Below are 284,074 nucleotides of genomic sequence, written 5' to 3'. Positions count from 1 at the left end.
GGGACGCAGCGCAGCCAGGACCGCATGGAGGACGCCAGGACCGCTCGGGACACCGCTCGGACGGGTAAGTGACGCCGGGGGACGGGTCAGGGACACTTAGCAGAGCGGTGTGTGTCCCGATCCCCGTGATCGGGACTCACACACCGCGCTGCTAAGTATTTTCATAGCGAAACGCTGCTATCAGCTAGTCAGATTTGACCAGCTGATAGCAGCGATCGCTGGGGGGGGGGGGGTGGGGGATGAAACCCCCCGTGGTCGCACGGTAAGATGGCTGGCTATCAGTGATAGCCACCATCTTTCCGGGCGCTGCGGGGTGCCGCGAGTAGCGGCAGTAATGTTCATGACGTACCTGTATGTCATGGGTCGGGAACACCTTGCCACCCATGACGTACAGGTATGTCATAGGTCGGGAAGGGGTTAAACGCGGCGATCAATGTTGATCGCCGCATCTAAAGCGAAAGTAAAAGCTCAGTCGGGCTGATCGAGACTATCCCAATAAAATCGCGATGTCCCAATCAACTAGGATGCAAGCGGAGGTCCCCTTACCCTGCTCCGTCACATCCGATCGGTGTTTGATTGCCCCCTATGGGAGCTATAACACTGCAAAAAAAAAAAAAAAAAGTTAATAAAGGTCATTTAACCCATTCCCTAACAAAAGTCACTGTGTAAATAAAAATAAACATATGTGGTATCGCCGAGTGCGGAAATGTCCGAACTATAAAAATAAAGTCCAAAATAGCGAATTTTTGATTACTTTTTATGTCATGAAAAAATTTATAAAAAGTGATCAAAAAGTCAGATCAACACAAAAATGGTACAGCTAAAAACAGATTACAGTGTAAAAAATTAGCCCTCATACCGGCCCGTACGCGGAAAAATAAAAAAGTTATAGGGGTCAGAAGATGAGAATTTTTTACGTATACATTTTCCTGCATGTAGTTATGATTTTTTTCAGAAGTACGACAATATCCAACCTATATAAGTAGGGTATCATTTTAACTGTATGGACCTACAGATAAGATGTCATTTTTACCGAAAAATGCACTGCGTAGAAACGGAAGCCCCTTAAAATGACAAAATGACATTTTTTTCTTAAATTTTGGCGCATAATTAATTATTTTTCCATTTCGTCGTGGATTTTTGGTAAAATGACTAATGTCACTGCAAAGTAGAATTAGTGGCGCAAAAAATAAGCCATCATATGGAATTTTATGTGCAAAATTGAAAGTGTTATGATTTTTAGAAAAAAAGAGAAAAAAATGAAAATGCAAAAACGGAAAAACGCTGCATCCTTAAGGGGTTAAACAATGTTCAATAGGTACTAAGAGGACCAAAAGTCACTAGCCTAAACCAAGGCAGAATGGGTCAATGCTTTCATGTTGTATAACCTCTTAAGGACGCAGGGCATACCTGTACGCCCTGCGCCCGGTCCCGGTGTTTAAAACGGGGTCATGCCGTGATGGTCCCGGCTGCTACTCATAGCTGGGACCCTGGGCTAACAGCTCGGGGCACCGATCGTTGTGCCCCGTGCTATTAACCCTTCAGACACGGCAATCAAAATTGATCGCCACGCTGAAAATGAAAGTAAATGCTTCCCGGCAGCTCAGTCAGGCTGATCGGGACTATCACGATAAAATCGCGATATCCCGATCAGCTAGGACGCGAGCGTAGGTCCCCTTACCTTGCTCTGTCGCATCCGATCGGTGTTTGATTGCTCCAAGCCTGAGCTACATGCTTGAGCAATCAAGCCCCTATTACGTTGCTCCATGTAAAGCCATGGCTTTGCAGGGATCAGGGTAAAAGATCAGTGTGTGCAGTGTTAAAGCCCCCTATGGGAGCTATAACACTGCAAAAAAAAGTGAAAAAAAAAAAGTTAACAAAGGTCATTTAACCCCTTCCCTAATAAAAGTTTGAATCACCCCCTTTTCCCATAAAAAAAACTGTAAATAAAAATAAACATATGTGGTATCGCTGCGTGTGGAAATGTCCAAACTATGAAAATATGTAGTTAATTAAACCGCCCGGTCAATGGCGTACACGCCAAAAAATTCAAAAGTCCAAAATAGCGTATTTTTGGTCAATTTTTATATCATAAAAATGTTTATAAAAAGCGATCAAAAAGTCTGATCAATACAAAATTGGTATCGATAAAAACTTCAGAACATGACGCAAAAATTAAGCCCTCATACCGGCCCGTACGCAGAAAAATAAAATTTTTTGAACATATACATTTTCCTGCATGTAGTTATGATTTTTTTTTCAGAAGTACGACAAAATCAAACCTTTATAAGTAGGGTATCATTTTAACCGCATGGACCTACAGAATGAAGATAAGGTGTCCTTTTTACTAAACAATGCACTGCATATAAATGGAAGTCCCCAAAAGTTACAAAGTGGCATTTTTTCTTCAATTTTGTCGCGCAATTAATTTTTTTTCCATTTAACCGTAGATTTTTTGGTAAAATGACTAATGTCACTGCAAAGTAGAATTGGTGGCACAAAAAATAAGCAATCATATGGAATTTTCGGTGCAAAATTGAAAGCGTTATGATTTTTAGAAGGTGATGAGGAAAAAATGAAAATGCAAAAACGGAAAAACGCTGAGTCCTTAAGGGGATAATGATGCCATCTGTACGTAGCAACTGGAATAGAGATTAATCAGACCAGGCAATGTTCTTTTAGTCTTCCATTGTCCAATTTTGGTGAGCCTGTGTGAATTGTAGCCTCAGTGTCCAGTTCTTAGCTGACAGGAGTAGCACCCGATTTGGTCTTCTGCTGCTGTAGCCCATCTGCTTCAAGGTTGGATGTGTTGTGCGTTCAGTGATGGTATTCTGCATACTTTGGTTGTAGTTATTTCAGTTACTATTGTAACTGAGTAGTAATTTAAGTTACTGTTGCCCTTCTGTCATCTTGTACCAGTCTGCCTATTCTCCTCTGACATCAACAAGGCATTTGCATCCAAACAACTGCTGCTCACTGGATCATTTTTTTTTTTGACCATTCTCTGTAAACTGTAGAGGTGGTTGTGCGTTAAAATCCCTGTAGATCAGCAGTTAAGTCACTTAAATCCCTTTCTTCCCCATTCATTTCGGTTTGAACTGCAACAAGTTGTAATGATCACGTCTACATGCTTAAAGGGGTACTACGGCCCTAAGACATCCTATCCCCTATCCAAACGATAGGGGATAAGATGTCTGATCACGGGGGTCCCGCCGCTGGGGACCCCCACTATCTCTCATTCCGCACCCACCTTTGGATAGGGAATAACATGTCTTAGGGCCGGAGTACCCCTTTAAGTGCATGGAGTTGCTGCCAAGTGACTGACTGATTAACTATTTGTGTTACCAAGCATTTAAACCAGTGCAGCTAATAAAGTGGCCAGTGAGTGTATATATATATACTGTATATATATATATATAGAAAGCTTACACTATATATATATATATATATATACATATATATATATATATATATATATATATATATGTGCAGAATAGGTTACGATTCATAACAAAAAATTTGTGAAAGGTGTTCTGTAACGTAATTTGGGAACTTTGCGTACTGTCTTACAGCTGGTAACAAGAGAAATCCTGTTTCCCAGTCATTACGAGTTTCCTTTTTACATGTATGCTTCTTTGTGTTTGGGGTAGTAACCATGGCTCTGTATAAACGTTATGCATATGTTCCTGATTATAATATATGAACGAAGTCTGTTACAGTAAATCTGATGCTTTCTGGCTTGCTGGTTGAGAAAACCTCTTCAAGCTGTGGTTTAGTGAGTCTAAGGGCTAGTGAAGGATGTCTTTCATGCATACATACTGACCGGAGCACCTAAAATACCGAAAAGCCAGATGTCACTTCTTCTAGTCAATGCAACTATTAACAATGTGGTTATAACTAGCGGAAGGTGCGGGCTAAACATATGAGTCATGACAGTAGATTTGTAACTCAGTTTAAGGACATTTTAACTCAAAATCACATTTGGATTATTGTTGGTGGGGGTCGTGTAATTTCTTGGGTCGATTAGTCCATAGTCTAGTATAAGCAGATGAATATTCATGTATTCTTAAAGGGGTACTCTGGTGAAAAACATTTTTTTAACCCCTTAAGACCAGGTACATTTTGGCCTTAAAGGGGTACTCCGCCCCTAGACATCTTATCCCCTATCCAAAGGATAGGGGATAAGATGTCAGATCGACGGGTTCCCGCTTCTGGGGACCCCCAGGATCTCCACTGTGGCACCCCGCTATCATTACTGCACAGAGCAGACTCGCTCCGTGCATAATGACCAGCGATACAGGGGCTGGAGCATCGTTAAGTCATGGCTCTGCCCCCTCGTGACTTAACGGCCCGCCCCCCTCAATACAAGTCTATGGGAGGGGGCGTGGTGGCCATCACACCCCCTCCCATAGATTTGTATTGAGGGGGCAGGCCGTTACGTCACAAGGTTGTGGAGCCGTGACGTAACGATGCTCCGGCCCCTGTATTGCCCGTCATTACGCATGGAGCGAGTTTGCTCTGTGCAGTAATCATAGCGGGGTGTTGCAGCGGAGATCCCGGGGTCCCCAGTAGCGGGACCCCGGTGATCTGACATCTAGGGGCGGAGTACCCCTTTAAGGACCAGGCCAATTTTATTTTTGCATTTTCGTTTTTTCCTCCTTGCCTTCTAAAAATCATAACTCTTTTATATTTCCATCCATAGACCTATATGAGGGCTTGTTTTTTGCGGCACCAATTTTACTTTGTAATGACATCACTTATTTTACCATAAAATGTACAGCGCAACCCAAAAAATATTATTTATGTTGGAAAACTGAAAATAAAACTGACTTTTAGCAAATTTTGGAAGGTTTTGTTTTCATGGTGTAAACTTTATGGTAAAAATGACATGTTTTCATTCATCTGTGGCTTAATACGATTAAAATGATACCCATGATATATGCTTTTCTTTAATTGTACCGCTTAAAAAAAAATCTCAAACTATTTTAACAAAATTAGCATGTTTGAAATTGCCCTATTTTGACCACCTATAACTTTCTCGGTATGAGGGCTCATTTGTTGTCATCTGTCGTTTTTATTGGTACCACTTTTGCTTAGGTTTTACTTTTTTATACATTTTTTATTAATTTTTTGGGGAATAAAATGTTACAAAAATGCAGCAATTTTGGATTTTTTTTTTTTTTACGTTCACGCCGTTCACCGTATGGGATAATTAACAATATAATTGGATAGATCAGACTTTTATTCACATGGCAATACCAAGTATGTTCATTAATTTATATAATTTTTTTTATGTCCCCACAGGGGACTATTTATAGCAATCACTTGATTGCTAATATTGTTCAGTGCTATGCATAGGGCATAGAACTGATCAGTGTTATCATTGATCTTCTGCTCTGGTCTTCTTGATCTCAGACCAGAGCAGAAGACCCCTGGAGATGGACGGAGGCAGGTGAGGGAACCTCCATTCGCCATTACAGATGATCGAATCCCCGTGGCAGCGCTGCGGGTGATCTGATCCTCCATTTAAAGTACTGCACTGCTGCAGATGCCATGATCTGTATTGATCCCTGCACCTGAGGGGTTATTGGCGGACATCCACTCGATCGCGGATGTCCGCCATTACCGGCGGGTCCCTGGCTGCTGATAGCAGCCGGGACCTGCCGCGCATGACGCGAACACTGGTCCGGTACTTGCGGTCATGGCGGAGCATAAATGTACATCATGGTGCGTTAAGTATAAAATTGGCTAAATCCTCATTTAACCCCTTATATACTAACATATTTCATTTTCTCTTTTTTCTCAGATTCCCGCACAAAGAGGAGTATGTTGGATTCAGCAGATATATCGATAAACTTTTTTCTTTTTTTGTCTCAATAAAATTATTATTATACAGGAGGATCGCAACGGACGATCTGTCAATTAGTACAGGTACTACTACTCCCATCACGGAAAAGTGTTCCATGCTGGGAGTAGTAGTACTACCTAAAAAATGTAAAAAAAAATTGAAAACACACACACACACACACACTACATTTTTATTATTGTCGGCTACATTTTTAGTGCCCTGCCCGCACACATGAATTGATCCTTGTTTAAAAATTTATAAAAATTTTGTAATAAAAAAGATACCTTTCGTTAGATACAATTTTTTCCATCACTACTGTATCTTTTTTATTACATTTTTAAAATGGTACCCTACGAAATTTTATTAAAAAAGGTATCTCCATCACTTTTTTGGATCGCTAAAGTCCAAAAAAGAATAAAAACGGCCAGAAAAAACGCCAAAGTTAAAACCCACATGGCGTTTTTCTTGGCGTTTTTTTTACTCCCATAGACTTCTATGGGAGTAAAACATCACAATTTCATGGAAAAAACGCCAGTGGTTCAACATACCGCGATTTTGAAAAACCGCCATGGAGCTGAAAAACGCAAAAGAAGAGTGAAAAAATGCAAGAAAAGAGTGAAAAAACTGAAAAACGCCAAGTGAAAAAAGAATTTTGCGATTTCTCATTGATTTACAGCTAACATCTGGCTGCAGCATTTGTTGGCCGAAAAAATGCCATGTGGCAGAATTGGCGTTTTTCAAAAATAAAAACAAGTAGAAACTTAGCCTAATAGATGGCTATGCATTCCGTGCGGAATCCACACAAAGATTGAACTTGTTCATTCTTTGTGCAGACACGGAAAAAGAAATTTCAGAGCAGCAGATTCCCTTTGAGTGTCTGGGCATGCTGGGAGTTGTACTTTTGCAACTTTTAGAAGGCCACAGTGAAGAACACTTACCAGCGATCTTCACTGCAGCCTCCCCCACCGCCGCACTTTCTGGCCTTCCTCCTCCTGCTGCCGCCCGATGTCCCTGCTGCCGCCGCCGCTCTGGTGCCGCCCGGTAAGCCGGCCATGCTCCCCCTCGCCTTACTTGCCCCCCCCCCCCTCTGCCTGAACTTCAATCAGTGGGCAGAGTGGGGGAAATGAACTTTAACCTGCCCGCCCTCAACTGCCATTGGTCGGTCAGTCCTGATCGACCAATGGCAGGGCATAGGAGGAGGTGGCACCCCTGCCACCTCACTCCTATCCTTTAGGATGATCGGGGCTGTCTCTGACAGATCCAATCATACTTATTTTTCGGGCGATTGGGTCACCAGTGACCCGATTGGCCCGAAATCACCACAAATTTGTGACGATCGCCGACATGGTGGGGTCCCAGGACCCCCTAAGCATTACCATGATACATGATAGATATCAACAGTCATCCCAGTCCGATCAGCACCCCATGGCACCCCATCCTTAAGTGCCAGGGCGCGATGGCGTACCTGTACACCCTCCATCCTCAACAGGTTAAACATACATTAAAGGGGTACTCACGACTGTCACACCCTCTCCCATGGACTTGCATTGGGGGGGGGGGGGAGTGACGTCAAGAGGGGGTGAGTCCTGAAACCCGCACCCAGCATTCGGAGCTAAATGTTCTGAATGTTGGGGAGTGGACTATCCCTTTAAGGACAGCTGATGATAGGTTGACACTGCATTTGTGTTCCTGTTTGTTCTGTCCATCACCATCCTAATAAATTGCAGGATGACGAAGTATACTGTAAATCACAGTCATCGATTGTCTCTATTCAAGACACATGACACTAATTTATTCCAGCTCCTGTGTTTAGTGTAAAGTTAACAGCAGCAACAACACTGTGTATATCTATGATAGTACCACCCTAGACCTAGAACAACTTTTTATTTCACGCACTGGCATGATGGTATTCAGCTCATCCCAATACCCCTGTGGCAAGGGTACTGGGGTAATAACTGTGGAAATGTATTTTTCCGTGTCCGCACAAAGAATGAAAGCGTTCAATCTTTGTGTGGATTCCGTACCGAATGCATAGCCATCTATGAGACAGCGCATTCCCCCGTGCACTGTACGAAATGTCCACACGGAGATTTTCCGTGCGTTCATTTCAGCCGTGTGAAAGGATGTCTATCAGACAGCTCTACTACTAAGCCTGTTAAATTAATATAAAAAATAAAAAAAGATAACAGTGAGGATGAAACAGTGACATTTTTATTTAAAGGGTACCTCTCATCAAATAAACTTTTGATATATTTTAGATTAATGAATGTTGAATAACTTTCCAATAGCATGTTAATGAAAAATATGCTTCTTTCTATTGCATTTTTCCTGATCAGTCCTGTCAGCAAGCATTTCTGACTCATGCTGGAGTCCTAAACACTCAGAGCTGCCAGCCTGCTTTGTTCATAGCCAAACAGGCTGTGAACAAAGCAGGCTGGCAGCTCTGAGTGTTCTCCTTTGTGAACAAAGCAGACTGGCAGCTCGTAGTGTTTAGGACTCCAGCATGAGTCTGAAATGCTTGATGCCAGGACTGGTAGGGAGACCCCTAGTGGTCATTTCTTCAAAGTGGAAAATTAAATAGAAAGAAGCATATTTTTTTTATAACATGCAATTGTAAAGTTATTCTGCATACATTAATCTATAATATATCAAAAGTTTTTTTGATGAGAGGTACCCTTTAATATACATGAAAACACCACCACACCCCTTCTTGAAAATTTTATTCAGACAAAAAAAGAAAAAAAAAATTTGCAATATATTTGCCTAATCCAACATACTCCTCTTTGCGCGGGAATCTGAGAAAAAAGAAATTTAAGTATGTTAGTATATAAGGGGTTAAATTAAGATTTAGCCTATTTTCATTTTTGAATTTTTGTTTTTCCTCCTCTCCTTTGAAAATCCGTAATTCTCTTTCAACATACAGACTCATATGAGGGCCTGTTTTTTGCGCTATCAATTGTACATCGTAATTGCACCGTTCATTTAACCATAAAATATACCGAAAAAACTGAAAATGTATATTTGTGGACAGAAATGTATCTAAAGCTGCTATTTTTGGACCTTTTGTCTCACTCACTGACCCCGCTGTCAGTATAGCTTAGTGTTCACTCACTCGCTCCACTGTCAGTATAGGTTACTTCTCAATCACTCATTTACTCATTCACTCACTCAGCGCCGCTGTCAGCATAGGTTACCGTTCACTCACTCCGCTGATGTTAAATGAGGGTTCACTCACTCTGCCACTGATGTTAGGGTTCACTTACTTATTCACTCACTTTGCCACTGATTTTAGGGGTTCTCTTACATATTCACTCACTCACTCTGCCGCTGATTTTAGGGGTTCCATTATTCACTCACTCTGACGCTGATTTTAGGGGTTCACTTACATATTCACTCATTCTGCTGCTGATTTTAGGGGTTCCATTATTCACTTACTCTGCCGCTGATTTTAGGGGTTCACTTAGATATTCACTCACTCTGCCGCTGATTTTAGGGGTTCACTTATTCACTCATTCTGCTGCTGATTTTAGGTGTTCACTTACATATCCACTCACTCAGCCGCTGATTTTAGGGGTTCACTTACATATTCACTCACTCACTCTGCCGCTGATTTAAGGGGCTCACTTACTTATTCACTCTGCTGCTGATTTTAGGGGTTCACTTACATATTCACTCACTCACTCTGCCGCTGATTTTAGGGGTTCACTTAATTATTCACTCCTTGTGCCTGCTGATTTTAGGGGTTCACCTACTTATTCACTCCTTGTGCCCGCTGATTTTAGGGATTCATTTACTTATTCAATAACTCTGCTGGTGATTTTAGGGGTTCACTTATTTACTCCTTCTGCCTGCCCGCTGATTTTAGGAGTTAACTTACCTATTCACTCCTTGTGCCCGCTGATTTTAGGGGTTCACTTACTTATTCACTCCTTGTGCCCGCTGATTTAAGGGGCTCACTTACTTATTCACTCCTGTTGTCCACCCGCTGATTTAAGGGGTTCACTTACTTATTCACTTCTGCTGTCCGCCCGCTGATTTAAGGGGTTCACTTACTCATTCACTCCTGCTGCACTACACTCCTTTCTCGCTAGCAAACTACGCCAGAGCCCTGAGCATGCGCTCTCAGTTTTCTACAGCTACGCTATCACTATGTTACTAACGCTGCCTATGTTAGCCCTACGCTGTCAGCGTAGTGCTGCGCATGCGCTCTGAGTTTTCTACGGATCGAGGTAAACTTTACATCACTGGATAGGTGTATAGTGGAGCCCGTACTAATGCGCTGTATGTGCATAGTAACGGGGAATAGGAGGAGATGCAGAGGTGTTGGCGGGGATCGCTAGACCCATGTCTGTGCCGGATTTGTGCCAAAGTGCATAATATAAAAATGCAGGGAAAAGTACCATCGGCACCAATATTAGAAAAATAAAATAAACGTCCATGGGGGCAATGGAGGGTGCACATTATGAGCTACGGAGAGGGCAACTGCCATGAAGTATATATAGGAGCTAGTTAAAGGGGTACTCTGGTGGAAAACATTTGTTTGAAAATCAACTGGTGCCAGAAAGTTAAACAGATTTGTAAATTAACTTCTATTAGAAAATCTTAATCCTTCCAGTACTTCTTACCAGCTGTATGCTACAGAGAAAATTCTTTTCTTTTTGAATTTTTTTTTTGTCTTGTCCACAGTGCTATCTGCTGACATCTGATGCCCGTATCAGGAACTGTTCAGAGCAGGAGAAAATCTCCATAGCAAACCTATGCTGCTCTGGACAGTTATGACACGGACAGAGGTGTCAGCAGAGAGCACTGTGAACAAGACAAAAAAGAAATTCAAAACGAAAATAATTTTCTCTGTAGCATAAAGCTGCTAATGAGTACTGAAAAGATTAAGATTTTTAAATAAAAGTAATTTACACATTTTTTATTTCCTGGCAGCAGTTCATAAAAAAATAAAAATAAATTTCCACCGGAGTACCCCTTTAAGGATACAGAATAAAGGGCAATTGTTATGGAGTATGTATAGGAACTAGTAATAGGGACAGAATAGAGAGGTGCAAACTAGTTATGGGGACATGATAAATAGGATAGAATGCTATTCCAGGTCCGGCATTCCTGAGGGGACTCTGCCAGCCTCCCTATCAGTTTTCTACAGACTGAGCAGTGCCCACAGCCCTGCAAGGGAGCCGGCATTTAGTGACTTTATTGTCCCACCCGCAGTGCTTCATCGGGCGCTGATGGAGCGGTTCCTGAGTAAGGGGTCCCAACGCTTGGGCCCTTCCATCACGACACAGGCGCCAACTCCCGCCCCTGCTGCTTCACCTTTGGGACAACCGCCAGTACAGCCTGCACAGACACAGTTAATGGCCATGGAAGTAGCTTCTAGCCAGCCTTTATTCAACCAGGACATTGGACCACCAGCCCAAATACCGCCCTTGCCGGGTGCATCGGACATTTCAGTGTCTACCCCACTGATCTCCAAACGCTGGCAGCGGCCCTTGTAAAGTTCATCACCCCTACAATCCAACAAACGCTGGAAAATACCATGCTCTCTACTTTAACACAGCTCCAGGTGGATCTTGGTGTCCATGCGGGTAGGCAGAACAATGGATCATAGCACTAGAAGATGAAAATAGCGGTTTGGTACTCGACTGCGACAAACTGAAATGGACCTATGTCAGTGAAAAGTTGGAAGATTAAGAAAAGTTGGAAGATTTAGAAAACCGCTCAAGCCGCAACAATTTAAGCCTAGTTGGGGTCAATGAGTCTCTTCTTCATGCGGATTTGCAGGACTTCTGCGAGACCTGCCCAGCATAAATGCAGAATTGAAAGAGCACACCTTCTAGGCCAGGCCCCTCCCACTACTGCCCAGGGCAGGTCATCCTGAAACTGCTTGATTACAATGACAAGGTGGAGATCCTGAGGGCCTACCACCAACGCACTTCACTGCTCACTTTACGTAATAGGAAGGTGCTGATCTTTGAGAATTTCTCCGTGGATGTGGCCAGGTGCAGAGGAGCCTACAGCAAAATCTGTACTGAACTGTTTAAAGCTAAGAAACGTTTCCAGCTCCAGTATCCTGCTACCCTGAAGGTCTTTTACTCTGATGGCACCTTTTCATTCTACAAAATACCTGAGGATGCGGAAGCAGCTCTACAAGAGCTTCTGCAGGAGTCGACTAGACACAGAGGAAGTCGTACAAGATCATTGGGAGACTCACGGAAGCGCCGCAAGTCAACTAGCAGACGCTTTAGGAGCAGGAGCAGCAGATCTTCATCTCTGGACTGAGTATCTTTTCATTAAATGTGTTGTATTGTTTATCTTCACTCTGGGGTTCTCAGACTCTTAGTTGCACTACCTTATAGACCGGAGGGTTCGCTGTTTTTCACTATTACCTGATCACCGAAAATGCGGATCTCCCGCTTCCATATGTCTGCATGATGTAACTATTATTAGATGGGAATCCGACCTGAGGATCTTTCTGCCTGCGGATTCATCTGTTTGTTTCCATACTCAGCCATTTTTCCTATAATGCTATTGTGACTAGGTTGGGGGACCTCCTTAGTTTCAGTTTCAGCTGCAGTTTTTAATATTTTCTTAGCAGAGCCTGAGCATTTTATACTCTCATTGTTAACTCTAGTCTTATTAGTTGTTTTTCCTGTTTACCTAGGGGTGCGGGTTCTGTTTCTTCATGTGCCCGAAAAAAGTCCATTACCCACTTAACAGCAGCCTTTATGGCATCTTGGGCGCTGTTGTTTTCCAGGGTTTTATTGTTTGTTTTCTTCTTTTCTTTGTGTTTTTCTTGGTTTTCTTATGTGTTTCTCCCTTCCGGCTGCCCTTCCAAGTGGGCCACCTCTATCAGCTCATCCTCATCTGGGATCTTTGTCTGATCCTGTTGTCTCATGGTCCCCTATTTATGTCTGTTTATTATCTTTCTGCACTGGTCTCCCTCTCCCCATCTTTGGAGCTCCCTTGCCTGGCTTTGTACCCTCCCCTCCCCCCTGGCACTAGGAAAGGGTGTTTAGACCATCATGTGTAGAATTGTTACCTGGAATGTAAAGGGACTACGATCCCCTCAGAAGCGCATGAAGATTCTGCGTTTTCTGAAATGTCTGCATCCCGACATTGCCCTTCTACAAGAGATACATCTTGCGGAACCAGACTTTTAGAGAATGCAGAAGTTGTGGGTGGGCAGGGTCTTGGGAAGTCCGGCAGACAATGGTAAATCTGGGGTGCTGACGCTAATCCATAGGTCTTTTGCTCACCGTTTACTCTCACATGATAACGATGCTGAGGGGTGATTCTCCCATATTCAGTTTGAACATAATGGCAATGTGTACAGTGTATACAATGTCTATGCCCCTAACGGAGATAATAATAATTTTTTCCCCTCTCTAGCAGATACTGTTAAATACACGGCTGGGCCACTGAGGCTCCTGGGGGGGGGGGGGGGGCGACTTAAATTTGGTAATTAACCCACTGGTAGACCAGAGAAGCTCCGCCTTGCCGCCCGCCACTGTATGTCAGAGTGACAAGGTTGTCCCCCATTTCTTGACTCAAACCGGTTTACTTTATGCTTGGCGTCACCTACACCCAGAGTAAACACACTTCTCACATGCACACACGTCGTGGTCAACTATTTCTTGGTTAGTCCTTTGATATGTTCCCGTTTGCGGACAGTGAATATCCAGGATCTAGTCATTTCGGATCACCCACCGGTTGTTCAGGAGCTCCAGGCTTCACCAGGAAGGCCTCGTTTTTTCTGTGGCGTTTCCAATCCTATCTGACCAAGGACGACTCTTTCAGAGAGCTTCTGAGGGATTGGTGGCTGGAGTTCCAGATGGATAATGCGACACACAGAAACAATCCCACACTGTATTGGGAAACGGCTCAGGTTGTTTTGCGGGGAAAGATCATGTCCTATAGCAACATGCTCAAGCGTAAAACTCAGGAGGGTCACACAGAGGCCTATTCCAATTTTCTTGCCGCCCCCACCCCAGCTAACAAACTTAAATGGTCAGAAGCACGAACAGCCTACGAGTTATGGTTGGATAGCAGGGAGAGGATTTATAGATCACACTCACTTTGAGGCTGATCTATTTCGACAGGGCAACTAAGCTGGCCATCTTCTTGCTCGGGTAGCAAAGGGAGCTTAAGCGCCTGCGCATGTATTGTCATTGAGGGACCACCAGGGTCACATCAGGCATGATCTGCCCTCCCTTAATGCTGTTTTGGGCTCTCATTATACTAACCTCTATTCTTCCCTGCCCCTACTGATGAAGGGGCGAGATTTCTGGGAGGCCTCACACTACAGAGGCTGTCTGACGATCAGCGTCAGGAGCTCAATGCGGCAGTAACGGAGGAGGTAGCGACAGGTATTCGGTCCCTTGCTAATGGCAAAGCGTCGGGACCGGACAGTTTTCCTGGTGAATTTTTACAAACCCCTACTGGATCAAGTGATACCCCCTTTAACTACCTACTTTAAGGAAATTCTACAAACTGGAGTCATATTCCCTGTTGCCAAATTGGCATACATCAAAGTGTTCACCAAACCGGGTATGGACCCCTTAGACCCTTGGTCCTATCGCCCTATCTCCCTGATCAACCAGGACGTGAAATTGCTATCTTAAAATCTTGGTGGATTGTTTGGCGGGGTTCCTACCTTCCTTGATAGGGGATCATCAAGTAGGCTTTGTTAAAACTCGTTGGGCTGTCACGAACATTAGAAAGGTTCTGGCCGTCATGGATGGTGGATCCTTTCTGGTGGGTTTATATGATGGCCTCACAGCTAGAGTATACACCTTGGGTATTCTTTCAGCTCCCATTTCCTCAGCTAAAGGCATGCGCCAAGGATCTAGTGATAGAGCCCCTGGCGCGGGCTTTACTCTCCTCTGATGTCTATCGAGGTATCCAAGTGGGATCTCAGGAAGTTATACTGTCAATGTTTACAGACGATGTCTTTTTGTATCTTAGTATTCTGTGGGAGCATGTCCCCAAAATTCTAGATTTCTTTTCACCTGCGGGAGATTTTACAAGTTATAAGATTAATGCGGCTAAAAGCATGCTTTTGCCCCTGGAAATGGCCTCTCCACGGTGGTTGCAGGATGCAGGTACTTAGGGAGTAGTGGTTACCCCCTCATTAATCACATACCTAGGTATATACATAGGAAAGACATCTGACACACTCTATGCACTGAAATACCTGCACCTTTTTAAGCATATCTTTGCAGAGCTGAACAGATGGGAATCCTTGCCATTATCTTTTCTTGGTCGCTGCCATTTTATCAAGATGATTAGCTTCCCATGCTTGCTCTATCCCCTGCAGACACTCCCACTTTTATTGAAACATCAGGATGTTAGGCGACTTAATCAAGCTTTTAAATGCTCTTTATGGCAAGGAAAATGTCCCCGCAGTGCCTTGCAGAAGCTCATGTTATGTGTAGTGTCCCGCTACCGTATTGCATACCATACCTTGTATGGTGGTCCCCAAAGTCATAGTTACTACGCTCAGGTAGGGTCCCACAGGTGGGACAGCCCCTAGTGGCCTCCTTCTTTCCTAATTTTGTAATGTTTAAATCTATATATTTCATATAATGTATATTAGTACACTTACCTTGGTAGCGTCGCAGGACCTTCGGTCATGTGACTATGTTAATTCCTCTATAGTATGTTGGAGGACCTTTGGAGGTCCTTGGGTCACATGATTACCCATAACTTTTTGTACAGATGATTGACAGAAGTATTGGACCAATCAGCTTAAGGCCAGCCCCTGCCCATATAAGGAAGCTGCAGCTAATGATCACTCTCTTGGGTTCTGGACTATCAGAGAGGACAGATCTGTGCAACTTGCAAAGACAACGCTAGGCCTGAAGCCTGCTGGCCTCAACGTGAACTCAAAACGTGAGTCCCCGCTAAAGCTATCGTGATTGCTGGACCTCAACTAAATCCCCTAAATCCAGCGGAACAGCGCAAATCAGTCTACGGACTCTAAAATGCTTAAGGTCCCAACCACTGTCAATATCTAAGAGACTTTGCTTGTACAGAGACTGTTCAGGTTATAAAGCTGGCATAAAATCTTCAGTAAAAGTTACGACTGTTTTCAGCAAACTCTCCGGTTGTGGACATTCAATTATTTCATACCTCCCTATCGCTCTTGGGAAGGGTGGCGGTAGGACAAGCATTACAGAAGAACCCTCACCCTGGCGTCACGAGTAGAAAGGGTAAAACAGACCCCATTAAAGTACCGCACAGCTACACCCCATATACCCTACATCCCCAAGCTACCACATATGCAAAGCAGAGGGGGACTAAACTTTCCGAATGTTAGGGGATATAATTTAGCTTGCCTGTTCCGGCACGTAAGGGATTGGATACATGGGTCTTCCTTCGTTTCTAATATGAGAGTTGAGATGGCGCTGGCTGCCCCCTGGTCTCTATGGGCGCTGCTGCATACTGCCTATGCCAGGCTACCGGCAAGGATCAAAACATCAATGTTGCTCCCTGATACGATTGTAGTATGGAAGGAGACACGGAAGCTTTTTGGCCTCCCATTTCTTCTCTCCAAGAGAATGCCATTGACTAACCATCCAGAGTTCCCGCAGGGTAGGTCTGCCCCTTGGTTGTCACCATGGGCCTCTCGGTGGGGGATCTCATACATAGGGATACCCGTAAGTGGTTAACCCCAGGGGAGATTCTAAATTCCTTTGGGCTCCCTCACTCTCACATGCTATATGCCAATCAAGTCTACACCTTTTGTTCTTCCTGACTGAGGGACCTCAAGCGGGAAGCACCGAAGCATGCCCTAGACGAGATCATAGGCGAGAACCCTGGAAAGGCATAATTTTTGGCCCTCTACCTGGCTTTTCACAATCGTTTTTTGAAAGTGGACCCTAAACGGATTTTTCGTACATGGGAGAGGTGGACAGGGGATGTTGACATCACAGACACCATGCTGGCAGGTTGGGAGGCGGTACGTAGGAATGTTATAAATGAAAGATGGAGGGAAACCTATTTCAAGATGGCCCATGCAGCCTTGTATGGGTTCAACATTCTGCCTTCCCCCTCCTTCCCTGACAGGATTATTATCTGCCCTAAGGGTAGGGCTCCACCCGCAAATCTTTATCATGGGGTCTGGGAGTGCTCGGTCATGGCAGATTATTGGCGGCTGATACATACTTATATTTGGGATTATTGGCAGGTGACTCTACAGTCCTTTTTGTTTCATCAATTGTGCCCGCCGGAGGGGGACGAGGGGGAGAGGAGGAAGATTCAACGTTTTATTCATGTTGTTCTTTTAGTGGCACTGCGCTGCCTTTTTGCCAAATGGTTGGACTCAGTCACTCCAGATCTGCTGATGCTGGTTTCTCAACTGAAGGTTTTTCTAGAGGTGGACAGGTTAGATGCAGAACTTCATGTGACTCAGGCACTAAATGTTTTTTTTCAGAAATGGAAATCCTTTATTGTGACTCACTTCGACTCTCGGGGGATTGCGGAAATTGTTCGCCCATTCCGGTTCACCACATGGTACAGTATGGAGGCTCTTCGAGGTTCTCTCAGAGAGCTTCGTTTACTTGATGATGGAGCCGATTCATCAATCTCACCCTTCCATTGTCCCACTCTAAAGAATCCCCTGAGAGTCAGAGGAGGGGATATGGTGTGGAGCATGGCCCTTGAATTGAGGGTATTGCACCGTTCGCTTGTGTGGGGAGGGGCTGGGGGAGAGTGGTTTAATGTGTCGCTGTGGGAGGGGATGATTTGTTTTGTTTTCACTCAGGGACAACTCAGGAACCTTCATGTTCACATGCTATTATTGTACTTTGACTTACATACCCTTTCTTTTGACTTCCTTTACGGATTGCTAGCTTACAGATTGATTGCTCTTTATGCTATTGGTGTATTCTTTTACCTTACCCTTAAATTTTATTGTTTATGCTGTTTTGTTTGAAAAATGTTTAATAAAAATATATTTAAAAAAATAGGCTAAATATAGGCTAAAGCACATGACAAGAAAAATAAGAGCCTTTGAGTTCAATGAGAAAGAAAGGGGAAATATTACCACCATACATATTACCTTTATACTGTTACTGACCAAATCCTGTATACTGAGACCAATGTTACCAATAATAATACCAGTAGACAAGGGAGAATATTACTGCTTTACCATGGCCACTACATGACCACCACATAGTGACTGGGTTAAAACACTAATACTGTATAAAGATAGACTCCAGATGTACTCCAGATCTACACATGATCTCTATAAGTGATTACAGTGCAGTTACATCTACTGACTCACAGAAGTCTTCTTGAAGTTGTTCTCTTTCCTTTTCTATCTGGCTCAGACCGTCATGAAGTTTTCTTAATTGTGACATAAACAAAAAATATTGATACGGTTAAAAAATGAGCCGACCAGAGTTACTAGCTGACGTTGTTCAGCTTATTAAAATTAATTTCAGGAGGGGATATGACAGCAGCAAGTTTTTAAATTTGGCCGCTAGATCCGGCTCCCGTATGCCCAAATCGTGGTGTGAATGCACCATAAGCAATGCTTCTCCACTGCTCATTCTGGCCATTCTGTTTAATGCAGACAGCATTGATACTCTCAGGCTATGTTCACATGATTGAAATTTATTTCAATGGGATTCTGCTGCACTGCTCACATGGCAGAATTTCCACGTCAGATGTTTCTGCCACTGAAATTCAGATGCCGGCGTCTGAAGAAAGAGTAGTCAGGTTTATTATTTTTTCTACGGAATCCGAATGGAAATGCATTGCCGTCTATGAGACGGCGTATTTTCGAGCGGTCCTATTGCCAGCATGTTTTACCAGCACTCCGCTGTCGGTGTAATGTCTGCACGGAAATTTTCCATACCGACATTCCACCATGTGAACATAGCTTAACTAGTAATCTGCTTTTATAGTCAAAGCAGTGCCCATGTGTCCACCATGATTAGTATGCTGTTCTCACTGTTTAACATTGGTAAGACATTCTAATATAGAGGAATCAAGTGATGGTGAATGTATGGATGGCACTATGGAATTCACTTTAGATAAACAAATGTAGAAAAGAATTCTTTGATTCACCTTGAATCCATAATTACATAAATGTAGACTATCTTTCTTTATTGAGTGTTGTTTTCTTTTTGATTATTGATAGATATAATTTAAAGGGGTATTCCAGGCAAAAACTTTTTTTTATATATCAACTGGCTCCGGAAAGTTAAACAGATTTGTAAATTACTTCTATTAAAAAATCTTAATCCTTCCAATAGTTATTAGCTTCTGAAGTTTTCTGTCTAACTGCTCAATGATGATGTCACGTCCCGGGAGTTGTGCATGATGGGAGAATATCCCTTGCATGATGGGAAAATATCCCCATAGGAGCTGGACAGCTCCCGGGACGTGAGTCATCAGAAAGCAGTTAGACAGAAAACAGCAACTCAACTTCAGAAGCTAATAACTATTGGAAGGATTAAGATTTTTTAATAGAAGTAATTTACAAATCTGTTTAACTTTCCGGAGCCAGTTGATATATAAAAAAAAGTATTTGCCTGGAATACCCCTTTAAGTGATATAAAGCAGCTCTAGCCTGAGAAGCTTAATGCTAACACAGTTCTTTAACAAGGAGAGGTTGTGGTGAGGGGATGAAGAGAGGAAATCTCTGAAGTACTAACACCTTGTCACACAAAAAATACGTGGAAACAACTCAAATGCAGTGGTACACATATATAATAACTTATGCCAAAAAGGAACAAAACGCAGAACAGTACATGACTATACCCTGTAAAGGTAAATGCCTGTACAACTGTAAAATATAGAAATAACCTGTTGTAACTGCCAAAGCCTAAACCCCCTCCTGAGAGTCCTAGCTAAAATATTTACAGCTATGAATTACTAGAATGATTGGACATTTACAGCACCCAAGCCACTCACAAGGTACACATTGGCACATGTTCTCCCAGACTCATAAAACACTTGTAATGGAGCATTTCTGTCCAAATATCATCTTAAAAAATATTTGTGAGTAAAAAGACAGATAATAATCAGGAAAAATGGTGTTGGATTAAAGCAGAATAGAGACAAAATACTATTATAGGGTCAGGTGAAGAAATAAAGGGGTTATCCAGGAATGGATAAAACAGCTGTATCTTCCAAAAATAGCACCACACCTATCCTTGGATGTGGACTTGGCTTCTTTCACTTTAATGGAACTGAGCTGTAATACCACACACAACCTGAGGGCAGGTGTGGTGCTGTTTTTTTTTTGAAGAAAATAGCTTTAAGTGTTTTCATTCATAGCAAGATTTTAAATGTCTGTGATAATGCTTAGGAATGTATTACTGTACATGACTTAACCATTTCACTGCCAAAAATGTTGTAAGACAGAATTGATCAGTTTTAGACTCTTTTCTGTCATGTCTGTAAGGGGTGTGTCCTTTGATTAAAGAGGCCATGGCTTCAGTAAAAAGGGACAGGGGCGAGACATACAGGGGGTATATCAAGGTGAGGCTACAGCGGGCATTTCGCACAATCTTGTGTTTCGTCAGGCTTCTGAGAGGCCTGACAAAGCATGAGATCATGTGAAACGGCTGCTGTAGCCTCACCTTGATATACCCCCTGTATGTCTCCCCCCTGAAGTTATATGAATATATCTTCATTAAAGAACAAAATAAGATCTGGTGAGTGCCATCTTTTCATTTCTATCTTTGAAGTTTGCAATTCATTGAAATGACCATCCAAGTTTTCTCAGTCCAAAGATGTGCCCCCTCTGAAAGTATGCAGGCATGACTAGCAGGCAACCATTTCTCACCTAGCAAATCAAACACAGTTTATCCAGCATTCCTTGTCTGATGTAGCCTCCGTGCCCAGGCTCTGCTGTCACAAATAGTCCAGCATGAGAGTCCAGATTAAAAAAATACTTTTCTCTGTTATGATATTATTTAAAAATTGCATATCCAGCAATGAAAAATAAGTGGGAACAACCGCTTTGCGTATTTCTATCAATCTGGCAAGGTCTTTACCATAGCTTGACTATCCCTGTGCAATACACATATGTATCCATAGCACTGCTTAAAGGGGTACTCTACTGAAAAACATTATTTTTTTAAATCAACTGGTGCTAGAAAGTTAAACCGATTTGTCAATTACTTCTATTTATAAATCTAAATCCTTCCAGTACTTATGAGCGGCTGTATAATCCACAGGAAGTTCTTTTCTTTTTGAATTACCTTTCTGTCTGACCACAGTGGTCTCTGCTGACACCTCTGTCCATTTTAGGAACTGCCCTGAGTAGAAGCATAAAAAAAAAAATGTTTTTTAGTGGAGTACCCCTTTAAGCAGAGCAGGTGAGTGGGTACCAAGCCATCAGCAGCCTTGCAGTTGCAGACACAAATGTTGGTGGCAGCAGAGAATCCTGTGTTGGCTCTTACTGCTGCCACATGATCATGTAAATATCATAAAACCTATACACTATTTGTAATGAAGTTATATTAAGTAATAGAACTATAATAAAGCAATGTAAAAAAAAATTATCATTTTCTACAGAATTTTCCTTAAAGGGTACTCCTGCGCTAAGACATCTTATCCCCTATCCAAAGGATAGGAGATAAGATGCCTGATCACGGGGGTCCCGCCCTTTAAATGCTGTCTTGAAAAACAACTTTGACATGTAACTTAGACTTCTATAGAGATAAAAGGTTGGATTTCCTGGCCTGCTGGGGAGTGGAGCACAATGCCGCCCGCCTCCCTGGCTAAGAACTCATGATAGCAGTGGGTCTGATCGAAATATCAAAAGTTGGTTTTCATGACAGAAACGCGTTAATATTTACTGTATAGCAGTTTAGCAGTACAAAAAATAAATAAATGCATAATAGTTATTGCTAAAAAAATATATAAGAAAAAGTACAGCTATTTAAATAAAAACTCCACTCATTTAGAGTAGAGGCTACTTATACTCAACATATGAAACTATGGTGATGACAGGGGTTACAAGGCAATACTGAGCCAATGAAATACATTATGAAATAGATACAGTCCAGGCTACAACATGGAATGTTAGCTTTGGAAGACATGAAGCATAACTTTATAGCACAGTAGTTCTGTACTTCAGAAGTTGACAGAGAGCCCATTTTATGCAGGATTTTGCTACTTTACAAATAAAGTATGGTCTATTTAATTCATGAAAAAGTGTCAACAAGACAGGTTTGTGTCATCTGTCACTGCTATATGAATGGGGACACATTGGAATAGACATATAATACCAATACTATAGAAGGCAAAAGGGAAATAGGTACTTTTTGCAGCCAATCATGTTTCCTCTGAAAAATGAGTTGGATCTGGAATTTAATTGATTTGTATGGGCAACTGCTCAACTTGTAGTAGTTTTAATATATCTCCCCCATTATGTCAAAATTTCTCAGCAGGATGCAGATATATGAAGGAACAGAGAAGAAGAGCAGGGTCCAGCTCCCAAGGAAAACAGATAAAATCCAAAATTTGAATTCAAGCCATTAAAAAGTGAGTGAACAAAAGAGAGAGGGGGAATAAAATCATAGCAGAAACGCTGACGCGTTTTGGACTATATAGTCCTTAATCATGGCATGATTAAGGACTATATAGTCCGAAATGCGTCGGCGTTTCTGCTATGATTTTATTCCCCCTCTCTCTTTTGTTCACTCCCTTTTTAATGGCTTGAATTCAAATTTTGGATTTTATCTGTTTTCCTTGGGAGCTGGACCCTGCTCTTCTTCTATATTCCAAGTCTTCACTCCAAGCATGCGGTTGGATGTTGTCCGTGCTTCCTATCCACACTTGAAGTCCTCCTCCTCTCAAGAACTTACATGGTGGTGAGCTGGTTTTCCTCTTTCATAGACTTTGGTTACGATATATGAAGACCCACCTGCCTCACTTTGTTTCCAATAGCATCCCAATGGCTCCTTATCCAGATCCATGTCTCTTTCTGTTTTAGAGTGAGAAGTAAGTTTTATAAAGATCATGCACAAAAATGTATCCCCTATCTGCAGGATAGGGGATAAGTATTAGGTGGTGGAGGGTCCGACCATTGGGAATGGAAACAGGCCAAACCCCTCTGATCTAAAACTTATCTCCTATCCACAAGGTAATTTTATTTGTTCAGGATACTTCTCCTTTAATTTTCTGATCAATTCAAATCAGTCAAATCAGACCAATCTAAATTGGTATATGAATGTTTTGTAGATCTGCCATAAAACAGATCTGAATGTCTTTAAAAATTCTTTGATAGCTACTATTATCACTACTATAAAAGTACTAAGAGAGATCTAAAAGACAACGCCATAGTAGAGAATATGAATGTTTTATTTTATGAATACCACAGGGATGTAAACGATAAGAATCTCTGTAAGAAATATTTGTGTGTAATTCCAGCCTGAAAGTGACCTTACAGAGTTCAGCTTCTCTGATACAAAGCTTCAAGTCATTATTCATAGAAAAGTAAAATATAAATGCTACCTGCAGCCACCACTAGAGGGAACTCAGTAGCATAGGCTGTTTGAATTGATATCAATGTTTACTTTATGTTACTCTTGCTTAGAAAATATAGTGCCAACTCCCATATCTGATGTTGATACAAATAGTACCACCTCTTTGTATCTCAATGTAAATGAAAAAGACACACAGAGGCATGGCTACAGGCTCATGGAGAAGCAACAGTTCAAGATCTCCCTATTATCTTTGTATAATGCCCAAATACTATTTTTCTAGTGTCCAAATAATGTGCCATATAAAGCTTATCATAAACTCATTCACTACTTAAATGTCTCTGCAGGTATGAAATTGTAATATACACTAGTTAAATACCTTTATAATAAAAAAAAACTGTATTAATTTAAAAAGGTACTTTGGTAGTAAAAAAAAAAAATTCAAGTCATAAAGTGATAGAAAGTCTGGTGCTAGAAAGTTAAACAGATTTGTAAATGACTTCTATTTAAAAATCTTAATCCTTCCAGTACTTATCAGCTGTTTTATGCTTCACAGAAAGTTGTATAGTTCTTTTTTGTCTGCCCACAGTGCTCTCTGCTGCCACCTCTGTTCATGTCAGGAACTGTCCGGAGCAGGACAGGTTTGCTATGGGGATTTGCTCCTACTGTGGACAGTTCCTGACAAAGACAGAGGTGTCAGCAGAGAGCACTGTGGTCAAACAGAAAAGAACAATGCAACTCTGAAGCATACAGAAGCTGATAAGTACTGGTAGGATTAAGATTTTTTAATAGATGTAATTTACAAATCTGTTAACTTTCTGGAGCCAGTTGATATGAAAAAAATAATTTCCCCCCGGAGTACCCCTTTAATGGTATCTTGAAATGTTCAGAAAGTCATTGAGCAATATAACATTTTCATACTATGCCTATGATAAATAATATCATCCATCCACTGCTCAAATCATACTATTGTATCCCCATATAACACTGCCCATATGTTGCTCATATAATGCCATTATAACCAAGTTCAAATATTGCTTTACATTGCTCAAATACAATATACTTAGAAAATACTGCCTATGCTCCCATATGCACTATTGCTATATTTAAATAATGCTGTTTTACCATGCCAGAAACATGCATATAGCTTTGCACTTAAAGGGGTACTTCGGATAACTAAAACTTATTTCCTATCCTGTGGATAGGGGAGAAGGGTCTGATCGCATGGGGGTCCGACTGCTGGGACCCCCTGCCATCTCCTGTACAGGGTTCAGTCACTTACACATCATGACAGTTATGCTTTAGAGAGGATTTATGCCCCTTACCCCTACCAAAAGGTAGACAGTCTTCCCCCTCCTTTCATTGGTTGTAAGGGAGCAGCTTGTGGCCAAAAATATCAACTTGTTGGGGAGGGGCATATGGACCCGATGCAACTGCATTCGCCCTTGTGGGTACATCACTGTAATGTAGGCACAAATTGTCCTGTCTCCCTGGTTATCCCTGTAAATAATGAAGGCAGATAGTACTGCCCTTGGTCCTATACCAGTAATATACACCGCTATACTTGCATCTAAAGAATTATTATTGCTATTGGAGCATTTGGTCATCTTGGAGCATTTGATTATCTTTGATACTGTATAGTGTTTTCTATATTCATATTGAATATTGTTCCCATATGGGGAGTGTTTTGTGTTCGGTGTAGTACGTTTAATCGTGAATTGATTAAATGTTAAGTTTTAGCAATTAATCTTTCTGCACTGCACTTGGGCTTACCTTTTAATTTATGTTTCCACAGATAGTACTGCCTCCCTGGTTCTCCCTGTAAATTATATTGGCACAGAGAGTATTGCCTCTTTTCTTTTTCATGTTAATGATGTAGGCACAGATAGTACTGCTTCCTTCGTGCTGACTGTAAATAATGTAGGTGCAGATAGTATTGCCTTTCTAGTTCTGACTGTAAATTATGTAGAAACAGAAAGTATTGCTTCCTGGTTCTTCTTTGTTAATGATGTTGCACAGATAGTACAGCCTACCTGGTTGTGACTGTAAATGGTGTAGTAACAAATAGTACTGCTATCTGGTTCTTCCTGTTAATGATGTAACTGGCAAAGGCATTTTACCAATCATTTGGTTAAATTGGATACGCCCTATGGGAACCTTGTTCTTACCTTCCATCAATTCACACCATACGGTTATTTGGTTGTTCATTATTTTTTATTTTTATATGTGTTGTCTTAATTTTATAGTTGTAATTTATATAATATTCTACTAAGATCAGTGCTGAGTGTTATAAATATATATGTATGTTCATTGTTATTTATACATTTTACATTGTCTATTTATTATGATTTGGAATATATTTAAAGTATGCACTTCATGGGTTAATCCCGTGTGGGTATATAACCCTGGTACAACTGCCATGTATTAAGCCTGATGAAGCCGCGCAAGCGCGGTGAAACGCGTTGCTAATAGACCTCCTTCCTTTACCTGGGCTCCGATACCTTCTCTTTGGTCAGCGCCGAAAATCCTGCTTTCTCTCTGAAGTCTTGTTTTATTCTTCACATCCTCCAGGAAGGCTGCAGACAACAGGATTGTGATCCTTTAAAATCACATGCATTCAGCATAGTTGTGTATGTCCTCACACAACTCAGCAGGGTGAGCACGGATATTGCATTAATTCTTCTCTCTACCCTCGTGCTGGCTTTATTACACAGGGAGCGCCTTTCCTCTTTTCTCTTTTTTTTGTTAATGATGTAGGCACAGATAGTACTGCCTCCCTGTTTCTCCATGTTAATGATGTAAACACAGAGAGTACTGCCTTTTGGCCATACTGCAGTCTCTATAATTCATTTACATAGCTGTAAACAATGAACCCTAAAGTGCTAGAGGAAATGGCAGCTGGGCTCACAGACTGGAAGATACATATTTAGACAATTCACTAAGATTCTGTAAGACTGTGAATAAAATTGCCTTTCTCCAGTGTTGTACTTGCAAACCATAGTAATTACATTTTCTGTGTCTGTGTCTTCACGCAGAAAAATAGCATTAAATATGTAGCACTCTTAGATAACAAAGATCCATTCTGATGTTCCCTGTGTACTTTGGAATTCAATAATCATCCTTCGACGCTTTAGACACTTCAGCTACTGTTTGCTTTTCTCTTCAGATAGAATTTTGGTTTTATGTTTACTGCCCTAAAATGAAAAGAGCTGTTTGTTGCAATGTGGGAGTTAATAAATGGGACACATGAAGAAGAACACACAGTCTGGAGACATTCTACAGCTTGTAAAAAGACGCATTTCGTTCTATCATAAACCAGATTCCTCAAAATAGTGACTAACCATTTAACTTCTCAGACACATGAAGGATTGCTTAGGCTAAGTTTCCACTTGGTTTTTTTCTGGCAGCTTTTGGAAATCTGCCACTGCAGTTTTTCAGTCAAAGTCAGAAGTGGATCCATAAGGGAGGAGAAGTGTAAATCCTTCCTTTATATGTCCTATTCCTTTTGCATACACTTGCAATACACTTTTCCAAAAACTGCAAGAAAAAAAAACAAGTGGAAAATTAGCCTTACTTTTCCAAAAAACTTTTTTTAAAGGAAAACTGTCACATATTTTCTCCCGCACTATCCACAGGTATTGGTGGATAGTGCGGGAGACGCTGATTAAAACGAGCCCTACCTTGGTCTGATCCGTGCAGCCGTTCGCACGCAATTGTAGTTTTAATCTCCGTGTATATCCGGCTGTAACTGGCAAAGGCGGTGCTTCTGCGGGCTAACGGACACTGACGTCAGCGCCGCTCATGAATATTCATCCCTCCCTCTGGTTAGGAGCGGAGAAGAGAGGGAGAACAGGAGGGATGAATATTCATGTGACAATTTTCCTTTAAGAACGGAGCATTGTAAGGCCCCTTACACACTACCTTTGCTCCCCATCGAGAATGTCTTTCAAAGCCTCTTTTTTTCCCCTGACTTTTTCGGTCTTTCTCATGACAGGGAACAACGTCAAATAATGGGTCCCGGTAGCTCCTATTTACTATTATGGGGGCCGCCGTGCACCATTATGAATAGCGGGAGAAAATGACGGCACATGCAGTAATTTTTCTCTGGCTATTCTGCCCGGCTCTCCAGGCGCCTGTTACACTGCTGTGCACTAACGCCAGTGTGAAAGAAGCCTAAGAGTCCTCATTTAGTAACTGAGGTCTGTTCCTATAGACAACAAAGTGTACTTTTTTCTATACAACAGAAAGGCCTCTAGTCTTTCCATTGACAAAGGTAAACAGTGAAAGGACACCCTAACTTGTACAGTAGAGTCCGTATAAGGGTCAGTGTAGTAGAAACACTGGTTCTATCCTATAGGTGAGGGTTTATATCCCAGAGGCATAGCTTGTAGCTTCTGGGCCCCGATGCAAAATATGGGGCAGATGTGCTTTGGGGCCCCCTTAGGCACCAGGGTCCCTGTGTGACTGCTACCTCTATAGGTGTGCCCCTGATCTCTCCCACTGCTGCTAGATGATTGTGATTAATGGAAGGGGTCAGGTCATATATACTCACCTCTGCCAATGGGATTATACATTGGTTCATGTATTTCTCCTCATGGTTTGGGAGCTGCGTGTGCTATACAGGCACTTTGGGGGGTCATCAAGATTTTTACACTGCTTTGTCACATCTGCGCAAAAAGTGTGTGACTTTTTGCTCAAGGGATTTTGACTAAATTGACTTTGCAGTGGTAAGAGATTTATGACTTTGTCGCATAGCCCTCCTTTACACCACAAACATACACCAGCCCAGACCTGGCTTACAAAACTGGTTGCAGAAAGCCGTATGGGGGAAATAAAGTAGTGCACTGAAGTGAAATTTCCTAAAAATGTGAAGTATCCCATATCTATCACAGGCTCTGCATCATTTAATAAATTTGGTGCACGTACAATACAACTACACTATGAAAACTTCTATATGAAATCAGTGCACCTACACTGACTTTGTTGTTCTCATGCTTGCGGCCGTCTGTGGTGTCAGTTTACGGTTGTTAAGTGTTAAATGATATCTCATTCTTCAGTCATTGTACGCAGTCATAAGTTAATGCGGATAGAATTCATGTTACTTATCAGTCATGTTTATAGTTACAGCATATTCCGATATTGATGCAAGGAAGAGGCTAGGGCTACGTGATCAGTTAGCCAGAATTGTTCGTCACTGCAATATTGGTAAAAGGGCTCACTGACAGTGTATTGGTTGTACATAAGAGGTCTGGCTTACTATTATTATGTTCTTTGGAAACTGTTAGTTGTAATACTACTGTGCACAATGGAATTCAAATCTCAGTATTTAGTTGGGTGCGCTGCTAGAGGTTCGGCAGCCTCAGATGGGCAGCGGCAGCGGTGGGTTCCGTTAGTAGGTACTGCAGCGGTTCTCCTGCTGATAGTGATGCTGGGCCGGCGGCTTCCTCGTGGTGGGATGTAGCATGTACTCTCTGCGGTTGATTGACTGATGGGAAAGATAGTTGGAATAAATGGTAATAGGCTGGATGCGTTTCAGGTCCTCCTTAGGACCTTTCTTCAGCAGCAACATTTATTTGCTGCAGCACCTGCATTCTATGTCACGCCCCCTCCCACAGACATGAATGGAGGAGGCGTGGTGTGACGTCCCGTCCCCAGTCCCGGAAGTTTCCAAAACTGGAGACGCAGCTCCCGCATAAAATGCGGGTGCTGCAGGGAGATCGCGGGGGGACCCGCCACTGGGACTTGGATAGGAGATAAATGTTTTTGCCCGGAATACCCCTTTAACACCTCTAATGGTCATTTAATAAAATACAAGAGTTCTGGAGAGAAATTTACAATAGTGTAAAAGAAAAAGTTAGCACAAGAGTGAATTATACATCGGATATGGCAATACTTGGAGATTAATTAGATATTAGGGCTCTGCATAGAGTAAATGATCAAATGATTATTTGTTTTTCAATGCAGGAGTGGTTGTTGTAAGGAATTGCATGTCACCACAAATACCAAATATAACAAATATTTCATGGAGGTTATATATGCATTATACTGTAAATATTCTTCTTTCTTGATCTACATGGGGCACACCCAGAAGTGGTGCTAGTTTTTCTTAAATTTGCTGCAACATCTAAGAAACCAGTATTTTTGATAAATGAAAATAAAGTTAATGCAGTACTATCCAATATTTTCACCTTTCCCTGTAAATGTACCTATGGTTTATCCAAATGAAACAGTTTGTCTGCCAGAAATGCTAGACAAAAAACCCACAGTGTCTGTTTTCTCAGAAAATAGTCTGTACAGCTTTCTTGTGAATACTTCTCCAGCAGTAAATTACCTATTGGAATGAATGTTGCTCACTGCATTAGGCCTCATTCAGATGGGAATATAGTATCCATGTTCATCCACATCCCATTACAGTGTTGCCTATTCACATCCTAATAGAAAGTGTCACCTTCCATTAGGATGTGAGTCGACATCTGCTCTTTCCTCTAAGGACAGCAACTCTTTCTCTGTGCCACCCATCCACCACTGTGTCTGTACCTGCTTCACAATAATCAAGCAGATTGGCTTTGTAAACTCCTTAGATGCCAGGGTCAATAGCAACTGCTGCATCCCAAGAATTTGGCAGATGACTGGAGATCCCTATGTCAGCTCATTAGTGTCTGTACCTGCCAAAAACAAAAAGCTAAACTAAATTCAATTTAATAAAGTGAACCCCTCAAAAAAAAAAAAAAATAAATAAATACATGGTACCACTGCAGTCACAAAGACCCGAAGAAAACAAACTAACACTTTATTCGAACATGCTTAGCGTGAGAAAGTTAAAATGTTAAAATGTTGTAGGTTTGTTATTAAGAGGTTAATGGGGTACTCCAGTGTTTAAACATGTTGTTACGCAGAGCGCTCCGGGTCCCTGCTCCTCCCCGGAGCGCTCGCGGCGTTCCTCTCTCTGCAGCGCCCCGGTCAGACCCGCTGACCGGGAGCGCTGCACTGACATTGCCGGCGGGGATGCGATTCGCATAGCGGGACGCGCCCGCTCGCGAATCGCATCCCAATTCACTAACCTGTCCCGGTCCCCAGCTGTCTCGTCCTAGCGCGCGCGGCTCCGCTCCTTAGGGTGCGCGCGCGCTAGCTCTCTAAGATTTAAAGGGCCAATGCGCCAATGATTGGTGCCTGGCCCAATCAGTCTAATAAGCCTCCACCTGCTCCCTGTCTATTTAACCTCACTTCCCCTTCACTTTCTGGCCGGATCTTGTTGCCATTGTGCCAGTGAAAGCGTTTCCTTGTATGTTCCTAGCCTGTGTTCCAGACCTCTTGCCGTTGCCCCTGACTACGATCCTTGCTGCCTGCCCTGACCTTCTGCTACGTCCGACCTTGCTCTTGCCTAATCCCTTGTACCGCGCCTATCTCAGCAGTCAGAGAGGTTGAGCCGTTGCCGGTGGATACGACCTGGTTGCTACCGCCGCTGCAAGACCATCCCGCTTTGCGGCGGGCTCTGGTGAATACCAGTAGCAACTTAGAACCGGTCCGCCGGCACGGTCCTTGCCAATCCCTCTCTGACACAGAGGATCCACCCCCAGCTTGCCGAATCATAACACATGTATACCTTTATAATTGTCTGATTGCAGGAGGTCTGACCCCTATGATCTGCATGGAGTGTGGGGTTGGCATACACTCCATGCATTCTTTAGAGGAGCAACAGCGATACACATACACTTGGGTATCTGTGGTGGTCCCATAAAGAATGAATAAAGCACATGTAAGCCAAGCAGGAGGGTGGGGAAAGGAGGAGATGTGCATCCTGTGGCTAAGCAAAGCCTCTTTGACATTTGAGCTCAAAACATAATGTTAGCCTGACAGATCCCCTTTAGACCATGTTCGTACACACATTAAAATTGGCCATTTTTGAGCTGTATACGACTCAAAACAACAACCTTTTGCTTCTGCTTTTGGTTTGTTTGTTTTTACAGCTATTTACGGCTGAAAATTTTTCACTATTCATGGCCTACTTATGAATGAAAGTAACTCTCAAGCTAGAAAATGTTCTAATGTATGGCGAATTTGAATGAAGAACATTAACCCCTTAAGGACCAGGCCCATTTTGGCCTTAAAGGACAACTGTAGTGGAACACTTTTCTATATGCCCGGGTCTCAAAAATAAACAAAATAAACTCATACATACCTTCCTACGAGTCCCCGTTGGTCCGGCACAGGCCTCATGGTCCGGCAGTGCTGACTTCATTCCACTTCCTGGGGATGGGGACGCCGCAGAGCCGTCGGCGTATCACCGGCCGTATCTATGTCCTGCCCCAGCCGGTGATAGGCTGAGCCGACTGTTATGTAAGATGCCGGCTTGAGCACTGCCTGACCGTGAGGCCTGTGCCGGACCAACGGGGGCTCGTAGGAAGGTATGTATGAGTTTATTTTGTTTATTTTTGAGGCCTGGGCAGGGCATATATAAAAGTGTTCCACTACAGTTGTCCTTTAAAGGGGTTGTGCGCTGCCCTGCCTTTTGAAGCTCCGCTCGCAGCATCCGGAAGTTCATTACTCCGAACACTGTGTGCGGGCTTCCATGTTCGCGGCCACCCCCTCGTGACATCACGCCCGGCCCCTCGCGACGTCACGCCTTCCCCCTCAACCAAAGTCTATGGGAAGGGGGTGTGACAGCGGTCGCGCCCCCTTCCCATAGACTTTCGTTGAGGGGGCGGCCGTGACGTCACGAGGGGCCGGGCGTGACGTCACGAGGGGGCGGCCGCGAACACGGAAGCCCACACACAGCGTTTGGAGTAATGAACTTCCGGACGCTGTGAGCGCAGCTCCGAAAGGCAGGGCAGCGCACAACCCCTTTAAGGACCAGACCAATTTTATTTTTGGATTTTCGTTTTTTTCTCCTCGCCTTCTAAAAATCATAACTCTTTTATATTTCCACAGACCCATATGAGGGCTTGTTTTTTGCGTCACAAATTGTACTTTGTAATTAGATCACATATATTACCATAAAATGTATGGCGCAATCAAACAAATATTATTTATGTGGGAAAATTGAAAAGAAAACAGCAATTTAGCAAATTTTGGAAGGTTTTGTTTTCACGCTGTACATTTTCTGGTAAAAATGACATGTTTTCTTTATTCTATGGGTCAATATGATTAAAATGATACCCATGTTATATGCTTTTCTATAATTGTACCGCTTAAAAAAAAAAAAACTCAAACCATTTTAACAAAATTAGAATGTTTGAAATTGTCCTATTTTGACCACCTATAACTTTCAAATTTTTCCATATATGGGGCGGTATAAGGGCTAATTTTTTGTGCCATGATGTGTTGTTTTTATCAGTACCACTTTTGCTTAGGTTTTACTTTTTATTAATTTTTTATAATTTTTTTGGGAATAAAATGTGACAAAAAAGAAGCAATTTTTGACTTTTTAAATTTTTTTTACGTTTATGCCATTCACCGTACGGGATAATTAACAATATATTTTAATAGTTCAGACTTTTAAACATGCGGCTATACAAAATATGTGTATTAATTAATATTTTTACGCTTTTTGGGGGGTAAAATGGGAAAAAAGGATGTTTTACTTTTTTATTGGGGGAGAGGATTTTTCAATTTTTTTTAAACTTTTTTATTTTACATTTTTAAACTTTTCTTTTTACACTTTAATAGTCCCCATATGGGACTATTTATAGCAATCATTTGATTGCTAATACTGTTCAGTGCTATGTATATCGGTGATCTTCTGTTCTGGTCTGCTCGATCTCAGACCAGAGCAGAAGACCCCGGGAGACAGCCGGAGCCAGGTGAGGGGACCTCCGGCTGCCATGCTGGATGATCAGATCCCCGCGGCAGCGCTACGGGCAATCCCATCATCCATTCAAAGTACCGCACTGTCGCAGATGCCTTGATCTGTACTGATCACGGCATCTGAGGGGTTAATGGTGGACATCCGCACGATCGTGCATGTCCGCCATTACCGGCGGGTCCCTGGCTGCTGATAGCAACCGGGACCTGCCACGCATGATGCCAGCACCGCTCTGGTGCTTGCGGTCATCGCGGCGCATAAATGTACGTTATGGTGCGTTAAGTACCACGGCACAATGGCGTACATTTACGTCCATTGTCATTAAGGGGTTAAAGAACGTCAGCTTACTGTGGTGTCCCAGCACCAGTGGTTGTCCTGTGGTTTTTTTGTTGAAAGAAATATGTATTTACATAAGAATAATATATTTTCATTATTGTTCTATGTATATATGTTTTACATGTTAGTGTGCCTTCAAGGGTGTTACCCATGAGACCCAGCAGTGACTCTGCTTGCCAATGAGACACCAAAAGTCTACCCGGTATAGTGAGGTACAGGGGAGGAGTTAGTCAGTCCACTGCTGATATTAGTCTAGTCTAGCAAGGCTCCTGGGCAACAGCTTGGCTCAGGTGTGCTCTGTGTCGTGTGCTCTGAGGAGAGGCTTATCCTAATCTCTATCCTGGTCATCCTGCAAGAAAATACATGCGTGTGGGAAGTTCATGCCCCTTGAGAAAGCTACATTAAATTGGCAGGACCCTAGCTACCAGAATTTATTCATTCAACTACTACAAGTCTCAGAATGGCAACAGAACAGGGCTCCCAAGGGATTACGCTGCACTCTCGCACCAAATGCCAGTTGCCTATGCAATTCCACCTGCATCTGCTCAGTAAAAACAGTTATCTTTAACCAGACGTCGGTATGTTTATTTGCTCATTGTGTCTGGCCCAGGAGAAGCTACCTCCAACCTCGGATTGTGTATAGGCTAACTGTGCCCTGGCGTCACAAAGTGATCAGGTATTTCTACCATCACCACCCCATGTCACCACATTACTATTTGTGTTGTCTTTTTTTTTCTTACCTTTATAATTTCATGATGTGTTATTTCCTGTTCTTTTTGATAACATAGCTCCCTACCCCATTTGTTTTTACTTGTAATGTTTGAAAGAATTTGAGATATTAGCAGTATGCTGGATATAGAAAATTACATTATGTTGCTGAATTGGATCTGGTATTTGAGATACTGGATACCGCTCAAAAAATGGTTGTACCCCAATATGACCCATAAATACAGTGACCCCCCGACCTACGATGGCCCCTTAAGCTCCGGTGATGATCACTCACCTGTCCACGGCGCTCCAGGATGTCATCTTTGGGATCCCTCTCCATCGTCGTCATCACATCGCCGCGCACGCCGTCTCGTTATCCATTAGGAGCGGCGTGCGTAGTGACGTTGTTACGCCGAGCGCTCCGGGTTCCGCTCCTCCCCGGAGCGCTCACAGCGTTCTCTTATTCACAGCGCCCCGGTCAGACCTGCCGACCGGGTGCGCTGTGATATTGCTCCCAGCCGGGATGCGATTCGCGATGCGGGACACGCCCGCTCGTGATGCACATCTCGATTCCCTTACCAGACCCGTTCCCCGTCTGTGCTGACCGGCACGCGCGGCCCTGCTCCTTAGGGCACGTGCGCGCCGGGTCTTTGCGATTTAAAGGGCCGGTGCGCCACTGATTGGCGCAGCAGGTTTTAATCAGTACCTTCACCTGTGCACTCCCTACTTATACCTCACTTCCCCTGCACTCCCTCGCCGGATCTTGTTGCCATTGTGCCAGTGAAAGCGATTCCTTGTGTGTTCCTAGCCTGTGTTCCAGACCTCCTGCCGTTGCCCCTGACTACGATCCTTGCTGCCTGCCCTGACCTTCTGCTACGTCCGACCTTGCTCTTGTCTACTCCCTTGTACTGCGCTTTTCTCAGCAGTCAGAGAGGTTGAGCCGTTGCCGGTGGATACGACCTGGTTGCTACTGCCGCTGCAAGACCATCCCGCTTTGCGGCGGCCTCTGGTGAATACCAGTGGCAACTTAGAACCGGTCCACCGACACGGTCCAATCCCTCTCTGGCACAGAGGATACACCTCCAGCCTGCCGAATCGTGACAGACGTGATGTTGGCAATGAGGAACGACGATCCCAGTCAACAGAGATGTTCCGGAGCGGCCAGGGCAGCAGCTCCGGCGGGGACAGGTGAGTACAATGTCCTATATTTAACATTGCACAGTTATCAACATACGATGGTTTCAACAAACGATGGTTCATTTGGAACGGATTACCATCGTAAGTTGAGGGACCAGTGTATAGCAATGTGAACTAAGTAAAGAAAAAGAAAAACTGAATGGTCCTTTACCCCTTAAGAACAAAGGGAGTACAGGTACGCCCTGACATCCTGATAGTTCAGGACACAGGGCGTACCTGTACGTCCGTGGGAATTTCGTTCCCTGCTGCATGCCGACCAATCACTATCCTGCTGGGCGGTGATTGGGGCGAGATTGAGATGGCGATCAGTACCGACAAGTTCCTCCTACCTCTCCCTGGCCCGGCGCGGGTTCCTTTCAGGAGCGGCGGCGGCGACCGGGAGTAGCAGGAGTAGTGACAGCTCCGTCGGTGGTCCCGGTGGCAGGATACAGCAGGAGGTAAGGCCTGTTCACTTCCTGCTGTTGCTTAGCAACATATCTCAGCATGTACAGCCAAAGGGCAGGCTGGGAGTTGTAGTTTTGCAACAGCTGGAGTTCCAACTACAACTCCCAGTATGCCATTTGGTAATCTGTGCTGGGGGTTGTAGTTATGCAACATCTGGGGGCACATTTTTCTATGAAAAAGTGTGCATCCAGCTGTTGCAGAACTACAACTCCCAGCATGTACGGACAGCCGAAGGGCATGCTGGGAGTTGTAGCAGTGTGCCTCCAGCTGTTGAAAAACTACAACTCTCAGCATGCCCTTCGAATGCCAATGCATGCTGAGTGTTGCAGTTTTGCAACAGCTGGAGACACATTGGTTGTGAAACAGAGTTTTGCAACCAGTGTGCCTCTAGCATGCACTGAGAGACTGTACATGCTGGGAGTTCTAGTTTTGCAAGAGCTGGATGCACACTGGTTGCAAAACACTGAGTTAAGTAACAAATTCTAAGTGTTTCACAACTGATGTGCCTCCAGCTGTTGCATAACTACAACTCCCAGCATATATGGTATGTTAGTGCATGCTGGGAGTCGTAGTTTTGCAATAGCTGGAGGTTTGCCCCCCCCCCACGTGAGTTACAGTGAGTTTTCTGCTGCAAATTTTTTGCCACAGCTCAAACTCCCAGCGAGAAACTCACTGTAAAACCCTGCCCGTTTGAATGTACCCTAAAAACACTACACTACACTACACAAAATAAAAAGACGACATATACATACACCCTTAAACAGTCCCCCCCCCCAATAAAATAATGTGTTTTACGGCACTGTCTCCAAAACAGAGCCTCCAGCTGTTGAAGAGCAACAACTCCCAGTATTGCCGGACACTGCCGTAGAGTATTTTGGTGGTGCATGCAAATCCCCAATTTAAGCCTCAAATGCGCATAGCACTCCCTCGCTTTGGAGCCCTGTCGTATTTCAAGGCAACAGTTTAGTGCCACATATGGGGTATTTCTGTACTTGGGAGAAATTGCGTTACAAATTTTGGGTGGCTTTTTCTCCTTTCACCCCTTATGGAAAGGAAAAGTTGGGGTCTACACCAGCATGTTAGTATAATTTTTTTAAATTTTATTACACTAACAAGCTGGTATTGCCCGATAATTTTAATTTTCACAAGCGGTAAAAGGAAAAAAAAGACCACCAAAATTTGTAATGCAATTTCTCTTGAGTACGGAAATACCCCCTATGTGGGTGTAAAGTGGTCTGAGGGCGCACAACATGGCTCAGAAATGAGAGCGCACCATGTACATTTGAGGTCTAAATTGGTGATTTGCACAGGGGTGTATGATTTTACAGTGGTTCTGACATAAATGCAAAACAATAAACTACACCCTTCACAGAATGTAACAAGGGGTATATTGAGCCATAACACCCCACAGGTGTTTTATAAAATTTTCTTAAAGTTGGATGTGAAAATGAAAAACATATTTTTTCCCCAAAATTGCTGGTATTCCCTACATTTTTTATTTTCACAAGGGAGAATAGGAAAAAATTCCCCCAAAGTTTGTAGCCCCATTTCTTCTGAGTAAGAAAATACCCCATATGGGGATATAAAGTGCTCTGCGGGCAACCTACAATGCTCAGAAGAGTAGGAGTGCCATTGGACTTTTGGCAAGAGAATGTGTCTGAAATTGAAGGCCATGTGTGTTAACAAATCCCCCATAGTGCCAAAACAGTGGACCCCCCCCCACACATGTGACCCCATTTTGGAAACTACACCCCTCACATAATGTAATATGGGGTACAGGGAGCATTTACACCCCACAGGTGTCTGACAGATTTTTGGAACAGTGGTCCATGAAAATGAAAAATTTTATTTTTTCATTTGCACAGCCCACTGCTCCAAACAAGAAATGGAGTTACACATTTTGTAAGGCTTTTTCTCTTATTACCCCTTGTGAAAATGAAAAATTTGGGGTAACACCAGCATTTTCGTGAAAAAAATCTAATTTTTCATTTTCACGTCCAACTTTAACAAAAATTTGTCAAACACCTGTGGGCTCACTGTACCCTTTGTTACATTCCTTGAGGGGTGTAGTTTCCAAAATGATATGCCATGTTGTTGTTTTTTTCTGTTTTGGCACCATAGGGGCTTCCTAAATGAGACATGCCCTCCAAAAACCATTTCAGAAAAACTCACTCTCCAAAATCCCATTGTCACTCCTTCCCCTCTGAGGCCTCTACTGCGCCCGCTGAACACTTTACATACACACATGAGGTATTTCTTTACTCAGGAGAAATTGGGTTACAAATTTTTGGGGGCTTCTTCTCCTTTTACCCCTTGTAACATTTCAAAAACTGGGTCTACAAGAACATGTGACTGTAAAAAATTGAAGATTTTGAATTTTCTCCTTCACTTTGCTGCTATTCCTGTGAAAAACCTAAAGGGTTAACACACTTTCAGAATGTGATTTTGAATACTTTGAGGGGTGCAGTTTTTATAATGGGGTCATTTATGTAACACTCACAGTTCAGAAGACAGGAACTCCGGTGGATGTGGATCCGTTGGACCTGTGTGGCAGATGACTCAGACCTTACCAGGGAGCGGAGTCTAAGGTGCCGCTGGTTTTCACCAGAGCCCGCTGCAAAGCAGGAGGAGAGGAGAGGAGATGCGAGGAACAGGAGGGATAAGGCAGCTCGTAGTCTGGATAGCAGAAGGTCAGGGCAGGTGAAACGGTTGCATAGTCAGGACGTGGCAGGAGGTCAATAGGCAGGCAGCAGAGAAGCAAGGTCGGGTCACAAAGCGAAGGATCAGATACACGGCAAGACAGAAACAGGAATGCTTTATCTCAGGCTCAAGGCAACAAAGATCCGGCAAGGGAGTGAGGAGGGTGGAGGAATATATAAATGAGCCACAGGTGAATCACACTAATGAGGGCACTGGCCCTTTAAATTTTAAAGCTCCGGCATGCACGCGCCCTAGGGGACGAGGACACGCGTGCCGGAGTCGCGAGGCAGAGGCTTGGGCAGGAGAAGCACAAGGTGAGTGACACATTGGGGCTCGCATTCAGGCGCGTCCCGCGATGCAAGTCCCAGCCCTGCCGGCAGAAGGTAATGGAACCATGCGTTCATGGCCAGCGTGTGTGGCCGGAGCGCATAATGTAACAATTTATGGGGCATTTCTAATATGAAAGCCCTTCAAATCCACTTCAAAACTGAACTGGTCCCTGAAAAATTCAGATTTTTTTATTTTTTGTAAAAATTGGAAAATTGCTGCTGAACTTTGAAGCCCTCTGATGTCTTCCAAAAGGAAAAACACGTCAACTTTATGATGCCAACATAACGTAGACATATTGTATATGTGAATCAATATATAATTAATTTGCTATGTCTATTTTCCTTATAAGCAGAGTTTCAAAGTAAAAAAAAAATGCAACATTTTCAAATTTTTCATCAAATTTGGGAATTTTTCACCAAGAAATTATGCAAGTATCGAAATTTTTTTTCCACTGACATAAAGTAGAATATGTCATGAAAAAACTATCTCGGAATCAAAATAAACAATAAAAGCATTCCAGAGTTAGTAATGCTTAAAGTGACAGTGGTCAGATTTTCAAAAAGCGCTCTGGTACTTAAGGTGAAAATGGGCTTGGTCCTTAAATGTCCTGACCACAGTGTCTCTGCTGACCTCTGCTGTCCATTTTAGGAACTGTCCAGAGAAGCATATGTATGCTATGGGGATTTTCTTCTTTTCTGGACAGTTCCTAAAATGGACAGCAGAGGTCAGCAGAGAGCACTGTGATCAGGACATCACAGGAAATGCATTTCTTTTTGGATTTCTCTTTAGTATACAGCTCCTAAAAACTACTGGAAGAATTAAGATTTTTTAATAGAAGTGATTTACAAATCTGTTTAACTTTCTGGCACCAGTTGATTTAAAAAAATATGTTAAAATGATAAATTAATTAGAATTTCTCAAAAAGTTATGACTCATGTTAAAGCTTTTGCTTGGTGCAGTTATGTCTCAAATATCCAGATCTTCTTGGCAAAGCATGAACAAGTGCAAAACGATGTGGCATCCAATATCTCAAAAATAAAGTCAATCTAGACCAAGTACCACTAAATATAGTGTTGACCTTTGTAATTGCTCTCAAAAAAGCAGAAAGGAGAAAATTGTTTAAGGGGTTAAGTGAAAAACGTTTTAAAGAAGAAACCAACCACACATATCTTAAAGGCTAGCACCAATTTGCTCAGGTGCCTCCTTGTAAAAATGAGAAACCTTTCATGTTAAAGATTACAGATAAAAAAAACCTCAGGGAAATCCAACTGAGTACATCAAAGGCGAGAGCAATTCACTCAGTATAACCAGCCAGCAGAAAAGGTAAAATATTACCGCGTTAGAACTGGAAATAGTAGTCTCAGTTCTATGGTTTCTTGAAAAATATGTAATATATGTCATTATGTCTTTGTTTAATAAAGGCTCCAGCGGAGCTTTTTATAGATCATTTGAAAAGCTGGGTTCACACATAGCGGCTGAGAACCATGTAACGCATGGCAAAACCCACACAGTTCACTTATTAATAATTATAATCATTTTTCATTGTGGTTCTTGGCATTTTTTTTTTTTGTAGCTAAAACATGTTAAAAACTGTGTAAACTATACTTTACAAATGTGTAGTAATAACCATAAGGTTATGTTCACACTTCGGAATGTCTGCACGGAAAATGCCATCTCATAGACGGCTATGCACTTAGTGCAGAGTCCGCACAGGTTCATTCTTTCTGCGGACACAGAATTTGGAAAATGTTGCCGTGTGCACAGTGCAGCAAAATCCTGTTGAACTCAACGGGACTCTGCTGCTTCAGAATCTCCATGCAGAACTCCAATGCAGAATTCTGCACAGAAATTCCGAGGTATGAACATAGCCTAATAATACCCAATGAAACACATGCAGTTTTGCCAAGTGGCAGTTAGCCAAACATAATACGCTTGAAGCGAGCCTATGGATGAATTCATAGATGCCAGATTTCTTGCAGAAATTTGTGCAGCTAAAATTCTGTTTCAATCATATGAACAGGGTTATTTGTGCAGCATGAAGCCATGTTCAAATGGCCAAAAATGTGCAGAATGTACACCAGAAAATAAGGGGGACATACCGCACATTTACTTGATTCAGTAGCACTAGGACCAATCGGAATTGTTCCATCCTCATAGTCATCCACATGTTACGGCTGGGGTGAAGTGGATCCGCTGTACCTGTGTGGATGATGACATGGACCGTACCAGGGAGTGGAGTCTATGGTGCCACTGGTTTTGACCAGAGCCTGACGCAAAGTGTGATGGACTTGCTGTGGCAGGCGGCACCTAGGTCGCAACCCCTACCCCTGATACGACTCATCCACACAGGTGGCCGAGGTGTAACGTGGTACTTGAAGGATGAGACAACACGTAGTCAGGACAGGCAGGCGGTCAGGGCTGGCGGCATAGTAGCAAGGTCAGGTCACGTAGCAAGTAGAGATGTCGCAAATTGTTTGCCGGCGAACAGTTCCCGGCGAACTTAGCATGTTCACGTTCGCATCGCCGGGCAAACATATGTGAAGTTCGATTCGCCCCCTATACTTTAACATTGCGGTAAACTTTGACCCTGTGAGTCACAGTCAGCAGACACATTACAGCCAATCAGCAGCAGTCCCTCCCTTCCAGACCCTCCTAACTCCTGCATGGACGCCATTTTACCTTCATTCGGCATGCTGCAGGCTTAGGAAGTGGAGGGACAGAGAAGCTGCTCCTGCTGTAATAGGGAAAGCGATAGCTAGGTTACTGCTAGGTGGTGTATTCAGGGTCCACTTTACTCCTAAAGCACTAGTCTAACATCTGCTTTAAGGACAGCACCCAAAAAAGCCCTTTTTAAGGCTCAAATATCAGTCCGTGTGTCTTGCAACAGCTGGAGGCACCCTGGTTGGGTGGGAACCGCTGGTTAAAAGGGGTACTCCAGTGTAAAACTTAAGTTCCTTCAAGCAACTAACTACAGTATTAAAAGGGCTATAAGTTTAGTCCATGTGTCTTGCAACAGCTGGAGGCACCCTGGTTGGGAGGGAACCGCTGGTTAAAAGGGGTACTCCAGTGTAAAACTTAAGTTCCTTCAAGCAACTAACTACAGTATTAAAAGGGCTATAAGTTTAGTCCGTGTGTCTTGCAACTGCTGGAGGCACCCTGGTTGGGGACCTCTGCTTAAAAGTGGAACTCCGCTGGCAACCTTTTTTGCTCATTGTCATACTAGTGCAAATCACATTTGGTGTGACAGTTGTTCAAATAAAAAAAAACAACAATTTTTGGCTGTGAAATAAAACCAGTGCTGCCTAAAGGGGGGCTCTAACTATGTGCTGCCTAATATGGGGGGATCTATGTGCTGCCTAAAGAGGGGATCTAAATATGTGCTGTCTAATGGGGGCTCTATGTGCTGCCTAAAGGGAGGCTCTAACTATGTGCTGCCTAATATGGGGGAATCTATGTGCTGCCTAAAGGGGGGCTCTAACTATGTGCTGCCTAAAATGGGGGAATCTATGTGCTGTCTAAAGGGGGGATCTAACTATGTGATGCCTAAAGGGGGATCTAACTATGTGCTGCCTAAAGGGAGGCTCTACCTATGTGCTGCGTAAAGGGGGGCTCTCTGTTCTGCCTAAAGGGGGGCTCTAACTATGTGCTGCCTAACATGGGGGAATCTATGTGCTGCCTAAAGGCGGGATCTAACTATGTGATGCCTAAAGGGGGGATCTAACTATGTGCTGCCTAAAGGGGGCTCTATGTGCTGCCTAAAGGGAGGCTCTACCTATGTGCTGCCTAATATGGGGGAATCTATGTGCTGCCTAAAGGGGGGATCTAACTATGTGATGCCTAAAGGGGGGCTCTATGTGCTGCCTAAAGGGGGCTAAAGCACGTTATTCCAAATAATTTAGGAATAATAGGAGATTTATGCCCTTTATGGATTAAAACCAGACTCTGCATCAACTATGTAATTTTCCATGGGAGTTTTGCCATGGATCCCCCTACAGCACGCCACAGTCCAGGTATTAGTCCCCTTGAAACAACTTTTAAATCACTATTGTGGCCAGAAAAGTCCCTGTGGGTTTTAAAATTCACCTGCCCATTGTAATCAATGGCGGTTCGCCCGGTTTGCGAACATTTGCGGAAGTTCGAAAATGTTATGTTTGTGACATCACTAGTAGCAAGAGGTCAGAGGGCAGGTGGCACAGAAGCAAGGTCAGGATACATAGCAATAGGGTCTGATACACAGCAAGGCAAGACACAAACAACTCTTTCTCTTAGGATGATAAAGCACAAAGATCCAGCAAGGGTCAAAAGAAAGCGCTTGTACTTATAGGGTCATGAAGAAGCAAGAACCAATTAAATGTGTAATTTCACAGAGCTGACGCGTCCGTGCCCTAGGAGGCAGGAACATGCGTGCCAGCAAGCAGGAAGCACACGGGGACAACAGACCAGGTAAGACACAGTGGGCAGGCTGCGATCGCAGTATGGAGTATGCCGGGCAGCGGAGGAGGAGTGCGTCTGCAGCCAGCATGTCTGACCACGGCGCGACTCCTAACACCACAGAAACATTGAACAGGTAACCAACAGATGTTTTGGGTGTTTTCATTCTGGTTGGCTACACATTGAGACATTTGCCCTCATGTGCAACATGTCTTTGCCAGGGCTGAGTCATCATGCGACATAATGTGCTGGAACAATCCTGAAAACCAGCTAAAGTAAAATAAAACCCTACAAAAGCAGCATCACAAAGTTCATGAGAAACCTGCATATTTATAAATGTGTTTTTTTTAATACAAAAAAATTCTGTCAGGAAAATTTCTAACCACAAAATAGATAGTCTGAACATAACCCTACAACACCACATTACCCAATCCCTTAACTTCTGAACCTATGGAATGTTTTTTGTTGTTCTAAATGATTTTGCTGTTACAGTACTAGGTTCCCTTGTTATAATGTGTGTACAGTCATTCATTTGTAATGTAATAAAAAAAAAAATGTTTCCATGTGTAGCAAAAAATCCAACATGCGCCGAAATTATGCCAGGAAATTTGTGTACAGGAAAATAATAATACATACTGTAATGCATGTAAAAAAAATAAAAAAATTTATAAATATCAATTAACCTTTTTACAATAATGAGCTTTTTTTTTTTTCTTTTAAATACTAGCTGAGTACCCGGCGTTGCCCGGTTTTTCTTTCCTAATCCTTGTTGGGGAGGAAAATAAACAAAGGAGGAAGCTTTTGACTTCATATCCAGTCCTCATATATTGTTGTCATATCCCAACCCCATATCCCGACCTCCTATCCCGTCCTCCTATCTCGACCTCCTGTCCCGACCTCCAATCTCGAGCTCCTATGCCGACATCCTATCTTGACCTCCTATCCTGTCCTCCTTTCCCGTCCTATTTCTCGACCTCCTACCTCGACCTCCTATCCCAACCTCCTATCCCGTCCTCCTATCACGTCCTCCTATCCCGACCTTCTTTCCCGTCCTCATATCTCAACCTCCTATCTCGACCTCCTATCTTGACCTCCTATCCCGTCCTCCTATCCTGTCCTCCTATCCAGGCCTCCTATCCCGTCCTCCTATCCTGACGTCCTATCCCGTCCTATCCCATCCTCCTATCCCTACCTCCTATTCCGTCCTCCTATCCCAACCTCCTAGCCCGTCCTCCTAGCCCGACCTCCTATCCCGACCTCTTATCCTGACCTCCTATCTCGATCTCCTATCCCGTCCTCCTATCCCGACCTCCTATCCCGTCCTCCTATCCCATCCTCCTATCCCATCCTCCTATCCCGTCCTCCTAGCCCGTCCTCCTAGCCTGACCTCCTATCCCAACCTCCTATCCTGAACTCCTATCCCGACCTCCTATCTTGTCCTCATATCCTGTCCTCATATCCCGTCCTCCTATCCCGACCTCTTATCTCGACCTCCTATCCCGACCTCCCATCCCGTCCTCCTATCTCGACCTCCTGTCCCGACCTCCAATCTCGAGCTCCTATGCCGACCTCCTATCTTGACCTCCTATCCTGTCCTCCTTTCCCGTCCTATTTCTCGACCTCCTACCTCGACCTCCTATCCCAACCTCCTATCCCGTCCTCCTATCACGTCCTCCTATCCCGACCTTCTTTCCCGTCCTCATATCTCAACCTCCTATCTCGACCTCCTATCTTGACCTCCTATCCCGTCCTCCTATCCTGTCCTCCTATCCAGGCCTCCTATCCCGTCCTCCTATCCCGACGTCCTATCCCGTCCTATCCCATCCTCCTATCCCGACCTCCTATCCCGTCCTCCTATCCCGACCTCCTAGCCCGTCCTCCTAGCCCGACCTCCTATCCCGACCTCTTATCCTGACATCCTATCTCGATCTCCTATCCCGTCCTCATATCCCGTCCTCCTATCCCGACCTCCTATCCCGTCCTCCTATCCCATCCTCCTATCCCATCCTCCTATCCCGTCCTCCTAGCCCGTCCTCCTAGCCCGACCTACATACATTTCCCATTGATTTGCATGGGACTTTAAACAAAAACCCCGACCCTCACAAATGGGGGTAGTTAAAGGGGTAGTCCAGTGGTGAAAAACTTATCCCCTATCCTAAGGATAGGGGATAAGTTTGAGATCGCGGGGGGTCCGACCGCTGGGGCCCCCCGCGATCTCTCTGTACGGGGCCCCGGCTCTCCGCCGAGATAGCGGGTGTCGACCCCCGCACGAGGCGACGGCCGACACGCCCCCTCAATACATCTCAATGGCAGAGCCGGAGATTGCCGAAGGCAGCGCTTCGGCTCTGCCATAGAGTTGTATTGAGGGGGCGTGTCGGCCGCCGCTTCGTGCGGAGGTCGACACGCCCTCTTCCCGCGGGCTGTCGGGGCTCCGTACAGGAGATCGCGGGGGGCCCCAGGGGTCGGACCCCCCGCGATCTGCAACTTATCCCCTATCCTTAAGATAGGGGATAAGTTGTAAACCACTGAGTCACCACTGGACTACTCCTTTAAGGGTTAAATTAACTATCCTATATTTTAAGTGGACATATAAGTAACATGTGACCAAGTATTATCGAAATATCTCCAGCTGTTTTAAGTTATGCAGTAACATATATTTCCCATAGACTTGTATAGGAGTTTAAACATAAACCCCACCCGTGGCAAATGGGGGTGAGTAAGGGTTAAATCACCTATCCTATGTTTGTTGTTGACATATAAGTAACATGTGTGCCAAGTTTCATGTTAATATCTTTAGCCGTTTGGAAGTTTTTGTGGAACATACACACATACATACATACACACACACACACACACACACACACACACACACACACACACGTTGAGTTTTATATATATTTATTGATATAGATAAATCCAAGACATGATAATAATATAATACATATATCTATAGCTCTTTATCTATCTAAACATATGGAATTGTCATCATGACCATAACAACCTTTACAAGTAGAGATGAGCGTATCGAAGCTAACGAACTTGTTACGAATTACATGAAATATTCAATTCACAACGAATGCGAATATTGCTGCGATTCTATCACGCTAATGGCTTCATTAAACTCCATTTTCTGTGGTCCAGGGTATCTAAAATGGTGGATTCATATGTCAGTACATGGGGCAAGGAACGCTGGGAAGGCGGGAAGGCAAGGCGGGAAGGGAAGTAGGTGGGATGACTCTGAATCACATGCAGGATGCAGCCTATCAGCACCAAGTCACCCCTGTGATGTCACAGCCCTATATATTCAGCAGCCATTTTGCGACTCGTCATATCATTCGTTACACTGCATACAGATAGGACAGACATCGCTGTGTGTGTGTTACACAGAAAAGCTCATTCCAGCAGCGTTTCACATCCTAGTCACATCAGTGTTCTTGTGGACAGAGAGCAGTGTTTTTTTCACTGAAAAGGATTTTTACTGCAGCCATTAACCTCCCAGTCACTTTCTTCACCATTGTATTGTATTACAGAGAGGGTCAGAGAGCTGTGTGTTAACTCATACATTTATCAAGAAGCTGCCTCAACTTCATAAACCTTAGCAGAGGAGGCAGGAATAATTTTCCAGCGCAATTCTGTGTATTTGTTCCAAAGCAAATCATCTGCTGGTTATACTAGTAGATGGTATTATACCCAGCAGTCCATTCCTAATAGTCTTTGACAGAGTGCAATTTTGTTTTTTTAAAGCGTACTGTACTGCATTTTTCTGTCCTCATAAGTGCATACCACATACGTACATCTAAGTAGTGTACTATTTTGTACCTGTTAATCTGTCAAGGGCCTAGATACTGTGAAAGCCCAGGCCAAAGTAATCACCAGCTGGTGTTTTACTAAAATACGTTTTTTTAAGCGTACTGTACCGCATTTTTCTGCTCTCATAAGTGCATACCACATAAGTACATCTAAGTAGTGTACTATTTTGTACCTGTTAATCTGTCAAGGGTCTAGATACTGTGAAAGTCCAGGCCAAAGTATTCACCAGCTGGTGTTTTACTAAAATATGTTTTTTTTAAGTGTACTGAACCACATTTTTCTGCCCTCATAAGTGCATACCTACTTCTAAGTGGTGTACTATTTTGTGCCTGCTAATCTGTCAAGGGCCTACATACTGTGAAAGGACAGCCAAAAGTAATCCTCGGTTGGTGTTTTGCTCCAATACATTTACTAAGAGTACAGTAGCGCATTTTTCTGCCCTCATAAGTGCATACCACATACCTACATCTAAGTAGTGTACTATTTTGTACCTGTTAATCTGTCAAGGGCCTAGATACTGTGAAAGCCCAGGCCAAAGTAATCACCAGCTGGTGTTTTACTAAAATACGTTTTTTTAAGCGTACTGTACCGCATTTTTCTGCTCTCATAAGTGCATACCACATAAGTACATCTAAGTAGTGTACTATTTTGTACCTGTTAATCTGTCAAGGGTCTAGATACTGTGAAAGTCCAGGCCAAAGTATTCACCAGCTGGTGTTTTACTAAAATATGTTTTTTTTAAGCGTACTGAACCACATTTTTCTGCCCTCATAAGTGCATACCTACTTCTAAGTGGTGTACTATTTTGTGCCTGCTAATCTGTCAAGGGCCTACATACTGTGAAAGGACAGCCAAAAGTAATCCTCGGCTGGTGTTTTGCTCCAATACATTTACTAAGCGTACAGTAGCGCATTTTTCTGCCCTCATAAGTGCATACCACATACCTACATCTAAGTAGTGTACTATTTTGTACCTGTTAATCTGTCAAGGGCCTAGATACTGAGAAAGCCCAGGCCAAACTAATCACCAGCTGGTGTTTAACTAAAATACGTTTTTTTAAAAGTACTGTACCGCATTTTTCTGCCCTCATAAGTGCATACCACATACGTACATCATACGCCATTTTGAATTCAACTTTTGTTTTTTCAATAGGAAGAGGGTCATGTGACACATCAAACTTATTGGGAATTTCACAAGAAAAACAATGATGTGCTTGGTTTTAATGTAACTTTATTCTTTCATGAGTTATTTACAAGTTTCTGACCACTTATAAAATGTGTTCAATGTGCTGCCCATTGTGTTGGATTGTCAATGCAACCCCCTTCTCTCACTTGTCACACACTGATAGCAACACCACAGGAGAAATGCTAGCACAGGCTTCCAGTATCCGTAGTTACAGGTGCTGCACATCTCGTATCTTCACAGCATAGACAATTGCCTTCAGATGACCCCAAAGATAAAAGTCTAAGGGGGTCAGATCGGGAGACCTTGGGGGCCATTCAATTGGCTCAAGATGACCAATCCACTTTCCAGGAAACTGTTCATCTAGGAATGCTCGGACCTGACATCCATAATGTGGTGGTGCACCATCTTGCTGGAAAAACTCAGGGAACGTGCCAGCTTCAGTGCATAAAGAGGGAAACACATCATCATGTAGCAATTTCACATATCCAGTGGCCTTGAGGTTTCCATTGATGAAGAATGGCCCCACTATCTTTGTACCCCATATACCACACCATACCATCACTTTTTGTGTTCCAACAGTCTTGGAGGGATCTATCCAATGTTGGTTAGTGTCAGACCAATAGCGGTGGTTTTGTTTGTTAACTTCACCATTCACATAAAAGTTTGCCTCATCACTGAACAAAATCTTTTGCGTAAACTGAGGGTCCTGTTCCAATTTTAGTTTTGCCCATTCTGCAGCACCTGTAACTACGATACTGGAAGCCTGTACTAGCATTTCTCCTGCGGTGTAGCTATCAGTGTGTGAAGAGTGGGAGAAGAGGGTTGCATTGACAATCCAACACAATGGGCAGCACATTGAACCCATTTTATAAGTGGTCAGAAACTTGTAAATAACTCATGAAAGAATAAAGTTACATTTAAAACCAAGCGCATCATTGTTTTTCTCGTGAAATTCCCAATAAGTTTGATGTGTCACATGACCCTCTTCCTATTGAAAAAACAAAAGTTGGATTCAAAATAGCCGACTTCAAAATGGCCGCCATGGTAACCACCCATCTTGAAAAGTTTACCCCCTCACATATACTAATGTGCCACAAACAGGAAGTTAATATCACCAACCATTCCCATTTTATTGAGGTGTATCCATAAAAATGGCCCACCCTGAAGAAGTAATTTACTGCTAATCTTTCCCTAGTTCCTAGTGATGGTCCTTATGGTCCACTGTCTGGGCATCTTTTTGATGTTCTAAATGACCCACAGTCCTGATTGCCGATACTGCATTTTTGTTGGCCTCTATTAAAGTTATCCTGGGGTCTTGACATAGTCTTGCCCTGAGGAGCTGCCCCGCTGCTCTCTCCCAGACCTCTCCTATTTAGAGGATATTGTTTGCTTGCTACCATAGATTGATCTACCTTTATGGAAGCACCCTCCGCTAGTCCTCTCCTTTTGCCAAATTTAAGGAAACTTATCTTGGCGCCACGAGGAATGCAGTCTCCACGCGCCTGGAGGTGCATGTTTATTTCGGTTTGGCATAGGCTTCCAACTAAAAGCCACCAGGCTGGAGAGATTTCAGTCTGGTAATCCGTGTCTGAATGAAACCAGGTATAGCCAGATATAATTATGGAGAGCCACTCGATTTTTTCTTTCAGCAGATTCCCCACCTTTAACTGTTCAAAATTTCAGTGCATGAATTTATAGGCAATTCACTTTAATGGAATTCCTGCAGCAGACATTCTGCAGCAGAAATTTTACTGTGTGAATGGAACAGCAGAATCCCTTGAAGTGTATTGCCCTCCATGCAGAAATTCTGGCGTGTGAGCATAGCCAAACAGTAAGGCTGGATTCACGCGACAGAATTTCTGCACTGAATTCTTTATGAAAATTCTGCATAAATTCATTGCCCATTCACTTCAATGGAATTCATGCAGCAGAAATTCTGCAGCAGTGAATGGGACAGCGAATTGGCTTCAAATTCATTCTGTTTAGGTCTGCATCATATTATCATCCTCATGTTATGTTTTGTGTCATCTTCTTAAACATAAAGATATCTTGCCACATTATTGCTTAAACAACTTTTAAATAAATTGCGTAATGCTCACTCTTATTTTATTGCTCACTTAAGCTGCTACATTTATGTTATATATGTATCTATTCCAAATAATATTAACAAAACAAAATACCCGTGTGCTATGTAGAACATTTGAGCACTCACTAGACCATTTGTTCTCTGTACTTTTATATGAAATGATTTTTGAATGAACGGCAATTATAGCTAATACCGATTACAGATGCTAAGTCAAGAGCTTGCATTGAATTAAAAAAAATCACATCTATGATAGTTTTTCTGGCATTCTCTCCAGGGAATGCTGAAGTATAGCATTACTGTAAACATATATTTAAATACAAAGCTTTGTGCATTTAAAGCACATTTGTTAGATTAATATGTCAACCTATAGAGTTGGAACCCTTCCACCTATTGATGATAAATATGCAAAGCTAATAAATTAGTCAACACTGGAACAATAAAACACTGCATGTTGCTACAGAATTTGTGCATTGGGAACCTTAAATGGGCACTGTCAGATATAAAAACTTTTCATTTGTTGTACATCTTGGCAAAACAATAGTTTTTCCAATATACTTCTTTAAAAACTGTTCACATTTTATTACAGAAAGCTGCCTTTGAAAATCCCATCACTTGGGGTCCCCATACCTCCTGGGACACTGATGTGTCCTACAGCAGCATAAGCGTGTCCAAGGTTCATGGACAAGAGATGGCTGATTGACAAGGCTGCAGGACGAACATAGGCTACAGCAACACTGCTGTAACACAGAGTACCAATCATGTGCCTCCAGCTGTTGCAAAACTACAACTCCAAGCATTACTGGACAGTCAAAGGATGTCTGGGGATGCTGGGAGTTGTAGTTTTGCAACACTGCTGTAAAAAGAGTTATCCAACACTGTACATCCAACTATTCCAAAACTACAAGTCCCAGCATTACAGGACTGGCAAATGACACACATGATTGACATAGAAAATGTATGCATAAAAAACCACTGTACTTGTAGCACTAAACCTTTGTAAGTTATACACTCACCATATTGTCTTTGGTGGTAGAGTACAGACAATCTCCAATAATCATTGTGTGTGTGTGTACAACTTGAAACCAGAGAAGAAAGGGTTACAGAGCAGGGCTGCCAGGCTCCCTGGAGCAGTGAGTCAGCAGAGTGAGGAGGGGAGGAGTCATCACAGTGCAGGCAAGAGAGGGACATGCCCCCTCCCTGTGGGAAGATGAAAAAACAGTGGGCAGTTGTAATATGCTATTTTTTAGTGAGATATGGGCGATAAAGACATAACAATTACATGTACATGATCAGGATGAGGTACTGGGTAACACATAACAGTTTTGATTTTTTGTGGCATCTGACAGGTACGCTTTAAGCAGAACACTGGTATTCAGATATATTGTGTGATTGGCATATTACAATCAATTATAACAGTGAAGCTTATTAATGTATTACCTATTTACATACACATTTTTCTATGATAAGGAGACAATAAAACACTGCTACTTTCATATAAGGGATTTTGTTTGATTTCTATTTGCATAATTTGGTTTGTACCAGTCCAGGGGGTTTGTAGGTATAACCCTTTATTGGCTTAGGCTCTGTTCACACTTTGTGTACTACATTTTACATATATGCCAGGAAAACTCTCTAGTGTCTCATTCACTTAGAGTATTCCAAAAGAGTATAAGAATAAGAGTGTCTTCGACACTTGAAACGTGTCACATGTCCTCTGTACTGCTCTGTACTATGTATCACGTTGTGAAATAAAACATTGAGGACTTTACTTCTGTCTCGCAAAAGTGCTGGTAGTTTTGTGCTTATTTTCTAAAAAGAGTGTCTATTCAAATGGTAGAATTTCAGCATGCGGATTCTGCCTCAAATTAAAGTCTAACAGACTTCTATGGGATTCCGCACTCCCATTCACACTTCTGAATTTCAACGTATGGATTCTGCACCGATTCCGCATCAATTCAGCACCAATTCTGCAATAAATCTGCACAAGTCAGAAACCACCCAAATGAATGTGGAAGTGGAATTGGTGTGGATGTGTGAATATTCTGGCGTGTGACCCTCAGTCTCCACACTGCATAAAAGCAATGGGAATTGTGGAAATGTGTATGCAACAGGACACAGTGAGAGTTGGGCCATGTTCACACGGTTGAAAATGTCCAGCACATTTGAATGTTCTGGCGGGCGATAGTACCGTTCAGAAATACGTTGTCTCTCCGCAGAAAGAATTGACATGTCTATTCTTTCTGCAGGTGTCATAATCGGTATTTCTGCAGAAGACATTCTGCAGAATTTCTGCTGTGTGCACAGTGCAGCAGAATCCAATTGAAATCAATGGTACTCTGCTGCAACGTACTAATTTTAAAGTCTGAAATAACTTTTAAATTGCTTAATTATTTGGACGCTGAGACTATTCTTCTTTGTTGTAAAAATATTATGTTTCTTGGTATTTTCTTCTAAAATAAAATAAATCTAGTGCGTGGCTTCTGGTATTAGATGCTCTTGGCTGCACAATTACAACAATCCTTTCTGATTCAGGTTTGACTGTATGAAGACTGGCGCTGCAGACAGACCAGTGACAATATGTTAGGACAGTAAAGGAACAGCCCATATTCCCAGGATTCTGAGCCCACCTTTCACAGTAACTCTTTACTCTGCAGACCCCTGGCTGAGCCTCCTGAACGGCACAAGCTGTACCCTGTACATATGCTGATAGCTGCAGAGGTGGAGCCCAGGACAAGCCAAACTCTTTCTTATTGGCCTAGAAATACTTAAGAATTATACTCCCTATAAATAATTAGACTCCTTCTGAAAAATCTCAGTGCCCACGGATAGCAGGGAGCTCATGCCAATGAGTAAGGAACCATGAAGGGCATCTGGTAAGTACAATCCTGCTGTAACAGCATGGAATAGTAAGTCGTTCTTTTACCTCTACAGTAAGTAACAACTATGTGTGATATTGACTGAAAACATTTGCTACAACTTGTAAACAATTGCGCTGGGTGGGTCGGACTGCGGGAGCTTTCTATAATTTTGAACTGGTCTGCATTACATCCTATATGTACAAATATTTTGGATAGATATTTTCTATTGTCAAAAATTAAACAACATTTTTTTTTAAACAGGAATTTTCCATTCGCCTTGTACTCAATAAGCTTCATGGGAAGTCTGGTATATGGCACAATTGAACACTATACAAGTAAGTGCTATATGTTATCTATAGCCAGTGATTTAATGAACTCATCATGATAGATACAAGACATAGATAGATAATAGACAAACAGAATATCATTTAAAAACCTGACTTGAGATAATATGCAAATTGAGATTTTATATATATATATATATATATATATATATATATATATATATATATATTTATTTTAGATAGCTTAAGATAGATTGATTGATATAGATACATAAGACAATAGATGAATAGATACTGTAGATATATTATACAGATGAATGGATGGATGGTCAATAGGGGCAGTTCATGTCAGGTAGATATTATCAAAAAGTTATTATAAAAAATATTATAGAAGCTGAAACTTTTTTCACACCTCCATTAGATCTGAATTGCAATACTTGTCCTAATAGGTGAATGTTGTCTTGTAAGTTACAAGTCGTCTTGCCAATCTCTTCGGTTAATAACAGTCCTCACTTACAAGGTGGGGCTGGATAATATTGGCATCAATTGCCCTTTGATCCTAGATGGCTGGCTTGCAGCCAAATAGCTATAATTGCAGATACAGTACATGTTACATTGGGACTGAAAGGCGTTTTTGCACTTCTAATGTTGTTTAAAGGAAAGACCTGTACAGACTGGGCCACTGTGTGAAAAAAGGAGCTCTCTGTGTAAAAGTGGGTGCTCTGCCCAGAGGCCACATCTCAAACCCCTGTACTCACAAACCAGACCTGAGCAACATTTTCCAAAATGTTCATATTGAACTCGTTTGTAAAGAAAAATGTTTATTTTTCCTGCACACAGCGAGTGCTTTCAGTAAAGCAGACCATGCGTGTTTAGATTAAGGTGGTCTTCTATTTGATCTCCCCTCTCTACTTCTTGTAAATGTCAATAAACCACAACCTGCCTGCAGCAAAGCCACAGTCCCCGTAGACATTCCTTCCAATAATGAAGATGGGGGTTACTCACTGAAGGGTGGCCTCTCCCCGTACAGTCTATGCCTACTGTAATGGATGTGGTTACAGTATGATTTCTACAAGACTTGTCCTTCTATCAGACAGTCTGGAGAACCAATGTCACAGTTCCACAGCCCAGATTTTATTTGTATTACAACTTTGCATCACATTCATATTGATAGCAGCAAATAACTCAATGTAACTTATAATACACATCATCCCGACTTACACCCAGCCTTTAAATACCTCATAGGAGTTGTTACTTAGGTGCAGGGTTTTTATAACTAATGTCAATATTGTGTTTGTTTTTTAGGATTTCCATTCAGCTTAAAATTCAACAATGTCCAGCACAAATGTCCACCCATCAATGGTGGACAGGATGACCTACCAGGTAAACAGAACCGTGACAACTTGCCAAGATAACTCATACACCATAATATACTGAATGAATGGACATAGACATTAGTTGTTAATAGGCAGAGTTGCTGCAAACAAACTTCTTTTGGGGAATGTCATATGTTATGTTATAATATCAGGAGAAAGATTCCTTTACCAATTTGTAAGGGGCACAAGTTTAAGGGCAGTGATTAACCCCTGCAGACTGCTGTTCGTGCAAGGGATATAGCAGTAAGGTGACGGCACAGCAATAATTTGACAAACACAATCCTTGCAGTTAAACTCAAGCAGGCTTTACTCAGAATACTTATATAAATACCAGTAATATTTATAAAAAATACACAGAGCTTGGCAGTTCCCAGTCAGAGGCACAGTCCTTTAAATAACAGTCCCAAGCTGGAGCTTTTGAAGTTGCATACAGTTGCCACTTAATCTCTATCTGTTTAGTTAGGTGCATGAATAACACACTTGCGGGCCCCACTTCAGTGCACAACACTCCGTAGTCAACAACTCGATCACCAGCACTACTAACATGGATGGTACTGATGATCTACTCCTTGCCTAGGAGTCTTCTGGCCTAGATGTCTTTCCAGCTGCTGTTGTTATTACCACTGCCTTTGCTACCACTTTTGGGAAACTCATGGCACACTCTTACTGCTTGGCCCTGTAAGTCAATTCAGGCTTTTCCTACAGCCACAGCTCATTCTCAGTGTTAGGCTTCTTTCACAGTATATATTATTAATCTGTTATTAAACATCCGTCTTCTGCATTGTATAATTAAAAAACGGATGTATAATAATGGATGAAATAACGAGTGCTGATGGCTGAATAACGTCTGTCAAAATAACAGGCATATTCATCCGTTAAGACCCATTAAGACCCGTTATAACATCCATCATGTACCATTGTTTTATGGCCGTTTTAACACCTCAGACTCCCGCAGCCGGGACTACTACTACTCCCATAGACTTGCATTGAGGGGGCATGGTCATGACGTCACGAGCTCCCAGCGCTGCACCCGATGCTCTAAACGAATGCCGGGTGCAGCAAGGAGATCGCGGGGGGTCCAACTGCTGGGAAGGGGATAATATGTCTAGGGGCAGAATACCTCTTTAAACAGATTGTCACACACAGGTTAATACATTAGAAACATAGCAGTAAACGGTATGAAAGCCACTTGTAGTGGATGTTTCCAAACTTTGCTAGCTGTTTCTGCGATAAATAAGTCCACTTATGCAGTGGCATTTCTATTCCCTACAATGACTACAATACTAATCATTCGGGAGTTGGGAAAAGTTGGGTAGTTGAACCAAACAAATTCTCAGACTGGTTCATTTGAACCAAACAAATTCTCAGACCATAGGGTGAAGGTGTATGTATTCAGTAAACCTCAGATATTTTTTACTTTGAGCTGCACACACATTGTTTTCTTCAAAAGTTGGGTAGTAACCAATATTTAGGAGCAGTTGTGTTTATATTTGTTTCCATTTTATCTTTTCAAATACAAATATAAAATAACTGTTTTCCTTATTTGTAACCATGAATAGCTAAAGTACAAATAAACATATCTGGACATGTTGCTATCGTTGGTTGTTTAAATCAATGTGTGACACATAAATACACTGCAAACTTGCCATTTCCTGGAAGTACACCACAGTTTATATTTGTTTCTGTTTAGTAGACTAGCATTGCAAGCAAGTACCTATTTACCTCCGTGAGAGTTGTTTATCTCCTCCTCTATAAACATGAACGTCTCATTTCCTTTTGTAGGCTTTGATCTGATTTCCAAGTTTCAGATTGACAGAGCTGCCTCTGTCGGAGCTATACAGACTGTCGTGGGGACATCACCATTCCAAGTGGCCTATCAGTTGGGAACAAATGTTGACTTCAGGATTCTGACCAGGTGCGTTACCTGCAGATCAGTTGTGCGCGCATATACTCTGTGATCTTTTTAGGATGTATGACAAGGATGAATAGATGTAAATGGTTGTTTATCCCATTAGTACTGTATGTGGCCGCACTTTAATTAGTTTCCTGCTTATCTAGACTACTTTGATTATGGTTAAAGCAATTTTGTGGATAAAAGGGTAATGTAAACAATACAATAAAGCAAATTCAAGAGTGTATAATGTTCAGGATCAAGTCATTAATGGGATTTGATAGACAATTGGATTTGATGACAAAGACATTTCTATTCTTTTTTTTTTCCTTCCCATATTCATTTCCAAAATATTAGCATTTAGCTCCCCCTTGTGATAGAAGATAGGCAGTGCAGGCGCTGTTCTAATACAGTGGTGCTGAAATATACAGGATAGATATGCATTTAAAATCCTACTTGTGCAATTCTTCTTCTTCTTCATAATAATAATAATAATAATAATAATAATAATAATATTTCAGTTGTGATTAGCAGTACAATCAACGCTGTAGTTTGGAACAAACTAGGAAGGTGTATAAAATGGGACGAATTGCACAATTGTTGAATGCACGCTAAACTGTTAGGGTGCATACATATGTGCCAGTTTGATGCAGTTTTTCTAATGTACTTTTTAAAGGCAAACCTATATGTATTGTCACCTCCTGACTCTCAGGAAGGAAGGATCAGGCTTGTTGACTTTGAACCTTCAATCCATTTGTTCTCCCTGGAGAAAAGCTTGCTGCTTAGCTGTGGCTTATTCCCCTATTCCCACTGAAAACACACGCATGCTTGGCTGAGCACATATGTGTATGGGGAGTACACAAGGAATAGTTGTTGGGAGTATGATCCTTCTGAGACCGTTATTAAAAGTGTTCAGGCATCTTAAAGTATCAATTTCATTTAACAACACATTTGACATGTCACAGAGGCATCTGAAAAGTTTTGGGGTCTGGGTGATTAGAATGAGCAGGGAGAAGTGCCTAGCGGTATTCTCCACTCCCGACTCACTGTGTTCTTTATCCAGTTGCATTAGACAGGCTCCATTTTAAGATTATAGAGCCTGTCTGGTGCGACTAGACAAGATTACAGTGAGCTTGGAAGTGGAGTGCTTCTCCTACCCCATTCTAGCGATCAGTAGAGGTATGAACCCTCAGGCTCCAACCAATCAAAACTTTTGACATCACACTTTAACATATCTTTTCTACCTGAAGACTGCCATACACATTAGAAAAAATGCGCTGAACCTGCTCATTTTGGTGGAACCAACCTACTCTCAGAAGGATCTGGCATGTTTAATTTAAACTTCTTCATCCTTTTGTCCTAGGAGAGATTGGCTGTCAGAGAAGTCTGGCAATAGCTTACTCTATTCTCTCCATTCAGAACACATGATCACTGGGCAAAATTGAACATTCATGTGTATAGAGAGATCAGGAGAGATAGCTGTTGACCAAACCAATGTTCATGGTATATGTGTATACCTGCTAAGTGAATTTAGTGTTACAGACTGTAATAAAGAAGCTATAGCAGGACAGAATATTTTGGGAGATTTATCAAAACCTGTGGAGAGGCAAAGTTACCAAGTTGCCCATAGAAACCAATCAGCTTGCTTCTTTCATTTTTCAGAGGTCTTGTTAAGAATGTAAGAAGTGATCTGATTGGTTGCTATGGGCAACTTTGCCTCTCCACAGGTTTTGATAAATCTCCCCCATTATGTTTATTTACCTCATCCTGGCCAGTAAATATTCAGCCAATCAGACATCCTCATACATAACTATGTAAGTTTATGGGGCGTGGCTTGGGCCTTGGTATGAGTGGTCGCACGGAGTGAGTGCTCCCGCCTAGAGCCTGCTGAATTTCCATCCTGACTACCCTGAATACCCATCCTGACCTCCCACTCTGAATCTCTACCCCAGCATGCACTAACTGACACCTCGGAGCTGGAATCAGATGTCCCCCAGTTGACTCTACGGGAGGTTAGTGAGATGCTGCTTACTGCTATACAGACCAGCAGCACGTCCCTCATGGGCAAGATGGAAGAGGTGCGGGTGGATGTAGGGTTCCTGCGGCAGGACATGCATAATCTTAGAGACCGGGTGACCGAGGCAGAGCAGCGGGTCTCCATGCTGGAGGACACCATGGGCCCAATCCCGGACTCTATTGCCTTACGTACTCAGGTGGAGAAGACAAAGTAGAAAAATGATGATTTAGAGAACCAACTTCAGGATTATAGGCATGACTGAAAGTGCAGAGGGGCAAAACCCGAGCGAATTTGTAGAGAGCTGGCTCAAAGACCTGTTCCCTGATGTGCACTTTTCGACTGCATTTGCAGTGGAGAGGGTGCACCAGGTCCCAGCTAAGAAGCCCATCCCGGGCTCTCTACCACGGCCACTGTTAGCTAGGCTCCTGAACTGTAATGACCGTGATCTGGTCTTGCGCTCTACCTGAAAATGCACAGGTATCTATATTCCCGAACTTCTCATCTGACCTGCAACACTGCAGAGCCCCGTTTGCTGCGGTCAAAGGCCGCCTGCGCAACAAAGGAATAGCATACTCCATGGCTTATCCTGCTAGATTGCGAGTGGTGGATGGAGACAGAGCTCTGTTTTCTCTACACCTCTGGTGACTGCATGGTCTCTTGCCATACCTACCTGCTGTGGCTTTGACTACTCCTGCTAACCCGGGACTGTGTGCTACAATGCTGTGGCTTTGAATACTCCCGCTCATCTGGGACTGTTTGTTACAACGCTATGGCTTTGACTGCTCTTGCTAATTCGGGACTGTGTGCTCCATCACTGTTGCTTAGTGACTTACTCTTGGCGTGGTCACATGTGCTGTTGCTGAAGATCCCTGGCTTCACTTTCTTTACAGCTGGACGCTGACTACCTCTCCTGCTGTGCTATTGTGCACACTGCTTGGTTGGGATCACTCCCTTATTCTCCTGACTTCTGCCCTCGGTCCCTTTCCTACCATATTATTGTCCCTTCTTCTCTTTGCTTTGCCCGTCGGAATATCCTCCCTCCCCTCTGCTTCTTCCTTCCCTCTCTCCTGCTCTTCCTCTTCTTCCCTCTGCATCCTTTTTCTTGTCTCTGGTCTCTCCCTTCTCTTCTTTTCCTCCTCTTCTCATATTTTCTCCCTTGCACCTCCTGCCTTTTACCTCCCTCTTTCTCTTTCCTCTCCCTTCCTTCCTCTTCCCCTCTTTTTCCCTTATGTTCCTCCTCTTCTTCTTCCCTCTTCCTCCCATTTTCCCCTGTCCTCTCCCTTTTTAATTTCTTTCTCTTCTGGTTTCCTATTACTCTCCTTGGCCCTTCTCCTCTCCTTTTTGTCTCTGAGAAGCACGTTCTTACGTGTCAATGCAAGCTCTCCCCACTAGATGGGGCCATAACCACAGGGAAACTTCCTCTGTATGCTGTTCTTCTCAGTATGTTTGTTGTTTGTTTGTTTGTTCTTTCCTTTTGTTACCTGGTCGGTGCTCTGGTCAGTGGGTCCTACCCAATCTATACCCACATTATTTTTTGTTACCCATGATGCTCTGTGTCACGGCCCTTAATGTTCACTCTTTCTGCCTATGCTGTTACTTTATGTTACTCCTTTATGACTGTGTAGGATTATGGCGTCTTGAAAGGTACTTTCATGGAATGTGAGGGGGGCTGGGGTCACCTAAAAAGAGATTGTTAGTTTTTACACAAATATGTAAACTTAACCCTCAGATTATTGCCCTTCAGCAGACTCATATGACACCAGATAGAGTTCATTTACTTATTCGCCTCTGGGTACAGTGGTCGCAGCAAACATTCCACACCTCCTTTTCCCGGGGGGGCATCTGTTCTTGTGCGTAGGTCTGTAAAATGGGAGCCCACCCTTGTCCGTAAAGACCCGCACGGGATATGTCTGTCTTTTTGTACATGTACCCCCATCTGCTACTCTTGGCATTGTACAAAAGGCGATTGCTTTTTCTGCTGGCTGCCCCAATGCCTCCACTCTGTGTATTGGCGATTTTAACCCCTTGACGACGAAGGGCATAAATGTACGTCCTAGTGACGTGGTACTTAATGCACCAGGACGTACATTTACGTCCTAAGCATAACCGCGGGCATCGGAGCGATGCCCGGATCATGCGCGGCAGGTCCTGGCTGTTGATCACAGCCAGGGACCCACCGGTAATGGCGGACACCCGCGATCCCGCGGATGTCCGCCATTAACCCCTCAGATGCCGTGATCAATACAGATCACGGCATCTGCAGCATCACGGTCACTTAAATGGATGATCGCATCGCCCGCAGCGCTGCCGCGGTGATCTGATCACCCAGCACGGCAGACGGAGGTCCCCTCACCTGCCTACGCTGCCTTCCGGGAGTCTTCTGCTCTGATCTGCCTTCCCGCAGACCAGAGCAGAAGATGAGCGATAACCCTGATCAGTGCTATGTCCTATACATAGCGCTGAACAGGATTAGCAATCGAACGATTGCTATAAATAGTCCCCTATGGGGACTATTAAAGTGTAAGAATAAAAGTAAAAAAAAGTAAAAAAAATAAAGTAAAAAAAATGTGAAAAATCCCCTCCCCCAATAAAAACGTAAATTGTCCCATTTTCCCTATTTCACCCCCAAAAAGTGTTAAAAAATATTTTATATACATATTTGGTATCGCCGCATGCATAAATATTTGAACTATTAAAATAAAATGTTAATGATACCGTATGGGGAACGGCGTGAACTTAAAAAAAAAAAAAATACTTCTGTTTTTTTATAACATTTTCCCCAAAAAATTTATAAAAAATGTATTAAAAGTTTTATATAAGCAAATATGGTATCAATAAAAAGTACAGATCCCAGTGTAAAAAATGAGCCCTCATACCTCCCCTTATACGGAAAAATGAAAAAGTTATGGGTCTTCAAAACAGGGGGATTTTAAATGTACTAATTTGGTTAAAAAGTTTGTGATTTTTTTTAAGAACAACAGTAATAGAAAAGTAGGTTATCATGGGTATCATTTTAATCGTATTGACCCAAAGAATAAATAACACATGTCATTTTAACCGTAAATTGTATGGCGTGAAAACGAAACCTTCTAAAATTGGCAAAATTGTGGTTTTCTTTTTAATTTCCCCACACAAATAGTATTTTTTTGGTTGCGCCATACATTTTATGGTAAAGTGAGTGATGGCATTACAACGGACAACTGGTCGCATAAAAAACAAGCCCTCATTCTAGTCTGTGGATGAAAATATAAAAGATTTATGATTTTTTAAGGCGAGGAGGAAAAATCGAAAACGTAAAAATAAAATTGTCGGCGTCCTTAAGGCCCAAATGGGCTGCGTCCTTTAGGGGTTAATTTGGTACCCGACCTGATGTTGAATAGACATAACCCTCGGGGACTCCCCAGGTATCGGGGTTTAGGGCCTCACTCGACCCCGCTCTCCTAATTTTTGGAGGGGGTGGGGAGGCTTGATGCGTTCTGACTTTGCCCTGGATCCGTGTATACTCCTGCTTTACTATTGGTAGGAATGCCCTCTCAAGCATTGACTTGATCTTTTGAAATGCTATCTGTTATTCCCAGATGGATTCTGTAACTTATGAGCCCCGCGCCATATCGGATCACTCCCCCTTGTGTGTTTCTCTCCTCATGTCTAGCTCCTCGGGCCCTAGGAGGTGGAAAATTCACCCATTTTGTTTGGAGCTCATTGGGGAGAATGATAGGATCCCAGACCAACTTCAAGTATTTTTGCAACATAACTCGCTTCAGGGTTCGTCTGATATGATATGGGAGACTAAGAAGGCGTTCCTTTGGGGGTGTCTTCACTCTACAATCTCCTTTATTAAGAAGGACACTTCTAGGCAGGAGATGGAACTGGCTGGCAAGTGTTCGGAGCTGGAGGCAGCGTATATCTCGGACCCTTCCGAGACTAATAAGAAGACGTGGCTCTCTATGGGCCACTTATACATGGTTTACTTGAATGAGAAAATGAATAGGAAATTATTCTTTATGAAGCAATTTTACTTTGAACATGGGAATCTATCTGGCAATTTGTTAGCGCACTTGGTTCGGCAGCATACTGCTGCACCTCCTATCCTTAACTCCTTGGGGACAGAGCCCATCATAACCCTAAGGACGGGAGCATTTTTTGCAATTCTGACCACTGTCACTTTAAGCAATAATAACTCTGGGATGCTTTTACTGTTCATTCTTATTCCGAGATTGTTTTTTTGTGACATATTCTACTTTATGTTAGTGGTAAATTTTTGTCAATACTTGCATAATTTCTTTGTGAAAAATTCTAAAATTTTATGAAAAAATAGAAAATTTAGAATTTTTCTATCTTTGAAGCTCTCTGCTTGTAAGGAAAATGAATATTCCATATAAATTATATATTGATTCACAAATACAATATGTCTACTTTATGTTTCCATCATAAAGTTGACGAGTTTTTACTTTTGGAAGACATCAGAGGGCTTCAAAGTTCAGAAGCAATTTTCCAATTTTTCACAAAATTTTCAAAATCTGAATTTTTCAGGGACCAGTTCACTTTTGAAGTGGATTTGAAGGGCCTTCATATTAGAAATACCCCACAAATGACCCCATAATAAAAACTGCACCCCTAAAAGTATTCAAAATGACATTCAGTCAGTGTTTTAACCCTTTAAGTGTTTCACAGGAATAGCAGCAAAGTGAAGGAGAAAATTCGAAATCTTCATTTTTTACACTCGCATGTTCTTGTAGACCCAGTTTTTGAAATTTTACAAGGGGTAATAGGAGAAAAAGCTCCCCAAAATTTGTAACCTAATTTCTCTCGAGTAAGGAAATACCTCATATGTGTATGTCAAGTGTTCGGCGGGTGCAGTAGAGGGCTCAGAAGGGAAGGAGCGACAATGGGATTTTGGAGAGTGAATTTTGCTGAAATGGTTTTTGGGGGCATGTCACATTTAGGAAGCCCCTATGGTGCCAAAACAGCAAAGAAAACACATGGCATACTATTTTGGAAACTACACCCCTCAAGGCACGTAACAAGGGGTCCGGTGAGCCTTGACACCCCACAGGTGTTTGACGATTTTTCGTTAAATTCGGATGTGTAAATGAAAACATTTTTTTTCACTAAAGTGCAGTTTTTTCCCCAAATTTACCATTTCTACAAAGGGTAATGGGAGAAAAATCCCCCCCAAAATTTGTAACGCAATTTCTCCCGAGTATGGAGATACCCCATGTGTGGCCCAAAACTGTTGCCTTGAAATACGACAGGGCTCTGAAATGAGAGAGCGCCATGCGCATTTGAGGCCTGAATAAGGAATTTGCAACAGTGGTGGACCCGGTTACAAGGGTGGGGCTTGTCTCCACCAAAACCCTACAGCAGTGTTTCCCAAACAGGGTGCCTCCAGCTGTTGCAAGACTCCCAGCCTGCCAGGACAGTCTATGGCTGTCCGGCAACACTGGGAGTTGTGGTTTTGCAACAGCTGGAGGCGCCGTTTAGGAAACACTGCCGTATGAGATGTTTTTCATTTTTATTTGGGGGGGGGAGGGGGGGGCGATGTGTAAGGGGGTGTATATGTAGTGTTTTACTTTTTATTATTTGTTAGTGTAGTGTTTTTAGGGTACATTCACACAGGCAGGGGAAACCCACTGTAAACCCGCCCGTGTGAATGTACAACCTTCAGCTGTGGCAAAATGACAACTCCCAGACAGACCGTACATGCTGGGAGTTGTCGTTTTACAACAACTGTAGGCACACTGGTGGGGAACCACTGAGTTAGAAAACAGACTCTAGCTCAGTGATTCCAGCCCATGAGCCTCCAGCTGTTGCAAGACTACAACTCCCAGAATGTATGGTCTGTCAGTGCACTCTGGGAGTTGTAGTTTTGCAACAGCTGGAGGCACACGGGTTGGAATCACTGAGTTAGGAAACAGACTCTCGCTCAGTGTTTCCCAACCAGTGTGCCTACAGCTGTTGCAAAACTACAATTCCCAGCATGGCCAGACAGTCAGGGCATGCTAGGAGTTGTAGTTATGCAACAACTGGGGAAGAACAGTTTGGAGACCGCTAAGTAGTGGTCTCCAAACTGTAGCCCTCCAGATGTTGCAAAACTACAACTCCAAGCATGCCTAGACTGTCCAGGCATGCTTGGAGTTGTAGTTCTGCAACATCTGAAGGGCCAGATATTGCAGAACTACACGCCCAGCATCCCTGACTGTTTGGCCATGCTGGGAATTGTAGTTTTGCAACATCTGGAGGGCTACAGTTTGGAGACCACCATATAGTGGTCTCCAAACTGTGCCACTTCAGATGTTGCAAAACTACAACTCCCAGCATGCCCAGACAGTCAGTGCATGCTGAAAGTTGTAGTTTTGCAACATCTGCAGGACCACAGTTTAGAGACCACTACACAGTGGTCTCCAAACTGTGACCCTCCAGATGTTGCAAAACTACAACTCCCAGCATGCCCAGACAGCCTCTGGCTGTGTGGGCATGCTGGGAGTTGTAGTTTTGCAGCTTTTAGAAGGCCACAGTGAAGATCACTTATCGCGATCTTCACTGCAGCCTTCTCTGCCACACTTTCCGGCTGCCGTTCCTCCCGCTCAGCCGCTGGTTCCTGATGCCGCCTCCGAAGGTCCGGGTAAGCCGGACCATGCTCCGTCCTCGCCGCCCGTGTTCCCCCCGCTCTGCACCGACTTCAATCGGTGGGCAGAGCGGGGGGGAAATGAACTCTAACCCCCCGCCCCCCTCCTGCCATTGGTGGTCAGCCTGACCGACCAATGGCAGGGGATAGGAGGGGGTGGCAACACTGCCACCTCGCTCCTATGCTTTAGGCTGGTCAGAGCTGTCTCTGACAGCTCCGATCATGCTTATTTTGCTGGGAGATCGGGTCACCAGTGACCCGATTTGCCCGGATCGCAGCAAATCGCAGGTCTGAATTGACCTGCGATTTGCTGCGAACGCCGACATGGGGGGGTCTCAGGACCCCCTAGGCATTGCCACGGGATGCCTGCTGATAGATATCAGCAGGCATCCCGGTCCGATCACCGCCCGGCGAGCGGCAGTGATCGGAAATACGGAGGGCGTATGAATACGCCCTCCATCCTTAAGTGACGGGACGCGAGGTCGTATGCATATGCCCTACGTCCCCAAGGAGTTAAGATTAGAGCTTTAGATGGCTCCTTGCTGGTTAACAGCTCTGACATTGCCAGCCGGTTCTTCTCCTTTTATGCTGACTTATATAAGGCTAAGGTGAGTTATAACCCTACTCAATTACATGCCTACCTGGACGCCATTAATTTTCCCACCCTCTGCTGAGCATCGTGATTTTCTAGATTCTCCCCTTACCTTGCTTGAACTACAATATGCGGTTTCTGACAAGGCCAAAGGTAGATCTCCTAGACCTGGTCTCCCTCTAGAGGTATACCTTCGGTACTTTGAAACGCTCCTGCTGGCACTCCTAGATATGTATACAGTGGCATTTAGGGAGGTGGCTTTTCCCCCTACCTTGTACAATGCTACTACTACTGTAGATTTTTTTTAAAGCCGGATAAGGACCCTACAGATTGTGGCTCCTATCGCCCTATCTTTTTACTAAACTTGGATTATAAACTTATTGCTAAAGTGCTGGCCAATCGCCTGAATAAAGTTATTCTATCCATCATTCACCCGGACCAGTCCGGTTTTATGCCCAGCAAATCGACTTCGGGTAACATCAGAAGGACGCAGGTGGCTGTCCAGGTGGGAGTGGCTTATGATGGGGACTGGGCCATGGCAGCACTTGATGTGGCCAAGGCTTTCGACTCAATTGAGAGGGGATACCTCTCTAAGGTTCTTGCTAGGTTCAGTTTTCCTGCAAATTTCAGATGCTGGGTCTCTATACTGTACGAGAACCCTATGGCTCAGGTCCTAGTTAATGGTATCTGCTCTCAATCATTTACCTTGGGCCAGGGTACGCAACAGGGGTGCCCGCTGTCCCACTTCTTTTTGCGGTGGTGGTGGAGCCTGTGGCGCTGCTAATTAGACATGATACCTTCTATATGGGTATGTCCCTTGGGGGTCGGTAGGAACATATTGGCCTTTATGCGGACTACATGGTGCTCTTTACATCCCGCCCCACTGTGATGCTCCCATACTCCATACAGTTACCTGATAGATTCCGTATATTTTCTGGACTTTGCATTAATTGGTCCATGTCTGCGTTCATGCCCCTTCTAGATTCATATAGGGCATAGGTGATGTGTGGTCTGCCGGTGGTCTCCACGTTTAAATACCTAGGCGTTCACATTAATAAGGACTACTCCCGTGATCTACCCACTAATGTTATGCCATTGCTGCCTCATATACGGGACAAATTCCGCCTGTGGGGATCTCTCCTTTAGCTGTAGCAGGATGTATTAACCTGATTGAATTGCATATTGGAACATACTGCTGTTCCTGTCCCTAAGTACTTTTTTACTACCTTGCATTCTTTATTTACCCCCTTTATTTGGGGCCCTAATAGACACAAAATTAAACTGTTTACACTCCAGCGTCCGAAGTTGGCGGCAGGGGCAGCTCTGCCGGATGTTCATGTATACTATTTAGCTGGCATATTCCGATATTTATGACACTGGGTAATTCTAGATCATATGCCTGGAGCGGAGTATACTCTTGCTAGATATGCCAACTCCCCTCTCTTCATTCCTTATTGGAAGGTCCTCCCGCAGGAGATTTGCTCCCTCTACATAAACAAACTGGCTATTCAGATTCACTTGTTCACTGATGTCCCGTCGGACCTGCCCTTATGGCATAATCCTCATCTCTCCCAGTTAGTTAGTTCCCCGGATTCTGAATTCTGGTCATGGTGGGGTGTGACTATGCTGGAGCATCTATTTGAGGATGATGTGTTACGCTCCTTTCTTCAACATCAAACTGTTTTTGGTGTACCTAGAGAGGCATTTTATAAATTCCTTCAACTATGCCATGCCGTGAACCTCCCATCTCCTCCTACCCTCTTATTGAGGTGTTACAGTCACAGGGTCCTAGGGGTCCGGTGTCCTGTACACTCACTTCATCCAAGCCAAGATTTCACTGTCTCCTCTCCCTGCTTAATGGCACTGGAGGTCCCACATCCCTTCTATGACTACTGAGAACTGGGAGGACCTGCAGTCTTCCCACTTGTTGGTTTCTCCAACTGCCAAGAACAAACGAATTCAATTGCATATCATCCATTATTGCTACATTATTCTGCTTCATCTGTGTCAGATGGAGCATGCGTCACAGGGCAGATTTTTGGCACCTTATATAGGACTGCTCCTATGTGGTGTCCTTTTGGGGGGAGTCTTATGTTTACTAAATTCTATAGTGGCCCCTTCTATTCCGACTGACCCCCTGATCTGTTTGTTTGGATGAAGAGGTATGGCAACATCATGTCCGTACCTTCCTTAGGGAATCTTTGTTTTTAGCTAAAGGTGACTGCACTACGTTGGATGGATCCCAGGCCCCCTACATGCTCCAAATGGAGGAAATTGGTGAACTCTACTATCCCATTCTCTAAGGTGTTGTATAAACACAGGAAATGTCCAGCTAAATTTGAGAAAGTGTGGGGTCCCTGGTGCTCCCTAGCCTCCATTCGTGGCCTGACTGACCATTAGTTGCCTCAAGACAGTACCTAATTTGTGTATACTTACTATGTCTACCTTGCTATATTGTAAGATCTCTCAGCGGCAGCAGCTTAATGTTTCCTCGATTCGTGCATAATCTTTAATTTATCGGTATACTCTCGCCTAGTGCCTTAAGAGAATAAAGGACCTATGTTTATGTTTTTGACTTTATGGCATCTGCGGGTGCTTGTTCTGTTTACAATTGTTAATCAGCTAGCTCACTTATGTTAGTCTTTACCACTGTTAGTTGGTTAGGCATTATGTACTTTATACTATGTCATCCCTGGATTTTGTATGCTCTTTCCTACCTTTTTCTTCTGTATTGCAGATATTTTTTTGTTTTTTTTAATAAAAAGAATTTTTAAAAAATATGTAAGTTTATGCAGTGTAGCAGCTGTACATGCTGCGGTCTATTTGGCTGTATTATCACTGTGTGTGAGGATAACTGAGCATGCCTGACCAGAAGAGGAAACTGCTTACAGGACTTATCCTAGGGCAACAAGCAAAATGCAAAGGCATCCAGCCTATATTGTTAGGATGGCCTCTTAAAAATGAGTTCTGGTAATTACTTGTATTCACAAATATGTTTAACTAGCTGAGTACCCGGCGTTGCCCGGTTTTTCCTTCCTAATCCTTGTTGGGGAGGACAATAAACAAAGGAGGAAGCTTTTGACTTCATATCCCGTCCTCATATATTGTTGTCATATCCCGACCTCCTATCCCGTCATCTTATCCCGACCTCCTATCCCGACCTCCTATCCCGACCTCCTATCCCGTCCTCCTTTCCCGTCCTCCTATCTCGACCTCCTTTCCCGTCCTCCTACCCTGTCCATCTATCCCGTCCATCTATCCTGTCCTCCTTTCCCGTCCTCCTTTCCCATCCTCCTATCCTGTCCTCCTATCCTGTCCTCCTTTCCCGTCCTCCTTTCCCGTCCTCCTTTCCCGTCCTCCTTTCCCTTCCTCCTTTCCCATCCTCATATCTCAACCTCCTTTCCCGTCCTCCTTTTCCGTCATCTTATCCCGTCCTCCTATCCAGTCCTCCTATCCCATCCTCCTTTCCTGTCCTCCTATCCCGTCCATCTATCCCGTCCTCCTTTCCTGTCCTCCTTTCCCTTCCTCCTATCCCATCCTCCTATCCCGTCCTCCTTTCCCGTCCTCCTTTCCCGTCCTCATATCTCAACCTCCTTTCCCGTCCTCCTATCCAGTCCTCCTATCCCATCCTCCTTTCCCGTCCTCCTATCCCGTCCTCCTATCCCGTCCTCCTTTCCCGTCCTCCTATCCCGTCCTCCTATCCCGTCCTCCTATACCGTCCTCCTATCGCGTCCTCCTATCCCAACCTCATATCCCGACCTCCTATCCCGGTCCTCCTATCCCGGTCCTCCTATCACATCCTCCTATCCCGTCCTCCTATCCCGACCCGTAATATGTGTACCAGTTATTGAAATATCTCCAGCTGTACGGAAGTTATGTGGGAACATACATTTCCCATTGATTTGCATGGGACTTTAAACAAAGACCCTGACCCTCACAAATGGGGGTAGTTAAGGGTTAAATTAACTATCCTATATTTTAAGTGGACATATAAGTAACATGTGACCAAGTATTATCGAAATATCTCAAGCCGTTTGGGAGTTATGCAGTAACATATATTTCCCATTGACTTGTATGGGACTTTAAACATAAACCCCGCCCCTATTAAATGGGGGGGGGGGGGAGTAAGGGTTAAATCACCTATCCTATGTTTGTTGTTGACATATAAGTAACATGTGTGCCAAGTTTCATGTAAATATCTTTAGCCGTTTGGATGTGATGCTGGAACATACATACATACACACGTTGAGTTTTCCATATATATATATATATATATATATATATATATATATATATATATATATATATATATAGAGAGAGAGATTTTACATAATGCATCAGTTTAGACCTATTTACGTTTGTAGTAAACCCCCTTCTATTTTTTATTTGAATTCTATAGTAAGATGTTTATTTATGAGAATGCATTTACAATGTTTAGGACTCATTTCCTGTATTGTTTTACATATTCATAAGTATGATGAAATGAAGAAGGTATTTTATTAATTGGTTATTTCAGCTTTAAATAGCTTACAATGTACCTATTATCATGGTATTCTTATAGGCACATCTATGGCAGTGGGCTACCAGAGGAATATTCCTTCATGTTTACTTTCCGGATGAAGGACAGCACCAAAAACAAATACTGGAGTATCTGGCAAATTGTAGACTCGGAGGGAAAGCAGCAAGCAGCTATCAATTTTAATGGTCCTAAGAAAGCCCTTGAGTTCTCTTACAAGGGAGCAGATGGGAAATTGAACACTCTCACGTTTGCCCGTCTCCCCTTCCTGTTTGATACTAATTTCCATAAAGTTCTTTTTAGTGTGCAAAAGGATAAAATCACACTTTATATTGATTGCATCAAAGTGGATTCATTCAAGCTGGTTCCAAGAGGCAAAGTTAGTCTGGATGGCTACACTATCATAGGAAAGCTGAAAAGTAACAATGAAGTATCTGTGCCGGTAAGTGCATCTTTTTAATAGAAGATCTGACACTGTCATGCATTGATTTGTATTATAAAATGTAATTATGTATTAATGTTATTATGTATTAATGATATCTAAACTCAACATTTTCGAATTTGGCTGAAACATGTTTAATGTGTATGGGATCTTTAGTTTGGATATGCCTATGTACTAACTACTCCAGTGTATAACTATGGAATAGAAATTAGATATTACGCGAAAGAAAAAGCAGTCATTAGGTATTATTGATTGATTTTACTACATTTTGAATCTTAAGGTGGCTTGTCCTCAGTGCACAGAGCCCTGCTTGTCCTCAGTGCACAGAGCCCTGCTTGTCCTCAGTGCACAGAGCCCTGCTTGTCCTCCGTGCACAGAGCCCTGCTTGTCCACAGTATACAGAGCCCTGCTTGTCCTCAGTGTACAGAGCCCTGCTTGTCCTCAGTGCACAGAGCCCCGCTTGTCCTCAGTGTACAGAGCCCTGCTTGTCCTCAGTGTACAGAGCCCTGCTTGTCCTCAGTGTACAGATCCCTGCTTGTCCTCAGTGTACAGAGCCCTGCTTGTCCTTAGTGTACAGAGCCCTGCTTGTCCTCAGTGTACAGAGCCCTGCTTGTCCTTAGTGCACAGAGCCTTGCTTGTCCTCAGTCTTGTCCTCAGTGTACATAGCTTGTCCTCAGTGTACAGAGCCCTGCTTGTTCTCAGTGTACAGAGCCCTGCATGTCCTCACTGCACAGATCCCTGCTTGTCATCAGTGCACAAAACCCTGCTTGTCCTCAGTGCACAGAGCCCTGCTTGTCTTCAGTGTACAGAGCCCCGCTTGTCTTCAGTGTACAGAGCCCTGCTTGTCCTCAATGCACAGAGCCCTGCTTGTCCTCAGTGCACAGAGCCCTGCTTGTCCTCAGTGTACAGAGCCCTGCATGTCCTCACTGCACAGATCCCTGCTTGTCATCAGTGCACAAAGCCCTGCTTGTCCTCACTGCACAGAGCCCTGCTTGTTCTCAGTGTACAGAGCCCTGCATGTCCTCACTGCACAGATCCCTGCTTGTCATCAGTGCACAAAACCCTGCTTGTCCTCAGTGCACAGAGCCCTGCTTGTCTTCAGTGTACAGAGCCCCGCTTGTCTTCAGTGTACAGAGCCCTGCTTGTCCTCAATGCACAGAGCCCTGCTTGTCCTCAGTGCACAGAGCCCTGCTTGTCCTCAGTGTACAGAGCCCTGCATGTCCTCACTGCACAGATCCCTGCTTGTCATCAGTGCACAAAGCCCTGCTTGTCCTCACTGCACAGAGCCCTGCTTGACCTTAGTGCACAGAGCCCCGCTTGTCCTCAGTGTACAGAGCCCCGCTTGTCTTCAGTGTACAGAGCCCTGCTTGTCCTCAGTGTACAGAGCCCTGCTTGTCCTCAGTGCACAGAGCCCTGCTTGTCCTCAGTGTACAGAGTGAGCCCTGCTTGTCCTCAGTGCACAGAGCCCTGCTTGTCCTCAGTGCACAGAGCCCTGCTTGTCCTCCGTGTACAGATCCCTTCTTGTCCTCAGTGTACAGAGCTCTGCTTGTCCTTAGTGGAGAGAGCCCTGCTTGTCCTCAATGCACAGAGCCTTGCTTGTCCTCAGTGCACAGAGCCCTGCTTGTCCTCAGTGTACAGAGCCCTACTTGTCCTCAGTGCACAGAGCCATGCTTGTCCTCCGTGTACAGAGCCCTGCTTGTCTTCAGTGTTCAGAGTCCTGATTGTCCTCAGTGTACAGAGCCCTGTTTGTCCTCAGTGTACAGAGCCCTGTTTGTCCTCAGTGTACAGAGCCCTGCTTGTCCTCAGTGTGCAGAGCCCTACTTGTCCTCAGTGCACAGAGCCATGCTTGTCCTCCGTGTACAGAGCCCTGCTTGTCTTCAGTGTTCAGAGCTCTGCTTGTCCTCAATATACAGAGCCATGTTTGTCCTTAGTGTACAGAGCCCTGCTTGTCCTCAGGGTACAGAGCCTTGCTTGTCCTCAGTGCACAGAGCCCTGCTTGTCCTCCGTGTACAGAGCCCTGCTTGTCTTCAGTGTACAGAGCCCTGCTTGTCCTCAGTGTACAGAGCCCTACTTGTCCTCAGTGTACAGAGTCCTGCTTGTCCTCAGTGTACAGAGCCCTACTTGTCCTCAGTGCACAGAGCCTTGCTTGTCCTCTGTGTACAGAGCCCTGCTTGTCTTCAGTGTTCAGAGTCCTGCTTGTCCTCAGTGTACAGAGCCCTGTTTGTCCTCAGTGTACAGAGCCCTGTTTGTCCTCAGTGTACAGAGCCCTGCTTGTCCTCAGTGTACAGAGCCCTACTTTTCCTCAGTGCACAGAGCCATGCTTGTCCTCCGTGTACAGAGCCCTGCTTGTCTTCAGTGTTGAGAGCCCTGCTTGTCCTCAATATACAGAGCCCTGTTTGTCCTCAGTGTACAGAGCCCTGCTTGTTCTCAGTGTACAGAGCCCTGCTTGTCCTCAGGGTACAGAGCCCCAGTGGTCCTCCCAGCACAGAGCCCTTTTTGTCCTCACTGCACAGAGCCCTGCTTGTCCTCACTGCACAGATCCCTGCTTGTCATCAGTGCACAAAACCCTGCTTGTCCTCACTGCACAGAGCCCTGCTTGACCTTAGTGCACAGAGCCCCGCTTGTCCTCAGTGTACAGAGCCCCGCTTGTCTTCAGTGTACAGAGCCCTGCTTGTCCTCAGTGCACAGAGTCCTGCTTGTCCTCAGTGCACAGAGCCCTGCTTTTCTTCAGTGTACAGAGCCCTGCTTGTCCTCAGTGCACAGAGCCCTGCTTGTCCTCAATGCACAGAGCCCTGCTTGTCCTCAGTGCACAGAGCCCTGCTTGTCCTCAGTGTACAGAGCCCTGCATGTCCTCACTGCACAGATCCCTGCTTGTCATCAGTGCACAAAGGCCTGCTTGTCCTCAGTGCACAGAGCCCTGCTTGTCCTCAGTGTACAGAGCCCTACTTGTCCTCAGTGCACAGAGCCATGCTTGTCCTCCGTGTACAGAGCCCTGCTTGTCTTCAGTGTTCAGAGTCCTGCTTGTCCTCAGTGTACAGAGCCCTGTTTGTCCTCAGTGTACAGAGCCCTGTTTGTCCTCAGTGTACAGAGCCCTGCTTGTCCTCAGTGTGCAGAGCCCTACTTGTCCTCAGTGCACAGAGCCATGCTTGTCCTCCGTGTACAGAGCCCTGCTTGTCTTCAGTGTTCAGAGCTCTGCTTGTCCTCAATATACAGAGCCATGTTTGTCCTTAGTGTACAGAGCCCTGCTTGTCCTCAGGGTACAGAGCCTTGCTTGTCCTCAGTGCACAGAGCCCTGCTTGTCCTTTGTGTACAGAGCCCTGCTTGTCTTCAGTGTACAGAGCCCTGCTTGTCCTCAGTGTACAGAGCCCTACTTGTCCTCAGTGTACAGAGTCCTGCTTGTCCTCAGTGTACAGAGCCCTACTTGTCCTCAGTGCACAGAGCCTTGCTTGTCCTCTGTGTACAGAGCCCTGCTTGTCTTCAGTGTTCAGAGTCCTGCTTGTCCTCAGTGTACAGAGCCCTGTTTGTCCTCAGTGTACAGAGCCCTGCTTGTCCTCAGGGTACAGAGCCTTGCTTGTCCTCAGTGCACAGAGCCCTGCTTGTCCTCAGTGTACAGAGCCCTGCTTGTCCTCAGTGTACAGATCCCTGCTTGTCCTCAGTGTACAGAGCCCTACTTGTCCTCAGTGCACAGAGCCTTGCTTGTCCTCTGTGTACAGAGCCCTGCTTGTCTTCAGTGTTCAGAGTCCTGCCCTGTCCTCAGTGTACAGAGCCCTGTTTGTCCTCAGTGTACAGAGCCCTGTTTGTCCTCAGTGTACAGAGCCCTGCTTGTCCTCAGTGTACAGAGCCCTACTTTTCCTCAGTGCACAGAGCCATGCTTGTCCTCCGTGTACAGAGCCCTGCTTGTCTTCAGTGTTGAGAGCCCTGCTTGTCCTCAATATACAGAGCCCTGTTTGTCCTCAGTATACAGAGCCCTGCTTGTTCTCAGTGTACAGAGCCCTGCTTGTCCTCAGGGTACAGAGCCCCAGTGGTCCTCCCAGCACAGAGCCCTTTTTGTCCTCACTGCACAGATCCCTGCTTGTCATCAGTGCACAAAACCCTGCTTGTCCTCACTGCACAGAGCCCTGCTTGACCTTAGTGCACAGAGCCCCGCTTGTCCTCAGTGTACAGAGCCCCGCTTGTCTTCAGTGTACAGAGCCCTGCTTGTCCTCAGTGCACAGAGTCCTGCTTGTCCTCAGTGCACAGAGCCCTGCTTTTCTTCAGTGTACAGAGCCCTGCTTGTCCTCAGTGCACAGAGCCCTGCTTGTCCTCAATGCACAGAGCCCTGCTTGTCCTCAGTGCACAGAGCCCTGCTTGTCCTCAGTGTACAGAGCCCTGCATGTCCTCACTGCACAGATCCCTGCTTGTCATCAGTGCACAAAGGCCTGCTTGTCCTCACTGCACAGAGCCCTGCTTGACCTTAGTGCACAGAGCCCCGCTTGTCCTCAGTGTACAGAGCCCCGCTTGTCTTCAGTGTACAGAGCCCTGCTTGTCCTCAGTGCACAGAGCCCTGCTTGTCCTCAGTGCACAGAGCCCTGCTTGTCCTCAGTGTACAGAGCCCTGCATGTCCTCACTGCACAGATCCCTGCTTGTCATCAGTGCACAAAGGCCTGCTTGTCCTCACTGCACAGAGCCCTGCTTGACCTTAGTGCACAGAGCCCCGCTTGTCCTCAGTGTACAGAGCCCCGCTTGTCTTCAGTGTACAGAGCCCTGCTTGTCCTCAGTGCACAGAGCCCTGCTTGTCCTCAGTGCACAGAGCCCTGCTTGTCCTCAGTGTACAGAGTGAGCCCTGCTTGTCCTCAGTGCACAGAGCCCTGCTTGTCCTCAGTGCACAGAGCCCTGCTTGTCCTCCGTGTACAGATCCCTTCTTGTCCTCAGTGTACAGAGCTCTGCTTGTCCTTAGTGGAGAGAGCCCTGCTTGTCCTCAATGCACAGAGCCTTGCTTGTCCTCAGTGCACAGAGCCCTGCTTGTCCTCCTTGTACAGAGCCCTGCTTGTCTTCAGTGTACAGAACCCTGCTTGTCCTCAGTGTACAGAGCCCTGCTTGTCCTCAGTGTACAGAGCCCTACTTGTCCTCAGTGTACAGAGCCCTGCTTGTCCTCAGTGTACAGAACCCTACTTTTCCTCAGTGCACAGAGCCATGCTTGTCCTCCGTGTACAGAGCCCTGCTTGTCTTCAGTGTTCAGAGTCCTGCTTGTCCTCAGTGTACAGAGCCCTGTTTGTCCTCAGTGTACAGAGCCCTGTTTGTCCTCAGTGTACAGAGCCCTGCTTGTCCTCAGTGTACAGAGCCCTACTTGTCCTCAGTGCACAGAGCCATGCTTGTCCTCCGTGTACAGAGCCCTGCTTGTCTTCAGTGTTCAGAGCCCTACTTTTCCTCAATATACAGAGCCATGTTTGTCCTCAGTGTACAGAGCCCTGCTTGTTCTCAGTGTACAGAGCCCTGCTTGTCCTCAGGGTACAGAGCCCCACTGGTCCTCCCAGCACAGAGCCCTGTTTGTCCTCACTGCACAGAGCCCTGCTTGTCCTCACTGCACAGATCCCTGCTTGTCATCAGTGCACAAAACCCTGCTTGTCCTCACTGCACAGAGCCCTGCTTGACCTTAGTGCACAGAGCCCCGCTTGTCCTCAGTGTACAGAGCCCCGCTTGTCTTCAGTGTACAGAGCCCTGCTTGTCCTCAGTGCACAGAGTCCTGCTTGTCCTCAGTGCACAGAGCCCTGCTTGTCCTCAGTGCACAGAGCCCTGCTTGTCTTCAGTGTACAAAGCCCCGCTTGTCTTCAGTGTACAGAGCCCTGCTTGTCCTCAATGCACAGAGCCCTGCTTGTCATCAGTGCACAGAGCCCTGCTTGTCCTCAGTGTACAGAGCCCTGCATGTCCTCACTGCACAGATCCCTGCTTGTCATCAGTGCACAAAGCCCTGCTTGTCCTCACTGCACAGAGCCCTGCTTGACCTTAGTGCACAGAGCCCCGCTTGTCCTCAGTGTACAGAGCCCCGCTTGTCTTCAGTGTACAGAGCCCTGCTTGTCCTCAGTGCACAGAGCCCTGCTTGTCCTCAGTGCACAGAGCCCTGCTTGTCCTCAGTGTACAGAGTGAGCGCTGCTTGCCCTCAGTGCACAGAGCCCTGCTTGTCCTCAGTGCACAGAGCCCTGCTTGTCCTCCGTGTACAGATCCCTTCTTGTCCTCAGTGTACAGAGCTCTGCTTGTCCTTAGTGGAGAGAGCCCTGCTTGTCCTCAATGCACAGAGCCTTGCTTGTCCTCAGTGCACAGAGCCCTGCTTGTCCTCCGTGTACAGAGCCCTGCTTGTCCTCCGTGTACAGAGCCCTGCTTGTCTTCAGTGTACAGAGCCCTGCTTGTCCTCAGTGTACAGAGCCCTGCTTGTCCTCAGTGTACAGAGCCCTACTTGTCCTCAGTGTACAGAGCCCTGCTTGTCCTCAGTGTACAGAGCCCAGCTTGTCCTTAGTGCACAGAGCCCTGCTTGTCCCCAGTGTACAGAGCCCTGCTTGTCCTCAGTGTACAGAGCCCTGCTTGTCCTTAGTGCACACAGCCATGCTTGTCCATCCACACTTCCTGTATTTGGACTCCTCACAAATAAATATATATATATATATATATATATATATATTAGTATAATGGTATCTACATTTTATAAAAAGTTTTTGTTAACAACAGATACTCTTTAAAACTTTAAAACGAGGCGGGAGTAGGTCATGACTGAGCTCTTATTTTCCTACCTCCCTGTGTTTCCAATTTCGCTGCTGGAGATGGGTTCCATAGATTTACAGCTGCTATCCAGGCATGCTGGGAGTTGTAGTTTTGCAACAACTGGAAGTCTACAGTTTGGAGACCAAGGTGTGCTAAAGTTGAAATGCTCAACACATTTAAGTTAGACTGGACAATCCCCTGTAGGCGAAGGGTCATCTGGATAAAACCTAAAGAGAAATTGCAGATCAGTAATTCTTTCCTTAGCCATAATAGCTTAAACTGCTCTGATATTTCAACCAGATAAAAGATGCTGTATGCTACAGAGAAAGTTGTGTAGTTCTTTTTAGTCTGACCTCAGTGCTCTCTGCTGTCTGTGTCCAGAACAGAAAAAAATACCTATAGCAAATCTCTCCTGCCTCGGACAGTTCCTGACGTGGACAGAAGTGGCAGCAGAGAGCACTGTGGTCTGACTGAAAGGAACCATACAACTTCCTCTGGAGCATGAGCAAGAATGATATTTCCTACTGTAACTCTATAATATTGGGGTTGTTGTAAGGGTGAATAAACCGTAAAGACTGGTGTCTAGTAAGCGTAAGACTAGTGGAGTCCTGGCAATTTTAGAGTCTTGGCAGTCGACATTTAACCTCTTCAGGACACAGGACATATGGATACGCCCTGCATTCCGAGTCCTTAAGGACACAGGGCGTATCCATACGAAATTCGGGAAATCCGGTCCCCACCGCTAGCCGGTTGGGGACCGGAGCCAGAAGCCTGCTGAAATCGTTCAGCAGGCATCGTGGCATATCACCCAGGGGGGTCATTATGTCCCCCCATGTCGGCCATGGCTGCAGATCGCTGGACAATTCAGCCCAGCGATCTGCGGCGGATTCCGGGTCAATCGGGTCTCCAGTGACCTGGTGACCCGGAATTACAGGCTGTCTCTGACGGCCCCGAACAGCCATAGCCAGCAGGGGTGAGGTGGTGCTGGTGCCACCTCACGATCGCCCTGATTCGTCGGCCGGTTTACCCGCTCCGCCCCTCTTCCGGAGGACAGGATCGGGTGCGGGAAGAGGACCCCGGCAGGATCCCCCGCGTCACTGTTGGGATCGGGGCCCCAGGAGCGGCGGCGGCGGCGGCGAGGGACTGACCTGCAGCGGCGGCATGGATCAGCAGTTGGAGCTGAGTGACAGCCTCCTGCTGTTGCTTAGCAACAGCTCCCAGCATGCAAAAAGGGCATGCTGGGAGCTGTAGTTATGTAACAGCAGGAGGCAGACCACCTAAACTCCCAGCATTTCCTTATAGGCATGCTGGGACTTATAGTTTTGCAACAGCTGGAGGCACATTTTTTCTATGGAAAAGTGTACCTTCAGCTGTTGTATAACTACAATTTCCAGCTTGCACAAACAGCTAAAGTGCATGCTGGGAGTTGTAGTGGTGCATCTGCTGGTTGCATAACTACAACTCCCAGCATGCCCGTTGGCTGTCAGTGACTGCTGAGAGTTGTAGCTTTGAAACAGCTGAAGGCACACTGGTTGTGAAACTCAGAGTTTTTTTTAACCTAACTCAGTGTTTCACCACCGGTGTGCCTCCAGCTGTTGCAAACTACAACTCCCAGCATGCACTGTACATGCTGGGAGTTGTAGTTTTGTAACAGCTGGAGGCACACTGGTTGTGAAACACTGAGTTAGGTCACAAACTCAGTGATACATAACCAGGGTGCCTACAGCTATTGCAAAACTAAAACTCTCAGCATGTACAGTCTGTCAGCGCATGCTGGGAGTTGTAGTTTTGCAACAGCTGGATGTTCCCCCCCCCCAATGTGAACGTACAGGGTACACTCACATAGGCGGAGGTTTACAGTAAGTAATCGGCTGCAAGTTTGAGCTGCGGCAAATTTTCTGCCGCAGCTCAAGCTGCCAGCAAGAAACTACTGTGAACCCCCGCCCGTGTACCCTAAAAACACTACACTACACTAACACAAAATAAAATAAAAAGTAAAAAACACTACATATACACATGCCCCCCTCCCCTCTCCAATAAAAATGAAAAACTTCTGGTACGCCACTGTTTCCAAAACAGAGCCTCCAGCTGTTGCAAAACAACTACTCCCAGTATTACCAGACAGCCACTGACTGTCCAGGCATGTTGGGAGTTTTACAACAGCTGGAGTCACCCTGTTTGGGAATCACTGTCGTAGAATACCCCTATGTCCACCCCTATGCAAGTCCCTAATTTAGGCCTCAAATGAGCATGGCGCTCTCACTTTGGAGCCCTGTCGTTTTTCAAGGCAACAGTTTAGGGTCACATATGGGGTATCACCGTACTCGGGAGAAATTGGGTTACAAATTTTGGGGGCTATATTCTGCTTTTATAAATGTAAAATTTTTGGGAAAACAAGCATTTTAGGTAAAAAAAATATATATTTTTCTACATATGCAAAAGTCATGAAACACCTGTGGGGTATAAAGGTTCACTTGACCCCTTGTTACGTTCCCCGAGGGGTCTAGTTTCAAGAACAGTATGCCATTTCTTTTTTTTTTTTTGCTGTCCTGGCACCATAGGGGCTTCCTAAATGCGGCATGCCCCCAGAGCAAAATTTGCTTCCAAAAAGCCAAATGTGACTACTCCTCTTCTGAGACCTGTAGTACGCCAGCAGAGCACTTTTCACCCCCATATGGGGTGTTTTCTGAATCGGGAGAAATTGGGCTTCAAATCTTGGGGGGTATTTTCTGCTATTACCCTTTTTAAAAATGTTAAATTTTTGGGAAAACAAGCATTTTAGGTCAATTTTTTTTTTTTTTACATTTGCAAAAGTCATGAAACACCACATTCCCCGAGGGGTCTAGTTTCCAAAATTGTATGCCATGTTTTTTTTTTTTTTTTTTTTTTTTTTTTTGCTGTTTTGACACCTTAGGGGCTTCCTAAAGGTGACATGCCCCCAAAAACCATTTCAGAAAAATGTTCTCTCCAAAATTCCCTTGTCGCTCCTTCCCTTCTGAGCCCTCTACTGCACCCGCCAAACACTTTACATAGTGTTTTCTCCTTTTACCACTTGCAAAAATTCAAAAATTGGGTCTACAAGAACATGAGTGTAAAAAATTAAGATTTTGAATTTTCTCCTTCACTTTGCTGCTATTCCTGTGAAACACCTAAAGGGTTAAATCACTGACTGAATGTCATTTTGAATACTTTATGGGGTGTAGTTTTTATAATGGAGTCATTTGTGGGGTACTTCTAATATGAAGACCCTTCAAATCCATTTCAAAACTGAACTGGTCCCTGAAAAATATCGAGTTTGAAAATTTTGTGAAAAATTGGAAAATTGCTGCTGAACTTTGAAGCCCTCTGATGTCTTCCAAAAGTAATAACTCATCAATGTTATGATGCAAACATAATGTAGACATATTGTATATGTGAATAAAAAATGTATTTATTTGTAATATCCATTTTCCTTACAAGCAGAGAGCTTCAAAGTTAGAAAAATGCTAAATTTTCCAATTTTCCATCAAATTTGGGGATTTTTCACCAAGAAAGGATGCAAGTTACCACAAAAATTTACTACTATGTTAAAGTAGAATATGTCACGAAAAAAACATTTCGGAATCAGAATGATAACTAAAAGCATTCCAGAGTTATTAATGTTTAAAGTGACAGTAGTCAGATGTGCAAAAAACGCTCTGTTCCTTAAGGCCAAAATGGGCTTGGTCCTAAAGGGGTTAAATTAAATGAAACTCAATGAAATTGAAGTTTAATAAGGGAAGGCATCAAGTACATTTTAATATATCTAAAAACATTTATACAAATAACTAATATTGAAAACAAAGGAGTACTCTGGAGCAAAGTTAAACACAGTGCTCTTGGTGACATTGTGAGCACAGTGGTCTGAAAGTAGCTTTAGCCATTTTTCTAAGATGGAGTTATAAACTGATGATGTCAGAATAGTGTTACTATTTGATGATGATGTCACAAATGTATCACCTTTTATTTCTAGGCAGTATTTTATATTGATGATATCAAAATAGTTGTTCTTTTTATTCCCAGGCTGTTTTGTATTATGATGCCGCAAAAGTTTATTATTATTATTTTTTTTTAATAGCCATTTTCTGTTGCCATCCAATAGTCTCAGTTTTCATTTCCAGACAGTACTTACAATAGTATTCATTTTTATGTGGTCTCTGAAAAATGACCATAGAGACAGCATCTTTATCAGTAATCCATCTGTATTTAGCGTGTCAGTATTGATAAACCAAAAGCATTTCACTGTTTTATAGATAAAGACATCTCCCTGCTTCATTACACATATATTACTGATGTCATATAAATGAATAAACTGTTGGATTCAGGAATTCACATATGTCAATCCAACATGGCTGTCTCTTTGGAAAGCCCAAGCCTGTAATTGGAGCATTATAGTATCTTCAAGGGACCATTATAAGCATTGGCTTCTTTATGTAACGATATTAGATGGATGTGATCGCCTGGATCTGCTGTCCAATCTGTATCAGTAATATATATCATTAGTTTTTTTTTTCTTTACAAAGCAGTGACTTGCTTTTGGCCTATCTATACTACTATTCAACTGACCACATACAGTCATAAATATTGGGACATCGACACAATCCTAACATTTTTGGCTTTATACGCCACCACAATGGATTTGAAAGGAAACTAACAAGATGTGCTTTAACTGCAGATTGTCAGCTTTAATTTGAGGGTATTTACATCCAAATCAGGTGAACGGTGTAGAAATTACAACAGCTTGCATATGTGCCTCCCACTTGTTAAGGGACCAAAAGTAATGGGACAGAATAATAATCATAAATCAGACTTTCACTTTTTAATACTTGGTTGCAAATCCTTTGCAGTCAATTACAGCCTGAAGTCTGGAACGCATAGACATCACCAGATGCTGGGTTTCATCCCTGGTGATGCTCTGCATCCCTGGTGATGCTCTACTGCAACTGTCTTCAGTTCCTGCTTGTTCTTGGGGCATTTTCCCTTCAGTTTTGTCTTCAGCAAGTGAAATGCATTCTCACTTGGATTCAGGTGATTGCATAATATTCCACTTATTTCCCTTTAAAAACTCTTTGGTTGCTTTTGCAGTATGCTTTGGGTCATTGTCCATCTGCACTGTGAAGCGCCGTCCAATGAGTTCTGAAGCATTTTGCTGATTATGAGCAGATATTATTGCCCGAAACACTTCAGAATTCATCTTGGTGTTTTTGTAAGCAGTCACATCTGTTACGCCGAGCGCTCCGGGTCCCTGCTCCTCCCCGATGCATTCGCGGCGTCTCTCTCTCTGCAGCGCCCCGGTCAGACCCGCTGACCGGGAGCGCTGCACTGACATTGCCGGCGGGGATGCGATTCGCATAGCTGGACGCGCCCGCTCGCGAATCGCATCCCAAGTCACTCACCTGTCCCAGCCCCCTGCTGTCATGTCCTGGCGCGCGCGGCGCCGCTCCTTAGGGCGCGCGCGCGCCAGCTCTCTAAGATTTAAAGGGCCAGTGCACCAATGATTGGTGCCTGGCCCAATCAGCCTAATTAGCTTCCACCTGCTCCCTGTGTATATTACCTCACTTCCCCTGCAATTCCTTGCCGGATCTTGTTGCCTTGTGCCAGTTATAGCGTTTAGTGTTGTCCAAAGCCTGTGTTCCAGATCTCCTGCTATCTTCATTGACTACGAACCTTGCCGCCTGCCCCGACCTTCTGCTACGTCTGACCTTGCCTCTGCCTAGTCCTTCTGTCCCACGCCTTCTCAGCAGTCAGCGAGGTTGAGCCGTTGCCGGTGGACACGACCTGGTTGCTACCGCCGCAGCAAGACCATCCCGCTTTGCGGCGGGCTCTGGTGAAAACCAGTAGCAACCCTAGAAACGGTCCACCGACACGGTCCACGCCAATCCCTCGCTGACACAGAGGATCCACATCTAGCCTGCCGAATCGTAACAGTAGATCTGGCCATGGATCCCGCTGAGGTGCCGCTGCCAAGTCTCGCTGACCTATCCACGGTGGTCGCTCAGCAATCGCAGCAAATTGCCCAACAAGGACAGCAGCTGTCGCAGTTGACCGCCACGTTACAGCAACTTCTGCCACTGCTACAGCAGCAACCATCTCCTCCGCCAGCTCCTGCACCTCCTCCGCAGTGACTGGCTGCTCCTAGCCTCCGCTTGTCCCTGCCGGACAAATTTGATGGGGACTCTAGACTCTGCCGTGGCTTCTTGTCTCAATGTTCCCTACATATGGAGATGTTGTCGGACCAATTTCCTACAGAACGGTCTAAGGTGGCGTTCGTAGTGAGTCTTCTTTCTGGAAAGGCCTTGTCTTGGGCCACACCGCTCTGGGACCGAAATGATCCTGCCACAGCCACAGCCCAGTCCTTCTTCGCTGAAGTACGTAGTGTCTTCGAAGAACCAGCCCGAGCTTCTTCTGCCGAGACAGCCCTGCTGAACCTGGTCCAGGGTAATTCTTCAGTAGGCGAGTACGCCATCCAATTTCGTACTCTCGCTTCCGAATTATCTTGGAATAATGAGGCTCTCTGCGCGACCTTTAAAAAAGGCCTATCTAGTAACATCAAGGATGTGCTGGCCGCATGAGAGATTTCTGCCAACCTGCAAGAACTTATCCATTTGGCCACCCGCATTGACATGCGTTTTTCTGAGAGACACCAGGAGCTCTGCCAGGAAAAAGACCTTGATCTCTGGGCACCTCTCCCACAGTATCCTTTGCAATCTACCCCTGTGCCTCCCGCCGAGGAGGCTATGCAAGTGGATCGGTCTCGCCTGACCCATGAAGAGAGGACTCGCCGTAGGGAAAAAAATCTATGTCTGTACTGCGCTAGTACCGAACATTTCTTGGTGGATTGCCCTATTCGTCCTCCACGTCAAGGAAACGCACGCACGCACCCAGCTCACGTGGGTGTGGCGTCCCTTGGTACGAAGTCTGCTTCTCCACGTCTCACTGTGCCCGTGCGGATTTCTCCTTCTGCCAACTCCTCCCTCTCAGCCGTGGCCTGCTTGGACTCTGGTGCTTCTGGAAATTTTATTCTGGACTCTTTGGTGAATAAGTTCTGCATCCCGCTGACCCGTCTCGTCAAGCCGCTCTACATTTCTTCGGTCAACAGAGTGAAGTTGGACTGTACTGTGCGTTACCGTACAGAACCCCTCTTAATGTGCATTGGACCCCATCACGAAAAGATTTAATTTTTCGTCCTTCCCAACTGCACCTCTGAAGTCCTCCTCGGTCTGCCATGGCTCCAGCATCATTCTCCCACCCTTGACTGGACCACCGGGGAGATCAAGAATTGGGGTTCTGCTTGCCATAAGAAATGCCTCACATCTGCTCCCAGTCCCGTCTGTCGGGCCTCAGTGTCTCCTCCTGTGCCTGGTCTCCCCAAGGCCTATCTGGACTGTGCCGTACCTCCTCAAAGCCCCCGTCCTGGTGACACTCTGCCCCGTGACAAGCTTCACCCTCTGCCCCCCCTCCCCATTCCCACTTCTTCTGAACTACCTGCCGCTGGTATAGCTACCCTGGACTTCTTTTTTCAGGAGACTCAAGAGGCGTCCCCTATGTTCTCGTCTCTTTTGAAGGGACATGGAGACAAAAAGAGGGGGAGACCTAAGGGGGGGGGGGGTACTGTTACGCCGAGTGTCCCTGCTCCTCCCCGGAGCACTCGCGGCGTCTCTCTCTCTGTAGCGCCCCGGTCAGACCCGCTGACCGGGAGCGCTGTACTGACATTGCCGGCGGGGATGCGACTCGCATAGCGGGACGCGCCCGCTCGCGAATCGCATCCCAAGTCACTCACCTGTCCCGGCCCCCGGCTGTCATGTCCTGGCGCGCGCGGCTCCGCTCCTTAGGGCACGCGCGCGCCAGCTCTCTAAGATTTAAAGGGCCAGTGGCCCAATGATTGGTGCCTGGCCCAATCAGCCTAATTAGCTTCCACCTGCTCCCTGTGTATATTACCTCACTTCCCCTGCACTTCCTTGCCGGATCTTGTTGCCTTGTGCCAGTGAAAGCGTTTAGTGTTGTCCAAAGCCTGTGTTCCAGATCTCCTGCTATCCTCATTGACTACGAACCTTGCCGCCTGCCCCGACCTTCTGCTCCGTCTGACCTTGCCTCTGCCTAGTCCTTCTGTCCCACGCCTTCTCAGCAGTCAGCGAGGTTGAGCCGTTGTCGGTGGATACGACCTGGTTGCTACCGCCGCAGCAAGACCATCCCGCTTTGCAGCGGGCTCTGGTGAAGACCAGTAGCAACCCTAGAACCGGTCCACCGACACGGTCCACGCCAATCCTTCGCTGACACAGAGGATCCACATCCAGCCTGCCGAATCGTAACAACATCATCAATAAATACAAGATAAAACCAGTGTCATTGGCAGCCATACATGCCCACGCCATGACACTACCACCACCATGCTTGACTGATGAGGTGGTATGCTTAGGATCATGTTCCTTTCCTTCTCTATTCTCTTCTCTTCCCGTCACTCTGGTACAAGTTGATCTTGGTTTCATCTGTCCATAGAATGTTGTTCCAGAACTGTGATGGCTTTTTTAGATGTCGTTTGGCAAACTCTAATCTGGCCTTCCTGTTTTTGAGGATCACCAATGGTTTCCATCTTGTGGTGAACCCTCTGTATTCACTCTGGTGAAGTCTTCTCTTGATTGTTGACTTTGACACATATACACCTACCACCTAAAGAGTGTTCATGATCTGGCCAACTGTTGTGAAGGGTGTTTTCTTGACCAGATAAAGAATTCTTCGGTAATGCACCACAGTTGTTTTCCTTTGTCTTCCGGGTCTTTTGGTGTTGCTGAGCTCACTGGTGCGTTCCTTCTTTTTAGGAATGTTCCAAACAGTTGTTTTGCTCCCACCTAATGTTTTGGCTATCTCTCTGATGGGTTTGTTTTGTTTTTTAAACCTAATGATGGCTTGCTTCACTGTTAGTGAGAGCTCTTTGGATCTTATCTTGAGAGTTGACAGCAACAGATTCCAAATGCAAATAGCACACTTGAAATGAACTTTCTATCTGCTCATTGTAATTGGGATAATGAGGGAATAACACAAACCTGGCCATGGAACAGCTGAGAAGCCAATTGTCCCAATACTTTTGGTCCCTTAACAAGTGGGAGGCACATATGCAAACTGTAATTCCTACACTGTTCACCTTATTTGGATGTAAATAATAGAGAGGAGCAAATCAAAGCAGACTAACCTGAATTCGTTACGAATTTCAATATTTATTCGATTCGCAATGAATGCAAATATCGCTGTGATTCTATCACACAAATCACTTACTTAAACTCCATTTAACAGTGTTCAAGGCTCCAGGACACCTAAAATGGCGGATCCACATGTCATTACATGGGGCAGGGGATGCTGGGAAGGCGGGAAGGCAAGGCTGGAAGGGAGGTAGGCAGTATGACCCTCAATCACATGCAGGGTGCAGCCTATCAGCATTCATTCACCCCTGTGATGTCACAGCCCTATATAATCAGCAGCCATTTTGCGGCTGCTCATTTCATGCCATATACACTGCAGAGGGATAGGACGGACTGTGTGTCTCTGTGTGTTACACAGACACGCTGAATTGATCATACCGCAGCGTTCCACTTCCAACTGTTAGTCACATCAGCGTCGTGGACCGAGAGCAGTGCTTGTTCTCACTGAGAAGGTTTTTTTTACGCCAGCCATTAACTTCCCAGTCATTTTATTCAGCATTTTATCAGAAAGGGGCAGATATCTTTTCATTGCCTCATACATATCAACAAGCTGCCTTAACTTCATGAACCTTTTCACAGGAGACAGGAATGATTTTTCAGCACAATTCTTTGTATTTTTTCCACAAGAAATCATCTGCTGCTTATACTAGTCTGTAGATGGTATAATAACCAGTTCACACCATTCTTAATACTCTGGGACTGAGTGCAATTTTGGGTTTAATACACTTTTTTTTTTTTTGTTGTGGTGCTGCATTGTTGTGTCCTGCTGCTGTGCAAAAATATGTTTTTTTCAGCCGACTGTAGTGCATTTTTCTGCCCTCATACGTGCATACCACATACCTACATCAAAGCAGTCTACTCTTTTGCATTTGTAAATCTGTAAAAAGTCTAGATACTGGGAAAGTCCAGGCAAAAGCAATCACCGGCTGGTGAATTACGAAAATACGTTTTCCAAGTTTACTGTAGCGCATCTAAGTAGTGTATCATTTTGTACCTGTTAATCTGTCAAGGGCATAGATACTGTAAAAGTTCAAGCAATAGTACTCACCGGCAGGTGTTTTACAAAAATACAGAGTTTTTTTGGCATCTTGTAGCGCATTTTTTTGCCCTCATCAGTGCATACTGCATACTTACATCTAAGTAGTGTACCATTTTATACCTGCTAATCTGTCAAGGGCCTACATTCTGTGAAAGTCCAAGCAAAAGTAATCACCGGCTGGTGTTTTACGAAAATACATTTTCCAAGTGTACTGTAGAACTTTTTTTTGCCCTCATATATATGCATACCACATACCTACATCTAAGTAGTGCACTTTTTTGTACCTGTTAATCTGTCAAGGGCCTACATACTGTTAAAGGTCAGCCAAAAGTAATCACCTGCTGCTGTTCTAGAAAAAAAACAGTTTTAAGAGTAGTGAAGCGTATGTCAGGCAGAGAAATTGCAGGACATGCACAGAGGAGTGTCAGAGGCCTAAATCCTTCAGGCAGAGCTCGCAGAAGATTAGGGGCGAGTGTCATCCCATTGCCTATGTCCCATGCTGTTTATTTTCCTACAGAAGTATCTTATGCTGTGAGTTCAGCTCCACTATTCACTGAGGACGATCTAATAGAGGATAGTCAGCAGCTACTGCCCAGGCAAGAGGTGGAGGAGACATGCGCCGCTTCCTCCGCTAGGCAGGCAAGTAGTGATGAGGAGAGTGACATGGGAGGCAGTGTTGCCAGGGTTCAGGGTCCTGAAGCAGACACTGTTGAGGAACCTGAGGAGGACATCAGTGACGTGCAGACACAACTCGATGATGATGAAGCCGATCGCAATTGGGAGTCGGGTGCAGAAGGGGCTTCAACATCATCAGGAGAAGAGAGTTGCAGGTTGCCCAAGCCAAGCGTGCCCAGGGGAGACCACCTGCTTCACGGCAGCCTACCTTTCCGGGAGGTAGTGGAACAGGGGTTCCTGGAGATGGCGGCAGTAGCAGTCAATTAGTGCGGACTGTTGGTGGGAAAATCAGCTAATCGGCGGTGTGGCAGTTTTTCATCAAGCATCCGGAGGAGGTTCACATAGCCACATGCAAGATATGTCGGCAGAAGGTGAAGCGTGGCCAGGTTCCCAATGTTGGCACCACGGCCCTGCGTCAATACATGCTTCGCCACCATAAAGCGGCCTGGAAGAACCGTGGCTCCGATGTAGTGGTCCAGCCTGCTGCATCACACAGTGGCCAGCCGCTCCCTCCTTCAGCCAGCCAAGGCTCCACCACCTCAGCCGAAGGGAGCTGTGTGTCATACCCTCCTTGTCATTCCAGATGCTCCTACTTCTCCCACTTTTAGTCAGCCATTCCGCCAACAATCCATCGGCGAAGCCATGTCCAAGAGACAACAGTATGCGCCCACTCATCCAACGGCACATAAGCTCAATGTGCTACTGTCTAAGTTGCTGGTGCTGCAATCCCTCCATTTTCAAGTGGTGGACTCTGCACCTTTCAGAGAACTGATGGCTTGTGCCGAGCCGAGGTGGAGAGTGCCAAGCCGTCATTTCTTTGCGAAGAAGGCAGTACCAGCCCTGCACAATTTGGTGGAAGACAAGGTGGGCCAGTCTTTGAGCCTGCCGGTGTGTACCAAAGTGCATGGCAGTGCCGACGTCTGGAGCTGTAACTATGGTCAGGGACAATACATGTCCTTTACGGCTCACTGGGTGCATGTGGTTCCTGCTCAGCCACAACCCCAACTTGGACAGGTCACACCGCTTCTTCCTCCATGCCCTCAGCCCGTTGATCCTGTGAGAGTGTGCGCCGCCTCCTCATCCTCCATCCTCCATCCTCAGCCTCCACTGCCCGGACAAATCTCAGTGGCCCTCAGTGGCTGTTCTTCACATGGTTTGCCTTGGCGAAAAGAGTCACACAGGGGATGAACTGCTAAAAGTAATTTGTAAAGAAATTGGAGCATGGCTTACTCCACGAAAACTGGAAATGGGAACCATGGTGACCGACAATGGGAAGAACATCTTGGCCTTGCTGCGACAAGGAAGTGTAACCCATGTGCCCTGCATGGCACACGAGTTAAATCTGGTTGTCAAGCAGTTCCTGAAGTGTTCCCCCATTTGCAAGACATCCTAAGAATGGGAAGGAAACTTTGCATGCACTTCAGCCACTCGTACATCGCAAAGCACACCCTCCTTGAGCTGCAGCATCAGAATGGTATCCCCCAACATAGTCTGATTTGTGACGTTGCCACACGTTGGAATTCCACCCTGCATATGTTGGACCGACTGTACAAACAGAGAAAAGCCATCACCAATTTCTTGATGATCCAAGCGGATAGGGGTAATCTCGTGTGTAACTTCAATGTGAACCAGTGGCAGCTCATACGTGACACCTGCCGTTTGCTCAGGCCCTTTGAGGAAGCCCCATTATACATAAATCACCAGGATTACGGGATGAACGACGTCATTCCACTCCTTCATATCCTACAAGTGTTGGAAACGATGGCTGGTCAGGGCAATGGAGACATTGCGCCTACATCTCACGGCCACATGATCCCTGTGGGGGCTGAACTGGAGGAGGAGGATGAGGGGCACAATGGAGGTTTAGGTTTGATGAGATGGGCGGTGTTTCTAGTCATCTGACAGGAGAGGAGGAGCATGATGAACTAGAGGAGCTAGAGGGTTATGAGAAAGGTGAGACAGAGGACCCAGACACACCGTGGCAGTATGCAGTGGAGATGGAGGCAGGGAGTTCCTCCGAGTCACTTGCACAAATGGCACCATGCATACTTACTTGCTTGCGTAGTGACAGCTAGTGTTGCTGGCGAATAGTCGCAATGCGAATTTTATTCGCGAATATTGCATATTCGCGAATTCGCGAATATTAGCGAATATAGCACTATATATTCGCAATTACGAATATTCATTTATTTATTTTTTATTTTTTTCACAGTACACATCACAGTGATCATCCCGCTCTGCTTCCAGCTTGTGTGGTGTAAAGAAGACTCTAATACTACTGTGTGAGACTGGCGTACGAATTTTCGCATATGCTAATTTTCGCATATGCTAAATTTCGCATATGCTAATATGACGAATATTCATCCATATATTCGCGAAATATTGCAAATTCGAATATGGCCTATGCCGCTCAACACTAGTGACAGCCGAATTGTCACCATTCGGCAGCAAGATGACTTCTGGGTCTTCACCTTATTGGACCCCCGCTACCGGCACAAAATGGGTGCCTTTTTTACACCCACTGAGAGGGAGGACAAACTGACCTACTACAGAGAGATCCTACTTAGTCAGTTGGCTGATGCCTATCGGCGCCATCGTCCATCCACTAGCAGGTCTTACTCGGGGGGCCCTCTGCACTCACCTTCCTTCCTTGGCTGTTGGGAAGGGGTGGGGTGGCAGGAGTAGTACCAGCTCCATCAGCAGCAGCCTGAGTCTACAATCGCTGATGAGTAGCTTTCTACACCCGCATAGTGAAGCAACTCATCAGCAGCAGGTAGACATGGAGCAGGACCTGAACCAGCAGGTGGTGGCATACCTTGACATGCCCATGCCAACACACCTTGAAGATCCGCTGGACTTCTGGGCAGCCAAACTTGATTTGTGGCCGCAACTTGCAGAGTTTGCCCTGGAAAAGCTGTCCTGCCCGGCCAGTAGTGTGGCATCAGAGCAGGTGTTTAGTGCGGTGGGGGCCATAGTCACCTCAAGGAGAACTTGTCTGTCCACGTAAAATGTGGAGAGATTGACCTTTATGAAGATGAATCTGGCATGGATCAGCAAGGATTTCCACCCACCAATGCCTGATGCATGAGAGTAGATTGACCATGCTGCTACACCAACACTTCACAAATATGCATAGTGCCAAGCAGATTTAAGGCACTGCTCCCCAGTTACATTCAGCCACTATTTTGTCTCCTTATGCTTCTGCCAACTCCAGGCTGTGCCATTCAGCGACTATATGGTTTCCTCATACTTTGGTCAAATCCAGGCTGTACCATTCAGACTCCATATGGGCTCCTTATGCTTTCCCCACCTCCAGGCTGTGTCATTCAGCCAATATATTGTTTTCTGAAGCTGCGGGGACTGGGATATTAACTCCAAATATGTTATGGTAGCACTAGCTAACATAATTGCTTAATTGAGATTTCAACATTGATCTTTCAATGTAAGGGGTTATAAAACCCTCTTGGGTACTACTGATGCCTGCTCCTGACTGTGTGTTTCAGGAACTACTTGGCTTACTGATGCTTCTGGCCTTGGGCCTCAAATTTTTGGATGTTTAACACTAGCTAAATACATGCTTAATAGAAATTTCAACATTGATCTTTCAATGTAAGGGGTTATGAAACCCTGGGGTGTACTGCTGATGCCTGCGCCTGACTGCTCCTGTGTCTTTCAGGAACTACTTGTCTTACTGATGCTTCTGGGCTTTGTTCCTTAAATTTTTGGATGGTAGCACTAGCTAGCATGCATCTTCAAAAGAGATTTCAACATTCACCTTTTAATGTTAGGGGTTGTGAACCCTTCTTGTGTACTGCTGATGCCTTTTCCTGACTGTGTCTTTCAGGAACTACTTGGCTTACTGATGCTGTTGGGCCTGGGCCAAAAATTATTTTGATGGTAGCCCTAGCTAATATACATCTTCAATAGAGATTTCAACATTCATCTTTTAATCTAAGGGGTTGTAATTTTTTCAGGACTGAGGCCCTTTGGCCGTCAACGTCATATTACCTGTGCAATTATCACAAGAATCCAATTAAACACTCCCTATGCGTGTTACAGCAAGGCAAAGTGTTCTATACCCTTTTTGGGGCTCTCTGTAGGTCAGAAGTAGCTGTTTTTAATATAGTTTCACTGCAAATTTGTTGGACCCAAAACGTACTTTAAAAAAAAAAAGGCGAATCGGCCGTACCGAATTTTTTAAAAGTTCGCTATCTCTAGTAATTACCATCAAATTAAAGCTGACATTCTGCAGTTAAAGCACATCTTGTTCGTTTCATTTCAAATCCATTGTGGTGGCGTATAGAGCCAAAAATTTTAGAATTGTGTCGGTAGTTGGGGATGTGAATATGTACATGAATTTGGTGACAGAAACACAGTTGTTGTTTTATCAAAATACCATAGCTGGTATAGATTTCAGTTTGTGGTGCACAGACAGCTAAAGATGTGGCAACTGTACTTATGGGATATTTCAGGATATATTTTTATTTAACCTTAGAGCCCATGATATCCAGTTATAATACTGTGTAATATGCTTCTATTATTACCTCTGTGTGGTGCTCTGTCCCATTTTCATGCATGGGACCCACAGCCGTTATTGCTGTAGTGCGAGTCTTTTTATTTTAAAGTATTGGTAGAGAGAGAAAAAAGGAAAAATAGGGGGTGCTCCCTTGTAACGTATATCAATTGGGGTGCACCCTCCACCACATCAAAGTAATATTCTGACCTGTTGGGTTGCTAAAGCTCAGTGTGCCGCTCTATGAGGTAATGGATGAGGTGTTTGAAAAGTCAGCTGCTGCTCTCTGACCGGTAACCGAGCCCCCGAATGAGGTTGTTGGACAGACAACAAATTGGCAACAAAAGGTGGTCTATGAGGCACTGTGTGGATGTATGGACACAATAAAGACCCAGGCTAGCACAGGACAACATGTTTTTATTAATATGAGGACAACACGTTTCGGCACTAACTTGTGCCTTCTTCAGGTTCACCAAAAAAACACTCGTCCGGCTGATGTTATTAACATATGGATGTACTGGTGAGATGATCCTGTGTGCTTGGCATGGTGCCAAGCATACAGTGTTCCAAAGCAGTGTTCCTGCTTTGGAAAAAGTGCAGGAACGCATGGGAACAGAGTTCCTGCACATCATCCATTTATTAGTAACATCCCTTGCATGAAAATGGAACAAAGGGCACATGGATGTAATATTAGCATATTACACTGTATTATAACTTGTCAAGGGCTTAAAGGCTGAAAAAAAAATTCTGGACTACCCCTTTAGGAGGCATGTTCCTATTAGGAAATTTGTGTCCTATTCAAAACTACTTTAGCTAAAGACCAGTGTATAAAATGCTTCCAATGGTTTTTCCCCTAAGCTGTGCTATATTAGGACATTGTCACAGTAGTGATTGTCTATATTCCTAGACTGTGCTTTGTTATGATGAGGTCGCAGTGGTAATTGTCATTATTTCTATGCTGTGTTTTGGAGAACTCAGAATAGACTGTGCCGTTATATCTGGGCTGATGTCATAATAATGATAATCATTATTCCACACAAGCCTATTTTAAATTCCTATTATATCAGTTTTTTTTGTTTGTTATATAATAAAGATAATGTTAATATAGGTCTATTCACATGACCCTATTAAATATAGGCAATATTCCAATTTGAAGGGGTACTTCAATCATTTTTGTTTGTTTTTCCATTCTCCCCGGCTTCAAAATAAAAATAATACATTTTAACTTACCTCCGATGCAACCCAGGTGTGCCGTAGCACAGCAAAAACTGCATGCCTTTGTGGCAGATTTACTTTGGGTAAATAAATATATAAATCTTTATTCATACAATTCAAAATTATATCCTGGGGGTAAGGACGAATACCACAAACAATGGGCACAATTATAACAATGTATTCCAGAGTTATGGTTAAGGGTAAGACGAGCAAACATAACTGATTATTTTAATCACAAATAACTAAGTCATAATTTGAGAGTAAATAACAATCATCATTAAAATGCATTAAGAATTTAGACAATTGTACCCATACATTTATATAATTACACCTTAAAAGGCGCCAATACTCAGTACAACTTGTCTTCAGAGCAACATCACATGAGGTGTGTTACCTTAATTACAGAACCCAAAGCAGTTATAATACTTATATTCAAATCAAATCATACCCATGAGGCCCAGATGTGGGACACACCGATGTCCACGACAAGCATTTTGCGAACAGACGCATCCTCAGGGGGAGTCATTTATAGCCAAAATAATGGGTGTTTATATATACTACCTTTTTTTTTTTTTTAGCTGCATACGGTAAGGCACAGGATCAAGGCCAGGGATTATACCACTCCGCCCATGACAAGACTGCACATGTCCATAAGTATGACAACTTATATAAGTAGACAAGTTGTGCTGATTATTGATGTATATTATCATATAATTATATCAATTTATAGGGTACAATTGTCTATATTCTTTTTTTTAATTATAACACTGTTTATTGGATTTTAATTTTTTTTTAAAAACAATAAAAAAAATGTAAAACAATAACATTATTGCAAAATGAAATAAGGAACATAAATTGGTGAGTAACGCAGTACCCACAATAAAGCATAGAAGACACATAAGACTGCAAAAACAGTGCAATAAGAAGGAACAATAATATTCCCACCCTCCCGCTTCAGATTATACGCATCACTTAGCAAGGTCTCAACCACAAACCAATAAAAGACACACCGCCACTGTTACGCCGAGCGCTCCGGGTTCCCGCTCCTCCCCGGAGCGCTCGCTTCACCTCCTCCGCTGCAGCGCCCCGGTCACGTCCTCTGACCCGGGGCGCTGCGATCCTGCTGCTAGCCGGGATGCGATTCGCGATGCGGGTAGCGCCCGCTCGCGATGCGCACCCCGGCTCTCCTACCTGACTCGCTCCCCGTCTGTTCTGTCCCGGCGCGCGCGGCCCCGCTCCCTAGGGCGCGCGCGCGCCGGGTCTCTGCGATTTAAAGGGCCACTGCGCCGCTGATTGGCGCAGTGGTTCCAATTAGAGTTATCACCTGTGCACTCCCTATATTACCTCACTTCCCTTGCACTCCCTTGCCGGATCTTGTTGCCTTAGTGCCAGTGAAAGCGTTCCTTGTGTGTCCCTTGCCAGTGTTTCCAGACCTTCTGCCGTTGCCCCTGACTACGATCCTTGCTGCCTGCCCCGACCTTCTGCTACGTCCGACCTTGCTTCTGCCTACTCCCTTGTACCGCGCCTATCTTCAGCAGCCAGAGAGGTGAGCCGTTGCTAGTGGATACGACCTGGTCACTACCGCCGCAGCAAGACCATCCCGCTTTGCGGCGGGCTCTGGTGAAAACCAGTAGTGGCTTAGAACCGGTCCACTAGCACGGTCCACGCCAATCCCTCTCTGGCACAGAGGGTCCACTACCTGCCAGCCGGCATCGTGACAGTAGATCCGGCCATGGATCCCGCTGAAGTTCCTCTGCCAGTTGTCGCTGACCTCACCACGGTGGTCGCCCAGCAGTCACAACAGATTGCGCAACAAGGCCAACAGCTGTCTCAACTGACCGTTATGCTACAACAGTTGCTACCACAGCTTCAGCAGTCATCTCCTCCGCCAGCTCCTGCACCTCCTCCGCAGCGAGTGGCCGCTCCTGGGATACGCTTATCCTTGCCGGATAAGTTTGATGGGGACTCTAAGTTTTGCCGTGGCTTCCTTTCCCAATGTTCCCTGCATCTGGAGATGATGTCGGACCTGTTTCCCACTGAAAGGTCTAAGGTGGCTTTCGTAGTCAGTCTTCTGTCCGGAAAAGCCCTGTCATGGGCCACACCGCTCTGGGACCGCAATGACCCCGTCACTGCCTCAGTACACTCCTTCTTCTCGGAAATCCGAAGTGTCTTTGAGGAACCTGCCCGAGCCTCTTCTGCTGAGACTGCCCTGTTGAACCTGGTCCAGGGTAATTCTTCCGTTGGCGAGTATGCCGTACAATTCCGTACACTTGCTTCAGAATTGTCCTGGAATAATGAGGCCCTCTGCGCGACCTTCAAAAAAGGCCTATCCAGCAACATTAAAGATGTTCTGGCCGCACGAGAAATTCCTGCTAATCTACATGAACTTATTCACCTAGCCACTCGCATTGACATGCGTTTTTCTGAAAGGCGTCAGGAACTCCGCCAAGATATGGACTCTGTTCGCACGAGGCGTTTCGTCTCCTCGGCTCCTCTCTCCTCTGGTCCCCTGCAATCTGTTCCTGTGCCTCCCGCCGTGGAGGCTATGCAGGTCGACCGGTCTCGCCTGACACCTCAAGAGAGGACACGACGCCGTATGGAGAACCTCTGCCTGTACTGTGCTAGTACCGAACACTTCCTGAGGGATTGTCCTATCCGTCCTCCCCGCCTGGAAAGACGTACGCTGACTCCGCACAAAGGTGAGACAGTCCTTGATGTCTACTCTGCTTCTCCACGTCTTACTGTGCCTGTGCGGATGTCTGCTTCTGCCTTCTCCTTCTCTACAGTGGCCTTCTTGGACTCTGGTTCTGCAGGAAATTTTATTTTGGCCTCTCTCATCAACAGGTTCAACATCCCTGTGACCAGTCTCGCCAGACCCCTCTACATCAATTGTGTAAATAATGAAAGATTGGACTGTACCATACGTTTCCGCACGGAGCCCCTTCTTATGAGCATCGGATCTCATCATGAGAGGATTGAACTTTTGGTCCTCCCCAATTGCACCTCGGAGATTCTCCTTGGACTTCCCTGGCTTCAACTTCATTCCCCAACCCTGGATTGGTCCACTGGGGAGATCAAGAGTTGGGGGTCCTCTTGTTCCAAGAACTGTCTAAAACCGGTTCCCAGTAACCCTTGCCGTAACTCTGTGGTTCCTCCAGTAACCGGTCTCCCCAAGGCCTATATGGACTTCGCGGATGTTTTCTGCAAAAAACAAGCTGAGACTCTACCTCCTCACAGGCCTTATGATTGCCCTATCGACCTCCTCCCGGGTACTACTCCACCCCGGGGCAGAATTTATCCTCTCTCTGCCCCAGAGACTCTTGCCATGTCCGAATACGTCCAGGAGAATCTAAAAAGGGGCTTTATCCGTAAATCCTCCTCTCCTGCCGGAGCCGGATTTTTCTTTGTCTCCAAAAAAGATGGCTCCCTACGTCCTTGCATTGACTACCGCGGTCTTAATAAAATCACGGTTAAGAACCGCTACCCCTTACCCCTCATCTCTGAACTCTTTGATCGCCTCCAAGGTGCCCACATCTTCACTAAATTGGACTTAAGAGGCGCCTATAACCTCATCCGCATCAGAGAGGGGGACGAGTGGAAAACGGCATTTAACACCAGAGATGGACACTTTGAGTATCTGGTCATGCCCTTTGGACTGTGCAATGCCCCTGCCGTCTTCCAAGACTTTGTCAATGAAATTTTTCGTGATCTATTATACTCCTGTGTTGTGGTATATCTGGACGATATCCTAATTTTTTCTGCCAATCTAGAGGAACACCGCCGGCATGTCCGTATGGTTCTTCAGAGACTTCGTGACAACCAACTCTATGCCAAAATTGAGAAATGTCTGTTTGAATGCCAATCTCTTCCTTTTCTAGGATATTTGGTCTCTGGCCAGGGACTACAGATGGATCCAGACAAACTCTCTGCCGTCTTAAATTGGCCACGCCCCTCCGGACTCCGTGCTATCCAACGCTTTTTGGGGTTCGCCAATTATTACAGGCAATTTATTCCACATTTTTCTACCATTGTGGCTCCTATCGTGGCTTTAACCAAGAAAAATGCTGATCCCAAGTCCTGGCCTCCTCAAGCAGAAGACTCCTTTAAACAACTCAAGTCTGCCTTTTCTTCGGCTCCCGTGCTCTCCAGACCTGACCCTTCCAAACCCTTCCTATTGGAGGTTGATGCCTCCTCAGTAGGAGCTGGAGCTGTTCTTCTACAAAAAAATCCTTCCGGGCATGCTGTCACTTGTGGTTTTTTCTCTAGGACCTTCTCTCCAGCGGAGAGGAACTACTCCATCGGGGATCGAGAACTTCTAGCCATTAAATTAGCACTTGAGGAATGGAGGCATCTGCTGGAGGGATCAAGATTTCCTGTTATTATCTACACCGACCACAAGAACCTCTCCTACCTCCAGTCGGCCCAACGGCTGAATCCTCGCCAGGCCCGGTGGTCTCTGTTCTTTGCCCGATTTAATTTTGAGATTCACTTTCGTCCTGCCGATAAGAACATTAGAGCCGATGCTCTCTCTCGTTCCTCGGATGCCTCAGAAGTTGATCTCCCTCCGCAACACATCATTCCACCTGACTGCCTGATCTCCACTTCTCCTGCCTCCATCAGACAGACTCCTCCAGGAAAGACCTTTGTTTCTCCACGCCAACGCCTCGGAATCCTCAAATGGGGTCACTCCTCCCATCTCGCAGGTCATGCGGGCATCAAGAAATCTGTGCAACTCATCTCCCGCTTCTATTGGTGGCCAACTCTGGAGACGGATGTTGGGGACTTTGTGCGAGCCTGCACTATCTGTGCCCGGGATAAGACTCCTCGCCAGAAGCCCGCTGGTTTTCTTCATCCTCTGCCTGTCCCCGAACAGCCTTGGTCTCTGATTGGTATGGATTTTATTACTGATTTACCCCCTTCCCGTGGCAACACCGTTATTTGGGTGGTCGTTGATCGATTCTCCAAAATGGCACATTTCATTCCTCTTCCTGGTCTTCCTTCTGCGCCTCAGTTGGCTAAACAATTTTTTGTACACATTTTTCGTCTTCACGGGTTGCCTACGCAGATTGTCTCGGATAGAGGGGTCCAATTCGTGTCTAAATTCTGGAGAGCTCTCTGTAAACAACTCAAGATTAAATTAAATTTTTCCTCTGCATATCATCCCCAGTCCAATGGACAAGTAGAAAGAATTAACCAGATCCTGGGTGATTATTTGCGACATTTTGTTTCCTCCCGCCAGGATGACTGGGCAGATCTCCTTCCATGGGCCGAATTCTCGTATAACTTCAGGGTCTCTGAATCTTCCTCCAAATCCCCATTTTTCGTGGTGTACGGCCGTCACCCTCTTCCCCCCCTCCCTACCCCCTTGCCCTCTGGTCTGCCCGCTGTGGATGAAATTTCTCGTGACCTTTCCATTATATGGAGAGAGACCCAAAATTCTCTCTTACAGGCTTCTTCACGCATGAAGAGGTTCGCGGATAAGAAAAGAAGAGCTCCCCCCGTTTTTTCCCCTGGAGACAAGGTATGGCTCTCCGCTAAATATGTCCGCTTCCGTGTCCCTAGCTACAAGTTGGGACCACGCTATCTTGGTCCTTTCAAAATTCTGTGTCAAATTAATCCTGTCTCTTATAAACTTCTTCTTCCTCCTTCTCTTCGTATCCCTAATGCCTTTCACGTCTCTCTTCTCAAACCACTCATCCTCAACCGTTTTTCTCCCAAATCTGTTCCTCCCACTCCTGTTTCCGGCTCCTCGGACGTCTTCTCGGTCAAGGAGATTTTGGCTGCCAAAAAGGTCAGAGGAAAAAATTTTTTTTTAGTAGACTGGGAGGGTTGTGGTCCTGAAGAGAGATCCTGGGAACCTGAGGACAACATCCTTGACAAAAGTCTGCTCCTCAGGTTCTCAGGCTCCAAGAAGAGGGGGAGACCCAAGGGGGGGGGTACTGTTACGCCGAGCGCTCCGGGTTCCCGCTCCTCCCCGGAGCGCTCGCTTCACCTCCTCCGCTGCAGCGCCCCGGTCACGTCCTCTGACCCGGGGCGCTGCGATCCTGCTGCTAGCCGGGATGCGATTCGCGATGCGGGTAGCGCCCGCTCGCGATGCGCACCCCGGCTCTCCTACCTGACTCGCTCCCCGTCTGTTCTGTCCCGGCGCGCGCGGCCCCGCTCCCTAGGGCGCGCGCGCGCCGGGTCTCTGCGATTTAAAGGGCCACTGCGCCGCTGATTGGCGCAGTGGTTCCAATTAGAGTTATCACCTGTGCACTCCCTATATTACCTCACTTCCCTTGCACTCCCTTGCCGGATCTTGTTGCCTTAGTGCCAGTGAAAGCGTTCCTTGTGTGTCCCTTGCCAGTGTTTCCAGACCTTCTGCCGTTGCCCCTGACTACGATCCTTGCTGCCTGCCCCGACCTTCTGCTACGTCCGACCTTGCTTCTGCCTACTCCCTTGTACCGCGCCTATCTTCAGCAGCCAGAGAGGTGAGCCGTTGCTAGTGGATACGACCTGGTCACTACCGCCGCAGCAAGACCATCCCGCTTTGCGGCGGGCTCTGGTGAAAACCAGTAGTGGCTTAGAACCGGTCCACTAGCACGGTCCACGCCAATCCCTCTCTGGCACAGAGGGTCCACTACCTGCCAGCCGGCATCGTGACAGCCACACATGAGGAAGGGAGAGAATAAGAAGGGAAAGAAAAAAAAAGTACTCCTAGGAACAGAGAGAGGAAGCGCCGTTCTACCCATATCATCCTGAAGACAGAGAGGGCCCAAGGTATTGCTAAGAGCCGCCAAACAATACCATTCAGTATGTCGAAAAGGTATTGCTTATATTCTTAATGAAACTTTTGTGTTATTTTCATTCAAATTATAATTGGAATTTTTGTTTATTAAAATTGGTGTTGTCTGCTACATTTACACTCACCATAACTTTGGGGTAAATTGTGATTATATTGCCCATGGTTTGTGTTGTACACATTTAGGGTAGGGTCACACGTAGTGTATAAACAGCATAATTTACACTGTGCAAAATCCACTGTGCAGCGGGAAATATCTCCTATGAGCAGACACACAGGGCTACCCATGGCAGTGCTGTGTGAGCAGTGAGGTTTGGAGGCGGTTCCAGTGTGCAGACGTGACTGTGATGAACAGGCCCCGCCTCCAAACCTCACTCTACAAACAGGACTGTCGCTAAGTAGCCCTGTTTGTCTGCCCATAGAAGAATACACAGCATATTTGAGGCTGTTTAGCTTTATTTACTTTTATATTTTGTACAGCATCAAATACGTTGCGCATACGCAACGTTGACCCTATCCTTATGTGGTATTTGTCCTTGCTCTCATGTACAATTGTACAATTTTTACTGTAAGAATAAACATTTATTGGCATTTAATTATTGTATCTATAACTATATTAGAGAGATTTATCAAAACCTGCCTGTAGCAACCTATCAGATTGCTTCTTTCATTTTTTTAAAAGGCCTCTGAAAAATAAAAGAAGCAATCTGATTGGTTGCTATGGGCAACTGGTAGGTCTGAGCTACAGCAGCGCACCTCCTTCCTTTTCCTAACATCCTGTTTTGACTTACTGATATACAATTATGTAGGGCTAAGTAGGAAGGGGCAAGCTGCTGCAGCTCAGCACTACCAGTTTGACTCTTCAGTTGCTAACTAAAAAGCCACTTATGTAACTTTACAAACAGCTATTGGAAAAACTAAAAATAGGATTCATTTTATCTCTCCGTCTTATGGGTTCTGCAGCTCTGTATCTGGTATGGAGCATACAGAATGTGCCTCTTTTTGACCTGAGAAATAGATTTGTGTTAATAATATTTGCTCCAGAAATCATGCCTGACTCCTAAGTGAATATTCGACCCCAACTTGCACATTATTCTATCATCTGATATTCATCTGCTCCTATGCTGCCCTATGGGCAATGCCTTTTCACTTCTGGACTATGCATGCACCGTAAATAGTGTATGGACAATATAGCGAGTGTAGAGTTGTGCATAGGTGGCAAATATGTAGGATTGTTATACAAATTTCTGCAATGTATGTTTCTCTTTAGGAGCACTTCCTTTGGAAATTGATGTCTTGATAGACAGTACATAGGATATGAGTCATGCAACATATATATGAATAAAATTATCATTTTCTAGAATTTGTATACTAGAGGAAGGAGGAGGTACTTCTCTGTCTGGGAAGATTACAGGCGGAGAGGGGGTGGAGTAACTAAATAATTAGCAGCTGATAAATTGCAGCTGTTTGTAGCCAGCTAGCCATTTGGATTCCCTTCCAGGCAGTGGAAGAGAGGTGGTTGTGGTAAATATAAAGCAAGTACACTAAGCAATTGTTGAGCTAGAGATTGTGTGTCTGTATACAAGAGTGTGAAGCATACAAGTGAGTGAGTATAAAAGTGAGGGGACTTAAAATTAAGGGACTTTAAATTCAGGAAGTTTAAATTGAAATATTTGATTTTTTTTCTTTTCTGTTAATTATTGCAATCCCCAAATCTAGTATGGCCTCCATGTTGGAAAAGGCAGTCCAGTGTGCATCTTGCACAAAGTATGCAATCTTTGAACAACAGTTTGAGGGTGCATATTGTTGTGCCAGATGTGTGCGAGTTGTTCATTTGGAAGCCCAGATCCTGGATCTAGAGGAGCAACTGGCAACACTGAGATACATTGACAACACGGAGAGGAGTCTCCTGCTCACTGAGCAAGTACTCTCTGGGGTAGAGGTGGGGGAGGATAGTGGAATGGAGGTGCATGACAGTCAGGCAGTTAGCTGGGTTACAGTTAGAAAATGGGGTAGAGGGAAAAGTGTCAGGGAGGCTAGTCCTGAACTGGCACACCACAACAAGTTTGCCCAGTTGGCAGATGAGGGGGATGCCATTTCAGGGCTAGCGGTACTGCAGCAGGACTCTGCCTCTGACCGCCAGGGGGGTGTCTGCTCCAGTAAGGAGGGAGGGAGGAGTGCAGGGCAGGCCAGACAGGTACTGGTAGTGGGGGGCCTCAATTATTAGGGGTACAGACAGGAGGATCTGTCACAAAGACCGGGATCGCCGAACAGTGTGCTGTCTTCCTGGCGTTCGAGTTCGGCACATCGCGGATCGGGTTGACAGGTTGCTGGGTGGGGCTGGAGAAGACCCAGCAGTCATGGTACATATTGGCACCAATGACAAAGTAAGAGATAGGTGGAGTGTCCTTAAAAATGATTTCAGGGACTTAGGCTGCAAGCTTAAGGCAAGGACCTCCAAGGTAGTATTTTCTAAAATATTACTTGTACCACGAGCCACACCAGAGAGGCAGCGGGAGATTATGGAGGTAAACAAGTGGCTCAGAAGCTGGTGTAGGAAGGAGGGGTTTGGGTTCATGGAGAACTGGGCAAACGCTGTCGGTTATCGGCTCTACCATAGGGACGGGCTGCACCTCAATGGGGAGGGTGCAGCTGTGCTTGGGGAGAAGATGGCTAGAAGGATGGAGGAGTGTTTAAACTAGGGACTGGGTTGGAGGGAACCTACAACATAGAGGGGGAAGATAGTGTAGATAGAGGGGGGCTTAATAATGTACCTGGGGTGGAGCGGAGGGAGGGGTTAGAATAGTTAATAGGGATAAGCATCATAGGAAAAAAAAAACATACACTATTGAAGTGCATGTTGACTAATGCCAGAAGTCTGACCAATAAAACTGATGAACTGGAGTTAAACATTTCTGAGGAGGATTATGACATAGTAGGTATAACAGACTTGGTTGGACGATAGCTGTGACTGGGCGGTCAACATACAGGGTTATGGTCTATTCAGGAAGGATCGGACAAAATGGAAAGGGGGAGGAGTCTGTCTTTATGTAAAGTCCAATTTGAAGGCCGCACTGCTGTAGGATATTTGGGAGGGAAACGATAATGTGGAGTCATATATGGAGATAAAAAAAAAAAATTCTGATAGGGGTTTGCTATAAGCCACCAAAATAATGAAAGAGCCAGAAGATCAATTATTGAGGCAAATAAACAATGCAGCAAATCAAAATGATGTGATAATAATGGGGGACTTTAACTATCCTGATATAAACTGGGAGACTGAGACCTGTGAATCTCATAAAGGAAACAGGTTTCTGACTATAGCTAAAGACAATCATCTGTCCCAAATGGTGCAGGGCCCTACCAGAGGGAGCGCCCTACTAAACTTAATATTAACCAACAGACCTGACAGAGTAATTAATGTGCAAGTAGATGGACACCTAGGAAATAGTGATCATAATATAATACATTATAACTTGTTCTTCAATAAGGGAATCTCTCGAGGGGCCACAAAAACAATGAACTTTTGGAAGGCAAAGTTCGATCAACTCAGAGAAGCCCGTAACAATATAAAATGGGATAATGTCCTCAAAAAGAACAATACTGACACTAAATGGGGGACTTTTAAACTGGACAGCAGTGATGAAGCATTAAAAACCTATAGAGAAAAATGTAACATAATTAACTATATAAATAGCAAAAAGGTCAAAAATGAAAGTGTAGGCCCTTTAAAAAATGATGAGGAAGAAATTATAAATGGGGATCAGGAAAAAGCAAATATATTAAACAAATTCTTATCCACTGTATTCACTGAGGAAAATGAAATGCCAGGTGAAATACCGTGTGATAAGGTAAACTCCCCAGTACAGGTCACCTGTCTAACCCAGGAAGAAGTACAGTGCTGCCTACAAAAAATCAAAATAGACAAATCACCAGGTCCAGATGGCATTCACCCCCCATGTTCTAAAGGAATTAAGTAATGTAATAGACAGACCCCTATTTTTAATATTCTGGGACTCTATAGTGACAGGGACTGTTCCCCAGGACTGACGCATGGCAAATGTGGTGCCAATATTTAAGAAGGGTTCAAAATTTTACCCCGGGAATTATAGACCTGTTAGTTTAACCTTGGTTGTATGTAAATAGTTTGAGGGTTTCCTAAGAGATTCTATTTTGGAGTATCTTGATAAAAATAAATGTATGACCCCCGTATCAGCATGGATTTATGAGGGATCGGTCCTGTCAAACTAACCTGATCCGCTTTTACGAGGAGGTGAGCTCCAGACTGGACCAGGGGCAATCGCTGGATGTCGTATATCTGGATTTTTCCAAAGCATTTGATGCGGTTCCACATAAAAGGTTGGTGCATAAAATGAGAAGGTTTGGGCTGGGGGAGAATGTGTGCAAGTGGGTAAGTAACTGGCTCAGTGATAGGAAACAGAGGGTGGTTATTAATGATACTTATTCTGATTGGGTGACTGTTACTATTGGGGTACCACAGGGGTCCATCTTGGGTCCTGTCCTATTTAATATATTCATTAATGACCTTGCAGAGGGGTTGAATAGTAAAGTAGCAATCTTTGCAGGTGACACTAAACTCTGTAAAGCGGTAAACACATTAGAGGACAGTGAACTGTTACAAATGGATCTGGATAGGTTGGAGGTTTGGGCTGGGAAGTGGCAGATGAGGTTCAACACTGATAAATGTAAGGTAATACACATGGGGAAGAAAAATCTGGGCTGGGATTGTGTATTAAATGGGAGAACACTTGGGACGACTGACATGGAAAAGGACTTGGGAGTCTTAGTTAACAGTAAATTTATCTGTAGAGACCAGTGTTGGGCAGCTGCTGCCAAGGCTAATAAAATCATGGGGTGCATCAATAGGGGCATAGATGCCCACGACAAGGAAATAATTCTACCACTGTACAAATCACTAGTCAGACCACACATAGAATACTGTGTACCGTACTGGGCACCAGTGTACAAGAAAGATATAGTGGAGCTGGAGAGGGTTCAAAGATGGGCACTCAGAGTAATACAAGGAATGGGAGGACTACAGTACCCAGAAAGTTTATCAGAATTAGGGTTATTTAGTTTAGAAAAAAGAAGGCTTAAGGGAGACCTAATAACTATGTATAAATATATCAGGGGACGGTACAGAGATCTCTCCCATGATCTATTTATACCCAGGACTGTATCTATAACAAGGGGGCATCCTCTACGTCTAGAGGAAAGAAGGTTTCTATACCAGCACAGATGGGGTTCTTTACTGTAAGAGCAGTGGGACTGTGGAATTCTCTCCCAGAGGAGGTGGTCATGGTGATACTGTCTGTAATAGAGTTAAAAAAGGGGCTGGATGCATTTTTGGAGAGTAATAACATTGCTGGTTATGTATACTAGATTTATAGGGACAGAACGTTGATCCAGGGATTTATTCTGACTGCCATATTTGGAGTCGGGAAGGAATTTTTACTTCTAGTATGAGGGTTTTTTGCCTTCCTCTGGATCAACTCAACTCAATAGGGACTTATTAGGTATATAGGTTGAACTTGATGGACTCTTATGAACTATGTTACTATGTTACTTGGGGTCCAATGTGGTGGAATGTGTGAGGAATGATTTAACCCCTTAAGGCCATTTTGGCCTTAAGGACTCAGACAATTAAATTTTTACGTTTTCATTTTTTCCTCCTCGCCTTCTAAAAATCATAACTCTTTTATATTTTCATCCACAGACTAGTATAAGGGTTTGTTTTTTGCGCGACCATTTGTCCTTTGTAATGACTTCACTCATTATATCATAAAATGTATGGCGCAACCAAAAAACACTATTTTTGTGGGGAAATTAAAACGAAAAACGCAATTTTGCTAATTTTGGAAGGTTTCGTTTTCACGCCGTACAATTTATGGTAAAAATGACATGTGTTCTTTATTCTGAGGGTCAATACGATTAAAATGATACCCATTATTACATACTTTTATAATATTGTTGCGCTTAAAAAAAATCACAAACTTTTTAACCAAATTAGTACGTTTATAATCCCTTTATTTTGATGACCTCTAACTTTTTTATTTTTCCGTATAAGCGGCGGTATGGGGGCTAATTTTTTGCCCAATAATCTGTACTTTTTTTGATACCACATTTGCATATAAAAAAACTTTTAAATAATTTTTTATAATTTAAAAAAAAAAAAAAATTATTAAAAAAGTAGGAATTTTGGACTTTTTTTTTTCGTTCACGCCGTTCACCGTACGGGATCATTAACATTTTATTTTAATAGTTCGGATATGTACGCACGCGGCGATACCAAATATGTCTATAAAAATTTTTTTTACGCTTTTTGGGGGTAAAATAGGAAAAAACGGACGTTTTACTTTTTTATTGGGGGAGGGGATTTTTAACTTTTTTTTTACTTTTACTTTTACATTTTTTTTACATTTTTTTTACACATGAATAGTCCCCATAGGGGACTATTCATAGCAATACCATGATTGCTAATACTGATCTGTTCTATGTATAGGACATAGAACAGATCAGTATTATCGGTCATCTCCTGCTCTGGTCTGCTCGATCACAGACCAGAGCAGGAGACGCTGGGAGCCGGACGGAGGAAGGAGAGGGGACCTCCGTGCGGCGTTATGAATGATCGGATCCCCGCAGCAGCGCTGCGGGCGATCCGATCATTCATTCAAATCGCGCACTGCCGCAGATGCCGGGATCTGTATTGATCCCGGCACCTGAGGGGCTAATGGCGGATGCCCGCGAGATCGCGGGCGTCGGCCATTGCCGGCGGGTCCCTGGCTGCGATCAGCAGCCGGGATCAGCCGCGCATGACACGGGCATCGCTCCGATGCCCGCGGTTATGCACAGGGCGTAAATGTACGTCCTGGTGCGTTAAGTACCACCTCACCAGGACGTACATTTACGTCCTGCGTCCTTAAGGGGTTAAAGGGGTATTCCAGGCAAAACCTTTTTTTTTATATATATCAACTGGCTCCGGAAAGTTAATCAGATTTGTAAATTACTTCTATTAAAAAATCTTAATCCTTCCAATAGTTATTAGCTTCTAAAGTTTTCTGTCTAACTGCTCAATGATGATGTCACGTCCCGGGAGCTGTGCATGATGGGAGAATATCCCCATAGGAACTGCACAGCTCCCGGGATGTGAGTCATCAGAGAGCAGTTAGACAGAAAACAACAACTCAACTTCAAAAGCTAATAACTATTGGAAGGATTAAGATTTTTTAATAGAAGTAATTTACAACTCTAAATGTACAAGATACAGAGTCCGGCACTGCAACGGTGATCACTGCGGTAAACCACGAGGACACAGGTGGATACTGACACAAGCCAATCCAACTAGGTGCTCAGTCCAAAAACACAATGGTAGTAAACACAAAGAGGATGTGAAAAGTATAAGACGGCACTCACCGGGATTTTCAGGCTTGCAAAAGCTTTTTATTGCATAAGCAAAAGGTGCATAGCGGTGCGGTGTGAAGGCAGGTAACCATCACGCTGCATTCGCTCCCCGGCGTCCTGGCCGGTTACCTGCCTTCACACCGCACCGCTATGCACCTTTTGCTTATGCAATAAAAAGCTTTTGCAAGCCTGAAAATCCCGGTGAGTGCCGTCTTATACTTTTCACATCCTCTTTGTGTTTACTAATTTACAACTCTGTTTAACTTTCCGGAGCCAGTTGATATATAAAAAAAAGTTTTGGCCTGGAATACCCCTTTAACCTGCGCCTGCAAGCAAGTTATGTGATGTGTATTTGTGATCTAAATAATAAAAGGGATTATATGGACATATATTGCATGTGTAAGATCTATATAACTATGTGCTTGGTGTGGTTTGGTTATCAAAAATTAACCAACTTGTATTACTGTGTACCAATGGTGCAATTAATAAAAGGGAGTATATGGATTTACATTATGTGTTAGGTTCATATGGGATTACATGGATATATATTGCATGTGTTGGATCTATGTGGTTATGCACTTAGTCTGGTTTGGGAGTTTCTGGATTTATAACTATATGAAAGGTTCATGTGGGATTATATGGACATATATTGTATTTGTTGGACCTATGGGATTATGCACTTAGTGTGGTTTGGGATGCCAAATGGTAACCAAATTATGTGATGTTGTGCCTGTGGTACAACCAATGAAAGGGACTATAGGGATTTGGATTATTATTATTATATTATAATACTTCTTACATAGGAGAAATGAGTACCGGCACCAAAAGCTTATTCAAAGGTCTGCTGTGTGAGAGCGTAATGAATGGGGAGTAATCAGGTGTGCTCCTGCGGCTATCGGTGTTCGTGGTGCAAGCATCAAGCGATCAAAAGAGAATGTCCACACTTTATTGTAAAGAGAAAATACGCTGCACTCAATAAGTTTCCAAAAATAGTGTCTTCTTTATTCTTTATTCATCAAAGATAAAACACTCCAGCAGGTACAGCGGGAGAGCGGGTTAGCAAACAAGCGGGGGGGGGGGGGGGGGGGTGGAGTGGCGACAGACTGTTGCGTGCTCGTAGTACTTCCTCAGGCCATACGTCATTCCGTCAAGAGGTGTGTTCATATACCTGCCGGTATCACCATGGTGATCACAACAACAAACAAGTTAACATCACAAATAAGGTGCAAAACAAGTTAAAAACAACATCCTAGTGACGCTGTGAGTCTCCATCCATATTCACGACAATCAGGTAGCTAAAAAAGCCCCCATTTCATTTTTAACGAGTTCATCTCTAGGTATCTTATCAAAACTAAAAAGAAACAGAAAAATGAGAGATCATTTTTTGCCTTCAGAAAAACTCCCATGAATCATTTAATTAAAAAGGCAATAAATACCCATTGGTACCTGCTCCAGCAAGACATAGATTTGAAAAATACTGTAGAAAATCCACCAGTTGTTACTTTTAAAAAGAACAGAACAGTGCATGACAGTATAAAAAAACATAAAAGAGGAAAAAAGCAGAAAACTAATTGGTTGACAGACAGCCGCCCGGTAAGGAATTTTGCTTGTTTAACATGCTCCTATTGTAAATACAATGCTAAAGCCAAGTGTGTAAGGTTGGGAGGGCATGACATACAGATAAAGCCGTTTTTTACTTGTAGAATTAGTTATGTCGTGTACACCCTATTTTGCACATGTGGCAGGTTCTATATTGGAAAAACCATTAGGCCACTTTTTCACAGGATCCGTGAACATGTCAGGTCGCTGAGCACAGGTGTGGGAGCCTCTAGGTTCATAGCACATATTATTGAATGCCATGAAAATGAACCTGTCCCCTTTAAATTTAGTGCACTAGATAAGGTTGAGTATGCTGGAAAGGGTAGAAACAAAAATCAGGAACTCCTAAGAAGAGAATCCAAATGGATTCTCCGAACGGATGCGCTAGGTCAATTATTTTTTTAGCTATCTGATTGTCGTGAATATGGATGGAGACTCACATCGTCACTAGGATGTTGTTTTTAACTTGTTTTGCACCTTATTTGTGATTTTAACTTGTTTGTTGTTATGATCACCATGGTGATACCTGCGCCGGCAGGTATATGAACACCCCCTTTGACGGAATGACGTATTGCCTGAGGAAGTGCTACGAGCACGCAACGGTCCGTCGCCACTCCCCCCCCACTTGTTTGCTAACCCGCTCTCTCGCTGTACCTGCTGGCGTGTTTTATCTTTGATGAATAAAGAATAAAGAAGACACTATTTTCGGAAACTTGGTGAGTGCAGCGTATTTTCTCTTTACGATACATTATTATATTATATGTGTAAGGTTTTGCACTGTAAGGTGGTTTGTGATATGAAAATATGGAAGGTACTAAGGTTTTAATGGATCTATACAGACTTATATCTATATGACTATATGCTTAGTGTGGTTTGGGTTACTGAACAGTAACCAAATTTTGTTGTTTTTGTGCACAAGTTTATGGAACAACTTAGAAATATGATTATAGGGATTTACAGTAGATGTACAAGGTTTATATGATTATGCACTGTAAGGTGGTTTGCAGGGCGTAGCTAGAAACCCCAGGGCCCAGTGCGAAAAATTGCCCTGGGCCCCTCCTGACGACCCGCTTCTCCAATCCCGGACAGCCCATTACTCAGCCGCACAAACATATCAGTGACTACAGCACTGATGGGACACAGTCAGAAGAATACTCAACGATATAAGTAACTAACAGGCAGGGCCAGACAGACAAAACAGACATTTAAGAATAAGCAGCCCATTTTTCTGGTTGGGGTCCAACTGCTGGGACCCCCACCAATCACCAAATACCTTGGTTCCAGTTGCTTTCCAGCTGTTATAAAGCTATAACTCTTCATGTCTGGAGAGCCTCAGGCATTATGGGAGTTGTAGTCTTGCAACAGATGGAGAGCCACAGATTAGGGTACAGCATCACCCATCATCACTGGGGAACTTACAAGTGTCTACAGCTGTGATGGGACAGTCAGGAGAATATATAATGATATCAGTGACCTGAGTGATGTCTTCTCTGTTGTCTTTTCTTTCTTTTTCATCTGGTCCAGACATAAGGACTTATTCAAGCTCCATCTTCTCTGCAGAACCTGACACCCGGACATCATTAACGCCTCACTTTGTCAGTAGATCCTCATCCTTTTTATAAAGATAATAATCATTATAATTCTGCAAAATACTGTACCCCTTGAACATAATACTGCCACACACTGTCTCCCCTGAATATAAAACTACCATCCACTGTACCTCCTGCATATAATACTGCCACTCACTGTACCCCCTGAATATAATACTGCCACCTACTGTACCCCCTGAATATAATACTGCCACACACTGTACCCCTGAATATAACACTGTCACCTACTGTACCCCCTGAATATAATACTGCCACACACTGTATCCCCTGAATATAAAAATACCATCCACTGTACCTCCTTCATATAATACTGCCACCTACTGTACCTCCTGGATATAATACTGCCACCTACTGTACCCCCTGAATATAATACTGCCTCCTACTGTTCCCCCTGAATATCAAACTACCATCCACTGCACCTCCTACATATAATACTGCCACCCATTGTACCACCTGAATATAATACTTCCACTCACTGTATCCCTACTGCCACCCACTGTACCCCCTGAATACTGCTTCCTACTGTACACCCTGAATATAATACTTCCACACACTGTATCCCCTGAATATAAAACTACCATCCACTGTAACTCCTGCATATAATACTGCCATCCACTGTACCCCCCTGAATATAATGTTGCCACCTACTGTACCCCCTGAATATAATACTGCCACCTACTGTACCCCCTGAATATAATACTGGCAGCTACTGTACCCCTTGAATATAATACAGCCTCCTACTGTACCCCTGAATATAATACTGCCACTGACTGTACCCCTGAATATAATACAGCCTCCTACTGTACCCACTGAATATAATACTGCCATTCACTGTACCTCCTGAATATAATACTGCCTCCTACTGTACCCCTGAATATCATACTGCCACATACAGTACATACACACATCATTCATACACACAGTACATACATACACATAACGCATACATACGCTGCCTCCGCCCCCCCACATGCATAATACATACATACACATCATACATACATATTATGCATACACATATCATACATACACCCGCCACCTCCAGATCTCCCCCCGCCCCCGCATAATACATCTCCACACATCATACATACATCTTGTTTACACACATCTATCATTCAGACCTCATACATACAGTATATACACACATCATTGATACATCATACGTACAGAACACACACATCATTAATACATCATACAGACAGTATATACACACATCAGTCATGCATCATACATACATTACATACACACATAATTCATACATCATACATACAGTACATACACACACATCATTCATACAACATACAGTACATACACACATCATTTATACATCATACATACAGTACATGTACACATCATTCATACATCATACATACAATGCATACACACATCATTCATACATACAGTACATACACACATCATTCACACAACATACATACAGTACATACACACATCATTCATTCATCATACATACAGTACATACACACATCATTCATTTATCATACAGTACATACACACATCATGCATACAGTACACACACAGACATCATTCATGCATCATGCATACAGTACATACACACATCATTCATACATCATACATACAGTGCATACACATCATTCATATATCATACATACAGTACATACACATCATTCATACATCATGATCACCTCATGAGCAAGCAGATACCACTATTTATTATTTAGGATGGCTGAACGTATGCAGCCCACAAATCCCCCCCCCCCCCCCCCCCCCCGGACCACAGAATCAATAACTGCCTCAGCCCCCCACCCCCCGCTCCTCCGGACGAAAAATTCAATCCCCCCTCCACGCCCATCCCATCAACTAGCAGAGTTTGCCCTGGAAAATCTATCCTTGCCGGCCAGTAGTGTGCCATCAGAGCGGGTGTTTAGTGCGGCGGGGGCCATAGTACCTCCAAGGAGAACTCGTCCACAAAAAATGTGGAGAGACTGACCTTTGTGAAGATGAATCAGGCATGGATCAGCCTGGATTTCCACCTACCAATGTCTGATGCATCAGAGTAGATTGACCATGCTGCCACATTAACACTTCACAAATATGGATAGTGCAAAACATATTTAAGGCGCTGCTCCCCAGTTACAGAAATTCCTCTGCATCAGATCACAAATATTGAGGATATGCATTAGCTAAAACTTAACTTTTCTTAGGATAAAATATATGTACCCCAATGATTTTTTTTAACCCCTTAAGGACACATGACGTACTGGAACGTCATGTGTCCACTCCCGATCTATAACGCGGGGCCACGGCGTGGCCCCGCGTCATAGCGGGTCGGGCCCGGCCTCTAACAACGGCCGGGACCCGTGGCTAATAGCGCGCGGCATTGATCGCTGTGCCGCGCGCTATTAACCCTTTAGACGCGGCGTTCAAAGTTGAACGCCGCGTCTAAAGTGAAACCGAAAGCATCCCGGCTAGCTCAGTGGGCTGTTCGGGATAGCCGCGGTGAAATCGCGGCATCCCGAACAGCTGACAGGACAGCGGGAGGGCCCCTACCTGCCTCCTCGCTGTCCGATCGCCGAATGACTGCTCAGTGCCTGAGATCCAGGCATGAGCAGTCATCCGGCAGAATCGTTGATCACTGGTTTCTTATGAGAAACCAGTGATCAACATAGAAGATCAGTGTGTGCAGTGTTATAGGTCCCTATGGGACCTATAACACTGCAAAAAAAAAGTGAAAAAAAAAAGTGAATAAACATCATTTAACTCCTCCCCTATTAAAAGTTTGAATCACCCCCCTTTTCCAATAAAAAAAAAAACACAGTGTAAATAAAAATAAAAATAAACATATGTGGTATCACCGCGTGCGGAAATGTCCGAATTATAAAAATATATCATTAATTAAACCGCTCGGTCAATGGCGTGCGCGCAAAAAAATTCCAAAGTCCAAAATAGTGCATTTTTGGTCACTTTTTATATCATTTAAAAATGAATAAAAAGTGATCAATAAGTCCTATCAATGCAAAAATGGTACCGTTAAAAACTTCAGATCACGGCGCAAAAAATGAGCCCTCATACCGCCCCATACACGGAAAAATAAAAAAGTTATAGGGGTCAGAAGATGACAATTTTAAACGTATTAATTTTCCTGCATGTAGTTATGATTTTTTCCAGAAGTCCGACAAAATCAAACCTATATAAGTAGGGTATCATTTTAATCGTATGGACCTACAGAATACATATCAGGTGTCATTTTTACCGAAAAATGTACTACGTAGAAACGGAAGCCCCCAAAAGTTACAAAACAGCGTTTTTTTTTTCAATTTTGTCGCACAATGATTTTTTTTCCCGCTTCACCATAGATTTTTGGGCAAAATGACTGACGTCATTACAAAGTAGAATTGGTGGCGCAAAAAATAAGCCATCATATGGATTTTTAGGTGTAAATTTGAAAGAGTTATGATTTTTTAAAGGCAAGGAGCAAAAAACGAAAATGCAAAAACGGAAAAACCTCCGGTCCTTAAGGGGTTAAATCAAACAAAAGTAAAAGTGTGCAAAAAACAACATGTGCCATCTACACCACCAAGTATTGATGTGATCTTAAAGGTGGAAGGGAACAACATATAGTCCATTGTAACCAGTGGGGGTAAAAACTTCCCCTGTAAGGCCCTACTCTCGCATTATTAATTCCCTTCTTGGCAAGTGTTACTCATCCTAAAAAGGGTGGCCCCACACAGGAACTTCTCCCTATTTCCCCCTACAAACACTGCCATTTCACCTGGTTTTTATGTGGAAATAGGGAGAGTTTCCTGTGTGGGGCTGCCCTTTTTAGGGTGAGTAACACTTGCCAAGAAGGGAATTAATAGGGCGAGAGAAGGGCTTTACAGGGGAAGTTTTTACCCCCATCTGCTACAATGGACCATACGTTGTTCCCTTCCACCTTTTCAAGGAAAGCGTTACTCGTCTTAAAAAGGGTGGCCCCACACAGGAACCTCTCCCTATTTCCACCTAAAAATCCTGGGAAATGGCAGTGTTTCTAGGTGGAAATAGGGAGAGGTTCCTGTGTGGGGGGCGCCATTTTTAGGGGGAGTAACACTTGCCAAAAATGGAATTAATAATGTGAGAGTAGGGCCTTAAAGGGGAAGTTTTTACCCCCCCACCGGTTACAATGGACTATACATTGTTCCCTTCCCCATTTTAGAAGTCTTTGCATCACAACAATACTTGGTGGTGTAGCTCGCACATGGTGTTTCTGCACACCTTTCCTTTTGTTTGATTTAAAAAAAATTTGGGGTACATATATTTTATCCTAAGAATATTATTAAAAGTTAAGTTTTTCGTAATGCATATCCTCAATACTTACTTGTGCACACTAACATGTGCACACTATATGGTCTCCTCATACAGTATTATTTCACGAACCCAGCACACTCCCTATGCGTGTTACAGCAAGGCAAAATGTTCTACCCCCTATTGAGGCTCTCTGTGGCCAGAAATTGCTGTTTTTAATACATATTCGCCACAAATAAATTCGGACCAAACCAATTTTTTTTTTTAAATTCGCTCATCTCTAATGATCATATTCAAATTAAAAAGTATTCAGGCATATAGAAACATGCCCTCTTTACAGCCACACACACTTTCTCGAGTATAAGTCACAATAAATAAAAGCATTGCTGGCTTACAGTACTTCTGACCACCACCACTGTACTAAGTGTATTGTAATTGGTGGTGCATAAAGCTTTGTTGCTTACTGTACATTACAGGGAAAGGGACTTTTTTCTTTTATCTTGAGTCCCATCCCCTGTAAATGCATTGTGTAGATCTCCACATTGATAGTATAGGGCACTATGGAACGTAGAGTGTAAGTGGGAAGCAACATGTATTTAGAGCAACTCATATAAACATTTCTATGCAATTTGCGTAGATTGCACCCACAGCGTACCAAGATGCGGCGCCACCACCATTTATGGCAATTAGTGCATCTGTCTATAGAGTAGAGTATATACAATAGTGACTGTCTTTATTTCCAAAGTGTGCTCTGTTATAATGATATCACAATACTATTAGTCTTTATTCTTAGGCTGTGTTCTATATTGATGATGACAGAATAGTTTTAGACTTCATTTCTAGTCTGTGATGTATTATGATAATGCCATAGTAGTGTTTGTCTTGATTCCCAGACTGCTGTATTCAGATGATGATGTCATAGTAGTTACTTTCTTCATTCCTAGACCGTGCTATACTATGATCATGTCACAATAGCCTCTATACAAGGGTAGCATTTAAATTTGCAGCAAATGGTTCGCCTTTCTTCTTACAGAGGCAACACATTATTTGGCTGCCATAGGCGGAACTATTGGGCTAGGTTTCTAAACAAGTTTTTTCTTTCTGGAGTTTTTTTTTGTTTTTTTTTGGAAAAATGCCACTTCAGTTTTTGAGCCAAAGCCACAAGTGTATTCAAATTGAATGGGAAATATAAAAAGTATGGCCTTATAAATCTCCTTCATACTGTAACTACTTCTGACTTTAGATGAAAAAAACAAAAAAAATTTGAAGAAAACCTGTGTGGAAACCTAGCCTAAAGATATCATTCTGCTGTCTCCTCCCCTTGCTGAATTAGTGTGGAATTAATAGAAATACAGAATGGTCCCATAGACATGATCGGAGCACTGCTTCTCCTGAAGAGACCTGACCGAATCCCTTATTTATGAGGGTCATTTCAATGTATACTTTCTTAAAGTTTAGGTGCAGCATGTTCCCAAAACTTACAATGTGACTTTCAGTGGGTATGTTGTGGGCGTGATATTGATGTGACTTGCAAGACGCACTGTTTACACACTAATTTATGACATGCGATTTTGGTAAAAGTCACACAGTTTTATGCAATGGCCACTCCAGTCAGGAACAAGTACAGACAGCCTCGCCATACATATGTTAATAAATGACCTCCTTTTTATTCTATTGTAGATTGAGTTATTATTATAATTAGGGATGTCCCAATACCATTTTTTAAAGGCCGAGTACGAGTACCGATAATTTAATTCTAGTACTCGCCGATACCAAGTACGAGTACTTTTGTTTTAATGGGAATCTGACAGCATGGTGACGCGGTTTCTGACGCTGCTTACCGTATGATATGTAGGTTCCTTGTTGTGTACAATGGAGGCGGCTGCTGTAGTATGAGCCAAGATTTCTCTCTTCTCCATTGGACAGAACAGGGAATTTGCATTGGCGGCGAGACCAATGACCATATGGTGAGCAGCGGTAGAAACCGGGTCACCTGCACTATCTACCTATAAATTCAAGTTAGTGCAGGTGACTCTGATGTAAGATTGCCTTTAATAGTAGGTAGTATCCCCTTGCAGACATTAGCAGCAGCCCCCCGGCAGCCCCCCCCCGTGTAAACAGAAGCCCCCCTTGTAGACAGCAGCCCCCCTGTGTACCACAGCCCCCCCCTTTAGATAGTGAGCCCCCATTTAGACAGCAGCAGCAGGGCCCCCGTTTAGACAGCAGCAGCAGGGCTCCCCGTTTAGACATCAGCAGCAGGGCCCCCCGTTTGGACAGCAGGAGCAGAGCCCCCCATTTGGACAGCAGCAGGGCCTCCCGTTTGGACAGCAGCAGCAGGGCCCCCTTTTAGACAGCACCAGGGCCCCCTGTTTAGACAGCAGCAGCAGGGTCCCCCATTTAGACAGCAGCAAGGCCCCCCGTTTAGACATCAGCCCCTCCTGTAGACAGCAGGGCCCCCCTGTAGACAGCAGGGCCCCCCTTTAGACAGCAGGGCCCCCCGTTTAGACAGCAGGCCCCCCTGTAGACATTAGTAACAGCCCCCCTCCTTGCAGACAGCTCACCTGCGGCTGTCCTCTGTCGGGTGCTGCCGCTCCACTGCCCCGTCCTCCCGTCCACATCATGGTGTCCTGTGGAGGAGCATGTGACATATACATCACTCTGCTTCCTCCGTAGCTGGGCGCAGGGGAGTAGGTGGACTGACGTGTGTGTGTCACATGCTCCTCCATGGAACACTATGATGCGGACGGGAGGACAGGAGAACGGGGCAGCGGAGTGGCAGCAGGTATCGGACATGGTATTGGGGACATTAAACGAGTCCCTGATACCATGAAAATGGCTAGTATCGGCCCTGATACCGATACTAGTATCGGTATCGGGACATCCCTTATTATAACATCACAATTATGTTTATTCCTTAACTGTTCTATTGTGATGATGTTGAAAGCAGTAACAGAAGATAAATATAGGTCATACCTTATCAGGACAGAAGCAACACATTCACAGTGAGAACTCACGGCACTTGTTGAGCTCACAGATTCTAATCTATTGAATTTATTCACTTTAGTAGCAGAGTGGAAACCATTACACATACAAATAAACAGGCTGTGTCAAACTCAGCCAGAGAGCAAGTCAGCAATGCATTCCAATTGCTGCTCAATGACTTATGGGCTCCACCCTCTTAATCATGCTGATGATGTCACAATAGTGTTTTTTTTATTTATAATGGTGTAACAATAGACTGTCTTCAAGTATGATCTATGTTCTAATGTAAAATCCAATAGAAATGGGACCAAAGGAGTAATGTTTTTCGTTGAGGATAGTGTTATATTGATATGTGGAGACTTTTAGGCCATTTCTGCTCCAATTGGAATTCTGGAAAGAAAGGATATGCAAAGATTAAATCGCAAAACCCTTCTACAGACAGCTGTTTCAGGTTTATTGCCCCTCGGCAGTACAGAGCTGTCTACAGATAGGTATTCTTTCCTTCTAGAAAGATCACTGGCTTGGCTTGGCTCCAGTCATGTTCTAAAACTCTTAATTGGAGTGAAACATTGACTTTTTTGCTTTTCATATTCTTTCTTCCCAGAATTCCCATTGGACTGTCAGTGTACTGATAAGGGCCACCCTAAAACAGCTGTCCACAAATGGGTTTCCTTTCCTTGTGGAGAAATCTCTAGCTTGGCATACATTCCTAGTCATGTTCTTAGACACGTTTGGGGTTGTGTTCAGTCATTTAGTTTACATTGAAATCTGCAGCATAAAATTTGCAGCTTAGAATCCTGTGGATCAAATATGCTCAGGATACTTGTATGTGTGAATACACCCTTATGATGTATTCACACATGCAGTATTCTGCAGAGATTTAATGCGCAGGATTTTATGCTCAATGTAAACTAATTGACTGAACACAACTTCAAATCCTGCGCATCAAATCTGTGCAGAATACTGTACATGTGAATTGACCCTAAAAGAGGATCTGTCACATACAGTAGGCTTGTGAAGCTGCATACACAGTGCAGTAGGGCTTTACAAGCCTACTTCTGTCATACCTTTGTTGATAATCTGGGGTAATGGTATATGGATAATAAAACACTTTAGTAAACCTTTCAGAAGTTGTCCCGTCAAGTCCAGGAGGAGCGGCCCGGGATCCGCTATGCTCCAGGGCCGTAACGCCTCTCTCTGACTTTTTCACGCCCGCTTCCCCTCTTGATTGACACTAGGCATGCATTGTCAAGGAATAAGCAGAGAGAAGCATTGCTGCTCTGGAGCATAGCACACTCCAGGCCACACCTCCCAGTCCATTTCGGATGACATTTGGCGGATTTACTAAAGTGTTTTTTTTTTTAAATCAATATACCGCACCCTAAATTATCAACAAAGGTATGGCTGGCGTAGCATTGCGAAGTGCTACTACACTGTGTGTGCAGCTTCACAAGCCTATCTTATGTGACAGATGCTCTTTAACTACAATAAGCCTTTCTTAACCTTTCAGTTAAATACAGAGAACTAAGCTAAGAGCTGAGATGTAATGACTGAATGAGGCTCACTGTGTGTGCCCACACATCAAGGGAGACAGAAACTCCAGTGGTCTCGCCAAAGCAAAATATAAACATATCTTGAGGTGCAGAAAGAATGGAATGGGACACGTGGGTGGGTAGTTGGAGTACAAAGTGTCCCAACTAAATCAAGACAATTAAGATGGCTGCTGGAACCAAGAAAAAAGGCAATTATAGTAGGGATAGAAACATATTCCTAGATGTAACCATGGCAACAAAATTAAAAATATCCACTATTTAAATGCATGGCTGAACCTGGAGACTTAGAATAATGTGCCAGAAAACAGGTTATTTTACAAAGTTGTTTTCCTGTTACATGTTGTTTACATTTTTTTGCGACCTAACTACGAAAGGTATAGAACCCCTTTGGTTATTGAAAAATGAGCTTCAAAGATCTGCTACACGCATCTTTCACAGATTAAGCATGGATATGCAAATAAAGAACTGGTTAAGGAGAACAGAGAACATGCATAGAATTTATCTAACAGTACTGAGTGAGTAAAGAGAAACATGTCTATACCAAGCGGCTCAACATATAGAATCAACAACACTTGTATTTCAAATCGGATCCTTTTTATTGAACTTTTTGTTTTCATAACAGAAACAAACAAACAAAGGCACAATATATGATGCATGCGGAGACAGCTTCTCAAAGTATAATTGACAACATGAGAGCAGGCTCATCAGTCTGTGCGCGTTACATATATCAAGGATACATGAGAATATGCAATAAAACAAACAAACAAAAAAAAAAAAAAAACACATGAGCAAGAAAAATCCAGGCCTGTGAGAGCCAATGCAGACAGTAAGGCAGAAAGTACAAATGATCTGAAATGATCATTTGTGCTTATAATTTACAGACAAAGGTCGACTGAAACGGACAAAATGGGCCATTTTGGCCAATGATAATCTTATGCTTATGACCAGGTTCAGAGTCTAGTGCCTGCTCCTATGTAGACAGAGGCCCTGATTTACTATTTAAACCCAACCTACAGTTTACCAAAAAATGACACATTGCCCTCAAATTGCATCTGCACCAAATTTTATGGTACATTAAATAGTTAATATGGTTGAAAAAAGACATACGTCCATCAAGTTCAACCAAGGAATTGCACCAAAATAAACCTGCAAACCTGAAAAAGAGGTGTGACCGAATGGAAAAAGGGGTATGTTCTCACTCCCAGATGGAAATTTCCACCAAGAAAAAGCATCTGTGAATCCCCATAGTAAATAGAGTGGAATCCTGTAAGTCTAAAATAACATTTCACACTAGTAAAAACCCTACACACTTGGGTAAATCAGGGCCAGGATGACAGTCACCATTCCTTCCTATGTCAGCAGCTCCCAGACACTATCACTTTATATCAGTCTACTCCATCCTTATATATCTGTATGTCCATTCATGTAGAGAGTGATACCATAGAGAGCACTTCTGCCTTATTAAAATGACCAGTGCAGTGATGAAGTAGGGGAGTCCCTTCAATGATAAGCAACACAGTTATAAAACTTCCTTGTCTTTCATTTTCTGTTTCTAATACAGTTTTAGCTATATGAGATCTAGATGATGCTCTGTGAGTATTGGCTATAGAATTTATGAGATACAGCTTCACACTGCTCTCCTACCTCCTGCTTTTAAAGGGGTATTCCGCCCCTAGACATTTTATCCCCTATCCAAAGGATAGGGGATAAGATGTCAGATCGCCGCGGTCCCGCTGCTGGGGACCCCTGGGATCCCCGCTGCGGCACCGCACTATCATTACAGCACAGAGCGAGTTCGCTCTGCACGTAATGATGGGCGGTACAGGGGCCGGAGCATCGTTACGTCACGGCTCCGCCCCTCGTGATGTCACGGCCCACCCCTTTCAATACAAGTCTATGGGAGGGGGCGTGGCGGTCGTCACGCCCCCTCCCATAGACTTGCATTAAGGGGACGGGCCGCGATGTCACGAGGGGCGGCGCCATGACGTCACGCGGCTTCGTCCCCTGTACCGCCCGTGATTACGCACAGAGCGAACTCGCTCTGTGCTGTAATGATAGCGCGGTGCCGCAGTGGGGATCCCGGGGGTCCCCAGCAGCGGGACCGCGGCGATCTGACATCTTATCCCCTATCCTTTGGATAGGGGATAAAATTTCTAGGGGTGGAGTACCCCTTTAAGGGCTGAAAGAACGAAAATAGTCAATCACAAGCAGGAAGCATTGAATAAAGGTTAAAGAAAGGAATATGAGTACAGTAGGATTTAGCAGTGTGAGTTAGACCGCTGATCTGTCACTTGCTGCCCTTCGAACTTATTTAGAGCAGAACAAATGCAGTTATAAGACAACTTGCTTTCTGAAAAGCCAACAACATAATTGGAAATGGAGGCTGCATTAGGAGAAACATATCAGAGGGCAGGTAGGCAAAAAAAAAAAAATGTTACTGGCGTGCCCCTTTAACAGTTTCCCGCAAAATGTACAAAATACTGATTATTCTTGACATTGGCTAAAGGTTTAGGTTAAGAAGTGCATTATTAGTCTATTGTTAACAAAAGCTAGCCCCTTGCTAGATGTTAAGACATATAAATCTTATCTTCACATTCCCTGGGGCTCTGCAATATAAATCTAGTTTATCAAGGCTTAACATAATAAATAAATGTGGTAATGTCTTCGATCTTTGTTTCAATAAAGACATTTCCATAATATTTGAAGGCAGAACTTTCTTATCCTGCATTTGTTAATGTCAATTAGGCTAGCCCAAGTGAGAGGCGATGAAGCATGGATGTCTGGCCTGCGGAGCAGTGGAGGGCAGCCCATTAGATTGCACTGCTGATTTCCTATGTGGCATCCGAATAACCATCATGCACACAGAGGGCAGCAAAGTCTCAGTTTAGTGACCATGATTTTGCAAAATGATTCTGTCTGGTCGTATAAATGTATTTTTCCTGAGCATTCGGTTCTCTGTAGAACTAATGTGCACGCCATTTTCAACTGCAGCGTGTTCTGTCTCCTAGTTTCCATAGCAATGTTCATTTATGTATGAAAGGAATTCATTATCTCCCATAGCAGTTACCGTACAGCAGGCAGTTTCAAGAGACTTTAGCTCTTCATCATAGGCCACATTATGGAGGCCAGTCTACATATCTCACGGTGGTGAAACATTTCACAGGATCATAGCAGTCAGTCACAGGGAGCCCCTTGTGTGCCGGCCTTTATGCAGTGCATTCCATCAGTACGCACTGTAAATACAGCCCCTCTTTCATTAGTGACATTTCTATAATTGGTCGTTTTCACTTACTTCTTATAAGGCAGCGCCATATGTGATCCTATGTAGCAATTTTAAAATTTAGCATAAGATTACAAGGGCTCCTCTGATAACAGAATACATAGGATTTGTACGCAAGAGTTTACAATTTCAATGGCTGAAAGGAGAAGCTATTCCCTATCCACAGGATAGAGGGTATCTTGATGACCAGTGAGGGTCATACTGCTGGGAATCCCATCCATCGCAGGAATAGGGAGAAAATTGTCCCCAAAAGAAATAGAGCACACCAGTCAGTAATGTTGACCCATAGAGAATGCATAAAGTGCTAGCTCCGTTCATTTTTCTTTGTTATTGGTGGGGGTTGCAGCAGCTGAGCCCCATCAATTAGATAGTTGTCCTCTATACTATGGATAGGGGTTAACTTTTGAAATGGGAATATCTCTTTAAAGAAGGACACAAAAGATTCATGATTGGTGACTGTTAATTTATTCCCATCACAGTCTGGCTTAATATTTAGTGTAAAATTCTTCTACCAGTGTAATAAGCCCCAAACTCTATTAATTATTACCGACAGAATATGATATCATCAGGATGGCATCATTTGGAGCAGAATAAGCATCACGAAAGAAAATGACTGCACTGGTGTCATATGGCCTGTTTTATAGGTTGCAAAAGTTACATGTTGTTACATCACTGAGTTAACTCTTTAGATTGTTGTTAAAGGGGTACTCTGCTGCCCCAGCGTTCGGAACATTTTGTTCCGAATGTTGGGTGCGGGCGGCAGGGGTTGTGACATCACGGCTATGCCCCTATCACACCACACCCACTCAATGCAAGTCTATGGGAGGGGGCATGACGGCCATCACGCCCCCTCTCATAGACTTGCATTGAGGGGGGATGGTGTGATGTCACTAGGGAGCGTGGCCATGACATCACGTGGCCAACCGCACGAACACCGGGTGCTACACATAGATCGTTGGGGTCCCATCTGCGGGACCCCTGTGATCAGACATCTTATCCTCTATCCTTTGGATAGGGGATAAGATGTCTAGGGGCAGAGTACCCCTTTAAAGTGTTGCAAACTAGCTCTCCTTCAGAAAAAGGAAGCTACCTACCTGCTAAAGTAATTTCAGTATACAGCAGGGTACTAGTTGGCCAGAGAGATCATCATCTTTGAAATTTAGAGTAGGTTTAGTTTTTGTTGGTTTTACAAGTTTTAAGAAGCATCCCATAGTTCTAAGGGCTGCCACACAAGTCAGTAGCACTGTGTTTTTATGCATAAGTTTGATGAATTTGCATATTTGTCCTAAGTACACACCTCTTTTGGTTAAACATAGATATAAATAATCACACCTGCATGTGCATTTGATATGTCGATTTAATAAATGTGCTATTGTCTACAATATTTTGACAATATGACATGATGTACATATGCATACACTTGATTTACTTCTATTTATTATGTTTTTTTACACCAAATATTCAATAATTTGATGCCATTCCATTTTCTCCTCCAGTTTGACCTCCAATGGATGTTAATTCATTGTGATCCTCTAAGGCCTGAGAGAGAGTCCTGCACAGAGCTGGAAGCCATAAGAGGGGTAAGTGGATATAGATAGTGTCATTCTGCGAATGCTACAGATATAAAGAAAATATATAAAATGCCCTCTAAATGGAAGCCTTTAAGGGGTACTCCGGTGGAAAACTTTTTATTTTTAAATCAACTGGTGCTAAAAAATTTAACATATTTATAAATGACTTCTATTAAAAATTCTTAATCCCTCCAGTACTTATTAGCAGCTGTATGCTACAGAGGAAATTCTTTGCTTTTGGGATTTATTTTCTGTCACGACCACAGTGCTCTCTGCTGACACCGCTGTCAATTTTAGGAACTGTCCAGAGCAGCATATGTTTGCTATGGGGATTTTCTCCTGCTTTGGACAGTTCCTGACATGGAAAGAGCAGCAGAGAGCACTGTGGTCAGACAGAAAATAAATCCAAAAAGAAAAGAACTTCCTCTGTAGTATACAGGAGCTGATTTTACAAATAGCTTTAACTTTCTGGTATCAGTTGATATAAAAAAAAAAGTTTTCCACCGGAGTGCCCCTTCAACATAGTATCACTATAAAATAGCTTGAGTTGGCCTCAAATCTGTCCGAAAATGATCTTCTAAGGGGGGTGGGGGGTGGGGGGGGGGGATGTTCTCTCAAAGAAAATGGCTATTGATCATTATACATATTATATAATGGAAACAGTGGAAACAATAAATAAAAAAGTGTGTGATTCTTAGCTTAGACTAGACAGTCTACAAATGCACCAGAACAAAAGGGGCCCAGACTGTTAGAACATTTTGTGTATCTTTAGGCTGGGTTCACACAGTGTAAAATAAAAACAAAAATATGACAGTAAAGTAGATATAAAAAACATCAACAATTTTAATCTAATAATGTGCTCCAGTAATGTCTATGAAAAAGTGTCTGTAGGTGCACAAATGCAGTCATTTCAAAACTGGAATTACTGATGTTTTTTAAACAATGTGATCACATGTCAATAAATCACATGTCAATAAAACAATGTGATCACATGTCAATAAATCACATGCCAATAAAACAATGTGATCACATGTCAATAAATCACATGCCAATAAAACAATGTGATCACATGTCAATAAAACAATGTGATCACAGGTCAATTTTCAGTGTATTTTGTTCAGTAAACCAAGCCTGCAAAGTTTCTATCCTTTCTAATAATCAGTTTTAGAAACTGTCTTAAAGGGGTACTCCGTCCCTAGACATTTATCCCCTATCAAAAGGATAGGAGATTAGATGTCTGATCGCGGGGGTCCCACTGCTGGGGATCCCGGCGATCTTGGCTGCGGCGATCTGTGCCGGATGACTGGAATATCTGGAACATCAGTTAAACCCATGTATTTATGCTATACTCACATAAAGGGGTACTCCTCCCCTAGAAATCTTATCCCATATACAAAATATAGGGGATAAGATGTCTCCCTGCTGCACCTGGCATTCCTTTAGAGCGTCGGGTGCAGCACCGGAGGCTCACGACATCACTGTCACGCCCCGCTCGTGAAGTCAAGGCCATGCCCCCTCAATGCAAGTCTATGACGCCTGTCACGCCCCCTCCCACAGACTTGCATTGAGGGTGTGTGGCTGTGATGTCACGAGCCTCCTGCGCAGCACCCGACGCTCTAAAGGAATGCCGGGTGCAGCAAGGAGATTGCGGAGATCCCCAGCAGCTGGACCCCTTCGATCAGACATCTTATCCCCTAAATTTTGGATAGAGGATAAGATGTGTAGGGGCGGAGTACCCCTTTAAGTGAGGATAGCATAAATACATGGGTTTAACTGATGTTCCAGATATAATTTTTAAAGGGGTTCTCCGGTGCTTAGACATCTTATCCCCTATCCAAAGGATAGGGGATAAGATGCCTGATCGCGGGAGTCCCGCCGCTGGGGACCCTTGGGATCTCGCACGCGGCACCCCGTTTGTAATCAGTCCCCGGAGCGTGTTCGCTCCGGGTCTGATTACGGATGACCACAAGGCCGGCGGCGTGTGACGTCACACTCCGCCCCTCAATGCAAGCCTACGGGAGGGGGCGGGATAGCTGTCCCGCCCCCTCCCATGGGCTTGCATTGAGGGGCAGAGCGTGACGTCACACACCGCCGGCCTTGTGGTCGTCCTTAATCAGACCCGGAGCGAACACGCTCCGGGGACTGATTACAAGCGGGATGCCGCGTGCAAGATCGTGGGGGTCCCCAGCGGCGGGACTCCCGCGATCAGGCATCTTATCCCCTATCCTTTGGATAGGGGATAAGATGTCTAAGCACTGGAGAACCCCTTTAAGACCTTGTTTGCAACACATTTTGTTTATGGTTAATGCTCCACTTGCACAGGTTTAACATCCACCACTCCTTGGTTATAATGGTATCCATTAAACATACACAACAGGGGTTTAAATATAGGGGGACAGAGATGTCAGTTGCACCTGAGTCATCGTGCCTGAGGGGGTTCCAAGGCCTTTCTGCCAAACAAGAAGACACCAGTATTATAAATGGTGTATGATAGATGGGGCCTTGTTACAGATGTTGCATTGGTGCTCCAGAGCTACAAGTTATGCATCTGGTATACACTATAAGCTTTTCAATAGCTTCTCATGATGTATAGAATGGAGACAATGAAAGCCGATAGGTGATGGACGCCACTGTTAGTCTACAGCTGACAGATGCTTTCAATGGATGCCTATTATGGCAATCACTTAACATTAGCGTATAAAAATTGATAAAATGCTCATGATACAGTTCCTCACATAAGTGAGTCCACCCCTCACATTTTTGTAAATATTTTATTATATCTTTTTATGTGACAAGACTGAAGAAATGATACTCTGCTACAATGTAAAGTAGTGAGTGCACCGCCTGTATAACAATGTTAATGTTGTGTCCTCTCAAAATAACACAACACTGTCATTAATGTCTAGACCTTGGCAGCAAAATTGAGTCCACCCCAAAGTGGAGATGTCCAAACTGGGCCCAATTAGCCATTTCCCCACCCCAGTGTCATGTGACTTGTTAGTGTTACAAAATCTCACGTGTGAATGTGGAGCAGTTATCTTAAATTTGGTGTTTTCCCTCTTACACTCTCTATTACTGGAAGTTCAACATGGTACCTTATGGCAAAGAACTCTGAGGATCTAAAAAAAATAAAAAAATAAAAGAATATTTGCTCTACATAAACATGGCTTAGACTATAAGAAGATTGTAACTGAGCTTCAGCATGGTGGGCAAGACCATACAGCGATTTCACCGGACAGGTTCCACTCAGAACAGGCCGCGCCATGGTTAACCAAAGAAGCTGAGTGCACATTCTCAGTATCATATTCAGAGGTTGTCTTTGCTGCAGAGGTTAAAGGGGTGGGGTCAAAATGTGAAGGGTGTGATACCATGAGAGACTGAATTTATGGTTAACATATGCTATATGCTTTAGTATTCGGCACTTAGAGACCACCATGTTCATGACATCATGACAATAAATGTCACATTAAAAAATGCCCAGGGTGGCAGTATAACATAAAAATGCCTGTACTCACCTGCTCCTGCAAGTACCGTCTCTGTCATTGCTTCATCTACTGTGCCCTGACACATAGGAAACGCTCACTCAGCCAATCACTAGCTGCAGCCGTGACAATTTTCAGCCGGTGATTGGCTGAGCAGGCATTTCCTGTATGTCAGGACAGAGTAAAGGAAGCACTGACAGTGGGGACTGGCACTGTCTGAATGGCACCGGCATAGAATCAGTGACAGGTGAGTACAGTTTTTTTTTTTCCATATTATGCTGCCTTCTTGGGCATTTTTAAATGTAAGGCCAAGAATATGTTTTGTGTATATATGAGGAGCTTTCACATTGTGCATGATGGGCATGCTAAATATAAACAAAATACTGGATGTGAGTGATCAGTAATGAGTTATTCTATGACTACTGTTTTTGTTTTTACTTTACTTACTTGTAATAAAAGGATGATATAGCCTAAGTCATGAAAGGATGATATAGCATTAATCCACGTTCAGACATTGTGGTTTTTATCCAGATTTAGGCACAGTTTAGGTGGTAATGCACGTGAATGAGGTACCTTATACTCCATAAAAGATCAGTGTGAAATCATGACCATGCCATGTATTGTGTAATCTTCTACATGATTATTATTGAAGTGTCTTCATCAGCATAGAGTTAAAGGGGCACTCCGATGGAAATCTTTTTTTTTTTTTTTTTTTAAATCAACTGGTGCCAGAAAGTTAAACAGATTTGTAAATTACTTCTATTAAACAATCTTAATCCTTCCAGTACTTATTAGCTGCTGAATACTACAGAGGAAATTCTTTTCTTTTTGGAACACAGAGCTGTCTGCTGATATCACGAGCACAGTGCTCTCTGCTGACATCTCTGTTCATTTTAGGAACTGTCCAGAGCAGCATATTTTTCTATGGGGATTTTCTCTAACTCTGGACAGTTCTTAAAATGGACAGAGATGTCAGCAGAGAGCACTGTGGTCATGATGTCAGCAGAGAGCTCTGTGTTCCGAAAAGAAAATCATTTCCTCTGTAGTATTCAACAACTAATAAGTACTGGAAGGATTAAGAATTTTTAATAGAAGTAATTTACAAATCTGTTTAATTTGTGTCATATCAGTCCTGTCGGTAACAATTCCTGAATCTCACAACTAAATCTCCCTCAAAAAAAGTAGTAGCCCTCCTAATATTAACTGGCAATCTGACCATACAGATATATATTATTGGATGCAATTATTATTACTATTGTTTTATGTGAAATAAGAACTGTCTTTCTTATTTTAAATGAATCTGGAAAAACGAAAGCTGAGCTGTGATTTGTTGCTGCAGGCGAATCCGACACATATACCGTATAAACCCTTTCCGTTGCAGATTTCATGCTTTATGCTTCAGAGAAAGTTGTGTAGTTCTTTCCACAGTGTCCTTTGCTGCCACCTCTGTCTGTGTCAGAAACTGTATAGACCATGAGCAAATCCCCATAGCAAACCATTCTGGCTCTGGACAGTTCCTGACACCAACAGAGGTGGCAGCAGAGAACACTGTAGTCAAACTGGAAAGAACTACACAACTTTTTCTGGAGCATACAGCAGATGATAACTACTGGAAGGCTTAAAGGGGTACTCCAGGCATAGAAAAACAGAGAAAATGTATTACAAAAACAGCACCACACCTGTCCTCAGGTTGTGTGTGGTATTGCAGCTTAGTTCCATTAAAGTAAATGGAACCAAGTTGTAATACCACACACAACCTGAGGACCGGTGTGGTGCTGTACTGTTTTTAGAAAAAATATGCTCTGTTTTTCTATTCTGGGATAACCCCTATACGACTTTTAAAGTAATTTACAAGTCTGTATAACCTTCTGGCTAGCTTTTTCCTGTGGAGTACCCCTTTAAATAAATACACATAAATAGTTGAACATGCAGCATGAAGTCTGCAGTAGATCTGCAATATAAAGTCCACAGCAGATCTACAGCATCAAATGCACAGCTGATACAGTATGTATAAATATATGTATACATTTTTATTTATTCTATTATTATACAGATTTGCTGTTCTGGACACTAGGGAAGCTGGGTGACTAAAAATGTTTATAATGGAAGTCATGTTGGTTATCACCCAGCTTTTCCATAGGCAGATATAACTACGAATGACAGATTTTGAAGAACTTTTTCTGAGGGAGGATGTACATTAAATGTGTGCTAATATGTCATGAAAAAGCGTTCAAAATAAAAAATGAAAAACTACTTGAGTCATGTATGCAGCTTCCTGATAAGACTTGGGTTACAAGGTGACTGCGTGGGAATTTCATATTGGGCCGGTACAAATGAATGTATTCTACTGGATTGAAGAGGGTGTTCTCTGAGGTCAATAACCCTTTCCTGGCAGCTCCAAGTAAATGTGGTAGGGGTATTGTATTACAGTTTCAGCTTCCAAAGGAAGGGTTAAGGGACCTTCACCATCCTACCTTTCCCATCCCACAGCCAAAGCATCTTCCAATCATTACCACCCTCCTCCCAGAACATTAATAAACATAAGGATGTGAGCCTTCTCCAGGGCTTACCTTGCTACTTGTGTTAGCTCATTCACTTGGGGGATTTACTTGTGGGTCCTAATAGTGGACAGGGGCTAAGGATACTGTGATTTCTTCCCTGGCCATAGGTTCCACCATGGCTAAGAATGTCAGGGACAGCAGGGCCTTCCTGCTAGTGCTAGTCTTACACCTCGCCAGCATCTCCTTAGCTCAAGTAAGTGTCACCTAATTTCCTTCATTTGTCTCTTCCAGATCACCCAAGTATTGATACAGGTAAGAGATAGCTTTCATTCTAATATATAGGACTAGAGTTTCCGGAAGTGCTATCATCTGCCTGAATATATGTGCAATGTGTACTTATAGCAAGGAAAGTGTTAACTGATTAATAATGTTTTGTTACTTTGTTGGTTGTTTACAAAAGTTTATAGTTCCACATGATACAATGTATACTGAAGTGTTTCCTATTGCATAGTGTTCTGCCCTTAGCTTACTTACAGACCAAGAGTAAGGTAATGGTTTTACGTCAAGAACTTGTAGATTTCTTATGCAGCTAATCCCTCCCGGGCATGCCAATTACATGCCAATTACATGCAAAATACATGCCAATTACATGCCAATTACATGCAAAATACATGCCAATTACATGCCAATTAAACACCAGTTTCATTACTGGAACAGTGATGCAGCTAGCTTTACAACATATAGTGAGTCTGCGAGAAAGTGAGCCACAGGGGGTTGATTGACACTCATGGGAGAAGATGACAAAGATTTAGGCTATCAAGGGGTTAATGAGAATGTATCTCAGGGGCTTTTGTGCTATAAAGGTAGAAACAGTACAGTACTGAGGCTTAGGTGAGAAGCAGTACACATGGATCAAGGAATAAGTAGTGTTCATGCAGCAAAGGTGTTTAGTTATGCAGGGGGGATAAGGGTGCAACGCGGGGTTCCGGAGGTGATCTATGCTTTCTATGGAAGCAGAACATAGGGTCTCAGGTAGAGTTAATGAAAGTCTAGTGCAGAGGTTTGGGCCAGTCCACATCCAAGGGGAAGGACTTGAAGTCGCCCACCCCCTACCTTCCTGCACATAGAGGGGGAGGCAGAGGAGAGACCTCCACCTCACAATGTTCTCTTTGTAAACCCCCTTACAGCCAAAGTAAAAATAGATGGAAGAAAAAAAAAAAAAAAAAAAAAGAGATGAAAACAAGAAAGAGCACATTCATTCTGCCTGCAGGGGCTGAACCCTGAACACTACAGTCATAGCAGGATGAAAGATTCCTAGAATATACCATAGAACAGTGGTCTCCAACCTGCGGACCTCCAGATGTTGCAAAACTACAACTCCCAGCATGCCCGGACAGCCAACGGCTGTCCGGGCATGCTGGGAGTTGTAGTTTTGCAACATCTGGAGGTCCGCAGGTTGAAGACCACTGCCATAGAATATACCACACTGTATAGATAGATCATATTTAACCCCTCTTCTATGCGTAATCTAGAGTATTTATACCAGATGTTGTATGGAAATAGATAAACCCCATAAAGTATAACAACAGTTGTCAATCACATGAGTGGACTACTAAATGATGTTATATTTTATCCATTAACAGACAGTAACCCATTAGATGCCCGCTTGTAAATAGATTGTCACAGTTAACTAATATATATCAGGGATCGATGTATGTTCATTCTACATGTAGTGGACAGATGTGCAAAGCATTGCATACCCTATACCAAATGTATCCTATTGTTTTATCAGAGAGGACCGCCGGGACCCCCTGGACCAGTAGGTCCCCCTGGACCATCAGGAGTTCCTGGCATAGATGGCATTGATGTAAGCATTACATTTCCAACCTATATTGTGCATGCTATATACTTTAGTAACTATATGTGTGTCTACCATCTGATCTATTGTCACTTATGTGTTAAATGTAGCTGTGATCTGTCAATAGAGCTGAATTGTCTTTGCTTCTTCTATAATAGGGAGACCGGGGTCCAGATGGTCCTCCAGGCCCTCCGGTAAGTTTCTCTGACCCTCTAGAGTTTTGATGTTTATTGTATTTTCTTATTACTAATTGGGATTATTTCTCTTATCAGGGTCCAGATGGGGATTCAGGCAAACCAGGATCTCCCGGGTTACCAGGCGAGCCAGGAGCCGATGTGAGTACACCTACTGTTACATGGTGTTTGTAGAGATGGCGGGGTCTTATAAGGGGGAGGGAGGTCCCTGTAGACATCTCTAGGCTGTGTCTGGATAGAGGGCTTGTTGTCTGCTCATAGACTTGTGTTGGAGAGGATGACGGTGGCTCAGATATCACAGAAGACCATGTGAAAGCTCCATTCACCAGGAAGAGTAGTCACAGTGTTCACGTGCATTTACAACTATACGTACATATGGGCAAAAGTTGATTTTGTCAGATGCAGCAGAGCTGAGTTTGTCATTTGGCACAAACAATGAAGTGTCAAAGCTTTGCTACCCTTTAATCTGCTATTCTGTCTATTCTTAGTTATGTGTAAATACTGTATAGAGTTTGACAAAGTTTTTCCTGGATAAAATGTAACGACTTACTCAGGATTAAATGTTTCTAAAATTCAGAAAATAGCGGGGTGCCAATATCTCAAGAAGCTGTATAAAAAGATTACCTCTAAAAGTATTGTCTATAATAGGTTTTATTGGATTAACTAATATGGCCACCATTGTAGCTCGTACAAACTACTTAAAGGGGTACTCTGGTGAAAAACTTTTTTTTTTTTTTTTTTTTTAAATAAACTGGTGCCAGATTTGTAAATTACTTCTATTAAAAAATCTTAATCCTTTCTGTACTTATTAGCTGCTGAATCCTACAGTGGAAATAATTTTCCGTTTGAAACACAGAGCTGTCTGCTGACATCATGAGCACAGTGCTCTCTACTGACATCTCTGTCCATTTTAGGAACTGTCTAGAGTAAAAGGAAATCCCCATAGCAAACATATGCTGCTCTGGTCAGTTCCTAAAATGGACATAGATGTCAGCAGAGAGCACTGTGATCGTGATGTCAGCAGATTTTTTTTAATAGAAGTAATTTACAAATCTGTTTAACTTTCTGTCACCAGTTGATAAAAAAATAAATAAATAAATAAATAAAAGTTTTTCACCGGAGTACCCCTTTAATAAAAGATCTACTCTAGGAACTGAGGGACATGTACTACATACAGTACCTTTGGAAAAGCTGGGTGACACCTTTATGGCCTAGTAGTAAAGATGGCCAGGCTTTATCATATTGGTGTCCATATTAGTTGTCACACAGCTTTCCAGAAAGCAGAAAGCAAATAGACTGCAAGTAGTATGAGCGCTTTATGCTACGGGCTGTGTGATCATCCATTAGTATAGTGACAGTTGCCTAGTCATGTACATTGTGATATATTAGAAAACCTGTCTTATACGTGGAGTATTAACATATGGTATGGGAATGTTCTCCATATCATAGCAGATGACTATATTTGAGAAGTCACATAGCTTCCTGTTCAGCAATGTCTTTCCTCTGATCAAACTGCACGTTTGTCATATTGTCCTGATAGAGTGAGCTTAGGCAGGATATGTCAGGCCTGCGGCTGATGGTAATTATTACAATTACATGGACGGCATACACAATGCGGATAGTATGTGAAGACGCCACACTTTACAGTCTTGTACTTCATGTTACTCCTGTGATTTTAATTATCAATACATGTCGTAGTACTATAAATAAACCACCTTTATTTACATCTTGTATATTTCTGTAGGCTATAAGAAACATTTCTTATAATGAGTTTATATTGCTTAATATATAGATGTCAAAGTACAGATGTGGCTTACTCTACAAATTAAAGGGGTATTCTCAGGGCTCAAGTCCTGCAAGAACTCATGGGAACGGAGTTCCTGCACTTTTTCCCCAGCAGGAACGCAATTCCCATTTGCAGGAGTCCTGCAGGACCAGCCCTTAAAGGGGTACTCTACCCCTAGACATCTTATCCCCTATCGAAAGTATAGGTGATAAGATATCTGATACCGGGGGGTCCTGCTGCTGGGGACCCCTGCGATCTCGGCTGTGGAACCCCAGACATCCGGTACACGGAGCGAGCTTTGCTCCGTGCCGGATGACTGGTGATGCGGGGAAGAGGCTCGTGACAGTAATGCCCCCTCAATACAATTATATGGAAGGGGGCGAGATGGCCGTCACAACCCCTCCTATAGACTTGCATTGAGGGGCCGTGACATCACGAGCCTCCAGTGCGGCACCCGACGCTAAATGAAAGCTAGGTGCAGCAGGGAGAACGTGAGGGTCCCCAGCGGCGGGACCCCCAGATCAGACATCTTATCCCCTATCCTTTGGATAGGGTATAAGATGTCTAGTACCCCTTTAAGTGGAAATCTTGGGTGAGTTCCCACACTTTTTTTTCCCAGGACTTGACCCCTGGGTATTCTGATAAATACATTTTAACTTAAAACAAGTCCCAGGTAGCGGTACACCATGAAAAACACCCACTTACCTGCTACTGATTTGACAGTGATGGTTCTGTTGTTTTGGGGTTCCGGTTCTCTATATTGCCATGTAGAAAAAAGCCTGCTTAGCCAATAACTGGCTGCGGGGGTGGGGCTTTATGGGTTTGCACCTCCACCCTGGGGACTTTTAAATGTGAAAATATTCTTCAGACTGCCCCTTTAGGATGAAACAGCAGACTTACTTTAATAGTAAATAATACATTATAAGAAACATGAATTTCAGTTTGAAGTAGATATCCAAGAATTGAAAACCAGAGCAGTTTTTTCCCCCAAAAAACAGCCCCACACCAGTCATAAGGCTGTATGTGGTATTACAACTTGAATCTATTCACTTTAATGAAACTTAGCTGCAATACCACACACAACCTGAGGACAGGTAGGGGTGCTGTTAGTGGAAGAAATTAGCCCTGTTTTCACATGTTCAGGTTTTCTATTGCAATTATTGATAACAAAGCAAGGTGCAGATCATAAATGGAGGACACATATAATGGAACGACTGGGACTTCTCATTTAAAATGATTCCTGGCTTTATAGCCAATAATTGCAATTGGAAACTAGACAGTGTGAACATGTCACTTTATTATTTATGTCAGGTTTGGCTAACTATGAATAAGAGTTTGTAAAATACTTTAAATAACTAAGTAAACTCTGACCGTGTGGGATAGTATGAATCCATTTACTGGAATGATGTACAATGCAATTAAAATTCACAGCATGTGAAATACTCTGCAATGCAATGACCCCGGCCTTGTCATTCCTAATAAGTCCCATTTAGTGGCACTTTAGCCTTTTGGGGTTTAGGACATCCTGTTACCTGTTGTGGGTGAGAGTGTTCCCATTCTTTGAAGTTTAATAAAGATTTAACCACTTGGAGAGAATATATTTCTACCATTTTTCTCACTTTAATATATTCAGGATTAGAAATATCCGAAAGGGACAAATTCATGTTAACCCCCTGCTCCTTTCCTCCAAGTTTGCAGTGGCTATTATACGCTGAATTTATGTGGACTTTTCCAGGAATAAAAAAATAAATAAATAAATAAAAATTATTTCAAGAAAGCGTACGGCGTGCTCCCAATATGTGATACTCTGACCTCATGTTTCTAAACCGCCATAGAGAAACCAGTTAGTGTTCAGTAAAGTTATTTTGATACTAAGCATATAATATCAGACTGTCACTAGAACATTGATAGGTATGCACCTTCAGCAAGAAAAACAGTTCTTAGTCCCTAAAGCAGCACTGTCAGGAGCTAAACAGGAAAATAAATAGCCACATAGCTAGATATGGCTTCTCAGAAGAATTCTGGGAATACCTTTTTATCTTTATAGATAAAGTTCGGAGATATAAGCATTTATGTTAATATGTAAATGAGGCTTAAGTGTCCTAGGGGCTTTCCCCAGCAAGGCAACGTTTAGTTCACGGTCAGTCAGCCCATCTCTGCTTATTCGCTGCTTCCCTGCCCACTTGCATACACCTGCCTCCCTTTCATTGACAGCAGGCACAGAGGCACCATATAAGAGGAGATGGACTGGCTAATAACCCTGGGCTTTTACTGTGCTGGGGAATGTCCTCTGGGACCTGTTTAGCTTCAGATAGGTCCACTTAAAAGAGTACCTGCCACCAAACTAAACTTTTAATATATTGTTCCTTATGTAATTTTAAGACACTTTGCTATTTACTTGTTGTTAAATTCTCAACCTTTATTTGTTTTTAATGTGATTGAAAAAATGGCCACTAGGTGGCTCTGTTCTATTCCCTGCGCAAGTCAAACAGTTAGTCTGGTCTCCTCCCGGCCTGGCAGGAGAACAAACTCAAAAAATGTGTGCAGGGCATGGCGAGGCACAGCTCTCACAGGCTTCAGTGACATCGCGCCTGCTGGGGAACGCCCACTGTCTCCTGCCGGGAGCTCACACAATGTGAGATAGGGGAAAGGTATGACCCAGAGCTTTTTAAACCTCGGAAATTTTTTTTAAGGGCAGGAGGGGTGTTGGGAGTAGTTAGGGAATATAATCTGGGTAAATTTTGAAAATATGGTTTGATGACAGGTACTCTTTAAATTATATATATCAAAACCTTTTTATATGTCACAGTGATATATAATATCTTTTGATGGATGGGGGTCTGGGTGCTAAAATGAAAGGGCAGACACACTCAGCTGAGCACTGTGCCTCCTTGATTTTGGTTGCATGTCCTAAGCCTTCCTCAGAGTGCCAACAATGTGATGATGGATTTATAGAAACAAGTCTATATGACTTTTTATGGATCCATATAACAAATGTACAGATCTCAAAGGCTAGAATTCAACTTTTTTTTTTTTTTGGGAAAGATGCCAAGAAAAACGCCAATTCTGCCACATGGTGTTTAGATGTTAGCTGTAAATCAATGAAAAATTGCAAAATTCTTTTTCCACTTGGTGTTTTTCAGTTTGCGTTTTTTTTTAATCCTTATGAAATTTTTTCACTCTTTTTTGGCATTTTTCAGCTCCTTGGCGGTTTTGCAAAATCGCAGCATGTTGAGCCTATGGCGTTTTTTCCCCTGAAATCGTGGCGTTTTTTCTCCTATGGAAGTAAAAAAACGCTAGAGAAAAGCGCCATGTGGGTTTTAACTTTGGCGTTTTTGCAGGCAATTTTTATTCTTTTTTGGACTTTAGCGAACAAAAAAATGATGGAGATACTTTTTTTTTTACAAAAATTTCGTAGGGTACCATTAAAAAAAATTATAAAAAAAGAAGCAGTAGTGATGGAAAAAACTGTATTTAAGGAATTAATTTTTTTATAACAAAATTTTCATTAATTTTTAAACAGGGATCAGTTTATGTGTGCGGGCAGGGCACCAAAAATATAGCCAACAATAATAAAAATGTATGTGTGTGTGTGTTTTTTAACTTTTTTTTCCATGATGGGAGTAGTAGTACCTGTACTAATTGACAGTTCTGTATAATGTATAGATGCAGGCAGCCGCTCTTCTGTGATCCCCTGCACTGACGTATATATACACCTATTCATATTTACCGCAGAGAGCTGTGATTGGCCAGATGGTTCCAGCCAATCACAACTCTCTGTGGGAAATATGAATAGGTGTATATATACTTCAGCCAGGGGACCATAGAAGAGTGTCCGGCCACATCTATACATTATACAGAAGGATCAGAACGGACCCGGGGCGATCTGTCAATTAGTACAGGTACTACTACTCCCATCATAGAACAGTCTGTTCCATGCTGGGAGTAGTTGTACTACCTAAAAAATTTTAAAAAGAGTAAGAAAAGTGAAACACACACACACATACACACTTTCTTAAAAATGTATTAAAAGTAATTTTTCCCATCCCTACTGCATCCTTTTTTACATTTTTTTTTGGTACCCAACACATTTTGAAAAAAACGCCAAAGGGGGCAAAAATTCAATTTCAACTCAAATGCAAAACAAAGAGCACAGTGCTAATCTGAACACTTTTTTTTTTTCTAGTAATCAGTGGAGGTATCAACACCTGGACTAACAGTGATCAAAACATATCGCAATGACATATAGGGGGAGATTTATCAAGAAATGTCTATTTTGGATCAAATTTCCACCTTTTTTTTTTGTCTATACTTTGACTAGCGTACACCTTATTCATCAATAATGCGCAGTGTAATGGTGAATAAGGTGCAGCTCTCCTTTAGCTTGAAAAGTTGTCTAACATACACCTTTTCTAAAAAATAGTCAGACCAACAACCAGAGGCCTGGGTTCTTAACCCGTGGTACACGTAGCCATAGGGGTACGCCATGGATTGAGCGTTGGTATGCGAAAGCGATTGTAAAACTACAATTCTCAGCATGCAGTGACAGAAGGGCATGCTCGGACTTGTAGTTATGCAACAGCTGGAGGCACACTGGTTGCAAAACACAGAGTTTGTTAAATAACTCAGTGTTTTCCAACCGTGTGCCTCCAGCTGTGGCAAAACTAAAACTCCCAGCATGCATGGTCTGTCAGTGCATGCTGCGAGTTATAGTTTTGCAACAGCTGGAGGCACACGGGTTGGGAAACACTGAGTTAGAAAAGAGATAATGTTTCCCAGACAGTGGGCCTCCAGTTGTTGCAAAACTACAACTCCCAGCATGCCCAGACAGCTGAAGGGCATGCTGGGAGATGTAGTTTTGCAACAACTGGAGGAGAACAGATTGGGGACCACTGTGTAATGGTCTCCAAACTGTGGCCCTCCAGATGTTGCAAAACTTCAACTCCAAGCATGCCCAGACTGCCTAGGCATGCTGGGAGTTGCAGTTCGGCAACATCTGCAGGGCCAGATGTTACAGAACTACAACTCCCAGCATGCCTGGACTGTCTGGGCATGCTGAGAGTTCTAGTTTTGCAATATCTGGAAGAGCACAGATTGGAGACCACTGCACAGTGGTCTCCAAACTGTGGCCCTCCAGATGTTGCAAAACTACAACTCCCAGCATGTCCAGACAGCCAAAGGCTGTCTGGGCATGCTGGGAGTTGTAGTTTTGAAACTCCTAGAAGCAGCAGCGAAGATTAGTGATGATCTGCACTGCTGCCTCTGATGCCAACACCGCCGCTGCCCCATTGCCTCCCCCATCCCCAGTTTTATAATTACCTGTTCCCGAGGCCCGGGGTCCGCGCTACTTCTGGCTCCTGCGGCGTCCTGCGCAATGACAAGTGACGTACTCAATGCAACGTCACCGTCAGTGCGCACAGTGACAGTTCAGGACGCCGCCGGAGCCAGAAGTAGCGTGGAACCCGGGAACAGGTAATTATAAAACCGGGGATGGGGGAGGCAATGGGGCAGCGGCGGCGGTGGTGGTTGGACTAGGGAGGACCCCAGGACAGGCAGGGGGAGAGAAGCGGGCGGCAGTGGTCTCTGCCCTCACAAAAGCCGCTGCAGTTCATTGATTTAAAGCCCCTGAATATCGGTATAAGTTATCGGCTATCCGCCTGAAAGGTCACAGATTATCGGTATTGGTATCGGCCCTAAAAAAAACGATATCGGTCGAACCCTAGTCCTGGGGGGCTAGCAGAAGTTTTCCCCCACTGGTAACAGTGGGACTTCTGCCAGTTAACCCGCACGATGCTGCGCATTGCCGGGTTAAATGAATGCCGTCTATAGACGGCGGAATGCGCAAAGGACCTGCGCAATTCGCCGTCTATAGACTGGATTCTGAGGGAAGGGGTTAAATGTTGAATTGCTGAAGGTAGGGGGTGTAGCTTTGTGCACAAACTAGCGACTTTTGACAAAAGTCGCAAATGATAAATATGTGACCACTGCATAGTCAAAAAGAAAAAGTTCTACGGGTAGGCAAAAAGAGTGAAACTGTCTATATCAAAAGGTGCATAAAAGTCTCAAAATATGCTGCTTGTGCCAGAACTGTGCAAAAACATAGACAAAAAAAAATGCTCCAAAAGCAATGATAAATCTCCCCCATAGTTTTTAAAATGATGGGTGTCCTTTAGAAACACTCTGGGGAAAAAACTGTTATACTGGGTTAAAGCAAAGGCACAATTGAATCAAAGAATATTAAAGATAGAGACCCTTTGTTATGCACTGCCTTTTTCCCTTCTGGTCCAGACCACATTCAATCTACTCAAAAGCACAGATTTTGGTCTCCTGCTGGACTGGCAGGAGACCAAATTCAGGAAGTGCTGTCTGGCTGTTACGCCGAGCGCTCCGGGTCCCCGCTCCTCCCCGGAGCGCTCACTTCACTCCCTCCGCTGCAGCGCTCCGGTCACGTCCTCTGACCCGGGGCGCTGCGATCCTGCTGCCAGCCGGGATGCGATTCGCGATGCGGGTAGCGCCCGCTCGCGATGCGCACCCCGGCTCCCCTACCTGACTCGCTCCCCGTCTGTTCTGTCCCGGCGCGCGCGGCCCCGCTCCCTAGGGCGCGCGCGCGCCGGGTCTCTGCGATTTAAAGGGCCACTGCGCCGCTGATTGGCGCAGTGGTTCCAATTAGGGTTTTCACCTGTGCACTTCCCTATATTACCTCACTTCCCTTGCACTCCCTTGCCGGATCTTGTTGCCTTAGTGCCAGTGAAAGCGTTCCTTGTGTGTTCCTTGCCTGTGTTTCCAGACCTTCTGCCGTTGCCCCTGACTACGATCCTTGCTGCCTGCCCCGACCTTCTGCTACGTCCGACCTTGCTTCTGCCTACTCCCTTGTACCGCGCCTATCTTCAGCAGCCAGAGAGGTGAGCCGTTGCTAGTGGATACGACCTGGTCACTACCGCCGCAGCAAGACCATCCCGCTTTGCGGCGGGCTCTGGTGAAAACCAGTAGTGGCTTAGAACCGGTCCACTAGCACGGTCCACGCCAATCCCTCTCTGGCACAGAGGGTCCACTACCTGCCAGCCGGCATCGTGACAGTAGATCCGGCCATGGATCCCGCTGAAGTTCCTCTGCCAGTTGTCGCTGACCTCACCACGGTGGTCGCCCAGCAGTCACAACAGATAGCGCAACAAGGCCAACAGCTGTCTCAACTGACCGTTATGCTACAACAGTTGCTACCACAGCTTCAGCAGTCATCTCCTCCGCCAGCTCCTGCACCTCCTCCGCAGCGAGTGGCCGCTCCTGGGATACGCTTATCCTTGCCGGATAAATTTGATGGGGACTCTAAGTTTTGCCGTGGCTTTCTTTCCCAATGTTCCCTGCATCTGGAGATGATGTCGGACCTGTTTCCCACTGAAAGGTCTAAGGTGGCTTTCGTAGTCAGTCTTCTGTCCGGAAAAGCCCTGTCATGGGCCACACCGCTCTGGGACCGCAATGACCCCGTCACTGCCTCTGTACACTCCTTCTTCTCGGAAATCCGAAGTGTCTTTGAGGAACCTGCCCGAGCCTCTTCTGCTGAGACTGCCCTGTTGAACCTGGTCCAGGGTAATTCTTCCGTTGGCGAGTATGCCGTACAATTCCGTACACTTGCTTCAGAATTGTCCTGGAATAATGAGGCCCTCTGCGCGACCTTCAAAAAAGGCCTATCCAGCAACATTAAAGATGTTCTGGCCGCACGAGAAATTCCTGCTAATCTACATGAACTTATTCACCTAGCCACTCGCATTGACATGCGTTTTTCTGAAAGGCGTCAGGAACTCCGCCAAGATATGGACTCTGTTCGCACGAGGCGTTTCGTCTCCTCGGCTCCTCTCTCCTCTGGTCCCCTGCAATCTGTTCCTGTGCCTCCCGCCGTGGAGGCTATGCAGGTCGACCGGTCTCGCCTGACACCTCAAGAGAGGACACGACGCCGTATGGAGAACCTCTGCCTGTACTGTGCTAGTACCGAACACTTCCTGAGGGATTGTCCTATCCGTCCTCCCCGCCTGGAAAGACGTACGCTGACTCCGCACAAAGGTGAGACAGTCCTTGATGTCTACTCTGCTTCTCCACGTCTTACTGTGCCTGTGCGGATGTCTGCCTCTGCCTTCTCCTTCTCTACAGTGGCCTTCTTGGACTCTGGATCTGCAGGAAATTTTATTTTGGCCTCTCTCGTCAACAGGTTCAACATCCCAGTGACCAGTCTCGCCAGACCCCTCTACATCAATTGTGTAAATAATGAAAGATTGGACTGTACCATACGTTTCCGCACGGAGCCCCTTCTTATGAGCATCGGATCTCATCATGAGAGGATTGAACTTTTGGTCCTCCCCAATTGCACCTCGGAGATTCTCCTTGGACTTCCCTGGCTTCAACTTCATTCCCCAACCCTGGATTGGTCCACTGGGGAGATCAAGAGTTGGGGGTCCTCTTGTTCCAAGAACTGTCTAAAACCGGTTCCCAGTAACCCTTGCCGTAACTCTGTGGTTCCTCCAGTAACCGGTCTCCCTAAGGCCTATATGGACTTCGCGGATGTTTTCTGCAAAAAACAAGCTGAGACTCTACCTCCTCACAGGCCTTATGATTGCCCTATCGATCTCCTCCCGGGTACTACTCCACCCCGGGGCAGAATTTATCCTCTCTCTGCCCCAGAGACTCTTGCCATGTCCGAATACGTCCAGGAGAATCTAAAAAAGGGCTTTATCCGTAAATCCTCCTCTCCTGCCGGAGCCGGATTTTTCTTTGTGTCCAAAAAAGATGGCTCCCTACGTCCTTGCATTGACTACCGCGGTCTTAATAAAATCACGGTTAAGAACCGCTACCCCTTACCCCTCATCTCTGAACTCTTTGATCGCCTCCAAGGTGCCCACATCTTCACTAAATTGGACTTAAGAGGCGCCTATAACCTCATCCGCATCAGAGAGGGGGACGAGTGGAAAACGGCATTTAACACCAGAGATGGACACTTTGAGTATCTGGTCATGCCCTTTGGATTGTGCAATGCCCCTGCCGTCTTCCAAGACTTTGTCAATGAAATTTTTCGTGATCTGTTATACTCCTGTGTTGTGGTATATCTGGACGATATCCTAATTTTTTCTGCCAATCTAGAAGAACACCGCCAGCATGTCCGTATGGTTCTTCAGAGACTTCGTGACAACCAACTCTATGCCAAAATTGAGAAATGTCTGTTTGAATGCCAATCTCTTCCTTTTCTAGGATATTTGGTCTCTGGCCAGGGACTACAGATGGATCCAGACAAACTCTCTGCCGTCTTAAATTGGCCACGCCCCTCCGGACTCCGTGCTATCCAACGCTTTTTGGGGTTCGCCAATTATTACAGGCAATTTATTCCACATTTTTCTACCATTGTGGCTCCTATCGTGGCTTTAACCAAAAAAAATGCTGATCCCAAGTCCTGGCCTCCTCAAGCAGAAGACTCCTTTAAACGACTCAAGTCTGCCTTTTCTTCGGCTCCCGTGCTCTCCAGACCTGACCCTTCCAAACCCTTCCTATTGGAGGTTGATGCCTCCTCAGTAGGAGCTGGAGCTGTTCTTCTACAAAAAAATTCTTCCGGGCATGCTGTCACTTGTGGTTTTTTCTCTAGGACCTTCTCTCCAGCGGAGAGGAACTACTCCATCGGGGATCGAGAGCTTCTAGCCATTAAATTAGCACTTGAGGAATGGAGGCATCTGCTGGAGGGATCAAGATTTCCTGTTATTATCTACACCGACCACAAGAACCTCTCCTACCTCCAGTCGGCCCAACGGCTGAATCCTCGCCAGGCCCGGTGGTCTCTGTTCTTTGCCCGATTTAATTTTGAGATTCACTTTCGTCCTGCCGATAAGAACATTAGGGCCGATGCTCTCTCTCGTTCCTCGGATGCCTCAGAAGTTGATCTCCCTCCGCAACACATCATTCCACCTGACTGCCTGATCTCCACTTCTCCTGCCTCCATCAGGCAGACTCCTCCAGGAAAGACCTTTGTTTCTCCACGCCAACGCCTCGGAATCCTCAAATGGGGTCACTCCTCCCATCTCGCAGGTCATGCGGGCATCAAGAAATCTGTGCAACTCATCTCCCGCTTCTATTGGTGGCCGACTCTGGAGACGGATGTTGGGGACTTTGTGCGAGCCTGCACTATCTGTGCCCGGGATAAGACTCCTCGCCAGAAGCCCGCTGGTTTTCTTCATCCTCTGCCTGTCCCCGAACAGCCTTGGTCTCTGATTGGTATGGATTTTATTACTGATTTACCCCCTTCCCGTGGCAACACCGTTATTTGGGTGGTCGTTGATCGATTCTCCAAAATGGCACATTTCATCCCTCTTCCTGGTCTTCCTTCTGCGCCTCAGTTGGCTAAACAATTTTTTGTACACATTTTTCGTCTTCACGGGTTGCCTACGCAGATTGTCTCGGATAGAGGGGTCCAATTCGTGTCTAAATTCTGGAGAGCTCTCTGTAAACAACTCAAGATTAAATTAAATTTTTCCTCTGCATATCATTCCCAGTCCAATGGACAAGTAGAAAGAATTAACCAGATCCTGGGTGATTATTTGCGACATTTTGTTTCCTCCCGCCAGGATGACTGGGCAGATCTCCTTCCATGGGCCGAATTCTCGTATAACTTCAGGGTCTCTGAATCTTCCTCCAAATCCCCATTTTTCGTGGTGTACGGCCGTCACCCTCTTCCCCCCCTCCCTACCCCCTTGCCCTCTGGTCTGCCCGCTGTGGATGAAATTTCTCGTGACCTTTCCATTATATGGAGAGAGACCCAAAATTCTCTCTTACAGGCTTCTTCACGCATGAAGAGGTTCGCGGATAAGAAAAGAAGAGCTCCCCCCGTTTTTTCCCCTGGAGACAAGGTATGGCTCTCCGCTAAATATGTCCGCTTCCGTGTCCCTAGCTACAAGTTGGGACCACGCTATCTTGGTCCTTTCAAAATTTTGTGTCAAATTAATCCTGTCTCTTATAAACTTCTTCTTCCTCCTTCTCTTCGTATCCCTAATGCCTTTCACGTCTCTCTTCTCAAACCACTCATCCTCAACCGTTTTTCTCCCAAATCTGTTCCTCCCACTCCTGTTTCCGGCTCCTCGGACGTCTTCTCGGTCAAGGAAATTTTGGCTGCCAAAAAGGTCAGAGGGAAAAATTTTTTTTTAGTAGACTGGGAGGGTTGTGGTCCTGAAGAGAGATCCTGGGAACCTGAGGACAACATCCTTGACAAAAGTCTGCTCCTCAGGTTCTCAGGCTCCAAGAAGAGGGGGAGACCCAAGGGGGGGGGTACTGTTACGCCGAGCGCTCCGGGTCCCCGCTCCTCCCCGGAGCGCTCGCTTCACTCCCTCCGCTGCAGCGCTCCGGTCACGTCCTCTGACCCGGGGCGCTGCGATCCTGCTGCCAGCCGGGATGCGATTCGCGATGCGGGTAGCGCCCGCTCGCGATGCGCACCCCGGCTCCCCTACCTGACTCGCTCCCCGTCTGTTCTGTCCCGGCGCGCGCGGCCCCGCTCCCTAGGGCGCGCGCGCGCCGGGTCTCTGCGATTTAAAGGGCCACTGCGCCGCTGATTGGCGCAGTGGTTCCAATTAGGGTTTTCACCTTTGCACTTCCCTATATTACCTCACTTCCCTTGCACTCCCTTGCCGGATCTTGTTGCCTTAGTGCCAGTGAAAGCGTTCCTTGTGTGTTCCTTGCCTGTGTTTCCAGACCTTCTGCCGTTGCCCCTGACTACGATCCTTGCTGCCTGCCCCGACCTTCTGCTACGTCCGACCTTGCTTCTGCCTACTCCCTTGTACCGCGCCTATCTTCAGCAGCCAGAGAGGTGAGCCGTTGCTAGTGGATACGACCTGGTCACTACCGCCGCAGCAAGACCATCCCGCTTTGCGGCGGGCTCTGGTGAAAACCAGTAGTGGCTTAGAACCGGTCCACTAGCACGGTCCACGCCAATCCCTCTCTGGCACAGAGGGTCCACTACCTGCCAGCCGGCATCGTGACACTGGCCATAGGCAGTGAATAGCACTCGCTCTATGCTTGTGTATGAAACAGGCATAGAGCTATTCACTGCCTATGGCCAGACCACACTTCCTGAGTTTGGTCTCCTGCCAGTCCAGCAGGAGACCAAAGTCTGTGCTTTTGAGCAGACGGAATGCAGTCTGGACCATAAGGGAGACCCCTAGTGGCCATGAAAGTGATTTTTTTTTTTTACAGGGGGTAAATTACAAATCTTATTTATTTTACCTGCTGTATCATATGTGTAAAAATAATTGGTGTTATCTTTAGATTCAGGACTTAATGGGGTACTCCCCTGGAAAACAATTTTTTTTTTATCAACTGGTGCCAGAAAGTTAAACAGATTTGTAAATTACTATTAAAAAAATCTTAATTCTTTCAGTACTTATCAGTTGCTGTATGCTCTACTAGAAGTATGCTCCACAGTGCTCTCTGTTGACACCTATGTCCATGTCAGGAACTGTCCAGAGCAGGATAGGTTTGCTCTGGGGATTTGCTCTTACTCTGGATAGTTCCTAAAATAGACAGAGGTGTCAGCAGAGAGCATTGTGGTCAGACAGAAAGGAAATTCAAAAACTCCTGTGGTGCATACAGCAGCTGATAAGTACTGGAAGGGTTAAGTTTTTTAATTAGAAGTAAATTACAAATCTGTTTAATTTTCTGAAACCAGTTGGTTAAAAAAATAATAATAATGTTTTCCAGTGGAGTACCCCTGTAAGGTGCTCCTATATAGTGGATATATATGTTGGGTTAAGCCTATGCTTAATGTATGGCGTCCTCCCGATTCTGTTGCTTGAGAGAAGTCGTGATTGATTTTCACTGCCAACCCTTTTGTAGCTTACCCCTCCCCCTCTCCATTGAGAACACGTGAACGTTTGGCTCTGTACAAGTATGTGGAGGTCAGGAGAGATAACTGTTGGCTGAAAAAAGACAGGTATTATAAATATAGGGGGACCTTTAGATCATCTTGCTGTCATTTGCACTCAGGGCAGTATCTGGTGTTGGGTTGGGTGACCAGACTATTGATTTATAATGAATTATGAAGAAGGCCTGCTGAGGAAACTCTGCTATAAGTTATAAAACATATTCAAATAGTTTTCTGGTTACTGTATATGTAAATCCCTTATATAAATTTAAACTTATGTAAGTCTTATTTGAAGCCACATTGATGTAAATCAGCAACTGTATATTGGGTTACAATACTAACTAACACAAGCTAGAGGGCACTGCTGTGGAGAAAGACCAATAATGTCAGAATGTACTATGGAGGCTAGCGTGGAGGCTAGCGTCACTATAGCAATGCGGAGTCCTGATGCCTGTGGGTCCGGAGGTGATGGGAACCAAGAAACCCGAAGTCACTCAATAGCATACATAGAGAGACAAAAAGGTACCCGCACTCACCGCAAGGGAACAGCAGACCGACTTCTATGGCATCTTGGACAGATCCGACTTCAGGCTGACAGCAGGGCGCTCAGAGTGGAGGCGACTACTGGCAAAGTTTCACGCAGATCGCACTTCTTCCAGCCTCGTGCGCGTAACTTTGCTGGCAGTCGTCTCCACTCTGTGCGCCCTGCTGTCAGCCTGAAGTCGGATCTGTCCGAGATGCCATAGAAGTCGGTACCTTTTTGTCTTTCTATGTATGTATATTGGGTTCTTCTGTGTCTTCAATTTTAGTTTAAGGTGGCCTTTAGTTACGAATCAGCCCAATTCTGTGTACTGGAAAAGTAGGATGAAGTAAAAATGCAGAAAATAGGTAAAAATAAACAGCTGTTTGCTTTAGAATCTGGGTGTACGTATTTATCGGCATATAACATGCATTTTTTAGGCTAAAATGTTTAGCCTAAAGTCTATCTGCGTGTTATATGCCGATAAGCCGCTGCAGTTCAATGATTTAAAGCGGGTGCTTTAAATCAATGAACTGCAGCGGCTTTTGCAGGTGCAGAGACCTGCCGTCGCTGCCGGCTTCTCTGCCCCTGCCTGTCCTGGGGTCCAGAGACTGCCGGCGCCGCTGCCCCGTTGCCTCGCCCATCCCCGATTGTATAATTACCTGTTGCCGGGGTCGGGTCTGCGCTGCTTCAGGCCTCCGGTGTGGCGTCCCCTGCGTCGTTGCTATGCGCTGCGCAATAACGAGTGACGTCACGTTGAAGACGTCACTCGTCATTGCGTCTTGCAGCGGATAGCAACGATGCAGGGGATGCCACACCGGAGGCCAGAAGCAGCACGGACCCCGGCAACAGGTAATTGTACAACCGGGGATGGGGGAGGCAATGGGTGCCCCTGCCCCTTCTCTCCTCCTGGCTATCAGCGCCTCTGCTCCATTGCTGGCGCTGCTTCTCTCCCTCTGGCTATCGGCGCCAGCAATGGGGCAGCAGCGCCGATAGCCAGGGGGAGAGAAGGGGCGGTGGTGCCGATAGCCAGGGGGAGAGAAGCGGCAGCAGGGCTCTAGACCCCAGGAAAGGCAGGGGGAGAGAAGCAGGCAGTGACGGCCTCTCTCTCTCTACCTTTCCTGGGGGCTTCTGCGGGGTCAGAAACAGTGTATCGGGGTATACACATGCACACACATGCACCCTCATTTTACCAAGGATATTTGGGTAAAAAAACTTTTTTTGGGTAAAATGAGGGTGTGTGTTATAGGCCAGTGCGTGGTATACCCCGATAAATACGGTAACTTAAGATAAATCAGTAAGATTACAGGCAGTTCGACAGAAAACAGACAATACATTGTAGGGGCACAAAGTACCTTATGATACACTCAGCTCTGCCACTTTGCATTCTTTCATGTTTTAACAGCTGCAGATACTAAGTAAAACCACATGGTGCCAGCAATGGCTAAATCTACTAAAGATATACGCTAGTAAAGTAAACTAACAGGATGCAGGGAATTCTACACTGGGATATTCTTAAATCTGATGCTCAAATAAATATGTTTGTAAAGGCCTGAGGATGCCGATCCCACTAGGGGTGCATGCACAACACGTTTTTGCTATACAGTTCCCATATCAGGTTTTTAAAAAATAAACTTATTTAATCAGGTTGCATCCGTTTTTAAGAAAATAAAAAACATATACTGTTCTAGTACAGTTTGACAACTGGACAATAAAACGTGTTAGACTATGGTTTTGGGTACGGGTAAAAAACCAGACAAAACCGTATAAGACGCAAAATGGACTAAACCGGATGATGCGTATGACATACGGTTTGCAATGTTAAGTTAATGCATACGGTATTCTATATGGTTCCATACAGTTTTTAACTAGAAACTGTATACGGGAACTGTATAGCAAAAACGTGGTGTGCATGCACCCTAATACAGAAAATATCTCAGGGTGGGGTAGCATCCACATATCCGTAATATAGCCTTGTGTTTTTGTCTTTATTATAGATGCAAGTCCTAGTCTATCCATAGGTCTAGAGACCCTAACTGAAAGCATCATACTGATCTATAATGCTTTCAGTTTAGGCCATCAGACCTGCGGGTGGGCTGGGACCTATGTCCATAGTAAGGACGGAAACACACATTGGTATTACAGATGTTTGAATGCAGCCATAGCAATAGATATTTAGTGTTACTCTTAAGGCATTGTACTAAGTAGCTTTATTTTGCGCACTCTAATACGATTCTGATAAGAATGTGGTTGGTTATTTGGAAAGTAACTGACATGGTGCTGAAAACGAGTGCAGTAAAATACTATATTTCTTTCTCTTAGAATTGGAAATTAGAAGAATGATGTTCAAGTAGGTTTAGAGATTACCTAGCTGTAGAAATATTGCACACAGATAGATGCTTAAAGATGCTAGAGATGTCAAGAGATGTAGATGCTGTAGATGACGCAGTCATTGTTGTATACTAGTGTATATCCTCTCTTGATTCCTCTATGCACATGCAATGCCTTTGTCATCCATTAGATGGCACTCAGGTAGTGCGCTTCCCTATCCGTTCTTGTTTGGTTTCTTGTAGTTTTGTATGTTGTAACTGGTCTTTCGAGACTCTTGCCGTTACTCATCTAGATTATATATATTTCAGTTTTTAGACAACGGCAATATTTGTTATTTTTTTAGCCGAGTCGAGTGAGTTATTTTTAAAGTGTGCCTGATGACCTTGGGTTCGTGTAGAAAATTCACACAAAAAGTTATATATGTGTCTGACATTTGAGCTAATTTTGGTTGTATTTTTCTTGGCATGTTCACTGCTGTTACTGTACACTTGTCTTGACATATTCTATTTGTTCAGTATTATTGTTGGATATTAACATTTCCTGCATCATTGATGCAAAACTGGGCGGCTGGCTTATGACAATCCAGTTTTTACCTGCAGTCCTTGAGGGGAGTTTATCTAGCTGTTTTACAGCTGTTGCCCATAGCAACCAATCACAGCTCAGCTTTCACTTCTCTTCAGGGCCGGACTGGGCCCAAAAATAGGCCCAGGCATTTTAGAATAAGCAGCTTATTTTTTGGTGGGGGGCTGACTACTGGGACCCTGACCAATCACCTCATTTCAAGTGGCTCTACAGCTATTGCAAAGCTACAATTCCTATCATTTCTGGAGAGCCTCAAGCATTATGGGAGTTGGTGCATAGTAGTTCCTTGGTGCACGGTAGTTCCTTCCTGTTCTGCCACCACCTGGTGGTGGCAGAACAGGAACTAGCTACCGTGCACCATGACTAACAATGTGTCAATAAAAATACATTGATGCTATCCTCAATCTGACGTCTGATCCATAGTGGTGGCACCGGAGCAGGGCAATTTTTTCCTATATTTATTACAGCAGTGATGGGACAGTCAGGAGAATACACAATTATATCAGTGACCTGAGTGATGTCTTTTATGTTGGTCCAGACACCAGGATTTCTTCCAGCTACATCTTTTCTGCTGAGTCTGATGCCTGGACATCATAGGTTCATCACTTTGTCAGCAGATCCTCATCCTCTATATGAAGACATTAATCATTATAACACTGCCAAACACTGTGCCCCCTAAATATAATCCTGACACACATTGTACCCGTAATACTAATACTGCCACACACTGTTTCTTCTCAATTCGGCTGAACCCTACCCCTGCACTGTCCTCCTCCAGATCCCTCTGTCCTTCTCCATTCTCCTCCTCCAGGCTAGTGTAGACTGCGAGTATTTGAAATGCAAATTTTTACCGCGAATATCAACACTTCACGATTTTGCGAATATTTAGAATATAGCGCTATATTTTCATAATGACGAATATTAGTTTTTTTTCTTCACAGTATACATCACAACAATGATGTGTACTATGTAAAAAAGTGATAGTTAGTGTTAGGGTAGGTTCGTTTAGCAGATAGGTTGTAGTGTAGGGTATAGTGTTAGTTGAAAAGATATAATCACGCATGCACACTATATGAATTTCATTGCGATTTTCGCATGAAAAAAAGTGAATGAACATACCGAATATGCGAACATAGGACGTATATTCATCCTTATATTTGCAAAATATCGTGAATTGGAATATGGCCCATGCCGCTCATCACTACTCCAGACCTCTCTGTCCTCCTCCATCCTCCTCCTCTGTCCTCCTCCATTTACCTCCTCCAGACCCCTCTGTCCTCCTCCATCCTCCTCCTCCAGACCCCTCTGTCCTCCTCCATCTTCCTCCTGACCCCCCTGTCCTCCTCCACCCTCCTCCTCCAGACCCCTCTGCCTTCCTCTGTCCTCCTTTTCCAGACCCCTCTGTCCTCCTCCTCTAGACCCCTGTATTCCTCCATCCTCCTCCTCTAGACCCCTGTATTCCTCCATCCTCCTCCTCCAGACCCCTCTGTCCTCCTCCATCTTCCTCCTGACCCCCCTGTCCTCCTCCACCCTCCTCCTCCAGACCCCTCTGCCTTCCTCTGTCCTCCTTTTCCAGACCCCTCTGTCCTCCTCCTCTAGACCCCTGTATTCCTCCATCCTCCTCCTCTAGACCCCTGTATTCCTCCATCCTCCTCCTCCAGACCCCTGTCCTCCTCTATTCTCCTCCTCCAGACCCCTCTGTCCTCCTCCTCTAGACCCCTGCATTCCTCCATCCTCCTCCTCTAGACCCCTGTATTCCTCCATCCTCCTCCTCCAGACCACTGTTCTCCTCCATTCTCCTCCTCTAGACCCCTCTGTCCTCCTTCATCCTCCTCCAGACCCCTCTGTCCTTCTCCTCTGTCCCCCCTCCAGAAACCTCTGTCCTCCTTAATCCCCCTTCTTCAGATCCCTCTGTCCTCCTCCTCTAGACCCCTCTGTCCTCCTCCCCCATCCTCCTCCAGATCCTCTGTCCACCTCCATCCTCCTCCTCTAGACCCTCTGTCCTCCTCCCTCCTCCTTCTCCTGAACCCTCTGTCCTTCTCCATCCTCCTTCTCTAGACCCTCTTCTCTAGACTTCTCTGTCCTCCTCCATCCTTCAGACCCCTTTGTCCTCCTCCATCCTCCAAACCCTTCTGTCCTACTGCATTCTCCTCCTCCAGATCCCTCTGTCCTCCTCCATCCTCCTCCTTAAGATCCCTCTTTCCTTCTCCTCCAGACCCCTCTGTCTTCCTCCATCTTCCTCCTTTCTCCTCCGTCTTCCTCTTCCAGACCCCTCTGTTCTCCTTTGTCTTCCTTCTCCAGACCACTCTGTCCTCCTTCCTCCTTCTCCCTCCTTTGTCCTTTTCCATCCTCCTCCTTCAGACCCCGCTATCAACCACTGCCCTCCTTTTCCAGACCCTCTGTCCTCCTCCGTCCTCTTTCTCCAGAACCCTCTGTCCTTCTTCATCCTCCTCCAGACCCCTCTGACCCTTCTTTTCCCTGCACTTCCAGACTCTCTTGCTCTCCTTTCCTTCTCCTTCTCCCCCCCAACCCCTAATTATTTTTCCTGGTTCCTCTGTTACACCCCCCCACTCAAATGACCGCAAGACTCCTCTGCCTCCTCCCCAAACCCCTAACTAAGTCCTCTCCAGGCTTCTCTGTCCCCCTCCCCCAGACCACTAAGTATAATATATGTGTAAATAATTGGTGTATGTATGATAGATGTGTGTAAGTATGATAGATGTGTGTATGAAATACACATCTATAATACATACATCCATACATCTATAGTTCATGTATCTATCATGCATACACACATCTATCATCCTTATATTATGTATACACAGATCATTTGTACATACATCTTTCAGACACACACACACAACATTCATACATACACACATCATTCATACATACATACATACATATATACATAATCCATACATACACACATCATACATTTTTCAGAAACACATCATACATACATAATACATACAGACATATATCTATCTATCATACACACATAATTCATACATACATAATACATACACACATCATACATACATTTTACACACACACTCACACACACACACACATCATACATACAGCCAGTAGACTAGCAGTTTCAATTGGATTATGCAAGCTGACATTTTATGAAAAGGCTACAGATCGTCTTTAATTTTCTAAGTGCTGTGCAGCCATGTTTTTGTGTTTAGTAATATCTTAAGTTTTCCTTATTTGTTCTCCAACATTCATAACTACTCATGGCTGTCAGTGCAGTTGTTGTCATTTGGTTTCACAGACTCCTAAATGTTAATTTTCCTAGTTATGGTCAGGTATAGCAGCTTGTCATTTCCTCCTGGCAAAATAAAACTGGATACTAACCTTGTATGTGCTGAAATTATACTAATGAGTTTTCATTGTCACATGACTGCTGCATGTGAGATGTCCCCTAGCTTTGTGTACCTTATCGGCTTTCTGGTGATTTCCGGGGACAGAGGAGTTCTATAGCAGCCAGGGGCCGTGTGAAGCCCCCAGGCCTTCCATGGGTATCTGAGTACCCAGCAGTTCTGCATAGGCAGAATGCACTGCGTTTTAGTAGTAGTACACTGTATTATACCATGATCTGCTTACTGCTGGCAAAGTCCCTTTGTGGGACTAGTAAAAAGTAACATAATAAAAATAAAGATACAATGTAAATAAAAGAAAATGTCATAAAATAATCCCCCCACCCACCAAAAATGTAAAATGTATTTTACCTTTATAGCCCCTTTTTGTGCATAAAACATAAAAAATACACATATATGATACAACCATGTCCGCAACAATGCGAACAATAAAATTATTTAATTTTTTGACCCGCACATTGAATGCTGTAAACAAAAAGAAACAAACACACAAATGCCATTAATGCTGTATTTTGTTAATACATAAAACATAAAAAAACAAGCGCGCGATAGCTTAGTCAGGCAAAAAATATAAAGGCTGTTTTGTAATATGTTTATATTGTAGTAAAAAACTAAATATATGCATTGGGTATGGCTGTAACCATACTGATCCACAGAATACAGCTTAAGGGCTCTTTCACACGAGCCGATTTCTTTGCACGTTTCCTGCTGCGTATTTTAAAGGGGGCGGGCTCTCTGCGGCTGTCTGCAGAAGATTTTCCGCAGGAAAATCCACCGAAGCCCCTTTGAAGTCAATAGAGTCTGTGGCGGATTTTCCGCAGCGGAATTCCACAGCGGAAGATCTACTTAGGACAGCCGGGAAGAGCCCGCCCCCTTTTAAATACACAGCTGGAAACCCGCAAATAAATGCTCTTGTGTGAATGTGCCCTAAAGGTAGAGTCACACGTGCCATATTTTGCTGCATATTTTCATATCCATTGAGGTCAATAAGTAGCATCATACGCAGCTGATTTTGCTACCCATTGCATTCAATAGGCTGAGAAATACGCAGCAAAATACGGCATGTGGGACCCTACCCATAAAAAGGTACTCGGTCCCTAGACATCTTTCCTTTGGAACCTTAGGGGATAAGATGTCTGATCGCTGGGGTCTGGCCGCTTGGAACCCCCAGTGATCTCTGTGCAGTCACCCGGAGTTCTCAACATTGTGTTGTTGGGGGGGGGGGGGGGGGGGGGGCAATTTATCACCCATGCACCTGATGTATTTTAAAACTTTGCACCATTTTTTTATTTTGTCATGTCTATCTATGTTAAAATGAATGGCAGAACATTGTATTAGTTCAGAGTATTGTCTTTTACAACTTTAATGCAACTGATTACAAAAAACTTAAAACAGAAGGAAATGTCAACTAAACTGCATCAAATAGGGCAAGAAAGCAAGAGTGTGAACAGTTAAGAGAGCCTTGAGGTGTCATCCTCCATCTTATGTTCCAGACACCGTTGACTCGACTGTATAGCATTTCTCTCCTGGTGTGAATAGAGAACTGCTCATAGAAAGTCCAAACATAGTCCAAAATATATTTATAGTTAAAAAAAAAAAAGATACAAATTCTATGCATTAGTAACATTTTAGCATTTTAAATGGGCAAAAACATTTTTTGCCACTAAAATTATTTTCAAATTTTGGAAATTGTGAGTAAAAAAGATAAAATTGCGTGAAACATTATGTCTCTTGTCTTTATTACAGCGTGATTACAGTGTAGTTACATCAGATGGCCATGTGTTCAAAGGCTTTTGTTATAATGTAAGAATAGTGCTATAAATTACATGTAGCATCTCCATGATGACAAATTACTGAATACTATTTGTATTACATTCTCTATAGATTAGAATCACTTGACGGCCGTTAAAACACATTTTTTTGTATTGGAAAAAACACCCCATCATCTGTGAAATGTCAGAATTGTGAATACAATTAGTGCTGGTAATATTATGGGCATTTTTTAAGAATGTTTTGAAATCCAGCAGGCTTTTTTCAGTCTTTATATTTCATAGCATTAGGCTAGGATTTTACACTATATCGATGTATTATATTAAGGCTGAAGAATAGATTGTTAAGACAAGTATGTATCTTATACAAAGTATTCGAGGAATCATAATGAACTTTAATATTTACTTATGTCTAAACATTGACGAGTATTCAAAACTTTTGAGATATTTTCAATGTATCACTTTCTATAGTTAAAATTATGATTAAAATTATTTTATTTGCACCATAAAAGAAGTATGGGAAATCGAAATGTGTCAGTGTCTCCCATGGTTTTGGCTTTGACTCTTCAAGTTTAGCAATCTGAAAAATAAGCATCATATAGCATTTATGTATTATCATATCTATATGTTTAAAAGGAATCTGTCAGCTATATTTGCTGGAAAGAGCTGAATACACTGTTGGATAGCTGTTAGGCTATAAAAGAAAACTGTACCTCTCCTCAAGGTGATGTTGGGTGCCAGACTTTAAAAATAGCTGTTTTATTCTTCAACCAAGTGCTCAAGTGTCACAGGCCGGCACACCTCCTTGCTTGCCCACACCTCCTAGCCCTTCCTTTTTTGTCATACATGGCTCTGTACACATCGGTCGGGAGGGGGGGGGGGGGAGGCGGTGGTGCCTGCGAGGAAAGGTGCACTACCTAATATTTATTTTAAATATGAAGTATAACTTAGACTTAAATTGTTTTTTTTTTTTTTGTCTATTATCACAGGGACTGACTGGACCTGAGGGAATCCCTGGGCCTTCTGGACCAAGAGGTCAAAAGGTTAGTCTTTTGAAAATGTAGCCATTAGTGTTGCTCACGAATATTCGCAATTCGAATATTATTCGCGAATATCGCATATTCGCGAATTCGCGAATTTCGCGAATATAGCGCTATATATTCGTAATTACGAATATTCTTTTTTTTTTATTTTTTTTTTTTCACAGTACACATCACAGTGATCATCCCTCTCTGCTTCCAGCTTGTGTGGTGTAAAGAAGGCTCTAATACTACTGTGTGAGACTGGCGTGCGAAAATTCGCATATGCTAATTTTCGCATATGCTAATTTTCGCACATGCGAAAATTAGCATATACGAATTTTCGCATACACGAATTTTCGCATATGCGAAAATACAAGGAGAATATAACGAATATGCGAATATTCGCGAATATATGCCGAATATTCGCCCATATATTCGCGAATATTCGCGAATTCGAATATGGCCTATGCCGCTCAACACTAGTAGCCATATTTAAGAAATAGAGAATGAGGAAATCATACATGTTAGTGTCTATTCACACGGTGGAATTTCTGCCTCAAATTAAAGCCCATAAACTTCTATGAGATTCCGCATTCCCATTCACACTGCTGAATTTTTTTGTGGCCATTTTCTGGCTGTTTATGGATGAAAATGGAGCAGTAAATAAAATACAGCCATATTTTTTTCTGTGTGCTTGTGCGGGTGTGTGTATATGTCTAGTTTAAGTTAAAACTGTCTAAGACCTAGGCGGTTTTTATTTATCTCCACCAAACAACCTACCCCCGTGTTTGGTGATAGATTTTCTTTCCGGTTTTACCTCTGCTGGTAAAGTAAAACATTTTGGTGATAGCATTGTATTTGATTAATGCCGCCTTCAGCAAAGGTCAGCAACTGATCCTCCTACTTCAATATACTTATTGTGAAAATTGTGAAATAATATGTACTCTAACTACGTATATTTTCTTTTTTTTTTTTTCAGGGTGAGCCTGGACTGCCAGGTTCTCGTGGTTTGTCGGTAAGAAAAAAATAAGAGTCAGACAAATGGATTTTCATCTCAATTTGTGAAAACACTTAACATACCTGAATAACAACTATTACCCAGTGGTTAAAGGCCAGGAATTATTGAATTTTCTTAGGGCAAAATTCACATTGCAAGCCAGTTAACACACTTAAAGGGAAACTAACAGGCTGTTCAACCGCACTAAACCCAACATACTGAGTTATAATACGGGTGAAAAGCATTAAAATGAGGGATTTTTTTTTACATGAATTCATGAAGTATCGCCAGAGTTATAGGTCTTTATTCTTCTAGTTCTAGTTCTTCTAGTTTTCTAGAGCGTGCTCTGCTCTGAGCAAAGTGCAGGACAGCAGGGCGCAGGCACGGTCAGGCTCATATGTCCTAGCGATGTGAGAGTGAAAACTTTTGAATATTCATTATGGGGGCTGGAAACATTGAGGAGGTAGGGGAGCGTGGCAAGTCGGCTCCCTGCCTCCCAGCCATCATTCTGCAGAACTGCACAATAGAACTAGAAAGATAAAGATGTTTACCTCTGGCAAGACTACACCAATTCATGTCAGTAACCCCTCATTTTAATGCTGTTCACCCACAGTATAACCCAATATTTTGAGTTTAGTGCAGGTGAACAGCCTGTTAGCCTTACTTTAAAATTTTCTGCAGTTTGTTTCTCACCCACTTTGCTTCTACTGTATTCAGCTATGGATTTTCTGTCCACATATCCAGATGTAAAATCTGCAGCAAATATGCTATGTGGAAATGGCCTTTCCAGTCCAGGAGTATTTCAATTAGCAGTAAATTATGATATTTAAAACTTCCCTAGGCCATTTTCATGCACCATTTTTGGCCAGTACATTTATCTGTTTAAAATAAGCTGATGTTTTAGGAAAAACAGCAATAGTAGAAATTATTGGATGAAAATACTGAAAATAGTCCATTTTGCTAAAAAATTAATGCCGTGTCACTTAATTTTACAGCAGTAAGAATTGTGGATGTTAAATGAATGTGTGCAGTAACGGACAGTTAAACAAAAAAAAAAATACTGTGTGTGAACATAACTTAACACAAGGGACTTATTGTAATGAAACAATTTTTAAAATTTAAATTTATTTCTGGTGGAAGAAATTACATTCACAATTGATCTCATATAATAAGGTGTATGTAGATAAAAGTACATTTGCATTTAGGAGAAGATTTTGCAGTTCCACTTCAGTCTTTTTTAATTTGTCGAACCCCCCTTCATTGGGTAAAGGTAGATAGTTTGTATCTGAAGTTGACAATAGTCGATTAGTTATTTCTTAAATATAATTTAGTTTCAGTAATAACTTTAAGTGGAAGTGAAATGTAGTGTGAATGTCAAGATATATACAATGCCGATCAGAGCTATAAATTATTTTAACAAATGAAGTATGTCTTGCCCATTTTGGACTGGCGAATAGATTACTTTGGTTCAGTCATTGCTTTAGAAATATTAAGCTGAGATAGCATATTAAATGTATGCATTTTAGTTTGGTTGATTGAATCTAATCACGGCCAGTATTGCAATATGGAATCTCAACCCATACACTGAGAGTCCATGTTGTATACATACCATTAAACCCTTATAATTGAATACAACCCTCATTAAGAGCAATATAGTGCAGAGAAGTCCCTCACACATACTGTATATTGTACAGATCCATATTCAGTATACTTTTCCAGAGATAATTCACCATTACTAACCATGTTCAGCAGGAAAATTCACAACAAGAACTGATGCAGAAAATAAGCCCTATTGCAGACTATGCCAGTATTACTGTCAGACATTCTATTCGGCTTGGTCTCTGTGCTGAGACCCCCACTGATCCCTAGAAATAGTTTGGAGTTATGTGCCCAATCCTACTCATTGCAGGAGATGGGCTCGATTATAAGTCTATGCAATGAGTCTGACTGAGCGGCAAGCTGAAGGAGATAAGTGTATAGCTGCAAGCTTCACATGGCTATATCTAAAGATCTGTGGGCGTCATAACACTGAGAACCCAACAGATTCAAACTCTTGACATTTCTGCGTGACAAGCCAAAAGTTTTGTAAATGACAGTAATGCTTAAAATTTTAAAGCGCAACTGTCAAAAATTTGTACCCCCACAAACTAATTGCAGGGTAACAAAAAATCTTTAGAATTACTCTCCAGGTATACTTTTTACTGCCTTGTGGCAGCTTTTATCAGGCTAAAAAATGCTTTATAAGATTGCCAGCAACAGTCGGATAGGCGTGGCTATGGCCCACGGCCGCCAAACCTATCTCCTGTATGTCATCGCTAGGACCGCTGTGTGATTGGTCCCAGCACATAGGCCCCTTTATTTTCCTTAACTGTGGTGGCAAACATTCAAATGTATAAGTAAAACAAGTGCCCATTCTCCTATTAGGTTACAGTGCCATCACAGCGGGTATGTCTGCATAGAAAGCGGCAGAGCGTTATGCTGGACACTGGGGCTGTGCAGTAAACTTTTTTTTATATTGTTTTTTTTTTTATATTATACAATAGGAGCTTATTGGTAACTTATGCCACTTGTAGCTATACAGGGGCTTATGTTGTAGCCTTTAAGGATCCTCACTAAATCTCCATTAAAGAGTATCTCTCATGATGTTGTTAAATTTTATAATCCTCCCAGTTCACTGTCCCATCATGATAATCCACCCCCTGCCTTTATTTTTTATTTTTTGTTAATTTTCTACCTTGATATTGCTCTGTATTTTTTGCTCAGTCTCAGTCAGATTCACAGACTGGGAAGGGGTGTTACCCAGAAGGCTGTTACATCATCTGAAGCCATACAGGGGAGAACTTCCTCCTTCACTCTGCTGCACACAGTCCAGAGCAGTTAAGTGTGAGGTGAGCTATGATTGGCTAAGGCTACACACACCCCCCTCAGCATTTCCTGATTTTGGACTTCCGCCAGGCCAGCAGGAGTCCAAAGTCTGTGTAAAAGATGGGGGAAATGTGCTCTGGACAAGTAGGGAGACACCTAGTGGCAGCTTTTTTGAACACAAATAAAGCATAGAAAACTTCATTTAAAAAAAACCAAAGTATATTAGAAAGACTTTTTATTTACCATAAGGAGTGCAAAATCAAAAATGAGTTTTAATGAGAGTACCCAATAAATATTGCATGGAAATACCTAGTACTCATCATATTGTGCAATGGTATGTCGGTTTAGTACACCTGGTGTGATTGGCAATATTTTGCAGTTGGTAGAGTAACTATTGTCATATATATTTTAGAAAACATTGATTTTTGTTTGTATATACACTGCTCAAAAATATAAAGGGAACACTAAGATAACACATCCTAGATCTGAATGAATAAACTAATCGTATGAAATACCTTCATCTTTACATACGTTGAATGTGCTGACAACAAAATCACACAAAAATTATCAATGGAAATCAAATTTGTCAATCCATGGAGGTCTAAATATGGAGTCACACTCAAAACCAAAGTGGAAAACCACACTACAGGCTGATCCAACTTTGATGTAATGTCCTTAAAACAAGTCAAAATGAGGCTCAGTAGTGTGTGTGGTCTCCACGTGCCTGTATGACCTCCCTACAACCCCTGGGCATGCTCTTGATGAGGTGGCGGATGGTCTACTGAGGGATGTCCTAACAGACCTGGACTAAAGCATCTGCCAACTCCTGGACAGTCTGTGGTGCAACGTGGCAATGTTGGTGGATGGAGCGGGACATAATGTCCCAAATGTGGTCAATCGGATTCAGGTCTGGGGAACGGGCAGGTCAGTCCATAGCATCAATGCCTTCCTCTTGCAGGAACTGCTGACACACTCCAGCCATGTGAGGTCTAGCATTATCTTGCATTAGGAGGAACCCAGGGCCAACCGCACCAGCATATGCTCTCACAAGGGGTCTGAGGATCTCATCTCGGTACCTAATGGCAGTCAGGCTACCTCTGGCAAGCACATGAAGAGCACATGAAGGGCTGTGCGGCCCCCCAAAGAAATGCCACCCCACACCATTACTGACCCACCGCCAAACCGGTTAGCTGGAGGATTTGCAGGCAGCAGAACGTTCTCCATGGCGTCTCCTGACTCTGTCACTTCTGTCACATGTGCTCAGTGTGAACCTGCTTTCATCTGTGAAGAGCACAGGGCTCCAGTGGTGAATTTGCCAATCTTGGTGTTCTCTGGCAAATGCCAAACGTCTTGCACGGTGTTGGGCTGCAAGCACAACCCCCACCTGTGAACGTCGGGCCCTCATACCACCCTCATGGAGTCTGTTTCTGATCGTTTGAGTGAACACATGCACATTTGTGGCCTGCTGGAGGTCATTTTGCAGGGCCCTGGCAGTGCTCCTCCTGCTCCTCCTTGCACAGAGGTGGAAGTAGCGGTCCTGCTGCTGGGTTGTTGCCCTCCTTCGGCCTCCTCCACATCTCCTGATGTACTGGCCTGTCTCCTGGTAGCGCCTCCATGCTCTGGACACTATGCTGACAGACACCTTCTTGCCACAGCTCGCATTGATGTGCCATCCTGGATGAGCTGCACTACCTGAGCCACTTGTGTGGGTTGTAGACTCCGTCTCATGCAACCACTAGAGTGAAAGCACCGCCAGCATTCAAAAGTGACCAAGACATCAGCCAGGAGGCATAGGAATTGAGAAGTGGTCTGTGGTCACCACCTGCAGAACCACTCCTTTATTGGGGGTGTCTTGCTAATTGCCTATAATTTCCACCTGTTGTCTGTTCCATTTGCACAACAGCATGTGAAATTGATTGTCAATCAGTGTTGCTTCCTGAGTGGACAGTGTGATTTCACAGAAGTGTCATTGACTTGGAGTTACATTGTGTTGTTTAAGTGTTCCCTTTATTTTTGTGAGCAGTGTATGAAATGTGCAAATTGTCATCATAGCATGTTATAGAAAAGACAGTAAATGAATAGATGATCATTTGGATATTGCATTGTATTTAATGTGGGAAAACACATAATGGAATGATCTTTTCATTTTTCTTTTTCTCAGGGTGGAGGAGTTTCAGGGCCACGAGTAAGTCCATCGATTTTGAACTTATTCCAAGAAATAGTCTCATAAATAAGATACTGTATACCGAAAGGCAATTTAGTTTGTAGAAACAACTACTTTATGAAAACATTGTATATTGAAAGGAATGCCTGTCACCCATTGTACATTTAGATGATTGTATATACATCATTAATGGTCTGTTGCTACTTTCATGTAGATGATAATGTATGTGATTTTGTGCTGCATGGTATTATGCCAGACTAAGGTTTAGTCATAGTTCAATGTAGTAATAGTCTGTCATGTAGTAGCAAGGTACGGTGTGCAATTTGGCAGTGTAAAGTAAAAACATGATGATAACTTTATTGCCATACTGTTGTTTTAGAGATTACTATTGTACTATTATATTTATTACTCATCAAGAACATTGAAACAATATGTAAAAAACATAATAGATGATTTTAGAAATGCAAACCTCGTAAAACTCATGTAATTCTATGTCTAATTCTCCTTACAGGGAGTACCTGGTCCCCCTGGACTTCCAGGAGAGTTAGGTCGGGGCGGTTCTGTGGTAAGAATCTTTACAGATATATATGTGACAAAATATTTTAAACATTTTTTAGTAGCAATGTTCAAATAAAGTTGATTAACATTTTCCACATCTTAAGCACAGCACATTTAAACACCAACTATGATGTGTATGTTACCTTACATTTTTCTTGCTTCTCACCGTGGGTCCTTGTCATATTACCCTACCCAACCCATGACGTACCAGTACGTCATAGGTCGGAAAGGGGTTAAAGGGGTACTCCGGTGGAAAATAAATTTTATTTTTAAATCAACTGGTTCCAGAAAGTTAAACAGATTTGTAAATTACTTCTATTTAAAAATCTTAAACCTTCCAGTACTTAGCTGCTGTATGCTCCAGAGGAAATTGAGTATTTTTGTTTCAGTCTGAACACAGTGCTGTCTGCTGACACATCTGTCCATGCCAGGAACTATCCAGAGCAGGAGAGGTTTGCTATGGGGATTTGCTCCTACTCTGGACAGTTCCTGACACGGACAGAGGTGTCAGCAGAGAGCACTGTGTTCAGACAGAAAAAGAACTATACAACTTCCTCTGTAGTATATAGCAGCTGATAAGTACTGGAAGAATTAAGATTTTAAAATAGAACTCATTTAAAAATCTATACAATACAACAGACACAGAAGAAACTAGTGGCACCAGTACCTTGTTACACAGCTCCACGAGATGGACCACAAGGGTATGCGGGACAACAGCCAGAAACAATCAGAACACGATGGTGCTAGGACAATGAAAATGTAATGAATGCAATGCAATGAAAAGAAAAAACGGGTGTCCTGCACTCACCGAGTAGATTCTGGATCTTCAGCTCCCATCTCGGGCTGCTAAACCGGCATCGGAGACAGAGTGGTGTGGGGCCCCACGCCACTCTGTCTCCGATGCCGGTTTAGCAGCCGAGATGGGAGCTGAAGATCCAGAATCTACTCGGTGAGTGCAGGACACCCGTTTTTTCTTTTCATTGCATTGCATTCATTTACAAATCTGTTTAACTTTCTGGCACCAGTTGGTTTAAAAAAATGTTTTTCACCGGAGTACCACTTTAATGGTATTTTATGTGATTCTACCCCACATTTTTATCACAGTATTTAGCAGAAGTCTTGTTTGGCATCTGGGCACTTACAGTTAGTGCTACTAAAAATACTACTAGTAGTAACCATTAAAAAATAAATCTAAAAGTTACTGTGTCCTGAATGAGCATGTAATAAAAGGTACATTATTTGTAAAATCTAATAGTCACTTGGTGGTAAGCTTTTCTTGGTGTCTTTTCTCTGTGTACATCTCTTTAACAAGCACATTCAATCACGGTTCAATTACAAATACTGTGGCCACGGGAGTAATTGTTGGAAAATAAAAGATAGAGCTGATGCACTTGTTAATGAAGTGTTGCGCTTGGAAACTATAACCTATTGACATTACAAGCACAACCTGAATGCCCACAAAGGTTATTTTCAATGTGGCATTGAGCTATTGATTAAATAGTTCAATATAAACTCAGACTAAACATGGCCGAGAACATCAATGTGTCTAGAAAGACTGACTATTGTGCAAGTCGGCAACATTTCAAACTGCAGCTTCCCCATAAGGTAGCTGGAGGACACAAGAAATCATAACGTCGCTCATTGACAAGTGCTGTCATTGTTCAATAGAATCCCCTCTGCTGGCGTTGCCGTTTACGTGCAGAATTAAAACTCTGTCATCTAATGCATTCACAATTAGAGGTTGTCTCTAGAAAAATTCCAAATTGTTCCTGAAATGAAAAGGCCTTTCCTGTGACACATACAAATATATTTTACAATAAATCCAAATCTTGACAGATTTGATTTTTAAATTACATGTACATTTTTCATCTTCCCAAGAGAAGCAATTTTCATTTATTCTTTTATTTAGTATGGGATAATGGTGGGCTGAAAATTGCACAGTAAGTTTATAAGAGCAGAAGTTTTGTCAAAATAGGTTTGATTTGTCACTTGCTCTTGATGGATTTGATGCGCTTCAAGTACAGTGGGTTAGTACACAACTTCTCATAGAGAAATGAAAAAAAGAAACGACCCTTTAAAGAACATGTCGCCTGTATTTTTTCTGTCTTTAAACATATTTTTATTCCCCATTATTTGGAAATGCAAATAACATTTTTGGCATTTTTACACAAAAGGCTTTCAACATGAGTTTGTTTTACCTGAATTGTTCCCATCCTTTACATAATTGCTTATGTGAATTTTAGCAAAACTATTAATGTAACCTTTTTTATATTTAATGTAGGGTGATGCTGGTGGAAGAGGACTTCCAGGACCTCCAGGGCCACCCGGACCACCAGTAAGTAGTCATGTATCAAACTTAGAACAATGTAAAATATTTTATTATCTATATATATAAAACTCAGTGTGTGTGTGTATGTATGTATGTATGTATGTTCCAGCATCACGTCCAAACGGCTAAAGATATTAACATGAAACTTGGCACACATGTTACTTATATGTGAACAACAAACATAGGATAGGTAATTTAACCACCCCCATTTGTGAGGGTCAGGGTTTTTGTTTAAAGCCCCATGCAAATCAATGGGAAATGTATGTTCCCACATAACTTCCGTACGGCTGGAGATATTTGAATACCTGGTACACATATTATGGGTCGGGATAGGCGGTCGGGATAGGCGGTCGGGATAGGCAGTCGGAATAGGCAGTCGGGATAGGCAGTCGGGATAGGCAGGAATAGGAGGAATCGGAATAGGAGGTCAAGATAGGAGGTCGGGATGTGACAACAATATATGAGGACGGGATTTGAAGTCAAAAGCTTCCTCTGTGGATTTTCCTCCACAACAAGGATTGGGAAGGAAAAAACGGTCAAACTAAATGTGTGTGTATGTGTGTGTGTGTTTGTTCCAGAATCACTTACAAACAGCTGAAGATATTAACATGAAACTTGGCACACATGATACTTACATGTCAACAACAAACATAGGATAGGTAATTAAAGCCTTACCTACCCCCCATTTGCGAGGGTCAGGGTTTTTATTTAAAGTCTCATACAAGTCTATGAGAAATATATGTTACTGCATAACTTCCAAACACCTGGAGATATTTCGATAATACTCGGTCACATGTTATTTATGTCCACTAAAAATATAGGATAGTTAATTTAACCCTAACCTACCCTCATTTGTTGGGTTTTTGTTTAACCCCTTAAGGACCAAGCGTTTTTCTGTTTTTGCACTTTCGTTTTTTCCTCCTTACGTTTTAAAAATCATAACCATTTCAATTTTGCACCTAAAAATCCATATGAGGGCTTATTTTTTGCGCCACCAATTCAACTTTGTAATGACATCAGTCATTTTACCCAAAAATCTACGGTGAAATGGGAAAAAAAATCTTAAACTTTTAATAAGGAAGGGGTATTTCAGGAAAAAATACTTTTTTTTATGTATCAACTGGCTCCAGAAAGTTAAACAGATTTGTAAATTTCTTCTATTTAAAAATCTTAATCCTTTCAGAACTTATGAGCTTCTGAAGTTAAGGTTGTTCTTTTCTTTCTTAGTGCTCTCTGATGACACGCATCTCGGGAACCGCCCAGTTTAGAAGCAAATCCCCATAGCAAACCTCTTCTAAACTGGGCATTTCCCAAGACACGTGTCATCACAGAGCACTTAGACAGAAAAGAACAACCTTAACTTCAGCAGCTCATAAGTACTGAAAGGATTAAGATTTTTTTATAGAAGTAATTTGCAAATCTGTTTAACTTTCTGGAGCCAGTTGATATATAAAAAAAGTTTTTTTTCCTGGAATACCCCTTTAAGTAATGTTATAGACAGAGCCCTATTTTTAATATTCAGGGACCCAATAGTAACAGGGACTGTTCCCCAGGACTGGCACATAGCAAATGTGGTGCCATTATTTAAAAAGGGGTCAAAAGGTGACCCCAGGAATTATAGGCCTGTTAGTTTACCCTGTTATATGTAAATTGTTTGCGGGTTTTCTAAGAGATGCTATATTGGAGTATCTTGATAAAAATATATGTATGACCCCATATCAGCATGGCTTTATGAGGGATCTTTCCTGTCAAACTAACCTGATCAGCTTTTATGAGGAGGTGAGCTCCAGACTGGACATGGGGCAATCGCTGGATGTCGTATATCTGGATTTTTCCAAAGCATTTGATATGGTGCCACATAAAAGATTGGTGCATAAAATTAGAAGGATGGGGCGGGGGGAGAATGTGTGCAAGTGGGTAAGTAACTGGCTCAGTGATAGGAAACAGAGGGTAGTTATTAATGGTATTTATTCTGATTTAGTTGGTTAAGATGACCAATCTGAAGTATTATTGGTTCTCAGTGGTTTAACTTTAGGGGTTGCAGAACATGCATCCTGCTTTCAAATTGTGTCATTGTTGTTGAGTGTGTTTACAGAGCTAAATGAATACTCTGCCATATACTGTACATATGGGATGATATAGCAGCTACAGCTGCCATCTATTTAAATACAGTTCTGACCAATAACACAGCTTTGAGCAATGGAGGTGGAACCCGGCATGAAGGCAGGGTTACTATGTATGCTGGGCCCCACCTCCATTGCCCAAAGTGTGTCTGAATGGGGCGACACAAAGTCTTTTCCATATAACATGTTTTTATTATACAAAACTAATAAAATCTATACTTATTTGGTTGCCATCTTGTTACCTGTAGAATAAAGGTAACATTCTCTTTTTATTACACGATAAACGCTGCGGGGGTGGGGGGGGAGGGGGTTGTTGGCGAAACAAGCAAACTAGCAAAACCGGTTTTATTATAACTTTTTTTAATAAGAGTATGTTCACACTTAGAGTACATACTTCAGATTTTATGCTTCCTTCTACTATTTATTTAGAGTGATTTATTAACCACAGCATAAAATCTGCAGTCTATATGCTACACTTAAACATATCATTACCTTCCAAAACAATGAATAAAAGCTAATCAATAAATTAGACAAAATTGTGGCATTGAAAAATAAAGCTTTTCACACAGTAAAAAAACAAACAAACAAGAGTTTATTCTACAAAAGGTTCTAAATGGTAATTCAGAAGGCACAGCATATATTTCTTATTGGGAAACTCTTCAGGTGTTAGACAAAGTTGATTAAACCAAACAAATGACATTTGTGGTGAACCGAAGATATGGTCAGCAGAGGGATAGCCATACATATAGCAAGGTAAAAGATAGACCGGCAGACTCACCACTTTTTCTTTCTTCTTTATTGCGTTAGCGGTACAAAAGCATACTCACTGATACGGGGTACAGGGATGTGCAGTGGGGGGGGGGGGGCAAACAGGCAACAGATTCCGGCCGGAGGAAGCACGGTGAACCGTGCGAAACTGAATCTGTTGCCTGTTTGTCCCCCCACTGCACATTCCTGTACCCCGTATCAGTGAGTATGCTTTTGTACCGCTAACGCAATAAAGAAGAAAGAAAAAGTGGTGAGTCTGCCGGTCTATCTTTTACCTTGCCATATGTATAAGAAGTCTTCTATCTCCTGCTGACCAGAGCACCACCACCTTCACATACAAATCCAGATACACTACATCGAGTCTACTCCACAGATAGCAGTGCCGTGCTTCTTGCATAAACTTTGTAGAGGGATAGGCATACTGGCATATAGTTACCTTATTGACAAGTTTTCCTTTATATATCTTAATGGGAAATGGCTGAATTGTCTTTCAATTTGCCAGTGCTGTAAGGATGTTGCTATAATAGTAGCAAACAGAATAGGTATTCCTAACCTTTAAAGGGGTATTCTGGCTTGATCACAGGGGTCTCGCCGATGGGGACTCCTGTGATTTTGGTGCAGCCCCCGGCATTCTGTGCCGTGCGCTGCCTCGAGACAGCCACAGCCCAAGTTACGGCCATGCCCCTAATGATGTCACGCCACGCCCCTCCATTCATGTCTGTTAGACATGAATAAAGGGGCGTAGCATGATGTCAAAAGGGAGTGTGCCGTGATGTCCAAGTCTCAAAGGCAGAGCCCGGCACAGAATGCTGGGGGCTGCACCGAGATCGCGGGGGTCCCCAGCGGCGAGAACCCTGCGATCATACATCTTATCCCCTATTGTTTGGATAGGAGATAAGATGTATAAAGCTGTAATACCCCTTTAAAGTAACTTTTGTAAGGATTTCACACTGGGGATAGCTCTGGAATCGTCCTCGACACAGCCACAGGACACGTTTCTACTTCATTCAGCAGGCAAACAACAGTTCTTTATGCAAGTCTGGCTCCTCGCCAGGTTAATTAGATGAAAACTTTACACAGGATAAATAAAAACATAACACAGGAACAAACAAAACCCTAGACCGTCCAATCAATGACTACTCAACCCAGCATGCCCTGACTATCAAATGGAGGGTTTTTCCCTGCCAGTTAAAACACAAGTTTCCTGAAACCTTTTACTCACTGTTCACACACAGTGTTTGCAGCCTCTTGTTGTGTGTGCTAAGACTCCTTGTCTTGTCCACTTCACTGATGGGTCACTCACAGCTCCTGGCTGTGTGCTCCTCACAAGGACCTCTGCCTTCCCCCTTTACAGCCACCTTGCTGTCTTCTGGGGAGAGCCCAGACTACATTGTCTGACTTCCTTTTAAAAATACTTCCCCTCTCTGTTGCCTCATTGATTAGGCCCCAGGTGAAGGTTTCTTAAGGATCAGCTAGGGAAATACACCCTTTCCTTGCCACACTATTACACTTTGTAAATGAAAATAGCCTAGCAAAACAGAAAATCAGCATCAACTGTGATGAACAATAATTTACATTATATACTTTAAAAAAAATCAAGTAATATCCACAAATCATTTATAACCTGCGCAACTACCCAATGGTTGGAGAGACAAAGTTGGCAGACCTTTAATAATGTGGCTGCACATGAAACATTCAAGGCATTTTATTTTGTTCAGAATTTCAATAACAATTGATTTCCTTGTGTTTTCTGAAGTGATGTGTTTCTGACTAACTACAGAAAACGTCTATTTTTGTTTTCGACAGGGGACAGTTGCTCTGCCGGAAGGAGATCCCCTGGTGAGCTCTGTGTGAAAAACACTAACAGTAGTAGCCATGTTCTCCTCTCTTTCAATTTGTTATTTATCAATGCTGTTATTTTATTTTCAGTGCCCTAATTCATGCCCACCAGGCCGTCCGGGATATCCAGGTTTGGCTGGAATGAAGGTAAAGCAATGTTCTGGAATAGTTTGTTCTATTTCCAAAGTAACAAATTAATTTTTGAAGAGAATGAATTTGTTAGTAGAAGGATATTTCTTTCCTGCTATAAGAATGTACATGTTATGCTTATAAAGTCCCACTGAACCCTGGTGCCACAAAGTTGGGTCTCTGCCAATATATAGTATAAAATGGCATAGAGAATGAGGAAATTAATTATGGATATATTGGTAGGGAATTAAGATCCTAGTGCTGTTGACAATGAAAAATAGCCACATACCATATACTGAAGAACATAATAGTGAAGTGATGCTAAAAAATGACCAAACTGATGCTAGTGAGGAAATACCTGTATACTTATAATATATTCGAAGGTACATATCCAGAAAAAGGTCATGTTGGAGGTTTTGTTGAGTTAGGTGGTTCCTTCTGAAGAACTTCTGATAATTTTCAACATATAATGTGCCCTAAAAAAAAAATGTGGGAGAGACAGAAAAAGATAACAACAATCTTCTGGTCAAAGATGATTAATCTATAGATAATAGTAAGATGTATAGATAGCACTGTGCTTTATATTATTGTGCAAATAATTCTAATACATTTTTGATACGGAAAATTAACTTTTAACATTGCTAGATCTGGGAAGAGAACTTCTTTTTTTTTAACCAATGTAATTTTGTGATGGACTATCATCTTTATGTGTATTGTATTCCTCATCTTAGGGCCACAAAGGTGTGAAAGGTGAAGCCGGGGAACCTGGAAAACAAGGTCATAAGGTAATAACTAATTAAACAACATTTTAGATTTTATGACTACATAGCATTTTTTTTGTTTTCAGATCCACATTTTATCTGGATTGGTGAAACATAAGATATTAAATAATCACATACCCATTTTATACATTAGTCTGCTACCATTCGCATGTCACTTAAAACAACACCCACGTGTGGTCAAATAATTAGACTATTAATGTTAACACAATGTTGCAGCAGTTTTACATACAAAACCTCCCAATTATTGAGTTATCCGCTAATGGAAATGTCCTTTCTTATAGGCTTATACTGGCCTATAAAATGCATATATATGCCCAATCCTCCAAGGATGACATCCCGATGGTGTCTGGTCGGTATTTATCCAGCTCTTCCTGCTTTGGTCTTGACGCCTAGTAAATGCCTGCTCAGACAATCACTGGATGTAGCTGTGATCTGCTTCATCCAGAAATTGGCATGTCAAGACCAAAGCAGGACCAAAAATATTCTGTTAACAGACAACCCTTTAAAGATGGATTGTTAATGTCAGCATGGCTTTATGGGTAAAACTGCTGTTTACTGCTAAGTCACTTGGCTTTTGCAGACTTTGTTTTTGGCCACATAGCTGTGAATGTTATATGTTTTCTTGCCCTTACCCAGAAAATTAATAACCTCAGCTGGATTGGTGCAATGTAATAAGGAGGCTAGTAGACATCAAAATAAATGAAAAGTACACATGAAAGACGAAAGCTTTGATGTGAATGTCAGATGACTGTTTCACATACATTCTTATGCAGGATATGCTCCAGTACGCATGCATTGTAGCTTGATTTTTGACTTGTTTGCTCGAATTGTCTGTATTGTTGAGAATGGTATTGATAGAATTACTCTTTATCGTGACTTTAATTTTGTGTGTTTTTATTTAATTCCAGGGAGAAGAAGGTGAACAAGGAGGGCTTGGTGACATTGGTGCCCAAGGACCTCCGGTACATTTATATTATTTATAAAATGTTTTACACTTAAAACTGAATTCATAGTGCATACTGATTAGTGTTGAGCGGCATAGGCCATATTCGAATTCCCGATATTTCGCGAATATATGGACGAATATTCGTCATATATTCGCTAAATTTGCATATTCGTAATATTCGCGTTTTATTTTCGCATGAAAAAATTAGCATATGCGAAAATTAGCATAAACAAAAATTAACATAAGCAGAAATTCGCATATACAAATTTTCGCATGTGCGAAAATTCGCACGCCAGTCTCAAACAGTAGTATTAGAGCCTTCTTTACATCACACAAGCTGGAAAGAGAGAGGGGTGATCACTGTGATGTATTCTGTGAAAAAAAACAAAAAAAAAACGAATATTCGTAATTCCGAATATATAGCGGTATATTTGCGAATATACGCGAATTCGCGAATATGTGATATTCACGAATAAAATTTGCATTGCGAATATTCGCCAGCAACACTAATACTGATAATGCTTTGAGGTTTAGAAGAGCCAAAGGGGGTGTAGCATTCAAAGGTTAAAATTAAACTCCAGTGATGGTTCCAGAATATAAATAAAAATTTTCAAGCTGCTTGCGCAAGACAATGACATTCAATCTATGGATTAATTCCATAGACTTATATAGGACCTCTGCGAAATCCTTAAATTGAATTCCGTAGTCTCATGCAAGTCCCAGGCGGAAGTAGCGGTCCAAAAATGTAAACTGTATGCCTAAACCATCACTGCAGTTGTACTTTAACTTCGGCTTCATAATAAAATGCTTCTTACTGATGAGGCTCCTTAAGGGTCTATTCACACGTACACTATTCTGCGCAGATTTGATGTACAGGATTTGAAGTTGTATTCAGTCATTGGATTTACATTGAAATCTGCAGCAGAAAATCCTGTGCATTAAATCTTCACATCAAATCTGCGCAGAATACTTTACGTGAATAGACCCTAAAAACGCAGATTGGCCCCACCTGAGACCCACATAATTTTTTTTTTCCACCTGAGCATCCTCTTAAATGAGAGGGATCTTAATATAAAATATGCTAGAGCAAGATGTAACAATTTTATTAAGAGGCATTAGTATCGTAGTAATATTGGCACATCAGTAGCTGTCTGTGTGCCAATACACTGAAATCTACACCAGCCAAGAGCTGGCGGAAGTATGTCAACTTTAATTTACACCAGTATGTGGCATAAATCAAAGTAAATGTGCTGGCTTTAGACTTTAAACTCTTTAACTGTGGAGGTCTCTATTCTAACTGGAGTTTTAAGTAAACATTGGCAAATGTTTAGTTATTCTTCTAATGTTCCAAACTCTGATGTGTGGGAGAAGTGCAGGATTGCTGCTCAGGACAGTTCAGTTTTAGGAATATAATTTTCTTTCCTAGGAAATTATGAGCTGCTTTGAACCTGTCAGATTATAATAATATGAAGTAACATCTCTACAATGTGATTTCTAGACCGGGTTCACACTGAGAATCTCAAGCCAGAAATATTCTGGCCTGAGATTATAATTGCAGCCAGTGGATTTGAGGACCGCGCAAACATTGTTGTCCCCATAGACGGCAATGTCTGTAGAGCCGATTCCTCCTGAAGAATGAATACATTTATTCTTTTGGCAGTAGGATTTCAATATTTCAGTATTATGCACTGCGCAGTGGAATCTGGTGCACTGGAATTTCTGTCCAAAATACCTAAGTGGAATTCCGGTCGGAAATTTCAGTGTGAACCCAGCCCCGATCCCCAGTGAGAAATGATATCCATTATAGTGTGCTCGAATAGAAACCAATGAATGCTTTACTACAAATGTATATTTATGTGTCTTTTAGGGACCACAAGGTTTAAGAGGAATAACTGGCATTATGGGACCAAAAGGTAACAAGGTAAGTTTATTCAGTTAAAGCCAGGATTGGATTTGAAAAGAGACAAAGGTTCCGTTTTTTACTTATGATTGCCTGCCACCTTCCTGGCTTTGTATTACATTATTGCAGTAAAAATCCCAAACACCTTGCATTAGGCGAGTCCTGTCCAGTGATCGTAGGGTATATCTTCTAAAAACAAAGCTTTGGTATAGACTTTCCTGATCTGTCATGATGAGTAGTGTTGAGCGGCATAGGCCATATTCGAATTCGCGAATATTCGCGAATATATGGACGAATATTCGTCATATATTCGCGAATATTCGCATATTCGTTATATTCGCGTTTTATTTTCGCGTACGCGAAAATACGCACATGCGAAAATTAGCATGTGTGGAAATTCGCATATGCGAAAATTAGCATATGCTAATTTTCGCATATGCGAATTTTCGCACGCCAGTCTCACACAGTGGTATTAGAGCCTTCTTTACACCACACAAGCTGGAAGCAGAGAGGGGTGATCACTGTGATGTGTACTGTGAAGAAAAAAAAAAAAAAAAAAAAAAAAAAAAAAACGAATATTCGTAATTACGAATATATAGCGCTATATTCGCGATATTCGCGAATTCGCGAATATGCGATATTCGCGAATAATATTCGAATTGCGAATATTCGCGAGCAACACTAATGATGAGGTCTGATTTCTTGGCTCTAAATATCTGGCTCCTGCTTTCTGGCCTAATGTGATCCACACAGCATGGTCATTTACAAAAATGTTTTATATAATGTAGATAATAACATTAAATATATATATATATATATATATATATTCCCAAAATAAAGCAGCACTACTTATCCAGTCCAACCAAAAAATTGGTGCCAGCGTCCCAAAGGACTTGATCAGAGTCCATCCAAGATAAGAACCAAATACAGGCGCAGCACTCCAACAAAATAAGTGATTTAATATCTCATGTCAGCATTACAACGTTTCAGCTCCTCCTGGAGCCTTTTTCAAGCATGCTTGAAAAAGGCTCCAGGAGGAGCTGAAACGTTGTAATGCTGACATGAGATATTAAATCACTTATTTTGTTGGAGTGCTGCACCTGTATCTGGTTCACATATATATATATATATATATATATATATATATATATATTTTTTTTTTTTTGTAATGTACATTGTCCTCAGTGTACAGTGTCCTGCTTGTCCTAAGTGTACAGAGCCCTGCTTGTCCTCAGTGTACAGAGCCCTGCTTGTCCTCAGTGTACAGAGCACTGCTTGACCTCAGTGTACAGAGCCCTGCTTGTCCTCAGTGTACAGAGCCCTGCTTGTCCTCAGTGTACAGAGCCCTGCTTGTCCTCAGTGTACAGAGCCCTGCTTGTCTTCAGTGTACAGAGCCCTGCTTGTCTTCAGTGTACAGAGCCCTGCTTGTCCTCAGTGTACAGAGCCCTGCTTGTCCTCAGTGTACAGAGCCCTGCTTGTCCTCAGTGTACAGAGCTCTGCTTGTCCTCAGTGTACAGAGCCCTGCTTGTCCTCAGTGTACAGAGCCCTGCTTGTCCTCAGTGTACAGAGCCCTGCTTGTCTTCAGTGTACAGAGCCCTGCTTGTCTTCAGTGTACAGAGCCCTGCTTGTCCTCAGTGTACAGAGCCCTGCTTGTCCTCAGTGTACAGAGCCCTGCTTGTCCTCAGTGTACAGAGCTCTGCTTGTCCTCAGTACCCAGAGCACTGCTTGTCTTCAGTGCACAGAGCCCTGTTTGTCCTCACTGCGCAGAGCCCTGCTTGTCCTCACTGCGCAGAGCCCTGATTGTACTTTGTACACTGAAGACAAACAGTGCTCTGTACACTAAGGACAAGCAGGGCTCTGTACACTGAGTCCTGCTTGTCCTCACTGCACAGAGCCCTGCTTGTCCTCAGTGTACAGAGCCCTGCTTGTCCTCAGTGCACAGAGCCCTGCTTGTCCTCAGTGTACAGAGCCCTGCTTGTCCTCAGTGCACAGAGCCCTGCTCATCCTCAGTGTACAGAGCCCTGCTTGTCCTCAGTGTACAGAGCTCTGCTTGTCGTCAGTACCCAGAGCCCTGCTTGTCCTCAGTGCACAGAGCCCTGCTTGTCTTCAGTGCACAGAGCCCTGCTTGTCCTCAGTGCACAGAGCCCTGCTTGTCCTCAGTGCACAGAGCCCTGCTTGTCCTCAGTGCACAGAGCCCTGCTTGTCCTCAGTGCACAGAGCCCTGCTTGTCCTCAGTGCACAGAGCCCTGCTTGTCCTCAGTGCACAGAGCCCTGCTTGTCCTCAGTGCACAGAGCCCTGCTTGTCCTCAGTGCACAGAGCCCTGCTTGTCCTCAGTGCACAGAGCCCTGCTTGTCCTCAGTGTACAGAGCCCTGCTTGTCCTCAGTGTACAGAGCCCTGCTTGTCCTCAGTGTACAGAGCCCTGCTTGTCCTCAGTGTACAGAGCTCTGCTTGTCCTCAGTGTACAGAGCCCTGCTTGTCCTCAGTGTACAGAGCACTGCTTGTCCTCAGTGTACAGAGCCCTGCTTGTCTTCAGTGTACAGAGCCCTGCTTGTCCTCAGTGTACAGAGCCCTGCTTGTCCTCAGTGTACAGAGCCCTGTTTGTCCTCAGTGTACAGAGCCCTGCTTGTCCTCAGTACCCAGAGCACTGCTTGTCTTCAGTGCACTGAGCCCTGTTTGTCCTCACTGCGCAGAGCCCTGCTTGTCCTCACTGCGCAGAGCCCTGATTGTACTTTGTACACTGAAGACAAGCAGTGCTCTGTACACTAAGGACAAGCAGGGCTCTGTACACTGAGCCCTGCTTGTCCTCAGTGCACAGAGCCCTGCTTGTCCTCAGTGCACAGAGCCCTGCTTGTCCTCAGTGCACAGAGCCCTGCTTGTCCTCAGTGCACAGAGCCCTGCTTGTCCTCAGTGCACAGAGCCCTGCTTGTCCTCAGTGCACAGAGCCCTGCTTGTCCTCAGTGCACAGAGCCCTGCTTGTCCTCAGTGTACAGAGCCCTGCTTGTCCTCAGTGTACAGAGCCCTGCTTGTCCTCAGTGTACAGAGCCCTGCTTGTCCTCAGTGTACAGAGCCCTGCTTGTCCTCAGTGTACAGAGCCCTGCTTGTCCTCAGTGTACAGAGCCCTGCTTGTCCTCAGTGTACAGAGCCCTGTTTGTCCTCAGTGTACAGAGCACTGCTTGTCCTCAGTGTACAGAGCCCTGCTTGTCTTCAGTGTACAGAGCCCTGCTTGTCTTCAGTGTACAGAGCCCTGCTTGTCCTCAGTGTACAGAGCCCTGCTTGTCCTCAGTGTACAGAGCCCTGCTTGTCCTCAGTGTACAGAGCCCTGCTTGTCCTCAGTACCCAGAGCACTGCTTGTCTTCAGTGCACTGAGCCCTGTTTGTCCTCACTGCGCAGAGCCCTGCTTATCCTCACTGCGCAGAGCCCTGATTGTACTTTGTACACTGAAGACAAGCAGTGCTCTGTACACTAAGGACAAGCAGGGCTCTGTACACTGAGTCCTGCTTGTCCTCACTGCACAGAGCCCTGCTTGTCCTCTGTGTACAGAGCCCTGCTTGTCCTCAGTGTACAGAGCTCTGCTTGTCCTCAGTGCACAGAGCCCTGCTTATCCTCAGTGCACAGAGCCCTGCTTGTCCTCAGTGCACAGAGCCCTGCTTGTCCTCAGTGCACAGAGCCCTGCTTGTCCTCAGTGCACAGAGCCCTGCTTGTCCTCAGTGCACAGAGCCCTGCTTGTCCTCAGTGCACAGAGCCCTGCTTGTCCTCAGTGCACAGAGCCCTGCTTGTCCTCAGTGCACAGAGCCCTGCTTGTCCTCAGTGCACAGAGCCCTGCTTGTCCTCAGTGCACAGAGCCCTGCTTGTCCTCAGTGCACAGAGCCCTGCTTGTCCTCAGTGCACAGAGCCCTGCTTGTCCTCAGTGCACAGAGCCCTGCATGTCCTCAGTGCACAGAGCCCTGCTTGTCCTCAGTGCACAGAGCCCTGCTTGTCCTCAGTGCACAGAGCCCTGCTTGTCCTCAGTGCACAGAGCCCTGCTTGTCCTCAGTGCACAGAGCCCTGCTTGTCCTCAGTGCACAGAGCCCTGCTTGTCCTCAGTGCACAGAGCCCTGCTTGTCCTCAGTGCACAGAGCCCTGCTTGTCCTCAGTGCACAGAGCCCTGCTTGTCCTCAGTGTACAGAGCCCTGCTTGTCCTCAGTGTACAGAGCCCTGCTTGTCCTCAGTGTACAGAGCCCTGCTTGTCCTCAGTGTACAGAGCCCTGCTTGTCCTCAGTGTACAGAGCTCTGCTTGTCCTCAGTGTACAGAGCTCTGCTTGTCCTCAGTACCCAGAGCCCTGCTTGTCTTCAGTGCACAGAGCCCTGCTTGTCCTCACTGCGCAGAGCCCTGCTTGTCCTCACTGCGCAGAGCCCTGATTGTACTTTGTACACTGAGGACAAGCAGGGCTCTGTACACTAAAGACAAGCAGGGCTCTGTACACTGAGTCCTGCTTGTCCTCACTGCACAGAGCCCTTCTTGTCCTCAGTGCACAGAGCCCTGCTTGTCCTCAGTGTAAAGAGCCCTGCTTGTCCTCAGTGCACAGAGCCCTGCTTATCCTCAGTGTACAGAGCCCTGCTTGTCCTCAGTGTACAGAGCTCTGCTTATCCTCAGTACCCAGAGCCATGCTTGTCCTCAGTGCACAGAGCCCTGCTTGTCCTCACTGCACAGAGCCCTGCTTGTCCTCAGTGTACAGAGCCCTGCTTGTCCTCAGTGTACAGAGCCCTGCTTGTCCTCAGTGTACAGAGCCCTGCTTGTCCTCAGTGTACAGAGCCCTGTTTGTCCTCAGTGCACAGAGCCCTGCTTATCCTCAGTGTACAGAGCCCTGCTTGTCCTCAGTGTACAGAGCTCTGCTTATCCTCAGTACCCAGAGCCATGCTTGTCCTCAGTGCACAGAGCCCTGCTTGTCCTCACTGCACAGAGCCCTGCTTGTCCTCAGTGTACAGAGCCCTGCTTGTCCTCAGTGTACAGAGCCCTGCTTGTCCTCAGTGTACAGAGCCCTGCTTGTCCTCAGTGTACAGAGCCCTGTTTGTCCTCAGTGTACAGAGCCCTGCTTGTCCTCAGTGTACAGAGCCCTGCTTGTCCTCAGTGTACAGAGCCCTGCTTGTCCTCAGTGTACAGAGCCCTGCTTGTCCTCAGTGTACAGAGCCCTGCTTGTCCTCAGTGTACAGAGCTCTGCTTGTCCTCAGTGCACAGAGCCCTGCTTTTCCTCACTGCGCAGAGCCCTGCTTGTCCTCACTGCACAGAGCCCTGATTGTACTTTGTACACTGAGGACAAGCAGGGCTCTGTACACTAAGGACAAGCAGGGCTCTGTACACTGAGTCCTGCTTGTCCTCACTGCACAGAGCCCTGCTTGTCTTCAGTGCACAGAGCCCTACTTGTCCTCAGTGCACAGAGCCCTGCTTGTCCTCAGTGCACAGAGCCCTGCTTGTCCTCAGTGCACAGAGCCCTGCTTGTCCTCAGTGCACAGAGCCCTGCTTGTCCTCAGTGCACAGAGCCCTGCTTGTCCCCAGTGCACAGAGCCCTGCTTGTCCTTAGTGCACAGAGCCCTGCTTGTCCTCAGTGTACAGACCCCTGCTTGTCCTCAATGCACAGAGCCCTGCTTGTCCTCAGTGTACAGAGCCCTGCTTGTCCTTAGTGTACAGAGCCCTGCTTGTCCTCCGTGCACAGAGCCCTGCTTGTCCTCCCTGCACAGAGCCCTGCTTGTCCTCTGAGGACAAGTAGATCTCTGTGCACTGAGGACAAGCAGAGCTCTGTGCACTGAGGACAAGCAGGGCTCTGAACACTGAGGAAAAGCAGGGCTCTGTACACTGAGGACAAGTAGATCTCTGTGCACTGTGTACAGAGCCCTGCTTTTCCTCAGTGTTCAGAGCCCTGCTTGTCCTCAGTGCACAGAGCTCTGCTTGTCCTCAGTGCACAGTGCCCTGCTTGTCCATAGTATACAGAGCCCTGCTTGTCCTCAGTGTACAAAGCCCTTCTTGTCCTCACTGCACAGAGCCTTGCTTGTCCTCACTGCACAGAGCCCTGCTTGTCCTCACTGCACAGAGCCCTGCTTGTCCTCACTGCACAGAGCCCTGCTTGTCCTCAGTGCACAGAGCCCTGCTTGTCCTCAGTGCACAGAGCCCTGCTTGTCCTCAATGCACAGATGCATGCTTGTCCTCAGTGCACAGAGATCTACTTGTCCTCAGTGTACAGAGCCCTGCTTTTCCTCAGTGTTCAGAGCCCTGCTTGTCCTCAGTGCACAGAGCTCTGCTTGTCCTCAGTGCACAGTGCCCTGCTTGTCCATAGTATACAGAGCCCTGCTTGTCCTTAGTGTACAAAGCCCTTCTTGTCCTCACTGCACAGAGCCTTGCTTGTCCTCACTGCACAGAGCCCTGCTTGTCCTCACTGCACAGAGCCCTGCTTGTCCTCACTGCACAGAGCCCTGCTTGTCCTCAGTGCACAGAGCCCTGCTTGTCCTCAGTGCACAGAGCCCTGCTTGTCCTCAGTGCACAGAGCCCTGCTTGTCCTCAGTGTACAGAGCCCTGCTTGTCCTCAATGCACAGAGCCCTGCTTGTCCTCAGTGCACAGAGCCCTGCTTGTCCTCAGTGTACAGAGCCCTGCTTGTCCTCCGTGCACAGAGCCCTGCTTGTCCTCAATGCACGGATACCTGCTTGTCCTCAGTGCACAGAGATCTACTTGTCCTCAGTGTACAGAGCCCTGCTTTTCCTCAGAGTTCAGAGCCCTGCTTGTCCTCAGTGCACAGAGCTCTGCTTGTCCTCAGTGCACAGTGCCCTGCTTGTCCATAGTATACAGAGCCCTGCTTGTCCTCACTGCACAGAGCCTTGCTTGTCCTCACTGCACAGAGCCCTGCTTGTCCTCACTGCACAGAGCCCTGCTTGTCCTCACTGCACAGAGCCCTGCTTGTCCTCACTGCACAGAGCCCTGCTTGTCCTCACTGCACAGAGCCCTGCTTGTCCTCACTGCACAGAGCCCTGCTTGTCCTCACTGCACAGAGCCCTGCTTGTCCTCACTGCACAGAGCCCTGCTTGTCCTCACTGCACAGAGCCCTGCTTGTCCTCACTGCACAGAGCCCTGCTTGTCCTCACTGCACAGAGCCCTGCTTGTCCTCACTGCACAGAGCCCTGCTTGTTCTCACTGCACAGAGCCCTGCTTGTCCTCACTGCACAGTGCCCTGCTTGTCCTCACTGCACAGAGCCCTGCTTGTCCTCACTGCACAGAGCCCTGCTTGTCCTCACTGCACAGAGCCCTGCTTGTCCTCAGTGTACAGAGTCCTGCTTGTCCTCAGTGTACAGAGCCCTGCTTGTCCTCAGTGCACAGAGCCCTGCTTGTCCTCACTGCACAGAGCCCTGCTTGTCCTCACTGCACAGAGCCCTGCTTGTCCTCACTGCACAGAGCCCTGCTTGTCCTCACTGCACAGAGCCCTGCTTGTCCTCACTGCACAGAGCCCTGCTTGTCCTCACTGCACAGAGCCCTGCTTGTCCTCACTGCACAGAGCCCTGCTTGTCCTCACTGCACAGAGCCCTGCTTGTCCTCACTGCACAGAGCCCTGCTTGTCCTCAGTGTACAGAGTCCTGCTTGTCCTCAGTGTACAGAGCCCTGCTTGTCCTCACTGCACAGAGCCCTGCTTGTCCTCACTGCACAGAGCCCTGCTTTTCCTCACTGCACAGAGCCCTGCTTGTTCTCAGTGTACAGAGCCCTGCTTGTCCTCAGTGCACAGAGTCCTGCTTGTCCTCAGTGCACAGAGCCCTGCTTGTCCTCAGTGCACAGAGCCCTGCTTGTCCTCAGTGCACAGAGCCCTGCTTGTCCTCAGTGCACAGAGCCCTGCTTGTCCTCAGTGCACAGAGCCCTGCTTGTCCTCCATGCACAGAGCCCTGCTTGTCCTCAGTGCACAGAGCCCTGCTTGTCCTCAGTGCACAGAGCCCTGCTTGTCCTCAGTGCACAGAGTCCTGCTTGTCCCCAGTGTATAGAGCCCTGCTTTTCCCTCAATGCACAGAGCCCTGCTTGTCCTCAGTGTACAGAGCCCTGCCTGTCCTCACTGCACAGAGCCCTGCCTGTCCTCACTGCACAGAGCCCTGCTTATCCACCCACACTTCCTGTTTTTTGTCGCCTCACTAATACACACAGTCAATAGCTGCATGGGCAAGACAGCATTTTTTCTTTCAAGAATACAAAGTATATAGACATTTGTTCATCTTTTTTTATACATACATTTTAAAAAATGTTTATATTGTTTAATATGATTCTAATTGCAACCAGACCGTTTTGGTTTCAGGCAGATTAAAAAGCGGTGCCAATGTGTATAAAAATTGTTGTTATATGTTAATATATAATGTATATTAAACCTTGTCTCTATAAAAAGTTGCAAAGGCAAAGAAGATTAATATAACACTGACCAATCTGCAGAAGTATGTAAGATCGTAGTGGGTTAATAACCAAAATGTTCTTCATATACAGGTGGACTTAAAGCATAGTTATTTCAAAATATTATTATGTGAGGCATCTATATTTTCATAATGTTTATCTCCTTTTTTATCTCCTTTTTAGGGTGCTCGTGGGGGAGATGGAGAGCCTGGTCCTCAAGGGGTTGCTGGTGCTGCTGTGAGTTTCTGTGTCAGATAAATCATTGTATAGCTGTTTTATATATATATATATATACATATATATATATATATATATATATATATATATTCTTTTGTTCATGAATTATATTAGTGTCAGTGAACGTTTTGGTGTAATTGTTGTAGCACTTTCTAAAAAGACGCTCCTAGATTATGCGCTGTTGTAATGTTTATGTTATGAAATATATATAGAGGATCACTTTTCTATTTTACTCCCTTCCCAATAATTGGTGTCATGACCTGGGGGACAGGGAGAGTGAGCCTTAAGCTGTCCTTAATAACACTCTCCCTGCCTACTAGACATCTGCCCTAAATGGCGAATCAACAACGATGGTGCAGTTCCCTACTATGCTAAAGTGCAATGGGCATAAAAACAAATAATAAACGCAGTTGGTCACAGCCCAGAAACAGAACGGAAAAACTACCAAACAAGCAGATATACCAGACAGAATATAAACTCAAAAACCGGGCAGAGTATAGTGTACTAGCAAACAGTTCAGAAACCGGAATCCAGATAAATGGCAGACATGAATAAATGAACAAGACAAGGTATGGAATAAGTATACAGCAGAAACCAGAATATGCAGGGGATGAACAGAAGAAATGAATGTTAAACACTAAACTGATTAGGAAGATAGAACTCTGTTCACACTGGGACACAGAACAGAAACACACTGGACACCCCACTCCACAAAAGTTAGAGTTTATAAATACAAGGTGCATGATTAAGCAGACATGGTCAAAATTGCACAAATCACCAGCAACCAGAGTGCAGCAGAGCTAGGGTTTTAAACCCTCAGACATAAAAACCAGTGTCTAAACTGACCCCAAGACAGAAAAACACAAAAATACAAAAATGTACATTACAATTGGAATTTGAAAATAGAATGTTAGAAATATATGCACATTTATTAAAAATGAAAAATAAAATCTCAAATAGACATAAGTATTCAGACCCTTTGCTATGAGGCTAAAGACTAGGCCTTACACTCGTCTTGATCATCTCTAAGATATTTATACACCTTGGGGGACATGTATCAAAGATTTTACCCCTCTTTTGTGTGTATTTTTTTGCGCAAAATTTTGCACAAGCCCTTTTTTTCCGCATTTTTTTGCGCACGTTTTGGTAGAGCATGTCCTCCAGATGTGGCTGAATCAGGGTACCTTGGAGTGACATCTATAGAACACATGAATTTATTAACTGCGTACTTTTGTTTTTACACCCAAAATTTTGCCGCAAGAGCTGTTTTTTTTGCGCAAATATAAGCCATCTTGGACTTAACGTAGCAAGATGCTCTAAATCATTGATTCTATTTTCCAAAGAGTGGATTGAGGAGATTACTATATTTACTCGCAATTTATGAAGCTCATTGCGCTTGATTGATAAATTTAGCGCTTCTGCTCATAATTTAGAGTTCGGGAAAAGGGGTAAAATGCTTCTACCATACACAAATAATGATACATGTCCCCCCTTGACTGTAAATTCAGTTGACTGGACAGGATTTGGAAAGATACAACACTGTGTATATATATATAAGGTTTCACAGCTGACAATGCACAAAAGAGCAACACCCAAACCATGAGGGGGAAACAATTGGCTGTAGATCTCAGATACAGGATTGTGGGGAGGCATAGATCAGGAGAAAAGGGCATAAAATATTTCTGCTGCACTGAAAGCCAAGAGCACAGTGGCTTCCATAATTCTTTAATGGAAGAAGTTTAGATCCATCCCACCAAACCAAGTAATTAGTAGAGAGAGATTTCCAAGGACTCAATAGTCACTCTGAGCCAGAGATCCTGTGTGCAGATGGGAGACACTTTCAGAAGGTCAACTATCACTTCAGCACTCCACAATCTTGGCTTTATGGCAGAGTGGCAAGGAAGAAGCCTCTCCTCAGTTAAAGACACATGAAAGTCCACCTGGAGTTTGCAAAAAAGCCCCTTAAGGATTTTCAGACTGTGAGAAATAAGATTCTCTGGTCTGAAGATTTACCTTTTTGGCCTCAATTCAGTGCAGCATGACTGGAGGAAACTAGGCACTGCTCATCACCTGTGCAATAACATCCCCACAGTGAAACGTGGCAGTGGCACCATTATGCTATGTTTTTTTTTCCAGTGGCTAGGACAGGTAGATTGGTAAGTGTTGAAGGAAAGTTGAATAAACAAAAGTGAAATATATATTCTTAATGAAAACATCAGACGGTGCCAAAGATTCACCTTCTAACAAGACAATGAGCCAAAATCAAGACAGGAGGGGCTTAGGGTCAAGGGTCATGTCTTTTAGTGGCCCAGCCAGAGTCCCTCACTTGAACCCAATCAAACATCCCTGTAGAGAATAAAAATGTCTGTCCACTGACGGTCCCCATCCAACCTGACAAAACTTGAGAGGATCTACAGAGAACAATGGCAAATTGGCAAATTGGGGCATAATACCCGAGGAGACTGAAGGCTGTAATTGCTGCCAATGGTGTTTTCAACTAAGTACTGAGTAAAGGGTCTAAATACTTATTTTCATGCAGTATTTTAGTTTTTTAGTTTATAAAAATTAGCAAAGATTTTTTTTTAACATTCTGTTTGTGCTTGAGTATTAGATGCAGAATGATGGGGAAAACTTTATTTTTTATTTTAGCACATAAAAAAATGTCAAAGAGTCTGAACACTTTCTGAATGCACTCTATCTATATATATACATTCGAGTTTTTAGTTCAGAAATAAGAGTTTAAATCAATATTATATAAATAAGAGTATCTGCAAAAATATAAACTTATTTTCCTATTTCATCCAGGGTGACCAAGGTCAAAGAGGTTCAATAGGAGAAGCTGGACCAAAAGGTGATAGAGTAAGTATATTCTAATCTTTATTTATAAAAAAAATGTTATTGACCAACAACAGCTACATAAATATATATCCATTAAAAACAATACCTAGACATTTTATCATTTTTTTTTAAAGATTTTTTTTTATAAGACCCTATTTTGTGTGGTAATCATTATGTAGGTGATTGCTGGGATCATGCGGCCCTAGAGAACATTGCTAGTTGGTCCGCAATGGTGTAATTGAAGGTCCACACCAATGTTTGTGTGGGTTTTCTCTTACAATATTTAAACTGTAAAACATTCCTTTTAATGCGTGCTGACCTACTGTATTGGTGCTTATATCCGGAAGCAGTTTGTCCATCTAAAAGGAACCATAGTGGCTGTAGAGTCAGTTTAAGTTAGAAATCTTTACCATAATATTGCAATTAACAATATTTTTTTACATATTTTTTTTTATATCATCAGGGAACTGTTGGACCAAGAGGTATCACTGGAATGCCAGGTTCTAAGGGTGAATCGGTATGTATTTACAGTATTGTTTTAAATGACAACACAATTCTAGGTCTGACTACTTCACCTACAACCATAGTTGTAGACTAACATTAGCAGTAGAATAGATAATACTGAAATCATTGATTCCAATGTGTACAGCCATAGAATGCCATATTGCCAACCAATTGGTTTATCAAATTTCTCTTCAGACAAAGCTGATACATGCATACATTGCAGGACTCATGAGCAGCAAGGCTTGCAACACGTAAAAATAATTTCTCCATATTTGCTGCACTCACAATACAAAATGCATCTGTAAGAAAAAGTATCTTTAAGAAGTTCATGAAGTTTTCTTGGCCAAGCAGACTCATAAGCAGATCACCATGTACAATGCCAAGAACTGATGTACAAAAGGCTTCCATCTGACTCCTGAGCAGTAACAACATGCTCACATGAGTAATGATTCACACTTCAGCATCTGACATATAAATCTGAATTTTTCAGGCACCAGGAGAATATATCCTATCCAAAGTTAGATCAACTGCTATAGAGTGTGATTGTACAAGAATCCTTTATTCAATAATACACGTTACTTTTAAGCTAAAATATTAATTTAGTTAGATTCTTTGTTTTGTAGCCTTGGCTGGTTCTGAGGACTATAGACAGTTTGGGGCTGCTATCCTGTGCTCAATGTTAATAAATGTATTATTCTCCCCACTCCATTGGCTTTGATTGATAGCTTTCACCCTGTTTGGTTATTGGGTAGAGATCTATCAATGAAGGCTGGTGGGGCGGAGAGAGAAGCCATCAGGGACTGCACCCAATGACTCGAGGCTTAGGCAACACAAAATGAATGACAGGTTCCCTTTAATGACACAGAATTTAATGATGATATACAAAATCTATAAAGAATTTATTGTTTACTAAGAACGTGTTTTCTTCTCTAGGGATTGCCTGGTGTCGATGGCCGTGATGGAATCCCTGGAATGCCAGGAACAAAGGTAATGATAAGCAACGAACACTTAGTATTGTATTACTGACTTTTGTTTAGGTAGCAAGGTATGAAAATTAGCTCTCCTCTAGATAGAGAAAAATATCTCATGGTAGGAAAACACTCCTCTGAAAGAAGAGAGACCCATCTGTAGTCATCTGGATTCCTGTGCCTCATCAGTGGCAAGAGATGATCAAACAGATCAGGGGTAGGATGTACTGAGACTTATCTTTTAGCAATGCTCCATGGGAAAAATAGTAAATCACCCATGTTTAGGGATTCGTGCCCTTCAACAGTATAAAGCATTGCATTGGTTGGCTAGCAATGCCTTTGATGAAGCTCAGTATCCCCATGAGGTGTGCTAGTCAACAAACGCCCAGCTGTGTAATGATAACAGACAAAATCCCAAACAGCTTTCTACAAATAGGTGTCTAAGTTTTTTGGTTTGGGTAATATGTGATGATTTTTGAAGAACTGATTTGCAATTTTCCAATTGAGGATTGTGTGAAAACAAAACTCCATAGACCAAATGTGTCTCTTCAATTAAACACAGGACCCGCTTCCCTTCCAAGCAAGGCAGCCAAATACAATGCGTGAATCTTTGATATGTTTGCCTATTTGTTGGTGTGAGATAATGGCTAAAGGATTGTCTAGAAGAAGATAATCCCTGCATAGTTTGCTAAGTACATGTTTGTTTTCACACATTACAGGAACAGCAAAAATTATCTGGATATGGTTTGATGATTTAACACAAAGGGATTTCATTGGAGTGGCATTTATCCTCTCAGCACCTCATTGCAGTCAATGATAATAATGCTGTCATATATCAAGTACACAGCATTAATGTCATGAAACACATGACTTATTTAATATCCCATTCTATAATGCTTACGCCAAATGAAATGAGTGTTATAAAGTGTAGAACGTTTGATGCAGATATCTAAAACTGACAAGGTTAATGACATTTAAGAAGTGTCACCATTCTATGAATAGAACTTGATTGATCCTTCCCATTATTATACCATTAGAACCTATTCTGGCATTACGTACTGATGATAATGACTTAAAAGAGGTATAAAACACTTTGCTCTTACAGGCCAACAACCAATATGATACCTAACACTGTTAACATGATTTAATGTGCATGTTTTGCTTTGATTCATGTTAATGGGATCTTAATTCTTCAAATATGGTTTAAACATTTATAAATACAATGGTACAAGCAAAAAACACAATATCCAGCAAACTGTTAACTTGTAAGCTGCGAGAGTGACTACTGTGAACAACATAGTATGTAAGAAAAACGTAATCTTTAATCACAGCTGCATCAATCTTATTATAGTACAAGCATGATTAAAGGGGTGTTCTGGTATAACACATTTTTTTTATATTTAGCTGGGCATTATGTAATAATAATGAAAACATTTATAATCATACTTATGTACACGGGTCCCCCACAGCTCCCGTTCCAGGGACTTCTGGTCACCAGCTGCTCAACTCTTTCCCTTGGAGACAAGGAACTGGAACAGGATCAGCCAGTCACTGGTCCAGACAAAGCAATGCCCCAGCTAATGATTGGTTGGCTATGTTTTGTCCTGTTCAACTGGCTGTGATTTTCTTGTGGTATAGAAAAGTTCTGCTTTCTATGGTTTTCTTAGCCACAAAAAAAAACAAAGAAGTGTATTTGTGATGCATGTGGTGTGGTATAGATCTACTTGTACATGTTTAAATGTGTATGTCTACATTTGAAATGTAGGCAACACTGACCCTAATTGGTCTTGTTTTAGTACATAGCTTAGTGGTATACCTCATTTTGTGGCACAGAACGTAAGGTAAAGTCACTAAGGTAAAGTCACAAGCAAAAGTTCACCAATAGTATTGCAACTGGCAAGACAATATGCACAATGGAATTCTATTACCTAGAACTTGTTCTGCCGGAGCCCCTATCTAGCCTCTGTGTGTTTTTAGCCAAATAAATCTTATGCATTTAAAGTATAACCAACTCTCCAAGTGATTCTTCAAATTCCTTTACAAACCTCCACTTGACAAGAAGATTGAGTTTCAAGGCACCAGTTATTCTTTTAAAAAGCAGTTATATCATATTCAATTTAGAAGAAAAATATACCAAGAAAGGAAATGTTATGGTCACAAGGGCCTTATTAAAGTTTATTTATGTGTTCAGTTATATGTTTCCCTCTTCTGTTGTTTTTGAGTTACCCCCTTGACCTTTGTCAATTAAATTTGTTTATCTTACTTTTATTTTTAGGGTGACTCTGGAGAACCTGGAGCCCCAGGAGAAGCAGGTCTTCAAGGATTGCCAGTAAGTTTTATTATAAATATATTTGTCAGGGAGAGTGAGCCCTAAACTGACCCTACAATCGCTCTCTCCCTGCCTACTTGCCCATCAACCCTAACCGGTGGATCGACAACTGGGCACCGGTCCCAGTTGTCGTTTATAAGTGCAGTTTATAAGTGCAAGGGCCTATTAAAAACACATACTAATAAATAGTCAGTCACAAACCAGAAACATAACAGGAACATAGAACTCTATGACAGATAAAGTTCAGAGTGAGCAGCACAGGGGACACTATAGATCCGTGGTCGTGGACACTATAGATCGATAGTCATGTACAGAACTCCAGATATCTGAATAAAGACCTAATGAACAGAGTTCAAAACACAAGACAGGAAAACAGATAAGTCAACAGACTTTAGGAACAGACAGGCATATAGCATAATCCCCCAGAACATCCAGTAGACACAAAGTCCCCATGGACCAGAAACAGGGATCTATCTCTAATCAGGAATATTAACATTCCCTATGCAAACCTTCAATAGACATGAAGTCCCCATGGACAGGTAACCGGAATGCCAGATACACAGGATATATTTATCGAACACTGTTCACACTGAACACAAGACAGGAATAATTACAATCCCTTCAGAACACCTCCAGTAGACGCAGGAATAACAATACCCTCTGAGTCCCCATGGATAGGTAACAGGAATGCCAGATACACAGGATATATCTATATATAAATAGTAGCCATTAATAATACATCCAAATAGACTACTGGCCAGCAGCACACTCCACCGTGTGGTCAGGATGCTGTCCCAGTAGGAAAACAGAAATATAAAACACAGAACTTCACTTAAACGGATACAAGAGAAAACACAGTGTGAACAGACACATAGCAGAAAGGATAAACAAATCATAAAACTGACTAAACAAACACAGCTTAAAATCCACTAAGAGCATGCCACCTAACATGGCTAAACCAGAAAATACAAAATGCATGCTTAAAACAGAGTAGATTAAAAGCTCAAACAAAGAGTGTTTCATCAAGCCTCCATTAGCAGCATAGCCAGCATGTTAGCAGCCAAACATCAGAAAGTCCATCAGTAAATGAAGTTAATCACCAGCACAGAGGCTAGAGTGGGCTGACATTAAATAGACACACCCTAAAGGCTATTGGCTAACAGAGGCTGAGGATGAAAAAGCCAGAGAAATTAACTATTCCCTGACCAGGGAACATAAAACTGTTCACACACCAAATCCAATAGCTGTGTGTTAACACAGACCAGGACAGACATGAAACTATTGTATTATGATATTAGAATCACTATTTCTATGAATGTGTATAAACAAAGCAACACATACAACACATCTGAATGCCTTGTATTAGGCCTCGATCCCCTTAAGGACAATTAATGTAAATTTACATCCTGATGTGCTGGTAATTAGTGCATTAGGACGTACATTTACATCCTGTATATGAGGTGAGCATCGAAGTGGTGCTTGCATCATGCACAGCAACTCATGCACAGCAGCCAGGGACCCGCCGGTAATGGCGGAAATCAGCGATCGCGCTGTTGTCTGCCATTAACCCCTCAAATGCTGTGATTAATGCAGATCACGGAATCTGCGGCAATGCAGCACTTTTACCGCAGTGCTGATCTCATTACCCACGGCACGGCTGCAGGGATCAGATCAGCAAAGATAGTGGACGGAGGTCCCCTCACCTGCTCTGACCGTCATCCAGGGGTCTAGTTCTCTGGTCTACCTTCTATATACCAATAATACTGATCATTAATATTCCTATGCATGACGCTGAACAATATTAGCAATCTAATGATCCCTATGAGGACATAAAAAGTGTAAAATAAATAAATGCCCCTTCTACAATAAAAATTTAAATCACCTCTTATAAAAAAATCACCCCTTACAAAAAAGCTTAAAAAAAATTAAGTTAAGTAAGTGTCCAAACGCTGTAAGCATAAAAAAAAAAAAAAAATCAGAAATTGCTAATTTCTGGCCACATCACATCCCAGAATAATGAAATAAAAAGTGATCAAAAAGTAACATATACACAACTGAGGTACCAATAAAAACTGCAAATCATGGGTATCATTTTAATTGTATTTACCCATAGAATAAATGGTAAATGTCATTTTTACCGTAAAGTGCACTGTGTAAAAACAAAATCATTCAAAAGTTGCAAAATTGCGTTTTTCTTTTCAACTTCCTTCAAAATACTATTTTTGTGGTTGTGCCATATATTTTATTGTAAAATAAAAGGTGTCATTTCAAGGTACAATTGGTCCTACAAAAAGAAAGCCCTCATATAGGTCTGTGGATGGAAAAATAAAAAAAAAGTTATGGATTTTAGAAGGCAAGAAGGAAAAAACAAAAACTCAAAAATTAAACTGGCTTTGTCCTTAAAGTCAAAATGAGCTGGCTTTGTCCGGGGTACTTCGGTGGAAAACTTTTTTTTTTTTTTTTATATTAACTGGTGCTAGAAAGTTAAACAGATTTGTAAATTATTTCTATTAAAAAATCTTAATACTTCCAGCATATGTTTGCTATGGGGATTTTCTCCTACTCTGGACAATTCTTAAAATGGACAGAGATGTCATCAGAGAGCACTGTGGTCATGATGTCAGCAGAGAGCACCGTGTTCCAAAAAGAAAATAATTTCCTCTGTAGTATTCAGCAGCTAATAAGTACTGGAAGGATTGAGATTTTTTTTAATAGAAGTAATTTACAAATCTGTTTAACTTTCTGGCACCAGTTGATTAAAAAAAGTTTTCCACCGGAGTACCCCTTTAAGGCTTCATTAGGTTGCCATGACTCGCCAGCTTGAGTGGCTGGAATTAGAGTTATCTCTAATTCTGGCTATTGCAGCAGAGTTTAAAGGTAATCTATCTGTGGTTTGGCCCATATTACCTTCTGGTATCAGGCACTTTGTTACATTGATCATTATGGTACCTCTATTTTATTTCTCTGTTGTGCTGATTTTAAGAAATTTGCTCATTAGGCTAGGTTTTCACACAAGTTTTTTCTGGTGTTTTTTTTTGGAAAACTGCCACTGTAGTTTTTAAGCCAAAGTTAGAAGTGGATCCAGTAGTAGGGAGAAGTATAAGGTTTCCTTTATATTTCCCATTCCTTTTGAATACACTTTGGCTTTGGCTCAAAAACTGTGGTGGTAGTTTCCCAACACCAGAAAAATACCTGTGTGCAAACCTAGCCTTATAACAGTAGGCAAATGAGGTAACTTGGCCCGAAGTGCACCACTATGCCCACCTGCCAGTTCTTGTAACAATATCCCAATATACATATTCATTGTACTCCCCCTGCAATGACATAGCACATTCTACCTTGAATATCTCATTCTTGTGCAGTAACATCTTTGGCTTCCCTGGATTGTTACTGCGCAGGTGCGAGGTTAATGGTCCGGCTTGCATTACATCACTACAGTACAACACCATCTACAATGGTGCGGGTGGAGTCTCTTCTATCCCTGCGCCATTAATGGATGGTGCATAGCCTTAACTACCTGGCACCAGTGACGTACATTTACAACATTTTGCGCTGTGTGTAAAGCTTCAGCACCATAAATGCATGTCCAATGGTGCCAAGGGATTAAATACACATATTTTATGGCTGCTCAGTTGTGCAGAAGAAGAAAAGATCTGTATTATACCTGAATGCTAGTGCATACAGTATATGCCAATAAGCAACATGTATATTGTGCTTTATGAATTTAACTCATTCACAGATTTATCAATTGACATATCAAAAGTAGGAGGTGACACTAAAGAAGCAGAAGATGAAAGCTTTCTGGAAAAAAAAAAGATTTCTAGAACAACATTAGCTCTTTTATTGAATGTAAAATAGCTATTTACTGTATAACCTGATCTAGTACTACAGCAGTATTTATTACTGTGATATGTTATGGTCATAGACCAAATTTATCTGTAAAGAAAACATAAAATTTGTCTGTATGCTTTTATACCACCATGGTAGTTGCTCTTCCTAGTCAAGAAGCCTTGCACACTCTTATATGAACAACCTATACATTATAATGCAGTTTTCACTGATGGAGATCATTATAGTCATCACGTCATTCACGCCCCCTCCCATAGACTTGCATTGAGTGGGCGGGCGTAATGTCACACGGGGGCGGAGTCGTGACGTCACGATCTTCCGTTCCCGTAGTCGGGACCCAGACCCTCCAGCGCTTTGGGTGCAGAAACAGGTGGGTGCCGAATGCTATATTGCGGGGGTCCCCAGCGGCAGGACCCCCACGATCAGACATCTTATCCCCTATGCAAAGGAGTACCCCTTTAACACTTTGACAGGTACTTGTGCCATAGGCCAAATAATTTTCACAGACAAGGTATCATCACCTGCTTCTTTTTACTCATCACTTGTGGTCACCTCATGTCCCTGTGACAGGGGTCCAGTTGGCAGCTATTGTATAGATTGGAGGAAATAGACAGGCACAAACTATGCTGGACCTAACACAAATGGTTCCCAGTTCTTCGTCTGCACTGCTAAAACCGAATGGCTGGACGGAAAGCACGTGGTGTTCGGCAAAGGCGTTGAAGGCTACGAAGTTGTAAAGATAGAACTAGATAGAACTATGGTTTGTAATGAGTAAACACACAGGTCATTCATTGTGATGGCAGAGTTTTAAAATAGGACTTTCTTCAGAATGGTTGTACACAGGATGTAACAAGAATAACATGACATTGTTTTAGGCATATCTACTTTTATGTACTAGGCCAGGGCATAGTAAAAATATATAAAAACCTTTAGGGGCAAATACAGCTTCATGGACATGTTTTTCTTCAATAGCTAAACCTAGAAAAAGAGATGGATAAGGTCCAGTGAAGCTTTCTAACACAATGGATTTTCTTTCTTATGGAGCCATGACAGCTATGATGGATGAGTTTTCAAATGAATGCAATTGAACCCTGACAGAACAGGTTGACTTATATTTGGGTCCTTCAGGAAGTTGTCATGGTTCCTGTAGTTTTGAAAGAAACATTAAGGGTGCGTTCACACTGAGTAATTCAAGAGGAATTTACTTGATTAATTGCTCTTGAATTCTCCGCTCTAAATTAATGCACATCTCCTCTGCCCATTGACTTTCTTCCGCTGGCCTGTTCACATTGCAGAAATTCTGTTCGCGGAATTCCGACACTGAATTCCTTTCCGCTTGAAGAAAGAGCATGTTCATTCTTTGAGCAGAATCCGTGAGCACAATCCAATAGAAGTCAATGGTAAAAAAAAAAAAATTGTTTTCACGCGGAATTCAAGTGGGATTCAAGCGGAATTCAAAAGGAATGCAGAAAAGTAGAATTGAATAGCCTCTTCCTTCATTCCTCTTTATTTCCGCGTGGAAATCCCGCTCAAATTCCGCTCCAATTCCGCTTGATGGATAAAGTGACAGAAGGCAACAATTTCCTGACCAAAATTATTCCTCGTGAATTCCTCTTGAACTCCTCAGTGTGAACGCACCCTGATGCTGTAGACCATGTTATACTTGCTATAAGAAAAGTATGGACACCCTGAAAATTAAAGGTTCTGTTATTGATTATAAAAAAAAATCTGTTACATTTTTAAAATCTCTACATGAAGTGTAACTTGACTTTTGTTTGACTTGAATATGACAAGTATTGAAATGAAAACAATGTAAACCAAAACTTCTACCAACATACCTACGCTTCTACCAACATACATATTCAAGTGCAATTATAAAAAATGAACTAAATTGTAGAGCATGTTTTCAATCCTTTTTACGTATTATGATTATCCGACAAAAGTCATCGCCAGTCATCTATCACTTTTTCATTAATCTCTGCACTCTGCCATCTTTACTTGTAGAACATTGTTAGAATCTGTTCTAAGATTATAATTAAAGCCACTCATCATGTCTCACTTCAACTGCTGCAAAATGTTCCTATATGGCATCCTAATAAACCATATGTTCACACTCCAGTCTATTCAAAGCAATGCTTCTATGCTCATCCATCTAAAGCACCACAAGATGCCTGCCATCCCACCATAGAAATGCGTGCAGTATTTTACAGTTATTTTCAGTTAGAATTCACATTCACCAACCAGACTTAAAGGAATACTAAATTCCAAATGTATAACCTTAGTAACCTTTACCAATATGCAATCAAATAATTTAGTATTTACTTTAGGGTTAAAGATTTACTATCCACATATTCTATTGCCCATATTAACATTATATTATACATGATTTGGGTAGAGGACCCACTAAGGCATGAAAATCAGTAGCTCAGGCCTTTTTATTCAAAAGTGTCTAATCGTGGATGGGGTGTTGGCTTTGCATCTCCTGCTGGGGGCCCCGATCTCCCCGTGCACTGAGCGATCTTCGCTCCATGCACGGATTACTGTCGACCACCCCACTAAGTGGTGGCGGACATGCCCCCCATGCATTTCTATGGGACAGCCAGAGATACTGCATCTCCGGCTGTCCCATAAAATACATTGGGGACATATCTGCCACCACTTCGTGCGGTGGTCGACAGTATTCCATGCATGGAGCGGAGATCGCTCAGTGCATGGGGTGAGTGGGGCTTTGGTTTGGAGATCACGGGGGGGTAGGGGGGGGGGGGGACGTCCTAGCATGCAGACCCGTACAATCATACACTTATCCTCTGTATCCACAGAATGCTGTAAATAGGGGACGAGTACTTATCTATCGGAATTCCCCTTTAAATAAATAATTATAGAAATCCATACAGTGTCACATACTTGACATTATTTTAATAAAGACTGTATTTAAGAAATTTAGACAGCAGTAGACACCTTCCACTACTGATTATGTGAAGGATATTTTGGTCCTGTAGGCCTCACAGTTTTTACTGTTATTTTAACCCGAAAATATTGTATGGGTGTGTTCTCTCATGTGTATTTTCTGCTGCAGATCTGCTGCACATTTGCTTCAGCAGATTTAACTGCCCATTGAAGTCAATGGGCAGATAAATCTGCAGCAGCAAATTTGCAGCAGATCTACAGCAAAAATTCACGTTGGAACGCACCCTCAGGGTCAGTTCACACGTGCGTATTTTCTGCTGAAGATTTGCTGTAGCAGATTTTGCTACCTATTGAAGTCAATGGGCAGCAATATCTATTGAAGCAAATCTTCAGCAGAAAATACCCACATGTGAACGCACCTTATACTGTAAGTTACTTAGTTTAGCCTCTGCTGCTCATAGTATTTAAGAATCCATACTCCACAAAAGACATAAAAGCCTTATTTTTTTTATATGTTTAAACTATGTCATTTTAATTTAGCATTTGATGTGTTTTTAGGGTTTGCCAGGCAATCCAGGAGCAAAAGGAGTATCTGGAGAGAAGGTAACAATATCTCTTTATCTAGACTTGATGTTAATTGTACAGTTTTGTTTTGACTGATTTTGCATTGAACATTTTGCATGTCAGAACTGTTATTTTTGGCAGATCCCTCTTGCAATCTGTACCACACATATCATTTGTCTTTTTGTTGATAGTTTATTAGCTAGAAATGTGTGGTACATTATTTTTTGTGGAGGCAAAGATGTTTACTCATTAGAGTTAATGAATATTCCTGCAGACACTTTATAACGTAGCACATAAAATACATTATTCAGAGGGAAAAATATAATGTATTCACCCACATAAAATAATGTCATTCTTAACATGTGATGCAGATTGGTTCTTTCTGCAAAAATTTATTTATAGAGAAAATCAATGTGAGGTGAGACACAATGTAATTTGGTGTAAGCAAACAACTCCTAGTCTAGGTCAAAATCTATCCAGATAGTAGCTTCACTTCCCCAGAGACACTATGTAGCCAAAGCAGAATGGCATACCCAAGAGTGTTGTTCAAATTATTTCTAGCGGAGACTCATGCTGTAGTTAAAAAGGAATTACAGTGCCCCCCCCCCCAAAATAAAATAAAAAATCATATATTGCTGCTATGGCTGTAGAGAAAAGAAGATAAAAAGCTGTACTTATCTACCCCAGTCCTTCCAGCTCTGGTTGTAGCTCCCATTTGGTTCCTTCTTGTCCACCAATGTTTTTGCTTGCTTGAGGTTGGAACAGGATCTGCCATCTTAGCCAATCTCTGCCCAAGACAGGGCACCACTGCTGCCATAGATTGACAAGGCCAGAAGGTCCTACTCTAAGGTATCGGAAGACAGGAGCAGCAGAGGACTGGAAGCTGAAGAAACTGCAGCGCGACCTTAGGGGGATCGAGCATAGAGAAATACATCGATTTTTTTCTCTATAGCCCCAGCAATAAATAATTTAAGAACCATTGGAATACCCATTTTTGCTTCCATATTTTTACCAATACTGTTTAAATGTTAGTCTACAGGAAAGTGGTTGTCTATGCCTACAATGTGTAAAATAAAGGGAAGTATTTTTCATCTGCTTAAATGTCATTTATCTAAGCGATTGGAAAAAAATCCGCTTTTTTCCCATATTGTGTGCACAGGCAACCACTTTCCCATAGACTTACATAGAGAACATTAATGGTAAAAATATGGATGCAAAATTTCCACGATTTTATGGACACATTTTTACAATAATTTACGTCTGACAATACAATGTGTGACCATAGAGTAATACTGCATGGTAACACTACAAATCCAATTATAGAAAGTTAGGAAATTTTAGTCATTTTGTTTTACTTACTGCTTTGCTAGGGATTTCCCCCCCAAACAATCTTCTTTATGTATGTATGTCTGTCTACCCCAATTGTAATATAATTTTATATGAGCATGAATATTATTGAAATGGAAATGTCTCCTGGTTTTCTAAATGTCTTCTAATATAATAAAATGAATAAAATCTAACATTGACTGATTTCTAACTCTTTACTTTTCTTGTTTTCTCTAGGGAAACTCTGGTTCTCCAGGTGTAGCTGGATTAATGGGAAAATCTGGTAAACCTGTAAGATTTAATTTTGTTTTCTGAAATGATTTTTTGCATATTTAATTTTAACATTTAGAAGCGAGAAAATAAATGTTCATACTTAAGATAATGACCCTAAGAATGGGTATGTTAGTAAACAGCCTTAATGGAGTGAGACTGATTTTGTATAGACATGATGGCATCTATACTGTTACATTAAAAGCCAATGACCATATGTTGTACTGACTCCATCCAGGGTGATCAAGGACCTCAAGGGGAAGTTGGGCCAATAGGACCTGTTGGACCTACAGTAAGTAAAAAAAAAAATCACTGATTACATATGTTAAATTAAATCACTAATATGTTAGATATACTGCCAAAATCATTTGATGTAAAAACATGTGACTGCTAACTACATATGTGTAGTGTTAAAAAAAGCATTGGACATGCTGAAGCTGACTTGTCTCATCCATTATTTTCTGTATTTAATCTCAGAGGTCATCTCACTTTAAACAAAGGTTCATAAATCAAAAGTACTTTAAAATATACAGGGAACTCTGTCATATATCTTTAGAAATAGGTGCCTTTTTATTCACTTATCAGCCCCCCCCTCCCCCCCCAAAAAAAAAAAAAAAAATGTATTCATTTTTATTCACTTTCAAAATCTATTTTGATTGGTTTTAGGTTACAAGCTGCCCATATGTTACAAGCTGTATGCCATTTAAGGTCAATAATAATATTTAGACTTCTAATGGAATTGCAGGCCAACTGTTCCACTATCCACAACTCTTGAACACAAAGCTATAGAGATACTATAGAGATAAACCAGAAATGCTGATAATCTGGTCTTTTTAAGGCAGATTACAGGTATTTTATTGTATACGTATTTACATTTGGTTTACAATGAAATTGCGCCTTAAGAATTTTTTATGTCTCTTAGTAAAGTTAAAAAAGGTGCCTTTTCCAAAAAGTTCATTTTTGTCTAATACCTTGACATTTAATGTGAGACTGCATGTGTCCAAGAATCTGGTTGATTATTGACCTGGAAAATGTTAGAGAGCACACATCTTTCCTGTTGTGTTTGATATGTCAAACTTCTGTAAGACTAAATTACTACTAATGATAGGAAAGCAGGACCTTATAGTTCAGACATTAACGGTGAGTGCACAAATGTCATAATTTATATGTAAAACAAGTCATGTAGCAACTTCATTGTGATCTGAAAGCTAGAACATTTTTTCAGTTGTGTGCATAATGTAGTAGTTACAATTATTATGGTATATAATTATAGATAAGGTGCTACACAGTACGTGCTAAGAAGTCAATATGTGCCTACACCGTAATATGCATCTGTTAAGTAGAGGTGTAGATTTTTCTTATACTTTTAGATTAGCCTGTTTTGAGCTTTGAATGCATATCTCATAAAGTGACGGCATGTCAATAGAATATTACTTTATTATAATGGTGGCCAACTCCTGGCATCATCACCGAATATATGAATGAAAGAGACATAGCACTAATATTGCACTGAGTCCCTTTCTGAGCTTTTCCTTGCACAGCGGTGCTCCTGGATTCTATTATTGAAATAGAATCCAGCATTGAGTTTACTTTATTCTTCTAATCAAGGGGGTATCTTCGGTATCAAAACTCATAAAGTGATGGCATATCTTATCATTATGCCATAACTGTATGAGATGAGAATACTCCATTAAAGCGGTACTCCGCCCCTGGATGAGATTTTTGATCGCAGGGCGTCCAGCCACTGGGACCCCCCACGATCTCCAGCCTACCACCCCAGTAATCCGTTGCACAGAATAAACTCTGCTTTGTACTGAATGACGGACGACCACAGCCGTCACGCCCCTTCCCATTGACATTAATAGGGGGGCGTGGTGACCACGACTTCGAGATGTCTAGCACAGCCGGCATTCTAAACATAAATATTAAAAATGCCAGGGTGCTGGGCCGGAGATTGCAGGGGGTCCCAGTGGCCGGACCCCCCATGATCAGACACCTTTGGATAGGGGGTAAGATGTCTAGGGGTGGAGAATGACTTTAATAATGAGATTTATTAAGACTGTCTTGATTTCAAAAGCATACCACATTAGGGTTTACATTTATTATCTTCTGATTTCACCGTTAGAATTTTTGGCTGTTTTTTCACATGTGACTCTACTAGTGCCAAAGTGCACAACGTTAATGTGAAAATAGACCATATGAAAGTTAGAAGAAAAAAAAACACCATGCAGTTTTGTTGTGCCATTATAAGACAAAAAATGTAGAAAACTGTTAGTAAATATCTTGGGGCATATGAAAAACAATGGACACATCCCTTTTAGGGTTAATGACTTGCTTTATCAGTGCAAAATCAGGAAGAACCCGATAGAAACAATGCATTAATCTGTTGGGAAAACTCACGATTAAAAAAGTTAAAAACTCACACAAAGTGTTGGCTTTCAGTTTAGTAATTCTGCGCTAATGAGGAAAATATAACAATATATAGACCATGTAAGCTTAAAGGGGTTATTCAGGATAAGAAAAACTGCTGATTTCTCCAAAAAACAGCACCACACCTGTCCCCAGGTTGTGTGTGGAATTGCAGTTCTGTTGAAGTAAATGTAGCTGTTGGTGCTGTTTTTGGAAGACATTTGTTCTCTTCTTCTTTGCCTGGATGACCCCTTTAAGTTAGACTTTCTAACAATGCTTCAGATTGAGAACAGTGTCACTGGCTGTTTGACATATTTCTTATTGTATAGTTTAAAGGGGTTATCCAGGAAAAAACTTTTTATATATATATCAACTGGCTCCAGAAAGTTAAACAGATTTGTAACTTACTTCTAAAATCTTAATCCTTTCATTCCTTTGAGCTTCTGAAGTTAAGGTTGTTCTTTTCTGTCTAAGTGCTCTCTGATGACATGTGTCTCAGGAACCGCCCAGTTTAGAAGGAAATCCCCATAGCAAACCTCTTCTAAACTGTGCGGTTCCTGAGACACGTGTCATCAGAGAGCCCTTAGACATAAAAGAACAACCTTAACTTCAGAAGCTCATAAGTACTGAAAGGATTAAGATTTTTTAATAGAAGTAATTTACAAATCTGTTTAACTTTCTGGAGCCAGTTGATATATATATATATATATATATATATATATATATATATATATATATATATATTTATTTAATTTTTTTCCTGGATAACCCCTTTAAATTGCTCCTTTCATAAGTAAGCTTAGGTTTTTGATGCATTTTAGCCGGCCCTCTTTTCCCAAATGCCCCACACCTATGTTGAGCAAGGTAAAAATGTGTAGAAAAAGAGGCTGCAATCCACCACAGCTCAGGAAGTGTTAGACACATACAACATAGGATCCCTGTGCAAAATACCCCGTTTTTGTGAAAACCCAACAGAAATTGTGATCCTTAATATTCATCAGCACAGTTTTGTGCATGCAATCTACTGAACAATCGGAATAGTGTTTTTGAATCAAATTATTATTATATTATTGATATTTTTCATATGAATAAAGCTAAACAAAACAAACAGTAAAGAAATCTCCCCTACTCCAGACTAATCATTTACTGAAATATTCATATAAAGGTGCAATGAGAATTTAGAAACACGGTGCACTATAACAAGAGAGGAAAACATTGCAGGGAGCCTTTAATTCTGTTCTTCAGGGAGACTAAAAAAGAAGATAAATTACAAACAAGTTAGAATCCTGTCCTATAGACACTTGGGGAGTCTACCAAAAATCATACGTCTATCTAAAGACGAAGATTTCTGAAATAGATATGTACACCTCATTCTCTTTGGTTGCTGCTGCTTGAGTTGCACTGTAAAAAGTGAAATTAAAAAAATTTAGAAAGTGGGGAAAGGGAAATTATTTTTTCCTTTACATTTTGATTATGTAATTTATGTGACTTTTTAATGTAGCAAGTAACTGTAAAATTGTTCCATTGTCATTACAATTAATGCATCTCATTTCTCTGTTCTTTTAATTAAGGGTGACAGGGGAGAGACAGGTCCTGAAGGCCCACCTGGACAACCAGGAAAACAAGTATGTAAAAATATATTTTTGCTGAGAATTTGTTGATAAAGAAAAACATACATTTTTAAAATATTTATATTCTTGCACTATGACAAACGACATCCTAAAACTTTGCAAATCCTGAAACTGCTACCGATGAAAGCTTGCTGGAATAATAACATAGAGCAATGAACTTTCTTTAGGGAAAGAAAACATTGCACGTTTCGGAGCAGTAAAGTGAAAAGATGTTCTGTGTCTGGAAGTAATGAGCATAGCCATGAATGCACTCTTTTATGCAGACTGGCCAGTATTTACATAGCATCAGCAGCGAGGGTCCTGGGTGAAAGAATGCTCTGTTCATGAGGAATGTAAACCTTAGGCACAAGGGAAGCCAGGAATAAACGGTGCTCACTGTCATTTCCTTTTGCTTATTCAAAAGAATGCAATTTGCATGTGAAGAACAACAAAGTAAGCACTTTATGTGAACATTCACTAACGTGTCGGAGATCTAATGTCAATGTGTGACTTTTTCTTTAAGGGTCCACGAGGTGATCCTGGCTTTTTAGGTCTGCCTGGCCCTCCTGGCCTTCCAGGACTTAAAGGTGACAGGGTAAGTGCTGTGTCATATACAAATTAATAAACTTTAGATAATTCTGCAAATATAATACATGATATAAAATATATTAAAAAATAAATAATAATATTAGATTTTATATACATAAGTTACATAAATCTATATAGTGCATGTGCATAATCTGCTAAAATCAAAATGTTTATCTAATGTATATACTGTATAAGAGATGGCTGCAGATTAGGCATTTGACAGTGTACATTACAGTGTGTGCCAAAGATAAAATAAAATCTCTGACATTTGTAACAAAGGGGATATCTTCCTGCTGGCTAGACAGCGAGTAACAAGCAGGGCATGTAATTAACAGAATGAGAAGGAACACTTCTTGGCCAGATATCTATAATTGAGGTAGAACTGAAACATTTGCAAATTATGCAGAGATAATGATAACGGTGAACATAACCATTGAATTTCTTCCAATTATGTGTCAACGTTCTTCAAGACAGTATAACTTAAGTATTTGGGAAAAGTAAATGTTCAGCCTTCAGTTTGATATTCCATTTTGTATGATGAAAATGATGATATCTGAATTGAGTGTTTTCATAGAGGACAATTAGGGAGCTGACAAAACAAGGAATGGGTTTAAACTGCATTTTAAATATAATTTGCATTTTTTCTTGCACTTCAGTACAACCCATTAGACCTGGATGGTGTCAGTAACTGCAGTGTCGATAGAAAATTATTCATTATTTTACATGCAAATACTTCAGCCCTGGAAAAACCTTATTTTAAAGGGTTCTTAAAAATTACAAAAATGATTCCCTTTAAATATGTATGAGGAATTTATTGTAAATCATGTATACAATATAACTATAAACATATCCAATCCTAAACAGAAATCAGGGGGTACTTCTTTACTTCTACCACCCTAGGCAGGGGTGTGGGCCTATTTATCATAGATGTAGCTACTTTAAAAAAAGGAACAGCATGACAGACATACTGTTTGTATTGAGTTACATATGATTTTGATTATTTATCTTATTTTGGCTCTAACGCTACCAGGCCAGCAACAACTACAGTAATGACAGTAATTCCACCAGTCGCCTTAGCTTGTGTTAGCTCTTCTACAAGCTATTACCTATGTCGTTCAAATTTAAAAGTAAAAAAGTTTGCAGGTGAGGACCATTGGTCAACCCACCACTAGCATTGCAGCTCTGTTCAGTTAGGGGTACTCCGTTGGGGGCTGTTATTTCTGGCTCCTAATCTGTTCATGTTTGTTTGTGTACCTTCTGCTCCATCGTGCGCTATGCCGTTTCCCTTTGGCTTTCGTTGTGTTTTACTTGTTTCCAGCACTTCCTCTTTTTCGGCCCGTAGCAAACTACATTTCCCTGCAAGTCTTGCAACCTCTGCTTTGAGTTATTGAACACCCCTTTCCCTCGTTCTTCCTCTCCTTTTATGTTTATACTCCACCTCTTACCCTGCCTTCCTAATTATCTTATCCCCGCCTGGTATGATAATCTTCCTGCCTGTTGAAGCCTTTCTTTTGCAGGACGGGGCTTTCCTCTTTGATTGTGCTACTGTGATCATTATATCTTGCTAGCTCTGATGCTTGCACAGTGCTGGCCAATCAAAGGGTTTTTGCCTCTGCGTCGCTCAGTTTTGTCAGCGGTCTGCTGCGTGTTGCTGTGTAGTTTAATTAGCCAACCAAACTATGTAGACAACCAATAGCAGGGGAAAAGTATCTGCACATGCGTTCACGGCTCACATTGATAGCATGGGAGGCAGCCTATTAGGACGTCTTCAGGAGCTGTACACAGCCCAACAAGGAGGAGTCAAAAGAAAAACATGAAGAACATTAAAGGGGTGTGCCGAACAACAGAACGACGGGGATGATGGAATACAGGAGCTCACGAACACAAGGGAAAAGGTGGTCGCTACCACATAGGGTAAAGAGAACTACACTGCTTCCTGCAACACATACAGGTAAAACAAAACACCAAAAGCATTGCACTCTCAGACATGAAAAAAAAAGTATACTACAGCAGTAGCAAAGTAAAGATGGGCCAAAAATACTCCTGCAGCGGAGTACCCCTTCAAGGTTCAGTTCACATCTGTGTTGAAGGTTCCAACAAGATCCTCCATTCTAAATTCCGCCAGTGCTAGGCAAAATAGGCCAGCTTGATGTGTTATCTTGTCTGGTAAAATGCCAGGCCCTATGACGGAAATCCGACTGATCTCATTAAAGTCAGTTGGTATTTGGCATTAAATGGACCTGGAATGTCCACTTTTTCCATTGGAGCAGAACAATTTAAAAAAATGTGTATAAGTGAAACTAGCTCAAGGCTAAAATGTTTTATCTTTAAAGTCCAGACAATCATATAGTTCAGTGTTGCTGAATTTGTATTACCCGGCCAGAATACCTTTTATGGCAGGATCACACGTAGCGTATACACTTTGTATTTGATGCATGCTATAAAAATCTTTGGTTGTTTATATTACTCCCATAGACTTTGGTAGCAAAGAAATACGCATTCTTCAGATACACATTCATCGAATACGCAGTGTATATGTGACCATACCTTTAAAGAGACTCTGTAAGCGCTTGGACATGATCTGAGATGCTGACAGTGTTATGTAGCTACTTGTACAATTAAGACCTGTTTATGTTGTGAAAACAGAGAAAATTGACCTTTATATCTTCTATGAAGAGTCAAAGAGGTGTTCACCAGTTGCATTAGTGCTGCAGTCTGGCATGTCTCACCGTTTCTTCCCCCTCCATCTTCCTTCTTGAATATTATGCATGGCTTGAGCTCCACATCCAAGTCTTGTGCCAACACTGTTGATTCAAACGCAGCGCATGTACAGTGAATTTGACAGCCTTAGGCGCTCACTGCGTGTGTACCACCCTTTGAATCAACAAAGCTGTCGCAAGACTTAAATGGGCACTGTCATTAAAACTAATTTTTGCTATTGCACTCCTTATGGTAGATATATAATCTTTCTAATGTACTTTGTTAAAAAAAAAAAAAAAGGAAGTTTTATTTGTGTTTAAGAAAGATGTCACTAAGTGTCTTCCTACTTGTCCCGAGCACATTTCCCCCTATCTCTTGCACAGACTTTGGACTCCTGCTGGCCTTGCAGAAGTCCAAAATCAGGAAATGTGTTCTGGAGTACTGGGGGGGAGGGGGGTGCAGTTTAGGCCAATCATATCTCATCTTACACTGAACTTCTCTGGGCTGTGTGTAGCAGATGATTTCAGATGATGTCTCACCTGCTGGGGAATTCTCCTTCCCAGTCTGTGAATCTGACTGAGTCTGAGCAGAGAATACAGAACAATATCAAGGTAGAAAAAAAAAAATAATAAAAATAAAGGCAGGGGGTGGTTTATCATGATCGGGGCAGTGAACTGGGAGAATTATTAAATTTTACAAGATAATGAGAGGTACTCTTTATATGTGGGATTTGGCATATGCAGCCAAGCCATGTATATTAATAAGAATGGGGAAGGGTAGGAAGAAGGAGCGGTGAGGTGTGCCAAACCATGGCACTGCTTTGACTGCTGAACTCTTCTTTGACTCTTCAAGATATAAAGTGCAATTTTCTCTGTTTTGACACATCACAAAGATAGCATTAACTATATTGTACAAGCAGCCACAAGCAGTTCATATCATGTCTGAGCACTGACAGATTCCCTCTCACATGATTTCCCCATAGGTGGCCTCATGAGCTATGCCAAGAAATGAATACACATACCTCCAAATAAGAGTGAATGCTATTAGTCATGAACAGTGTACAACAGTCCCCAGCATGCCCTCACTTTCTTCCTCTATGCAGAGATGTGAGTTGTAGACCTAAAAATTATCAGAAATGTGGATAAACATGAAGCAAATCAATTGGCTTCACTATATAGGGCTGCAAGCGACTTCAGTAATAGCAGCCAGTAAATATGGTTGGAATAAGCTTCTAATACATCATAATTACATGACGTCTAATTGGGCAGCTGTTTCCTATACAGATAACGCATGAAGAGTAAAATACCTTTTATAGCAGTCATTTCAAAGATGTCAAATGTAAAATTTCTCTTTGAGAGAAATGATTTTTACATTACCGACTGATTTTATTTAGCCATTACAACAATAACAACTCAGTGGGTATATTTTTATCAGAGGTAAAATATTTAATATAGTCGATGTGCATTAGGGACATCCCCTGCTAGGAATCAAATTGAGAAGAGCCATAAAAACATATTAAGCTGATTTAGTTTACTTCAAAGAACCTGACTGTCCATTTGTTTCACATAAGATTTAGAAATGAAAGGTCATTTATGCTATATGTTTCCAATCTGAATGTATGAAGTTTTATCAGTAAATACATTTTATTGATGGCACACACCTTTTTGGCCCAGTAATTAAAATCTCTTTTCTGTGATATTGGGTTTGCACTCCAGTTATCAGCAAGGCATGTACAAGCCTCTGGTTAGATCAGGGTAATTCTTTCTTATAGATTATGTACAGTCACAAGGTGTCATTATATGTAGGTTCTAGTGTGGAAAAACACAGTTGTGAGCACTATTTAGCAAATATAAGGTTGGCGGCATATAAGGCCTACTACAGTTCAGCGTATTAAGATGGATTATTTTGTTGTTGTTGCACAGGTAACTAAAGGTAGCAATCAGATATGTACTATATCTGATCTAAATTAGTAATAGAAACATAGAATGTTTTGGCAGGTAAGAACCATTTGGCCCATCTAGTCTGCCCAGCATGCCAAATATTATAAATATGGCCCTATACAGGATCTTATATGAAGGATATCCTTATGCCTATCCCACGCATGCATGACCTCCTTCACTGTATTTGCATATTTGCAGCCACAACTTTTACAGAAAGGCTATTCCATGCATCCACTACTCTCTCATTAATGGTACCTGACTCATACAGTGCCGGATTGGTTTCCTTGTGCCCATCAGAAGCAATGATTGTGAGAGCCAACATGTACATGGCATTGAAACTGCAGTGCATCCATCAACAACTGTGTAGTATCTGTTCTTATCATTGTTAGAATTGGGGCATTGATTTAGGATTGATGCTGCATGGAGGGGGCAGGTGTACCAGGGCGTTCCGGGGATGGTTATGAGGAATCAGCTCGACGGCTGCCCCGATGTGACCTGTTTTCCTCCGGGTCTCACCATGAGGCTGAGAGGGTCTAGAGCCGAGGTGCTTTAGTGCCTCGAGGAGTGATGGCCCCTGAGGTGCCAAAATTCACTGGGTGTACTGGCTCACTGAGTGTAAGCACTGGCACCATGAACTCTTCACCTTAGGGCACTCATCTCTTGATTCCTGGCCTTCTGGCTAGGATCAGAGAAATTTTTTATAGATCCAGCAGGATGTACGGGCAGTATATCTGCGCACATTCACTTATTTATTTTTTGTCACTGTGTCACTTTTTGCGTGTTGTGTGTCCACAGGATTGTTAGGATGCAGCAGCTTTTCTGGGTGTCCCTCCTAGCGGTCTAGGGGAGGTGTGTGTGGCCATTAGGTTGTGCACTTCCCTGCAAAAACCCTGGGTACTCCTGCATGGGCAGGGAATCAACCGTTAACGGCTCTACGGGCAGATACCTTGGCTAACGCCAAGGGGGATGCCGGGAGCATTTGTAAACCCTTAGTAGCTTTGACGAAAAGGGACATCAAACCTGGAACCTTGCAGGTACCTTTTGGGCCGGAGGAGAAAGGTATGGTTTGTTGGGGGGCCTCCATCAAAAACTAACACAACGCCAATGAGAAAGTTATTCAGTAATATATGTAAACAATATGTTAATAGTAATTCCAGCTTGGAGTTTATGGTATACTGGCAGAATATATGTTTGATAGATGCAGATTGTACCACTTGGATCTAAATCTATGTGGAGAGTGAGGGTCTGCCAACTTGCATGGTAAGGCAGCTATTTATGTAACTCCTATAGAAGTGATTTGGCAGGTTTATGCACCTGTTCAGCCACTTCTCCATGTATTCTTCTCCTGGAGGACTGGTAGTTCAGGGGATTCTCTTTCTCCTCATGAAATTCTCCTCAAGAAATGTGACCCACATCTTTTAGACATTAAAGGGGTTGTTGTCAAAAGAAAAAACCTTGTGTATGGTGCTGGGCTGCTCTTTTTAAGCTGTAAGCTGGTATTACTGTTCATTAGATTTATGACACATTAGATAAGGCAGCAGTAAGCCCATTCTGTCAGAAACTACTGTGACTGAGAACGGCTTCCTGCTGTCTTATCTAATGAGTAATAAATCTAATTAGCAGTAATAGTAGCTCCACCTTTCCTTGCTGACAGGAGAGGATGGTGCAGGGATGAAATAGACTGCTTTCACAGCCTGTGATGTGACAGCTGAAAAGAGAACAACAGCTCGTATGGAAGATCTCTGTACAATGACTAATATCATTTTATTAGTAGGTTGTTCAGTCTGTAAAAAAAGGGCATAAGACATTCTTCAGATATATAAATGAAAAAAGGAAATTAAAACAAGGAATAACTAAATTAAAAACAAAGGAAGGAAGGTATTTAGTAGAAAATAAAGGGCTAGCGGACTGCCTTAAAGGGGTATTCCAGGAATATTTTTTATTTGACTATGCTACAGGGGCTGTAAAGTTAGTGTAGTTCATAATATAGTGTCTGTACTTGTGTGTGACGGTTTCTCACAATTCTTCTGTGATTTTCACCCCACTATTTATTTTTAACAGCATACAAAATGACTGTTGTCTCGAATTTTTCCCAGATTGCAATGCTGCCGAGACCTGACTCACTAGTCAGCTGATGACAGGAAGCCTGTCTGCTTCAATGGGTGGAGGGATCAGTCTGAAACTAATGCAACAGCTGTAGGCACCCTGATTGAATACCACAGGTCTTTTGTTTCAATGGGTGGGGTGGCTGATGTGTGGTAGGGAGGAAAATGGAATTGTGGGATTTGTAGTAAAAAAAAGAAAAGCCAAACAGGAAATACAAGTTCACAAACAGCTAGCCACAGTGTTATGGTAATCTCACAACATAGCCATTTAGTCCCAAGACAAGCACAGATCTTTCCTAAGCATGTCCATTACTGTCTGCCAGGTACGTACTAAAATTACCTTATGGTGGAGAACCCCTTTAATGAATACTTCTGTTCAGTTTTTACAGAAGAAAAATAAGGAAAAGGACCTCAATAAGGGAGGAAGACTAATGAATTGTTTGATGCATGTGTCTTTATAGAGTAAGACATTCTACATTTGCTGTATAAAGTTAAGACAAATAAGTCACAAGGGCCTGACGGAATACACCCAAAATTATTAAAAGGGCTTAACGGTGAACTAGCAAAACCATTAACAGATTTATTTAACCAATCAATGGTAACAGGAGTCTTCCCGGAAGATTGGAAATTAGCAATTGTCGTGCCCATTCACAAGAAAGGTAGTAGGTAGGAATCAAGCAACTATAGGTCAGTCATGTCTGACATCAATAGTGGGGAAATTAAAGGGGTTATCCACTATAAGGGGAGTTTAGTACATACCTGGCAGACAGTAATGGACATTCTTAGGAAGGATCTGTGCTTGTCTTGGGGATAAATAACTATGTTGTGAGATTACCATAATACTGTGACTAGCTTTTTGTAAAATTGTATTTCCTGTTTGACTTTACTTTTTTTTTACAACAAATCCCACAATTCCATTTTCCTCCCTCCCACACATCAGCCACCCCACCCATTGAAATATAAATGAGCTGCATCCATTCAAAAGACCTGTGGTTTTCAATCAGGGTGCCTACAGCTGTTGCATTAGTTTCAGATTGATCTCTCTCCCACCAAGCGATGGCTCCACCCATTGAAGCAGACAGGCTCCCTGTCATCAGCTGACTAGTGAGTCAGGTCTTGGCTGCATTGCAACCTGGGAAAAATCTGAGACAACAGTCATTTTGTATGCTGTTAAAAATAAATATTGGGGTGAAAATCACATAAGAATTGTGAGAAAACCGTCACACACAGGTGCAGACACTATATTATGAACTACACTAACTTTACAGCCCCTGTAGCATAGTCAAATAAAACAAAATCCTGGAATACTCCTTTAATGGAAACCCTACTAAAGGATAGGATTGTGAAACATCTAAAATCCCATGGATTGCAAGATGAAAAACAACATGGGTTTACTTCAGGGAGATCATGTCAAACAAATCTTATTGATTTTTTGATTGGGTGACTAAAATAATAGATGGCGGAGGGGCAGTAGACATCGCATATCTAGATTTTAGTAAGGCTTTTGACACTGTCCCAAATAGTAGACTAATAAATAAACTGTAGTCATTGAGCTTGGACTCCAATATTGTTGAGTGGATTAGGCAGTGGCTAAGTGACAGACAACAGACGGTTGTAGTCAATGGAGTATATTCAGAGCAAGGTCTTGTTACCAGTGGGGTACCTCAGGGAGCTGTACTGGGACCAATTTTGTTTAATATCTTCATTAGTGATATCGCAAAAGGTCTCAATGGTAAGGTATGTCTTTTTGCTGATGATACAATGATATGTAACAGGGTTGATGTTCCTGAAGGGATGAGCCAAATCGAAAAGGATTTAGGAAAACTAGAAGAATGGTCAGAACTCTGGCAACTGAAATTTAATGTGGATAAGTGCAAGATAATGCATCTGGGGTGTAAAAACCCAAAGGCAGAATGTAGAATATTTGACAGAGTCCTGACCTCAGTATCTGAGGAAAGGGATTTTGGAGTAATTATTTCAGAAGACTTAAAGGTAGGAAGACAATGTAATAGAGCAGCAGGAAACGCTAGCAGAATGCTTGGATGTATAGGGAGAGGTATAAGCAGTAGAAAGAGAGAAGTGCTCATGCCGCTGTACAGAACACTGGTGAGACCTCACTTGGGGTATTGTACGCAGTACTGGAGGCCATATCTCCAGAAGGATATAGATACTCTAGAGAGAGTTCAGAGAAGAGCTACTAAACTAGTACATGGATTGCAAGATAAAACTTACCAGGAAAGGTTAAATGACCTTAACATGTATAGCTTGGAAGAAAGAAGAGACAGAGGGGATATGATAAAGAATATTTTATTTACTCCTCTCAATCTTGCATTTTACTGCAGCTATGTTTTAACTTAAAGGGGTACTCCGGTGGAAAACTTTTTTTTTTTTTTTAAATCAACTGGTGCCAGAAAGTTAAACAGATATGTAAATTGCTTCTATTAAAAATTCTTAATTTTTCTAGTACTTGTTAGCTGCTGAATACTACAGAGGAAATTCTTTTCTTTTTTGAACACAGAGCACTCTGCTGACATCGTGGGGATTTTCTTCTACTGTGGACAGTTCTTAAAATGGACAGAGATGTCAGCAGAGAGCACTGTGGTCATGATGTCAGCAGAGAGCTCTGTGTTCCAAAAAGAAAAGAATTTCCTCTGTAGTATTCAGCAGCTAATAAGTACTAGAAGGATTAAAAAATTTTAATAGAAGTAATTTGCAAATCTGTTTAACTTTCTGGCACCAGTTGATTTAAAAAAAAAAAAAAAAAAAAATTCCACCGGAGTATCCCTTTAAGTTAAAACATAGCTGCAGTAAAATGCAAGATTGAGAGGAGTAAATAAAATATTCGCAGTCTGTGAGTCAATTCTTTATCTGTTATTAGCTATCAGCAAACTGATTAATTGATTTTAGGATTTGATTTTCTTGCTTTGAGCTTCAAAGTTGGTGAATCAATGTGGCCTTATCTAGTGAACAGTTGTGTATATGTGAACTGTAAATTACAAACGTGATGAATTGATCTGTTTACCAAGGATAGTTCTGGTCTGTTCATATTTGATGTCACTTTCCTGGGTGAATGACTTGTTCTATGTTAATGTATTTTAGCATTTGCAGCATCTAATTTAGGATGCATCATGTATAATGCTTTAGGTATTGTAGTATAATTTTATTTTGAGGGCTGAGACTATTGAAGGTACTTGAATTATCAATGGAATAAGCACGACTCGCTGACACCACTATCTACTAGGCCAATGTTTATTTAGATTCTTTGGGTATGCAAAGGGATCTCTTGTGTGATGAGCCAACTCCCTCTAAAGCAGCAGTGTCTTCTAAGCTTTTCAGAAGGGATTGCAGCAAAGAGACTGCTGTAGCTTTAAAGCAAAAAACACAGCTTAAGAAGAAAGATGATCAACATTAAGTATCCATGTCCACCCTAGCACATTTTATCAGATGGACATGTAGGTGGCACTATACTTACATTAATCTTTGAAAATCTGATCATATTATTTATTTTGTATTTAAAAATGAATAACAAATGTGTCAATACACAATGTTCAAAATTTCTGTCGAAACTTAAATAGGCACAGTCATTTGAACAATCATTGCATAGATCAATAGTAAAAGTTAATATATACTAGCTGAATACTAGTGTTGCTCACGAATATTCGCAATGCGAATTTTATTTGCGAATATCGCATATTCGCGAATTCGTGAATATTCGTGAATATAGCACTATATATATTCGTAATTATGAATATTGTTTTTTTTGTTTTTTTGTTTTTCACAGTACACATCACAGTGATCATCCCTCTATGCTTCCAGCTTGTGTGGTGTAAAGAAGGCTCTAATACTACTGTGTGAGACTGGTGTGCGAATTTTCGCATATCCGAAAATTTGCATATGCAAATTTTTGCATATGTTAATGTTCACATATGCAAATTTTTGCATACGCGAATTTGTTTAGCATATGCAAAAATAAAACGTGAATTTTACGAATATGCGAATTTAGCGAATATATGAGGAATATTCGTCCATATATTCGCTAAATATCGCGAATTCTAATATGGCCTATGCCGCTCAACACTACTGAATACCCGGCGCTGCCCTTTTTTTCCTCCCTTATCCAAGTGGAGGAGGAAAAGCAACAAAGGAGGAAGCTTTTGTCGTCATATCCCGTCCCTAAATTTTGACCCCATATGCCCTCCTCATATCCCGACCACAAATCTCCTCCTCATATTCTGACCTCATATCCTGTCCTCATATTTTGTTCTCATATCTCGTCCCCATATTCCGTCCTCATGTCTCGTCCTCGTATCCAGTCCCTATATCCAGACCTCATATCCCGTCCTCATTTCCCATCCCTATATCCCAACCTCATATCCCGACCTCATATCCCGTCCTCATATCCCGTCCTCATATCCCAACCTCATATCCCGTCCTCATATCCCGACCTCATACCCCGTTGCCATATCCCGTCCCCATGTACGGACCTCATATCCCGTCCTCATATCCTGACCTCGTATACCGTCCTCATATCTTTGACCTCATATCCTATCCTCATATCCCATCCTCATATCCCGTCCCCATAGCTAATCCTTATTTCTAATCCTCATATCCCATCTTCAGGTGGGGCTGCGTTGTGGTAAAGAATACATATATTGAAAACTGAATATAAAAGGAGTGTGGCTTAAAAGGTGTGTGTGTCTTTGTGAGATGGGACATGGCATGCAGAGAGTGTGTGGCTTACCAGCCTGACTGACACATTGACCAGTAGATGCAGAGTGCAGCTTGTGGAGTAAGGCACCAGAAGTCCTATATACTTGCATGGGACTTGAAACAAAAAACCCATCCTCCACATATTGGGGTAGGTTAGGGGTTAATTTAACTATTATAAATTTTTATTTGACATATAAGTAACATGTGACCAAGTATTATCGAAATATCTCCAGCTGTTTGGAAGTTATGCAGTAACATATATTTCCCATAGACTTGTATGAAGTCTGCCTTAGAATCTTAGAATCGGGACGTGCAGGTAGGCATCTTTCAAATCTATAGTAGCCATTAGATTGTTTTTCTTCAATAGGGCTACCACCGATCGGATTGTCTCCATTTTGAATAGCTTTTTTATGATAAACATGTTTTTAGCAAAGTCAAATCTATGACCAGCCTCCAGGTGCTATCTTTTTTGGGGACTGCAAATACTCTGGAGTATACTGCGTATCCCCTTTGGCCGGAAGGCATGGGCTCTAAGGCGCCTTTTTGAAGAAATTCGGTGATTAGCCAATCGGTTTGGAGGGAATTCTCTGAATTCCAAGGCATAACCTTTCGAGATAACAGACGTTACCCATGAGTCAGATGATGTTAGAGAACAGACTGATGAGAATTTCGATAGTCTGGCACCGACTTTGGGAACGGTAGAGTTGGCGTCCCCTCCAGCAGGAGTCTTTTTCTTAAATGAGGACTGATTGCATAGAAATAGACAGCAGTGTCAGTCCCACAAAGTTTCTCCTGTGTTGAGGTGAAGATCTGAATTGCTTCCTTCCTTGAAGAAAACAAAGCTTCTTGGCTGCATTCAGGAAGAACACACCTTTTTTTGTTACTCATTCCTTCTAGAATAGGGTTCAACTGTGAACCAAATAAATTACCCCCTTAAAAGGAAGAGAACAAAAACGATTTTTGGCTAGGGTATCACCTGACCATTCTTTGAGCCAGAGGGCTCTTCTGGCTGCTGTAGAACCAGCAATGATTTTTGAATTCAGACACATAATGTCCAAAGGAAAATCAGCCAAAAAAATCTGCGGTCAGCTTCATGTCAGGTAAATCCTTTAAAATATCTTCCCTCTGTATCCCCTCCTGGAGATCCCTGGTCAGGCGAGAAAGCCAAATCCGGAAAGCTCTACCAACTGATGGAGGCATTCTTTGGAGGCAACTGAGGCTTTACAGGACATGGCAGCAGCTGAATAGACTCTCTTTAAGGAACCTTCCACCCTTCTATCCATCTGATCTTTCAGGAATGAAGTGTCATCAGATGGGAACATAGATTTTTTAGAGAGTCTAGCCACTGCCAAGTCGACTTTGGGAATCGACTCCCATGCTTCTGAGCTCTCCGGATCCATTCTGTATGCAGCTTTAAATCTGGACCCCATGTCCGATTTTTTTCTGGCTTTTGCCACTCTTCCTTAATGAAGGATCCCAAAAGGGGTTGAGCAGGGAGGGAAAAATGGCCCGTTATTGGAAAATACAAATACTCTTTTTTTAGGCAGATTGTCTTCAGTGGGCTCACCCTCAACCGTCTTTTTAACCAATTTGAATAAAGACAGAATCTTTTCTTTTTTCAAAAGATAATAATCTTCTGGAGTCCGTCTTTCTGCCATAACATAGCTGGAGGATGAGGGCAATTCATCTTCCTCAGAGACTGAAGAGGCACTAGAAGAGACAGCTGGAGGTACTGCAGCTTTAGCAGGTTTGGAAGAAATTGCTTTTAGCTGATTGCAGAAGAACACAAACTGCAGATATCCAGATGGAAGTCATCAGGCAAGGGCTGACCGCATTGAAGGCATGATCTGTGATGTTTTTTTCTCCTCCTCTTCCTAGAGGAACGTTAGTACCTTCCATTCTAAATTATAAAGTAACATACTCTCAGTATGTGACAGAAAACTTTGCCCAAAAAAGAAAACAAGCTCAAGCTGAAGTAAAAGAATGCCGACCTCAGTAAGACAATCAAAAAAAATAAATAAATACCCACACAATATGGAATACAGAGATGTAATAAGGAACAGGCAAACCTGTTACATAGAACATAAGGGACATACCTGTAACGCTAGCAAGGAGACGCACCAGGCAGAGGCTGGACCTCTGTAAGGTATAGTGGTGAAATTAATACCTTTCATTCCATCCTGAAACCCTCACCGTCTGTGTTGCGTCATTCCCCTGTGCCCGGGAGCGCCGATGTTCATAACACGGAAGTGCATCATGAAACCGGAAGCCCACCAGTGCAGACAACCCAGGGAGCCAGCCAAGCAGATGCTAGCGAGTAGCGTGAGTACCATAGGCCACAATACAAAGCCCATAGCACCCTATACCTACCTTAACTGCCTGCATGCGCTTCCACAGATACCCTGGGAAGAGACATGCGCCAGGGTAAACTGGAAACCTGCGAATCTCACAGGCAGCGCCAGAAACCATAAAAGTAGTTAGAAACCCCCTACCAGGGCATGGCTGATCTGAAACTTCAGTGTGCCAAGTCACATAGTCTGTAGAACAGAAGAAAAAAACACATTGGCCCTGATTTATCAATCAGCCTGAAACCCTAATTGTCTATTTTTTCCCATAGCAACCAATCACAGCTCAACTTTCACTTTACAAGAGCTGGTTAAGATTCAAAAGTTGAGCTGTAATTGGTTGTTATGGGAAAAAACAGACTGATTGATAAATCTCCCCCATTGTATCTCTCTATCTTGGTGTTTTTATGCCCTGGAGGGCTTTGGTCCAGGTGTGCCTAATTGTTAAATTGTTTAATTACTTGATGAATTAATTGGTCACTTTCTTCTGTCCAGTAGGAAAAGGAAATGTATTAACCCTTTGTGTGCTGCCGAGGGACGAAATGGAATGGGCCTTTCTTCTGTTATCAACGCTCCCTGCTCCTAGACTCTTTCACTCCGAAAATTAGCTCAGCTTTGTCCTGTGTCTGAAAGACAAGCAATACAAGTCTATGGAGGGGCTTCTTTAGTTTACCATACTTCTGAGATTTTAAAGACTTTGCCATATGTAAATGATATCCTTATTAATGCATTTACTTCAATGCAGCAGTATCTATAGATATGCATTCTACACACAGTATACTTCAATGCTTACAGTTCATCTGGAAGCTTTACTGTATGAAACTTTGTAAATAGATATGCATATCCATTGGGGATTTAATTCTGCGAAATTTATATATTATAATTCCAATATTTCTCAGTAAGAATTCATTTAAGAATTATTATTAATCACATAGAACCACTAAGGGATGAACTAGCAGTAATCCTGCAGCCATATTCCCTTTTGGTATAATCAGGTCAATGGAGCTGTCAAGGAATATATGGAGCAAAAATGCAGAAAATGTCAGTTTAATAGAAAAAAGTTATTACTGCCTGCAGTGCGAGCCTCCAACTGCACATTTATGCTACTTTGTGGGTGCCATTGTAGTCTATAGCAAACAGCAGTTGGTTTACTAGACATCCACATATATATCTGACATGAATGGAAACACATTGGAGACTTCAGTCGTAAGTGGAGAACTTCATGTCTAGGTTTCCTCTGTAATGTGGGAATTGTTTGTGTGCACAGGCAGTGTTAAAGCTGGTAATAGGTGGCATATAAAATGATTGTGCTCCGAAAACAATGTGACATTCTTCCCAGTTGTGGGCCATCACTTTATGAATGAATAACAATGGGAAGTGGAACAGTTTCACCTGTATTTTATGTCAATTCTGGATCCTTTGCTATTTTCTTTGAAAATCCAGTGACATTAATGGGGAACATGAAGAAGCACAGGGTCTTTTCGACAGATTGCAAGGATGAGACTGGATAGTTGTGAAAGTTTTAACATCTTCATAGTGATGTCAAAACCATTTTCTTTACTGGAAATAAGAAGTACAAGAATAAAATCTCACTGAGGTTTAAACTTAAGAAAGTGATAGGAATTCAACAAAAGTATTTTATCCTTAAATAACGGGTAGATGTACTATGGGGGAGATTTATAATTGTTTTTAGAGCATTTTTTTTGTCTATGTTTTGGCGCTGTTCAGACGCAAGCAGCATATTTAGCGACTTTTATGTGTCTTTTGATATAGACAGTTTTACTCTTTTTGCCTACCTGTAGAATTTTTTTTTGACCATGCAGTGGTCACGTATCTATCATTTGCGACCTTTGTCAAAAGTCGCTATTTTGTGCGCAAAGGTACTTTTTCAGGCACAAAGCTACACCACCTACCAGTAGGCATGAGAATCACTTTTACCTTCCGCAATTTTACTTTTAACCTCTTGTGTAGAACAGCATCCCACTCCCCTTCTATGACACGTGCTCAGGGTCATAGCTGGGTCGCCCTGGCGGCTATCTTCCACCAGGACCCATCTCTGATGCCAGACATCACCTATCACGGTGATGCCCGGCTTTAACCCCTTAGACACCACATTTAAATTTGATTGTAGCGTCTAAAATGCAAGTAATAATGTCCAGGCAGCTATGTGAAAGTTAAAACACCTAACCTGCCAAATTCAGGACCCGGGAAAGTGTCTACTTCCCTCCCTCACAAGTGTCTAGAAAAAGTGTATGTGGTAGAGCTTTTCCCACCACAGCAGAGCTGCGCAAAATTCATCATCCTGCTGCACCTTCTTGATAAATAAGATGCACGCTAGTCAAACCCACCACCCAAATAAACGTGGGAAAATAGCTCTACCGTAGACATTTTTTTTTATAAATATGGGCCTATATGTGCAGTTAGTGAGTCCGGTAGGTAAGGGCACCCATTGCTATCATAAAGTGGTCTCCTACTGTCTATTTATATAAGAAAGAGTGGGCTACATACTGGTACTTGATAAAATTCAAGATCTTTCTTTTTTTTGTTTATTTAAGACATTCTGTAGCTTTTTTCATACAGCTAGGTATATAGACAAACTTCCTTGTTAGCAGAGATCTTAATATGCTAGTTGGGAGCCATCATGGTCTGACGCGATGTTTCGGGGGACCGCCCCCTTACTCATGCATGAGTATCCACACCTGGGCTGGAATAATTGTCTACACTAAGACTTTTTTCTATTCGAAGTCTCCTACTGTCTGAGTTACATAATTTCACGGTTTGATTTGTAAGATACAAAATGTACATCGTGTTATGATGGGTTATTAAGGAGCGAGATGCCCATATACTGTCCTTGCTCTAGTGCCCCCACCTGTCTACATCTAAACTGTGCCATAATAACAGTTTAATGAGCTAAACTAAACAGATTACACATTTAGAACTATATGGAAAAGATCTAACACTGTCCATGCTATTTTATTGCTTCAACTTATTGTACAATATTGTGTGTAATGAACACATAGTATGTGTATGCATATATTAGTAGTTATCCTGATGGCACTGTACAGTACTGAATTATATAATTTTCTTATTCCTCACTGTTTTTAAGATGTCTCCTTGCTGGTAACGGATGGTACCATTGTTAACTTTCATAGACTACGAACTCCTGGGTATTGGCCTAGTGCTATTTTATTCACAAATCTTAGCCTGACCATAGGGCTAATGACAAGAACTGATACCTTTTGTAGATGCTGTCAGTTTGGGTCATTGGATCTGTGAGCTGGGCAGGACTTATGGGCATAATATGCATGCAAAACAGTGTCCATATTTCATTCTTGTAATACTGGAGAAAGTTAGGAATTATGCAAATCTCTTCCATATCCTGACTCCAGAAAGATAGCACTTGCCTACACTGATACATAGTAGCAAACTGCTGCTTGCTGAAAGTAGGGGTACATTATAAAGGGGTTGGCCACCGTTTAGCATCTTAATGTAAATGATTAATATTTATAACTGTAAGGGGCTAACTCTCATATTGAAGCTCCGATGTGGCCTTGTCCTGTATAATTGTGTAGCTTTGTCCCCTTTGTCCCCTACTCCCTGTGTAGCTGACAGCTCATCTGTACATACATGGCTTCCTATGGGAGGAGCACGTGATAATACAAATCACTGTGCCCTATCCAAAGCCATACACTGCAGCACTGGTAAGCAGCAAGCACAGGCACAATAGAGTAGGCACAGTGACTGGCTTCACCAAAGGACAGTTGAGCCTTCCGGCCACTCAGCGGGATGGGGGGATTAGTGGGGGCAGAGCTAGATAATTATACAGAATGGAGCTGCAGTGGAACATTAATATAGGAGTAAGTTCCTTACTGTCATGATTCATTTGCATAAAGATGCTTAAAGGTGGCTAACCATTTTAAAAGACCTAATGGGAATTCCTAAGTATACTATAAAGAGCATCTGTCACCTCCACACAAGGTACAGAGCTGCACACCTCAACAGTCAGGGCATAAAGAGATAGGACAGAAAGTAGCGTTACTTACTGTGGCCTCAGTTTGTACTTATATTGAAATTAAGGGCTAATATTTAGTATATAGTATATGAAATGTTTTTGAGATTTATTATATTCATGTTATACAAGTTTTTTTTTTTTTTTTTTTTACAAAGGGAAATGTAATTTCTCTTTGTAATATTTAATGCCCAATAATATGTAAATGCTATATGAGCTTCATATGACCCTATTCTGGGATGAGATTACGGATTCTGTTTGCAGCATCACAACCGATGTCAGCTGTTTGCTTAGTGTCCGATCACGCGCCTTCTATGTAATTAGTTTGACAGGTCTTTTTTTATTTTAATTTATTTGCCTTAGTTTGTTTAATTTTCTATTACCTTTTCAAACCGTCTTGAAGTGTCTTCTATGCAGCTGCAAGGGAACGTGGGATTTGTAATAAAATTACATTTGTTTGATTTGCGGAATTTAGACTGTTGTAGCTTTAATCCAGCGCTGGCAATTCCTGACTGCACTGATTAGTAAACATATGCAAATACATGCTTAGAACATCTCCATGTAATTGTAGGATGCTTGGAATATTTTCAAAAGTAGCTTAACTCCCGGGATTTCATCCATTCATCTCAACCGAATCTTCTGATATTCTTACACTCCTTCTTGGTTCTTTTTATTTTTGTTTATTTGCATACAGTCAGGAAGAACCGTTTTCTGCATAAAACAAACATGGTAACCAAATACTGTTTAGCATGTTGTTTGCAGTCTACAACCTGTTAGCAAATACTCAAATTTGCCTAGTTGTGCCATACTGTATTTAGAAAACCATGTTTGCTATCAATTACGGGAAAGCTCCTAATGCGACATCATTATACTTAACACTGGATTGACACAAGACTAAATCTACAGAACCATTCTTGGGTTAGGCAGAACTAGCGGTATTGAATTCATCATACAAATTGAAGGTTTTAGCATACATTTGCATATGTGATTGAGTAATACAATATACACGATATGACCAGCCATTATCAAATTTTACTAAAGTATAATTTGTGTTCCTTTAGGGTGGTGTCGGAGAGACTGGACCTAAGGGAGAGCAGGTGAGCTTTGTGTTTGGAAAATGTTATAATGATGTAAATATTGATGTTTTATGTTGATTTGTGACATATGGTTCTAAATGTATGATGTGTAATGCAGGGTGGAGCGGGAGAAGAAGGAATTGGTGGAGATAAAGGTGACCAGGTAAATAGAATCTATTTATCATCTATCCACCTATCTCTCTTCTCTCAAATCTATCTATCAATCATCTATCTACAGTATCTATCTTTCTAAAGAGCTTTGCTTTTTGTTCAAGAAGTATATGAAGTTTGAGGTCTTTGTATTGTCAGTGACCTTTCTGTGGTGTTTTTCTGTTTGGCCTGTGTGAAATCTGGGCCAGGGGGTTTTGTTAAGAATAATGATGGAGATACATAAAACTGGCAGTGCAAGAAATCTGGTGCAACATACACAAAAATACTGGCTTACAAAAACCCTATTTTCAATGTGTTATGGGCACTTTTTAGACTCCCTTGTAACTCATGTGACAAGGGGGACTGACTTACCAGAAAAATGGTATGTTTTCAATGAAAATGGTTGTGGCTTAATTGCGTCAATAGTGGGCCACATATTTTTGGCATGAAAAGCCAAAAAAGACTGGACAGTCTAAAGATGTGAAAGATTTATCAATCAGCCCGAGCCTCTGATATACATCTGGCACATTCAGTATATAACCATGTATATAAACCGGCTGAAAAAAGCCTCACAAACAGTTTGCAAATCAGTGTTTTTTCTTTTTCTACACATGATTTTTGAAGCATAGGTGTTGTTCTGAAGTTTTCTTTTATTTCAGGCATGTTTTTTTAAGGTCCAAATGTGAGCTTTTAGGTGGAACTGCTCTAAAAAATAACATGTCACTTCTTATTTTCAGCCATGTTTTCGTACTGTTTGGAACCAAAGTCAAAGGGAGCTGGAAAGCACACATTTTTTAGATGTTTTTTGGGGCATTTTTGAGCCTTGTTTTGGGAATTTTTTCTGCTCTTGTGAGCATACCCTTAGGTTTTTCTAGACAACGTATGTATAAATCATGGACAGACATAATTTTTTATAGACAAATAGGAAAACCATAAAAATTCATAAATATTCAGCCCAGAATAGAATTTAAAACACAATAACTTGCACAAACTCCTTCAGCTTTTAAGAAATTCATGGACACATGAATTTTGTTTATGGACAGTAGAAAATATACCCTGTTTCCAGGGGTCAAGTCCTGGGAAAAAAATTGTTGGAACTCACCCTAGGTTTCAACTTAAAGGGGTTCTAGACATCTTATACCCTATCCAAAGGATAGGGGATAAGATGTCTGATACCAGGGGTCCTGCCGCTGGGGACCCCCACATTCTCCCTTCTGCTCACGATGTTCATTTAGAGCGTTGGGTGCCGCGCCAGAGGCTTATGATGTCACGGTCACGGCCCCTCAATGCAAGTCTATGGGAGGGGGCGTGACGGCCGTCACGCCCCCTCTCATAGACTTGCATTGAGGGGGCATTACTGTGACGTCACGAGCCTCTACCCTGCATCACCAGTCATCCGGCACGGAGCGAAGTTTGCTCCGTGCACCGGATGTCTGGAGTGCCGCAGCTGAGATCGCGGGGGTCACCAACAGCGGGACCCCCGCGATCAGACATCTTATCCCCTATCCTTTGGATAGGGGATAAGATGTCTAGGGGCGGAGTAACCCTTTAAGGGCTGGTCCTGCAGGACTCCTGCTAATGGGAACTGCGTTCCTGCTGTGGAGAAAATGCAGGAACTCCATTCCCACGAGTTCCAGCAGCACTTGAGCCCTGCCTGTTTCTAAGAGCTGGTGAAGAATTTATGGATGGTCGGCAACCCTCCTGGTAGCAGGGGTGTCTCACTAGGAGCACATCGGACAAAAAAGGAGTCACCTCATCCTCACCACTTCTGTGGTGACGTGACCTGACCATCCGTGGTGGCTATCTGTTTCGAGTGTGCCTGTCCCTCCCATGCCCTGGCTGGCTGGCCCATGCTATGCCTTACTATCCCCCATGTGCTCAGTGACCATTGCATACTCTACTGTGACATCACTGTGCATATTAACCCTGTATTGTGATGTCACTGTGCATATTAACCTAGTACTGATAGTCACAGTACAGGGTTAATATGCACAGTGACATCACAGTACTAAGGATACTATACCAAGTGTTTTTGTTTATAGTTCATTTTTATTATCACTTGCATGTCTTTTGTTCATAGGGGCCTCATGTTGTCCTTTTTCATGAAACACTGCTTGCTTCTGTCTTTCACGTAGTCCAGGCAGTGGACCACCAACTGTTGCAAAACTACAATTTACAGCATGCTGGGAGTTGTAGTTTTGTAACAGCTGGAGGACCACCGTTTGGAGAACACTGATGTAGTCTATATTGCAAGGTATAAGTTGCAAGGGATGACATAAAGTCAGGAGCCAGTTGTGTTCAGTGGTTGTTGTTCCTAGACAAATCTTTTTTTTACCTATCTCTATCTATCTATCCTCTGTCATACCTGTCATATATAGTATTTACCTTTTAAACCGAAACAAATAAAATGTGAATTTTCTCTTATTTTATGATAAGTTTATGTACTGTATGTCACTCAATAAGAGCGTGACATTACCATATAGGCACATTTTTACAGCATTCAGGAAAAACATATAGATTCAGCAATAACATATAGATAATAGGTTCCTACAGAGCGCAGTAATTGAGAGACATATAGCTGCTGGAAACAGCCACTTCTCACTCTCAGTAATGGGGGGGTTGTACATTTGCTGTATTCATGAATGAGTGATCTGATGACTTTGCAGAATGCTGCATATATAGAAATTTCAGCTCACATGATACTTTGAGAGCACGCATAGCTAGTATAAGTCTAATGGTGAATATTACAATGATGGCAGGCACCAATAGATAAACATTTCAGACAACCTAGAGCTCATCAATCATTTTTTTTTCTTTGCTTTATTTAAAAGGTTTTCCAGACTTTTTATATTGATATCCTATCCTTAGCATTGGTCATTAATATGAGATTTAATTGTAGCAATTTAATTCATGTGTAACTTTTGTATCTTATGTGCATTTTATTGTAATTTGGGTATATATATATATTCATCCTATACATTCCTCCGTGTTTCCCTGAAAATAAGCCATACCCCGAAAGTAAGCCCTAGTAAGCCCAGGATTATCAGGGTGGGCTGCAATATAAGCCCTACCCCGAAAATAAGACCTAGACCAGGGGTAATCAAATGGCGGACCTGGGTCCTGCCCCCGGCTGCTAAGCAACAGAAGGAGGTCCCGCCGCCGCCGAGAGCTGCAGCTTCCGTACAGTATGAAGGTGGGGAAGTGCTGGTCTCCGCTGGGGATGAAATGTGTAAGGTACTGTAGTTTATTATGGCGGTGGGGGGCACTGTAGTAGTGGGGAGGACAACTGGGAAAGGGGAGGATGGGGGGCTGTAGCAGTGTGGAAGATGGGGGGTGGGTGCTGCATCCTCCACACTGCTACAGCCCCCCATCCTCCACACTCCCACAGTCCCCCATCCTCCACACTCCCACAGCCCCCATCCTCCACACTGCTACGGCCCCCCATCCTCCCATAGCCCCCCATCCTCCACACTCCTGCAGCCCCCCCATCAATAAATAAGCCCTACCCTGAAAATAAGCCCTAGTGTGTTTTTTGGGACTAAAATTAATATAAGACCCGGTCTTATTTTCGGAGAAACACGGTAGAAAACAGTGATTCTTAAACTGTAAGGCTTTCCCCCATGGTGAGACGGTCCCCTGTTGTGGACCAGGAATAACTTTTAAGGCAGTAGTGATGGTAACCTGACTGCCTTGTCTGCATAGATATTAATATTATAACATTTTTGCCAGTAGAAGTACTGCTCAAAATCCTGAAAAGACATATGAATGGTACATATATGCTACCCTCGTATAATAGTGAGTAGTAGGGCAGTAGCAGTCTCATATATAACAAAACAGTTTCCATATAATGGAATGGAATGTGTGTAACTCGGGTCACCAAAATGTATTTTGGTGTATTTATCTATAATGTGTGTATATGACCAATGTAGCAATATGACATTACACAGGTAATTTATGATCTTTAGAAAGCTCCCAGAACAACATATTTCATATATTTACTGTCTTTATTTCATTTTTTATTTATTTAGGGTGACAATGGAAATCTAGGCGCAAAGGGATCAGTAAGTTATTAATGCTCTAAGGAATTAACTAAGGAAATAACAGAGTATATGGCACACTCCAAATGTATTACAGTCCCTCAACATATGATGGTAATCCATTCCAAACGGACCATCGTTTGTTGAAACCATCACATGTTGAGGGATCCGTGCAATGTAAAGTATAGGACAGTGGTCTACAACCTGCGGACCTCCAGATGTTGCAAAACTACAACACCCAGCATGCCCGGACAGCCGTTGGCTGTCCGGGCATGCTGGGTGTTGTAGTTTTGCAACATCTGGAGGTCTGCAGGTTGTAGACCACTGTGAGAGGAAGTTGTACTCACCTGTCCCCGCCGCTCCGGACCATCACCACTCGTCACCGCTGCCCGGGATGTCGCCGTCCATCGCTGTCGCCGCGTCCCCGAAGTGTCCCCGACGCTCCGGTAAGGCCTCTTCTTCCCCGGCATCCGCGCGCTCTGTCGCCGCCATCACGTTGCTACGCACGCCGCTCCTATTGGATGACGGGACGGCGTGCGCAGCGACGTGATGACGTCGATGGAGAGCGCCGATGATGCAGAGGATCCCGAAGAGGACCTGCCGGAGCCCCAAAGACAGGTAAGTGATCGTCAGCAAAGGGCATGGGGCACCGTAAACAGCTATCCGGCGGCAGCTGAAGCAGTCTGTGCTGCCGGATAGCCGTTTATGCGATTGCCCCAACATACAAAAGCATCGTATGTTGATGCTGCCTTCAACATCGCATGTTGAAATTATTGTATGTCGGGGCCATCGTAGGTCGGGGGGTCACTGTATGTGCTTTAGACACTTGATATGCCTTCCTCAATGGTGCCTTCCCACCAATCACATGTATCATTTATTTACGGGATAGATGATACATGTTAAATTAATGGGAGCCTCACTGCAAAACACCCCAAAATTGCTAAAATGGTGTCATTGGGTCCTCTATACATGACGTGCATTATTACCACAAAACTTCGTGAAACAGAAGTAGAGTGCTGCTCTTGGCTGCTACTTTCACTTTCATACTCCAATGGGTATGAGATGAGGCGGAATTTACAAGATATTTTACATAGGAGTTGGGGGAACAATATATGCCATACATGAATGAGATGTAGTTTTAATCTAATGAATAACACATTTCTAGAAACTTATTGACATCATAAAATATTTGAACAGATTTTTTGAAAAGATCCTGAAAAAAAGTTTTTATTGCCTCCTTGATATTCTGGGAGCTCCATCTGTTTGTGACATAATGTATCTCTATTATTTACTCTCTGTAGTAATAAGTGGGAGGATTTCATCGTAATCTTATGTTTCAGATGTAACCCAAATTTTACATCTCTTCATCATTTACTTGTATCAAAATCTGTACAGTAAGTGGATGTGTATTAGGCATAGCAGGTAGAATATGTAGCGGTAGTTGTTTTTATCACCATTATTATTGAGTGCACTATTCTGGGATGCTTTTCATCCTATAATGATTTTAGGACTCCTTAGATATACCATTCCAATGTGGTCACATATTATATGCCATTTTCATCCCACACTATTGGGGAGATTTATCAAAACCTGTCCAGAGGAAAAGTTGCTGGGTTGCCCATAGCAACCAATCAGATTGCTTCTTTCATTTTTGAAAAGGCCTGTGAAAAATGAAAGAAGTGATCTGATTGGTTGCTATGGGCAACTCAGCAACTTTTCCTCTGGACAGGTTTTGATAAATCTCCCCCTTAGTGCCTTCTTATGGGACTAAAGTGGCGTGTTACGACAAGGCAAAGTATTCTACACCCCTATTGAGGCTCTCTATAGCCCAGAAATAGCCGAACCGAATTTTTCCGGAAAATTCGGCGACTCGGCCAAATCGAATTATTAAAAAATTATCTCATTTCTAATGCTAATATTCATTTAGTATTCACATATTACATGCCTTTTCTTATATACAGTACAAGTGCTAACTGATTTTTCTCATGTATGACTGTATATTATCTGTATTTTAATTGAAAATGGAACACTTATTGTTTGTACCTACCTATAAATATAAAGAATAATGAAACAAAATCTGGGGTTAACATGTGTTTTTATCTTTACTGACCACAAAGTGAATGATAAATACATACAGTACTCAAAGGGAATGTTTGCCCATGAAAACAATTTTTAAATATTAAAATGCATGTTTAATATCGTAGTATGTTTTTTTTTTAGCCCATATAATGTGCATGCACCCTCACTGTGTCACCTGTTACATTTCACACAGCTGCATCCATGCTGTTCATTACTGTAACTAGGTCATCTGATCAACAGCCTGACGCACAGAATGTCACAGCGATTAATGTGTCCTCGGTCAGCTGACTTCCTGTGAACTACAGGATGACACTTTCACGTACCAGATCCCCTTCCATCCCTCCCAGATCCATCACTATGGGATCACAATACTTAGTAGATGTGTACCTCACCTCATTTTCCCGAAATCTCAGCAAAAGAATGGTATTTTATTACAATTGGGCAAATCACAGCAAAATCATGGCCAAGTTACAGTAACAATACTACAACAATGTGGTAAAATTGCAATGTTTGACCATAGCCTCAAGAATTCAAATCTTCACATGTAAAATCACTTTTGCCTAATGGGAATGTTTCTCTAAAAAAAAGAAAACTTTGAATAAGAATTAGCTTTCCTGCAGTGACAAGACTCTACCCTGTCTCTCTGCAAAGCCAAAAACGTTATGGGAAATGTGGGCAGAATTCAATATGGCTGACCATGAATACCACTTCAGCTAAATCAAGGCATACACAAGAACCTCTATATTATTTTCTAATAATAGTATGCTGTACAAAAAAAAAAAAATTCCCAGAGTGCTTTTTAAATTGGAGCTGGCACTCTTTCATACATTCCGCTCTATAAACACTATTTAGACATAAAGAAACATTAAGATGTATCAGCTATCTACAGGATTTGTGATAAGCATCTGATGGGTGTGTGGGTCTGACCAATGGGAGGTTCCTTGTCTATATAGGAGAATGGAGCTGCAGTTTAGCATGCTGAGGAGCAGTTCAGCTACTGCTTTATTTACTCATTGTTGGACTGTCTGAGAAAACCATGTTCTGTACTGGGCAGTACCATAGCTAGTAGCTAGAGCATCAACATACATGCTTAACTGCTACTTCATTCACACTGGGAGAAAAGGAACCCCTGTTGTCATGATTGGTGGGGGTGCCAGCAGTCAGACCCCCTACCAATCAGATACTTATCACATATCCTGTAGACAGTCTATACATTTTAATGTTTATATCTATCGAGGGCAATCAGCTAGTTATCACCCATCCCGTAAATAGTGATGGTTTTATCTTTGGATAATACCTATAAGATGTAAACAAACTAAAAAATAAGACATTCTGCAGCAAACACTTTGGTTGAGTAACTGAGGATTCCAAATATTTGCACATTTTAGTATATGTATATATCGAACCATATCAATAAATAGTGGTCACCACTCACGGTACTACGATTTTTAGTCCATAATCACTGTATTTCCATGTAGGGTTTTAAACATTTGTAATGCATATATTTTTCCTGTACAAATTGAAATATACCTCTTTGTGCATAGACTGGAAGTCCTGGAGAGCCTGGTAATCGTGGGCCAGAAGGCGGTCGTGGTCTACCAGGTGTAGAAGGTCCTCAAGGTTCCTTGGGTCCTCGTGGTATGCAAGGCGAACAAGGTGCACCTGGGTTACCAGGAAGCCAGGGCCCCGCAGTAAGTGATTATTTTTGCTCTTATATTACACATCTTTTGCTTTTAGATATTAAAAGGTATCTTCTTGTTGTATTACTATAACTTTTACTATTACTATAACTTTTTATTTGCTTCACTTCTTTCAATTCATAGGGTAGAGAACCAACAGATCAGCATATCAAACAAGTCTGTATGAGAGTTTTGCAAGGTACGTAGAGTCTTACAGTTAAACCAAACATGCCCCCTATATACTGTACAAATTCATACACAAAAATGGGCAAGCAAATTAGTAGTTATTAGTATCTTATAATTTACGATTTTGATGTTTTTTTTTCATGTAATGTGTGCACTGATGGCAGATTTTGAATAGATTCTAATAGAACCCATTATTAGACAAAACACACACTTTTTTTTCATACTTATATTACACTTGTTTTCAATTTGCAGTGTGTGAACCCAGCCTGAATATGCAAGTGATTTTTGTGTCCATTCCTGAAAACAATGAGAAATTATTGTATGACACCTTTTTGCTTTACATCTTTGTTTAACAGAACAGTTAGCAAACTTGGCAGCTAGTTTACGAAGGCCGGAATCTGGAGCAGTTGGTTTACCAGGACGACCAGGCCCACCAGGACCACCTGGTTCACCAGGAGATAATGGTGTTCCTGGACATGTTGGTGCAAGAGGTCTTCCTGGGCTAAAAGGTCCTTCAGGAGAAATTGGTCTTAAGGGTCCAAAAGGTAAGAAATTTAATTATTAACTCTCCATAGACCTCGTCTCATGTACCTTTTGGTTTCCCATCAGGTCTCCTACTTTACTAATAATGTTTCATTCATAGCCTTTAACATGGCCATTTCATTATGGCATTATGTTTTCCAAGCAAGTTCAACAGATGTACAGATATGTTTATCCCGATTTATGCCTCAGCTTAGTAAAGAAAAGATGTAATAAACATAACAAGGAAATCAGCTGGACATTACAGAGGTGTTTTTTTCCCTCTGTTTCTCAGCCTGAGCAAAGTGACAAGGAATTCTTAACAGAATAGAAAAAAAAACCCTGTCTTGCAGCATTATAAAAGTGTAATTTGTGCGCTCGGTTGCTTTTAATTATTTCTAGTGGAGGAGTCAAATTGATATTAGCACAATCTTTAGAAACATACTACTTCAGTCAGTGGAAATTACTATCCTATGACTGATCGTGGTGGTATGTCATTATATAATAGAAGTCTTCCAGGGTTATTCAAGAAAATAAACACGTTTAAAACAAAGCTCTTTAACACATATTGTTAATTTCAGCAAGGTTATTTATTAGCTGTTTAACGGCATTATCCTGGGGGTTTCTCCCTGCTACTTGAATATGCACACACTACATCTATGTTAAATATCTAGAATGATTATTACAATGCACCTGTTGCCTAGTAACATTGACAATCTGCCAAGGGCATCACAAGCAGTTACTAGAATGATTTTTTTTTAGAACCTATTACCTGTTCAACTGGGCTAGCAAATTTCCACGGCTCTTTGTGCCTGCAAAATCATATTTTGCTGTAAAAGTGTTGCCATATTAATTCATGTTTATTCATAACTGGTATACTAAACTCAGTGTACTACAGTAGTCATTTCCTATCCATGTGCAGGTATAAAACTAAACAGCCACCCTATCATAAATAGTTGCTGTGTGTACCGCCATATGATGTCTAACCACTTAATGACCGCTGATACATCGTTTTACGGCGGTTATTAAAGGCACTCTTGCGGCTCTCCTTTGCAGGTATCGCTCGGTCAACAATATGATAGCCAAGCTCCTACTGTAACTACCAGGAGTTGAGAAACCACAGCCCCAGGTAGATTAACCCTTCACATGCCGAGGTCAAATCATGACCGTGGCATGTGAAGATCATCTGTGTGCCTCTAACCTGCAGCAGTGGCCCTGGTTCCTGCAATCCCCAGCCATGGGTTTTATCTCAGCTGGGGGTCTTGTGAAAGCCCCAAGCTTGCCATAGGTGACTGTGTACCCGACAGTGCTGTGTTGCATGCCCAGGTACATTGTCTGTTTGCACTATGCTGAAAGGCAGAATGCACCGCACTAATATACTAGTGCAGTGTAATCTACCGGTGATCTGTTGATCGTTGTCAATCCCCTAGTGGGACTAGTAAAAAGTCTAAATAAAATGTACATACAATAAAGAGTTAATCAAATTCAATCAATGATATATATGAATCCCAAAATAGTGGCATTAAAAATTAACACATGTCCCACAAAATACAATGGAATTCATGTCAAGATAAACTCATGGATCTCCTGGGTCCCCTTACCAAGATACTTGACTTAGCAGAGGAATCCTCTGCTTCAAATGAACCCGTTAATGCGGAGGTGCTATTAGGATGGGCACAACGTGCTTTTTGTTTCTTCGGAAACACAAATTCTTCTTTGACCACTATTTTGTGGGATGGCATGGCATGGCACTTGAAAGGCTACAAAAAAGTGTTTGGGCATTACGGTCTCAAAAACTTGCAAGGGAAAAGGGTTAATTATACCACTGTATTATGAAAATATAATACAATGATGCACAAGGGAAAATACCCCCATAATATGGCACAGTATGGAAGAATGTTCAATAGTTTAATGGCAGCAATCCACTCTATCTCTTCCTCCACATTGGCCCTGTTATGCCCTTCTCAGCAAGTAGAGTGATAGGTCTGAAAAGGGTAGCCCCATGTTAAACCTTACCCTACTATACCCTAGAGGCCCATAAACTCCTCTCTATGTGTCTCCTCCTCCTATAGTATTCCTCAGGGGGATAATAGCCCCGGGACAGGTAGATAGCAGCCATACAATATGTTATATGAAATGCACTACAAAAGTAAATATTATATAATGTGCAAACAGATGTCCCTAGGAAGAGCTCAATCTGTAGAGACATAGGTAAGCATTAAGGGGTATTCTGAGCAAAAACATCTTATCCCCTATCGAAAGGGGGCTGCTGCAGGGAGATTGCTGGGGGTCTCAGCGGCGGGCCCCACGCGATCAGACATCTTATCCCCTATCCTTTCGATAGGGGACAAGATGTTTTTGCCCGGAATACACCTTTAACTCATTCAACTAATTCTCCAGTTAGCAACATAAAGATGGGATCTAACACTGCCCCCAGACAGCCAAGGTAAAGCAGCAGAGAATTCAGCTATACCCATAGACCCTTCTGTTAATACCATACTGTTAAGGGATATAGGAGGTACCCCAGGTATTGCTGAAATTAGGCACTGCAGCAGAAAGAAGAAATGTTACTTAGAGATATACTAGAGCTTGTTTGTTCGCTAACAAAAAATACCTTTCATCGCATTGTAATATATGGACTATGGCGTATTAACAAAAAGGAGTAAATTCTGTATGGCCTCTTAGCTGCACAGTTAAATAAGCGATATGGTGTCAGTTTGTGGACGGCATCATACATTGAAACAAAAGCTTAAAATGTTTGATCTTTCTATTTGACACTTTCAAACACCATCTTGAAAGTATAAACGCATCATCAGAATCCCATTTTCATTTATCAGGCAGCAAGAAACGCACAGTGAATATTTGTTGTCAGGCTATTTACAAAGCTGAGGGATGAAGAGGATCAGAATATATTTCCTTTTTAACATGATTCCTAATTTGTATTTTAACCTCTGCTATATTTATTGTATGAAAGGAGAATCTAATTTTTCATATTTATATGCTACCACTGCTTTCATGGCTGCTTTGCATAATTGCATAAATGGCATATGATTCATAATTCCTGATCTCCAGGGAAGAGTCATGCAGTGCAAGCTATTGTGTGCATGAAATACTGAGCGCTTTTAATAGTATGACAAAAAAAAAAGCTGTACAATTTCTTCCTGCTATATAGGAAATGTATAAAGTACACTACACTGCACACTTGTACACTCTACTAAATGTTACAATTCATGTTTAGGTGATTCTGGTGAAAGAGGAGAGAGAGGATTACCAGGAAGAGGTCCAAAAGGCTTGCCGGGAATACAAGGACTTATAGGTATGAAATAATGGTTTGCTTGCTGTTGTTTATAGCTAATAAGTGACAGAATTGTGAATAATACATAGAGACATTTATAGCACGGCATACAGATTAAATAACATATGGAGAGAACATTAGGAGTAGGACAAGTGTTAACACCCAGGAGATTAGCAACAGAATGCCCACGTAAAGATGTGCCACATCTTTTTTTTTGTATTAACCATGTAATGAATACCATTTGCATTGGGATTGAAGGTAGCTATAGGAACTGTATATCCACACATGTATAACTGGGTGAGCACTGTTCCATATTGGTCATAAAATAATGGATTTCCATATTCACCCATGAGAAATTCTTATATTCTTGTGAAATTTTAAGATTAGCATTCATGTATTACATTGTCTATAGTGGTTCCAGGAAATATATGCATTGAATGTTCCAAAAAATACATTATAATTACATATTTACCATAATTTTTACAATATTTTTCACTTGTATGCTAAGGATATACATTTTCCAAAGATATTCTGAAAGCTTCCTTAAAATGTGTCAAATATGGTCCTTGCATTTGCCATTGCTGGTATCCAAAAGTTGAAGTCTTGTCATTGCACCCGCGTTTGGTTGACATTACAGTAAAAGCAATTGGGCCTTGGTCAGACAGATGCACTGCTAGTGGATTTTCCAATTGACCAAGGCTCTGACACAGTAATGGGTATAAATGGTCCAGTAGAAGACAACTTGCTACATATGTGTGTCCTATAACAATAAAGTAGACATACTTACATGTGGATATGCTTATTGATGATTTTGCATTCACCCTTAGGTACAAAGCCTATGTTAATTTTCTTCATGCTTAGTAACACACTGAGCCACTTTCAGTATTTCCCTTAATATAACAAGAGATAATATTTGTACTTCACTTTTCCTTATGCTCTGTGGTTTGAAGATATTCCCTAAACAGGCAGAATCATCTCAAGGAATACCATGTGTATGTTTGACAGGAAAAAAAAACTTTCAGGCTGAGGGTCTGATGAGGTTACGTCTGAATGATTCAACAAATCAATACTGCTCCCTTGTGGTCAAGTATTAAAGTCATCAGCAATCACAACATTAAGGGCAGATGAGGAGCAGGGCAAGACATTTTGTCCGTCCTGGATGAACCCTCTATGAATAGTTCTGCATGACAAAATGTATTTTCTTAAAAAGGGTATATATATATATATATATATATATATATATATATATATATATATATATATATATATATATATATATATATATATATATATACTGTTGAGGATTATTACATTTTTAGTGCTACATTTCAGGAAACCTCCTAGACTAACATGACTCAATAGTATGCATATAAAGTTGAAATAAAGTAAAAAATTCATATTCTTAGATTCCTTTATAGCAGCTTTAATCTATTAATATATATAATTTTATAAATACTTAAACATATATTATTTAAAGGGGTGCTATGCCCCTAGAAATCTTATCCCCTATCCAAAAGATAGGGGATAAGATATCTGATCACAGGGGTCCTGCCGCTGGGACTCCATGCGATCTCCCTGCAGCACCCGGCGATCATTTAGAATGCCGGCTGCGGCTCCGGAGGCTCATGACATCACGGGCATGCCCCCTTGTGATGTCACACCACCTTATTGCAAGTCTATGGGAGGGGGTGTAGCGGCTGTCACACCCCCTCCCATAGACTTGCATTGAGAGGGAGAGCGTGATGTCAGGAGGGGGGATATGGCCGTGATGTCACGAACCTCCGGCGCCGCATTGCTAGTCATCACTCCATGCACCAGATGACTAAGGTGCTGCAGCAGAGATTGTGGGGGTCCCAGCGGTGGGACCCCCCCCCCGATCAGACATCTTATCCCCTATCTAAAGGTGTTATGGACCCAGGGCGTACAGGTACACCCTGGCATCCTGGTACTTCTGGTCCCGTTACCGGTGTTTAAAGAGAACGCTTTAAACCCGGTGGGTCCGAACTGCTGTCAGCAGCCGGGACCCATGGTTATTGCTTGGCATCGCCAATCGGGCCGCTGCTTGGCATTAACCCTTTAGACGCCATGATGAAAGTTGATTGCGGCATCTAAAATGAAACGGAAAGCATCCCGGCAGCTCAGGCTCAGCTGAGCTGATTGGGACTATCATGAGGAGATCACAATGTCCCAATCAGCGGCCCTGGAGGGCACTTACCTGACCCTTCGCCGTCCGATCGGTGTTCTATTGCTCCAAGCCTGCCATGCAGGCTTAAGCAGTAGAGCACCAATAACACTGATTAATGCTATGCTATGACATAGCATTGAAAAGTATATGCAATCAAAAGATTGCATGTTATAGCCCCCATATGGGGACTAAAAAAAAAAAAGTAAAAAGTGTGAGAAAAAAAAGTTAATAACTGTGAATAGGCCCCTCCCCTAAAAAAAGTTAAAATCACCCCACATTTCCCATTTTTAAAATATAATAATGTAATAAAAAAATAAAAATAATCATATGTGGTACCGATGCATGTGTAAATGTCCAAACTATTAAAATATAAGGTTAGCTAAACCGCCCGGTCGATGGCGTACACGTGACCAAATTGTGCAATTTTGGTCACTTCATATACCATAAAATATTAATAATAAGTGATTAAAAAGTCCCATAAAAAAAAATGGTACCAATAAAAACTACAGACCACGACGCAAAAAATAAGCCCTCACCCAGTATGCGGAAAAATAAAAAAGTTGTTGGGGTCAGAAGATGACAATTTTTAAAATACTAATTTTGGTGCATGTAGTTATAATGTAGTTATAAATACCTATATAAATTGGGTATCTTGTAACCCTATGGACCTACAGAATAAAGATAAGGTGTCATTTTTACTGAAAGTTCACTGCGTAGAAACGGAAGTTGCTGAATTAATTTTTTTGTAAATTTCACCCCAAAAATATATATTTTTTTGTTTCGCTGCAGATCATGTTATAAAATAAGTGATATCTGTTACAAAGTACAATTGGTGACGCAAAAAACAAGCCCTTATATGGGTCTGTAGGTGCAGAATTTAACGCGTTATGATTTTTAGAAGGGGAGGAGCTAAAATGAAAGAGTCCTTACGGAGTTAATACTATTATTTCCAATGATATGTAAACTATAAAAAATTATAGAGCATTCTAGCACATGTAATGCAGTGCACATTTTCACCATTGGCCCATTTTGTGATAATTTAAAATTCTATGAATTTATTTGATACCTAAAGTCCTAACAGTAATACAATACAGTATCTAACAAGCTGAGAAAAGTCCTTCTCAGCTATACTACTATACTACTACCAAATGCTTGCCTGGTCCTTGTCCTGACTGCTTTGCAGTGAGCACAGGTCCACTACATCTGTCTGTGACTGAGCATGTGTATCCACTAACCTTCAGCTCGTCAGCTCATTAGGTGGGGATGCACAATTCTATACCCTATAAATACCAGATGGCACCATATTATGTATGTTTACTATGTAAACAAGATCATTTGTTAGGTAATAAGAAGTTTTTTAAAAAGTATTTTTTTTTATGGGATTACCCCTCTAACAGGATTTTATTAGGCATCCATATCAGTATAGATCAGAAGGAAAAACAGTGTACTTGGGGAGATATTGGGAGAGATTTATCAAAACCTGCCTAGAGGAAAATTTGCTGAGTTGCCCATAGCAACCAATCATATTGCTTCTTTCATTTTTGAAAAGGCCTCTGAAAAATGAAAGAAGCCATGTGATTGGTTGCTATGGGCAACTCAGCAACTTTTCCTCTGGACAGGTTTTGATAAATCTCCCTCCAAAGGATAGGGGATAAGATGTCTGATCGCGGGGGTCCTGCCGCTGGGGACCCCTGCAATATAGCATGCGGCACCCACCTATTTCTTGTCCAGAAGCGCTGGAGGGTCTGGGTCCCGACCACGGGAACGGAAGTTCGTGACGTCGCGACTTGGCCCCTGTGTGACGTCATGCCCCGTCCCCTCAATGCAAGCCTATGGGAGGGGGGCGTGACGGCTTTAAACCTCACCCATGCAGAGTGAATTTCTAGATAGAGAAAACTGTATATCACTTTGTTTAGAAAAGAGAAAGTAGGACTCACAGGCTTTTGTTATGAGCCCTGGAAGTGCAATGGTCGACCAAATGTTCAACATCACATATTTGTATCTTATGGTGTTACTATCATTAAAAAAAACTTTTAATATGTCATTGATCCTGTCCAGTTTGTCTGAAGTCTGCCAACACTTTTTTTTTACTCTTAATCATGTTGAGAAATATCTATAAAATTGCCAATGCACCCCTACTATTGTAGTTGTGTTTTGTACGGAGAGGGGTTGATGTCATAAGTCTTAGCACAGATGTGAAACACCAAAATAGATAAAAATAAGCAAATTGTAAAAATGATCTACTGTATTTGATAGAGATTTACATCCAAACTCAAACTAATGTGTTGTCTTCAATGTTGAAGCCATGTTCTTTTTACATGAGCAATGAGTTTTTGCTTCCAAAATTTGGTATTTGATGATAATTTGAACATTTGAGAAGGGTAGAGTACCTGTGTGAGTTCAAAGTGATAGAAAATAAAAGTGAAATAAATGAAGATTTTATGGCAGGCTTTTAAAATGCATGGCAAAGGAGTTCCTGTAATTATATTGTACTTAAGCTTTTGAGACCTGGCTCACATATATAATAATGTTATGATTAGCTAGATTTTGTACTCTGGGTATGATATATGTACTAGTGACATCCAGCAAATTTAGAGTTAGAATAAGATCACAGCATGATATTAAATTACTCTGTCACTCATCACAGAATATAATTTGCACAATATTTTTCACCACTTTTAAAGTTTTCTGTGCTGACAAAAAGATGGCTTGTTTTCACATAAATCTTTTTATTCCTTTAAGGTGAACCAGGAAAGCCAAGCTATGGACGAGAAGGCCGTGATGGAGAGAGAGGTCCCCCTGGTGCTCCTGGACAACCTGGAATTCCAGGACCCCCAGGTCCTCCTGGCCAAGCTGGATTCTGTGATCCTTCCTCTTGCAGCCTCCAGGCCATTGCTGCTCCCCAGTCTGCTAAAGATGAAAACATGAAAGGGCCTTGAACGACTAACATTATGTTACTGTCTGCAAATACAACCAACAGCAAAGATTGGATTGAATGGGAGAGATGATAAACAAGGCTCTTTATAATTCTAAGCAGCAGACATTAACAAACTGTGACATTTATAATTTAAATGAAATAACTACCGAATTTGAAAAAAAAAGATGGTGCTTAAAATACTCAGTGAAGACCTCCATAAACATCTCTGAAAAATCTGAAATACTGTATATCATTCTAATAAATGTTTTATTTGCCATGTATAGGATGTGCAGGTGATTCCATGGATGAAGAAATGCTGTGTATTTACCTCAAGTTTTAATCCCCGTTTTAGTTACTGTCTATAGCCCACAACTGACTACATTAAGACATACAACAATGATGTAGGGTATACGAAATAAAATTTGCCCTCAGCTTTAAAATATGTAACACCCCAGACCAAAGACCCCAGCCCAAATGGTAACAATGAAATGAAATGACACTCTCATCTATGGTCCATCCATTGTGTGCTTTCTTATTGGTTCACTGTATCTACCTATGGAGGGAAATGGCTCCTGTACAAAATGTAGTACACTGAGTACACAACATGTGCTGTAAAGTTCTGTAAATGTGCTATGCTTTGCAATTAAAAAAGTGATGTTTCTTCTTAATTTTATGTTCTTGTGAAGCATTGTGGTATTACAGCTTATAATCCAACTCGCCCATATGAGACATCAGCTCCTGAAAGTGATAAAAGCAATCTCAGATTTTAATATCCAGAAATAAAATTGTTTTATAACTGAGAATATTTATTTTCATGTGGCATCTCTGGTTGTTTGAGAGAGAAAAAAAGAAAGAATAAATACTGTTTCGTAACCCTGTGCATTTTTTTTCAATGTATGCTTTAATTGTGTTAAATGAGGAATTTTAACCGGACCCCTAAGGAGACATCTGGCTTTCAGTTTCAAACATTCATTCTGTAAATGGGATAATTCAAAGTTTAGATGCATGCGTAATTTATCAAATGCTATATAGAAACTACAGGGGGTTATGTATAAAGTAATGGCATTAACTTTAATTATTGCTAGGAGACCTATTATAAACATATGGCACATTGCTTTGTGTCAGTCTTTTCTCATATACTCAAGTAGGTGACTTGAGGGTGTCTACAAAGATCAATAGTGCATGTCATGGATAACTCAACATGGGGAATTTTTACTTTTATGTATTTGTTAAAATGTTGGTTGGGCTTTTTGATTATGGCTGGACAAAATATCATACACTTCAAAAAAAAAAAAAAGCATTTAAACCGGCCCTGTCCCAATCCCCAGTGCTCTCGTGTTCTTGCTTCCGATGATGTGCCATCCCTGCTGGAAATCACTGGTGGCAGCAATGACCTGTGTAAGACAGTGATTGGCTGACAAAGCATCATCATAAGCAAGAAGAAGTGGAGAGAACCAGGTACAGGGAGCTGCCAAATTGGCAATGGGGGGGGGGGGGGGGGGGAGATTGTTGAAGGTAACAATGTTTTTAGATTTTTATTTTTGAAGCACCCATTTCTTTTTTTAAATTTTGCTCCTGGAAAACCCCTTTAAGGACACACTGAAATTAATATTTACATATACCTCCCCAGTTATTAGCTGCAATGAAGCCAGATATAAAGGACTGTGTATTAAACAGCATCCAGGTCCAGAAAACCAGTGAAGGTTAGTTTCTAAATTCTTGGTGGTCTAAGGCAGTGAAAAAGTTAACACGAACCTGTTAACAAAAGCACAGGGCTAGCCATCAGGATTTGAAAAGGTATTTTGCCTTGAGTTCTAATGACTAGCCCTATGTAGCCATAAGCTTCTTCTTGTACCCCTGTTTTCCTATTGATAGGTTCGCTTTATTGTCAGAATCCTTGGTGGTCTAGAGAGGTAAAGGGGTTAGTGTCAGAGCACCTGAGGACAGTGAATCAGTTTAAGATCCCTAGTGGAGGGCAATAGAAGGTTAATTATTGCACTCCTGGGTACAGTGGTTACCTCTCCATGCTCCAGCATTGTCATGTTTGTAACTTTATATTTCATGGGAAGAGAGGACTGTGCATATGAACCTGTGCAGCTTTGGCACAGTTCTCTATATAGGTGGGCTGAGCAGTTCAGGAATGCTCTACCTGATCATTAAAGGAGTACTCGGTTCGAAACATCTTATCCCTATCCCAGCGGCGGGACCCCCACAATCTCTGGGCTGGCAGCGGCAGTTCGTGATGACACGCCACGCCCCCTCCATTCATGTCTATGAGAGTGGGCATGACAGGTAGTACATAGCCATCTTTACTCCTCCCATAGATGTGAATGGAGGGGTCGTAACGGCTTGCATCGCCTTTCATCGGGCTTGGAGTGGAGTTTGCGCCGTGCACTGAATGACAGGGGTACTGCTCCGGAGATCGTGGGGACCCCTTTGGATAGGGGATAAGACGTATTGTCAGTATCAGTGTAGTAAGTGGGTTTGTGGGCTTATGAGCAGGTGTCATTGCTGTAACCCCTATAGCTACTCCACCAACTGTGAAATTGATAATTATTTATAATACTTAAATCTGTGAGATGAACATTTTCATTGTAATAAACACAATGTAGATTCATAATTTTTTATATTTTTGAATCTTGTATAAGTAGTAGATTAATTCAACAAGACTTAATAATGCATTAGATTAGAGCAACATGCATACGTTTTCTGGGCAGGTCGGAATTCCCTCACACTTTCCTATTCATTTGAAGTGTAAGTCCAGAAATTCTCACCTGCCCTTTCTGCACAGAAGGGCGTGGAGAGGCACAGCTGGCGTTAGGCATTACAGTTGCCATGGCAACCATATGACAGACAGTGAGTTCCGTGTCCGGGCCCTAACGCTGGCTTGTTTCTTGAGATTGTTGTTGGTCACTGCTAGTATTCTTACTGACATGCCTTAAAATTATATTGCTGATTTCCATTGTAACTAGAGCTGACACATTAACCCCAATTACATAGGCATATTGCTTCCTTACATTTATCTCAGAGCTTATCAGGGTCTGCAGCTACCAGGTAATAATGTGACTATTGGGACTGGAGCAGAAAGCGGCACTGTGTACACTGCTCATTGGTGTAATTATTATTCCCTCACAAAATAGAAAACTGTGCACTGTGTGAACATGAACCAGGTACATTATGTATTACTATTTTTCATTAGAACAGAATACCATGTAATAAAAATGATATTATATTATACTCATTAAAGGAAACCTGTTATCAGTGTCACCTGCACTAACCTGTTGTTGCAGACAGGTAGTGCGGTTTGCACTGATAATTACCATACTTACCTGTTGGCGATCCATGCTCCTGTTCTCCCGCAATCCTCCGCCGTTGTTTTCATTCCAGAGCTGGCTTGGGGCATGGGCTGAGCTGTCTGACGTCACCGCTGCTGATAGCAAACAGCAGTGGACACATCAGGAGGCTAGCAGGAGAATGGAAGTATGGATCAGGGACAGGTAAGTATGGTTATTCTCAGTGTCAGCCACACTACCTGTCTGTAGTGACAGGTTAGTGCATGTGACACTGATGACAGGTTTCCTTTGAAGGATAACAGTCATCCTGTTACATACACTGGGTTGTAGTGTGGGTGGACAGGAGTCCGTTGAAGGGTCACTTACTAACAAACGTACCTTAGGTCCAGAGTTATGTCCCACTGAAGATCCTCTTTAATCTTCACTGAATTGCGTGCTGAAGGTGGGCCCCATCAGCTGTATTTGCATATTTATTGGCGCTGGTCTCCACGTCCTAGTGCTGGTCACGTGAGCACATGTGCTAACATGACCAGCACTAGGGCGTGAAGACCAGTGCTGATGAATAAGCAAATACAGCCGACGGGGCCCACTTCCAGCTTGCAATTCAGTGAAGATAGAAGAGGATCTTCGGTGGTACACAATTTCAGACCTTAGGTACGTATGTTGGTTAGTGACCCCTTAACGGACTCCTGTTCACCCACACTATACATTGTATTGGGTTTAGTGTGGGTGAACAGGATGACCGTTTTCCTTTAAAGGATACCTGCAAAGTATATGCATGTTCACGCGGGCCAGTTGGCTTGCTGAACCAACCAGATAACACTTCTTATCAAGAGGACTTGTGCACAGGACCTGCTGGGTCTCGTACGATTACCTTGCAACCTGATTGCCCAGCATAGACCTGCATTTCTCTGTGCCAATTTGAAGAATGGGCTCATCTTTTTAGGTACTCTTTAACTCTACAATGGTAAGTGTAACATCGTATGACACAGGATATAGCCTTTCACACACAGATTATTTTTTCTATGAAAATGATGATAATCTTGAACCCCATTGCCCAATGAAAGCAGAATATTTTAAATGTAATAATTACTTTTTGCACAGCACAATATTTTTATTCGTAGGGATTCACAATAAATCATTGGCCACACACACAATTCATCACTAAACCTAAAAAAAGAAAAAAAAACATTTAATTTGTAACAAGGTATATAGATATACATATGGCACTCACCAAGAACAATAAATAATTCTTTCAGTCAGGTGCATACATAATAAAAGCAGGGAGTATCATAGATGGCAGGGGTGAACACTTGTCTGTCTGTCACATCTGGACAGGGAGCTAGTGAGGCCCTCTGCTCACTTGCACCCCCTGTCCCTGCCTATTGCGTATCCACCCTAAAAAACGCATCCACAACCCAGAAACTGCTGGGAGTTTCCTGTCAAAATAACAAACTACAAAAAAACACAGTCAAAGGTCAGGGAACAGTCAGGAATACAAAAGGCGAATATACACTATAACAATACTCAGGGGAGACAAACAAACACACAGGATTGTCAACAAGCCGAGTCAGAAACCAAGAGGATTGATATGAGCCAAGACGAAATCCTAATAGAATATCCTATGACAAAGCCGTGGTCACAAAATACCAGCTAATCGGGAGGAATGCAAAAGCTTTCCCAAAGCCAGAGATCAAAATAAATACCAATTAAGATTTATAAAATATATGAGAATGTGCACCTACATTTATGATAAAGTACCAAGAAAGAGAAACAATGAGAATACATTAAATATGGCAAAGCTGCTCCATTTGGTTAAAACATGAAGGGACTGACAAATAATTGATATTGTCTCTTGCAGCATCTGGCTTATCTCCATCACACATAATTAGTCCCACTAACATGTGTTTAAGCTCACTATGCAAGAAATGAGAGCGGTCCCAGGTGTTTACCTTAATTCCTGCTCAATCACTTTGGTTAATAATGACTGGCAATTGTTTTGACAGCTTTTCAAGTCTTCTCAATTATATGTGGGCAATTCAATTTCCTGAGGTCATACTACCTACCTGAAACAATGAAACATTTTTAAAGAAAATGATTCAATTAAGTCATAAGAAAGGCCTACAGAGGCTTAAAACTGTTGGAATAATTCTTGTGTTCCCCACAGGAATTTTTGTTTTTGCTATATTTTTATTTTAAAAGCTATCTCAATGAATTAAATTACTGTATTAAATGTATAATTTCTGCTTTCATAGATAGTTGAGAATAATTGTGTGCCTAATTCACAAATAGGTGTGCTATGTAAAATAAAGATAGAAAAAAATAGGAAAAGAGAAATACTAATTAGGTAGATGTATTTCTCGTTCCCTTAACACTTCAGTAAAGCCATAAAGAGCACTTCTCATTATTTCATTACTAAGTATTACATTGTGTGATGTAGACTTCAATGGGTACCCAGCAGGACCATATTTACAGCTCCTGCTGCCCTGAGCACTGACACTAAATTTGAACCTTATAGAGGGGTTATCCAGTGATTCTTTTTTTTAACTAATGTGCCCAGGCTGTGATATATATATATATATATATATATATATATATAAAACAAAAAAAATTAAAATGTAGAGCAGCACTCCCAAGTCAGCAAAGTAGTAGATGGGTGCAGGAAGTCTCAGGGATCCCGATCCTGGATCCAATGGCTGTATATACAATGAAGGCCACTGCAGCACACCAATTCAAAGTGCAAAAGAGTGATTTATTCCAGAAAATACAGGCAATTTTTCTGTGGCCTCACACCACCATTTTCAAGTAGCATTTGAGTGATTCAGAGAGCTTTAAATAGTAACACATGCATACAAGCTCATTAATAATAGTTAACAATAAAAATACAATAAGTGCAAAATAAAACCAATGTGTAAACATCAGTGAATAGTATAAGATGCCAGCAGGCAATATGAACATATCTTTTTTAATGCACTATTATCACTTTACTGGCATACACAATTATAGGTATATGTTCATATTGCCTGCTGGCATCTTATACTATTCACTGATGTTTACACATTGGTTTTATTTTGCACTTATTGTATTTTTATTGTTAACTATTATTATTGAGCTTGTATGTATGTGTTACTATTTAAAGCTCTCTGAATCACTCAAATGCTGCTTAAAAATGGTGGTGTGAGGCCACAGAAACGTTGCCTGTATTTTCTGGAATAAATCACTCTTTGCACTTTGAATTGGTGTGCTGCAGTCGCCTTCACTTGTATATATATATATATATATATATATATATATATATATATATATATATACATATGTAAATTGCCTCCACTTGCCTCTCTCTCCACCCAACCAGCTACCTCCAGGTAGGATCCCCCGTGCGATCTTTTGACTGGCACCCCGACTCTCTCCATGCATGGAGCTTCCTTCGCTCTGTGCATGGATTACTATCAACCATGGCATTAAGCAATGGCCGACACACCCCTCAATGTATTTCTTTGGGAGAACCAGAGATGCAATGTTCATGTATCTCTGGCTTTCTCATAGAGATACATGGAGGGGCGTGTTGGCCCTGCTTCATGCCGTGGTTGAAAGTAATCCATGAACAGAGTGAAGGATGCTCCATGCATGGAGAGAGCCCGTGTGCCGGTCAGGAGATGACGGTGGGGGAGTCCCAGCGGTCAGGCACCCCCATATCCCCCCGCAATCAGACATTTATTCCCTATAAGATGTTTGGCACTGGAGTACCCCTTTAAATCATCATAGAGTAACTAGATCCCTAACTTTTGAAGCATACTTTACTCGCTATAGCAAGACATACTCCCCATCTTGCTGCCGCCTTAGTGAAAGTCACCCTACTGCTACCACCAACACTGTACCCAACACATTCATTGGCAGACATCAGCAACCATACCATGTCCGCATTAACCCTATAGATGTTGTGATCAATGGCAATCATGGCATAATAAGACTTAAGTTATAGTTTCCGCTGGGTTCTGGGTGCTCATTGGAACATCGCAGCGTGTCTTTGGGAGTCCAATGAGTTAAAATGGCCTGCCAGAGGGGTTCCCCTTACCTCCGCGCCATTGATTGCAGTCTGCCTTAGGCAGAATGTATTAATAGAGGACCAATATTGCTGTGCAACTCTATGCTATGGCATCGCATTGTTCAGTTTAGAAAATGGTGAGAGCTGCCTTACCTTCACACAGTTCAGCATCATGCCCGGGCTGCCAGAATATAAAACAACAAACAACTCACTTGCTGCTGCTCCCTCGGTGTCCCGGTCTTGCTACTTCAGTAATCTGACGCTACTGCTGTCTGGTTCCTGGTTGCCGGTGGTCAACGCTCCACACTGCGGCTCAGCTAATCCGCGGCTGCAGCAATGTCCTGCCTCGGCCGGCAATAGGCTTAGTGGCAGTGTGATGCATTGAGACCCGGCGACCAGGAAACAGATGGCAGTGGAGTACTGGAGTGGCGATACTGAGACACTGAGGGAGCGGCTGCAGGGGAGTCCCGTTTGATATTTTAAATTCTGGCAGCCCGGCATAATGGCAGAAAATGGTCCTGCATGAGATATCTCCTTTTAAGTAACATCAGTGGGTGGTAAATGGCCACAGATAGAGAAAAATCTTTCATAGTCTATCAGCAGGATGGTGCATCTCCACATTTACATTTGGATGTTTGCTGATGCCTGAATAAAACTCTACTGGAACCTTGAAATGCTGGGAATAACGATTCACCAATGTTGCGCTGGCCTCCACAATTGCCAGATCTATCACTCAGTGACTTTTTTCTTACAGCCCCGAGACAATGCATCACTGAAACAGTGGAATCCATATCTGAGGACATGCTGGCACGTGTCTGGACAGAACTGGACTATCGCCTAGACATCTACCGTGTCACCAATGGAAATTACTTTGCACATTTGTAGTGCATAGCTAAAACTTGGATATATAGTTTGTCTTCTCATATTAATAAACATTTTTATATGATGATCCTTTATAAATCAAACTGTTTATATACCCATTGTGCAGCATTTTCTATGTGTGCTGTCAATTTATTTATTTTTTTAGGAATATTGAGAGTTTCATCGGGGCGATGGACAGAAATTTTGAAACTTGCTTGTAACTATCAATTAAGTAAAAGCTTTTTGTTTCATCTCTGGGATAATGTATGACTGACAAAGCTTTCCTTTGCAGGTAATTGTGTAGCGGCGGCTTTTAGTGATCACTCAGCACGCCTCACTTATTGTAAGGAGAATAATAGTATAACTGTGCCATCTATTTATCTGTGATTTATTTGATAATTCTCGGGCTAATCATCTCATCCTGTGCTATAGGTATGGTTATAATTTATACATTTTTCACACTCTGGTAATCTAAAGCTAAGGCTGCATGGACAGAATCAGCTGTCAATGACTCGATCCAACAATGGCATCGCAAACTAATGAGGAACCTGTCAGAAGTACTGCAGTGTGTGGGAGGAATAAAATGTTTCGATCACCAGATGAGATGAAAGCAAATCAGAAAAGATCTTTTTGACATGTAGCTCTTAGTTCCTCTGGTATGTCAAGAGGCCTGTTTTTATTCGGAGAAAGGTACAGTGTGCAGCACAATCCCATTCTTAGGTTCTATTCATTCAGAATAGCCAGTAAATGTTGTAAAGCTTAGCTTTTTTTAGGTCAATATAAAATGTAATGAGGGGAACCGATGAATAAGCCTAAAAAGAGATGTCTAAGACACTCTTCACGACAATGTCTCGCTACCTACAGAGCCCACTGCTAAGTGCAAATGAATTATCACAAATAGTACATATATGAAAAAATTTATATGTCAGCATAACATTTTCTATCTTTTTTTTGCAAAGTATTCTGCTTGAGACCTGAAAGATAGTGACATAGCCATACATTAAAGAAAAAATGAAGAAATTTGGCACTGCCTAATTCTGTACCTCTCTGTTACTAGATACAAAGTCACTCCTACGGTTTTACTGATGGCTAAGTGGTGCTCTAGCTTGTAGAAGTCTAATACTGAAGCAAATTTGATGAAAAGCCGGCAACTCACCAATCTTCCAACTTCTGCAAATGTATTTGCACATACTCACAATAATCAGTACATCATGGGGGGAGGCATAGATGTTATCGGGGGGTACCACTGAGAGGCGACACCAATGTTTCACACTATTTAGTGCTTCGACGGGCCTGACTCTAGACCGGAACATGTCACCTTAAGTACAGGTGGATAATTACTACTACCAATCACCATTCACTTCGACATTGACGTCGCTAAAGGTAGGAAGGTTATTAATTATCTAATATAACCACAGCAAAAGAACTAAATACAGTTACAACTACAAAGTTTAAAAGCAAACGGATACATCAACTTTGTCATTGAGCCCTAGGACGCCTGTTGCATCAGTGGCCATGATCCAGTGGGTTTCTCTTCCCAGGAGATTCTTATCGGATTTTTGCTACTTCTTTTCTATATCCCTCGCTTATCAGTGTTCCATCCTCAACCTTCAACTTAATGTCACGGAATTCAAGCTCAGTGCCTCCGTATTGTTGCGTAAATGCCATATTGTATCCCTGTGTATTGTTTAGGTAGAGGAAAAATTCTGAAAACTGAACAGCGGTCCCTGACCAAATCAGCAGGACGTCGTCTACAAATCTGACGTATGTCCTGATGAATTGGACAAATGGGTTTTTAGATGTGTACACAACATTATTCTCAAAATTGGCCAGATACAGGTTAGCGTATGTACAGGACACCGGTGTCCCCATCGGGGTACCGGTGTCCTGTCTATACCAATTGTTTTCATACATAAATGTGCTATCATTTAATATGAACTTAAGGGTCTCTTCCACAAATGTAATATATTGTTCTGACTTGAATGTTCTTTTTAAGATTTCCACAACTGCTTGCACTCCTGTTGTATGGGGAATTCTAGTGTAAAGACTAGTAACGTCTATCAAGCACAAGCTCCACCCCTCTTCCCATCCGATATCATCTAGAATGGATAACAAATGGCCAGTGTCCTTTATGTAGGCTGGAACTGACGGCAAGAGGGCACATAAGAGGTAGTCAATGTATTGGGACAAGTGCTCAGTCACCGAGCCGATCCCCGCCCCTATTGGGCGTCCAGTGGGTCGGTTCAGTGACTTATGCACTTTAGGGAGGTGGTACCATTTTGCTGGCTTAGGGCACTCTGGAATAAGTCTATCTGCTGTTTTTTTGGAGATAGCACCTGAAAACACAGGTTTTCCCAAGAAAGCTTTTAATTTCTCTAATATTTTTGTGGTCGGGTCACAGGTAAGGGGTGTATATGTATTGTGGTCGGACAATTGCCTATATATTTCTGTCGGTACCACTACTACGCTCCCCCCTTTATCTGCTTTTACGACCACAATATCACTGCGTTTTTTCAATTTTATTAATGCATCCTGTTATTTCCTAGGCAAATTAATATTAGCTTTAGGGTATAATATAGACTTAACGTCTTTAAGGACTGCCTTTTGAAATTAGTCAATGGATCCACCCTGTGCAACTGGGGGTGAAAACGTTGACTTCCTTCCTTTTGAAAAACTAGAGAATTCGATTCTTGAGTAGTGTCCTCTTTGTCTCCAAACTCTGATGTAAGCATTGCAATACATACTTTTTCTATGTCCGTAAAGCCGGTTGGTGTCAGTCCCATTGTCCCAGTGTTAGCTGGAATTTCTCCTGGGTGCCATATTTTTTCTGTTGCGGGTTTATTCACAAATAATTTTTTTAGGTTAATGTTCCTGATAGATCTCTCCAAGTATATTTTAAAGACAGTAGGATTAAAGTCCTCATAAAGTCCATAGTTCAAACCTCTGGATAATAGAGATGTTGTGTCCTCATCGATTGGGTCATTAGTAAGATTAATTACATTCACAGTTGCGTTTATTTCCTCCATGGATTTATTTTCCTTTTCCTCTGCTCTCTCTCCTCTTTCTCCTGCTGTGTCTTGTTCTGACCTTCCTAAAGGGATATCATGAGGAGCTTTATTAGAGGCTTGTTCAGATTGATTACTACTATATTGCGGTATTGGGTTCTTAGATAGTTTTAGGAGGTTCTTTTAAAAAAATGTAGGTTCACTCTTCTTAGTTTTCTGATGCCAGGTGAATACCTAATCATGCGCATAATAATTTTGTCACATATAAACTTCTCTCGTTTTAAACTTTCTCTCGTTTTAAACCATGTAGTGACATGTTCCGGTCTAGAGTCAGGCCTGTCGAAGCACTAAATAGTGCGAAACATCGGTGTCGCCTCTCAGTGGTACCCCCCGATAACATCTATGCGTCCCCCCATGATGTACTGATTGTTGTGAGTATGTGCAAATAAATTTGCAGAAGTTGGAAGATTGGTGAGTTGCCGGCTTTTCATTTCTATAGCTATACATTAGATTTGCATACTGTACTAATACACAAGGTTGTGATACGAAATGGTTCAACCTCCTGCCATCCCAAGCACACTTCATTATCTCTGAAAAGATCTCAGCAGGCTTGTTATACCAATATGATCCCGTCTTAGACTAAAAGAAGTTGTGTGCTCACCTATAATAAAATGGTGTCTTCTGCCGCTTAAGCTGGCTCATTTCCGATACATATACTGATGCTATATAAATTATTATGTGGTATTGTAAATTATTATCAAGAACCAAAATGCAATGGCCTACATAATGACATGTTTTACGCAGCTCACTTGATGGTAGAAACAGTAAAAAAAAAATTCTGGTGTATTATTGATACTTAAAAGATCATATTAGATATGCACTGCTCAAAAAAAAATAAAGGGTACACTAAGATAACACATCCTAGATCTGAATGAATGAACTAATCGTATGAAATACTTTCCTCTTTACATAGTTGAATGTGCTGACAACAAAATCACACAAAAATTATCAATGGAAATCAAATTTATCAATCCATGGAGGTCTGGATATGGAGTCACACTCAAAATCAAAGTGGAAATCCACACTAGAGGCTGATCCAACTTTGATGTAATGTCCTTAAAACAAGTCAAAATTAGGCTCAGTAGTGTGTGTGGCATCCAAGTGCCCGTTTGACCTCACTGCAACACCTGGGCATGCAGGGCCGGCCTTAGATGTTCAGGTGCCCTGTGCAAGCTAACCTTGTGCCCCCCCCCCTCCCCGATAAACATACACAAAGAGGAAAAAAATATTTGTGACAAATATTTTTATATCTAATAAGTCCCCTGCGCCCTTAATCAGTCCAATGTACCCCTTCACCAGTCCCCTGCTCCCCTTAATCAGATGCAGTATAGCTCTCTAGCATTAGGTGCAGTATAGTTCCCCCACATTAGGTGCAGTATAGTTCCCGCACATTAGGTGCAGTATAGTTCTCTCCACATTAGGTGCAGTACAGTTCCCCCAAATTAGGTGTAGTATAGTTCCCCACATTAGGTGCAGTATAGTTCCTACACATTAGGTTCAGTATAGTTCCCCACATTAGGTGCAGTATAGTTCCCCCACATTAGGTGCAGTATAGTTCCCCACATTAGGTGCAGTAAAGTTCCTCCACATCAGATGCAGTATAGTTCTCCCACATTAGGTGCAGTATAGTTCCCCCACATTAGGTGCAGTATAGTTCCCCCACATCAGGTGCCGTATAGTTTCCCCACATTAGGTGCAGTATAGTTCCCCACATTAGGTGCAGTATAGTTCCCCCACATTAGGTGCAGTATAGTTCCCCCACATTAGGTGCAGTATAGTTCCCCCACATTAGGTGCAGTATAGTTTCCCCACATTAGGTGCAGTATAGTTCCCCCACATTAGGTGCAGTATAGTTTCCCCACATTAGGTGCAGTATAGTTCCCCCACATTAGGTGCAGTATAGTTCCCCAACATTAGGTACAGTATAGTTCCCCCACATTAGGTGCAGTATAGTTCCCCCACATTAGGTGCAGTATAGTTCCCCCACATCAGGTGCAGTATAGTTCCCCCTCATTAGGTGCAGTATAGTTCCCCCACATTAGGTGCAGTATAGTTCCCCCACATCAGGTGCCGTATAGTTTCCCCACATTAGGTGCAGTATAGTTCCCCACATTAGGTGCAGTATAGTTCCCCCACATTAGGTGCAGTATAGTTCCCCACATTAGGGGCAGTATAGTTCCCCACATTAGGTGCAGTATAGTTCCCCCACATTAGGTGCAGTATAGTTTCCCCACATTAGGTGCAGTATAGTTCCCCCACATTAGGCGCAGTATAGTTACCCCACATTAGGTGCAGTATAGTTCCCCAACATTAGGTACAGTATAGTTCCCCCACATTAGGTGCAGTATAGTTCCCCCACATTAGGTGCAGTATAGTTCCCCCACAAGCGGTGCAGTATAGTTCCCCCACATCCGATGCAGTATAGTTCCCCCACATTAGGTGCAGTATAGTTCCCCCACCACATTATATGCCATATAGTTCCCCACATTAGGTGCAGTATAGTTCCCCCACATTAGGTGCAGTATAGTTCCCCACATTAGGTGCAGTATAGTTCCCCCACATTAGGTGCAGTATAGTTCCCCCACATTAGGTGCCATATAGTTCCCCACATTAGGTATAGTATAGTTCCCCCACATTAGGTGCAGTATAGTTCTCCACATTAGGTTGGCAGTATAGTTCCCCACATTAGGTAGTAGCAGGTTCCCCACATTAGGTAGAAGCAGGTTCCCCAAATTAGGTAGTAGCAGGTTCCCCGTATTAGGTAGTAGCAGGTCCCCCCCCCACAGATTCACACACACACACACACACACACACACACACAGACAGACAGACAGACAGACAGACACCCACACATGCACACACACACAGACAGACACCCACACATGCAAACACGCGCACACACACAGACACCCACCCACACACACAGACAGACACCCACACATGCACACACACACATAGACACACTTACCTGTCCTGCGCTGCGCTTCTCTCCGGCGTCAGCCTGACGTCACTGACGTCCTCCTGTGCGGGTCTGCGGAGGTACGTCACATGCGCGACGTCCCATTTTCAGACTCGGGCCAGCCAGCCAACCAGAGACGCATAGGAGGGTGGGGTAAGTGAAACCTCCCTGTGTAATGAAGAAAACTGTGCCCTGAAGCGGAATGTGACCCTCCGCATAGGGACACAGTTGAGGGAGGGTAGTGGGAATGGAATGAGAGGGAGCGGCCTGCAAAGCAGAAAACTGTGTCCCTGTGTGGAGGGTCACATTCCGCTACAGGGCACAGTTTTCTTCATTACACCGGCATGTAATGCTTCTTGCCCGAAACAGCGCTAAATGTCTGAAGAAGTTACCTGCCCGGCGCCCGGACTGCACGTTGGGCAATACAAATTACATATACCTGGTGCGAGCTGTGTCGGCCACCCGGCGCCCCTGTTGCTATGGTGCCCTGTGCGGCCGCACAGCTCGCGCAGCCCTAAGGCTGGCCCTTTGGGCATGCTCCTGATGAGGTGGCGGATGGTCTCCTGAGGGATGTCCTCCCAGACCTGGACTAAACCATGATGTGCTCTATCGGATTCAGGTCCGGGGAATGGGCAGGCCAATCCATGGCATCAATGCCTTCCTCTTGCAGGAACTGCTGACACACTCCAGCCACATGACGTATAGCATTGTCTTACATTAGGAGGAACCCAGGGCCAACTGCACCAGCATATGGTCTTACAAGGGGTCTGAGGATTTCATCTCGGTACCTAATGACCTAATGGCAGTCAGGCTACCTCTGGCAAGCACATGGAGGGCTGTGCGGCCCCCCAAAGAAATGCCACCCCACACCATTACTGAACATCGCCAAACTGGTCATGCTGGAGGTTATTGCAGGCAACAGAACGTTCTCCATGGCGTCTCTAGACTCCGTCACGTCTGTCATCAGGGATTGCCTGATGAAAGGGCCATCCCGGTCCTGAAACGCATTGCATGTTCAATAAAGTTTGTAAAAGACTCTATTTCTGACCTACACTTTATCCTGTTGGGAGATTTAGCAGCCAAGAACAATTCCCAAAAAATCCAATGTGTGTGATCCATTAACCTAATGTGGGGGGAACTATGCTGCCAACATATTGTAAGGGGAACTATGCTGCCAACCTAATGTGAAGGGAACTATGCGGCCAACCAAATGTGGGTGGAACTATGTTGCACATTTAAAGAGGTAGTCCACTGCCTGAGTGTTCGGAACATATTGTTCCGAACGCTGGGTGCAGGCTGTGGGGGTTGACACGCCCCCTCCCATAGACTTGCATTGATGGGGTGTGGCATGTTGTCAAGAGGGGCGTTGTCGTGACATCATGCCTCCTCAATGCAAGTTTATGGGAGGGGGCGTGTTGACCACTGCACGATATTGTGCCCCTCCCGAGACTAGACTCTGGATCCGCCCCTGATACAACTGCTGCTCCTAAACATAAGAGTCTGTGTAGCTGGTGGCAGCTGTGGCTGGGAAAAACTGTAGGGCAAGTCCATAAGCTTACAGATGATGCTACCACATGGGAGAATGGAGGATGCAGTATTTCCCTTATTAGCAAAGTCTGTAAAATGGGGTTCTCTTTCCCAAAAGGCCTCACTTCCCTGAGGAGGGATGGAAGGAACAGAGGGACAAAACACTGACAGGCAAAGTCAGCCACTAGATGGAGTGCCTATGTTAACACACTTCACAGTCCAAAAAGATGCTGGAGGCATGACTGTTCCAAAGTTTCACTGCTCTTACAGTAAAGAATCACTGCCTGTGATGATGGTGAAATCAGCAGTGTATTTTGGTTTTGTGCTGACCTAGGCCAGGCTAAATTCAGCCACTTCCTCATCTAAATGTTTGCCACCTCTTTCTGACAAGGCCACACCTATTTCTGTTTAAGACCCACCCTTCCCTATGTAAACTCCACCCCTTCCTCTTAAAGACCTACTTTTATCTTTCAGACATTCCACCCGCTGCTTACTGTTTTGGGTCCTTAGCCATGCTATGAAGTTATTGAATAGACAAGAGAGGGAAAAGGGCTGTTCATATAATACCATGGACACCATGAGAATTACTGCTATATTGCCCTTCCCCTATCAAAGGGCTGTTTCTGCAACAAATCTGCCACATGTAAACACAACCTCTATGTCATTGTTGTGGGCCCTATAGATGAGTGTATGAAATCCAGAGAACAGTGTAAGGGCCAGAGGATCCAAATTACCAACCCAATATCCACATCCCACAGCAAAAACTATAAAACACTACAAAAATGCAATGTATGAATTCTTAAAGGGGTACTCTAGATAGGCAGTTGGACCGTAATGGTAGGAGATGTCAGCGCTGGATGAAGGAACCAGGAAGAGTGCAGCATAAAATCAAGGCAGGTTTATTGGATGCAACGCGTTTCACTGCGCATGTGCAGTGAAACGCGTTGCATCCAATAAACCTGCCTTGGTTTTATGCTGCACTCCTCCTGGTTCCTTCATCCAGCGCCGACATCTCCTACCATTACGGTCCAACTGCCCATCTATCGTTTCTAAGGAGGGCTGCGGATGAGGACACATCTACTTTCAGGCGCTTCCCATTGTTGTGTGTGTGCACACAACAAACTCTGGTAAGCGGCGTGGGATAGATCTACTCCCCCTCCCTATGGGCCTGACCTGCTGATCCCGCGCATGGAGCGCCTTCTGTTTTCCTTTTAGAATAAAGGGGTACTCTGGAATTTTTTTTTTAAATCAGAAAGTACCAGAAAGTGAAACAGATTTGTAAATTCCTTTTACAGTCATGGCCGTAAATGTTGGCACCCCTGACATTTTTCAAGAAAATGAAGTATTTCTCACAGGAAAGGATTGAAGTAACACATGTTTTGCTATACACATGTTTTTTCCCTTTGTGTGTATTGGAACTAAACCAAAAAAGGGAAGAAAAAAAGCAAATTGGACATAATGTCATACCAAACTACAAAAATGGTCTGCACAAAATTATTGGCACTCTTTCAAAATTGTGGAAAAATAAGATTGTTTCAAGCATGTGATGTTCTTTTAAACTCACCTGGGGCAAGTAACAGGTGTGGACAATATAAAAATCACATCTGAAAGCAGATAAAAAGGAGAGAAGTTCACTTAGTCTTTGCATTGTGTGTCTGTGTGTGCCACACTAAGCATGGACAACAGAAAGAGGAGAAGAGAACTGTCTGAGAACTTGAAAACCAAAATTGTGGAAAAATATCAACGATCTCAAGGTTACAAGACCATCTCCAGAGATCTAAATTTGCCTTTGTCCACAGCGCGCAACATTTTCAAGAAGTTTGCAACCCATGGCACTGTAGCTAATCTCCTTGGGCTTTAATGGAAGAGAAAAATTGATGAAAGGTGTCAACGCAGGATAGTCTGGATGGTGGATAAGCAGCCCCAAACAAGTTCCAAAGATATTCAAGCTGTCCTGCAGGCTCAGGGAGCATCAGGGTCAGTGAGAACTGTCCGACGACATTTAAATGAAACAAAACGCTATGGCAGGAGACCCAGGGGGACCCCACTGCTGACACAGAGACATTAAAAAGAAAGACTACATTTTGCCAAAAAGCCAAATTCCTTCTGGGAAAACATCTTGTGGACAGATGACACGAAGATAGAGTTTTTGGTAAAGCACATCATTCTACTGTTTACTGAAAATGGAGACCAACAAAGAAAAGAACACAGTACCTACTGTGAAATATGGTGGAGGTTCAATGGTGTTTTGGGGTTGTTTTGCTGCCTTTGGCACTGAGTACCTTGATTTTGTGCAAGACATAATGAAATCTGAGGATTACCAAAGGATTTTGGGTTACATTGTACAGTCCAGTGTCAGAAAGCTGGGTTTGCGTCTGAGATTTTGGATAATAACCCCAAACATATGTCAAAAAGCACCCAGAAATGGATGGTAACAAATGCACTGGAGAGTTCTGTAGTGGCCAGCAATGAGTCAGATCTAAATCCTATTGAACACCTGTGGAGAGATCTTAAAATTGCTGCTGGGGAAAGGTGCCCTTCCAATAAGAGAGACCTGGAGCAGTTTGCAAAGGAAGAGTGGTCCAACATTCCATCTGAGGTGTAAGAAGCTTATTGATGGTTATAGGAAGCGACTGATTTCAGTTATTGTTTCCAAAGGGTGTGCAACCAAATATTAAGTTAAGGGTGCCAATAATTTTGTCCAGCCCATGTTTGGAGTTTGGTGTGACATTATGTCCAATTTGCTTTTTTTTTCCTCCCTTTTTTGGTTTAGTTCCAATACACACAAAGGGGGGGGGGATTCATAATTTTTTTTTACCCCTTTCTGCTTCGTGTATTTGTCATTTAGCTGCAGAAAATTTACTAAATGTGCGCACTGTTCTCTGTGAATCATGTGCAGTAATAGAATCCAGTCCATCTCAGCTCTTGAAAAAAATATAAGGCAGACTTGTACGCATGCTCGGAGCTGGTGTATATTTGCGCAAAAAATGACACTTGCGTACTTTTTGTGCGCAAAAAAAAAAGACGCAGTTAGTAAATTCATGAAAAACGGCTCTATGGTACACCTGAACGATGACATCTTTAGAAAAAGTTCCACCAAAAAAGACGCACAAAAAGAACGCAGGAAATATCCTTGCGCATGATTTTGCGCAAGAAAATACACCTAAAATTACTCTATATAGATTGATGAATACCCCCTAAAGGGAATAAACATGTGTATAGCAAAACATGTGTTACTGCAATCTTTTTCTGTGAGAAATACTTCATTTTATTGAAACATTTCAGGGGTGCAAACATTTACGGCCATGACTGTATTTAAAAATCTTAATCCTTTCAGTACTAATCAGCTGCTGTTTACTACAGAGAAAATTTAAAGGGGTATTCCAGGCAAAAACTTTTTTTATAAATCAACTGGCTCCGAAAAGTTAAACAGATTTGTAAATTACTTCTATTAAAAAATCTTAATCCTTCCAATAGTTATTAGCTTCTGAAGTCACTTGAACTGCTCAATGATGATGTCACGTCACGGGAGCTGTGCATGATGGGAGAATATCCCTTGCATGATGGGAGAATATCCCCATAGGAGCTGGACAGCTCCCGGGACGTGAGTCATCAGAAAGCAGTTAGACAGAAAACAGTAACTCAACTTCAGAAGCTAATAACTATTGGAAGGATTAAACAGTACAAAGAGCTTAATAAAATCTGTAAAAATGTAATAAAAACAGCAAAAATTCAAAACGAGAGACAGGTGGCCAAAGAAAGCAAAACTAATCCTTAATATTTTTTTAGAAATATAAATGCAAAAAAAACAAGGACAGAGCATGTAGGACCCCTTAATAATGATAATGGGGTGGTTGTCACAGGCGATCAAGAGAAAGCGGAGCTACTGAATGGGTTCTTTAGTTCTGTATACACTATGGAAAAAGGAGCTGACATTGGCCAGGTCAGTGCTGGTAACACATCATGTAATGTACTGAACTGGCTTAATGTAGAGATGGTACAAGGTAAGTTAAGTGATATAAATGTAAGCAAATCTCCAGGGCCGGATGGACTACACCTAAGAGTTCTTAGAGAAGTAAGTTCAGTAATATCTGTACCCCTGTTCATGATATTTAGAGATTCTCTGGTGTCTGGTATTGTGCCAAGGGACTGGCGCAAGGCGAATGTGGTGCCAATCTTCAAAAAGGGCTTTAGGTCTTCCCCAGGAAACTATAGACCGGTAAGTTTAACGCGCATTGTGGATAAATTGTTTGAAGGACTTATAAGGGATTACATACAGGAATACATAGGGGATAATTGTATTATAAGTGATAGCCAGCATGGGTTTACTAAGGATAGAAGTTGTCAAACCAATCTAATTTGCTTTTATGAAGAGGTGAGTAGAAGCCTTGACAGAGGAATGGCTGTGGATATAGTGTTTCTGGATTTTGCCAAAGCGTTTGATACTGTCCCTCATAGACGTCTGACAGGTAAGTTAAGGTCTTTGGGTTTAGAAATTTTAGTTTGTAACTGGATTGAACACTGGCTCATGGATCCAGAGAGTGGTGGTTAATGATTCGTACTCTGATTGGTCCCCGGTTATTAGTGGTGTACCCCAAGGTTCAGTACTGGGCCCGCTGTTGTTTAATTTATTTATCAATGATATAGAGGATGGTATTAACAGCTCTGTTTCTATCTTTGCAGATGACACCAAGCTTTGTAGCACAGTACAGTCTATAGAGGATGTGCATAAGTTACAAGATGACTTGGATAGACTAAGTGTCTGGGCATCCACTTGGCAAATGAGGTTCAATGTGGATAAATGTAAAGTTATGCATCTGGGTACTAATAACCTGCATGCGTCGTATGTCTTAGGGGGGATTAAACTGTCAGAGTCACTGGTAGAGAAGGATCTGGGTGTACTTGTAGATCACAGACTACAGAATAGCATGCAATGTCAGGCTGCTGCTTCCAAAGCCGGCAGGATATTGTCATGTATCAAAAGAGGCATGGACTCAAGGGACAGGGACATAATACTCCCCCTTTATAAATCATTGGTACGGCCTCACCTGGAATATGCTGTTCAATTTTGGCCACCAGTCCATAAAAGGGACACTGTGGAGCTGGAGAGGGTGCAGAGACGCGTGACTAAACTAATATGGGGCATGGAACATCTTAGCTATGAGGAGCGATTAAAGGAGTTACAATTGTTTAGTCTTGAGAAGAGACGTTTAAGGGGGGATATGATAAATGTATATAAGTATATTAATGGCCCATACAAAAAATATGGGGAAAAACTGTTCCAGGTTAAACCCCCCCAAAGGACGAGGGGGCACTCCCTCCGTCTGGAGAAGAAAAAGTTTATTCTCAAGGGGCGACACGCCTTCTTTACCGTGAGGACTGTGAATTTATGGAACGGTCTACCTCAGGAACTGGTCACAGCAGGAACAATTAACAGCTTTAAAACAGGATTAGATACATTCATGGAACAAAATAACATTAATGCTTATGAAGAAATATAAAATCCCATCCCTTCCCCAATATCGCGCCACACCCCTACCCCTTAACCCCTTAAGGACTCAGGGTTTTTCCGTTTTTGCACTTTCGTTTTTTCCTCCTTACCTTTTAAAAATCATAACCCTTTCAATTTTCCACCTAAAAATCCATATTATGGCTTATTTTTTGCGTCGCCAATTCTACTTTGCAGTGACATTAGTCATTTTACCCAAAAATGCACGGCGAAACGGAAAAAAAAATCATTGTGCGACAAAATCGAAAAAAAAACGCCATTTTGTAATTTTGGGGGCTTCCGCTTCTACGCAGTGCATATTTCGGTAAAAATTACACCTTATCATTATTCTGTAGGTCCATACGGTTAAAATGATACCCTACTTATATAGGTTTGATTTTGTCGCACTTCTGGAAAAAATCATAACTACATGCAGGAAAATTTTTACGTTTAAAAATGTCATCTTCTGACCCCTATAACTTTTTTATTTTTCCACGTACGGGGCGGTATGAGGACTCATTTTTTGCGCTGTGATCTGAAGTTTTTATCGGTATGATATTTGTTTTGATCGGACTTTTTGATCACTTTTTATTCATTTTTTAATGTTATAAAAAGTTACCAAAATACGCTTTTTTGGACTTTGGAATTTTTTTGCGCGTACGCCATTAACCGTACGGCTTAATTAATGATATATTTTTATAGTTCGGACATTTACGCACGCGGCGATACCACATATGTTTATTTTTATTTTTTTTTACACTGTTTTATTTTATTTATGGGAAAAGGGGGGTGATTCAAACTTTTATTAGGGAAGGGGTTAAATGACCTTTATTAACACTTTTTTTTAACTTTTTTTTTGCAGTGTTATAGGTCCCATAGGGACCTATAACACTGCACACACTGATCTCTAATGCTGATCACTGGCGTGTATTAACACGCCTGTGATCAGCATTATCGGCGCTTGACTGCTCCTGCCTGGATCTCAGGCACGGAGCAGTCATTCGTCGATCGGACACCGAGGAGGCAGGTAAGAGCCCTCCCGGTGTCCGATCAGCTGTTCGGGACGCCGCGATTTCACCGCGGCGGTCCCGAACAGCCCGACTGAGCAGCCGGGATACTTTCAGTTTCACTTTAGAAGCGGCGGTCAGCTTTGACCGCCGCTTCTAAAGGGTTAATACCGCACATCGCCGCGATCGGCGATGTGTGGTATTAGCCGCGGGTCCCGGCCGTTGATTAGCGCCGGGACCCACGCGATATGATGCGGGATCGCGGCGCGATCCCGCTTCATATCGCGGGAGCCGGCGCAGGACGTAAATATACGTCCTGCGTCGTTAAGGGGTTAATTCCCTTGTTGAACTTGATGGACATATGTCTTTTTTCGACCGTACTAACTATGTAACTATGTAACTATGATTAAGATTTTTTTAATAGAAGTAATTCACAAATCTGTTTAACTTTCCGGAGCCAGTTAATATATAAAAAAAAGTTTTTGCCTAGAATACCCCTTTAAGAAATACTTAATTTTCTTGAAAAATTTCAGGGGTGCCAACATTTTCGGCCATGACTGTGTTTAAAAATCTTAATCCTTTCAGTACTTATCAGCTGCTGTATACTACAGAGAAAATTGATTAGTTATTTTTTGTTTGACCACAGTGCTCTCTGCTGACACCTCTGTCCATTTCAGGAACTGTCCAGAGCAGGAAAAGTTTGCTATGGGGATTTGCTCCTAATCTGGGCAGTTCCTGACATAGACAGAGGTGTCAGCAGAGAGCACTAGGGTCAGACAGAAAAGAATAAATCAACTTCCTCTGTAGTATACAGCAGCTGATAAGTACTGTAAGGATTAAGATTTTCAAATAGAAGTAATTTACAAATCTGTTTAACTTTCTTGAGCCAATTGATCCAAACTTTTTTTTTCCCATCAGAGTACCCCTTTAACCTCTTCAGGACGCTGGGCGTATGCATATGCCCTGCATCCTGAGTCCTTAAGGACGGGACTGGACCAGGATGCCTGCTGAAATCATTCAGCAGGCATCCCAGCACATCGCCGAAGGGGGTCCTTAGGACCCCCCCCCCCCATGTCGGCGATCGCAGAAAATCGCATGTCAATTCAGACATGCGATTTTCTGCTATTCCGGGCTGATCGGGTCTCTGGTGACCCTGTGGTGTCCCGGTACAGTATTACATACCGTACCTTGGTAGGGGTCCCCAAAGTCAGAGTTCCTAGGAACCATAGGGTCCTCAGGTCTAGTCCTCCCCTAGTCACCCCTTAAATAGTTAATATATTATCCAGGTAAATGTAAATAAATGTATATAAAAAGTATACTTACCTTGCGCTAGCGTCGCAGGACCTGCGGGTTACGTGACGATGGTCTAGTCTCTATGGTAGTTAAAAAGGACCTTTGGAGGTTCATGGGACATGTGATACCCAAAATGCCTGGTAAAGCTGATTGACAGATGGTGTGGACCAATCCTAAAATGGCCAGCCCCTGCCCATATAAGGGAGCTGCAGCCAATGATCTCTCTCTTGTCCCTGTGCTGCAAAGCAAGCAGCATTAGCTCTTGTTCCTGCACTGCCAAGAAAGCAGCATCTCTTGGGTTGCTGTCACTGAATGAGGTAGGACCTCCGCAACTTTCAATGACAATTACTAGGCCAAAGCCTTGTGGCCTCGGCTGAATCAGTTAGTGAGTTCTTCTAAATGTCCCCGCAAATATCGGCAAGGACCCTGGACCTAAACATAAACCTAAATCCAGCGGATCTGCGCATACTAAATCCCTACAAGCTGAGGAACTTACTCAAGTCCCAACCAACTGTCAATCTAAGCTAAGCTGTTCATAGACTGTTACAAAGACTGTTGCTTATGTTAGCATGTTACAGAAAATCTTCAGTAAAGATTACGCAAGTTTTCAGCAAAGCTCTGGTTGTAGACAATACTTTATTCTGCATCTACCTATCGCTCTTGGGAAGGGTGGCGATAGGCCAAGCAATACAGCATTTAACCCTCACCCTGCCGTCACGACTGACAAGAGTTAATTATAACCGTGATATACCTCACAGCAACACCGCAACTGCCATACACCCCCCCAAGGCACCACAACCCGATCACCCTGAAAATAGGGATGATCGGAGCTGTCAGTGACAGCCCCGATCATCCTGAGGGATAGGAGCGAGGTCGCAGTGCTGAGATCTCCTCCTATCCCCTGCCATTGGTCAGAACTGATTCTGACCAATGGCAGCGCAGGACAGTGGGTTGCCATGGCAACCGCCCATTCTGCTAACCCCTTTATGTCGGGCAGAATGGGGGGAGAAGATGGAGACCGGTACCTTACCTGAAGATGGCGTGGGGACCGAAGATCATCGTGGAGACAGTGTAGATCCCGGCTCAAGTAGGGAAACGACGGTGATGGGGGGGAGTAAATGAAAGTGAAAGTAAAGCTATCTTTACTGTGGCAACCACTAGGAAGGCAGAACTGCAACTCCCAGCATGCCCAGACACCCAAAGGCTGTCTGGGCATGCTGGGAGTTGTAGTTTTGCAACATCTGGAGGGTCACAGTTTGGAGACTACTGTTACAGTGGTGTCCAAACGGTAGCCCTCCAGGTGTTGCCAAACTACAACTCTCAGCATGCCTAGACTGCCCAGGCATGCTGGGAGTTGTAGTTCTGTAACATCTGCCCCTTCTGATTTTGCAATTTTCATGAAATTTTGGAAAATTGATGCTCTATTTGAAGCCCTCTAATTTCTTCAAAAAGTAAAAATATGTCCATTTTATGATGCCAACATCAGTATTTGTGAATAAAAATAACATTTATTTGGAATATCCATTTTCCTTACAAGCAAAGAGCTTCAAAGTTAGAAAAATGCAACATTTTCTAAAATTTCATGACATTTTTAGGATTTTTCACCATAATAGTATGAAAGTAAAGATGAAAATTTACCACCAAAATAAAGTAGAATATGTCACGAAAAAAACACTCTCAGAATATTTGGTAAGAGCGTCCACTGCATACAGAACTTTCAATTACATACAGGCACTATTATTATTATTATACAGGTACAGCTACCTTCTTACACCACAGTGATAATACACAGGGCCATAATGGTCATTTTAATCTCTGCTGTGAGCCCTTTTATAAACCCCTGCCTACACCAACAGCACAATACAAACAACTTTTATAGCAGCCCCTTGATATTACTACACCCCCCTCCGCCCATTTAAACCCATGCTTTTAAAGTGGCAGAGGGTGCCAGTGCTGTACCTATTCTGAAGTTTTGCAGGTGGTGACTGTAGCCTTGCAGGGAATGGAAAAGGGGGAGTTATTCGCTGTGTTACAGTGGATTTGGTGGAGGATTGCGACACAGAATAACAGCGGCTCTATAGTGAACCCTGGAAAGGGGGGGGGGGGGGGGGTGGATAGGGCGCTGGTGGTAAAGGTGGCCTTACAGTGAATGGAATGCACTCTACAATAAACAGGGAGGGGTTCATGGCGACTGGCCACCACCCCACCCACTTGAACAGTACTGTCCTGGGCCTGTTGGCCCTTGTCATGGTTACCGGCCTTGGTATAAAAAGATCACTACAGGGTGGGCCATTTATATAAATATACCTTAATAAAATGGGAATGCTTGGTAATATTAACTTCCTGTTTGTGGCACATTAGTATATGTGAGGAGGGAAACTTTTCAAGATGAGTGGTGACCATGGCGACCATTTTGAAGTCGGCCATTTTGAATCCACTTTTTGTTTTTTCAATAGGAAGAGGGTCATGTGACACATCAAACTTATTGGGAATTTCACAAGAAAAACAATGATGTGCTTGGTTTTAACGTAACTTTATTCTTTCATGATTCATTTACAAGATTCTGACCACTTATAAAATGTGTTCAATGTGCTTCCCATTGTGTTGGATTGTCAATGCAACCCTCTTCTCCCACTCTTCAAACACAGATATCAACACCGCAGGAGAAATGCTAGCACAGGCTTCCAGTATCCGTAGTTTCAGGTGCTGCACATCTCGTATTGTCACAACATAGACAATTGCCTTCAGATGACCCCAAAGATAAAAGTCTAAGGGGGTCAGATCGGGAGCTCTTGGGGGCCATTCAACTGGCCCACGACGACAATCCACTTTCCAGGAAACTGTTCATCTAGGAATGCTCGGACATGACACCCATAATGTGGTGGTGCACCATCTTGCTGGAAAAACTCAGAGAACGTGCCAGCTTCAGTGCATAAAGAGGGAAACACATCATTATGCAGCAATTTCGCATATCCAGTGGCCTTGAGGTTTCCACTGATGAAGAATGGCCCCACTATCTTTGTACCCCATATACCACACCACACCATCAATTTTTGTGTTCCAACAGTCTTGGAGGGATCTATCCAATGTAGGTTAGTGTCAGACCAATAGTGGTGGTTTTGTTTGTTAACTTCACCATTCACATTAAAGTTTGCCTCATCACTGAACAAAATCTTCTGCGTAAACTGAGGGTCCTGTTCCAATTTTTGTTTTGCCCATTCTGCTGCACCTGAAACTGCGGATACTGGAAGCCTGTGCTAGCATTTCTCCTGTGGTATTGCTATCAGTGTGTGAAGAGTAGGAGAAGAGGGTTGCATTGACAATCCAACACAATGGGCAGCACATTGAACACATTTTATAAGTGGTCAGAAACTTGTAAATAACTCATGAAAGAATAAAGTTACGTTAAAACCAAGCTCATCATTGTTTTTCTTGTGAAATTCCCAATAAGTTTGATGTGTCACATGACCCTCTTCCTATTGAAAAAACAAAAGTTGGATTCAAAATATCCGACTTCAAAATGGCCGCCATGGTCACTACCCCTCTTGAAAAGTTTCCCCCCTCACATATACTAATGTGCCACAAACAGGAAGTTAATATCACCAACCACTCCCATTTTATTAAGGTGTATCCATATAAATGGCCCACCCTGTATAAAGTACTCTCTGTACTGTCTCTGTACTGTCTCTGTACTGTCCCTAAGGCTAGGTTCACACTGCAGAATTTCTGGGCAGAATTTCTGCCAGAGATTGAGCCGGCGGTGCTAGGACCGAGGAGACTGCATTGCTGCTCCCATAGACTGCAATGCATTTCTGGGTGGATCTTTTGGGAGATCTGCTCAGAAATGCATTGCCACTCATGGGATGGCAATGTAGTCTGCGCAGTCCTAGTGCCGCCGGCTCGATCTCCAGCAGAAATTCTGCCCAGAAATTCCACAGTGTGAACCTAGCCTAAGACTTCTTTTCTCCAAACTAAATAACCCCAAGCTTGATAACCTGTTTTGATCCTGTAATCCTTCCATACCATTAATGATCTTTGTCAACCCTCCTCTACACCCTCTCCAGTTCAGCGATTTCCTTGAAAAAAGAAAAAGAAAACATATAATATAAGTGTATAAGGGGAAAGCTTAATCAAGACCCAATTGATCTCTCTATATGTGTGCAACTTATATCAACAGCTCAACTCTGCAAGCAACTGCTTCAGTAACCAAAAATACAATGATGCCTTTGGTTGAGGAATATCTGATTATTTCAGCTTGATGTTGCACAAGAAGAATTGGGTAACTATGACAGTCTGGTTAATGGGAATGCAATGCTTAGTGTAAATGGACATTAACGCAGCAAGAACTCAACTAATTGTGACCTTAAGGACTAAGGATTATTTTCCTCATCACACTCTGTCAGCAATAACTTTTTCATTTTTATGTCTAAGTTGCTCTTTTTACCAGTAAATTCAGCATTAAATATTCATGAATATTTCCTATTTTTGCAATGCTATCTAGTCATGTGGGGACATTTACGTTTTACCTAAGGTATGCACAAGCATGCATTATTAATGAATGGCCTGGGGGAGTTTTTTTGAGCCCCTGGCTATCAGTATAAAACAGACAGGACAAACAGTGACTTGATAAAGGGAGCAGGCAGTTGAAAAGTCATGAGATAAGGAAGTACAACACCTTTGAATTCTATGGTTTTATGTATCAAGAAAATATGAATAAACATCTGGTTCTTAGTAGGTCTCAAAATTAAAATACAACCTCAGATGAACAACAACACATAACAGGTTCCACTGCGACATTATTTATTTTACATAAACCAGGCTAAAATGCGGAAGAAGTGTGTGAAAAATGAGTAATTGCTGCTTTACATCAATCTGGGAAGGGTCATAAGGCCATTAAAGTCAATCATTCTACAAAAAGAAATATTGTTTATAGGTGCAAAACATTCAAGGCCAATGGCAATCTTACCAGAAGGAGTCTTATGGGGCAGATGTGCTTTGGGGCCCCTTTATGCACCAGGGCTCTGGTGTGACTGCTTCCTTTGCACCCCCTATAGCCATGCTATTGACAAACCATGGCCGTCACGCCCCCTCCCATAGACTTAAATTGAGGAGGCGTGGCCGTGATGTCACCAGGAGCGTGGCCAACCTCACAGCAACCTCATTTACTTCCGAACGCTGGCCAGTGGAGTACCCCTTTAATGCATATATCTAGAGATGGATGAACTTTTGAAAAATTTGATTTGGCCGATTTGCCGAATTTTCTGAAAAAATTAGTTTCGGCTGAATTTATTCATGGCGACTTGCTTTTAAAATGGCTATTTCTGGCCTACAGAGAGCCTCATTAGGGGTGTAGAGCACTTTGCCTTGTCCTAACACGCATAGGGAGTTTGCTGTGTTAGTGAAATAATACTGTTATTCAGTATGACATGCAGATTACAGGCATTGTTATTAGAATCACTGCTGCAGAGCGTTGATGTGGCAGCAGGGAGACCATATGGTGTCAAAATTTAAGAGAATAAAGATATTTTTTATGTAAGTTTAATTTGAATTTATTTACATTTTTTGAGTACCCTTTCTGGTGAGCATCGAGCTGGCGGTCCTCCGCCAAACAAGATACCACCTGTTCCAGCCCCTGCCTATCAGCGCCCCTCTGACTATGAAAGTGCGAATGTTTCATTTAATCATTTATGGTTCAATGTTATCGCTCCAAGCAGTTCCATTGTATTCTTGTGATAATTCTACAGATAATATGACGTAGACGACCATAGGGCCTCATTCTTGAAAAGATTACATCGATTTTTTTAAATTTAAGATTTATATTAGATCCCCAAGTTTAATGTCCTGGTGTTTACTTTGAACTAATACTGTATGACCACAAAACCCAATCTAACTAAGGAGTCACATGGTGGCACAATGACAGAGGCTAGAGGTGGCAGCAGCATGAGGAGATCATAATCTGGCAGAATGACACAGCCTGGAATTGGCGGCAGCACGAGAAGACCATATAGTGGTAGAACGACCCAGTCTAACAAGACCATAGGGCCTCACAATAGAGAAGATTAAATATATTTTTACAATTTTTTATTGAAGATTTTAGATATATTAAAAATTTTTAAGTTTAATTTAAGCTGCCAACAGCATAAGGAGACCATATGGTGGCACAATGACAAAGTCTGGGGCTGTGGGCAGCATGAGTAGACAATAGGGATTCACAATCCCTAAGATTAAAAGATGAATTTTAAAATTGAAATTGAAGATTTATGGTAGCTAGTGCTACCATAAAATATTTTTAGGTAATGTCCCAGGCCCAGCAGCATGAGTAAACCATATAGTGGCTGAATGGCACAGCCTGGAGCTGGCATCAGCATGAGTAGACAATAGGGTTTCACAATCCCTAAGATTAAAAGATGAATTTTGAAATTGAAGATTTTGAAATAGAAATTTCAGATTACACAACCAGTTTTTAATGTCCCGGGCCCCGGCGTGTGGTTACAAAGAACCAAATCTAACAAGGAGTCACATGGCGGCACAATGACAGAGCCTGGAGGTTGTATCAGTATGAGGAGACATATAGTGGCTGAATGACCACCTGGAGCTTGTGGCAGCATGAGGAGAACATAGAGTGTCTGAATGGAACGGCCTGGAGGTGACTGAAGCATTAGGACACCATATAGTGTCTGAATGTCACAGCCTGGAGTTGGCTGAAGCATGAGCAGACCATATAGTGTCTGCATGGCACAGCCTGGAGTTGGCTGAAGCATGAGGAGACCATGTAGTGGCTTAATGGCACAGCCTGGAGGTGGTGAAGCATGAGCAGACCATGTTGTGGCTGAATGCCACAGCCTGGAGTTGGCTGAAGCATGAAGAGACCTTGTAGTGTCTGAATGGCACAGCCTGGTGGTGGTGCAGCATGAGGAGACCATATAGTGTCTGAATGGCACAGCCAAATCTTGGCTGAAGCATGAGGAGACCATATAGTGTCAGAATGACACATCCTGGAGATGGTGAAGCATGAGCAGACCAAATAGTGTCTGAATGCCACAGCCTGGAGTTAGCTGAAGCATGAAGAGACCATATAGTGTCTGACTGGCACCGCCTGGAGTTTGTGGCAGCATGAGCAGACCATATAGTGGCTGAATGCCACAGCCGGGAGTTGGCTGAATCATGAGGAGACCATATAGTGGCTGAATGCCACAGCCTGTAGTTGGCTGAAGCATGAAGAGACCATATAGTGAATGAATGGAACAGTCTGGAGGTGGTGAAGCATGAGGAGACCATATATTGTCTGATTGGTACAGCCTGGAGGTGGCTGAAGCATGAGGAGACCATATAGTGTCTAAATGGCACAGCCTGGAGGTGGTGAAGCATGAGGAGAACACGCAGTGTCTGAATGGCATAGCCTGGAGATGGCTGAAGCATGAGGAGACCATATGGTGGCTGAATGGCACAGCCTGGAGGTGGTGAAGCATGAGGAGACCACATAGTGTCTGAATGGTACAGCCTGGAGTTGGCTAAAGCATGAGGAGACCATATAGTGGCTGAATGGCACCGCCTGGAGGTGGTGAAGCATGAGGAGACCACAGAGTGTCTGAATGGCACAGCCTGGAGTTGGCTGAAGCATGAGGAGACATATAGTGGCTGAATGGCACAGCCTGGAGATGGTGAAGCATGAGGAGGCCATATAGTGTCTGAATGGCACAGCCTGAAGTTGGCTAAAGCATGAGGAGACCATATAGTGGGTGATTGGCACATCCTGGAGTTTGTGGCAGCATGAGGAGGCAATATAGTGTCTGAATGGCACAGCCTGGAGGTGGCTGAAGCATGAGGAGACCATATAGTGGCTGAATGGCACCACCTGGAGTTGGCTGAAGCATGAGGAGACCATATAGTGGCTGAATGGCACCGCCTGGAGGTGGTGAAGCATGAGGAGACCATATAGTGTCTGAATGGACAGCATGGAGGTGGTGAAGCATGAGGAGACCATATAGTGTCTGAATGGCACAGCCTGGAGGTGGCTGAAGCATGAGGAGACCACATAGTGGCTGAATGGCACCACCTGGAGTTGGCTGAAGCATGAGGAGACCATATAGTGGCTGAATGGCACATCCTGGAGTTGGTGAAGCATGAAGAGACCATATAGCGGCTGAATGGCACAGCCCGGAGGTGGCAGCAGCAGCATCAGGAATCTTGAAAGTGTCCCGGGGATAGAGTGGTGCGGTTGGTGGCAATACCAGTACCCGGTGATGAAGGTGGGTGAAAAAGGTCTGATGCGGAGGAATGTTTGTAACTGGGGAGCAGCACCTTAAATCTGTTTGACACTATCCATATTTGTGAAGTGTTTGTGTGGCACCATGGTCAATCAACTCTGATGCTTCAGGCATTGCTGGGCGGAAATCCTCGCTGATCCATGCCTGATTCATCCTCACAAAGGTCAGTCTCTCCACATTTTTCGTGGACAGATCAGCTCTCCTTGGGGTGACTATGGCCCCCGCCACACTAAACACCCACTCTGATGGCACACTACTAGCCTGGCAGTACAACTTTTCCAGGGCAAACTCTGCTTGCTATACTACCAACAAAGTGATAGCTACAGTGATATAACCACAATCGGTTTACTTAACCAGTCATCAAAAACAAACAAAACCAATTGTGTAAAATCTTCAAGTTTATTGAACATATATCAAAAATACATACATTTAAAATTAGATAAAGTAGTAAAATAAAGGCACTGAGAGTGACAAAAACAGATGACTGGAGATGGTAAGGGTGGCACAGCAATACATGGATCGTGGGGGAAAAAGGATGAGTACACCTAGATTGACTCTCAGAATTCAAGCAAACACAGGTTACATATTAAAAAGTGATAATACCATGGGAATACCAGAGAGAGGAGATCATAACCAAAGGAACATCATATGGACTAGCAGCTGTACTAGAACAGAAAAAAACAGCTGAAAGATATAAGACTATCCACCATGCAAGTTACCACCCACCAGCTTCAACCCCAACGTACGTTTCTCGTTGTGCTTCATCAGGGGGCATGTCTAATCCTCCTACCAGATGGGTATGAGTATCCAGTACCAGCCAATCAGGATGCCACTTGTATCACAGCCATACACATTCCTTCAATCACAATAAAGATAACTCAAAGAACAGGTAATAATGGTAACCAGGTGTAACCCTACCTAAACATGTGCCCGATGTCGGCATGTGATGCGCATTAGTGCGTCCGTCGCTGCGGATATGACTGGGTTATTGCTCAAGTGTCAGAACTACGCTGCGCTGTAAAGGGGCGAGGAGCGCTCCAGCCGTCATCAGGCTGAGTCACATGATTAAGAGAGGTCATGTGACTGGGCGTCAGCTCCGTCAGAAAGCAGGGCGGGGCAGTGTCTGCTCAGTCCTGATTGCTGAAGGGGAAAGGATTGCTGGCCCTCACGATGGGAGGGGCTACCATAGTGAGACTATGTTATCATGTAAAGAGGGACTACGATGTTACAGAGGCCTCCTGGGTGTAACTCATAGCAACCACGGACAAAAGGGGACATAACATGACAAACCCAAAACATAAAACACAGACACATATACGGATATAACACCCAGTGACAACAAAAGTGCAAAAAATTTAGTCTGCCTCCAGTAAGTCAAGTCAGTCATAGTCCTCTATTGTCAAGTCAGAGTGGCCTGCACTAAACTGTCCAAAACCACTACAAGTCCCAGCAAGCCCTTAACTCCTTGGGGACGGAGCCCATTATAACCCTAAGGACGGGAGCATTTTTTGCAATTCTGACCACTGTCACTTTAAACATTAATAACTCTGGGATGCTTTTACTTTTCATTCTGATTCCGAGATTGTTTTTTTCGTGACATATTCTACTTTATGTTAGTGGTAAATTTTTGTCGATACTTGCATCATTTCTTGGTGAAAAATTCCAAAACTTGATTAAAAAATTTAAAATTTAGCATTTTTCTAACTTTGAAGCTCTCTGCTTGTAAGGAAAACAGACATTCCAAATAAATTATATATTGATTCACATATACAATATGTCTACTTTATGTTTGCATCATAAAGTTGACATGTTTTTACTTTTGGAAGACATCAGAGGCTTCAAAGTTCAGAAGCAATTTTCCAATTTTTCACAAAATTTTCAAAATCTGAATTTTTCAGGGACCAGTTCAGATTTGAAGTGGATTTGAAGGGCCTTCATATTAGAAATACCCAATAAATTACCCCATTATAAAAACTGCACCCCTCAAAGTATTCAAAATGACATTCAGTAAGTTTGTTAACCCTTTAGGTGTTTTATAGGAATAGCAGCAAAGTGAAGGAGAAAATTCTAAATCTTCATTTTTTACACTCGCATGTTCTTGTAGTCCCAGTTTTTGAAATTTTACAAAGGGTAATTGGAGAAAAAGCCCCACAAAATTTGTAACCCAATTTCTCTCGAGTATGGAAATACCTCATATGTGTATGTCAAGTGTTCGGCGGGCGCAGTAGAGGGCTCAGAAGGGAAGGAGCGACAATGGGATTTTGGAGAGTGAATTTTGCTGAAATGGTTTTTGGAGGCATGTAACATTTAGGAAGCCCCTATGGTGCCAGAACAGCAAAAAAAAAACAAAAAAAAAAAAAAACACATGGCACACTATTTTGGAAACTACACCCCTCAAGGCACGTAACAAGGGGTCCGGCGAGCCTTAACACCCCACAGGTGTTTGACGACTTTTTGTTAAATTCGGATGTGTAAATGAAAAAACATTTTTTTCACTAAAGTGCAGTTTTTCCCCCCAAATTTACAATTTCTACAAAGGCAATCTCTCCCGAGTACGGAGATACCCCATATGTGGCCCTAAACTGTTGCCTTGAAATACGACAGGGCTCTGAAGTGAGAGAGCGTCATGCGCAGTCTATGGCTGTCCGGCAACACTGGGAGTTGTGGTTTTGCAACAGCTGGAGGCGCCGTTTAGGAAACACTGCCGTATGAGAAGTTTTTATTGGGGGGGGGGGGCGGGCGACGTGTAAGGGGGTGTATATGTAGTGTTTTACTTTTTATTATTTGTTAGTGTAGTGTTTTTAGGGTACATTCAGACAGGCAGGGGTTCACAGTAAGTTTCCTTGAAGGAAATCCACTGAAAACCCGCCCGTGTGAATGTACCCTGTACATTCACATGGGGGGGGGGGGGCAAACCTTCAGCTGTGGCAAAATGACAACTACTGACCGTACATGCTGGGAGTTGTAGTTTTACAACAGCTGTAGGCACACTGGTGGGGAACCGCTGAGTTAGAAAACAGACTCTAGCTCAGTGATTCCAACCCATGTGCCTCCAGCTGTTGCAAGACTACAACTCCCAGCATGTACGGTATGTCAGTGCACTCTGGGAGTTGTAGTTTTGCAACAGGTGGAGGCACACGGGTTGGAATCACTGAGTTAGGAAACAGACTCTCGCTCAGTGTTTCCCAACCAGTGTGCCTACAGCTGTTGCAAAACTACAATTCCCAGCACGGCCAGACAGTCAGGGATGCTGGGCATGTGGTTCTGCAATATCTGGCCCTTCAGATGTTGCAGAACTACAACTCCCAGCATGCCTGGACAGTCTGGGCATGCTAGGAGTTGTAGTTATGCAACAACTGGGGAAGAACAGTGGCCTCCAAACTGTAGCTCTCCAGATGTTGCAAAACTACAACTCCAAGCATGCCCAGACTATCCAGGCATGCTGGGAGTTGTAGTTCTGCAACATCTGAAGGGCCAGATATAGCAGAACTACACGCCCAGCATCCCTGACTGTCTGGGCATGCTGGGAGTTGTAGTTTTGCAACATCTGGAGGGCTACAGTTTAGAGACCACCATATAGTGGTCTCCAAACTGTGCCACTTCAGATGTTGCAAAACTACAACTCCCAGCATGCCCAGACAGTCAGTGCATGCTGAAAGTTGTAGTTTTGCAACATCTGGAGGACCACAGTTTAGAGACCACTACACAGTGGTCTCCAACTGTGACCCTCCAGATGTTGCAAAACTACAACTCCCAGCATGCCCAGACAGCCTTTGGCTGTGTGGGCATGCTGGGAGTTGTAGTTTTGCCGCTTTTAGAAGGCCACAGTGAAGATAAATGATCACGATCTTCACTGCAGCCTTCTCAGCCGCACTTTCCGGCTGCCGCTCCTCCTGCTTGCGCCGCTGCTCCGGGATGCAGCCTCCGCCGCCTCTAAAGGTCCGGGCCATGCTACCCCCTCTCCGCCCGTGTTCCCCCGCTCTGGCCACCGATCGGAAGTCGGTACAGGGCTGGGGAACTCTAACCCCCCCGCCCCCCTCCTGCCATTGGTGGTCAGCCTAACCGACCAATGGCAGGGGATAGGAGCAGGGGCGGATCCAGAGTGGAGTCTCGGGAGGGGCACTATTAGAGTATTTTGTGTTGGCGGACAGAAAACAAGGTGTTGCTTACGGAACTTACAATATTATTAAATGTATCATACAGTCCTGACCTTGTTTAAGACTCTAAGGCCATGTTCACTTGTCAGAATAATAATCAAATATACCAATTGCCACAGAATGGGAAAGTGCTAAAGAGGTTTTTACCATTTAAAACTACAGCTCCCAGTATGACCTAAGCAGTGGTGAGGGGATGCTGGGAGTTGTTGTTTCACCCATCATTACTGCAGAACTTACAAGTGACTCCAGCTCTGATGGGACACACACAGGAGGATACACAATGATATCAGTGACTACAGGTGACGTCTTCTCTATAGTCTTTCCTTATCTAATTCAGATGTACATACCGCCAGGAATTGTTCCAGCTATATTTTCTCTCAGCAGAACTTGACGCCCAGATGGTTTTTATGTCAGCGGATTCTGATCCTCTATATGAAAACAATAATTATTATAATACTGCTAAACACTGTATTCTTCTAATACAATACCGCCACACACCCTCTGAATATAATTCTGACACACTGTACCCCCTGAATATACAACACACTGTGCCCTCTGAATATAATACCACCACACACCGTACCCTCTGTATATAATACTATCACACACTGCACCCTCTGAATATAATACTACCACACACTGTGTTCTCTAAATTTAATGCTACCACACACTGCACTCTCTGAATATAACTTGCTGTGCATTACACCCTCTGAATAAAATACCCAAATGTTTTGTGGCCCATAAAAAACGTACCACCCCAGAAATTCCTCATCATATACACTATACTTCTGAAATGCAGGACACTCTGTGCCTTCACATATAGTAATAATGCCCCATCTTGTGCCCCTACATTTACTAATTATGACCCATCCTGTTCCCCCCACATAATAATGCCCTGTGCCCTGTGCCCCTAACATATATTGCCCCCTGTGCTGTGCCCTTCACATATAATGCCCCCGTTCTTTGCCCCTCACATATAATGCCCCCATCATGCGCCCCTCACATATAATGCCCCGTGCTGTGCCCTTCACATTTAATGCCCCTGTTCTTTGCCCCTCATATAGAATGCCCCCATCATGCGCCCTCACATATAATGCCCCGTGCTGTGCCCTTCACATGTAATGCCCCCGTTTTTTGCCCCTCACATATAATGCCCCCATCATGCGCCCCTCACATATAATGCCCCCTGTGCTGTGCCCCTCACATATAATGCCCCCATCATGTCCCCTCAGGGGGCATTATATGTGAGGGGGACAGCACAGGGGGCATTTTATGTTTGGGGCACATGAAAGGAGCATTATTTGTGAGGGGCACAGCACAGGGGGCATTTTATGTGAGGGGTGCATGATGGGGGCATTATATGTGAGGGGTGCGTGATGGGGGCATTATATGTGAGGGGTGCATTATGAGGCATTATATGTGATGGGCACAGCACAGGGGGCATTATATGTGAGGGGCACAGCACAGGGGGCATTATATGTGTGGAGCACAGCACAGGGGGCATTATATGAAATAATGCCTCCTGTGCCCCTCACATATAATGCCCCCTGTGCTGTGCCCCTCACATATAATGCCCCCTGTGCCCCACACATATAATTTATATGTGTGGGGCACAGCACAGGGGGCATTATATGTTAGGGGCACAGCACAGGGGGCATTATATGTGTGGGGCAAAGCACGGGGCATTATATGTGAGGGGCATAGCACAGGTGGCATTATATGTGTGGAGCACAGCACAGGGGGCATTATATGAAATAATGCCTCCTGTGCTGTGCCCCTCACATATAATGGCCCCTGTGCTGTGCCCCTCACATATAATGCCCCCTGTCTGTGCCCCACACATATAATTTATATGTGTGGGGCACAAGGGGCATTATATGTGAGGGGCACAGCACAGGGGGCATTATATGTGTGGGACACAGCACAGGGGGAATTATATGTGAGGGGCACAGCACAGGGGGCATTATATGTGTGGGACACAGCACAGGGGGCATTATATGTGTGGAGCACAGCACAGGGGGCATTATATGTGAGGGGCACAGCACAGGGGGCATTATTTCATATAATGCCCCCTGTGCTGTGCTCCACACATATAATGCCACCTGTGCTGTGCCCCTCACATATAATGCCCCGTGCTTTGCCCCACAATATAATGCCCCCTGTGCTGTGCCCCTCACATATAATGCCCCTGTGCTGTGCCCCACACATATAAATTATATGTGTGGGGCACAGGGGGCATTATATGTGAGGGGCACAGCACAGGGGGCATTATATGTGTGGGACACAGCACAGGGGGCATTATATGTGAGGGGCACAGCACAGGGGGGCCCCCTGCCATGTGCTCTTCCCATATAATGCCCCCTGTGCTTTGCCCTACACATTTAATATTCCCTTTTTCCAAGTTTTTAAATCCCCCTACCCCTCCTCCTGTATATAGTTTCCCCAAATCCCCTGGGCCCTGAGCATACTCTTCAGTACTCACAGTATGCGGGCTGCGGGGACAGGATCTCCTGGCGCCGGCGCGATGATGTGACGTCATCGCGCCGGCCTCTAGTGGATCGCGTCCCCGCAGCTCACACACTGTGTAATCACATCGTGTGACAGGTTAGTGAATGGTGGAGCTGGAGCTTACAGCAATCTCAGGGGGGGCAATTGCCCCGTTGCCCCCCCCCCCCTGGATCCGCCACTGGATAGGAGGGGGTGGCAACACTGCCACCTCGCTCCTATCCTTTAGGCTGGTCGGAGCTGGCTCTGACAGCTCCGATCAGTCTTGTTTTCCGGGAGATCGGGTCACCAGTGACCTGATTTGCCCAGATCGCGGCAAATTGCAGGTCTGAATTGAGCTGGGATTTGCTGCGATCGCCGATATGGGGGGGGGTCTCATGACCCCTCTACGCATCGCCACGGGATGCCTGCTGATAGATATCAGCAGTCATCCCGGTCCGATCACCGCCCGGCGAGTGGCAGTGATCGGAAAGGCCGAGGGCGTATGGATACGCCCTCCGTCCTTAAGTGACGGGATGCGAGGGTGTATGCATACACCCTCCGTCCCCAAGGAGTTAAAGGGGTACTCAGGTGGAAAACTTTTTTTTCTTAAATGAGCTGGTGCCGGAAAGTTAAACAGATTTGTAAATTACTTCTATTTGAAAAAAAAAATGATCCTTTCAGTACTTATTAGCAGCTGTATGCTACAGAGGAAATTTGTTTATTTTTGAATTTATTTTTGTCTTGTCCTCAGCGCTCTCTGCTGACACTGTCCATGTCAGGAATTTACCAGAGCAGCATAGTTTTCCTATGGGGATTTTCTCTTGCTCTGGACAGTTCCTTATATGGACATCAGGTGTCAGCAGAGAGCACTGTGGACAAGACAAAAAAGAAATGAAAAAAGAAAACAATTTCCTCTGTAGCATACAGCCGCTAATAGGTACTGGAAGGACAAATATTTTTTAATAGAAGTCATTTACAAATCTGTTTAACTTTCTGGCACCAGTTGATTTAACCTCTTCAGGACGCATCCGCAGTTCTTAAGGACGCAGGGCGTACAGGTATGTCTGTGGGAATTCCGTTCCCCGCCGCTCGCTGGACGGGGACCGGACCGGGGTGACTGCTGATATCTATCAGCAGGCACCCCATGCAAACCCCTGTCAAAGATCGCCGCAAATCGCCGATCAATTCAGACGGGCAATTTTCAGCTATTCCGGGTCAATTGGGTCTCATTCGCCCTTACCCCAGCAGGAGTGAGATTGCACGGGTGCCGCCTCACGATCACGTGATTGATCGTTCGGAACGACCCTGCTGGGCGGGGATCGGGACGGCGATCATGGCGGCGATCGGGGCCGGCGGGGGTCTCCTCCCTTGGACTGGTCCGGCGGGGGTCCCCTCTGGTGCGGTGGCAGCGACAGGAGCAGCAGGATCGGTGGAAGTAGCGGCGATGGTCCCGGCGGCAGGAAACAGCAGGAGGTGAGGCCTGAACAACTCTCGGCATGCAAAGCCAAAGTGCATGCTGGGAGTTGTAGTTTTGCAACAGATGGAGTTCCAACTACAACTTCCAGCATGCCCTTTGGTAGTCTGTGCATGCTGGGGATTGTAGTTATGCAACAGCTGGAGGCACATTTTTTCTATGAAAATGTGTGCATCCAGCTGTTGCCTAACTACAACTCCCAACATGCACAGACTACCAAAGGGCATGCTGTGAGTTGTAGCAGTGTGCCTCCAGCTGTTGCAAAACTACAACTCTCATCATGCCCATCGACTGTCAATGCATGCTGATTGTTGCGGTTTTGCAACAACTGGAGACACATTGGTTGTGAAACCGAGTTTGCTACATAACTCAGTGTTTTGCAATCAGTGTGCCTCCAGCTGTTGCAAAAATACAACTCCCAGGATGCACTGAGAGACTGTACATGCTGGGAGTTCTAGTTTTGCAACAGCTGGAGGCACACTAAATGCAAAACACTGAGTTAAGTAACAAACTCTCAGTGTTTCGCAATCAATGTGCCTCCAGCTGTTGCATAACTACAACTCCCAGCATGTATGGTCTGTCAGTACATGCTGGGATTCCATGCTGCTTTTCCTGTGAAACACCTAAAGGGTTAACACACTTTCTGAATGTCATTTTGAATACTTTGGGGGGCTGCAGTTTTTATAATGGGGTCATTTATGGGGTACTTCTAATATGAAGACCCCTCAAATTCACTGAAAAACTGGTCCCTGAAAAATTCCGATTTTTAAAATTTTGTGAAAAATTGGAAAATCACTGCTGAACTTTGAAGCCCTCTGATGTCTTCCAAAAGTAAAAACATGTCAACTTCATGATGCCAACATAAAGTAGACATATTGTTTATGTGAATCAATATATAATTTATTTGGAATACCCATTTTCCTTACAGGGAGGGAGTTTCTAAGTTCGAAAAATTCTAAATTTACAAGTTTTTCATGACATTTTGGGATTTTTCACCAAAAAAGGATGCAAGTAACGACAACATTTTACCACTATGTTAAAGTAGAATATGATCTCAGAATCAGAATAATCGGTAAAAGCATCCCAGAGTTATTAATGCATAAAGTGACCGTGGTCAGATGTGCAAAAAAGGGCTCAGTCCTTTTTTGCACCAGAGTACCAGAGTAGCTCTTTAAGGTCTCTGAAGTCACTGGTCACCTCCATGGGCCTGGCTACACTGTATAGACTGTACCATCTGTCACTCAGTAAAGCTACCATTGTCCGTAACTTGGTGTCGGAGTCATTATTGCCCCCGTGCCTAGCCCAGGATCCAGCAGTATACCTTCGGGTGGTATTGAGGATAAACTACGCCCTGGCATCACGAATACAAGGGGTTAATGCCATCTTCCCCTAGGGTAATTCCATCTGCCCTACATCTCACACCCCATACCACACCAATAAATGGAGAAGAATGTCTTCACTTTGGCATTGAACATAGAAGCCTTGAAATCCAATTCTGTCATTCCTCATTCTGTGAGATCTGCTGAAAAACTGGATTTAGGGACGATTCCTCTGGAACTGAGTATCCTTGGCTTAGATGGGCAGCCACAATGTTCAGACATCTAAAAATGTGGTCTGTGGATAGAAAGGTATGGTTCTTCTCTGTCTAATTCAAGATCAATATCATTCCCATGAGCTGAACTTCATTTCTCGTGCCTCTTTGCTTTTTTATATCGGTCATGTTATCTGATTTTATCTGGATGGCATGGCCCCTGATCTGAGGAGCAAAATGTATTATAGCCTGATAAATGTCTCTGAGTGCTTTTAAGTTAGAAAATATTAGTTTTTCCTAAGCACTCCATCTGCCTAGAACTGGTATCTGTTCCAGATAGGCTCCCTTTTCTAGGAGTGTCCAGTGGGGCTCCACTATTGATTTGCCATCTCTAAGCTGACTCCACCACTCTAAGAGACACGGAGCACTATGTGGTGTCCCAGTACCGCATTCTATACGGTACTTGTTTATTTATGGGTCCCCATAGCCAGAGTCCCTACGACGTAGGGATTCCTATTAATCCAGTCTACCCCTAGTCGCCTCTATTCTAGTATATAATTAGTAATTTATGCATAGGTTAATGTAAATAGCATAATATATGTAAACAAATGGTTAATTACTTGTTTCTGTGGCGTTGCAGGGTCTTCGGGTCATGTGATGCGTTTCAAGCCTCACTCTGGATGCGTTCCAGGCCTCACTTTGGTATTTCTAGCCTCGTTTTGGTATTATTATGTGTATGGGAAGTCAGATGATCACCCAGAAGCCTGTGTGACGGTGAGTGACAGCTGACCTTGGACCTATTAAATTAGGCTCTGCCCCCTGTCCATATAAGGGACGCGACAGCCATTTTTGTTCTCTTGCTCCTGTTCTTTTGATGAGAGAAGACCTGTACAGCAGTAATCGCAGTGAGTTAGGCCTGAGCCTTGCGGCAACGGCTGAACAATTATAGTTATAGAGTGTATCAATCCCCAAACACTCTGCGGGACTACCGGACCTAATCTACCCCTAAATCCGGACGGATCCACGCACCAATTACCTTGATTCTATTAACCTGCAAAAGACGCAAGGTCCACAGCAACTGTCAGTCATCGAAGTCTATACAAGTGTATTACAGAGACTGTTACTGTATTCTGAATGTACCGCAAGTTCAAGAGTAAAGTTTACTTCAGTTCAAGTTTAACTCCAGTGTGGACCTTCAGTATTTATCTGCATACACCTGTCGTTTCTGGGAAGGGCGGCGATAGGCCAAAGCTATACCTCAATAATACCAGCCCTCACCCTGGCATCACGAGTGACAGGGTTAATATTAACCCCTCCTATATCGTTACCATACCACCACTACCATACACCCCCCAAGGGCTACCACAACTTCTTCTTTAGACCTGCAGGTGTCTGATCACACTTAGCTAGAACCTTTTCCTGGAGAAGAAAGACAAAGATGCCATAGAACCCAACAAACTGTCTCCACGGCTGCTGACATTAGGTCCAGAACTTCCATCAGGGATCATAGCTATGTACACCAAGGTACCAACAGGAATCAGATGTAAATAGATCTGTTATAGTTTCTGCCAACTCCACCTCTATTAACCAGTCATCTAAATAGGGAACTATGGCTAGACCCTGTAGCCTAAGAGCGGTTGCCACTGTCAACACCACTTTTGTGATTGTGTTTGGAGATGAAGAAATCCCAAAGGGAAGTGCAGTGAACTGAAGATGTTTTAATGCTTCCTTAAATTGTTCTTCTAAACTTAAAGGAGTTCTGCAATATTAGACACTTATCCCCTATCACGGGGGTCCGAATGCTGGGACCCCCCACGACCTCCTGTCTGGGGCCTCGGCTCTGTGGAGGCTCTCCCGTGCAGGAGAATGCCGTGGCCAACACGCCCCCTCCATGTATCTCTATGGGAGAGGTGGAGATGCAGCGTTTGTGTATCCCCACCTTTCCCATAAAGCTGTACGGAGGGGGTGTTGTAGGAGATAGAAGCATTCAATAAAAACATGCATACTTTTAAAATGACACCCTATGGATGACATATTATGGTATGCCTATACATCATACTATTTATTTATTCTTTTATTCAGTAGAAACAAGTCATTAATCTACAATTATTTAAAGGTAGCTAATACTAGCTTCAATAGGTTTTTATGAATAAGACTTTGCTTTATTTTTCCTGCAATTATAAACTCTCAAAAGAAGAATAAAAGGAGAAAACAGTTATATATTTCAACTTTTTTGCAGAAGTAGAAAATTGCAGAGATAATTTGCAAGTTACCAAACTATTGAGACCACCAGATGGCAATGTTCTCTTGAGAATCACTAAATGGTTTTATTTTCTGTAATACAACCGAAAGCATTTGCTCTTGTCCTCATAGGATATGAAGGGCTGATTAAATTGAAACAACTACTTTCTAAAAAATGCTGATTTGCAGGCATTAATAAATAAGCAGTTCATGTTTCCTTCCCAAGCCACGGCCAAGCTGAAAACAATGACAACTGGAAACATGCTATTTGCAAGATGAACCCAGACGAAAAATTAACACGGACCATTTGTCAGTAGAAAACATACTTGCTAGAAATGCATTTGGGAATGAGGACTTCACACATCCAGTACATACCCATGTTTATATCCTACTGTAAGTTGGTCTGTATTATAGTGGAAACTGAAAGTGTATGTATATGCCATAGAATGCCGCCTCTTGGGAAAATGACCAGAATGAACTGTCACGATTCGGCAGGCTGGAGGTGGATCCTCTGTGCCAGAGAGGGATTGGAGTGGACCGTGTCGGTGGACCGGTTTTAAGTTGCTACAG

General features: G+C 43.0%; 1 protein-coding gene across 1 annotated transcript; it reads left to right on the top strand.

The window, feature by feature from the left end:
- The first annotated feature begins 53,189 nt into the window (after nucleotides 1–53,189).
- On the top strand, nucleotides 53,190–240,673 carry COL9A1 (collagen type IX alpha 1 chain). The gene is made up of 38 exons (XM_056563580.1): nucleotides 53,190–53,203; nucleotides 53,450–53,523; nucleotides 54,778–54,855; nucleotides 56,631–56,763; nucleotides 70,538–70,934; nucleotides 125,307–125,390; nucleotides 131,656–131,676; nucleotides 133,157–133,231; nucleotides 133,381–133,416; nucleotides 133,495–133,557; nucleotides 157,660–157,713; nucleotides 158,672–158,707; nucleotides 163,716–163,739; nucleotides 164,230–164,283; nucleotides 166,558–166,611; nucleotides 171,303–171,335; nucleotides 171,426–171,482; nucleotides 172,196–172,249; nucleotides 173,155–173,208; nucleotides 175,060–175,113; nucleotides 183,662–183,715; nucleotides 186,521–186,574; nucleotides 187,017–187,070; nucleotides 187,991–188,044; nucleotides 190,301–190,354; nucleotides 197,669–197,713; nucleotides 199,238–199,291; nucleotides 199,509–199,562; nucleotides 203,251–203,304; nucleotides 203,813–203,884; nucleotides 222,748–222,783; nucleotides 222,881–222,925; nucleotides 226,941–226,973; nucleotides 230,573–230,719; nucleotides 230,852–230,906; nucleotides 231,250–231,438; nucleotides 234,651–234,728; nucleotides 239,635–240,673. Exons 1-38 carry the CDS (start codon nucleotides 53,190–53,192, stop codon nucleotides 239,829–239,831), a joined length of 2,778 nt encoding a protein of 925 aa, XP_056419555.1. The 3' UTR covers nucleotides 239,832–240,673.
- Nucleotides 240,674–284,074: the final 43,401 nt, after the last annotated feature.

Source organism: Hyla sarda, chromosome 3 (genome assembly GCF_029499605.1).
Source record: "Hyla sarda isolate aHylSar1 chromosome 3, aHylSar1.hap1, whole genome shotgun sequence".
Lineage (NCBI taxonomy): Eukaryota > Metazoa > Chordata > Amphibia > Anura > Hylidae > Hyla > Hyla sarda.
This window is presented reverse-complemented; position numbering and strand designations above follow the sequence as displayed.

Bases quoted from the DNA above. Each gene is read 5' to 3' on its own strand.
- COL9A1 (XM_056563580.1), top strand. The intron at 157,714-158,671 runs GTTAGTCTTTTG...TTTTTTTTTCAG, and splicing joins CTGGACCAAGAGGTCAAAAG to GGTGAGCCTGGACTGCCAGG. The intron at 175,114-183,661 runs GTAAGTTTATTC...TCTCCTTTTTAG, and splicing joins TGGGACCAAAAGGTAACAAG to GGTGCTCGTGGGGGAGATGG.